The sequence below is a fragment of the Uloborus diversus genome, chromosome 1, assembly GCF_026930045.1.
Source record: "Uloborus diversus isolate 005 chromosome 1, Udiv.v.3.1, whole genome shotgun sequence".
Lineage (NCBI taxonomy): Eukaryota > Metazoa > Arthropoda > Arachnida > Araneae > Uloboridae > Uloborus > Uloborus diversus.
In genome coordinates, this window is record NC_072731.1 from 140615464 (window position 1) to 140903821 (window position 288358).

A 288358-nucleotide genomic window follows, 5' to 3' on the forward strand; every position below is an offset into this window, starting at 1 on the left:
TCCTAAAGCTGTCATCAGCACCAACAGATCTATATCCTCTCGCCCACTATAACAACCTTTTCAATTTCCTTCGCCTTTGAAAGAGCAGTAAGTCGGCATCTTCTAGAGGCTGCCTGACTTTAATGCCACACTCTTCGAAATATGTCTCAAGAAGTTGAATAAGACGATTCTTGTTGTTAGAATTTGCCAGAAATCTTTCAAGAGAATAGATTGATTGCTCATTAATTTAGCATTTATGACAGGCAGTGTGAATTGTCACTTCTTTTAGGTCCTTCAAAAAACGCTGATGTTCTTCATTTTGACGTTTTGCGCTGCATCTTTGAAGATTTTCTAACCCCTTCTCCTTCACTCTTTATTTCGCATTCATTCAAACTGATTTCGCAAAGAAAATAGATAAATAAATAAATAAAAATAAAATAAAATTAAATTAAATTTTAAAAAAAACTTGGTCAGGCATAATCATTTCTAGGGGAAAAAATTGTAATACAGATCACACAGATTGATAAAAGATACTCTCGCTCGAACTCTGAAATGACCAACATGACTAGCTATTAAGTCGATACATCGCATTTGGAGCGAAAAAGAAAGGGGGGGGGGATAGGGTTAGGGTGTTTTTTTTAATTAAAGGGAACAGAGGCATTCACCCTCTGCTGCGAAAGACAAATGATTTCCAAGGCTGCCGGCGTTTCTACTTTTTTCCTTCATTATCTGATGCGCTTTCACGCACTTCGCTGATGGGTTCAGAAAAAGTGTGACTTTCAAGTAGCTGTAACTCGCTTGCTTTTCATGCTACAAAAATATTGTAATGACAAAATTGAAGGAAATTTAATCCTCTTTAACATTTGTATTGGAAGTTTTTTTGTAATTTTAACCATTTTTGAGATATTTTGAAAATACTACAAAAAGTCACATTTTGGGGGGTTTTCGGCCCCCAAAACTTCTCCCGAGGTCTTTCGTGTTGGATAACTTGGTTTTTTCATATTGGCACTAGTATATATAAATTTTAAAAAAAATCTTTGACCCCATTTTTTATAAGCCAAGCCCGTTTTTTTCTACCTATTGACTGGACTAAAGGTCTTTATGCTTAAACGCTTCATATATACTCAAGAACAAACATTTGCTCAAATTGAATTTTTTAGATGGCAGTTCATTTTTACTTTCCCACATTACCAGCAAAAGTATATAAATATTAATTTATTGTTTACTAGCCGCCTTCGGCGACCAGCTGGTCTGCCTTTTTACGCCAGGGTTGCCGCCTTCGGCGGCTGCTTAGACAATTTAGCGACGGTATTAATCAATGTTTTTCTCTATATATCAATATTATCATCTGCCTTTTTTCGCCAATGTTGCCGCCCTCGGCGACTGCTGAAATAAGTTTCGTGGTGGTATCAATCAATCTATATCTATATCATTCTTAATTTAAATAAAATATTTTATAGATCTATCTAGGAGAGAATCTATCTAGATTTCTAGGGGGAGGGGAGACACAAACGGCTTGCTCTTTATGCAAATTTTGTCGTAAAATAACAAAAAACACTTCCACTTTTACTTGAAAGCATTGTTTTTTCAAAGTCATGGTGTGTGTGGGGAGTGGGGGGGGGGGAGTTGCATTGTCACCCCGTTGAAGTTAATTAAATGACGGACATGTCTCTTTCTTGCTGTCCATCTACTATCTATCTATACGATGTATGCGTATCTACCTCTAACAGTAATTAACAATCTTTTTTTATTTTCAGCCGCCTACGGCGGCCGTTTGGCTTACTTGTCATTCACCATTTTACGGCAAGAAGTCGTAAAATAACAAAAATCGCGTCCATTTTTATGTGAAAGCATTATGTTTTCAAATCGTAGCGGCGCCCCCCCCCCAACCCCCCGTTGTTGTTCTTTAAATAACGGGTCTGTTTTTCTCTCACTGTACATCGACCTGTAGATTTATCGACCAGCTGGTCCGCCTTTTTACGCCACGGCTGCTTAAACAATTTAGCGACGACATTAATCAATTTTTTTCTCTATAAATCAGTATTATCATTCGTTTTTTTATGCCAATGTTGCCGCCTTCGACGGCTGCTTAAATAAATTTCGTGGCGGTGTTAATCAATCTATATCTATCTATATCATTAAAAATTTGAATAAAATATTTTCTAGATCTGTCTCCAGTTTTGTCGTTTGGGATATTTTTAAAGGAGGGAGAGGGGAGGCACAAACAACGTACTCTTCATGCAAATTTTGTCGAAAAATAACAAAAAGCACTTCCACTTTTATGTGAAAGTATTGTTTTTTCAAAGTCATGGTGTATGTGGGGGAGGGAGGGGGGCATTGACATCCAATGTGCAAGCAGCCACCTACGGCGGCTGTTTGGATAACTTGTCATTTACCTTTTTACTTCAAGTTTGCCGCCTTCGGCGGTTGTTTAAATAAATTTGACAGCAGTATTAATCAATCCATCTCTATCTTTTTTTTGTGCCATTCACATTTTTACGCCAAGATTGCCGCCTTCGGCGGCTATCTACCTTTATAATCTATCTCTACATTTTCTTATCCATCTCTATTTATTTTGACCTCCTCACCCATTTCCTAATAAAAACAAAGAACACTCAAAAAAACCGCTTTTTTATTTAAGTAGAGCAAAAAAAAAAAGCTCAAATTCCCCTTAGTGTGCAAAAAGTAGCGTTTGACAAAGATAAAAAAAATCTCGCTGTTTTTATTGAATTAATGCGCACAACTATGAAATGTAACGTAATATAGATACAGCGAAAGGTCCAGCTTGGGGGGGGGGGATGGAAAAAGAAATAAATGCGATCCCTAAATAAAACAAAAAAAAAGGAAAGAAAAAAAGCAAGCGCTGCCGAAAAAACACGTGGTCATCACGTCAGAAAATGTAGAAGTAAGCTATATAGTAAAAAAAAAAGATTAACATTGCTTGCGATTAAGATTCCATCGTAAATATGGAATCGAAACCCAAGTAGTGACGTCACAGGCATAAAAGATTGAAGAACGCTTTTTTCGACTGATGCGTGAAAGGACATGATGTGTTCAGCATTAAAAAAATTGTAAAAAAAAAAACTATTGCGTATTTTTAAGAACTTTTTTCTTCTGAAGAGGGCGAAATGTTTTTACTATTACCAACTTAAATTTCAGAAATGAGGCTTTGATACTTCTCGCAGGATGATATTAGAAAAAAATAAAACCCAGAAAAACATGCAAATTAAAGGTTTTTTCAAAAATTCATAAAAAATACAAAAATTGCTCTATCTTCAAAATTTTTTTGTTCATCATATTTAAAATTAAATTTTCGACACTATAGCACCAAAAATATTTGTCTGGCGCGATTGGTTCGGGGTCTGTGAGGTTAAAAATACTAAAAAGTGCTAAAAATCACATAAAACGTTAAATAACTTTTTCTAATTAAAATACTAAAAATCGAAGCCCGAGGTGCACAACTTCAGCAAAAACTACACCTGTATACCAAATTTCATCTTTCTAGGCCTTTCCGTTTTCCCGGGATGCGCGCCACACACACACACACACAAACATCTTATTTTATTATATGTATAGATATGCACTTGAAGTTTCAAAATAACTCTTGCATTTTTATTCATTTTACACACTCTTTAAATTTTCAACAGGAAATAATGATTGAAGCAAGATTAATTTTTACATTTTCCTTCTCTCCACTTTTACAAATATGCATACAATGTAGCGACAAGCCTACTTTGCCAATACATTTTTTTTTCAGACCCACCTTTAAGCGTAACACTTTAAATTGCCTGATTTTTTTCAGTTAAAAAAATTAGGTTCTGAAAAATGTGGCTTCTAGTGATAGAAAAAGTGTCTGCTGGCCACTGGCTACTAACCATTTGAATTTTCAGATTGAGTAATACAATAAAGATTTACTTCCCTGTTTTTTGTAAGTCAGTGTGGTTTTTGCTGTTTTTGGGATAATTTACACTAAGCACATACCCTTATGCTTCCCCCCACCCCGCCCTATAAAATTACAAAATTACGGGTCTGAAGACAAACCCTATACTAACAGAATCAAAACAAGGACAAAAGGTTGTACTGACTTTAAAAAGGTTAAATTAGTGAAATTTAGAAGTGTCTTAGCTACTTAGCATGATTAAAATTAATTCATTATTCAAACTCAATTAATTCATTTCTGAAGTTCAAAAAGAGAGAAATTATTGGTCAATCATTTTTTTGAAAAGAAAAAAAAACATCAATAATGTTTTGGAAAAAAAAAATTAGGAAAAACACATTACAAAACTGCGATTTTTTTGTCTTTGATAATTAGAATTCTGCTTACAAAACTCTGGGAACAGCTACCAACAATACTGTCCCAACAAAGATTTGATGTTCTGGCTTCTAACAAAATAGCGGGAAGTCAGCATGTGCGGGACGGGGAAGTGAATGCGGGATACTTTTGAAGTAAGGGCAGACAACACCAACCCCGCCAACCCCTAGGCAGAGGCAAAGAGCCTTAATGACGGCTATCAATCACTTGTGCGGTTTAGTACTTTCTCCTAAATTCTGTCTCTGATTAGATGCTCGTCTATCAATCAAGTCTACTTAGCACATGCCGTGTTGCTATTCCGGAAATTGATTTCCATTGAAATGATGGTCGAGTTTCAAAATAGATCTCAGTACCGCGGCACCTTAAAGGATCCATTTTTGGAATAAAATGAATGAAATAAAATGAAAATTAAAAACATAACATCTAGCAATTTAGCTTTTTAAAAATATACAACTTAGCTAGAATTGATCCATTTTTTAAAGACATATGCTGAAAATGTACGATTGCTACGAAATTTTTTTTGGAAAATTAGCATACATTCAGGCTGCCAAGCAAGTTCATGCGAAGTTGATAAGGGTTCCTTAAACACCAGACATTACAGACAAAACTAATCTAGCTCATGTACATTAGTTTCATAAAGAACCTGATTTTTTAATGAACCGCATTTTTCCAAATGCGGAACAATACGTAAAATGCATTTAATATGTAAAAAATAAATCTCGACTTTCAGAACGATTCACAGCGCATCTAATGACAAAATAACAGATACTTTACCATACATTTCTATGCAAAAATTGAGTTTTCTATAAAATGTTTAATTATACCTGCATTTCTCTCCGGCATTTTGATCAATTTGTATGGCAAGCAAGTCTCACGGGAACATAAAAATTTATTCTGTAAATTTATGCGCAAAACTTCAGACTTCCCTTCTACAGCGAACGTCGTAACAAAACAGAAGACACAGAGACAGCTGTAGTAGAAGTGTACAGTAGACACAACTCAAATTTGTAAACAAATAAAAAAAAGAGAAATTCATTAAAGACATATTGAAATTGAAGTTATAAATGCTGTTTTAGAGCTAAAAAAAGCACAATAGTCATATTGAGCTTTTTTTGTATTTACTTTTATTTTTTCTAGGAAGTGAGCCACTGTTGTCATTTAATAAGTTTTTATTTTCTCCACGATCGTGTATTTTGGCAACAAAATAAAATTTTACTACTTTACCGCAGATTTTAGTTTAAACTTTCTTATTCTTGATTGTGAGTATTAATTATATAATTTTTTTTTTACTCGCAATTTTCTACACTTATTTTAGGAGTGGAACCTCCTACATTTACCTGAATCGTTCCAAAATAAGTTCTCAATTTGCAGAATTTTTGACACTCTGTGATATTTGAATCCTATCCAACAATGTCATGTTAACTTGAAGGCGTATAAACGTCAAATTTTTTGGGATAGAGAAATGATTCAGAAATTTCAAAACTTTTGTCATGAAGAGTCAACGTTCCGTTTTTATTTTTGTGCCCCAGATACCTCTCAAGAGTTATTTTAGTATGATCCCAATAAACATTTTGAAAATTCGTCAATGAATTGTTAAATTGCACAACTCTTCATTGAATATTATACAAGTGTCCTAAATAAGAACAATGTAATACTAATATTTTTTTTAATTAAGTTTCAAAAAACTTTGTTTTTCCCCCTTTCTAAATGGTTTTTGATTCTATAACAGATAAGTTGTCTTAGATCTGGATTTTTCCTTTTCCTACTACTTTTTTCTGTTACTGAGCGCTTGATTGTGGAAATTATTTTTATTGACACTATCCTCAAGCATAAATTTAATTACAAGCTGCAGCTATAGCTGGTTAAAATTTCCCAGACCTTGTGGTAAATGCTTGGAAATGCATAGCTTCATAATCCTTTTACAATCCTTGGTTTTCTTCTCAAAAACCTTTTGTGTTTCCCCCTAGGTATTTTCAGGATGGCATTACAATATTCCATTTTTTTAAAACATCCCCTGCCGTTTATTGTATTACTTAATGCACTCCAGTCTCTCTTTTGAAGTTTAAACAATACTTAATCACAGAAGCAAAGTCTTTCCTGAAATAATGTTGTAAGATTCCGGGCTGTTGTGCCTTGGTCTGAGTGTTGTTCCTCCAAAAGTTTCGGCTGCATCTGCAGCGGCCATCTTCAGTGTTAGCGTGGTCGAAGCTTCTGGGGAAGCTACTTCCTAGCAATTGATGCACATATCGAAATGTTGTCACTATTAATGTGCGAAGAGCTAGCTCTCCCTTCGTTCTTGGCCAGGATTGTCTGATGAACGTTCGTCCTTGTTTCTGGTTGGCTGAAACTTGAGTTCTCTTCATTCTGGTTGGGGATTGGCTGCTAGGCGTCCGTCACTGTTTCTGGTGGGCTAGAAATATCTCTCAGGATAATCCATCTAAGTGTAGCGTGCCAGAGCTTGTCGATCTTAATTCCTTCTTGCTTTTTGTTTAAATTGTTGTGATGTTTGAAAATTTTGATCACTTCTCTGTTGAATCTGGCATAATAGTGGGAAGTCCTTGAAAGTACTTTGGTTTCTTTGAATTTAATGTCATGGGTGCCATCACTAAAAGTGTGTTCTGCGACTGCTGATTTCTCAGTGTGGCCCAGATGGCAATTTCGTTGGTGTTATTTTATTCTTGTTTTTACGCTTCTTTTCATTGTTCCAATTTAGGCCAATCCGCAGGAACAAGAGATCTTGTAAACTCCTTCGGTGGACAAAGGGTATCTTTTACTGATCGTAGAGGTCGCTGATTCGATGGGTAGGCTTGAAAACAGTCTTGATGTTGTGTTTGAGCAGCAGTCTTTCAATTCTGTTGGTGACGTTCTCAACATAGGGGAGATAGGCTGTAGATTTGACTGGTTCTTCTTCAGGTGGTTATCTTTCCACTTTGGAGTGGAAAGCTCTTTTAATTTCTTGCTTCAAAAAGCCGTTGACTTTTCACGAACAATAGCATTCGAAACAGTAGCAAAATATAAAATTTCAATTCAGTTAAGTAAGCAAATCAAAATGCTTACCTTCTTTATTAGCCCGGTCAAAATAGACATTCGAGTTCGTAAAAATTCCCATAAAGCTGAAAATTGGTACAGACCTTAAGAACATCATTATAAGTGAAATGTCAAAAGTTCTCATGGATCCCAGTCGGGCTTAAAATTTTATTCAAGGTTAAAGGTCAAAATTGAAATTAAAAAAAAAAAAAAAAATGAAAACATTCGTACAGTGCTGACAATTGGTACAGACTTTAAATCCATTATTGTGAATGATATATAAAAAATTCCGATCGATTCCACTTGAAGTAAAAATTTTATGGAAGGTCAAAATAAACAAAAAAAAAATTAAACAATCGGAAAAATTCACATAGAGCTGAAAATTGGCAGAGACACAAAATACACAATTATAAATGAATATAAAAAATCCCCATTGATCTCACTTAGTGTAAACATTTTATGTACGGTCAAAGGTCAAAAAATCTTTTTTTTTTATTTCGCAAATATTTCAAAAACGTAACTGTTATTATAAAAAGCGCATATTAATTTGTAAATTATGCAATATGTTCAAAAGAAGTATTTATATGAAGTTCAACTCTTTCTGGTTCAAATTATGTGAAAATGGTGAAACAAATACAAAATTTTCCCTTATTTAACGGATATAAGACGCCTCTCAGTATCTATTATCCCTAATCAGATCCTTCAGGTGCAGCAGCAACAATTTCTCTAGCCTTTGCATACAAAGGTTGATCAAAAGTAACAAGTAATGCTTTGTATTCTCCAAAGTACAAAGTAAAGTAGTGTATATAGTATTGTAGTCATTTGCAGGTTAGTGAATAAATGGTAAGAACAAAATTCTAGACATTGAAAAATTCATATTCTTTGTTAAACCTTCAATATAACCATTCCAACCTGGTAGTGATAAATTATACCATTTCCCATACAACCATAACAAATCTATTTTCCGGAGTAAGAAAGAAGTATCACTTTCATAAGCAAAATTCTGAGCAGTTATTTTACTATATCCTATTACACCATTATTGTGGTACTCTTGTGTTGGCACATGAGCTTTTTCTGCAAAATCTTTTGCTGAAATAATTTGTTTCATTCGCGATAAAGGATTTTCTGCTGAAACTGAACTTCTAGGAGTAATAATTTGGATTATGTACATTATGTGTAGAGTGTTATGGCCATCTAAAGTGTGTACGTTAATATCAGCATTGTCTGCTGCGTATTGAATAAATGTCTCAGTTTCTGGTGGTAAAATATGTGGCTGACGGTTAAAAACTAGCCACCTTATACGCCATAGTATCATTATACGAAGCACTTTAACCAAAAGACGAGAAAATTTGTATCAAACGTTTAGATCCAAATCGTCAATGAAAAAAACTGAGAGACCCAATTGCAATCTCGAGATGAAAGATCTAGGATGAACAGCAACCATAATACAGTAGCTGACACTAGTACATATTAATTTCAAATGTTCCAATTTAGATCGTTTTCTTTTTAAGATAATGTGCTCCAAAAAATAAGTCAATGACTCCTGAATGTCACTATTAATATTTTCAAACATTTGACTTGGCGGGGGATGTCGCACACGACAGATTGAATATCTTCTTGAATAATTTCTGCTGCAGTCTTTAGTATCCTAAATCTTTCCTCTTTTGCTGTTTTTTTTTCGTACCAAGCTTTGTTCAGTATATCGTGCTGAGTGTCTATTTAACAAATCACTGCTAAACTTCCACGTTTCTCGGTTATAATCGTTCTATTGCCATACTTTAACTTTAATCTGTTTTTGATTGTTTTATCATCTGGAATTTCAGTTTTACAAATATTTTTTAGTTCTTGCAGTAAAAACTTGACAATCATCATAATTTTCAATGTAATCAAATATTTCTGTCATCGCCATAGTAACAGCGGGATTTTCAGGACGACCTGCTTTAAGATCTACAGAAGATCTATTAGGCACACCTCGAATTCTTTAGTTAGCCACGCCCCCTCAATAGCTCATGGAAAAATGTATATTCATTTTCTCAAATAAACTTGTTACATTCGAAAATCATGAAAAACTGTTTAATTTCTCTTCTTTGGTGTTTTAGTTGACAATTTTTTTGTAAGAAAATGTGAACATGCGTAGAAAAGATCAGTAGATCAAAGTGTGCTTCCCAGGCTCAATGCGCCCGATCGTGTTCTACAACATATTGCGCCCGACGGAGTGTTAAAAATGAAGTGTAGCAACTACAGGGTCGTTGAGGTAAATCCGGAATTTGTTTATTTACTGCCCTCTAGCGGTTGTTGAGTGCATATTTGCGAGTAGATTATCTAATGTGTAGTTCATATCGTCACGAGACGCGCACATATAGACACGTTACAACAAGCAACAACATGAGCCGGGAACAAGACAGAAGAGCAGCGATCCTTGAGTCCCTTCGTGCCGGTAAATCACCAAAGGAGGTTATTGAGTGGTTATCTTCAGGTGTTATCTTCAGGTCAGTTGAGTGGATGCTTCAGAAGTGCCCCTGTCATGCACACCAAATTTCCAGCAGCGGTCATAGTCCTTGGGGTTATCAGCAGCGAAGGGGATGTTATGCCACCTCATTTCTTTGAAGAAGGTCTCAGAATCAATGCCGATGGATACATTCACGTATTGGAAACGGTAGTCAAGCCCTGGATGGACATGATGGCCGCCGGAAGAAATTATGTCATCCAGCAGGACTCGGCGCCAGCCCACAAGTCGAGAAAAGCCCAAAGGTGGCTTCACAGTAATGTGCCCTACCACTGGACACCCGACTTGTGGCCAACTTGTGTTACTACTTTTGGGGGTGTAGTTGAGGAAAAGGTTAATGCAAAATTTCATAATACCAAGGATGCGTTGAGAGCCACCATTACTGAGGTGGTGCCCAACGTGGACAGGAAGGAGGTGAAACATGCATGCGGTCGGTTCCGGTCACGTCTTGAGCGAGTGGTGGCAGCTAATGGCGGCTATATAGAATAATTTCTTTTTATAACATATTTTCTATAATATTGCAAAGTTGTGTACAAAATAAATCCTTTTTTGTTTGCGTTATAAGAGTTTTAATACTTGTGTCCCATTTTCCGGATTTACCTCTACGACCCTGTAGAATGGTACTTTGCTTCAGCAGCAACTAAATCGTACTAATATTGTATGCGTGCAATAACAGTTTTTGTTGTCATCTGAACGATTATGTGCAATCTTTAGAATATTATCTTTAAAGGAAAGAGTATCAACTTGACAAATTCTACGTCGTATATTCTGCTGTTTTTTCTTTGCAGTCTCTTCATTTGCTTCATCACCACAAAATAAGCAACAGTTTTTAAAACAAAATGTTGTCTCACCTGATCCGACTCTAGTACATGGTGGACTACTCAGAGATGTACTGGCCTCTGTCTCTCGTTGTCTTTTAGCTTCCGCAATGCTGCACTTTCGGGTGTACATTTTGCGACACTGTACATGAACTGCCACCGACTGTTTGTCTTTCAAGTATTCAACAAACCCATTGTTCCTTGCACTACTGAATCAATTAAAGATTTTAGTCCGCTTTCAACAGTAACAATTTCGCCTTCAGTCGAAGATTTACTGCAAATGAAGCAATCTTGCGACATCTTTAAAGAATTATTTGTTAAGGGTACGTATTCATATCAAAAATAGTATCAATAAACCTGACTTTTCACAACAAAGAATTACTCCCTCTTAATAGGAACACTTGTGCGACTGACTTTGCTCATACAAAGGAATCTAAGCGCGTCCACTCTCCCCTGAATGTAATTTGATCTTTTCAGTTTGAAGGGGGTGTGTGAATCGTAAGAGGGGATATGCATAGCGGTCGAGTGTAGTTTCTCGATGTCACTCGAAAGAAAGAAGTTTCAGTACTTTTCCCAAGTTTCAAAAACTATGATACCTTATGAATGTTATAATTTATTGGGGGGGGGGGGGACACAAATATTGGGCTTTTTTAACACCTAGGGCAGATCAGCTTCTGGTTTTGGAAGTACTCGTTAACTCGTTATCAGAAAGGGATCAAAGTAATTTTCGGGCACAAATAGGGGGTTCAAGGTCAACAAAATATGTCATCAAAAATGCAGCTTTGATTTTCTCGCTTACGGGGGGGGGGGAGGAGGGTAAGACCACCAAGGCACAGCCTCTAAATCTCCGCTTGTATGTACATAAATGCATAGTTTTCAAACTTTGTATCCTCTATTTTTAAGACACTAACCGTTTAAGAGATATTTGTGAAAAATTGATTTTTCTGAGCTTTGATCTTGAAATAAAACGTTTAGTTTCCACTGGGATTCGTTGAGAACCGTTTGAAATTTCGTTTATAATGATATCTCTAATTATTTCTATGGTAATTTCATAGTCAAAGTGCAATATTTGGACAAAAATTGGGATTTTATGGTGAATTTTTAGAAATTTGAGTCCCTGAACTGCAGTTTTAGACTTTATTTTACAGGGGTCTGGCCAGAGGATATTTGGGTCCGTTAACGGGCCCTTCACAAAAATCCGATCAACCAAAACAGACCTTTCACAAAATCCTGATCAAACAAAACGGACCCTTCACAAAATTCTGATAAACAAGATGGGATCTGTCACAAATTGGTTATTGAAAGAGCAAATCTTAAAGCAAAATAACGCATATTTCTAATATTTCTGTGTATAAACCGATAATTTTTGGAACCTTTTAAGTCAAATTAGAGGGATCAGCTTATACAAAATCAGCTAATTTTGAAAAGAAAAAAAAATTTGGCACTTTTGCGATGCTCCTGCAAGTGATAAATAATTGCTTCTACCAAATAAATATAATGGTTGTTTGTTTTATCACAGCTAATTAGCAGCGGTGTTGTTGTAAACTTTTCTGAAAAGGCATTGGTAAGCACTTTTCTCCTCTCATGATTTAATAAACAATAATAATATATATCTGCGAAATGAACTTAGAACTGCAAAGGGATAGTGAGGGTGAGGAAAAAATATGATCGCTTCAGATAGGGTTACTAGGGTTACGGACTTCAAAATTATCACCACTTAGCGTTTGGCGTTGAACCTTTATAATTACTTGATTAGAAAATATTCTCATCATTTTGCCAGCTTGTCAATATTTGCGTTTTTACGGTGAGGTGCGATGTTTAATTGTTATTTTGGAAGAAAATTATATGAGTTTTGATTTTTCTTTGCTAACGAAGGATGATTAACTCTCTTTTAATTACCTTTTTTTTTCTTTAGATGTCTACATTTTGAAAAATGCAATCTTTTAACATCCGATAAGAGAATAATATTTCGTTCTTTTTTCAAGCTAACTTTGCTTTATTAGGATGCAAATAAATGAAAAGTCTCTTTATTTCTGTTAGAACTCTCATTTCAAGTTTTTAAAGCAAAATTCCATTTTCTGTTATGAGTCAAAAATTAAAATGCTGAATAGATGGTTTTCTTTTTTTTTTTTTTGCATCAACTGTGTCCACAGATATTAATGAAATGTTTATCATAGGACTCTTAAATGCAATTTTAAGATAATTTTATCAAAAATATTTCTTTTACAAGCTGTTTTTATATTTTGATGCCTTCACTTAGAGAATTGAGATCTCTTTGCATCTGCTATGGGAATCCAATTTTTCGAATTTCTGATTATTATTACGCTTTGTTAAGAAGTAAACAATTAAAATATCTTTTTATTTTTGTTAAAATCACGGAATTTATAAGTTTTAAACGAAATTCTGTGCTTTTTAAGAGTGTCTTGGGTTCAAAAAGTTGAATGCTGAACCCTATTCTGAATTTTATATATTTATATTTTTGTTACAATTATTTTAAATACTGTACAGACATATTTCTAGTACAATTTAACATAATGTAGAATGGTAGATAAATATTGATACTTGAAAGAGCGATGCCCCTCCCCCCCCCCACCCCCCCCTCCCCAAGCCAAATATCAGAAAAACACTCCAGAATGATTTTCTCGACAAAGAAGAGGAAAACACTCAACTTTAAGTTTAATTGATGCAGTTTGTGCCATCTCTAAATTCTTTAATTTCGTTTTAATGAAATGTTTTTTTTTTGCGAAATTTTTTTGATTTTTCACAAAATTAATTCATTTTTCATAAAATTATTTAATTTTTCACAAAAAACGGACCTTGTGAAAAATCCTGGACAGACCCCTGTTTTATTGCTTTAGGGAGAGGGGGTATGACCCTTTGACCCATCCACTGAATCCCTTCCTGTTTGTGCATAATTATCTAATTTTCTATCTTTGTATCCCCTATTTTTACAATAACACTTACTGTTTAAGAGGTATTTGCGAAAAATCGGTTTTTGATCTTTGACCTTGAATAATTTTTTTAGCTCCACTAGGATCGATGAGGACTTCTACACTTCACTTTAGTGTTGTCCTTAACTATATTTGGGTTAATTTCATAGTCAAAGTACCAAATTTTGGTGCAAAAAGGGGTCTAAGGGGATTTTTTTTTTTTTAATATGTCTCCAATGCCATTTTAAGCTATATTTAGTAGCTTTAGGGTGGAGGGTATGACCCCCATGACCCATCCTCGGAATCCCTACTTGTTTGTACACAATTGCATACCTTTCAAACTTTGTAACCTCCATTTTTTTCGGTAACAATTATCGTTTAAGAGATAGATATGAAAAATTGATTTTTTGACCTTGAATAAAATTTTTAGCTCCACCTGGATTGATGAGGACTTTTGACATTTCATGTATAATGGTGTTCTTAAGGTCTGTACCAATTTTCAGCTTTCAGGGGTCTGTCCAGGATTTTTCACAGGGTCCGTTTTTGTGAAAAACCCAATAATTTTGTGAAAAATCAAAAAAATTCGCAAAAAAAAAATTTTTGTTTTGTTAAAACGAAATTTTAGAATTTAGAGATGGCACAAACTGCATCAATTAAACTTAAAGTTGAGTGTTTTCCTCTTCTATGACGAGAAAATCATTCTGGATTTTTTTTTTTGATATTTGGCAAGGGGGGGGGGGGGGCGTCGCTCTTTCAATTTCAAGTATCAATATTTATCTAAAATTCTGCATTATGTTAAATTATACTAGATATATTTCTGTACAGTATTTAAAATAATTGTAACAAAAATATAAATAAATAAAACAAAATTCAGAATACGGTTAAGCATTCAACTTTTTGACCCAAGACACTCTTAAAAAGCTCAGAATTTCGTTTAAAACTTATAAATTCCGTGATTTTAACAAAAATAAAAAGATATTTCAATTGTTTACCTCTTAACAAAGTGTAATAATCATCAAAAATTCGAAAAATCGGATTCCCATAGCGGATGCAAAGAGATCGCAATTCTTAGAGTGAAGGCATCAAAAGTATAAAAACGGCTAGTAACAGAAATATTTTTGATAAAATTATTTTAAAATTGCATTTTAGAGTCCTATGATAACATATCATTAATATCTGTGAACACAGTTGACCCCCCCCCCCCAAAAAAAAATAATAATAAAATAAAATAAACCATCTATTCAGCATTTTAATTTTTAACTCATAACAGAAAATGGAATTTTGCTTTAAAAACTTGAAATGAGAGTTCTAACAGAAATTAAGAGACTTTTCATTTATTTGAATCTTAATAAAGCGAAGTTAGCTTGAAAAAAGAACAAAATATGATTCTCATATCGGATGTTAAAAGATTGCATTTTTCAAAATGTAGACATCTAAAGAAACAAAAAACCGCAATTAAAAGAGTTTATTTAAAGTTAATCATCCTTGTTAGCATCGAAAAATCAAAACCCATATAATTTTCTCCCAAAATAACAATTAAACATCGCATGCACCGTACCGTAAAAACGCAAATATTGACAAGCCGACAAAAATGATGAGAATATTTTCTAATCAAGTCATTATAAAGGTTCAACGCCAGATGCTAAGTGGTGATAGTTTTGAAGTTGGTAACCCTATCTGAAGCGGTCATATTTTTTCCTCATCCTTACTATCCCTTTGCAGTTCTAAGTTCATTTTGCAGATATATATTATTATTGTTTATTAAATCATGAGCGGTCATATTTTTTCCTCATCCTTACTATCCCTTTGCAGTTCTAAGTTCATTTTGCAGATATATATTATTATTGTTTATTAAATCATGAGCAGAGAAAAGTGCTTACCAATGCCTTTTCAGAAAAGTTTACAACAACACCGCTGCTAATTAGCTGTGATAAAACAAACAACCGTTATATTTATTTGGCAGTAGCAATTATTTATCGCTTGCAGGAGCATCATCGCAAGAGTGCCGGATTTTTTTTTTCTTCAAAATTAGCCAATTTTGTATAAGCTGATCCCTCTAATTTGACTTAAAAAAAGGTTCCAAAAATTATCGGTTTATATACAGAAATATGCGTTATTTTGCTTTAAGATTTGCTCTTTCAATAAATGATTTGTGACAGATCCGATCTTGTTTTTCAGAATTTTGTGAAGGGTCCGTTTTGTTTGATCGAGATTTTGTGAAAGGTCCGTTTTGGTTGATCGGATTTTTGTGAAGGGTCCGTTAACGGACCCAAATATCCTCTGGCCAGACCCCTGGCTTTATGGGAATTTTTCCAAACTTTCGCTTTTTTTTTGGTCTATTTTGACCGGGCTATATCTTTCTTATGCTATACGTCGTGTCGGTTCTTTCCTACGTCAATAGGTGAGTTAATTCTAGACTGAAAACTTAGATTCATAATAAATCAGAGGCCTGGTAAAAGGACTAGACAAAACTTCTATTAACTAAACTATATTGCTGTTTTCAGGCCGAGGAGTCAGTCACCTTTCTGACCTTTAGTCACCTTTTGAAAACTTGGTTACTTTTAGTCACCTTTTGCAACTTTTGTCACCTTTCTCACCTTTCTTGAAATGTGAATTGTAAATTTTTTTTAAAAATAAGTAAATCCTTGAAAAGCATCTGAATGATATCTTTAATAGTGAAATTAATTTAAAAAGTAGCATTAAATATGCCCCCCTCCCCCCCTACACCTTGTTGTTTAAGAAAAATAGCTCTGCTACCGGGAATTTTTCTATCGCTTGCAATTGCACCCAATGAGCAGAACCAGACTTTCTATCCCCCTTCGACCGTCAGACGTGTTTTCCGCAAGTCTTATCTATAGCCATATTGTTTCCTATCGTGTTTCTCTGGAGTCTCTGAATCTCAATCTCATCTCTAGCCGGGCGCGTTACTTGCTTGTTTTACTTTTACTGACCTCAAAAGCCGAGACTAAGCAGCCACGAGCGTGGTTCGATTTGAAAAAGGGGTGATAGGTTAAGGAGGCATCGTGCCTCGATGTCTCCTTTGAGCGCGGAATAGTGAATTATTTTTTTAAACATGTGCCTTTAAAAAAGACTTCAGCTATGCAATGCTGGTCACATAAAGCTGTTGCAAACGTTTTAAAAAGACCTTCTATAAAAGCTGAGCTGCATTTTATCATTTCATCTGCTGATTTGTTTAAGCTGTTCACGAAACGCTTTCATATGCCAAGCTTTCATATTTCACGCTTTCATATTTCAATGCCAAGCTCCTATGATACATAAATTGTACCAAGAAATAGAGACCATTGTTCAGACTTTTATGGCTTATTAGGTTAAAAAAGCCTCTGTTATAAAGAAAGTTGATTTTTAACGTAGTTGATGAAATGTAGACACGGATGAACTGTTTGCAGTTGGTAACAGACTACCTCTTGAAGATCTCGTTGTTACTGGGGAGGTGACAGATGAACTGTCAAAACTGAAAGAAAATGAAAAGATTATATTTTTAAGAGCTGCTCAAAAGCATTATGTGACTGCATGCAAGTATGTAATAGAAAAAAGTTGCATATCAAACGGGTTACTGAAAAGTTATAAATTTTTGGATCCAAAAGAGAGAAGTAAATCTAGAAGCTGTAGGATTTGATAAAGGTTGCCAAAATCATGCCTTTTAATGTTCCACTGGATAGGTTGCAAGATGAATGGAAACTTTTGCAGCTGGAAAAAGATGATGAAACATCCGAAAACAAAACCATTGATAACTACTGACAGCAGCACATTTCAAAAAAGGACTCAAACTTCCAACGATCTAAAGTTTTCTAATGTGATCAAAGCTTCACGTGCATTATCACAGGGTAATGCTGACATTGAAAGACGATTTTCCATTTAAAGCACCATTTTGGTGAAAATAAGACAGCAACGACCGACAGATTTTTAAACAGCATACTTACAGTTAAAGACGCTGTAAAAAGAATATCCTCATTTGCTTTCTGTACCAATTGGTCCAGAAATGATTAAATGTGCACAACAAGCACACACAAATTACACAACATGCATGGAGGAATGTAAAAGGAAAACGGATTTGGAATTGAAACAGAAGCAAAAAGAAGAGCAAAAAAGAAAGGATTATGAAAAAGAAATGATGAAAATGGAAAAAATTAAACATCTATTGAAAGTGAAACTAAAGCTCTGAATGAAAAAAAGAAAGAATCATCTTCAAACCAAAACTGCAAGAGAAGAGCTGTTTGTTGAAACTAAAAAAAAGCTCTGGAAAGAAAGACCTTAAAGCAGCAAAAGTAGCTCAAGCTATGCTCGAGGGAGTTTAAAGTATCCAAGCTGAAGAAAAGGTTAAAGAAAAAGAAATACAAATAATTCAGAAGACAGTAGGAAAAAGAAAATCAAATGTTATCACATCATTTTGCAGTAAAAAGCCAAAAATATAAGGAAGGGATACCAATGCAACATTTTTCAGCCTCATACAAGCTTCAAGCCCCTACATTCCCCCCCCCCCCCCCAAGGAAAAATTTCTGCATCCTGTAAACATTTCAAATATTTTTTTTTAATTGAAAGTTATTCTTACTTGTACTACTTTTGATAAACTATTTTCTTTATTATGTTGCTATAATTTTTAATAACTTGATTTAACACAAAATTTTTACCTCTCATGGACATGTCATAGAATATTTTCAGCACTTGCTAAAAAGAAAAACAAGAAAGGATGCTGATAACTTTTTAACAAGCTAAAAAGAGAGAGAAAAAGAAAAACACTAAAAATGTGATTGAATAACACAAATTATATGGTCAAATGGTCAATAAATGCATCATCTTTCTCTTCACAATTTCAAGCTTTATTATGTTTATTATATATATATATATATATATATATATATATATATATATATATATATATATATATATATATATATATATTTTTAAATTGCATAGAGTTTACACTGAAAGTTTCTTGAAAATGTCTTAAAATTTTTATTTTATTACTTCTAGCCCTGTAATATTCATTTCCAAAATTGTAAAGAAATCTTTACAAAAAGTATATAGGGCTATTATGGTAAAAGTCAGTAAAAAGGGATAATCCTTTTCTGTTTTTTGAATTCTTAACAAATTGCTTTTGATCACCTTTTAGTTACTTTTTTGTCACCTTTTAGTCACCTTTATTTTCAAATTTGTCACCTTTCTCACTTTTTTCAACGGCCATCAGCAGTCCTCGGCCTGTGTTTTACGTTTAAGTACAATATTTAAAATACTAGAAAATTCGACAAAAACATAATCTGGGAGATTCCACCGCACAGCTTGCAGTTCGAAGCATAACTTGAATCTGATAAAAGTTGAATGGAAAAGTTCTCTAAAAGGTCGAACTCAAGTGGATCTATGAGGGAAAAGGGGGAGAGAATATCGAGTGTTCACCACATACTTCCCCTGTTGAGTTTCGCAGGTTAAAACTCAACCCCAGTCGAATGAACAGTTCAAAAGATCCAAACGTCAAGGAGCTCGAACCACTCATAAAGACCTGGTTACCCTGGGAGGATCATGATCATGTTCATTAGGTCCAGGTTGTGTTTCAGGCTCATCAAGATTTGTCTCGGCTGGCTGTTTATTCTCTACACAGTCTCGAAAATGACAGCCAGTTTCCTTGTTCACTTCCAATGGATATAGTCTCTGTATTGGACAAAGTGTTTTCCCATATCTTGTCCATAATTTTGCTAGGCGTAATATACCGTCTTTTCCAGGAAACAACTCTATAATTTTCCCTAATGGCCAGTTTATTCTTTTTTCATTTGTTTCTATCAAAACAATATCCCCGATTGAGAGTTCTGTGTATTTCCTTCTTTTGGTGGCATGATTTCTCAATAGTCCTAAATACTCTGTTCTGAACCATTTTCTTAAATCTTCTCGGACTTTCGTTCGATAAACGTACCTTCTTTGCAAGTATGCAGAATCTAAGTGATCGAGATCTGGGACACTACTTTCTTTCAAGTCTCGAAAAAAAAAACAGGTGTTATTGGTTGTAGTTCAAGATCTTCAGACACATAAGTTAAGGGTCGACAGTTCAAAATGTTTTCACAATTACAAAGAATGGTATAAAGTTCTTCATATTTTAATGATGCACTTCCTACAACTTTTCGGAGAACATTCCTCATCAAGCCTATCACCTTTCCCAAAATCCTCCCCACCAAGGAGAAGCAGGAGGAATAAATTTCTATTTAACTCTATTAACATTATTATCTTTGACAACTTTATCTCAATCAAATTTCTTTAACAGAGAACTTGTACTAATAAAATTACTACCATTGTCAGTACACTCAATTTTCGGTCTTCCTTGGCGCACTATGAATGTATGAAGAACCAATAAAAGTTATCTGTGGATAATTCAGAAACAAGTCCTAGATGAACAGCACGATACACAGAACAGGTGAATAAAGAAATCCACACCTTTGATCCATTTTTCAAAATTAAAAGACCAGCTGAATCAATTCCAGTTACTTCAAAAACTTCAGCCTCCTTGACGCGATCTTCTGGCAAAGGAGCATGTTCATGTTCAGCAGCAAGAGGCTTTGAATCATGCTGTTTACATATTACACAACTTGTAAAATTTTGCGAATAGTTCTACGACTCTTCAAAATCTCAAAATCTTTCACGCAATATTGCCATCAAAGTTTGAATCCCACAACGTAAGGTCTGTTATTGTTTTCCCATAATTAATTTAGAGACAATTTGGGTGTTCAGATGGTACGATCTAGGTGTTCAAAAATCTTCCAAATCTTGTCTAATCAATAGAATACCCGCGATTTAACCCTTAGAATTCCTGAGGAATCTACAAATGGTTTTAAATTTCAAATACGTTCATCTTTTTCTGATTTGAAGTAGGTTTTCTTTACAATTTTCCAAAACAATGATTTCGGCTGTTTTTATTTCTTCGATTTTTCAATCTTTTGATTTTCTTCTTTCATCTTTCATTCTACAATTGTCAACAAATCTTTTCATCCAAGCTGTGACTGATTATTTTCTCAAGATGAGTCTTGCGAAGTGCGAAAGTTCTTCATTTACATTTATTAGAGAGGATACAACTGTCTTACTTCTCTCTGTGTCAATTACATCTTTATTAGGACATATAATATCCTTAGTAGGCCAGTGGTCTTCTCTGAGTTTCAACCATGCTGGACCTTCATGCCATCTGGTTTGTTTAAGAGCTTCTACAAAACAACCTCTTGAAGGAATATCAGCCATATTGAGGCTTCCCGGAACAAAATTCCACTGCTTAGGATCACTAAAACTTCTCATTTCTTTGACTCTGTTCATTACAAATACACTCCAGTTTTCTTCATTTTTAATCCAATAAAGTGTATTCATAGAATCAGTCCAATAAAATGTTGGTATATCTACTAGTTTAAAATTGCTTTCGACTTCATTAATCTTATACCAATGAGGCAAGCTAAAAGTTCTAATCTAACAAATGGAAATGGGTTTTAGAGGAGCAACTCTTGATCGTGCTTGAACCAAATGACAAGTTACTTCAATTTCATTTTCACATCTTAAGTATATATAGGTAGCATAAGCCACTCAAGATGCATCACAAAATATATGGAATGATAATTTCAAACCAGGACTACCATTAAGCATCATGCACCTAGGAATTTTCACTTTAGCCATACGACTAGCATCATTTTTTCCATTTTATAAATTTCTTCGTTATTTCTTCTGGAAGCACTTCATCCCAATTTACTTTTAATTCCTAGCAGTTTTATGAAAGAATCTTTGGAACTAAGGTAACAGGATAAGTAAAATCTATAAGATCATATATTTTATGAGTTTTAGATAGAATTGTTCTTTTAGAAATACACTAATTTTTAGGTTCGCTTAAGATCACATTTTAAGGTGTCATCTTGAAGGTTCCAAACAAGACCAAGAATGTTAACAGTTTTCGCGTCACAAGAATTTTCTTTACCTTCTATATTAGATTTATTAGGAACTGAATATTCAAAGATTGACTCATTAATAACATCATTTTCCCCTTTTGGAACATTATGTGCCCATTCCTGTAACTCAAATTTAGCCCTAGCCAAAATTTCAGTTGAATCAATTTTGAGCTTCTTTAATTCTAGTTCGTCATTTACATTAATTTTTTCATTTTCACTTTAAAATATTTTTCAATCAGTTGTTTATATGCATATTTATGTATGCTATTTTTATATTAAAATATTACTTGAATAGGAAGAATCTATATAATAATTTATTATTTTCAATACTACAGTAAAACCTCGTTAAGTCGTCACTCAAAGGAGCAAAAATTTTTGACCACTTATGCGGAGTGACTACTTATGTGGAATGGGAAATTAAGGAAGAAAAAAAAGAGCCTTACAAATATTAATGAATAGCAGTAAAATTCTGTGAGAAAAACAATAGCTTATGTAATCAATGTCTATAAATTAATGGAAATTTTAAAAAGGGGAAAAAATACTAATGATAGTTACCTTGTTTTATTTTCTCTTACTTATACATTACTTAATAACAACAACTTATTTTAATGTAGTTACGGTACATTAATACAATCTTTCAATGTTGACTGATGAAGTTGTTGCTTTCGGAAAAGAACTATCTCTTGTAACATACATCAAGCTTTAAATTCTGTGTTGTAGTTCCTTGAACGGATGTTAAATACTGACTAACTTTCTTTAGGTATTAGATTTTGTCTGTTTTGCTGGAAAGAGTTTGATTCTTATTCTCGGCACTCGGCAGAGTCACAGCAAGAAGTATGCTTTGAATGACCAGAACCGAGGATCAAGATTTCAAGGAAAAATGACTATCATTGCCTCTCAACTAAGTCCGACACTATTTTCTAAGATCCGATAAGGAAAAGGAATTTTAGAAAACACTTTTTTGAGTGACTAGTTAACCGAATAAAATTTGGTGACCACTAAAGGAGGATCATTTTACATTACTGTTAATGAGACCTTGTCGGGACCAAAGAAAAACGACCACTTAAACGGAGTGACCACTTAACCGGTCGACTACTTATTGAGGTTTCACTGTATATTTATATACTCTATGTTTATCATTTTCAAACTTCAATCTTTTAACTAAAAACTTTCAGTTTACCGAAAAAGTGGACGAAATGGACAAAATGACATTTTGTCCGGGACGTTTTTTTCCTGAGTAGACAAAATTGGACAACCCTGATATTAAGGGATGCTGAGATCCTTTACACTAGAGATGTGTTGAAGACCCATGTCTGGGGAATTCCAAGGGAAACAAAGTATTCATTACTTTTTTACCAAGCTTCTTTAACCGATCTTTTACATAATCAAATTTTGTTTTTCTTTTGAAGTTCGAAATATGCAGCAGTATTGCAATATTATTAATCTCCATTTGAGTTAGGTTTTTTTTCTTATAGATATTACTACGTATCATTTTAGCAATTAAATAGTCAATTGATATTGATTTGAGGGTTTATCCTTCCACATTTTGACCTTTTCTATGCATTTTTCAAAAAAGAAAAAAAGCTTATCTATCTGTTAATTGTTTGTAAAAATGTTTCCAGCTGTTTGAATTTGTGAGATTGTCGGTACTTTTCCCGAAGGAGTCTTCTTTTAAGAATGAATCCTTTCTAGGTTTTTCTGGGGTGGAAAAAATTGGACAACCCTGGTTTTAAAGGATTACGTGTAAAATGTTTGCGTTATGGCTGATTTTTACCCTTTGGTCCCGATTTATGGGATTAAAATCCGCTTGCATGAAATTCCCTCTGCTATTTGTTAACAATGAAGTTCTATCGCTTGGACATTACTAATTTTGTATTTACCATTATTTTCAACATTTATTATATTCTATATTATATACAGAGTTCGTATGCTCCGGGAAAACCTGGAATTGTCAGGGAAAATGAGACGGGTCAAAATGTCGGAAAAGTCGAGGAATTTTCCAAATTTGCCCCCCCCCCCCCCAAAAAAAAGAAAAAAAAAATTCCCAGGGAATTTTGTTCTATGAGATGTAATCTTCATTTTTATCGATGTTTCCTTAAAAAAATGTAAAAATTTTGAGGCAAAATGACGCTAGCAATAAAAAAAAAGTGGCAACCATAGAAAACTTCTGCAGCCGCCGTTTTTGACTCTCAGTAGTTCCCAAGAAAAAAATTCCTCGGGTGAACAAGAATTATACACACACTCGTCAGGGAAGATTGCAATTTACTGCTTTAGAAGCACAAGCCTGAAGATGGGAGGGTTGATCGGAGAAAAATCATTTTTTTGATTAGAGAGTCTTTTTAGCTATGTGTGTAACGTAGTCGCCATCTTTGGTCATTCTCAAGATAGAAGTAGACACGATCCTTAAATGCCTAAGTTTCCAAAATCAAAACAGAATTGGAGGTTTTACTTAATTGCAAACTAATGAAAATAACGCAAAATTTGCTATAAATTGTTTTTATTTTATTATTATTATTATTTTAAATATTTTTCTTCAGAAATGAAAAAAATTTGTTCTTAAAACTTAATCTTACTCTTATTGCCTTGGACACAAATGTGCTAAAAACTTTTCAACTGAATTGTAGTTTCATGAAGATTTATTGTTTTTTAAAAATTGTCTTCATGTTAGAAATTAAAAAAAATATTTTGTATTTTTTTAGCGTAGCCGCCATATTTGGTCATTTCCAAGATGGAAGTACACAAGACTTTTTAAGTGCCTAAGTTCTCGAAATTGGCATTGGATATTTATTGCATTGAAAACAACACAAAATGTGCCTTTATTCATAATTATTTTCTGGAAAAATGCACAATTTTATCTTCAGAACATTTTTTTTATTCTGTTTGATTTAGAGGCTTATGTTTTAAAAACTGACTATTTTGGCTTCATTTTAGTTTTTTAAGGATTATTAATTTTTTATAACTACTTTTATGCTACAAATTCAAAAATCTACTTATTATCTTAAATTTTTCACTTAGTCGCCACAGGTAACATCAAAGAACCGTTAAAATTAGCTGAAAGTACTTTGTTTTCAACAAGTAATAAACCTACTAAAACAATTTTGAACAAAATGTTTGAAAAACACTTAAAATTTTGAGAGAGAAATGAAAGAAAAAAAAATCTTAAGATTTTTTTTTTTCAATTTAAGGGGAAAAGTTTCAGTTCTTTTGCATTGGCTACTCTAGACAATTTTAATTATTTTTTAAATATTGCTCTTTAAACTTAATTTTGAATGAAGCAAGTAGCCTAGTATTTCCTAAAAAACAACCTGGAAATGTCAGGGATTTTTTTAACCGCAAGTGTATGATCCCTGTATATTGTAGCAAACTTGTGCCATTATTTTTTGCCACTCCCAATTAAAAGTTTCATTTAGTTGTATCCAATATCAAGCCACACGTAAAAATCAATTTTAGTTTTTATCAATGCTCATCTTAATTTTTAAAAAGTTTTACATGTAAAATTGGTTAAGGATAAGGATGCTAGTGATCAAATAGGTGAATCAGAAAATTCTAATCTTCTGACAAATTTACACAAATATACAATTTTCTGAGTACAAGATGCATTTTCAAGAGTTAGTCCAATTCAAAAGTTTGTTTTGTTGATTTAAGGTTGTTTGAAAATTTTGACAATCATGTTAATTATTTAATATTGTAACCTTTAATAATATAATTCTAAAATATTTTTATTAATAGCATTTTTTACAAAACATTTCGTGTTTTTATAACATTTGTCTTTTGAATACACTTTCTTTTTTGCGTTATTTATATTTTTGTTAACTATTTTTGGTTAAACATTTGCATTTACAAATATTAGATACGACTTAAACTAAAATAGCTTAATTTGTTTTGTTTTTTTAATACTTAAGCTTAGACAAGCTACACGTTCTGTCAATACATTTTCGGAAATACAATTTTTATATCTCAATATTCTCTATACCGAGAGATACAGGATTTTTTTTTCTTCTAAAGCCTCAAACACAGTTTTGACCAACCTATGGCCCTTGGGCGATGTGCAGCCCACTAAGCTGACTTGTATGGCCCATTGTTTTGTTCAATGTTCCAATCAAAAACCACTATTCTGCCGTGCTAAGCGCAAAAATGGTATCTGAAGTGGAGCTCAAAATGAGAAATTCATGATTAAAGTTTTACAACTTGTTTATTTGATTTGAGACTTAATTAAATGTTCAACTTGAGACAATTGTTCATAAATAACTTATCCAACCTACGTTAGAGAGTATTTTTGTAAAAATCTTAGTTTAAAATTAATGAATGCAGTTAAGACAAATTTTCACTTCAAAACCTTTTCATATACAGTGAAACCTGTATATAACATACTGTCTGTAATGATAACCTGTCTATAACAATATTATGTTTTTGGCCCCAGCAAAATGTCAGCATGAATAATAAAACTGTCTATAACGATAACCTGTCTATTAGGATACTTTTTTAGGTCCCAACAGTATCGTTGTAGACAGGTTTTACTGCACTAGGTTAATTTTACCGTAAGTGACTATTACTACGCATTTTTAGGAGTATCTGCAGAAATACAACAAAAATAGCTTATCAAAACACGCTTAATGTCTCATTAAATAAGACTTAAAACATCTGCTTTATTTGGACTTAGCTGTCGCTTTATTTTGTTAAGGGTTTGTTCTAGTCTAGAAATTCAAAAAAAAAAAAAAATATATATAAATTTTTTTTTCTTTCATATTCTTAAAGTTTAGACCTTTAAGAGTAAGTTTCTTAGAGGATTTATGGAAAATCAAATTATTTTTGGAGTTACAGTTAATTTTGTTAAAATACTCTTTTGCTGAAATGAGACTGCAAACTTTAAAAACGTTTTTCTCAAAACTAGTTTTTTTGATATGGTTGACAAGATTATTCAAGTTCTAATGCACCAATTTACTTGAAATTGGGTACAGACTTTCTTAGTACAGTAAAACCTCTCTATTACGGACACCTACGGGGACATAAATATTGTCCGGTTTAAAGGGGTGTCCGCTTTCCCGAGGGACACGTAAAAAAATAAAAAACGAGTTTTTAAATAACCTACTTCTTACAAAATAATTAATAACACTTCTTAAAAGAAAACTTATTCTGAGATCAAAAGTTATATGCTTGTAATTACAGAAAAGTAACAAAATGTAATAAGTGTTACATATGCTTCAATTCAAGGTTTTCAAGAAATAAACTATAAAACACGCCCAGAGAAAATACAAAAACATACCTATGTCAGTTTCGTGAAAAAAGATGTAATTGAAATTTGTTTTGAGTAGTTTTTGCTCATCATATCTTCATGATAAATTTTAAGTTCTTGCGTTAATTTTACCCCTACTTCATCATTTCTTTCGGTGTAAAAATGTCTTAGTTGATCAATGTATATTTGAGCATCACGTAAGCTTCTAATTTTCGTTTCTTCAGAAGATACTTCCACTACTATCTGAGGATCGTCGTCTTCTCCTTCACTTTCGGTTTCGTTATGTGTTATGCTTTCAACTATCTCCTCCATTTCTAAGGAATTGATTTCACATTCAACATCATCATCAATTTCAGCAAATTCATTGCCAATTAAAACATTTTCACCACTGAGGCGTATTAATTTTGTTAAATCATTAATGGGTTCTTCGTCATTTACTGTTCCTTCTTCAGCAACAGGTAGACCTTTTTTGAACCCAGCTTTTAGAAAACAGCTGGTAATTGTAGTCGCCTTGACTTTTTGCCACGCTGCATTTATCCATGAAGATGCCTGTAAGACATCGATTTTTACCGAGCTTGCACTACATTTTCCTCCATCTAAACCTGAAACGATGTGCTTTAAAATTAGTTGTCGATAAAACGCTTTGAAGTTTTTTATGACACCTTGATCCAAAGGTTGGCAGACAGATTTGGAGGGAAAAAAACAATATTTACATTGCTCAGTTTCACATTTGGATGAGAGGTCGCATTGTCCAGAAAAAGAAGAACTTTGCGCTTCTGACGTTTCATTTTTTTTATTTAGTTCCATTAGCCATTCAGTCATTAAATTCATGTTCATCCAGGCTTTTCTGTTCGCTTTCCATTGAAAGCCAAGTTTTTACGGATTCATACCTTTAAAGCACCTTGGCTTTGCCGCTTTTCCTATAATTAAGGGTTGCTCTTTAACACCATCCATACTAGAGCATAATAAGACCGTTAAACGCTCTTTTGACATTTTGCCACCATGACATTTTTCACCTTTAAAGCACATGTTTTTTTCAGGTAATGCACGGTAAAAAAGCCCTGTTTCATCGGCATTTAAAATATTTTTGGGATCATAGTCTTTAATTATGGATGACAGTTTCTCGACCCATTCATTTACCGTTTCTGGATTTATAGTAGCGGACTCTCCACTTATTGCATTAAAAGAAACAGAATGTCTCTTCCGAAATCTTTCAAGCCATCCATTCGAGGCTTTAAAATCCTTTACTCCAAGGCTCTGCGCAGCTTCTAGTGCTTTTGTTTGCAGCATTGGTCCTGACACGGGAACTTGATTGCTTCGCACTTGGCAAAAACCATTCGAACACGCATTTATCAATTTGATATGAAGGTCCCTTTTCAGATGACATTCTGTACTGCTTGCTGTTTCCATTCTCGCACCAAGCTTTCATTAACTTTTCTCTATTTTTTACAATTTCTGCCGCTTGTGTTTTCCCTACTTTAAAATGCTCTGCTAATTTTCTTACACCACATTTTTCACTTTTGTGATATTCGAGCACCTCAATTTTTTCTTTTAAAGTCAAAGCTTTGCGAGACATTTTTTCCAACGTCGATTCGAATAAGGACACACTCGACTACAGGGTCAAACGCAAAATTTATTCCAAAAACTCTTAAAATGAAATAATCCTTCCAAGGAAGCTGCTCCACCTCCCCTTTCTTTGGCAACGATCCCCCATTATTCCGATCCATAAACTTTCAGCTTTCTTTTTCCCTTTAAAATAAACTCAATAACTGGAATTAAGAACGCATCGCTTCTCAACCATCGGCCCCGTCCATTAAAAGGCGCCGATGAAGAACAGCAAAGGCCGCAGTAATAAAACTTAAAAATATATAAACGAATCACCAATTCTCTTTTGTAAACTCTGAAGACCACATGGCGGACATTTTAATTACTCTTGGGAAAGATAAGGTGTTCGGCCAGTGTACCATGTGTTTTGTTCACTTAAGCCGCACTCAATAACCAACAATTGCCTTTCTGGGAATCCGAGCTGTCCCCAGGTGCCTAAAATGTACGCCCTAACCCCCAAACAATGGGTTCTACATTCGTTTCCCACTTCAGCAGATTTTTTCCTGGCAGATTCTGAACCGGTTGTGCATTTTCGCAATGGGGGAAATAACTTTTATGGTTTATTGTGGAAGGAGGAAAGGTGTTGCTCATTGTTATCTCTGGTTCTCTTTATGTCAATTATTGAAAAAGTCCTGTATTGGAAGTGAACCCCAATCTAGGATGTTCAATAAATCTCTCTCTTTTTTCTTTCAAGGAGAAAGAGTCAGATTTGCTGAAATAGTCCGTCGGTGTCCGCTTTAATGAGAGAAGAAAGAGCTTTTTTCCAAGAAATGTTGTGTGCGTGTCCGGTTAAGTGAGTGTCCGCTTTAATGAGGGGCATTTTAATGGCTTAACCGTAGAAAAGGGACGGGAAAAAAAGAAACTGTCCGTAAAGAGAGGTGTCCGCTTTAAAGGGGTGTCCGTTAAGCGAGGTTTCACTGTACTATCAAAATTGTCCTCAATGTGGGTTTTTTTTTTAAATCTTTATTATTTTTTAAAAAATACCAAAGTTCAAAAAAGGAGCCAAAAATTGCACTTTTGTTTTCAGAATGATGCCATTTTGTGAAAAAAAAAATTTTCAAATTGGTTACGTCCAGACAATTCTACATTCTTTTCTTTCAATAAGAAGTAACCTTAACTATACGTTTCAGACCACCTGGTGGATTGAAATCATGTCAACCAGGAGACCCCTCCTTTTTTTTAGAGTCCCCACTTTGCCAGCCTCCACTAACTTCAATTTTGATTTTTTTTTTTCAACTATTAGGCATTTTTGTACTTTTAAAGTATCAATAAAAAAACTGATAAAAATGGATAATGAAAATAGCTACTGGTTTTTTTTTTCTATTACGCCCGTAAAATCACCTTAAAATCAAGCCTCTAGACTAGAATATCCTCTTAATACAAATCCATCTTCTGAAAAATACCATTTTCAAAATTTTGGACACTGAAAACTGTATAAACTATAATAATTTTCTGTTCTTTGTATTCAAAGAATGTGTTGATGCTATCATGTTTTATTTTCTAGATTCATTTTTACCGAACATGAAGTTAATTTTGACAGCAGACGATACTTAAAAAAAAAAAAAAATTAGCGGTAGAATGAAATGTGTTTTTTCTTTTTGTGTGAAAGAATTAGATATGAATATTTTACATGCGTTTCATTTTTAAGAATTTTTATTTTAAATAAAAATTTGAATAGAAAAAGCTGAATATTTACTTGAACATTTATGCAAAGTTGTATAAGTTTTTATTATCGACCTATATCAACTATTCGACGATAAACTAATTTTAGTACTCTATTACAATAAACTGCTACTTTATTAAAGATGCTGCTTTACTAAGGTATAAAAGTGTTATCTACAAATTACTAAGGGAAAAAGTGGTAACTGCGCAGATACCACTTTAAAGGCTTAGTGTTTGTCACTTACGTTCAAATTGCCTTAGCAAACTACGCAGAATGTGCAGTTACAATTTTTTTCTTAAAGCTTATTTTTATATTTCACGTTTAAAAATTGCCAAAAAACATGAGAATTAGGTAAATTAAATTACTAACGACCACCTGGTGACAATAACTCAATTTTGATAAAATGTGCAGATACCACATCTGTGCTTAGCACGGCAGTACTAGTCTCAATTTTGCTTATTTGGAGCTAAATTTTCAGAAATTATTTTTCTGGAAAACAGATGTAGTTAATAAAGTAGGCATGAAATAAAGATAATAGTTTTTTTTTTTTGTTTATTTCTTTCTTTTTTTTTTTTTTTTTTTTTTTTTTGTTTGTTTCCTCCTGTTATTTAGAAGAAGAACATTAAATGTTTTCAAGTTTTATATTGGTTCTTGCCTGCTAGAGTTGTTTTAATATGAGGTGCAGTCGTTGTGTAAAAAAAGATTGGACATCATTGCATCTTTCATATTCTAACTTAAAAGGGAAAAAAAAGATCTGGAGGGAAATAGTGCCCCTTTTGGACACCTTTTGTATGAAAATTCGAATACTTTTCAGCCATTCTGCGTATTTCATACTCAATTGAGAACAGTGAACTATGATACTAACATGTTAGTCTGTTTTTAGTAGCAATATCTTTAAGCATTTTATTTCATTTTTATAGGAGACCTGTGTACATATGTGTACGTATATGTGTATTACATTAACTTGTAAATATTTTTTCTTACAGATTTTTCCCCCCAAGCATGTCCAAAAAGGAGAAGTCTTTGCATGAAAAAGTAAAACACTTTTTCGGCAAAAGAGAATCGGTGCCAATTAATTTTGACAAGCTGAGAAAGGAGAAATTTATTCTTAATAATGATGCTTTTAAAGTAATTTTTTTTTCATATTGTTATAAACTTCATTACACGAAACTAGTAATTTTAATACTTTCCATGCAATACACCGTTATTAGTTGCACCACTCCCTTATATGTAACTAAGAATAGATAGCTTCAGATTCAAACCAATTATATTGTTACCTACAGGGCTGCAGAGTTGGAATCAGGCAGATTTTGGGGTAAAAGAGTTGGAGTTGGGAGTTGAAGGTTAAAATTTAAAGAGTTGAAGATGGTCATTTTCCTCCAAATTTTGAAACTTTTTCAGTACTTGTGCAGTCAAAGTCGAACTGGTTTTAGCAGGGACGTGCTTAGAGTTTTAGCAGCCCTGTGCGAAATTTGTTTTAATAATCGATAAATAATCATTTTTGTTATTTATTCTCTCCTTAAACATAACACATTTCATTATCACACACTACAACCCGCACCAACCCAGCTCATAAAAACCCAGCTCATATTTTAGCGGCCCCTAAACTGCAAAATATTTTAGCAGCCCTGTGCGGTCACACAGTTTGCCACCCCCTAAGCACGGCCCTGGGTTTTAGGGTGAAGGAGTTTGAGTCAAAAATTTTTTAATTCCTGGAGTGGGTCATTTTCCCTCTGAATCCGCAACCCTGGATAGCTACTGTATCATTCTTTAATATTAACTTTATATGTTACGTCACATCTCTCCTGTCATCAGCACCGAACGACTTCCTATTTAAAAAGAAGCTTGTTTGATGAAAAATATTTAGGTGAACCAAATGAAGGGCAATCGATTACCTGCATAGTGATGATTTAATTGCAGACTATGGTTGGGATTTTTTTCAAAAGGAATCAGTTTCTTTCAGGACAGTTAGAAGAAACCAACATTAAACAAAACTGTTTTTTAAAATGTAGATAAATTTAATCACTTTAATATTATATTTGTAGAATGACTACATGTAATATAGTGGGAGGATAGATGACATCATTAACATTTGATTTTTTTTTTGTGTCGGAAAGGTACTATTTTTATTTAAGCTTCAAGTTTCACAGGTTTTTACAAAAAAGGCGTTTTGCTTTCGCTTTAGGAAATTGCCAAATAATTGTTATAAAAAATACAATTTAATGATATACAATATCCAAAATTTTATCCTAAAAAAAGAAAATAAATATTCTAGCCTTTGCACCAAAACATAATTTTTTAAGTCAGACCCGAATCTACAATATCTGGGAACCACTGCAAAAAATGCACCCTTACCGCCCACCGAATTGGGCCATAAGCCTCTCAGTGCTGCAGGTTTTATTGGTAGGTAGATCCGGGCCTGTTTAAAATCCTATTGTTTTAAACCTTTTGAATAATTTTCTAACTTATGTTAGTATTATCATAATGAAGAATAATATAATTAGTAAATTTCAGCCCCAGAAATATTTTTTCAATTACTTTTACTACCAAGTCTTTTGAGTGAACTGGTAATTTAGCTGTGAAAATTTAAATTTCATTTAGTTGAGTAGAGATTTTTATTGGAATCACTTAATCTAGAACTAAGTTTTAGGAAATCAATAAATATTATATAATGCATGCTGTTTAATTTGAAGTTAACAGTAGTATTACATATAATTCAATCATTAATTGTCATCATGTAATTCAATCATTAACCTGTGAAACTTGAAGCTTAAATAAAAATAGTACCTTTCCAACCCAAAAAAAAATCTAATGTTAATGATGTCATCTATTCTCCCACTATATTACATGTAGTCATTCTACAAATATATGTATAATTAATGTTTATAGGGCTAGTTAATGTGCTTTTAAAATGTTCTTCAAAAATACATTTACTTTATCAAATTGTAACTTATATGGTAAGTGACACATGCATCTAACTCAAGGAATAAGTGCAGAGTGACCAAACAAAAGTCTCTGTGCAGTGATGGATGGCAGGAGCTTTGTTATCTTTGACAAGTTAAAGAAGATATAAAGTTTATTGTAAAAATTTTTAACATTTCTAAATGGGAAATTTTAAATCAAGTGTACAATGAAACATACTGACGGATTGAAATAATAAGTTAGCATTATATTTTATGGTTTTTATACATAAAAAGTTTGAGCTATTCTGCCGTGCTAAGCACAGAAGTTGTATCTGCAACCAAGTTCAAAATGACAAATTGCCGTTTTAAAGTTTTGCTCCTCAATGCTTTTCCTTAAAAGGAACCTGTTTTAGATTTTTTTTTTTTTTGGAATTTTATTTTACATTGACAAATGACCACAAAATATTGTATTTAGGTGAAATATGTGACCAAGAACCACCTGATGGACATAACTCAACTTTGATGAAAAGTTCAGATTTGACTTTTGTGCTTAGCACACCAGTATTGCAGTCAGGAAGAGGCCAAAATTAAAAAATGTTCAAAATTAGTGTAAAAAGGAATTTTCCCCAAATTTCAGCAAACTTTAGAGCACATGCACTTTCTAATCGAAATATTTAAACTTATTTTTTTTAAACCTCTTTTAAGTCTCCCAGTTCAAAACTTTCAGGCAGTATTTAGACTTGAAAAATATTTTTACATTTTTTCGGCCTACCATAGGCGAGAGCAGAGCCGTGTCCAAGGGGAGGGTTTTAGGGGTTAAACCCCTCCCATTAGCGAAAAATAATAAGGGAAGTGAAGAAAATATGTTTTTTTTTTCTTTTTTGGCTTAAATTAATTTTAATGTAAAGTTGTGTTCAGCGTTTTTTTTTTTTTTTTTCTTAACTTTCTCTCTTTTTTTAAGTTTTTCTGCAATTTACAACTGTTAAAGCTTGATCAACTGAAATAATATTTTGGAAAAATTAAGGTGGAAGAACTGCTGAATGATCTATCAATGCATCATTAGTACTGCTTATTGTAAGGAGGTTATGATGAATTTAGTATATGTGCTAGCAATGAAAATGCATTAGTGATGGTGTTTGTAATGTAATTTGCATCTGCAATAACCTCTTTCTTGTTTAGTTTATTAAGCATTATTTCAGTTATTTAGAACATAAAACCTGGTATACATTCTACATTATAAAAGAATTTGTGGAGAAATTTTAATATTTATTGCAATGTACCGCGTAGTAAGCAGGGTTAATTAAAAAGAAACAAACAATATTTGATTAAAGTGAACCTGTAAAATGAAGGATTACTTTGGTCATCTGCGCAGCCCAAAACTATCCCTCAAAAAAAAGGGGGGGGGGTTCAGCAGCCCTTCCAGGTGTAAAAACGCCATACTGGGATCGGCAATTTGTCGTAAACTAGAGGTTGCGGGGGGTTCAATTCCCCCTCCCGCAGGTAAGATTAAAACCCCTCCCCTTTATGAAAATCTGGACACGGGCCTGGGCGAGAGTGTTGTACCTTGGGACACTGCTAATTTCTAAGAATCTATTTTTAGCAGCCACGATTTTGTAATTTGTAATAGTAACTTTCACCACTAAATGGTGTCATAGTAAAAATCAGCATCAAAGGAGTAAAATTGACGATTTTGTGAGAAAGAAAATTTCATGACTCCAAATTAATATTTCCTTCATTTTTATTTCATTTTATGTCTTTGTATATGTAATACAAATCAATTGAATTTTATTTTGTTATAAAAAAGTACTTTAAATATTTTAGTATAGGAAAATAATGATAGTGCATCTAGATATTGACAAATGACGACCATTTTGGTTTTTATTAAATAACATAGGGATTGTACCTTGGGAAGCCAAACATATTGTACCTGGGGACACGTTCCAATGTACAACATATGCATGGTTCTTAATAATTAAGATGTGTTTAGGAACATGGAACAATGTTTTAATCTAATGTAGTCTTTTAAATGCCTTTTAATGTTAGATAATAATTAATAATTCATTATTCATAATTTATTGTTCATTATTTATAATGTAATTCAATACCATGAAAAAAAAAATTTTTTGTGTTTTTTTTGGTGCAAAATTGGTTAAGTATATGGCTGTTTCCTGAATCATGAAGACTTTGCCATAGTACGACAGGATGTGTCCTAAGGTACAATAGGATGTCGTATCTTGGGACAGCTTGGAACTCTTACTTTAAATGGATGGCAATATTTTATTTTCAAACTGTCGGAATTTTAAAAAATATATTCATAGAAGTATGTTGATATTTTAATGTGACTTTTAGATTTTAAATTTGATTCAAGTAATTGACGTTAAAAATTAAAATATGAAAAGTGTCCCAAGCTACAACACTCTCCCCTTTTGTGTACCTTATGCATGGTATTATGTACCTATATAGTGATACTACAGGGGTCTGGCCAGAGAAAACTTGGGTCCATTAACAGACCCTTTACAAAAGTCTAATCAAACCAAAACAGACCCTTCACAAAATTCTGATCAACCAAAATTGACCTTTCACAAATTATTTAGTTCATCATTTTATGCTTTCTACGAATCAGTTGATATTTGAATGAAATAGCTATAATTTGACTGTTTGAAAAACATGCAATTTGTATTTAGTCATTTATTTTATGAGTGCATCAAAATTGTCATTATAAATGCATACAATCATGATACTGATCCAGAAATCTTTTGTAATACTGATAAAAAATAAATGAATAAAAACTTAATGTCTTTGAATTCTAAAAAGTAGTTCAATTTTACTGCTCAGATGAAATTTTAAAAAATATTTACTCATTATTTCAAATTCTTCAGGATATTAGTTCAAAGAACAGCCTTAATCAAAGGCTAAAGTCATTGAAGGATCTCTACGATATTGTGCTGACAAAAACACTGGAAAATGTGAGTATATGCTCTTGTATTATCTAAAATAAATTATTATTATTTAATGTTCATAACTTTTACAATTACCACTTGTGAACAAAAAATAAATAAATAAATAAATAAAACCTCCAAGAAACAGTAAACAATCATGAAATCTAGTCCCATCAACTAATGAAATACCTTTATTTGTAGTAGAAAATTAAAAACAGATGAAAATTGTTAGCTTCCTCTTTCTGTCTGAAGCCCAAATTTACTTTCCCCTTTCTTTAGATTTTTACAACTACAAGAAGGAAATGTTAAAAGAATTGACACTTTTGTCCTGTTGTTTGAAAAATTGTTTTGTCATGATGGTACTAAAAGGAGTGCACAAACCACCACTACTATCTGGAGTTTCTACAGATTTACCCTCTTTTGGAAGCAGAAGTGTGTGTATGCCTTTGCATCCTCATTGGAACTGCTCTTATCACTTATGGCTCTAGACTGAATTCAGGCAGAGGACCTGGTTCAATTGTGCCCACCACCTACTTAGTTTACCACCCCTAAGCTGCTGACTAGATGCTTCAGATCTAGGCATATATCTGTAGAAGGTGGGACACATGCACACAGGTGGTGCCACTTTTCTTTAAAAATCATTTTAAACTCTTCGGCAAACTATGATTGTCGAAAAATATCCTCTCCTGTTTACTGGTCACAGTTTAAAAATAAGTTACGAAAAAGGAAGAAGACTTGTTATTCTTCATCGACATTCCCTGAAATAATCTTCTTTTCATGTAATGTCTGTTACTGTTGAATGTAAGCATGAGAAGAGAAGAAGGGGGAGAAGGAAAGTGTTCTGTTTAGCTACTTTTCAAAATCCTTATCACTTTGTCATCTAGAAAAGTGAATTCTGCAGCGTTGAATGGTAGCTGTATGGCATTGTGTTATTGAATGTTACTTCAAAAGATTATTTGCTGATTTGTAACTTTTAGTAACAAAAAAGTGATCACTTCAACTACAGGAGACATAGAAAGAGAAAAAAGTTTTTGACTAAAAGAAATCAGGTGATTGAGGGAAATGGAGAAAGATTTATGGCTCACAGAGTAACAAAAGTCCTTATTTGTGGCACAAAAAATTAATTCATTGGAAAAAAGAGGTTATTTATCTGATGGTTTTTCTCAAAATATAATTCGTTAGAAAAAAAAGCAATTTTGGAAAAAAAAAAAAATTACTCTGCTAAGCGTACTAATAAATTGTTTGAAATTATGTGTTTTTATATTTACTTATACATTTAAAAACACTTAGCAATCTTACCTTTTTTAGTGTTATTTTTATTGCTAATTGTATCAATTTAAATCTTTATTCTTTATTTTGCATCAAATTTCAAACCGTCTGAATGACAGGCAGTAAACATTTGACCTTTTTGGTGGCTGTTTATAGACCTTATAGGTGGCGGTTTTCTGTTAAATTTTATGTTGTACAAATGTTCTTCTGTAATTAAAAGAATCTTTCTATGAGACATATATTGATAAAATTTTTCTTTGCTGCCAATGTTTTTGATATTTCTGTGTATTTTTATCATAAAAGAAAAAATAATTTATTTTCTTAAATATACTTTATAGATAGAGATGTATATTATTGTTTCCTGTTTATGGTCATATTTATCTTTTATTTTTTTAATTCAAAATAAAAAAATCTTATTGATATATACATTGTATTACTTTTTTAAAACCACGAATATTGCAAGTTTTTTCCTGTGTATTTAATTGTCAAGATGTCAAAATGATTTTCCATTAAGAGTTTAAACTTTATTTCATTATTTATCATGCTGTATAGGAACATACTTCTTGAAATTTTTTAAACTATATCTCTTTTGCTTTTCAGTATGCTGTTGAAGCCCTTTGTAAGCATGTGGAAGATTTACTTGATGTACAAAACACGACAGAAACAAGGCACATTGCATTTCAATTTTATACTGCCCTAATTCAGGGACAGGTATATAATTAAATATAACTTTCAGTCAAAATATGTATTTAGAGCAAACTCCTGATTATCTGTGGAAAAGGGTGGCAGGGTAACCGTGGATAAGCAAATTTCTCTGACAGTAAAAAAAAAAAAAAAAATAGGTAAAAAGCCATATTGGTACAAATAGCTTAAAAAAGAGAAACATCAATAATTCTTGTACACATTTAAACTATAGCTAAAATGTAAAAACAGTTCATGTAAAAAAATATATATGTTAACAAAAATTGCTCCTGATTGCAACTGCTTTACAGACATACGATTGTGCAAACATGTCAAGGTAGGCTGCACCAAAATGGAGGTGGAGGGAGGGAGGTCGTTTAAAGAAAACTGGTGTGGTCACTTGTTTTGCATTTAAGTAGTGTTGATCTAAAGCTTTAAATAGTGTTGATATAAACAAGATTTTAACTAGTAGTGTAGATATAAAAATTAATTTGTTGTTTTGACATACATAAATAGCGTAGATGTAAAAACTTTGGATGCTGTGATTTCATTTGAAGAAAGAAATAGGAATGTTTAGAAATAGTTTTCTGTTGTAAAGCTAAAATGGATGCATTTATCTATATTGAGTTCATCATTACTGAAAAATTAAAATTTTGTTTGGGAAATGAAAATTTGCAGATAATCAAGAGTTAGCTATATATTAAATATTAATTACTAAAAATGTTTTTTTTTCTTCAGAATATTTAAATTTATTAGGAGTTGCAAATTTTCGTATTAGTGGTGCTAACATTTTAAATTAACTTAAAAATAACTTAGCTAAAAAATGTGGTTGAAATGTATCTCCATTGGTAGCAAAATACAGCTTCTTATTAAGCATAGTAAACTGAGTATTTTAATAGAAATCTTTTTATTTTTTTTATTTATTTATTTTTTTTTTTTTCAGATCAATCAAATTTAGCTCAATATAGCAACTATATGTGTAATAGGGCCTGAATAGACCCTTTTGCTTCCTAATTTTGGTGATGATTATCATGTGGAAAATAGCTTATTTTAAAATCTATGATTGCATTCTTGTAACTTGAGAAATATTGGAATATTTTCTTCCGAAATTTTTGTTGCAGTAAAATCAAAGTTAGATTCTTTCTTTCCAGTTATAATTTTAATAATGTTGATGCAAATGTTTATCAACAGCAAATATTTAATAGAGGTTGAATATTTCATTTATACAGATTGAACAGATGACTATTATGAGGACATATTTATTTAGATTGTTGGTTCAACATACAATAGAAGAAGACACACTACCAAGGTGATATTTTTCTGCACATTTCAATATAAGTTAGAGTATTATTTGTGTTTTATTTGTTTAATGTTTTGTAATTTTAAAATAACTATACATTTATCTTAAATATAGGCTTGAAATGCTGAAAGAATTGTCAGAAAGTGGGAAAAATATTACATACTTTGAAGAAGAAATAGGTAACTTAAATAGACTCCCTACTTGTAATTTGCATTATATTTTCAATTTGCCTGTTTAAATACTTTATAAGTTACTAAAGCATGAATGTACTGGATAGTGATTACCCAGATTTGGGATATCTGGTGTCTCTCTATCTACCGGATTCAGATATCTGACTCAACAGTTGCTTTCAGTTACCTTACATGCTCAGTATTTTTATGTAACACTGCTTCAAAACTAAATCTAACGCATTTTGCCATCCTTTCTTCAAAACATATTAAATACAGTCAATTCACGATAACTTGAATCTAAAGGGACCGACGAAAATCTTCGACTTATCAGAAGATCCACTAACCGCTAGTTTCAGTTTTGGACATTTTAATATTAAAAACCATTGAATATTTCAATTAATATGTACATATAACAGAAAAAAATTATAGAACTTAAAAGTTTTCAAGCACAATATGCACAGTTTAATTAAAAATATTTAGAAAAAAAAAATCAAAAACATGATTTTGATTTCGATACTGCTGGAACCACTTGCATAGAACTGTTTCTACTTCAGAAGAGGTGCACATCTTCATTCGCTTCAAATTTGGACTCATGGATTCTACTGCTTTAGAAGTTTCTCTTTTTCTTTTAACATCATTGACAGAGTACTTGCTTCGACATCTTTAATAGAAAAGATAACTGTCTCTCAGGAACTTATCAGCAAATGATCGAAATAAAGAATGAAAGGGAATGCATCTTAACTCAGGTCAGCATTTGAATGAAGGTACAATAAGTAGGGCCGTCCAAAGAGCTGACATCACCCGGGGCGAAAGTTTTCCTGGTGCTCCCCCCCCCCCTCCATACACGCGAAAAAAATCAAGGAAGTGATAACACCAGTACATCATACTTGCATCTTTTAAATATTAATGAGCAAAACAACCAAAGGGCCAGGGCCATATACAAAGAGGGGGGTTCTTAAGGTTCACCCCCCCCCCCCCCCGAAAAGTTTGGTTTGATATTTAAATGTGCATTTATATTTTAAAATTTCCGAAAAATATTGTTCCAAAACTGAAATATTTTTCATATATATATTAATTGCATAAAACACTTTCATAAAAGATAACCCGACAACTTAAATATTAGCACAAATAGCGCAAAGCTCCACATGAAATTTTTTAAACCCTCCCCGAAATTATTTTCTGGTTACAGCCCTGCAGAGGGCTATGGATAATACAAATTAAAATGCAAGCAATGAATCTGTTTCTAATATTTATTACACATTAATACCATAAAACCTTTTCGAAAAATGGAAATGTTAAGAATCCAAATATATATCTTGTAAAATGTTACCCCACAAGATAGAAACAAACAATTAAAACTGAATTATTTACTCATATTGGACAAACTAAGAACACGAATAAATATCTTGATTATAAATAGAAAATGAATTTATCGAAATAAGTTGCATCAAAATTAAATTCTGATCTTTACTTATTCAATGATTCTTTTCAAAAGTTTTTTGGTTTTACTCGTACAGTGAAACCTGTGTAAGTTGACCACTTGCGGTGCAGTACTTTGGTGGTCAACTTAGACAGGTGATCAACTTATGGAGGGTAGTTATGAAAACTTCTTTTTTTTTGTTGTTGTTGTTTCTTGTCCTATGCATTCATTTTTTAACTAATTGGAATACTTTAAACTCACTGTCATTGTTTAACATTACTTTAAAACAATAAGAAAAAAATGTTGCTTAAATATTTTTAGAGATTATTTACCAGAATGTCGCGTAAAGTATCATACAAATTTAAAATTTCTGTGAATCGATCAAAAAAAAAACGCCTCATTGCTTATGAAAAACTACTTACTTGATACTAACAATTCCTAAAGATTCATAACAAGTCAAAAATGACTCAAATTCTTCATTTGATTTTTTTCTTGTACATTTTTAACCATGGTAATCTAAATAAAGAATAAATACCTTTGTGCTGAGAATTAAAAAGTCAGTAATCCAACGTTATTAAGCACAAACTGAAGGAGCTTTTAGTACAATCTAATGCTTTTGCCTAGTGGTCAACTTACAAAGGGTTTTTTACAATACTCCAAACCAAAGAGGTGTATATTAGTGGTCAAGATAGACAGGTGGTCAAGTTAGAGAGGTGGTCAAGTTACAGAGGTTTTCCTTCATTATATAAGATAGGACTAATTCCGTTCCTGACAAAAGCGGTCAACTTAAACAGGTGGTCAACTTTACAGGTTTTACTATTACCAACTTAATGCCAGCTTTCATATATGTTAAAATCAAAGATGTGATTTTTTTGCCTCACATTTTTGTGAGTTCCATGTGAAAGCTCCCAAATACTCAACATCAAAAATCGCTTAGAATTGTGTTTTTGGAGCTTTAAATTCGAAAAATTACTGGCCCTAATGTTACAAAATATGGCCTTACAATTGCATATTTAAGACGAGTTTCAGAAAATATTCGGGCATGGATCCCCATGCCGCGTTTCTTAAATATCACATGCAATGGATATTTTAAAAATGACACAAAAAATTAAGTAGAATAGCCTCTGAATGTAAAACATTGCGTAAGTTTTTTGGAGTATAATTTTGAAAAACATATAAGGGAAAAGCTCCAGATCCTCTTTTTCATAAAATCTTTAAAGTTTATCAAAATTGTGTTTCTGAAAGTTCATTTCGAAAACTTGTGGGGGGGGGGGGGCAGAAAGGATAGATTTCAATCTAGTTTTTAAGAAAAATCGATGAGAAACTCCCTAAGCTCCAGCCCTTTCCCTAACGTCAATAAATATGGCCTATAATCTCATTTCTAAGGCTTCAATTTCTAGACATTTCCACTGACGCCCCTTTTTAAACTTTGCCCGTAGCATCTGCAAAGAAAGTATACAATTGCGTTTTTACAATTGAAAGTTTCAAAATTTTGACCGATCGCCCCTCTTTCCTATCAGATAAAAAGGATCCTATCAGATAAAATAGGATTTTTTGTTTGTTTGTTTTTCCAATGTGCTCCCCCTAAAAACGCTTCCTGGTTACGTCACTGCGCGCAGGGCCAGAATTCCAAGAATTTTGGTGGGAACTAGACAAAAAAGAAATGCGTCTTGTTTGGTTCTAAACAGTTATATTCTCAGAATTTGTATATGCTTCAATGATAGAAAGGAACCGAAAGTTATGGAAACTGGGATGGAACTGGGGGGGGGGGGGAACCTCAGATATTAAGTATAGAAAAACAACTACCCATCTAAAAAAATGGAAAATCCCGCTGCAACATCCCGCATATGAAAAGGAATAAAACAATTGAAAGGATATTGTTTAAAAAAAATGATAAATGTTAAAACAGTTCTCTGAATAAGCGAAAATCACTCCCCCCCCCCTTCCGATGTAAATTAAACATTCTTCAATTAAAGTGACTAAACACTCTTTAAAAACCAAGAACAATTCTTTGCAATTTGAAATATTTCACCAAATTAACAAAAAATACAATAAATTACATTAACAGTAGTAAACAAATAATCACACAACGAAATTGTTATGGCCGAGGTCACCAAGCCACCACGTTCCTGTAATCCAGCCGATCAGTGAGCGAAGTGAACTCCATCTTTCGAACGAAAACTTCATATTTGCTTAATTTGTTCTTTCCATCAAAGATAAAAAAATCTTCCACTGCACTGATCTTGTGTGTACAGAACCACATTGTTGTAATTAATCAGGACGAAATAAAAATTTGTTTAGTCTTCAAATTCCACCATCTTTTCCTTTAATAATGTACTGATTACAGTCGACTCCCGCTACAACGTGATCCGACTTACGCGAAATGGCTATAACACGAGTTTTTCAGGAGCAACAAATTTTAGAGTTAAAGCGAATTTCTCGCTCTCAACACGAAAATATTTGGAAAGGAATCGTGATGCAAAGTTTCGGCTTTGTTATTGACTACTATGTTCTAATTCTAAGCAATATATGTTACAAATTTACAAAAAAAAACTTTGTTGTGTTTCCACTAAAAAAAACAGTTTCAGCAAGGCGAGGGAATTCATCAATCATTTATTTTCCAGCATACATTGATTTCAATAAAAAAGGGGACAAAGAGGTCTCAACCCTACACAAATTTACAAGGGGGTACATAATTTATGATTCATATCTATGGCAGTTCAGTCATTTTGGCAGTTCATGTTGTTCTTATGGTTATGATTTGTAAATGACATACCTTATGAGGAGGGTTCTGCTTGGGTAAGGAGGCAACATGGCAGGTTACACCAGAATACTTTCCTGTGAGACTTTCCACACAATGGCCACCCTAGCTCCACGTTCCACTCTGTAATCTGACTGCATCAGGATAATACTAATTCAAGGGGGCCTTTCTGGTTCTTATTCAACCTTCTAATGCCTTGTATATGCTAGGCTCTTCCATATTTTTCTTGGTAGGACACTTCCTTTGCAAACCTTGGGATTTTCATCTCCCTCTCCACATGGCTGCCTCGTTTCTTCTCTACTTTTTCCAGCCTCCCCTTCGCCCTCTCTTTTTCCCCCCTTACTTCTGTTGCCAAACCACCAAAGAAAACCCCTTTCCAAAAATATCACCTCCAGACCAACAAGTGCAGAGTTGAGTGGAAGAGAGTGGATGGGGAAAGATATGCTAGAATTTGATATCGGTAAATCCCACAAGTTGTATAGCGAAATATAATTTTAAGAACAATTTTCTACAGCACAAAATAATTACAGACTTAAAAGAGGTCAAATAATGCTCTAATTTCTAAATTTTCAAATGATTCACTGTTGTAGCTAACTGTAACTGTCAATTCACTGTTTACCTATAGTAGCTACTTGAGACATACCAACATATCTTCCCCCACCGAAAGAAAAAAAAATAACATTTTTTTTTTAAACAGATGTGCCAGTCTTTCATTTTGCAAAAATTTTAAAAGCCAGTACAGAAAATTAGTACTAAATTCGACATAGAATCATTTCCCCATTGAATACAATCCCAAAAAAAAAACAGATAACCAAATTTAACCGCGGAAGTATCAAACACAATGTAAGCACATACCCAGGATTCCAAGCAAGCTAAACACCAGCCCAACATGGAACACCAAGCATGTATTCACACTGCCGTTAACACCACAAAGTGAAAATCAGGGCCCCATGATAAACACCGTCGCGGAACATAATTAAACACGTTACGTCAAAATGGAATACATTAGCAAGAGAAATTAACCTGCTACGAAAAATGAAAAACACAAGAAAGATGGCACAAATGTGGCATTGATTGAAATAGTATGATCAGTGGCAAAAGTGACCAACAAACATTTTAATTATTAAGTAATAACCTCACATGACAACCGTGTACAGCATGGTCACATATATCTATTTTGTGAACACAACAATTTATAAGATGCACTTCTATTACTCTGAGCTTTGTTGAAATACACAAAAATATCATCAGCCAGAACCAATTTCCAAAATTACCAAACAAGCAAATATACATACAAATACACAATATCATAAGGATAAACACTAAGGGTTTACATAGTAAGATGAATAATACATATGGATTACCAAATAGAATACAACATAATTCTTGAATAAACAGAGAAACTATACAATTAGGACAGTTCAAGAGTGTGCAACGAATCCTTGATTGTTTCGCTGCCTCAAATTGTATCGCATGTTACGTACTTGTGACATGTCATTGTCAGAAGAGGTAGATACCTCTACATTTGCTCCTACATTTAAGTCATCGTCTATTTGACTTTCACCAGTTTGAGAGTTTGTAACAGTCTGCGATGAAGGTAGAGCACAGTTATCATCTGACCAAATTGGGTGAAAAAGATCTACAGAAGGTCCAGCTTGTACAGTATGCTTGGACACTATACTTGACTTGTCAGACTCGACAGGACTTTTCCTTTCAAACAAATTTTGATTAGCATCTACAACTAAAGGTGCTGTCGTGTCATAACTATTACGACTTGCATATGGAATGAGTCGATTCATGTGAACTGTTTGGACTTCCTTTAAATTGTCAAGTAGCGCAATTTCAAATAAAACGGGAGACTTTTGAGAAATTATCCGATAAGGACCTACATTTTGTTTTACCAATTTCTTCGAAAGACCCACCGGAGTTACCTCAAAGTGAAGATACACTAAATTGCCTACTGCTATATTCTTAAAGGAACCCTTTGCATTTGATACCTCCTCCTGCTTTTTGGCAGCATTTTCCAAATTTTCTTTAATATTACCATACACAGAATACAATCTATTACTTAGAACCTGCGAGTACGTCTGAACATCAGAATAAGACCTAATCGGTGAATTTAACAACAGATCCGATGGAGTTCTCAGATCCCGACCATAGGTTACAAATGCCGGACTATCTGAAAGTGCACTGTGTCTACTTGTTCTGTGAGCAAAAAGTGCAAGTGGAAGACACTGACACCAGTCCGCCTGATTTTTCTCCACTAAATGAGAAAGGTTATTAATTAACGTTGCATTTAGCTTTTCAACCACCTCATTTCCCTGCGGGTTGTTAACTAACAGTCTGTCTCTTTTGAATTCCCAACACTTTACACACTTCTAACATTGCTTCAGAAATAAAATTCTGTCCCCTATCCGTATAAATCACGTCCATTATCCCATGACGTGATATGAAATCAATAAGAACCTTAGCCACAGTGCTACTCTTTATGTCAGGTACATGGTAAGCCTCTGGCCAACGCGTAAAATAGTCAGTTAACACTAAAATCCACTTATTACCCTGGCTAGAAGTCACTAGGGATCCAACCGCATCCATTGAGACCTTCTGAAACGGACGATTTGGCACAGGAATATGCTGCAGGGGAGCCTTTTGGTTCCACTTAAATCCCCGCCGACAAATGCAAGAATGGCATGATGCCACATAGCTCTTGACTTCATTGAAGTATCCTGGCCAATAAAAAGACTGTCTAATCCGGCCTAAGGTTCTAGATAACCCCGGATGAGCTACACATTTGCTGTCATGACATAAAAATAAAATTTCATATCTTAAGGATGCAGGTACAACCAACTTGGGTTTTCTATTGTAGTACGTATCATACCTAGCACCTTTGGGAAGACACATTAAAATATTGTCGTGGTTCTTGAAAAACTGAAATTTAGGGTGCAAATCACTCGTGTCTTCCTTATTTTCTAGTTTCTCCAAAATGTTCTTGCAATACTCATCGCATTCTTGACGCTTACGAATATCGTCATTATCGATAGAACCAAAATCTGTTTCCCAGATAGCATTTACGACCGGAATAATTTCATCAGGATTACTATTGACAACCTCTCTTGATAAATGGTCTACAAATTGATTCAACCTCCCCGGTTTATGAACTATGATATATGAATGTTCCTGCAGAAAAAGTACCCAACGTGCTATTCTGGAAGAGGAATCCTTTAAACTAAATACATACGACAAGGATTTTTGATCACAATAAATAGTAAATGGCCTTCCCACTAAGTAGTGTTTAAAGTGATGGACACCAAAGATTACCCCCAAGGCTTCTTTTTCATAAACAGAATAGTTAATTTCTGCCTGGGCAACTTACGTGAGGCACATGCAATGGGATGCTGAAATCCCGAATCATCTTCCTGCAAAAGTACACAACCAAGAGCATAAGCACTAGCATCAGTTGCAATTGAAAAGGGTTTCTCAAAATTGGGCAGTTTTAAACAAGGTTCAGATATCAAGGCTTGTTTCAAAGTATGGTAAGACTCCTCAGCTTCACTAGACCAGTGGAATTTAACATCACTTTTAGTCAGCTTAATCAATGGTAGGGCTATTTCAGCAAAATTCTTAATAAATTTTCTGTAAAAACCCATTAAACCCAAAAATGCCCTCACTTGCTTCTTGGTGGTGGGTGTTCGAAAATTAAGTACCGCTTGCACATTTTTCCTGTCAGGTAAAACTTTTCCCTCTTTAATTTTGTGCCCCAAAAAGGATATTTCCAACTTTGCAATAGAACACTTCTGTGGCTTTAATTTAAGGTTATGGGTTTGCAGTCTGCGGAAAACCATCTCAAGCCTTTCTATGTGTTCAGTAAAGGTTTTTGAAGCTATTACTATGTCATCAATGTACACAGCAATAGAAAAAGGGGAAAGGCCTGCCAAAATAAGGGACATCAGGTGCTGAAAGCTTGAACTCGCATTCCTTAAACCAAAGGGAAGTCGGCAGAAATGAAAGCTGCCCATGTTTTGTACCACAATCCCTGCCTTATGAGCATCATCCTCATGAAGTTTCATTTGAAAAAACCCAGAAGTGAGATCAAGTGTTGAAAAAAAATTTGCCCCTCCTAACATATCTAACATTTCACTCACATTTGGTAAGGGAAAATTTTCAGGCAAGGTTTTCTCATTTAGTTTTCTTAAGTCTACCACAAGTCGTTATGATGAATCTGGCTTTTTCACCAGTAATACAGGCGCGGCATAAGGGGTCGTCGAGGGCTCAATAACACCAGCCTCTAATAGTTCATTGACCTGACGAGCCATTTCAGTTTGTAAATGGTGCGGAACACGATATGGCTTTTGCCTGATGGGAATGTCGTCAGTGAGTCTAATTCTATGTTTGATTAAATCACAACAACCAAGCTCTGAAACATTTTTTGCAAATATATCGGTGTACTTCCACAAAAAGTTATTTATCTCTTGTTGTTGGGATAAGGAAAGATGAGATAGATCAATACTGCCTCCCCAAGCCATAAAATCAGGCTCTAAACTATCATCATTTTCAAGTATACGATTAATAACCGACTCATTTATATCAGGTATTACCTTCACCAATTTTAAATTTTTATTTAAGACCACCATTTCATCTGAGACATTTATAACTTGCACTAAACATGTGTTGTCAGGGGTTATGACTGACAGGGAATTAGCGACCAAGATATTTTTATTAACAAAATTATCATTTGGCTCTATAAAGATTTCTTTTTTGTTGTTGTAAATATTCGGACTTGAGATTCTAACCGAAAACACCTTTTCTGAGTTAGGTGGTATTTCAACCTTATTAAACAATATGCCAAAAACATCAGTATTATATTGATGAGAATTAGAATTTACTAGGTCATGTAACCGAGGGCTTCTATTTTCATCTGACCAGGAAATTTCAGTATCCCCGTTCGTCATCACCCTTCTTTCAAAATCCAGTACGAAATGAAATTTTGTTAGAAAATCAATGCCTAGCAGCACATTGAACGAACGGGACAATTTATTTTCTAAGACATACACTTCTATTTCAAAAGATTTCTTTTGTAAGTACGTCTTTAAACTGGCCTTTCCACAAACCTTAATATTTATACCCCCAATTGCAGTCAAATTATTTGTACCACTTCTCTGAATTTCTAATTTTAAAGCAGAACATGTTTCCATATCAATTAGACTTCTGCTTGCCCCACTATCCAATAAAATTCTGGTACTATACTTATTTATTTCTAACTCAATTATTGGCAATGAAAAACTTATTTCGTCGAAAAGACCGAAGACATATGGGGTTTCTTTCAAAACTGGCTGTCTTCCACCACTTTGTCCCTTTACATGTTTAAATTTGGTTTATTTCTTTCTAGTTCCCTATCCATTTCCTGATCCCTCCTGAAGTTATGCTGTTGATTACAATAACGAGCAATGTGCCCCTCCTGGTTACATCGGTAACAACCTATGGGCCTTCGTTGACCTTCATGTTTACGATAGAATCTACGGTTATCCCCTCCATGTGTTGGGTGAAAACTCTGCTGTTGTCCAGCACCTTGGTTACCCACAGAAAATTCTTGAAACTGCTTCTGCAGTGCTTCAACTTGCTTACCAAGATTTTCAACAATTTGAGCATACTTAGATGTGTGCTCGACAAGAGCACGTGTAAGCCCAACCTCTGCTCCCTGAACCACATTAATGTGAGAGTTTTGCAACTTTAGGGATTTCTCGATTAGCAAGGCCTGTTCTTTGGCCTGTGTGAAATCTTTTGGGTTATGCACTATTAATTCTGCCTTTATGTCATGCCTCACCCTGTTAATCATCTGATTTAGAAGCAGTTTGCTTTTAAAGCTCGGTGTGACGACATCCTCCCCATCCTCTCTTGAAGCATTTTAAAGCCAAACTCTCCACCCGAGTTACAAAGTCCTGTACCGATTCAGCCAGCGCCTGGCATGCAGATGTAAACTCATTTAGGATATCCACACCAGACCTATCTGTACTGAAATAAGCAATTAGCTTGCTCTTTAACTCCTCATAATTGACTAAACTTAGCCACAATTCATTTGAATTTAGTACCAGCCTCACATTTATGTCAGCTTTAAATCTTACTATATTTACTAGATGTACTTCATTCCATTTGGCTAAATTTTTGAAAATATCAAGCTTAGAGAAAAAATCTAATACATTCTGTTTGGTAAGATCAGGCAACAAGGCTATCAGCCCAGAATTTTGCAGTACCTGGTCATTGCCAGACGTCTCAATTACAGAATTATTATCTTCAGTGTTATTTACAGACATGATTCAAGAAAATTATTACAATTTGTATGCATAAAAATAATTATCAAAATTTGGTCACCTTCTACCACCAATTATACAAAACATTTGATGAACTCACTCACCATATCCTGGTCACGGCACCATTTTGTTCTAATTCTAAGCAATATATGTTACAAATTTACAAAAAAAACTTTGTTGTGTTTCCACTAAAAAAAAACAGTTTCAGCAAGGCGAGGGAATTCATCAATCATTTATTTTCCAGCATACATTGATTTCAATAAAAAAGGGGACAAAGAGGTCTCAACCCTACACAAATTTACAAGGGGGTACATAATTTATGATTCACATCTATGGCAGTTCAGTCATTTTGGCAGTTCATGTTGTTCTTATGGTTATGATTTGTAAATAACATACCTTATGAGGAGGGTTCTGCTTGGGTAAGGAGGCAACATGGCAGGTTACACCAGAATACTTTCCTGTGAGACTTTCCACACAATGGCCACCCTAGCTCCACGTTCCACTCTGTAATCTGACTGCATCAGGATAATACTAATTCAAGGGGGCCTTTCTGGTTCTTATTCAACCTTCTAATGCCTTGTATATGCTAGGCTCTTCCATATTTTTCTTGGTAGGACACTTCCTTTGCAAACCTTGGGATTTTCATCTCCCTCTCCACATGGCTGCCTCGTTTCTTCTCTACTTTTTCCAGCCTCCCCTTCACCCTCTCTTTTTCCCCCTTACTTCTGTTGCCAAACCACCAAAGAAAACCCCTTTCCAAAAATATCACCCCCAGACCAACAAGTGCAGAGTTGAGTTGAAGAGAGTGGATAGGGAAAGATATGCTAGAATTTGATATCAGTAAATCCCTCAAGTTGTATAGCAAAATATAATTTTAAAAACAATTTCCTACAGCACAAAATAATTACAGACTTAAAAGAGGTCAAATAATACTCTAATTTCTAAATTTTCAAATGATTCACTGTTGTAACTAACTGTAACTGTCAATTCACTGTTTACCTATAGTAGCTACCTGAGACATACCAAAAGCTAAACAAAAATTTGAGGATGTACTTTCATCTTTTCAGCACCACTGACTGCGCAAGTTCCCACATACAGCACTATAAACATAGCATTGTTAGTTTGCATGTATCACCACTCCTCATTTATCATTTATTTATTCAAAATATGAAAGGTGATGAAATATTGTGGCATCAAGGCACGCTGTTTCATCTAAAGTTTGAAGATGGAAACAAAAAGCATAAGTTTGCAACAATTTAAGAAAAGGGAAAGATTCTTGATAGCTTGAACCACTAGAAAGTGGGTCGAGAGTAGCACGGCAATTAGGTATGGGTGAATCTTTTATACGTATAATTAAAAGTCAAGAAGGAGAAGGCAATCCGTATAAGTCCAGTGGGTCCCAGAGTGGTGTCACCATAGATGTAAATGTTATAAAAGTAAACGCAAAGCTACTATATTTAAAAATAAATTAGAATGATGATCATTTTAAAATTATAAATGTAACTTATTGTATCTACTGTATAGTACTCTTACAGTGAAGTGCTTTAGTATTACTACATACTGTACGTACCGTAGTTTTATTTCTATGTTGCTCTCTCCCATTGATCATTGATTTTGTGCATTGTAACAGTATTTTATGTTGAATAATGCAACTTTTTTTAAAAATCGGTAAAACTTCAGGTTTTTAATGTAAGAAACGTTCATGTATAGTCAAAAACAGTTTAAAATGTGTTTAAATGTCTAAAATGTTTGGGTATTTCAATAAAAAAATCATATACACAACACTTTTCCACAACGCGAAATTCCGACTTACGCGAGGAGTCTCGCGTGAGTCGGGATCCGACTGTAGTTTGATAATTCTTAAAGTATTGTTGCCGTTGGTGCTAACACTCAGACGGATTTGAAGCGAGAAACAAATGTTGTTATATACGGTACTCTCCGATCATTTGGTTAGGAAAACCTAAAGCACCGACCCGGTCACATGGTTTAACTACGACAAAAAATACGCGTTTTGAGTGAATCTAGTGAAAGAAATCCAATTTCACCAGTACTTTACTTTAAAATATATCACTGGACCTAAAATCGGTGCTTTCAAGAAATGAAGGCTTCACTCTTTCTCTCTCTACATTTTATCTATTCTCAATTGACATGTCAGAGCAGTCACAGTAGGAAATTTCATTACAAAAAGCAGAGCTGGCTTTCTTATTGTCCTTTGGCAACGAGTTAACTATTTATTTCAATTTTCGCTCAACAATGGGTTAAAATAAATATTAATCATTTGGGAGATATAACCATCCAATGTTTAAATTAATTAATAGACAAAAACGTTTCTGATTCGATCCATCGCGCTTTGAAACCATGCTTGCCACAACTTAATTACGCGCAAAAAATCTGATCAAAATCAGTCCAGCTGTTTAAAAGCCTTCTGGTGACAAATGTCCGCATGGAAAATTTTTATATATTAAGATAATTGAGTAAAGAATATTCACATAAATTTTTAGAACGCTTGGTCAAAAACTCTTTGAGCTAGAATGCTCCTCAGTTGAAAAAGAGTTGCTTCGAAAAAAACGCTTTTTAAAAAAAATCAGGGTTCGTACGCTCCGGGAAAACCTGGAATTTTCAGGGAAAATGAGACAGGTCAAAATGTCCGGGAAAAGTCGGGGAATTTTCCAAATTTACCCCCAAATTTTTTTTTTCCAACTTTTTCCCAGGGAATTTTGTTCTATGAGATCTAATAGTCATTTTTATCGATGTTTCCAAAATTAAATTGTAAAAATTTTGAGGCATAATGACATTAGCAATAAAAAAAGTGGCAACCCAAAAAAACTTTCGCAGCCGCCATTTTTGACCCTCAATAGTTCCCCCCCTCCCCCCCCAAAAAAAGAAAAAAATCCTCAGGTGAACAGGAGTTATGCACACACTCAACAGGGAAGATGACAATTTACTGCTTCGGAAGCACAATAAGCCTGAAGATGGGAACTTCGATCGGGGAAGTTTTTTTGATTGGAAAATCTTTTCAGCTATGTGTGAAACGTAGTCACCGTTTTTGGTCATTCACAAGATGAAAGTAGACACGATCCTTAATTTTCTAAGTTTTCAAAATCAAAGCAGAATTAAACGTTTTCTTTAATCGCAAACTATTGAAAATACCGCAAAATGTGCTGCAAAATGTTTTTTCTTTTTAATTTCATTTTTATTATTATTTTAAATAATTTTCTTGAGAAATAAAAAATTTTGTTCTTAAAACTTAATCTTACCCTTATTGCCTTGGAGGCAAATGTGCTAAAAACTGAATTGTAGTTTCATGAAGATTTATTTATTTTTTCAAATTGTTTTCCTGCTACAAATTCAAAAAAAAATCTTAGTTTTTTTGAGCTTAGCCGCCATATTTGGTCATTCCCAAGATCGAAGTACATAAGACTTTTTAAGTATCTAAGTTCCCGAAAACGGCATTGGATTTTTATTTCAATGCAAACTATTGAAAACAACACAAAATGTGCCTTTTTTTTCCGGATAATTCATAATTATTTTCTGGAAAAATGCAAAATTTTAACTTCAGAACTTTTTTTAAATTATAATTGATTTAGATGCTTATGTATTAAAAACTGATTATTTTGTCTCAATTGTAGTTATTTAAGAATTATTAATTTTTTATAACTACTTTTATGCTATAAATTCAAAAATCAACTTTTCTTAAATTTTTCACTTAGTCGCCATATTTGGTCGTTTTGCACGATGGAAGGAGACATAAACTTCTAAAAACAGAATTGGATGTTTATCTCAATGTGAACTGTTGAAAGTAACATAAAATATGCAACAAATTATGAATTTTTAAAAATTAATTTTCTAAAGAAGAAAATTTTTAATTTTAATGTAAGCATCCTTTAATATGTGAAAGAAAAAAAAAGGCGATTATTGACATTAGCGTACGATCGGTGGATGTTGATTTTTGTTATTTTGCATTGCATGGTATGCCAATGAATGCAACAAGTTAATCATATTGATACTGAAAAATAGCTTTGTATTTTGCTCAATATTTTTTGCGTTATATACTAATAAGAAAATAAAAAAAGGAATTATAAACCAAAAGCGGATGCTAAAAGATTGCTGCATGACTACAGCAAAATGCTAATATTACACATGACATTCGAGAACCGCTAAAATAACTTGAAAGTACTTTGTTTTCAACAAGTAGAAAACCAATTAAAACAATTTTGAGCAAAGTGTTTGAAAAAAACTTAAAATTTTGAGAAAAGAAAGAAAAAAAAAGATTTTTTTTCCAATGTTTTTTCATGTTTTTTTTTTTAATTTAAGGGGGAAGTTTCAGTTCTTTTGCATTGCTACTTGAAATAATTTTAATTATTTTTAAAATATTGCTTTTTAAACTTAATTTTGAATGAATCAAGTAACCTGGAAAACTTGGGGAAAAGTCAGGGAATTTTTTTTAACCACAAGTGTATGAACCCTGAAAAAGGCTGTGAATGTTTTCAAATCTCCACAGTCACTTTAAGTGCTCATAGTGTCGGAACTAATCAGAATTTTTCACTCAAATTTTTTTAACATATTCTTGAATAGTTTTACTAACATTTTATGACATTAAAAAAAAGGGTTTTTTTGACCAGTCTTAACTGATTTCCCCCCTCAATATGTAATAAAAAAATGCTTTACTAAATATTAATAGGTCTCAATCAATATTTTTAATGCTAATAACAAGAGCTAAATAACAACTTTTATAGTAACAAAAATAATTTACTTACCACAAAATATTACAATATGAGTATAATTTTTGAAAATTGCTTGTACTATCATATGCTTTGATCTTCAGAGGTAACTTTTTCTTGACTGGAATAGACTACATGTGATACTACAGGTTAAAATATTACCAGATAGGCGAAACTAAAAACAAAGTAAGTATTTCACCATTTCACTTTGTGCTGCTATTTAACTTCACCCCACTTTTCCCTACTTCCTTCCAGCTTATCATACTAGACCCTAGAATAGACCTAGATATTCCGTTGCTTAATATCTTGGGTCCAAGCATGAGAACTACGATGGACACATTGCCTAAAATATAAGAATGAAAGGTTGCAAATAATAGACGTTCTTTTAATTAATTTAAACATAAATATACATTATTGAAACATGCAAATGTTTTATTTAAAATACTTCTTAACACGTTCACCAACTCAATATGATGTTAAATATGAAGAAATTATTTTACTTGAGTATTAATCTTATGTTTTAGGCCCATTTCTTCTTCACTGGTTTCCGCAAATATTTTCTGCTGGCAATACTGCTGAATTTCTGCCATTAGTTACAAATGTCATTAAATTTAATGCTGCTTATCTTTATGATGATACTGTTGCTGGTTTTATCGAGTAAGTAATTCAGTTATGTTTTTGCTGGTGATAATTTTTGTCCCTTGTTCTCAGTTATTTGTTAGTAAGTGCTTGTGAAAGTTTGAACATCATTGTTTAATTTTTTTGCAACTGTACTTGCAACACATTCATACTCGGTTTTATTTTATTTATTACCCAATGCCATTAGGATTTTTAAAAATTTTTTTTATCATAGAATTGAAGGGCTCGGGGCAGAAATGTGACAAGCCATGAGGAGTGACTTTTCAATCAAAATATTTGTTTCGCATAACTAAAATTGAAATAAACATGACAATGGATTATGTCATTTAGAGAAAAACTTATCTGATTTTAGTATTGCAGAATGTAGAATGAATAATACCTTTGAAACATTCTACAAATATTTTTTATCCATTGGAAATGGGCCTACTGAAAAAATTTGCATGGTGTGGCATATCTCATTCTTGCCTCGAGCCCTTCAAATGCAAACAGACCTGGACAATCAATATCACAAACTATCAGTAGAGGGAAAAAAACTACAAAACACCTTATTTGTTGATTATAGAATCCATAGTAGATAAAAAAAAGCATAAAAAAGACATGCCAACTGACTTTGTTTATAGTGTTCTATCTCTAGCCTCCTGCCACTGGAGAAATTTCTCCTGTTTTTAAAGGAATAAAAATGTTGCAAACTTGTGACTGTCAAGTCTTTTTAGTTTTGCTTTCATCTTGGAAGTAAAAATTTAGAAAACCTTCTAACTATACAGGCAAAGAAATTGGATGTTGTTGCACCAAAGATTTGGAAAAGATGCTTTTAAAAAATGATAAGGTAGCTACTCTAATCACTTTGAACAATCTATCAGCACTTTTGTTAATTTCTGTTTTCAAAAAAAATTCTGATGGTTGCTAGATTATAATAAAACTAATTTTTCATGTTTATTTATACGCGTTTCTCATGACCATGTATGAATACTTGTTATACATTCATTTATTTTTGTCTTGAATCAACTACAAGACTGAAATTTTCAGTCAAGTTCAATTTCAAGTGATGACTACGGTTTCAAATAATGTACTGAATAATACTAAAAAATAGCAATAGCAAAAGTTATTTTTTTTATAAATTTTATATGTCTTTGAAAAATTATTAACTTGGATTAAATTGAGAATTGAATTTTCTATGATGTCTCTCAAAGAACATGAAAATTATCAATTGTTTACTTGTTTTCATCTGGTTCCGAGGTGTAAAACTTTCTCCTGTTTTTCCATTTTGTAAAGTTGTCAAGTGTGATAAAAGTTATGCTATAATGGCGCCTTAGAAATATATTACCAGATTCCAATGTTAGTTGATTCGAATTTCAAAATTGCTGTATTAGATTGGACAATATGAACTACAGAACATGTCGAGACGTTATGATATATTATTTAAAATTTCAGGGATATATTTTTTTTTCTCAAGTTGTGTTATCGAAATTTTTATGTGAAAGGTACGATTTAACATATACTTTATCTTGTGGGTGCAGTTCAGCACAATCGTAAATCACATTATTTTAACTCTTTTGGTGTGCATGGCACTCCTAATGATTTGAAGCTGAGGCACTCTTAATGTTTTTCTTCTTGTTTTAAAGCAAAATATCTTTGAAACCTTCGTAATTTACTTAAATACAAATAATTTATATTTGGTTTATGCAAAATTAAATGGAAAATAGATTTAAGGAAAAAATAAGGAACAATTAGTGGTAATTATTAAAATGAGGGGAAAAAAATTAAAAGGTTTGGCATAATTTACTATTTTGCAAGAGGATTTCAAGTGTGTGGTAATTGTTCTGAAAAGTAAATGTTTCTCCCTTCACCTAAGTTTTGCAATATCCTTGAATCTCATTAGTTTATGAGCATAAGTATATTTTCAGATTTTGGAATCATGATTTTTTTTTTCTTTTTTGTAGATGTATCAGTATTTACTGCACTAAAACAAATTCTGATGGAGATATTCAAGTTAGTATATCACTTTTTTCAACTTCTTAATTTTTGTGTCCTGCAGAAGATATGTAGAACAAAACACATTTTCCATAATTTCTGTGTATATATTCTTTTTTTTTCTTTTTTGAATTCATTGGTTGAAAGCACCTATCTTTGTTAGATTTGATTTTGTATACATATTTGTCCACATGATCAAATGCTCCCAAACAAAATTGAATGTATAAGCAGTTATTGAAAACATGCTGCATATCGAAATCATATTGAATACATAACTCAAAATAATGCAATTCCTCTTACTTCTTATAAGTTCGCTTTTTGATAAATCTTCTGGTGTAGATAGCTTTGGCAGTCAAAATCTTGCTCTCAAGTTGCTGTCTCTTCCATCTGAAAATTTTCTTTCAAACTTGAGCAGCATTTAAAACAAGAAAGTGAAAGGTAATCTAAATCATTCTTGAGCATTTATAAAGTCATTTTTGTTTCTTACACAACTTTTTGAGAAAGATGCTAAATTTAATTGTAACTGTATGCATTTATTAGCTAATGCTTGTATGTGTATATATATATATATATATATATATATATATATATAAATCAAATTTTATTATAACTAACGTGTAATCATGAATTTTTAAAGTATACTATTCAAGACTGCGCTCCGGGCGGCTATGACAATACTGTTAGCAGTCCCAAAATACTTGGGGACTGAGAAAAATATTGAGCACAAACAAAGTTTAAGATACTAAAATGTAAAATTTATTTCCCTTTTAATACACTCCTAATAGATTAATAAAAACAAACATAGAAATGCACAAAAAAGTGTGAAAACTGCTGCTTAAGCTTATTTCTCCTATTATTTAAATATTCTTAGTAAGTTTCTCACTTAAAATTATCTTAATGTTTTGCTATTCGGTTAAAGTTTTTGGCGAATAATCTTATCATTTCAGCATTATTTGTTGTGATATTTTACTTGGTGATTTGAGAGTTCTCCCTCAACTATCACTGCGATGGCAAGTTCAGGGATTTGAAGTTAATGAGGATTAATTTTTAAGCTTCCATAATTCTTAACTTTTTGTTCCCCATTGCTTTTAGCATTCCAAAAGAAAAATGAACTATGTAAAAAAATGACCTACTGTAATACATTTGGAAATTAAGTTTGTGTTATCTAGAAATTTCTACATTTTTTGCCTGCAAAATTTGTAGCTATTTTTAAAATTTAAAATTTCCTCAAATTATAAAGATATCCCCTATTTGCATTTAATTTTTTTAATTTTTACTTCGTATGGAGTAAAACCTTATGTTTTGGAAACATGCCTATGCTGATTAAATGTCGAAATTCTATTTCCGAAAGTTTTGAAACACCCTGTATGCATATATGCTTGTGTATGTTTATGCATTGTATTTGTTGCAATGTTTTCTGTGCAGAAATCTTAATATTGTAACATAAGACAAATTTGAAAACATATTTTATGAAACTGTTTTTTTGATCATAAAGACAACATAAAAATATTTTTTGAATAGGAATGTCTGAATATCTTAGATGCCATATTGTGTTACAGTCATGTACCTGATAATGTCCTGCGGAAGTTTATTCATACATTGTGTGTTACTGTGAACATGGAACAGTTTTCACAATGCAGTTGGAAGGTATGTTCAATTTTGCAAATTATTTTATGTTATGAAAGAAATGAGCTAAGTATCACATGACAACATTTCATTTAAAGGTATACATGTTAGTTAAAACTCAAATATTTATAATATTGTTAAACTCATGTTTGTTAGAGACTGAAAATGTTTTTTTTTTTCAGTGTAATTAAGACATGGTCAATTGGCGATAAGCAAGGGCACCCATATGCAAAATTGTAAGGCGGGGAGGCTCAAATATTTTCCCCATGGGTTAGGAGGGTATTTTCTCCATGAAAACCGATTTCAGGACAGATTAGAGTCATTAAAATATTTTATTTTTCATAACTCAGCATTAATGGCTGGAGAATAAATGTTTTTACATTTTTGCAAAGGAAAAAGTACCAAAAGCAAGAAAGTTCTAATTTCAAAAAGGGGGGCAGCCCCCTTGCCCCCCTATATGGGCGCCCTTGACGATGAGTAGAAGACTTTACAACCTCCTCGGTATACATGAGAAATAACCCTGGGCCCTGAATGGGAGGGAGAGAGAGAGAAAAACCAGAAAGAAGAGAGATGAGGAAATGAATGGTGTTGCTTTGTGTATAAGTTGAAGGCTATGCCAGCAGCACCTGGGTCAAAAAGTGTTGCAGAAAGGTTGCAAGGTTTTCTAGTTACCGTCTTTTAGCTATGTCTTTGCTGCACTCCTGCTAGCCTCTAGCACAACAGCACAGGATTGTCAAGTCAGAATATAAGAAGGAGGGAATAAAGCTAAAAACTACCTAATTTAGTAAACAATAAATTTAACATCAAGTTTAAATTGGATATCTAATCTTCAATCAGCCCTCAAGGTGCTAATTGAAGATCTGAGGTGTGTTACCTCCATTTTGACTACTGGTTCGCCAATGTACCCCCATGTGAATTGGTGCCCAATTATTTTTAGATGCTCATTCCTCCAAGGGGACAGGGCAATCAAACATTTTCTCTGTTGCCTACTATATTTCAGGAAGTAATGGGCAGAAAGAAATGAAATTCTCTCTCGGTCCATATGTTGACCCTAAAGGGTACAGATACTAATTCAATTTTCATGCCAATAGCACTAATGGGGGTTGAGCAATCAAATATTTTTCTCAATACTTGTGACTGCTATATCTCAAGAGGTGATGAACGGAATCAAATGAAAATTGATCCCTAGGTAGATCTTAGGGGATACAAGAGCCGATTCGATTTTGGCATTAATAGCTCAAAAGGGAGTGGTGTAATCCACCTTCTTTTTCTGTTCATTGCGAGAGCTATATCGCAAGAAACAGAGCCATATCATAAGAAGTAATGCTGCATTTTAGATCTAATTTAAAATAAATTTGAACCTACAGGAAAGCAGGCGCTGTTTCAATTTTGGCGCCAGTCGCTCCAAGGGGGGCTGATTTTGCCTTTTTGGGCAAATAAAAATAGCTTAATTAATGCAACAATGTGAAAAATAAATCATGTTAAAAATTGTATGCTCTAGGAAGGCTATCATGTGATTTAATTGTTGTCAAATGATTGGGAAAATCTCAATGATTTAAAATTTTATCTATTGCCATATAATCACATTAGAATCCCGAAAACTCGACAAGCCTGACTCATATTTTTTGGCTTTGAAAAAGGGAAAAAATAAATACAAACAGGCACAGTATTTTCGAAAAAAGGTAATTTAATTTACGCATGTTTTTTTTAAGACCAGTTGTCTTTTCATTAGTTATACCGGCTAACAAAGTTCAAGTGTAAACGCAGTCTCTCAATGTCTAGGTTATTTTTGAAAGTGTGATTTTTCAAAATTTGTTTCATCTCTGTTTAATAAACGCAAGCACTCTTGTTCAACTGCAATGATCAGTGTGAGTCCAGTTGATGTAAACCGCCCAATAATGTAAGATTGCACCATTTCACAAATCTCAATGTAAAGTACCTTCCAATACTCCTTTGGGATTTTGAAAGCGTGCTGTGAGCTGGCTTCGTTGTTTTCATACTTCTTTGGTATACGTCGATTCTGAGGAAGCGAAGGATCATAATTTTTTTGTGAAAGTTTTCTTTTAAACATGATTCCTAAAAGTATTAAACTACCACGCCTCCAATTTAATATACAAATCAAACCCCCATACATTTTTTCTGGATCAGCAACACTTAGATGAGCTCGCGGCAGCGCTGCCTACCAGCAACAGATTTGACCCGTAAGTTCGCGCACTGGGACAAATTCTAAGTGTGCTTGCAGCACTATAACACCATCATTATTCACACTACTTGTTTTCAGTTAACCTGCTTACTACCGTAATAATTATTTGTTTTAGCTCAGTACTGAATGTATTTTACAAGGTAAACTATCTTCAAACAAGGAAAATAAAAGAAATTTATTTGTTTAGAAAACATAATATAGCTTAATACTTTTCTTGATTTATTGGGGGGCTCTGCCCCCTCAAAAATATTTTTGGGGTGCCCCCTCAGACCCCATGGAGTCGGCGCCACTGCTTGTCTGAAATCTTGTGCTAGTCACTGTTACTTTAAGAATTTCCAACCTTTCTCCAGTGTGGTAGTGCCACTACTCTGATCTACCATGCATCCTTTTTAACCTACTTTCCTGTAGGAATAAAAGTAAGAAAGAAAACTTGAAAGAAGGCCAAATGCTTCCTAAAATATTGCTTTAAAAAAAGTTAAAGAATAATTAAAATAATTAAATGAAAAATCAAAAATTGGAAAGTAAGATTTAGAGATGGGAAAATGTGTTTGTTTCTGGCGGTCTGTTGATTGGCTGGTCTGGTTATGCAAATGATTACATTAACTGTGATTTCATTAAGTAGCACTTACTGTATATCCATATATAATCATTTCGTTTGATGAATTCAATCTTAAAAAGTGAAAGGGTGTCAGTCAAATTTGATAAGTAAAATTTTTAATATTTCAAACAATCAAGAAAGCTCATATGTTTATTTCAGCTTATGAGAAATTTGCTTGGGACTAATGCAGGCCATACAAGTATATTTATACTGTGCCTTATTTTACAAGACAAGTAAGTTCATTTAAATTTAATAATTTCAGATTGTTTTCTTTTCAAATTTTGCGTTCAAATGCATTACATTCAATATGTTTCAAATCTTATAAAGGCTCAATCTAATTAAACTATCTGAACTGAAATATTGTTGTAATGTTTAACCAGGGCCAAATTTAGACTTCTTGGGGCTGTAAGCTATTTCCCATACAGAGCTCCTTTTGTAGTCTGAATAATTATTTTATCGGTGGGGAAGAAGCCATGTTTAAGTTGCCCCCCCCTCTCTCCCCTCCTGCACTATATGTTGTCTTTTTCATGTAATAAATGGAGCCATGCTTTTTCTCTTTTGTTGTTTTAATGTGTTTTGCCCTGCTGTCCTCTTATGCTTGACCTTTTAAGAGGAGTAATGGTATCAAGAGGGTGTTACAGGGCTTCCCTTTAAGTGAGGTATAGAAATCCCCAATTTTAGAGGAGCCAGGGGTTTCTATCTCCGTGAAATTTTTAAAAAATAGATGTAAAATTCTGCATTTTGAAGCCTTTATAAAGGGTAATTGGAACTACAAAAATATCAGGAAAAAAAGACAAACAAAACTTTTTAAAAGTTATATATGTTCTTATTTTGAAAATTAAGATAATACACACTAAAAATTATTTAGTTATCTTTAAATAGTTATTTTGAATTAGTTCTAATTTAAAAAGATAGAATTTTAATTCTTCAGTTAATTTCCAGCGTTAAAATATTCATGTAACATTTATCGTAATACATAATTAAAAAATTTTCCTAGTATGTTTATTTTTTATTTACAATGGGTACATATCATTTATTTGTACTTTACTGCCTAAACTTAGAATGAGATCAGTTATTTTGCCAAATGAGCCATTTTATTATTTTTTTATTTTAATTAATGTAACATTTCATATAAATGTTTTTCCCTTATTTCTAGCTGTTCAGTGCTTGAGTAAATGGAAAAACATACGTAATTGCTAGTTGCGGCACTTAAGAACGTAAGACTCCCATCTTCTTAGTGTGTGCGCAAAAGTGAAGTTGTCTGATGCATGACGCTGCCCCTAGAGACGGGCATTTGGTCTCAGATACATGTCGCCTCTGTGTGCGCCACTGCCTTACTCGCTCACATCGGGTTTCAGTACAATTAGTTCTCGACCACCCCTCAAACTCACTGCCAAATATAACGATGGAGTAAATATCGAATGATCAACAGTAAAAAATGCTTTGAAAGAAAGGGCAGTTAAAAGAAAATAGGTAACAAAAGAGTAACATGCCCATTTAGACAATTCATAATTTATAAACTTGACAAGAAATAAAATTGAAGTACAATTTGCTTGAGATTTTCAAAGACTTATCTATTTATTTTTAAAGACTCAAGAACAATTAAAATTATTTAAGGCACTTCATCTGCACTTTCCAGTTTCTCACCTTTTAGTTCTTGATTGTACAGTTTTATAGTAATGTTCTAACTTGGTAAGAAGCAGCTATTTTAAGTTTAAAAGTAGAAATAAACTATAGATTTCTCATTACAACAACTTTTTTTTAATTACATGTAGTGCAGAAAACAAAAAAGAATAGAAGTAGTGTAATTTTTTTTTTGTAATAAACAGATTTACAATATGCAGTAGAAGTATGAAAAAAGCAAGCAATGCAAAAATTTTTCCAAAATACTGCATTTGGGATTAAATTAAATAGCAAATTGTGAAACACGCGAGTCACAAAAATTTGTCTCAAGCAGTATGTTACAGAAATGTGAGAACCATGATTTTTACATTTTTAGTGCAGGAGGTTTAGTAAGGAGCTTAATTTGACGTATTTTGGCATTCTTCTCTCTTATCCCCTACCATTTGTAAAGAAAATTTAAAATTCAAGGTTTGTATCCAAACTTTTCAAAATTTTCAAGGTTTCCAAGCATTTAAAAATGAAATTAATTTTTTCAAGTGTTTTTCATTTTTTTTTGTAATGAATCGTACTATTTTGAGGGAGTTGGGGGGTCTCAACAAAGCGAGGGCCTTAAGCTATAGCTTGTCTAACTGATACATAAATCCTGTCCTGCGTTTGGCCGCCTCAACTCCAAAAATTTACAATTTGGCACTCCAGCAAAAAAGGTTGGAGGCTCCTGGTTTTTACAATCCAGTCACTTGTGTAGAAAAGTGTCCGAAACTGCCCAATACTATATTTTGAGTAAATATGTATTTAACCCCTTGAGGACCAGCGCGCGGAAAACAAAACGCACTCACGGGACCGAACGCTCCGCAATGGAACGTCGCCACGGGCCCACGCACTTTGAGCTGTTAAGCCTAATTTTCCTAAAAAAATCATATAAAATCAGAATTTCAATATAAATACTCCAAATTTATAGGATATGTAAATAATGTATAACTACTTAATATTTATTAACACCGAAGGTATAACACTAAAATAAAAGAAAAAAATATGCAAAACACTAACCTTCTGTATGCACACAAAAATAAAGGATACGATACGCAAATAAACATATGAACAAATACCATTGAAATCAGAATGAAAAAAACCTGTGCTTTACTAGTCTTTATGAACTTAATTTTAAAAATTCTGCTGCGTGTGGTATAGTTCAAAACAAGGATCGACACACAGTCCTACGTTGCATATTTTGCACTCATAGCACGAAGTTTGCCTTGACTTTTTGTTTTTTGCGCAAACGACGCATCGTCTTCTAGCTTTGTTACCTTTTCCATCAATGTAAATTTTCGGAAAATGTCTACCGGATAATCGGAAAGGTTGAGTGTCCGGTGATTTTGGAGCTATCTTATGAGTCTTCGGTTTGCTAAACTTATCAGTTATTTGATGAACAATTCTAGTTCTGAATTCCAAAGCTGATAGTTTTTCTCCTTTTACTTTCGAATATATAATGTTTGCGTTTAGAAGTGCCATATCTAAAAATCCAAAAAACAGTTTTTTATACCATTTAACTGTTTTTCTGAAAGCAGGATAATGGTGAATGACTGAATCACCGCAGTCAACGCCTCCCATGTTTTGATTGTATTCAACAACACACAATGGCTTTGAAATGTCCTCTTCAGTCTTTCTGTCTTTCTTGCCGACTGACACAATAACATTGTCATGAGCAGTTGACAGCATTAAAACAGTTTTCTTTTTGTCCTTAAATGCAAATAAGTTCACACAATTTTTCTGCATCACAACAGTTTCATTTTTTTTTACATCAGGAATGATTTTCGGCATTCCTTTTCTGTTTCGCATGACAGTCCCACACATGTTTGTGTTGTTTTCATGCAGATATGAAGCAAGGTTTGGGGACACAAAAAATCTGTCTAAATATAAGTTGTATCCTTTTCCCAACAGATCTGATAAAAGTGTTTTCACAACTCTCTCACCGTAGAGACCTGCAGTTTGAATGATCTCAGTATCCTTTCCAGTGTAAACACAACAGTTCCATATGTATCCTGTCTGCGATTCACACAATTTATATATTTTTATTCCATATCTCGCTCTTTTAGATGGTATATACTGACGAAAACTTAAACGTCCTTTCCAACCAAACAGAGTTTCATCAATGCATATGTTTCTTTCAGGCGTAAGTATGGACTTGAAATTTTCTATTAGTGCAGTTAGTACTGGCTTGATTTTCTCCAGTTTTTTCGCTTCGGCATCGGAATTAAAATGCAGGAATCTCAAAATGTCTAGGAATCTGTTTCTTGCCATAGCCATGCTAAAAAATGGTGTTAAAAGCATTGTATTTGTAGAAAAATACATTTTTAAGTTAGGTTTTCGGATGATACTCATTAGAATTACTAATGAGAGAAATATCATAAGTTCATCCACTGTTATGTTCTGAAAAGGCTTGATAAGACAGCTAGTTGAGGGTTCAGATTCACTTTGCTTTTTCTCGATTATTTTCTGAGCAAAAGCATTTGTTTCATTGACGATGATATCTAAAAGTCTCTCATCAAAGAAAAGGTTAAAACAATCCAGTTCAGTCACTGGCTGCGCAGTGGTAAAATTTGGTCCAGTTCTCACCGAAAAGTCAATTTGCGGAATTTGTTTTATCTCTGAAGACCAATTAGTGGCAGGCTCAGAGCAAGCATCGCCTGCAACCTCTTCATCATAATCATATCCTTCAGTTTCTGAGGAAGATGAACCTTCTGAACCACTATAATTTCCTATATCACAGTCACTATCTTCGCTAGTTTCGGAATCACTTTCATTCATAATTTTACTAATTTCACTCTCCGTTAAATATCTCGGTCTTTTAGCCATGGCTAACAAAATTGAACTAACTACATCTCTTGCACATGCCTCAAAAATCCCACAAAATACACCCTGAAGAACCCCTTCTCCCATCTTAGCCATCTGGATTCAATAATCGAAGTTCAGCAAATGAAAGAAATGAATAAGAAAGAAGCGAAAGCAGAAAAGAAACCGAAATTAACATGTACTTCCAAATCAAAAGTGCGCTTCTAACGAGCCATAAATCCTCAGACCTCTGCTAAGCACTTTGAGAAATATTCAATTCCCTCCCCCTCTCATGTATTAGTCAGCTAGATATAGTTATTTCATTACTGCATTCGAAAAAAGCAAAGCAATAAACAAACGCGCTGGCGTCCTTTTAACTGTCAGTTTAAAGAGCCAGAACTCCCGGTTTGTTTACATTAATAAATCTATCCTCCTAACCTATCAGACAGCGCGAAACTAAAACTAACGCCTGTACATGAAGGTCAAATACCATGTGACTCGAGTATGATGAAAGTTACAACCATTTAGCGCCATCTATTATCATTTAAAAATTCAAATAAATCGTTCCGTTTTGAAAACGCGCCCACGTGCCGCTGGGATGTAAGCGTCGACAAGAGAGCATCGCGGTAACGTGCCGCTGGGAAAATAAGACAGGAATCGTTCTGTCACGGCGGCGTGCCGCTGGGTTCGAACGGGTTAATGAGAAAATATCAAATAAATAAATAAGTAACAATAATTTTTAAAAGTAATATTTTGCATTAAAAATAATAGTAACCTAATTTTGCTACATACATGTGTGCAAATAAAGGTGTTCAAAATTTAGTTCAATAATTAGGAAAAACATGGGGCACATGCACTAATTAACTATAAGTGTAAAGGATAACTTTCAATGAGAAAACTTACACCTCAGTTGATACGATTTGCAGAGCAATAAAATTGTTAGTTAAATTATAAATACATCAATTGTCTGTTGTGTGCACCCTATATTTTTCTTTTTAAAGCTCACAAGTATTTTAATAGCTATTGAAACTCGCAATCACAAATTTTCCGAACAATCTGTAAGAAATTCTTAAATTGTAATGGTCTTTAAATCGACATGAAGCTTAGAGAAATAATTTTATACTTTTTACCAAATATTTAACAACATAGTATATTAAAACTTCTTTAATCAGACTTTCTTTCAATGCATATCATCCCAAAATGGAGACTTGGTTAGCGTGTTGTGCTAATATTATGATTTCGAATTCCGCTTGCCCAAAAAATGTCGTTTTGATGACTTATTTTCTGCAGCAGAATTCTGATTGAAATTTCCATAAATATATAATCCAAACTCATTGCAGCTGAGTTAGTTCTGTTGTTGTTAAAATTTGGAAACAAGACAATAATGAAAATATGGTAAATTTCAGTAGATCTTTTAAAAATATTTTAATAAAAATAAAGGAATCAATTTCTTTTTTTTTTTTTTTTTTTGCGTTATTAAGCATTGTGCTTTAGTGTATTGCAGCCCGAGATGGAGGCTCACTTTCAGTGCGTTATTTGCAATTCCCGCCCTTCTTGCATAGTTGGTCATTTACTGTAATTATTTTGTCTTTTTTTCAGTCAGACCATGTAAAACTATAGCAGAATATGTAAGTATTTTTAGCATCTGTTTTAAAGGGTGGGACTAAAATCAGGAAAAAAATGTTCACACGTTCAAGTGTTTTTTCCGAAGAATTGTTGAGGGTAAGTAGGCTCGCTTGTAAGTTGACCTCCTAATTTTTAACTTCGTTTATTGTACTAAATTTCTCTACTTATAAATACAAATACAAAAGTGACGACCAGCAACAGGCTCTGGGCCCAGCTAGACTGGTCCTAGTCAATTTAGAATCCCCAGTGAAGATCAATGGCCGTCTTAAAGCTATCTACTCCCTTATTCATTACCACCTCTTCCGGTAAACTGTTCCAAAGTTCCACTACCCTGCTATAATAATAATTTTTCCTAATATCCATGTTAGCCTGAGATTTAAATAACTTAAAACAATGACCCCTTGTCCTGTTTTCAGTGCTAAACTTCAGCCCCGTAACATTTTTCATTTTAATAAATTTAAACAACTGAATCATGTGCCCTTGGTCTTTTCTTTGCTCAAGTGAAGCAAATATATGTGAATATATACGGTATGTCTGAACTAATGCCACTGAATTTCATGAAAATAGCCTTTGACGAAAAATTGTTATGAATTAGTGCAACTAACTTTCTGACTGACTTAGGTATATGGCAATAAGTACATTATGATATTTTTTTCCATGTTAGAATAGTTTGAACTTATGTTTTTATTTCTTTTTCTTAATTGTAACTGACGCATTTTACCTTTTCCCTCAGATATAACTACAAACAAGCTTCTCTAGTTCGTGGAGCAGTTTTCTTTATTGGAATGGCATTATGGGGCTCAAATCGAGTACAGACATTGACACATCCACCAGCTGCTGTATTACCATCATTTTTTAGAGTTAGTACCTAACCATTTAGTTATAAGCTGCCGTTTTATAAGAATGTAGTCTTCAAAAACATTCAGATTGCCCTTTTTAAACTATTGCTGTTTTTTTCTCCCCAGTGTGAAAGTAAATTTGGCGTATGTATTCTTTTTCATTTTATTGAATTGTTGAATAAGTTCTCGCTATTTTCCAACAGACTGCATACCGGAACTGATTGTGTTATTTTATGATAATGACGCATCTATTTACAAGTGCTAGAAATTTAGTGTATGTTATTTTGACTAAGTGCAACCAACTTTATTCTTCAAATCTTAAATATGTCAAATTTCATGCTGACAAAAAAATAATGAGTATTTGTGGAGAATTTAAATGCATTATTTTTGTTCCAAAAAAAAAAAAAAAAGATTTAAATCTGACAATATGAGTGGAGACTTAAGGCAATCATGCTTCGTCTGAAACAACTTGTAGAGATTGGTTTGGAAGCTTTAAACGTAATCCTCAATTTTTACGATTTGAAACCTATACATATATTTTACAAATAATGATTTTGATCTTAAAAATAAAGAGTTCTCTGGTGCACCAATTTTTTTTTAAAAAGCGTTGAGCTTCTCGAACCAAATGAAATCTACACGGGAGATCGTACTAGACTACAATTGAAGCAAATAAGCTGAGCATTAAAGGAAGAAATGATTTTTATAGGAGCAGAGATAGCACAAGATCATTTTAGAACATAACAATGCTCGGCCACATGTTGCAGTACCGGTAAAAACCTATTTGGAAGTATAAAATTGGGAAGTACTAATCCACTCTTCATATTCACCAGACATTGCCTCTTCTGACTAACACATGTTCCAGTCGATGACATATGGCTTGGCTAAGCAGTCCTTTCATGTCAAAATACCAGAAATTGCATCAACTCTTGGACAGCCTCAAAAGATGCATCGTTTATCCAACACCAATGCGAGATTCAAATGCTGCCAGAAAGATAGGAAAAACCAGACGCTAGTGATACACAATAATTTCAGTAACATGTTTTTAATGGTTTTTTACAGTAAAAAAATTAGTTTTCGCAAAAAAAAAAGCAAGAGTTTTGTCCAGCAACAGCTGTATAAGAATTCTATCTCAGTTGAAGGATTGATAAACTTCCTGAAATAATTCCAGGAAATTTTAATTATGCAGCAAAAGTTAAGGCATTGTAGTATACAAAAATTCAACTTTCTAACATTGTGCCCAATATCAAGTTTTCTTTAAGCAATATTTTATGTGCTTTCTCAATTATTCATATAAAAGCTTAATGAAACTAAGCATCAAACATAGACATTAGTTAATGTTTCTTTACAAGATAAATATTTTCATTGAAAGTAATATAGTCACACCTGTTTATAATGAAGTGGGTGAGATTTAATTTAAATTTCTTTATAGCCGTAATTTTGATATAAGAAATTAATCAATACTGCACAGCAAAATATGAAAAAGAGTAACCATCAAATATTTCTTTGAAATAATTTGTTAATTTTAGACACGTTTTATTACCAAGAATCTAAAAGACTTTGCTGTTTTTGCATACAATTCTGTGGATACCTTTAAACTTTTTTAACAAATCAGTTCTGAAATCAAAATTTACAGATCCCAATGATAAATCCTTCAAGTAAACAAAAGTCTAAAGCTTTTCGTTGTGATATAGGGCTAGATATGATTACATTTTCAACTCTGAAGTGCTGAAAACTAGTCAAATATTGGACTTTCTACTTTTGGAATAACTTTATAAATGTCGCTCAGTGTTCCAGATATAAAATATAGAGTTACTTCATAACAATAAGTCTAAAAAGTATCCTGCAAAACAATGCAAAAAGAAAATTTCAATTTTTTTTACCCTTATATTTCGAGCATGTTCCCATTTAGGAACAATGCAGTGTTGCATGTAGTTTTTTTTAACTCTGACTTTTAATGGATTAGGTTTAACGCTCTTGTATTACAATTTTGTATTTATGTAAAAATACTTGATGTAATTTGACATTGATGGTCAGATATTGTCTTTTGTGTGTGTGTGTGTGTGTTTAATATCAAAAAGCACTTTGTTACATTTAGTTCAGAGTTGACATGAAAGCAGGGGTGTCCCAATGGGAGGTCATTCTAGGTCTAGATCTTAGTAATTACCAAAAAATTTCTTTTTTGGCAAATTTGGAGACTAATACAATATTGTGTTTTTTTTTATGATAATCACTGTTATATCTCATTAGATATATACTTATGTGTGTATTTTATTGGTAAATTTCAAGTTTTCATTTGGTAAATTGAGAATTTCTCTGTCCAAAAAATTTAAATTCCATGATGTTTAAGTTAAATCCCCCACCCAGTTCCTATAATGATTATTTATTTATTTATTTCAGGCTTTAGAGAACAATGATAGCATTATAGCGTATGAAATTGTTTTATCTTTACAAAGACTTGTGAAAAAGAGTGGAGAAGTGCTTAGAAATTTATGTTGGGAAATGATATTTGACATTGTAGAAAAAGTTCTCGAATATCCTGAGGTATTCTGTTTTTTACTGCTACAATATTTAATTTTTTCAATTTTAAATAGTGTATTTTTATTCTAAATTTGTGAGCTTTTATATGTATAACTGATTCATTAATTTTGTTTTTTTTTAGCTTCAAGAGTCTAGTAATCCTATATCAGTTCTTGCCAAATCTCTTCATGACCTTATAACCATTGCTGAAGAAAACTCTCCAGAGTTTTCTCATGAGCGATTATTCAAAATTATTGAGAGATGTGCTGATGCAAGAAATGTAAGTATTTGAATCTGTCTTCTTTATTTTATTAAAACTATTTAACCAAGCAGAAGTGTCAGCTGTATCTCCAAATAACTAACACTTCAGTATAGGATGATGTAATGGAAAACCCTGTTCTAAAATGCACTCCTGTTTGTGATAATTGCAACACCACGAAGGACTTACACAAGTGAGCTGAAAATTGCAAGAAATGTAAAGTAGGGCATGATATGCAAATGATTAGAATTGCGGACAGTAGCGCATGCGTATGCTGAGCAGCACTCTCTGAACCGCGGGTCGAACCGAATATAAATAGATAGCTGTAGCGAGGCGTGTATGATTATCGGTGATAATTTTAAGCAGTAAACGTTAATTGAATCTTTACTATGCCTCTTCGATGAGAAAAAGCGAAGTTTGAGCAAATTTCGTAGTTTGAACGGGGCTGAATTGTTGCCCTTTGTGAAGCTGGATTGTCTTATCGTGCTGTAGTCGCTCTTGTGCAGCGTAACAGCAGCACAATCATGCGTGTTTGGAAGCAGTGGACAGACGAGAGTCGGACAGCTCGGAAATCCGGGAGTGGCCCGCGAATTGTGACGTCAGTTCGCAATGACAGACACCTGGTGTGTATGGCGCTTATGGACCCCACAGCTTCTTCTGGACAATTGGCAGCACATTGGTCAACTGCTACAAGTGTTTAATTGTGTACTTCATCTTTTCGGAGACATCTGCTGCAGCGTATGCTGCGCGCAAGGATTCCTTTATTCATGTCAGGAGGAAAAACTAATTAAAGTTTTTAGTGGACCTCACAAATGTGTCTTGGTTGAGTCAAATTAGAAAGCATATTTAAGTAAATCATTAACATTTATTAGTACTAAAATACAACATGTTAACAAGAAAAAAAGGTTTCTTAAAAATATCTTATTCCTGTAGAATCCTATCCAGCAATAATAAAAATATTGCAGCAAACATGAACAATAAATATAATAGTCATACCACAGGTGCTCCTAAAAAGTTCATCTTGATACCGGAAGAAAAGTCCTGCGATCTCGAATCGTCTTCCGCTAGGTGATTCCAAACGAAGTCTTGAAACATCCACGTAAGGCCGGCCGGCCCAATTCATTTGGCAGGTGGATCAAGTGGAATGCGATTCCATCATCGACAGGACGATAAATCCTGGGGCTGGTAGCCCACTACAACAGCTTATGCAGGAGGAGACATCCTGGTAGTTGAAACGGGGGAAAGCGAGATCGATGGACGGATGTCCACCGCTTAAATACTGCCTCAATGACGTTCCACACAATTTACATATGCTTGGTTGCAAGTTCGATGAAATCCACTAAGAAAACTCAAAAATATTTTTGGCAACACTTAATTTCATTGAAACGGTTACATTGACGGACAAGATTTTTTTTTTCACTGTGATTTTTAACTGAACCGTCAATCAAGCATCGTGCGGTTTGTTTACATTTTTCTTACTACGCATGCAGGAAAGAACGAAAGTTTTGGGACTGTATTTAATTAGTGCAGCGTCAAGATATAGAGAGTCCCCTCACATAAAAATAGGTAAGTATTATTAATATCATTTCCCCAGTACCGGAAAGTCAAGAAAACAAAATAAAAAAATGTCAAATATTTTAACAATTCAGAATTCCTCTCACGCAAAACCATCCCCGCCTGCGACTGCAATGGGCCAATGTGCATAGGAGCTGGTGTGCTGATTGGGAGCAGGTTGTCTTTTCTGACGAGTTCCGCTTCAGTTTGTGGAAACATGATGGCCGAATTCGTGTCAAGCGCTATGCCGGTGAATGGCACTTTCCAGAGTGCATTATCAAACGATACAGTGGACGAACACCCGGTTATGGTCTGGGGTGCTATAGCATATCATGGACTATCGCAATTGCGATGAATTGTGGGCAATTTGAACAGTACCCGATACATTAACGAAGTTTTACAGCCCCAAATTTTTTCTTTCCTGCAAGGATTGCCAGGGGCTGTATTCCAGCAGGATAATGCCCGTCCACATGTTGCCAGGATTGTCAAATCCTACCTTGATTCGCAGCAGGTACAGCTTCTTCTTTGTCTTGCATATTCCCCACATATGTCACCCATTGAACATGTGTGGGATTTCGGTGGGCGGCATCTCGCTCGTGATCCTCATCCTGTTGCTTCGACACATGAACTTCGGTTGCACATACAAACAATATGGAATACTCTTCCGCAGGCAGATATTCAAACTTTGTTTCACTCTATGCCGAGTTGTGTAGCAGCTCTTATTGCAGTGCGTGGTGGCCACACAAAATACTAATTTCTATCTCTTTTTATTGTTTGTCTGGTTTGAAAATGTAAGCATTTATTTGTTTCATTACCACTCAACTGTGTATTAAATTTCATTCCACTATGATGCTTCCTTCGTGGTGTTGCAATTTTCACAAACAGGAGTGTATATAGACTTTCTTACAGTGAGTGACCCTCATTCCAAAACATTAACAAATTTCATACAAGAATTTTAAAAATTTTAATTTTGTTCCAAAGTGGCCTAATCAAGGCTAACTGCAACATATAATTTTTGATTTTGTTTATTTGAGGACTGTTTCTACTTGGATGAGAATTAAAAGAGGAAAAACAGTTTATCTCTGTCAGAAGCTTGAAATTTAGTTTAATGATAGCTATCTACGTTATATAGGTGCCTATTTCTAGTCACTCAGGAAAGGTATACTTTCTGACTCTTAAACACTTATCTGTAGCTTAATTATGTTGATATAAAACAGAGGTTCCCAACCGGTGGTTCGCGAACCCCCAGGGGTTCGCGAGGTGCAGGAAGGGGGTTCGCGAAAATTTCGGTGCAATGGCGGATTTTTGTTGGATATAATTTGAGATTAATGGCCTACAGCTAAGCTGAAAATTAGGCAACTCATTTCCAACTAAAAATTTGAGGTAGTGGTCTGCCCGAAGAAAATAAAACATGAATCATTCTTTACACTGAAAAACATTTATTTGACACATATTGAAAATTGATTACAACACAATGATTTGTTCCCCGAAGAAAAATTAAAAAAAGAGATCTTACAATAAGTCCATGCATGGATCAAAAGTCCTATTGATGTTCTATGGTGACGCCTCACCGGTCGTTGGACGGCATGGCAATTCCCACGAATTGCAGGCAGGTCAGTTCGGGCCGCGTGAGCAACAGTTCACCACATCAAGGAAAAGGCATACCCAGGATGGACACGATCTTCTTTCACCGGAGAACAAAAGACCCACATCAGGGAAACTTATAACTCTTTACTTTGGTAGACGTCATCACAACACGCGCTTTCCAAACTTAAGACATCAGCAGTACTCCTTCAAGAAAGACCAGACCTCACCAAGAGGCCAATAGCAAAAATTTATGATGACATTTGACGAACACGTCCACAGGACACAGACAACACAAGACGAGGAGACGAGTAGAAGAAAAGTAGCAAAGCCCGGCGATCGAGCTACCGCCGGTCTGCGTATTTATAGCCAGATTCGGCCTTTCCAGAAACAATGACGTTACATGATTTGCATATTGCCAGAACAACACTACTCCATAATCACACAGCTTGCAGGTTGCACAATTCCTATTTAATTTGGCATTCAGCACTTAACACCTCAACATGATTTCATCACGTCATTGACACGTGCTCTTTCGGAAGTTTACCGACATCTGCCGAATGACTGCAACCAATCATAGCGTGCCACACGTTTTTCCGAACATTTCCGATTCAAACTCGGACATTTGAGTGTCGGTGGCAGGTGGATGGGATTCCCCGCGCAAGGTTTTCTCTCGGAATGGCAAAAGGTAAGTCACAAAATGTTTTTTTTTTAAACAATATTGGTGAAATTCTTCAAGAACCAAAAATAAAGGCATTTAGCCCAACAATTTTTCCTAGTTTGGTAAAAAATTATAAAATATTCAATTTGCACACATAGTTACTAATTTTTTTTTTTTTTAATTTGAAAACGCGCCAAACTCTTGTATTAAGCTCAAAAAAAAAAAAAACATCTTTCAGCGGTTTTATAATCTTGGTTAAAAAGAAATTTTCTCATTTTTTTTTCTCGATAGACAACAAAAAGAGATATCCTTCCTTCTTTATTGCGAGGCGCCATGCAGAAATGTTGTATTAAGCTGTTGCGGGGATCACGAAGACCTTAAAAAGGCGCCATCGCGTGGAGTCAATCAAACAATATACATAATATACATATGTCGAAAAAAATAAAGAATTCTCAAACAGTGCATCATAGGGGTATTATTTCTAATCTGGTTGAAATATAACTCGGGAATTTCCGTCGAATTCAGTCATCGAATAGCAGACATGACAGCAAAAGGCTCCAAACTTAAAATTTATTACTGGATTTTACCCATCTGTTCGTTTTGAAAAATATATAACATCAGCATGCTCATAGTTCTGGGGAAATAGTTGTTAACAGACGTATTTAGAGATACTTTAGAGATGCTTGAAAACAAGTGATTTTGTTTGCAATTGGTTTTGCTACGTGAACTTGCTACTCTGTTTGTGAAGTTATAATCGTGTTGGTAATTTTTATGATTTAATAACTTTCTGCTGTTATGGATCGATGGTTGAAAACTGGTACTTTGGTTGAGCGACAAATGGACAAGCAGTCAATCGATCAACCCTCAACATCAGCAGTAACTTTCGAATCAACACAGGATATTGAAATAGATAGCTGTAATGAACTGCCGCCTCCCCCGACTAAACAGAAAAGTGAACTAGGGAAGAAAAAAGGAAAAAAGCGAAAATATGACAGTGACTATTTACAAATGGGCTTTTATTTTACTGGAGAAGAGTCTGAACCTAGACCGCTTTGTCTTCTCTGCAACGAAGTTCTAGCGAACAGCAGTTTGAAACCGTCACTTCTGAGAAGACACCTCGAAACAAAGCAGCCGACTCACAAGGACAAACCTATCGAATATTTTAAAAGAAAATTGGAATATAATAAAAAGTGTAGCGTCTCTACGTTCCTGTTAGAATCCAACGAAGATAGTAAAATGGCCCTTGAAGCTTCATATCGAGTCAGTTATAGAATTGCAAGATCTGGACAGCCACATACAATTGCAGAAAATTTAATTGGACCGTGTGCTAAAGATATTGCTAAGTGTATGCTGGGAGAAAAGTCAGCAAAAAAAATTGACCTGGTTCCGCTATCAAACAACACAGTATCACGCAGAATTACTGATTTGGCAAGTAATGTGGAGAAAGAACTTGTGAATAGAATAAAAGAGAATAATTTTGCGATCCAGCTTGATGAGTTGACTGATGTCGCAAACGCTGCAATATTACTTGTCTATGTTAGGTATATTTTTAACGATACAATTAAAGAAGATGTACTATTTGCAAAACCTTTGAAAACCAACACAACTGGAGAAGCAATTTTCGAACTGGTCAACTGGTACTTTGAAGAAAATGGAATAGATTGGTCTTTGTGTGTGGGTGTGTGCATGGAAGGTGCAAAATCAATGACAGGAAAATTTGTTGGCTTTGTGGTGCGAGTAAAGAAGATCAACAAGAAAATTGAATGGACTCATTGCTGCATTCATAGACAAGCATTAGCATGTAAGCGTATTCCCGCAGAATTATCCGCTACTTTGAATGATGCGGTAAAAATTGTAAATTTCATAAAATCACATGCCACAAACTGCCGTCTATTTCACGCGCTTTGTGAGGAATTGGGAAGCCTTCATGTTACTTTACTTCTTCACACAGAAGTTAGATGGCTTTCCCGAGGCAAAATTTTGACACGCTTATTTGAATTGAAGTCAGAAGTCCAAGCATTTTTTGTTGATCATCCATTTCACTTGTCCACTTGCATATTCGATCCTCTTTAGATGCAAAGGCTTTCATATTTAGCTGACATCTTTTCAAAATTAAATGAATTAAATCTATCCTTGCAAGGTGCAGTTGTTAATATTTTCGTTGTATATGATAAAATTGAAGCTATGGTAAAAAAATTGAATTTCTGGATCCAATGCATGGAAATGGGTGAGTTTTCTTGTTTCACTTCTCTTAGTAGTTTTTTATCAGAAAACTCAATGAAACTTGATGAAAGCGTTAAAAGAAATGTATGTGAACATCTGCAACATCTTGAACTAACTTTTGACGAGTATTTTCCTAATAGGCGTAACGTCTCTCTCTCATTAGCCTATGAAGGCTAATGAGAGAGCTTGGGATTGCGTATCCTAAAGGATTGCGTATCCAGTAGTGGATACGCATTCCTTTTGAAGGAAATCCATGCTTAGAGAACACCCTGACATTACCTGAAAAGGAAATGCTCATCGAGTTATCCTGTGATAACTCATTGAAAACTACCTTTAAAGAGCTCTCGTTAATTGACTTCTGGTTCAGTGTAAGAAATGACTATACCGTTTTGTTCAAAAAAGCAATTCGAATTTTATTACCATTTTGTACAACATATCTGTGCGAGAAAGGATTTTCCTCCTATACTTATCTCAAAGATAAATACCGAAGCAGATTGAATGCAGAGCCTGATTTAAGACTCAAACTGTCAGACATTGAACCAAACTTTCAGTTTCTTTGTTCCGTCAAACAGCCACAAATATCGCATTAAGGATTTTTCCCCCAATTTAAAGTATGCTTAAAAAAATTGTTGGTTTATAAAACTTCTTGTTTATAATTTTTCTTGTAGATGTAGTTTTAACTTTTTATTAATGTTTGCACTTAATGATATTTTACAATTATATTTTTGTTTATTGCAATCAAATGCTGCAAAAAATGGAAAGCAAACATGCTGTTTTTTTATTGTTTCTTACATGCTACTAATTTCAACATCAGGGGGTTCGCGAACTTTTTTGCGTGTTCCAAGGGGTTCGCAAAGAGAAAAAGGTTGGGAACCGCTGATATAAAAGCTACAAGACCTGATAGTACGCAACCAAAATATTAGTAGAATGTGCACAGAAAATAGTGGTTGTTATCTTGAAGATTTTCAACTCTTCTTGTAACCGATGGATAATGCCCCTGGACTGGAAGTGAGCTAACATAATGGACATCATGTCCATTAACACCCCCTAAAAAATGCACTATTGAAGACAGGGGACAATTTTAAAAATGTAACTTGCATTCTCTCAATGTTAAGAACAATTTATTTAATTTTTATTGCAGGAGAAAAAGCTACTTCATTTCTTTAAAGATGTCATGACTGAACTTTGAATTTAGTTTTAAACTTGTTTGCATTCAAAAGCATGTACAAATCTTTAAAATTTGAAAGACACTGTACTGGAGGATCAAAGAGCTCAGTTTACCCCTAAAACAATGTTGATGGGCCAAACTTTTGTTCAATTAGCAGAATTAAAGGTTCTCCCGATTTAAATCCCCAGATAATTTTAAAGTAGAAAAATCTACCATTTCAATAAAGTCATACACATTAGGAAAACCTTGCCGGATGAAGTTGCTACTTAAAATGTGGTGAATAGTTTTTAAGAGAACCTCTGAATGTTATTGGGGGTTGATAAATGGACAAGACCAATCTATCCAGGTCCCAAAGCCTTTTACTGGTCATCATTTTGTAATTATATTGTATTTGTATTTTTAGATTTGAGTTATTTTGGAATGATTGAAGTTGCATAAAACACATTATTTTATGAAATTATTTTAAAAAATTTTAATGTTAATTTGTTTTTACATTTGATTATTGATTTTAATTTTTACTTTTAGGAGCAGTCTGTGATAAAACTTATTTCACATAATTACAAATCAATGAGTCCATTCAAAGCAGATTTTGTGTTAAATATGAATAAATTGTTGGAAAAATATTTTAAGTAAGTATTAGTATAATTTTTATGTTAAGGCATGCATAGAAATAACTCATTGAAAAGACAACAAAGAGATTTTTTTCAACTTTCTTCCACATATGATGACTTTTAACATGTTTCAAGAAATTCTTTGAATTTGTAAGAAATTAGTGAAATCTTTCATGATTGAGGTCATTTTTTGGTACAGTGAACTCTCACTTATGCTCTAACCAAAGGGACCAGCAGAAAAAGGTGCATAATAAAGTGGCGCATAAGTGTAAAAGTCTATTCAAAAGTCTGATACACAATAGAAGTTCTAGTGAGAGCATGAACAAGAATGTTACTAAAGATAATAGGTTGATATTAATAACAAGAAAGTTCCTCGTCGTGGTATGACAGGTGCAAATTGTTTCTTTATCGGAAACTAGTGGTACCCGCACGGCTTTGTCCGTAGTTGAAAATTACAAGGTCATTCGGTTCGCCTGTATATTTACAAATGGATGATGAATATCTCGCCAATTGGCTATGTTCATTCGCTCTCCCATTCCACGTCATGATAATTTCGTAATTTACTCGTCCGTCTTATGATAATTTTGCTCTGGAAAATGTTCTAAAAATTGAAATACAAAAAGAATAAAATTGAATTTTCAAAAAATTGCTTCGAGGTGCACGCTCCCATGTTACAAACTAACCTCGTGCCAAATTTCATGAAATTCGGCCGAACGGTCTAGGCGCTATGCGCGTCACAATCATCCTATAGACATCCAGACATTGAGACTTTCCGCTTTATTATTAGTAAAGATTTCCCACCAAATTTGATGCATTCAAATGGATACATATGAAAAGAGAAATATTTAGCATTGATTAAAGAAATTAAATATGTTTCCGAGTAGTATATATTACTTTTAATTTATATATTGTTAAAATTGTTCTTTATTTGATTGTAGTATGATAAGTGAGACTCCGGGCATTGAAAACAAAAGTACCATAATGATGTAGGCTGCAAATACAGTCGGACACCGGATTTAACAAATTCATCGGGACCAAAACTTTTATACGTTAAATCGGGGTTATTTGTAATATCGAGGGTGTGAAAAAAATGTAAAAAATTGCACTTAGCTTATCTGAAAGCCCTTAACAAGCAACTGCGCAAAAATATCCATAATTAGAAAAAACAGATTTTTTACTCAGCATTCCGTTACTTATTATACTAGTTAATTTGAAATTTTAAGCACTGTGCAATAGATATTTGATAATTTCTTTGATATTTGACTCAAAGTAGTTCTCTTTTGACTTTATGGAGAGAAGAAAATTCTGTCATTTACAGCCTGCAACATGAGATATGTTTTTAGTTTCCAGGCCATGTAAAGCATTTGAAAAAGTAAGTTTTAATGGGAGTTTCATTATTGCTTTCTGCATCAGAATCACTATTCATTGGCTTCCTTCTCACCTGCCCAAAATTGCCGATTCCAAAAAAAGTCTTTTTTGCTTCGAACAATATGGGTTAAGTTATTTGGAAAACAATTCAACATTTCCTAACTCAAATTAACAAAATAAAATCTTTTTTTTTCGGCTGTTAAAATAATTTGTTAATTTGGGGTTTAATATTCGGTAAATAGGGTTTTTGCCTTCCTTTTAGTTGAGGAAAAAGAAAATTCGCATGATTCGTTAATTTGGGGTCTGATTGTATAATCTTTATATTTAAGTGTACAGGTGCTAATTGGCCATTTTATCACCTAATCTATTAAGCCCCCAGTCATAATATGACAGGTACAAATTTCACCTTCATTCTCATAAATATTGGATTAAAAAAATCAACATTGCTTCAAAATGCATGACTGCACTTATTTCTTAAATACTAGTTAGATTGACTTATTAGTTAAAACAAAAGTCAAAACAAAACTCCTCTCTGCTTGTCAAATGTTGCCGAAATTTTAGGATCAAACTATAAATAAAATTACTGAATTTAAGTGCTCAAAACAGTAAAATAATGCCATTTCACATGCTATGCCGCGAATTTCATTGTTGGTGACATTTGAGCATTACCCAATCACAGATTTTGGCTAATGATGATTTGGTAATTACTGTAAGCATTTTCGGAAATTACTATGATTAAAAAAACTAAAATTGTAAGGCACTTAATTACAATTTATTTCCATCATCCGTTAACAGATGCTTTTGTTTTTGCTGATGAGTTTAAAGAAAAGTGTTCAAAATCACACAAAAAGGAGGGGGGGGGATTTCAGTAGTTGAATTAAGACGTAAATATTCTCAAATAGTATCTAAGGTTTCTTAAGCTCTTGAAGTGTCTCGGAATCATTTTCTTAGTTGTTGAAAGGTTTTCTTCTAATTTCTTAAAAGAATTTTGCCCATTTTGCTGTTTGGTTCAGTGATAGATCTTAAATGACACACAAGTGTTTGCTCACTGAAGAGCCAAATTGTTGCAATTGCAAAGAAAGCTTAAGGGGTGGAAAATATTCTAGGGATACCTGCACACACCTGTCCTCCAGGCCTCATTAAGGTTTTCATTAAACAAACTGCCTCTTTTTTTTATTTATTGAAGTAAGAGAAGACACATGGACTCTTTTTCTCTTCCCCTGAGAACAAGTAATGGTGTGCATTTAATGTTGAAAATCTGTGGGTTTTCAAAGGGCTTCATGCTGTAAGAATATCTTCCTAGAAGCAACAAAGGAGAGAGGGTGCAAGGTTTTCCTTACACTCTGAAAAAACATGCTCCATTCCATGTGTGGCAAAATTTGTTTATTTGAATTTTTATTTAAAAAAGATTAAAGGCAAAAAGTTTTTTCTTTTATGGTGACAAATATTTTGATGCATGAGTATTTATTTTCAGAGCAATGCATAAAGGAATGAAATATTCATGATTTTTCCATAGAGCTGGAACGCAGAAAGTTGTTAAAAGGTGCATAAAAGAGGCGGTGTATAAATGAAGAGTTCACTGTATATAGTAAACTATTGTTGCAATGTGTGCTTAATTTTGCTGCAAATATTTGGAAGTGCCACTTTGAAAAATATTTACTTTGCAATTTTAAGACTGTTTGTATTAAAATGTTTTCTACAAAAAAGTTTAAAACATGCAAAATTTGAAAGACAATGCATACATATGTTTTTGGGTTGCAAAAGGCCCCTTTTTTCTATGCAAAAAGATGATTGCATGTAGAAATTTATTTTGGGACGTGCCCCAAGTCAAATAGTAAGAGAAATTTCCAAACTTATTAAAATCCTCATTTGGAACAAGTAGTTTTAAACCTATTTTGGGAGAAACCAGGACTCCTTTGGCTCCCCTTTGAAATAAGTCATTGGAGCTTGCAGATTCCAAGCTATCTGACCATATAAACACATCCAAAGCCCAGAACTCAGAGCTCAAGTCTTGGCTTTTGATGAACCTTATGTTTATGAACTCACATCTTTTTGTGTTGAAAGAAAGACTTCCTTATAACCTCAAAACATGTGTAATGCATTTTCTTTTTTTTTTTTTTTGCAAATTTTGTACCTCCAAAATAATGTGAACATTTTTACTTTTTAGCACAAAGGTATTTATTTCTTTTTATTCATGATTGATTTATGTAGTATTACTATTACAATAATGCAATGTTGCATTCACTTCAAAATTGATCTTGTGATTGATTAAAGTACTTCACTTGTTACATGTGTATGTGTATACTGAAAGTTGTGGAAGGCTGTTACCATGACATTTTTTGTTGTACGCTACAAATAAATTTTAATTTTTGTTAAAATTTCAACAATTTTTACATGTTTTTTCATTCTTATATAACTTACTTTAGGGAAACTCAAAACTTTTTTAGTATTACTGATGCAGGGAAAGATTTTTTATGTATTTTGCAGGATGTTTTATCAATACTTTTTTTTTTCTCATGTGCGTTTTTTATTATGCAGATATGAAAGTCGAGAAGGAATTCAATTTGAAGTTCTGAAAATAGTTAAGGAGCTTAGAAATGAAAATATGTATTTCTTTGAGGTACATTTTTTAATGTGGTTTTTGACTTAATATTGCTCTAAAATTATGGAATCAGAATTGTTTCAGACTCAGAGCAGTAAAACTGATTACTAACTGTTATAATTTTTTCTGGAAACATTTTAAGATTTATGTATTACTCATTTAAAAAAATTACTTACAGGCTGATTTACTTGATCAAAACATTCTACAATTTATGTCCCATGTTGAAAATATATCAAGTGTGAGCATTCGTAAAGCTGTTGCTGCTTTCCTGACTGAGATGGCTGAAACTTCTACCAGCAGCCTCTTTTTTGAGCTTATTGAAAACATTGAAAAGGTAAGTGTTTTTCCTTTGCATTCAATGCAGATTTCAAAATCAAGTTTAATTAATTTATTTTTACTCATTTATTTTTTATTTATGTGATTTATTTGTTGACTGTTATACTTAATAATTTATCAATGCTATCATTTCTATTTTTACTAATTTTATAAATGGAAGTGAATTTGTGTGTTTGTTACGTTTTCACCTCTAATTACTCAATTGATCATCGTGAAGTTTTTTAAGGGAAAAGGGATATGGGCACATTTAGACAAAAACACTGACAGACAGCTCAATTTTCGCAAACCTAAAAAAAATATGAAAATTATTGAAAGAAAATACAGGCAAAAAATGGCAACCTTTTTGTATGAGTTTTTACACGAGCTTGTTTAAGTGCAGCCACATGATTCTTTTACTATTAAATTCTCTTTTTCTGTGCCAGTCATTTGTCATGTTTCTATCTATTAATGATCATGCTTTTCTTTGTTGAATGTCAAACAAACATGTTGCAATTTTGGAACTGTTTTGGCAAGGAAAACATCAATGCGAGATTAATCGTTTGCTCAGTGTTGGAAAGGACATCGTGTCTGAAGCAATCAAACGATACAAGGAGCTTGGCCGCAATGGCCGCCTTTCAGAAAGTGGCAGAAAGCGGACCTTCAACATGTCGACCAACTGCAAGATCATCAAGAAGCAAGTGCAGAGAAATCCGTGGCTCTCCATTAGAAAAATTGCTCATGAAACCGGCATCAGCAATCCGAATGGTGAAAAAGAAGCTCAATCTCAAGGCGTACAAACTCCAGAAAGTTCAGCGTCTCACTGACGACAACAAACACGTACGGTTGCAAAGATGTCCCCAACTCAACTATGGGGGCCTATCCTCTTCACGGACGAGAAACTGTTCATCTTCGAGGAAGTTTACCGCCGGGACATTCTCCATGCTGTTGTGCTTCTCTGGGCTCAGCGGCACTTCGTCGATGCAAATTGGACGTTTCAACAGGACTCTGTGCTGGTTCACAAGGCAAAATGGCGCAGGACTTGTGCAAGACCCATTTTCCGGATTTCATATTGTCGGTGGAATGGCCGCCGTATTCGACGGACCTCAATCCAATGGATTGTATGAGGTCCATTTTGGAGACCAGGACCTGTGCTGAGCCCCATCAAAGTTTGGAGACGCTGAAGCAATCGCTGTGTCTGGAATGGGGTCGATTGTCGCCAGAGGACGTGCCGCTCATCACTGAAAATTTCAAGTCACGTCTGAACCTGCGTATAGCCGCCGAAGGAGCCCACTTTGAAACAGGCTGAACATATTATAACGAAAGGTCCATGTTATTGTTATTAACTATTCAATTTGTTAAAATTTCTTTGTTTGATAAAATTATACTATAAAAAACAAGTTTCCATTTTTTTGCCGCACCCTGTACTTTAATGATCCACTTTCTGAGAAGTCGTTAGCAGTAATATTTTCCGAGTTAAGTCAATCATGCGGATTTATTACTTGACTGTAATTTATGCTGAATTTGTTTGAATACTTAATATACCTTTATATTGAATTATGAAGATTAATTATTCATCCCACTGCAAGTAGCAGCAGCTTCTAGTAAATATTTTCAAATGCTTATAACCTTTTGACGTTTTTTCTTGTGTTCTGAACGTGAGATTTAAATCTGTGTAAAGAATGACCCCAGATTTTCCTTCTGTGCTTAATAGCGTATCAACAATTTTCTTATAATACCTTTAAACAACTGAACCATGTAAACAAATGAATTTTTAATTCAAATTGTATTATAGGTCATGAAAATGATGTTTGAGACCTCTATTGAAAACAGTGAAGCCAATGCTTCTGAAGTTTTTTCTGATGTATTAGCTGCTGTGGAAGGACTGACAAAAGTTTTCAAGGTACTAAAAAATATTCTATTTTAAATTGATGCATTATATATTAGTTATTTTGCTGTTCTTTTTCATTTGAATGTTGGGATAGATAAATTTGAAAGTTGAAGGCATTTAATTATTTATGATTTCTTCTCTTTAAAAATAAACCTCTTGAATTAAGAGAGAGAGAGAGAGAGTTATAAAGGAGGTAGGGGGGTTGGAGATTGAAGTTGAAAGAACAGAGTAATGTAAAATTATTTGTATATAATTTTGAAATTGCAGCATTATGTATTTTGAGGTCATTATTTGTAATATTTGCAGTTTACTCATAGAATTTTCAAATTCCAGCTATATTAAAACTGACAAACTTACCATTAAAGAATTGTATTTAATATTAGTGCTCAAGCCACTGCAAACGGCATATGAGGATTGCCAAACAATGTGAGCAGAGACTGGAGTTCCCAGTATGAAAAGTGAAAGCTAAAGTTTAATTCCTGGAATGAAGTGTAAATGTGTTCCTAAATATGTCACACCCGCACAAATTAATAGATTGAGCAATATATATTGTTGAGTACATGTAAAGTAGAATTTCAATCCATCATTCCTGCATCTTTTATTCTCCTGGTATAGATCTTGTTTTAAAAGTCTCATCATGGATGCTACCTAAATAAAGTTAATTTTACTCTTTGAGATAGCAGATGGTAAATTCACTTTCCATCATGTTAGACTTCTATGCATCATTTAATTAAAAATTGAAACTTTTTTTTATTATGCTAAAGGGTTTACTACAGACAGTAATATAATTTCATTAATAGTTTTTAAAAAAAGAGAGAAAGTTGACGTTGGATATCAATACTGCAAACATTTCCTAATAAATCTGCAGAAGTTAAAAGAATATTATAATTTTCAGAAATTATATTGAATGATAAAACACAATGTCTATTTAGAGAACCTTGAAGAACATATTGTGATTTCTTGAAATAAAAGTAATTAATTTTTAATAGTTAATAATGCACCTGGAAAATCATAACATTTTCTGTGTATATTAATTTTAATATACGGAGTGCCAAAATCAATTGTACGACCTGAGCTCCCTTAGTAACCTTTTCTTGACACTTCTTGTTTCGAGAAAAGTTTTGTGACATTTTTTATTGCTCTTGAAGTGGATTTCTTTTATAAACTGTCCAAAACTGTTCCAAGCATTATTTGCAGTTATTACATATTTTGTTGTTTTGCACCCCAGAGAGCAATTTGTGCCTTCTCTTGCAACAACGGCATTTTTCCCTTTGTCCACTTATAAAGAGTGCAAATTTGTCAGATGGAAGAGAAAAAAAATTCCATCAAACTCCAAGAATTCAGCTGCAAAATTAAGAATTGGTAGCTGAAACATTGCCCTCGTAGCAATAAACTTTTTTAAACAACGACTGTTCAAATTCAGTGCATTTGGTTTGGACTCTCTTTATATTCAAATAACTAAATGCAAACACAGAATGGTCAATCATTTTTTATTCAAATGTAACAATTTTTTTCTTTATGTAAAGAAAATTATTAGCATATTTTAAGTGCATGCACATTTTAATGATCTTGCAGTGTATATGTTACTGTGAATGACTGAAAGTAGAGAATGATAACATTCAGGGTGTGGGGTGGAGGCAAAGTCAAAAAATATTCACCCAGAGCTCTGCTATCGCTTAGAATGGCCCTGAATACAATTCAAAACTTATATTTAATTATTTTGTTTGTGTTTATCTGAATTATCTTAACTAATGTCTCAAAATCATTTATTATTATTCCACAGAAAAAATGTTTCATGGGGCCATCCAGTCACTGTGTCAAAATATATTCAATTCTTACTAATCATCTACAGCAGCAGTACAATAAACTGCTATATTTTGAAAATGCTGTACGAGTGCGAATATTGGTATGGTATATTATTATTTTTCTCTGAACTGAATTGAGTAAATATTGTTGTTTTTCCAGTTTTTCTATAATATATAATAGAAAAGTACTGTTCCTTAATAATTTCATTATTATTTAGTATTAAATATTCTGTACAGTTTGTATAATATGATGGAAGGGAAAAAAGCATGAAAAAATGTCTTGGGAAATTTCTGTGTATACATCATTTGGACATACTAGTACATTTACATTTATATATATTTTTGTTGATTTTTGTAATTTTTATTTATTTTTTATTTATATTACTAGGCATTGTACTTTAAAAAGTAGCTGTTCACATGGTCTACAATTTTGGAATTCTAAGATCTTAAAAACTTTTCATTTCATTTGTGGACCTTAACTGTTTTGACTGATTAAGTTTTAAGAATATGTGTAAAGTGACCAATTAACTTATATATAAGGAAGAGATTTTTTTTTGACAAAGATTAATACAATTATCTGTGGGGAACAACACAAATCAAGAACATACTTGATATGCGCTCATTACTTTTGTAGGTATCAGCGTTCTATAACGTGCCATTCTCTCATTTCACAGTGTAAAAATGTCGAAAACTATCTTAAGCGTGCATGAAAAAATTATAATTTGTGAGTTTAAGGAAAAAAATCAAGCCCCTAGCCAGCAATCTATTGCCAATCATTTCTCCAATATTCTGGAAAAAAAAGTTAGCCGAAGAATTGTTGGAGATATTCTGCAGGAGAAACAAAAGTGGTTAGGATTAGAGAAATCATTACATACAGTCAAGAAGATAAAAACTGGGAAGCATGAAAATTTGGAAAATGTTCTACTCATGTGGATAACCCAAGTGAATGAAAATCACGGTTCTGTGACTGATGAAGTTATAAAAGAACAAGCAAAAAGTTTTGGCAAAGAACTGAACGTTGAAAACTTTTGGACAGCAATGGTTGGCTCGACCGATGCCAACGTGAGTGCAACTGTGTAATGTGAGAATAGAATTTTTGCCACCGAACATCACAGGAATTCTGCAACCAATGGATGCTGGCATCATCAAATTATTTAAGGCCCATTACAGACGGTTTTTGGTAAAGAAAACCGTGGAGGATATAAATGAGATGTTACGTTGAAAGATGCAATTTACTTTGCAAAAAAAGCCTGGGACTGTGTAAGTGAGGACACAATCAAAAACTGTTGGAAACATACCGGATTGATAAGAGCCAATGCAAATGTTGACCAACAGATTTTTCAAGACCCTGCAATTACAACTTTTAATGAAACATTTCAAGAAGCGAATGAGGTGAATAGCCTTGAAATGAACGCGGATGAATTTTTAGACATTGACCATGACGAGCCAATATTTAAAGTGTTGACAGATGAAGAAATAGTTAATTTTTTTAAAGCTCCCAAAGTATTAGACCACAGCGAATCAGATTATGACGAAGAGGAATCAGAACCAAAAATCACCGGGAAAGAAGCACAGGATTACGTCAAAAAACTTAGACTCTACTTTGAACAAAACAAAAAAACTGACAGAGAAACGATTAACAATGTACTCCGTCTTGAAAAAAATGTGGATGAGTTATGTACCCGACAAAAAAAAACAAAGCACTTTAGATAGTTATTTTTTTAAACATTAAACTGGTTCATGCCGGTAAGTTTATCTTTTAAATATTTGTGCTTGTTTTATTTATTGTCTTAGTACCCATTTTCTATTATGATTCAATGATCAATTGGGAAAGAAAATACATATTTTTAACTATATTTTCTTAAAACCACGCATTTATGAAGGATAGGGGAAACCTCGTTGAACCGCCACCCTTGAGTTTCGCCAACTTTTGGCCCGTCACTAAGGTTGGCGGTTTAACGAGGTTCGACTGTAGATATACAGAAGCTAGGAAAGGAAAATGAAAATCTAGAGAAAGCTCTGTCATCAATCGAATTCTAAACACATTTTTCATTACAAACTGGTAGAATCGAAGCCATACAGCAATTTATTGTATCTTTATTTCTAAAAATTGTGTTATGCAGAGAAATGAACATTAAAAAAGGCATTGAAATGTTAGAACATTTTAGAAAAAAACTACCTTTTCAGTGTTTTACCTTTATGTTCAGTATTAAAATGATATTGTACCTCTTGATAGCAGAGCCACCGATAGTAAATCAAGAATATCAGTGGTATCAGAATATCTCTAGATTTAACAATATATTTGCATTAGAAAATTTAACTATAATTGGGTAAAACCTAACCTGGTAGCATCGTAATGCTATGAGTAAGATCTGCATAGCCTTCACATTGCTACCAGGTTAGGTTTGCCCCAACTATTAGTAGTATAAAGGTTCATTTGTAAGTTTTTATTTATTTCTAGGATTTATTTGCTGAGTTTTGTGTTATGAAATATAACAGTTTTTTTTTTTTTCACTTTTTTCAGGTATTACAGTTTTTGTTGCAATTTCGAGCAAACAATAAGAAACAAATTGGATTCATTATTAATGATAAACTAGAGTACAGTGTCTATATTTCTTATGATTCAAGGTATAATTCTTTTTTTATATATGATTCAAAAGTTGAATGCGTATTTGCTGTTCTTTTGCTGTAATCTTTTAAATAAATGTATTTGAAATAAATAACTAGCTGTAATTTAAAAAGCAGTCTTTTTGTTTAAAAAAAAGTTGCGGATATTGAACCAAACTCCCCTTTTTTTATAATTTGAATTGTAACTGCAAAATTTTATTCAGTCTAAATTACACATAATGCACACATATTCCATTAACAAAATAGAAATAGTGTCATTTATGGAAAATATGGCTCAAACATTGGACAACATGTAGTAAAGCATAACTGTTAAAAATTCTAACGTAACATACATGACTCTGTATATCTCTTAACTTACTATGTGAATTAGTAACAATGTACAAACTATTAAACGTAATACGATAAAAGACCCTATACAGACCACAAAATAGCTTGTAAATTTTGGCTGAATAAAGACTAGTCATCTCTCCTCAAAGATAATTTGATTATGGCCTTCAAAATTCATAAGAGGAAGCTCGGCCAAAGTTGTGGGTTAAGTTATGGGTACACTTAGCAGCACTTACGTAATATCAAGAGTACCTGGAAAATTCTAGGATTTTGTTTTCAAAATTTGAATACTGATTTTTTTCCTCAAAATTTTAGCATAAATGCTATACAACAAAAAAGCAGTAAGTTAATGTTCTCTCACAGCTTTTTCTTAAAGGGCCTAAGGACCCTTAACCTTCAAAATTTTAAATTTTCTGGAAAAATTATAAGGTATGCATAATTTAATTCTAAACATTTTGATGCCTTATTTATTACCATACGCAAAAAGCTTTTGAAGTTGTCGTGAAAAATTCGTAAACTTTCCCCATAGAGATTTATGTTTACAGCAGCTGTTTAAGCCTCTTTTTCTCAAGTGCCGGTTTTTTGTTTTGCGTGCATGATATTTTAGAAAGTTTCTTATATATTTCCGTAAAACTTTTCATGCATGTTTGTCTAATTTATTTTTATGATCTGAACCTAAATTTTAACTAAAAATAAATGTTAATATTGAAAAAAAAAATATTTTCACCCAAAATGTCGGAAAATTTTGATATTAACTTATAAAATTTCAAAAGAACAATTAAATAATTTTAAAAAAATAAATAAATTTAGGTTTAGATCATAAATATAAACCAGACAAACATGCACAAAAAGTTTTACGGAAATATATAAAAAACTTTCTGAAATATTATACACGCAAAACGAGAAACCTAAGAAAACGCAACCTGAGAAAAAGAGGCTTAAACAGCTGCTGTTAACATAAATCTCTATGGGGAAAGTATACTTTTTTTTTTGATAACTTGAAAAGTTTTTTGCATATGGTAATAAATAAGGTATCAAATTGTTTAGAATTAAATAAGGCACAACATATATTTTTCCTGAAAATCGTACATTTTGGAGGTTAACCCCTTCCCGCTCGCTCCCGTGAAAATGCCGTGCTGGGGTTTCGACCTCCATTTCTCACTCCCGTGATATTGCCTTGCTGGGGTGTGCAATTATTAACATAATGAAACTATTAAAACCAATTCATTTATTTTGCCCGGAATACATTTTATTTCTTTCTTTATACACTAGATGGCAGCACCAGTCTATTTTAAATGTAATTGCAGAGATGAAGAAAAGAAATTTGGTACTAACTTACCAGATTGTGACGTTGACCTCTCTATCTCAAGCTTTAAAATTTACCACACAAGAAAAATTTACTTATCTTTACTTATATTGCACAAAAAATTAATAAAATTCTTTAATGTTTAAAAGACGTATTTCTTAAATTTTCACTGCTTGCTTGGGCTTGCTTGTTGACTTCTCATAAATATTTTAAATTTTTTTAAAATTTCAATCTGAAAAATATTGAAAATGAAGAATTGAATGCACATGTTGTTCGTACACTTATTTTTATATCATTTTCTTAAATAAAAAATAGACACTTTTATGACCGTTTTCTTGAAAATTATCCGATCGTTAATGGGTTAAGGGTCCTTAGACCCCTTGACTTTTATGACTATTTGTTATGATGCATAAAATGCACCGCCAGCTCAATCATTCCTGAATTGGAGTGACTGAGCTGGCGATGTATTTTACGTATTTCTGCCTTAGCCCTGGCTTAGGGCGGTAACTTACTACAATATATTTATTATAATGTTTCTTTGCTGATTTATTATTACATAGATTAATTTGATACATTTTCTGCTATTTTTATTCTTAACAGACCAATAACCCAAAGCATGTAAGAGTTTTAGAATTTATGGAATGAAATTTTTTTTTCTTTCAAAATTTTTGTTAATTTCATTGTGGTAGAAGATGATTTTAAGCAAATATTTCTGTTTATTTTTTTTTCTAACTGATTTTTAAGTATACTTTACTGAATTTATCTTGTTTTAACTTTTAAGTTATAAAGAAATAAATGAGTCAGCGCCTACTAGTCCAGTTCTTAGTTCTCCACCACCTCTTGTTTCTCAGAATGTATCCTACTTAGGCTTCCAAGATGCTTTTCAAGTAATAATTACTTCCTTGAAAGAGGTATGCTTGTTTCATTATTTATATATATTTTTTTTTCTATATTTATTTAGAGGTAACCTGATATGTAGCAAATTTGTTTTTGCATCAAAATCATTCCTATACCAGAACTTCTGGAAACCTCTCCCAGAATAGAAGTATTCTGATTCTATAAAGCTGCAATTCTCAACCTGTGGTCTGCTTTAAGCAATTTTCAATAGTACGCATAGCTAATAAAAATTAATCTATCTATACCTGAATATTTATAGTCGTAATTAAATCCTCATGTATGTAATAGCAAATTCACTGATCCTGTAACGCTCTGACATCACCAGCAATGAAACTCGCACCATAGCTTGATAGTTTGATAATATTTTTTGGTAATGTTTGACATGCAGGGAAATGCTTTATTTTGACAAGGCTGAACTGGATCCAGTAACTGTTTTACTGGGAGGACTGTAATTTTAGGAGAATGAAGAAACAAACTAGTATGTTATGGCTGTCACGAAACTTTCTTCTATATCTCTCTTATGAATTGTGATCCTTCCCCATGCTTGACAAGGAAGCAATAACATAAACAAAATTACACATGCAAAAGCTTGATGACCATCCTAATTTCTGACTTATCAAAAAAGCAAAGCAAAGAGAGAACATTGAAAGTTTCCTTAAAAGCTTTGCTTAAATTAATTACAAATATTTTATTTGTTAACAAACACAAGATGGCAGCAGTTAAACATTTTAAATCTTTGATTTTCCAGTCATTTTCCAACAATTAAAATCATGTGAAATACACAGACGACAGTCTATTACAATTCAGCCCCCCTGGAGCAATTGGCGCCAAAATTGAACCAATGCCTGCTTAAGTATAGGTTTACATTTATTCCAAATTTCATCCAGAACGTAACATTACTTCTTGAGACATGGCACTCGCAATGAAAAAGAAAGAACGTTCGATTGCGTCGTTGATGCGAGTGCACCCATGATCTGGCCCCCTCACTTTTTCAAGGCAAGAGCCGCCACTGCATTGAACCGACGGTAATTTTTAATTTTTCGATATTTGTAATATGAATCACAGTAATGCAATCTTTTCTGGATTGCTTCGGCAAAGTTTGGGGCCCCTCGAAATACGTTTCGGAGCCCTCTTTCTTTATCACAGAACTTGTCAAACATAATTCAGGGTTGCCACGCACCGGGAAAACCTGGAATTGTCAGGAAAAATTAAAATGGCCGAAAATCAGAGAAATGTCAGGGAAAATGAAAAATTGCATATTTCCAATCGTTCTTAGCACGGCCAGCGGTCTATGACGTGAAAAAAAAAAACTTTCAGCTTTGTTTTTTTCGCCGCCATTCCCTTCCCATTCGTCGTTTTGTCATTCCCCTCTTTCTTCTTCCCCCTGCAGCTCTTTTTATCAACTCTCTGCCATTGGCGCGAACGCCATAGCAATCTAGCAGTCGGCGGCGGACATGCGCGCAGAAGGTACTTCTTTTTTTCCTCGTTTCAGCGGGCTCTGTTTAAACGCTGCTTGTTTACGTCAGCAGTTCTGAAGTTGTTATGATGCACAGCACATTGTTTTGTCTGGGAGAGTTTTTAATGAGCTGCAATAATCTTTTCATATTTGTTGGGGAGAATTTCTTGATCCAAGTCCTTTATAATTTTTTCAATCATTTTTCCGGTTTTATTTATAACAGTGACGACAGTAGATTAATCTAAAATGTAAAATAAAAACCCACAGTAACTGTTCGAATCAGCATATAAAATATCATAGTCTTGAAAATAGTATTGTATAAGCATATATTGAGAAATATTTATGACGAAATGTAAATAAGCTCTTTTCTAACTATCCATTTCTCACTAAATCATTCCATTTACAAAACGATCACTAAAAATCTTTACCAAAAAAATGCTCCCCTTCTATACTTAAAGACTGTCTGATAATTTTAAACTGATTAAAATCTCATTTTTACTATTTCATTTTTTTTTTAATAACATTTTGCACCATTATTTATTCAATGAAGGAAAATTACAAATTCTAACGGGAACTAGTGGTGTTTCCAATATTCAAAAATAGGGTCTCACAAAATGAAAAACAAATACACCCGCAATAGACCTTCATGCGACAATAAACTCCCTCTATCCTAACTCCCGGGAAGACTTTGGCAATTACATTTTCACTTTTAACGAGACGTAACAAAAAGCTGTTCACAACCCGGTTGATAGGGAGAAAAAGCCACCGAAACATTCAGGTGGACAATTAAATTGTTAGAACTTGCAAAAAACATTTCACAAAACATGATGCAAAGAAAAATTTAAAGTACACCATTCAATTTCAAAAATTTCTAAAAATGTTTCTAAATTATATTATATTTGTACAAAAAAATCTTCTATAAATCTTTGAATTTCTAATCGGGTGAGAGGTTTCATGAATATGTCCGACATGTTATCTTTGCTTTTGACATATCTCACGTTAAAAATACTTTCATGAACTAAATCCCGAATGAAAAACAATTTGATATCAATGTGTTTACTACGATGATTTTCGATAGGCGATTTGAAAAAATCTAGCGTAGACTGACTATCCACAAACAAAATAGATTTAATTTTACAACTTTCAACAATTTTCATTTTGATGCATTCGTCAATTATACGATCAAACCACATGAGCTCTTTTGCACATTCGGTCATGGCAATCAATTCTGCTTCCATTGTTGAAAGGCTAACGCTTCATTCTTTGAACGTGCGCCATTCAATTGGAGCTTTATCAAGTAAAACAAGTTGTCCGCCTAATGAGGTTCTATCATCTTTATTTGGCAAAATCAGCATCCAAAAAAGGTATAAGTTGAACATTTTCACATTTTAAGTTTAATTTTAAATCTTTAGTATGGTAAACATATCCTAGTAATTTCAACAATCCATCTCAGTGTACAATTACTGGGTTACTTTGAAATTGGCTGAAAATGTTAACAGCATATGATATATCAGGACGTGTTCTACTAGAAATAAATGATAAACACCCTAATAAACTCTTGTATGGATATTTTGACATTTCGTCAATCTCAGCTTGAATAGCAGGACAATTTAACTTTGAATAAACACATCCTTTGCTAATAGGTAAAGAAGAAATAGGAATTTTAAATTTACTAAATCTTTCATAAACTACACGAATGTATTCAGTTTGATGTAAATTTGAGCCATTTCCTTCATTTTCAAATTCTACACCTAGTAGCTTTTTAGTTTTACTTAAAATTTTAATTTCAACATGTTTTTGAAGTAAATTCAAAGCATCTTTAATATCCCTGTCCTTCTTACTGAATAACACAATGTCATCCACATATGAGAGTAAAATCACATTATCAGTATAATAAACACAATTACATGATAAAAATTTATGAAAACTAATTTTAAGCAATATATTTTCAATTTCATAAAACCACAGACGACCGCTTTGGTGCAGGCCGTATATAGCTTTATTCAATTTGCACACATAATTTTCTTTTCCCTTTTCAATAAAACCTGGGGGTTGCTTCATATATATTATTTCATCAATAGGAGCATATAGGTACGCACTTTTAATGTCACATTGGATATGTAACCAATTTTCTCTTGATACCAGCAAAGAAAAGAAAAAGCGAATGTACTAAAGCAGACTACTGGGCAGAAGGTTAGATCAAAATCTAGTCCCCTCACTTGATTAGTCCCCTGAGCGACTAGCCTACTTTTATAAACTTCACCATTTTCCCCTTTCTTTAAATTATAAACCCATCTACATCCGATAGGATTAACATTTTCCGGTAATTTGACTAAATTTCAAACATTTCTTTTACGCATAGTGCCTATTTCGATTTCCATTGATTTTTGCCATTCCCCCCTTTCATTAGATTTTAATGACTGTTTATATGTTCTAGGGACTTGAATTTCTATGTCTAGTCAAGAAACATGAGTTAAAATTTTAGATTGATTTGAAACTTCACACTGAAAATCATCATTGCCTTTAAAATTAAATAATTCCGGATCATACGCTATGTTTTCACGAAGACAATATTTTTGAACATCATTCAACGATCTTAATCTTTTATTATTCCCCTTTTCAAAATAATATACGTCGTTTCTTGAACCATCAGGTCTAGGGACAAATTTCCGAATCCACCTAGCTTCCCGCATTGGTTTGCAACTAGAATCATCCCCCTCACTGTCTGAACTTTCCGCCCCCCCTCCAGAGCTACTTTCAACATTTAATTCTGTGAAGCGATTCGAATCTTCGCTTTCTTCCGAAGAATTCTTATCTTCTGCCTGAGGCGAAAGAGGCCAGAAAAGGGTATTTTCTTTTCCGCGCGATTCCTGCTCGGAAGTAAATTCGTCCTTGAAAAAGGAATTCTCTTTGAAAGATACGTTGATTGTTGTAGACTTTATCTTTGTCTGGAAGATAAACGTGAAATCCTTTACGATTGAACACGTATCCAATTAAAACGCCTTTTTCGGCTTTTAGGTCTAGTTTCTTTCTTAATTGTCGTGGAATTCCAGCAAAACAAGTCGTTCCGAATGCTTTTAAATGTCTTACAGACGGTTTTCTTCCCTCGTAAAGTTCAAAAGGAGTCTTTTCTTGACTTGAATGACAAATCCTATTCCATGTGTATACAAAATACAACATCGCGTCAGGCCAAAAATTATTCGGCAAACCACTTTCTTTTAACAAAATGCGTGCACTATTTGTTACTGTACGGTTAAAATTTTCAATTAATCCATTTTGCTCTGGTGTGTACACATTTGTGAGTTCATGATGTATACCCATATTCTGACAAAACCCGTCTAGTTCCTGATTTACAAATTCCGTCCCGTTATCAGATCTGATACTGACAACCTTTTTGCCGATAAATCTTTCGGCTCTCAGAATATGTTGTTTTACAATTCCCGGAACCTGACTTTTTGACTTAATAAGATACAATGAACACCTTTTAGAATAGTCATCAATAATAGAAAGAAAATAATTTTCTCCGTTTCTACCCTCTACTTCACATTTTCCCCAAACATCCATATGCAATAATTGCAATGGCTGGGTACTTCTTGTTCTATCAATTGACTTAAAACTAACACGCTTAAATTTTCCTAATTTACAAACATCACAGTTTAATTTAACGTGTTTAAACTTAGGTAGGCCACGAACAGCTGAAAGATTACTAGTTTTACGAATACTTTCAGTGTTTACGTGTCGACAGCGTTTATGCCAAGTTTCAATGTCACTTTGACAGCATTCTATAGAAGATATTTAAACTTTTTACAATTAACATTATAAACTCCATTATTGAGTTCAGCTTTAAAAATTAATCCCATTTTGTTTGATACCTCCACGAAACCTCTCCCACCTTTAAATTTTGCACCACCCTGGTCAAACTTGGTGCCAGACAAAATATTTCGTCTCAAACGGGGAGAATACATTACATCTTTGAGAATTACAGTTCTTTTACCAAACTTAACTCTGATTTCCCCTTTTCCCTTTATCGGGAAAGTTTGTTTTTTCACGGCAACAGCCATGTTTACATCATTTAGGGGTTCAAATGTCCTAAACCAGTTCTTATTTGAGCAACAGTGATTTGATGCGGCAGTGTGAAAAATAAATGTATTCCCTTTATCTTGGGTCTGACTAAGATTTGCCTCTGACAAGAAATACAAAGGATACTCACATCTGTTATTTGAAGGTGATCGGCGACGCTCCTGGAACTTCCTTCTAGAACTCCATCGGCGATTTCTATTCCTTGGGCTCGTACCTTCTTCCCTCCATTCTTTCTGGGATTGGTTCTGGTTTCCTCTTTTATTTCTTTTGAAGTCAATCTTTGATGGTCTTCATTTTTGACATAAGGGCATCTGTTTCTTATATGTCCATCTTCATGACACTTGTAATATCGAATTTTAGATTTAACTTGGAAAACCTGCATCTCATTTGTCTTCTCTTCTTTCATTTCTTGACGGTTTTCTTCAATAATTAGATCAACCAGGATTTTCTCAAATGTGAAATCTTCATTTTTCCTCATCAAAATCTGTTGAATCAGATGATCATAAGTTTCTGGTAAACTTTGCAGTAATTTAAAAGAAATACAATCCTCTGGGAAATTTGGATAAGCAACTTTGATTTTGTCGCAAATTCTCTGCAGACGCGCCGCGAATAAATTCAGCTTTTCTCCATTCTCTTTCTTGCACTGATTCAGCTCAATGAAGAGTTGCATACATATACATCTATTCTCCGGAAAAAAATGTAATTTTAGCTTCTTCCAAGATTCGCATGGATCTTCTATAGTTTCAACTATTTTTCTTAGATTTTGTTCAATATTCAAGAAGATTAGAGAGACTGCAGTTCGTTTCCTCACAAATTCTTTCACATCCTTTTCTGTTACATTCCTCTTCTCATTAATGACTGGTTCTTTCTCTTCTCCATTTGTGATATCCCATACATTCCGTTCCATGAGAAGGAACTTCATATTTATAGTTCATTCGAGGTAATTCTTGTTATTGAGCTTTTCAATTTAAATCGCGAAATTTGCCATTTTTTTTTCAAACTTTAGTATTCTCGAATTTTGGTAAAATCTTTTAAGTCGCTTCTATCTTGGTCGCCCCCCCATCTCAAACATTCCAATAACTTCATCTTCAGATGGGTCATCGAATTTGCAGCTTCCAAAAAAAATTTTCAAAATTTCTGAAAAATATCGAAATGTACACCATCCAACGGTACATGTTCTTTTGGCAGCAGTACAACCCCGCCTTTTTACAGATGCATGTACACTCTTTATCATTTCCTAGTCTTATCCAAAAATATTTTCACTAGGTCTGCACAGGAAAGGGACTGGGCCCGTAACCCGTGTTGGGGAGAATTTCTAATCTAATAATATCTCCCCAATGTTTCTTTGATACTAGCAGAGTGAGTTCGGAAATAAGACTGAACAAACTATTTCTAACTTGCTTATAGTTTATTTAAACAATAATGTAAATAGTTAAAACACGCTGTAAATGATAAGAATAAATACTAAGAACATAATCTCTCCACATGCTACTTTTGCATGAGATAACTAATACTGCAATGCAAACTGCATGACTATTGACTAAAAACTTCGATGAAGTAAACCCATTGGGAAATCAGCTAATTCCAGCTCATCATTTCTAATAAAGGGCGAGCGGCATGAACAAGCAAGTTCGAATGCCGATCGAGCGACCGCCTACAACGACGGGGATGATCGAAGAGAGTGAACATAAGCCGCAAGCAGTTTAAATATCCCCCCGGGTCATTAGCATATCCGAGTCACGTGAACGGACACATCACTGCTATCCTTAAGCACACGTGCCATCAGATTCCTTCTAGAAGCATCTATGACATCATCTACAACGGAGTTCCCGCCAAAGGTGAACGAAAGTGAAACAAACATTCGGTCGATTCGACCAATGTGAATGAGTGCTTATAAGAATCTTTTACCCCAGACATGCAGAATGATTGGTAATACATTATAAGTAAGGAAAAACATTATTTTACTATTGGTGTTGTGAGGTGATGAGATAAGATTATTTACTGTTGTTATTAACAGGCATTTATGCCTAACAATATTTTATATTATTTCTTTAAATTAATTAATGAAATCGTATTATTCTAAACAATTTTGTTCTGTAAATTTAGTTCATTAGACAATTTTAAACTTAGAAAGTTTCTTTTTTACAGAAGTATCGCTAATCTTTTAGTATTTTGGTAGTGATCTTTAAAGACTTCCAATGCGCTTCCTTCTTTCAAAATAAAAGTAACCCGATTTTAAAAAAATCTGCACGTCAGAAAAGTTTGTGATCAATGCTCAAAATTTAACTTTATGACAGGGTGCCCACGGGAGTGTTTATGGTGCAAGTTGCGCCATCAAAATTTTGGGGGGGGGGATTTTTTAATTATTTATTTTACTTTATTTTTATTCAAATTATTTACTCATATTATTTTACTTTATTATTTTCATCTGTGTGTGTGTATTTTATTGGGGAGCGAGCATACTTTTCTTTCAAAACAATAATAATTAAAAATAAATAAATAGGTAAAAAAAATAAATAAAAAAAGAGGGTTAAAAATAAAAAAAGCGCTAAGGCGTTCAGAAATATAGGGGGGAGGGTTGTGCCATTGAACTTGGGAGGGAGCACCCCTGTTTTATGAGCAACAAACAGGGGAAATATGTGAAGCTAAAAGATGCATGATTTTTTTTTACAGACCAAAGTCTAAAAGCGCTTTGAGTTCAATGGATTGGAGGGGTAGAAGGCAATAATTGAGAAAGTTTAGATTTCATAAGTTTTTAGTTCAGATTATTTTAGCAATTAATTTTATTTTTATGATACAGATGTTACAATTGTTAATTTTGCAGTTCTTTCACTTGATGTAAGGCAGTGGCTCCTCGCTATTGAAAATTAGATATGCTACATTTACATTAATTGTTTATTACAGTGATTTGCTTCACTTGTGTTAGTACATTAGGGTAGTTCAAAAATACACTTTAAAAAAAAGGATTTTCCTAGAAAACAGGACACCACTCAATGTTTTTAGACTTGTGGATAGTAAAATACTGGAAGAATTTTAACTTCCTATTCCAACTGAAAGAGGGTGCTCGACCCCCTCCCTCAAACTTCATAAGTATGAGGAGGGGGTTAAAAAATACATTGAACTGAAAAAACAACGTTACATACTATAATCTACACGAGTTATATGCATATTCATTGCAATAAAATAATTACTTACATTAAAAAAAAACAGCTGGGGAAATTAAATGTTTCTAAATTTGTGACTTTTTCTATGCTAGAGCTAATGTTAAATTAAGGGGTCATTGAGCACCCTCTTAAAATTTGAGTAAGAAGCTAAAACTTTTACAGCACAATACTATTAGTAAGTCTAAAAAAAATAAGGGGTGTCTTGGACTCGAGCTGAGAGTAAAAAAAAAAAAAAAATTGAACCACCCTTAGTACATATTTTTGATTATTTCTGCTTGAGTAAATTAAATTTGGTAACCATTGTTTGTAATGTTTGAAAATGAGGTAAGTTTTATCAAAATTTGAGATTTATATATTAATGTTGCAAAATGAAGGTGGAGATCGATAACCTGGAATTTTTCTCAAAACCACCTGGAAACCCTGGAAATGTCAGGGAATTTCATTCTTGAACTTCCGTGGCAACCCTGTTATTATCATAAGCATTTTTGTAACTCCTACAGGGCTCCTATGGTCATGGGACCTCTCGCGCAATTGCAACATTTGCGATATTTTAAATCCGCCACTGCACGTCAAAGCAAACTGGAGTGCAAGTCTTAAAAGGGTTTTTCTGCTCACTCTAAGGCAGGGGTTCTCAAACTGAGGGGGGGGGGGAGTAAACCTAACTATAATTTGCTCAATTTTGTGGTCACATGTGAATATTTTCATTATTATAGCCTTTTTCAGGTTGCTGGTGTAGTTTTCATACACATATGAGGGGATTTGATTTTCAGCATTAGCATCTCACATACAAAGTCAAAGCAACGAAGAAGGTATTGAAAGTAATCTGATGCACTGCATTAGTTACAAGCTAACATTCAGAAATTCATCAATCACAAACAATGGCAACCCTCCCACCAACGTAGCTATATATGCCAACCTCGCTTAGATCATAGATTTCCTCAAATTAATGTGTATTTGTTCTTTGATTTCATGAGTTCTAATAATAACATGCCCAAAATGAAGTTGTATGTGTAGTAGTACATTTTGCGTACGAACTTACTATACTTTCTCTTTATAGTCTGCTTCAGTTTCAAATCCTGATCTTTTGATTGCATTATACTTATATTGACCAAAATAGCTGAGGAGATAGAGATGGGGGGGGATACGTAAGACCAGTGGCATAGCTTGGGTGGGGCGGAGGGGGCGGTTCGCCTAGGGCCCCAAATTTACCTCAATATTTTGGAAAAACAAACGTAATTTCCCAAAAAGGATACTAGTACATTTTTAATCTGTATTTGCAAGCAAAAAGAAAATCTCTTAGAAATGTAAGTCTCTCGTATAACTACCAGAATAAAATTACTTAAATACCAAACAAGTTTTTCTTGATAGCATATCAGTTCAATTCCTTGTTTTTTTTCTCTGAGGGGATGGCAGAGGAAAATCATGGAATTAATTTTTCTACTATAGAGATTAACTCGAGGAGAAAGAAAACAATTAAGTTTTCCTAAATTTTGTTACAAGAAAAAGTTAACACTTGAATATAAGAGAGTTTCTTAAAAACCTCCGAATAAAACAAAAACTTCCCTTTTTCAATATCAGGAAAATGGTGTCAAGGAATAAGAAAGGGAGGGAGAAGGATACTTCAAATCCCTGACAATCTTAGCAATTTTTTTCCATTTGATTTTTTTTTTCTTTTTTTGCCATCCGCCATCTTTGAACAATCGGCATCGGCCCATCGGCCAAAAAGTGCCATCAGTCGAGCCCTAATACTAGAACAGTGCTGTCTTTGATTATGCGCTTCTTGGTAAGATAAAAATAAAGTTTTACATTACATCTCTTTCTGATGGTAGAGGTGCACCTGTATTTTTTTATTTGGATGTTCAAATACAAATGTGATGACCAGCCCAGCGGTTCTTTGCCCCGCTAGGCTGGTCCTAGTCTGCTAATTAGTCCCCAATGAAGATCAATGGCCCTCTTTAACCTGTTTGGGACGGCAGCTCGCCGAAGTCATCGCTCCCTCAGGATGGCAGTTGTTACATGCGGACTGTGCGTACAGGCCGGGACAATTTCTCCCGCTAAGCCTAATTTGCAGTTTCAGAAAGTACGCGTTACATAGCAATGAATAAAATGTACACTTCGTGTAGAAACGAAACCATTTTTTAATATATGATAAAATACATATGTCATAATTTCTATCATAACAAAAAAATTTAATGAACAATAAAAAAATACAATATATATTGTTTTTTACTGTAACTAAGATTGTTAAAATTAGACAATAGATTTTGCACAAAACAGGAAAAATATTTGCACTTAAATTTTGTGAAATACTTGAAGAATATTGTAACAATTCATATTTTAAAGCCTCATGAAAAATTTCAAAGCACTGAGCAATGTGCATTGCGCATTTTATGCTCATAGGTAGTGTTAAGTCTTTTATTCTGCTTCGAGCAAACAACAACTATCCCTTCTTTTTCTGAGTATAATTTTAGAAAGTATCTACAGTATGAAGAACTAAAATAAAAATAATTTATAGTTGTTTCAATGTCGTCCAAAAGATCCATGGATGGATCAGTCATAAATTTAGATATTTCCTCCTCATAAAGATGACGTGTTCACCATGGCTACACAAATCAATCTAAAAGTAAAACCCCTTTCTAGAATATCTCTCATGAAATCCCATTATAAATGGAATCGAAACTAGAAACATTCATTTCAAAATGAGTATGCATTTCCCTTTTCATTTGCTAGTGTCAAAATATTTGATATTTTTATTGGTTTTCTTGACTTTCCGGTGCGGGGGAAATGATATTAATAATACCTATTTTTGATGTGAGGGGACTCTCCATATCTTGACGCTGCACTAATTAAATGCAGTCCCAAAACTTTAGTTCATTCCTACATGCGTAGTAAAAAATGAAAACAAACCGCACGGTGCAACTACATCTGAGAGTAACTAGGGGGTAAGCATGCTGCGTCCTGCATATGCTTACGCAAGAACTTTTTTATTCCTTGTAAATGTTCTTTCTTTTTGAATTAAAATATCATTACTCATCCTTCAATCTCGATTATATTTAAAGTTTTAGCTGGATAACATCGCAGTCCCGCTTGGCATGGACTCACGGAACCCCGGGAGTCCCCCAGTTTGGGAAACTCCGTTTTAAGCTATTCAAATCTCAGGCTAACCAGGAAATCAGGAAAAATTACTCTAGTAAGATTCGGGGCACTTAGAACAGTTTACTGGAAGAGGCTATAATGAGCAAGGGGGTAGATAGTAGCTTTAAGAGGGTCATTGATCTTCAGTGGGGACGAATAAATTAATGAGGATTACCCTAGCTGGGCCCAGAGCCTGTTGACAATCGTCACATTTGTAGTAACGATGGTTAATCAGGATAATAAACAACTTATTGTGCTTTGCTTTGTTTTTCAAGGATTTTAAATATTTCAGGAGAAAGATTGGGGTGTTCTTGAAGTGGTTTTGAGTGAATTTCCCAAAATTTTGCAAAATAAAGCCCTAGTTGTTGGAGGAAATTGTAATGTATCGACTCTTTGTGTTGCATTATGTATGATGGTAAGTACCATTTTTAGAAAAAAATAACATTTACTTTAAACATATATATATATATTTTTTTTAATTTAACTCTGGAAAAACTTGTATTGTAGCCTGATGCTCATTTGATTACTTTTAGGTGAATGATCGCAATTTAGGGTTCCCAGAGAGTTTAAAAAATGCTCCTGCCCGACTCAATCGTACTGAAGTGCATAGTCGTGTGTTCCCTTGCGTGGCTGCATTAACATCTTATCATTCTCAAATGGAGTCACACATACAGGTAAATATATTTTATTGCAGTATTAGAAGAAACTTCCAACTAAAATTCAAACTATTCAGAACTGTTTCTTCCCCCTTCCCCTTCCCCATCTTTTTCTATTGTTTATTATTCTTTTTTTTTTTTTGTAACTTATATTTATTTGTTACTTTTTTTAAGTTTTTTTTTTTCTGTGTTCATTGCTCAGTAGAAAAATGAACCAAAAAAGTTAAAATCACTACTAAAACATACTTTTTATACTTTATTAAAGAAAAAAAAAGACAGATTCTATTCATGTTTGCTCACATTGAATCTGTGTCAAAAATGTTTTACTTCAGCTCTTTTAGTTTAACCTTGGAACAATCAGCCACCATTCTTTAATTAAGTGTTAATTTGAGTTGCAGTGACTCATTATTACATCATACCCTAAAAACATTTCCTACAATACTATAAGCCTAATCCCTTTGACATTTAACCCTTTCCTGCACGAGTCATTAAATTTTTTAAAATATAGTAAAGAAAAAACACTATGAATAGGTTTAATGAATCATCTGGGCAGATTTTGCTGTTAAATATTTTTGTGCAAGATAGATTTTTTTTCACTGTGTGGGACATCTCCACAAAGTTCACACCACCCACCTTGGGCAGGAAAAAAGTGTTTATGCATTCAAAAAAGAATTTAAATCTTTTGAAAAAATATAATTTAACTCCTCGGGGGAAAATAAAGGGGGGAAATGATAAACTGTTTTGGCACAAATTAAAATTTTAAAATCCTACAAAAGTTCCAAATTTTTTATTTCTAAAATTGGGGTCATTTGAACAAGAAATTGAGGCAGCAGAAATAGCCCAGGGTTCGTACGCTCCTTTAAAACTCCTCCAATACTCCTTCATTTATAAAAAATTTTTGAAGGGCCCTTCAAACTCCTTCATTGTGGTTTTAACTCCTTCAAAACTCCTTCTTTTTTAGTTCAAGACTACATAATCTTCCTCTATAACAGAAACTTAAAATACTTCGATTGACAACTAACTTCGTCACTAAAGCGATTTTAAAGTAGTAATTTCGTGCATTAATTTTTTTCAATTTACAAATTGATCATAGTTAATTCATAAAAGTTGAAAGTGAAATTTTTATTAGAAGACTAAGACATTTCATAAGTGAAGTAAAACATGCTTAAATGGTGCTTGGCTATTTTTTCAAGTTTTATGATTATTGTTTTTTCCTCCACCACTCTCTCAGCACCAAAAGTCAAGTTGTCTAATTATTATTTAAGTATTTAAAACTACATAAGTAAATGTACTACATTAAGTGATTGCGTTAAAAAAAATTGTTTAGTTAATTGCAGTTATGATATTGTAAAAAGGGTCATCCACAAGTGGTGTCATGCTTTGAGGAGGAGACGGACTCATGAAATTGTGACAAGCTGAAGAGAGGGTGACAAAAAGCGACATCACACAGTTATTGTAACAATATGTTTGTAAAAAATATGACGTGACACGAGGAGAAGTTTGGGTTGAAGTGTGACACTTTGTGATAAAGTGTGCTGATGGTCAAATATATTGAAAAAAAGTGACATCATTTAATGACACTCCATTAGTACTCCTTCAAAACTCCTCCAAAACTCTTTTACTCTCATTTTATTTCTGAAACTGAGTACGAACTCTGTAGCCATTTTTGTACTGCTGCCATTCTCAGTAACAATCTTTTTCAGCAGTCTGCAATGCAGAACTTGAAAACTGAGAAGCCAGGTAAAGGTCTTTGAGAGAAGCCAGCATTGAATGAATTAGAATACTTAATGTAAATCATCACCAAAGAGAGCCTGAAAATTAAATGCTAAAGTTAAAAATTCTTAGTGAAACATAGGCTGCAAATATTAAAATTAAAATGGAATACTGGGGCGCAGGGGTAGCGGTTGGGAGTAAATGCTACTGACCTCTCAACCACTGAGAACTCCTTTATAAATTTCAACATGTTTTTTGTTTTTGCTTTTTTAACCAAGTCTCCCATAAAAGTTAAAGAATAAAAAAGCATGAAAGAAGACTTAATGCATTTTGAGAATTTATTTAAAAACAAAAAATCAATTACAAGAACAATTGCATGTACAATCCTGATTATAATGTTACTGTGATAATCTAAAAAGTCTTGATTTGTGTAGATAAAAGTTCCATCTCTTGTGTAGTGCATTAAACCTTACTGCCTCAATCAACTTTTTACCCACTGTCAAACCTTCTTACTGCTACTGAATTTCAGTAGTTGCTATAAAAAAGAGTCAAATCCAAAATAAATAAATGTTTGAAATGATCGAGAAATCTGCCTACTTTAAAAATATTAGAAATTTTATCATGTCTATATTTCTGTACTTCAGAGCCAGCCGAACGTAAGTCACATTATGATAATTTTGCAGTAGAGAGGAAAAAAATTTTTCTAGCTCGTGCAAAGGATGGGAATCGCACTCTTTTAACCCTGGTAAAAAAATTAAGGATTTTTTTTAAAAAAGAATTTCAATCACATGGTTCAATGTGGGAGAGGCTTCTACAGTCAACCCTTGTTTATTGCTGTTAATTCGTTCCAGAACTTTACTGCTATAATTGAATTTCCGCGAAGTAGGATTCTGTATTTATAAACCGAATATTTTCCTAATTAGATCGCATAAAACTTACTTACAACAATTTAAATAGGTTTTAACATAGTTAGAACCCTCTAGACATGAAACAGCACCTTTAGCCACCATTACATTTATATTGCTTAATATATTGCACAAAATATGAGAAATGTTGGATGTAATTAATGGCTATCACATTACTAATTATTGGGAAATAAACTACACACACTCATTCACTGGTGGATACAAGGGGGAGGGGTCATAGTGGTCGTGCCCCCCCCCCCCCCCCAACCACAGGGGAAATTTTGAATGTTTGCTTGAAAAAATATTTTTAAAAAATGTCAAAACCATGAAACAATGAAACAAAGTAAATATTTTTCTGAATTTAATTTTTTTGGGTATTACATGAAGTGGTGGATACAAAGAAGGGGGGGGGGGGGCATGGAAGTCGTGAACTCCCCTTCTCCAAAATCTGTGATAACAATTTTTAATCTGTTATAAGGTTTATTACATTTGAGTAGTGAAAATGATTGCTTGAAAAAGAAAGAAAAGAAAACCTGACCGAAACCACAAGTGAGAGTAAATAATTTTTGAATTCCCCTTTTTTGGTGTATTACATGTCAATTTTCTATTTATATTTAGACAGTAAATTAGTTCTGCAGCGCCAGTATGATGAAAAGAAGTGTCTGCTGCCCTATTGCTTTTTACGGAACAAATTTAATTGCAGATAGTTATTGTAATGTGTTAATATTTCTCTTATTGTAAAGTCTCTATAATTTATTCTTCTCTGTAGTAATATTTAGATAGTTTCGTTTTTGTTTGTGCTGAGTTTATTTTTAAGTGAGGTGTAATTAGTTAGTTGAAATCAGTGTTTTAAACTTAGTGTTAGGCAAGAAATGTAAAATTTTAGTATTGTGTTTGCCTAAAACCTCGTTACGCGAGGCTTTCGGTAATTAGTCCATCGTATTAGACAGAAACTGTGCTGAAAAAAGCCACGTTTGTTAGAAAAAGAACTACCTGTAACCAAAATAATGAAACGTTTGGGTGACAAAACATTGTTTTCTTTTTTGAAAAGTTAAAAAAACTGATGAGCTCAAAAACGATGGAAACATATCCGGAGTTCTTGTATCAGACTCCGAGACTGCGACGTCTCCATTGGCCTCTGATTTTTCGACAATTGAAAAGACTCTGTGAGTATTTCATCAATGATTGAATTATATTCATAAAATATTAATTTTAAAGAAAATTTTTGTCGCATTTTTTACTATTTAGCAGTGCTCCCAAATGGTCCGCTTTTCCCGCCAATATCCGTTTTTTAGTGTTAAGTCCGCTTTATACCGCTTTTTAACATTTTGGTCCGATTAGTCCGTTTTTATATTGTTTTTACTTAAAAATCAGATTTTGAAAGTTGTCCATTGTGTTAAAAGATACTATACACCCAAACACGCAGCTGCGGCGCCTTAACCTGACTTTCCCGTATTACTTTGCTTCAGATTGACATCATTACTCCTCCTTCAACCGCTGCAGCATGGAAATCCATAAAAAAGAGGTTTGAGGGAGGAGTTATGACGTCGAATCGCGGAGCAGGGTGCTACCGATATTTCTCGGAATTTCACCCTTACGTTTGCAATAACGAACGAACTTTCCGATCTCGGATCTCGATAACTCGAAACTCAAATATTCCTTTATCTCAAAGTTTTCATTGGATCCCAAGCTCTTGAGACTGTTGTGGAAACTTCCCATAACTCAGAAAGTTTTAGCTGGTCCCTTGGGACATAGAGTTGTCGCGCGTTGACTGTAATAGTAACGCTGCTATGAACCACCCATTTTGCAAATAAATTCGGAAGTAATCTCGTGGCGCATGCGCCATTTTTTCAGGCGCATATGTTCGTAAATTTTACACCCTTGAAAAACCTTGAAAAGTTCCTGGAAAAAAAAGTCTATTTTCCAAGTGCTTGAAAGCCTTGAAAAAGTATGAGAAGTTTCTTTATTGCTTGAATTCTTTCAAAAATCATTGCAAGCAATCTAAAGCATACTTTAAATTGCTTGCAATTCTTTAAAAAAAATTCATGTGTGCAATTTTCTGAACGTAGGTTCGATATGCAGTATCACGAAAAGTTGCTTTCGTGTTTAAAATTTCAATCTTTTTGCACCATGAAAATATTTTGATGTTTATGACAATAGGAAGTTATTTTGACATGTGCTACTTTAGATTAGCTTATTTATCGTTTAATTTCAATAATTAACGAAGGGATTAGTTTGGAAACCATCACAACATTGAACTTACTCGGACTTTGCGGAAAACTGTTTCTTGTGTTTGAAATTTCAATCCTTTTGCATCATGTAAATATTTTGATGTTTATGACTATAGGAAGTTATTTTGACATATACTACTTTAGATTAGCTTATTTTTCGTTTAATTTCAATAATTAACGAGGTAATTATTTTGGAAGTCATGGCAACTTTGAACTTACTCGGACTTTGTGGGAAATGAGTTTTAGTGTTTGAAATTTCAATCTTTTTGCATCATGAAAATATTTTGATGTTTATGACAATAGGAAGTTATTTTAACATATACTACTTTAGATTAGCTTATTTTTCGTTTAATTTCAATAATTAGCGAAGGAATTAGTTTGGAAACCATCACAACATTGAACTTACTTGCACTTTGCGGAAAACTGCTTCTCGCGTTTGAAATTTCAATCCTTTTGCATCATGTAAATATTTTAATGTTTATGACAATAGGAAGTTATTTTGACATATACTACTTTAGATTAGCTTATTTTTCGTTTAATTTCAATAATTAACGAGGTAATTATTTTGGAAATCATGGCAACTTTGAACTTACTCGAACTTTGCGGGAAATGAGTTTTAGTGTTTGAAATTTCAATCTTTTTGCATCATGAAAATATTAAAATAGTTTGCCCAATCGAACGTCATTTTCACAAATGCTACCTTAGATTAGCATGCTTTATGTTTAATTTAGTAGAAAATAAATAAATTTATTTTATGGGAAATATGCCAAAATTGAACTTGGTTCGTGAAAATTTGCTTATTTGAGCTTTCACACGTTTTGCATCTAATAAATATTTTTATATTTTTGGCAATTTGAAGTTGTTTTGACATGCTGCATTAGATTAACTCGTTTTAATTTTTATTTAAATAACTAAAAAATTAATATTTTTTAAAATTCAAATTTCTAGTTTTGCAACCTTAACTTGCAAACTAAATTTTAATTATTATTAGCTTATTTTCGGTTATTACTGTTTTTTTTTATAGGGAGGGGGGTATTAAATGTAAACAATTGAGTGCATAACATTTTAACTTAGTGTTTGTATTTAAAACAAAGCTGAATTATAAAATTTTATAAAGGTGAATTTTTGTACATTTTTTTCATTGTCATGTTGCCTGCTAAAGAGGGAATTAGTCCCCCCCCCCCCATAAAAGTTAAAAGCACTCGTGGTCTTGCAATCATGGAGTTTTTTTTTGTTTTTTTTTTTTAATCTAAGTTTTATGATTCTTGAAAATATACTTTGAATATGAAAATTGCAAAACTAAGCCTCATGTGATCTGCTTCTCTTTGTGATTAAGCATTTCAGACATTTTTAGGAAAACTTTCAATACAGTAAATCTTTATCAAAGTGTCCCTTGTAGAAAAAGCAGTTTGTTTTCCTATACTTTTCATATTACTTTCTTTTATTTATATGTAAGCATTAAATGAAATCTGCATGTAATATTTATAGTGCGAATTTAGGGTAGTACCTTGAAAAATATTTTTTTACTCTTGAAAAGTGCTTAAATTTTTTTCTCCCTGAAGGGTATGAACCCTATGATACGAGATTAAATTTAAAATTCAAATATAAAATAATTTTATTATAAACTCAGTTGTAGCTTTGTTGAAAACCAAAACAAAATTTTTTGGTTTCATTGTGAGTCATGAGGAAGTGCAAATTTCTCAGCAAATAGTTAGATGAAACTGATGAAGATGGGAACAAAATTAGAGACTGAGAAAAACAACAAGAGAATAAAGTTTTTTTGTTTGGTGTATGATAACGCTATACTAAGAAGCATTAAAACACAGAAAAATATAAAAATAATTTTAAACTAAATAAAGATGAAGTTCAGCTTCACCTATCCTTCAGTGAGACTACCAGCATCCCTGGTTCAAGTCAAAATGTATCATTATGCCTATTTAGTTCTAAAGAGGCTGTCTTAAGCAGGGGCAGAAATAGGGGGGTCAAGAGGGGGCGGTCGCACCTCCAAATTTTTTATGAGGAATGATAAAAAATGAGCAAATTCAATTTACGTCAATTGCAAATCAATGTTCAAGAAAAACAATCTTGCTGGTTCTCCGTAATGGTTGATGAAATTCGACACATTTCCAGATATGATCAAGGGTTTTCCGCTTTTTAAATAATTAGAAATTCATCAAGCCTTTACCGGGCTTTTCAGAACAGAAAAAACTGATGAAGAATCATGGTTAATTTTAACTAAAGACGTAATTTCCTTATATAAGTTAAATATCTCGCTCTTATGTGCTCTATGTAACAATGGTTATGAGAGGACCGTGCAGTGTTGTGGCTGCATGATTTTCTCAAGAAAATGCCTTGATATTTTACAATCATTGTTACGCTCATAAGTGTTCCTATTTAATGAGTGTTCATCACTTTCTTCACAGGAACACATTTCAGCTGCTCAATGCATAGCATGCTTCATAGATACTCTTTAAAAATACATGTATTTTTGAAAAAAAAAAAAAAATCTTACATCAACAAATATCTTTTCTGAGGGCTCTTTAACTATGCAATCTCCCTCTTGTCGTGATTACTTACTGTTAGCCAATATGTGTTTTATTCCATACTGAGAATATTCATGTTTAAGAAACTTGACCCCCCAAATGAAATGCTGAAATGCCGCCCCTGGTCTTAAGTGCTGAACTAAGTGCCCCTCCCCCCCAATGTTATGCACTCTGTCAATGGATAAAAAGATCAGTTTCACAGGTGATAAAAGAATTGTATCTCTCATTATTATAGTTAATTAACGAATTATCTTCATGAATTAAACAACTGACAACTAATTTGCCTTTTGGTGCTTCCATGGGTTTAACTATGAGTGGTCCTCCCAAGGTCCTCTTTTTGATCGTAACTGGTCCTCTTTAGTCCCCTTTTTGATTGAAAATGGTCCTCTTTTACCCTTTTCTGAAGCTAAAATGTATTGGGAGCCCTGTATTTAGTGAAGTTTATTGTATTTTTCGGCATACAAGATGGATGTGTGTCCTGTGTCGAGTATTATGCTAATGTTTAATCAATATCTAAATGTATCCTGTTCATAAAACATTTAATGTTTATTAAATTTTCATAGTATTTATTTATTGTATTGTGTTGGCTAGTATGAATACTGGTCTAAACAGGTTATAATACAGCTTAACTAGGTAATTTCAATGTATTGAATTATTATTACTTAAGTTTAATTAATATTAATGTAAGTACATTCAATTTATAATAGTTAAAACTAATTAAGTTTTCAACCAACTAATGGGCAATTTTGTGATTTTGTTGACACTTGAAGAAACCCAAGTTCAAAAAAATTGCTGTACGTAAGATTATGTTCTTGAGCATCACGCCCCCCCCCTAAAATGAAATTCTGTATCCGCTCCTGTACCCATGCAGTTCTTACACACTACTACTAATCTATAAAAATAGCTCAACTGGTTCGATGATGAATTAATTGACAGTCAGTGACCGTATGTACCCTTGTTCTTCCTCTAAATTTATCCTCATTAAAGGTATTAGGAATACAACGTAAAAAGCTAGTTCATTGTTGAACAACATTTGCAAATGTATTTATCCCCTAGTAATTATGCAGTGATTTATGTTTTCCAGTTTTATTAGTGTTTAAAATTAAAATGAGGTAACGATTCCCTGCACTTTCTTCAGCGATTTTATACCTCCACTCAATCAACCAGTACAACTACAACCCCTCAGAAGAGCTTACCTTACTCAAAAGACATACTTTGTTATTCATTTGTAGGGAAAAGTTTACACGAACTTATAAAAAAGGCTATTTACTATATTTGCAAAAAAAAAAAAAAAACAAAGATGTAGTAAAGGGGCTGAAGTTGTAGTACGAAGTAGAAGGGACGACTGTACATAAAATGCACTAATAAACAGAAAACCGTCATTTTTGGACTTACATCCTTCTAGCTCTGAGGTACAGATTTATAAAAGGCTTTTTAAAAAGGTGTTTTAATTTAAAACCAGTTCTTTTATATATGCTATTGTTAAAGGTTTTGATAGCTGATCGCTCTACAGCAATACATTTATTATTTAAAAAAATGTGAATTTATAAGTTCTTAAGAACTATTTTCACTGATTTGTGTATTTCATGTTTTTGTAGCGGTTGCTTATAAGATGCCTTCAATCTGGTTTGGTATCAAGAAGTGCAAAAGTCTGTATGGAAGCTTTGACTCTATGCACTTTAGAAATGCAAAATTCTATGGTCAAACTGCTGCCTGATGTACTTTTAAAACTTTCAAAAATTTCTGCAACAAAAGGAGTTGCAGTTTCTGTTTTAGAATTTTTATCCAGTAAGTATGTTGACTATTTTATTTAAAAATTTTGCCTATTTAAATCACGATAAAAGTTATACGGTGCTTGCTCTCTTTCCAATTTGAGCCTGGGTAGATAATTTGTTTTTCATGATGATTTATTTCCCTACTATTTTATTTTTGTATAAAAGGGGGAATCGGGTTCTGGGATCAAATAATTGCAATCAAAATTGATCTCCACTTTTTGAAGCGTGCAGCTTTAAAATATGTTTAAACATATGTGCCATGAGCAACAATACTTTTTCTTGATGTATTTATCTTTTTTTTTTTTCTAAAGCTTTTTATCAAATACCCCACCAATAAACTCAACCGAGAGTTATATTTATAGCATATAATAATTAAAAACATTTCGTGTCTGCTTAATAATTTTTCTATGTAATTGTACTCAAATTATTTCATTATTACTTATTTTTCAAGGAACATATTGTTTTTTTGCTCGTTTTGTTAAAAAGTTGACTTTACTAGAAATAAAGAGATAAAGTTCTACCATGCTAAGTAGTTTTTGCGGATTTTTTTTCATGTCTTAATATCAATAACCTATGTTTCAAGATGAGTAAGATTGTTGTTACACATATACTTAGAGAGTAACCGTCTCCCAGCATTCTTGGTTCTTAACCATGTTTCTTGTCTTAGATTGTTAATATTTATATTTGGGTCATTCCATACAGATCCAACGGATGAGTTCGCTCGACTATTTTTAATTTTTTTGAAACTCATATCCCAAAAAGATGCATATGAATGATGTTTAAAACCACTTCTATTTTTTCTCTAACCTTAACCCTTGATTTTTTTAGAGGTCGTCGAAAGTGATTTTCGCAGTCAAAAATGGGACTTTTAGACCTTTGCATTTTGGCCAAAATCTATTTGAATTACATTTATGGCAGTTAATTTTACGCTTTGATGTTAAACTGCATAAGATGATAGTCTCACATGCTGAGTTACGTGGCTGTAGCTTAATAATTAAAATAATGGCAGCAGGCCAAAGTTCAAGGTCAAATGTAAAATTTTTACTCATTTCAAAGGGTCATAACTCGCTTAGGGGATAAAAACAGAAAGTGAAATATGGCAAAAACTAATCACAGGAGTCACACTAATGAGAAAATATAGCTGTAATTGTGTTTTTTTAATCTTTATAAATTACAGCCCCTCAAAGATCAGAAAATTGAGAAAAATGACATTTTTAGACCCCTGTAAACCAAAAGGGGATGGAATTAAAAATAAAATTTCTTGGCCAATTGAATATTCCATTAAAGTACTATACATGTTATATATATTGTTTTGTGTATTTGGTTTTTAAAAAAGATACAGGTCCTTGAAGTTGAGCAATTGCTGATTTGTGAAGACTAAAGATGGGAATGGTCAGAAACCCCCCAAAATTTTTGGAGGAAAAAAAACATTTTTTTCCCCTTGAAGGAGTTTATTTCCATCTGTAAAAATTGAAAAATTAAATTTTCTAGCATAAAAGTTGCATGTAAAGATTTATACTCTGCATTTTAATGATTTTTTTTTCTTATACTCAGCATATCACAATGAAGACTCTTAGATGAATGCAATAAAACTGTAAAGTTTTTATGTTTCTGTATATAAAGTATTATTTGCTACTTATTTCACTAAAATTATAGTTAGCTATACAGAACAGAATTATAGCAATTATATCAATTAGTGGAAATGATTAAGTTTGCTATTGTCTTTTTAATTTTAATGAGCATACGTGTGCATACATGTACAAATGCATGGAACAAACTGAAAGAAAAAAAAAACAACTTTCTGTTCAAAATATTGTATTTTTCTTAATAAAACACCCCATCAAATTGCTGTCAAAAAGAGGAATTTAACAAAATACAGAGTTCGTACGGGTCATGGAAATCCTGGAAAGTCATGGAAAAAAGATAAGAGTTTCAGACCTGGAAAAGTCATGGAAAATTGAAATTTTCATTGAAAGTCATGGAAATTTATTTCAAGTCATGAAAAAAATGTCCTGGATAAAGAGGTAATAACGGTAATTGAAGGAGCATTAGAAATCTTGAGTGAGTTAACAGTATAGCACATAAAAGCTATTAAAAGTGGAAAATTGAACGATCCAAAAATCAAATCTGAATTTTGAAATCTCATTGCATCCACTTCAGTCGCAGATGCTTGCCTTTTTACTTACTTTTACAAAAAAGGAAGTATTGTATTCGCAAAAAAAAAAATCACTCAAAAATCGGCCTTAATTTCCATTTTTCTCAACCCCGAATGAAGGCTGAGTTTTTTTCTTTTTTTTTCGACCCGACCAAACGTGGGTATATGCCTAGGAACCTACAGACACCCAAAATATCCATTTGACGACCCCCGAGTTAATCACAACGAATTTTCTCGTGACGTCCGCATGTACGTATGTATGTGCATATGTGTGTATGTATCTCGCATAACTCAAAAACGGTACGTCCTAGAAAGTTGAATTTTAGTATGTAGACTCCTAGTGGGGCCTAGTTGTGCACCTTAACTTTTGGTTGCATTCGGATGTTCCTAAGGGGGTCTTTTGCCCCTTTTTGGAGGGAAATCATTGTTAATTTCGATGTGAACTCAAGTGGTGTTATAATTTGTTGGACAATTGGCACTGCTCATAGTCCTCCTATATCTCCTATATCTCCTATATTTTCATAATTTGTCAGATATTCTCCTATTTTTCCTATATTTTCTCACTAACTCCTATATTTTTTTCATTGGATGTTAAATGCTACCCAAAAACTCAAAAATCTTTGATCTATTTTTTTCTTCTTTCTCCCTTACACTGTGCACTCTTCCATCTTTAATGTTTACTTATGTACTAAACTTCTGTTTAATTATTTTTATGAAATGTACAAAATATAGATGGTTTTACTTGCAACTTTTAACTTGTTTTCAATTAATGAGTTTACTTTGTAATTTTAATAGTATAACATGTTAACTTTAAGTGTACTGCTGTAAAAATTTTGAAAGCTTTTAATTTTGTCACATATAATCTTACATGTAGCATAAATGACCGATTGTAGCTCAAAGGATTATTTTTGAAAATGCATTTTCAGATTTTGGTAACAATTTAATTTTGAGTACTTCAGATGTTCCAAAAATCGGTCTTCATCTCAGTTTTTTGTTTTTTTTTTTTGGCTCTTTTTTATCTACTCGGTTACGGGTACAAATTGGAGGGGATAATGGATGGTTCTATGCTCCACTTGGGCTCTTCTTACACCCCCTTTCCTTTGACAGATTAGGTCAAATTCACCCTTTACACAATATGTATGTACATATATATATATATATATACACACACACATTAACTGTTAATTATGGAGTGCGCACCTGGTAATTAAATCAGCCACTTATGAATTAATTCCTCAAAAATGAAATGAAATCCAGTTTTAACATTAAAAAATTGCAGAATATTTGAATCAAGCATGTCCCATAATTATGTCCCTTGATGTCCCTTGATGTCCCTTAAATGGAATAAAGTAGATGAGATTGAGACACCATTTTTCTCTCTCTCTCTCTCCAAAAAGCCTGATGCATTTTTTTTTCCCTTTGCCTTTGTTTAGTAAAATTAGTTTTTTTTTTCTCTAAATTGTGAAATCTAGTTTAAGCAATCAATGAGAGATGCATTTTTCAAAGCACGTAAGTGAAAATCTGAATTTCGTAATTGCTTTTTCATACTGTTTTGTGATATTTTTTTAAAAATAATCAAAGAATGGATATTTTGAGTGTGCAGTATATTTCTAATAATATATCATTTGACCAGAATTTAATAAAATTCTCTGAAACTGTATGTGGATTCCTTGTTAAAGAAAAACACACACACAGAATTTTGCTTAATTGAATCAAAATTGTCTTAAACAAACATGATTCATATAAGCAACTGTGAGTATAAAAATTCATTTGCTCGCACATCTGTGACTCTTCACATTACTATGACTTCATGCACTATGGAATTGTATTGATACTGGCACTCTTTTTTTTTTTCTTTTCTTTTTTTTTTTTTTTTTTTTTTTGTACAGTCTCCAAACATATTAGATGCTATACTTTTTCGAAATTCCTCTTTGTTTTTATACCAAACTCCTTTATTTTCCCTTTAACACTCCTATACATTTTGCTATCAAACTCCTATATATTTTGCTGTCAGCCTCCTATATTTTTCTTTTTAAACTCCTATATATTTTTTTGCACCACTATGAGCCCTGAATTGGCGACATATCGCTTTTTATTGGTCGCCAAGATTTGTCAACAAATTTGGCGATTTTTTTTTTTTTAATTTGGTTTTAATTTGGCCACTGTTGGCTACATTTAGAGAATAAACAATTGAATCACATTAAAATGGAGTAAAAGGAAGTCTTGTGATGCACACATCAGCTCGTTTTGCAATGAGATTTTACTGCTTGGACATCACTTATTTTGAATTTTCTGTTATTTCCAACACTTGTTATGTTTCATATTCTGAGTAGCAAAATTTCACATTCTTAGTTTTGCCAAGCCCACTCAAAAAAGGCAGTTCAATTGCATCCGAGTTCGATTCCATCACTCATAAGGACTTTATCATTAAATTTATCAGAGTTTATCTGAAGTTGTTGAAGGTTTAGAAAATAAATATCTTTAGTCAGGCGATAGAATACAGAAAAAGGGGAATTTTAATGTTCTAAAACAGTAGTGCCCAACATACAGCCCACAAAACTTATTAATGCGACCCACTGCTACGTTCAATGTCAGGAATCAAACGTGTTCTGGAATTTCTGAATCTATTAATTTATATGCATTTGAAAAAGTGCAAATTTGTAAACAAAACAAATATCCTTTTTAGTCAGTAGATTGATTCATTACTGAATGTTTTTTTTTTTTTTTTTCAAAAAAGATCTGGTTTAGGAACATAAAAACTAAACTATGTGGCTTTACTTTAAAGAACCAAAATACTGTCAAGTTACGTGGATGATCAAAGGCACTGTTGACACTAAAAGGCAACTTTTGAAGCAGATTTATTAAAACTTAGTGATGACTCATTCAACCTTTGTCTCATTCAATATCATTCTGCCTGTTTTTAAAAAAATATTAGACATTTAAGCATTATCATATTCGTTTCATTGCATTTTTATTTTACTTAAATTTATATGATGAAGACAAATAAGAATAGTTTAGTGTACACTTACATTTTTTCCATTACAAGTAAGTGCTTCAATGAGGCTGTGGCATTCATGTAGACGTTTTGCTAATGCTCATTACCAAAAAATTAGAAAGTTGGAGAATAAATAGTGCTATTCTCTTTGTGTAACGAGGTCATGAAAATTTTCATTGAAGTCATGAAAAAGTCTTGGAAAAGTCATGGAATTTTTACATCCAAATAGAGTATGAACCCTGAAAATAACAAAATCCAAATTGCGTATTTTTTTGAATAGTTAACATTCATGCTTTTGAAGAAAATATAAGTATTAAATAACTATGTATATATATATATATATACATATGCATGTAAAAATATACAGTCAATGGCCTTAATGGACACTCTCAGATAGCGGGTAGTTTCGAATCCCCAGACCCTCAAGATAGGATTATAATGTATTTCACTCCTCGTTAGCGGACATTTCCGTAAGCCGACAGTAAATCAGCCAAGTTTCATTTTATTTTTCTGTGTCTGGTAAGATTTTGCTCAGCACTTTCCACTCCTTTACAATGTTCTAGGACTAACCAGTACCCATAAGAAGATTAACACCCCTTTTTCTCTGAAAACAGGAGCCTTTTAAGTTGAAGCTTAAGAAAGTTTTTGTTTTCACTTCATGCACAAAATTCCAGCAAAAAACAGAAGGAAAAAAATTTTCCTTTTACACAGTACCTTGATTAATCAGTTTACATGGGAGAGGAATTCATTATAAAAAATACTCTCGTCCAACTTAACGGATTCCCCCCCCCCCCCCTTCCTACTAGATTTTGTGAGACGAGCGTCGGCGCTGCTTCCTTTTCCTCCAGACGCTGATGAGAAATTGGCACAGTATTGCCAGATGAAGTAAAAAGTAGCCGATGGGGTTACCATCTAAAACGAGCTGATGTGTGCATTATATGACTTCCTTTTACTCCAATTTAGTGTCATTTTCCAATTATAGGCAATTTTAATGTGATTCAATAGTTTATTCTCTAAATATCACCAACAGTGACCAAATCGAAACCAGATAAAAAAAAATCCGCCAAATTTTTCGCCAAGTTGGCGACTAAAAGGCTGGCGATATATCTCCAAGTGTCTACCATATTATAACACCACTTGAGTTTACATCGAAATAAACAATGATTTGCCCCCAAAAAGGGGCAAAAGACCCCCTTAGAAACTTCCGAATGCAACCAAAAGGGAAGGTGCACAACAAGACCCCACTAGGAGTCTACATACCAAATTTAAACTTTCTAGGACATACCGTTTTTGAGTTATGCGAGATACATACGCACATACATAGGTACATACAGACATCACAAGAAAACTCGTAATTAACTCGGGGATCAACAAAATGGATATTTCGGGAAAAAAAGAAACATTCATTCGGGGATGAGCAAAATAGAAATTAAGGCCGATTTTTGAGTGAAAATTTTTTCTCGAATACAATACTTCCTTTTTTATAAAAGTAAAAAAGTGCTGAAAATCAACGACATTGATTCCATTTTGCTTCGCTGGTTTTGTTCAACTAGGGGAAACAATTTACAAATGCCTTCCTATTTTATTTTCCCGAAAGATTCTGCGTATTATTTACTTATATGGTAAGTTCACTAACATTCTCACTACTCATTAATTTAACTTAGAATTATACACTATGTGTAGGTTTAAAATACAAAATTGAAATGTCATTGTAAATTCGGTCTTCCCAATAGCGGACACTCCCGGTTAACAGACAAAAAATTTGGTCCTGACGGTTTCCGCTATCGGGAGGTTTGACTGTATATTGTTATTATTTTAATTTTATTTTACTTTATTATTATTTTTATTTATTTATTTATTTTTGTAAAAAATTAATTTTTCCATTTTTTTCTCATTTTTCCAGAAAAAACGTTTTTCAGCGCTTCAAAATTTTTGGAAAAGTCTCAAAATTCTTTTGTCAAAATTAAATTCAAATTTCTAAAATTTTCCTGCCAAGACAATTGTAACTAAATGACCAACCATTTCTTTTTATTTATTTATTTTTTTCTTGGGGGGGGGGGGGGGTCCTTGATTTAGTGAAAGCTTTTCTGGTCTTTTATCTGCCTAAGAGGTAAACTGTAAAGACAAAATGAGTGAATTTTGCATGACTGCCGTTTACATGTGCATTCAATTTCTGCTTTGTGGATAACACTCTAATAATATTATCCACAAACCAACAATTTGTAACTCTTAATTATTGGATTGAATAATAATTTCCATCGTTTACAACACTATTCAAAATAAGCAGCAAAAATGTTTATTTTGCATGTCACACAGTTTACCGATGAGGCACTGAAATATTATACATTGTTTTTCAGATCTCATCCGATTACCTAACCTCTATATCAGTTTTGTTGAAGATCAGTTTATGAGTATATTTGCTATTGCACTTCCTTATACCAACCCATTTAGGTGACTAACATTTATTCTTTCATATGTTTAATTCCAACTCTTTTAATTAAAATTTCAAAATGTAAATAGCTCTTTTTTTTTTTTTTTTTTTGTATAGGTTTAACCAGTATACAGTTGCTCTAGCTCATCATGTTATAGCAATGTGGTTTTTAAAGTGTCGCATTCCATTTCGTAAGGATTTTGCAAAGTTCATCACAAAGGTATGAAATTAATGAGATAATTTTATTGAAGCTTTTAGTATGGTCTCTTTAAGTCTTATTTCTGCCTTCTCGCTAAAAAAAAATCTACTGATCTAATGAAATGACATATTTTCATCCTATTGGTCCCGTGCCCGTCACAAATGACCTTTATGAGCCCCCCTCCATATTGTTTACCTCTACTTCACAATATATATTTCACTCATTTTTTAAAAATCTCGTGCCCCCTTCAGGCTTGAGCCTGAGCCAACAGGTGTCCCTTCTCTCCCCCCGCCCATGCCCTTACCTTTTTTTGGTTTGATTTTATACATTTAACATGTTGCTTCAGAGCAACAGTAAAACATCTAATCCCAGGAGTAGAAGTAAAATATCCCATAATAAACTTAAAATAGTGACCATAAATGCAGTTTACAATTATTGAAAAAGACAAAATAATAATAATTACATGCTACCATTATTTTAGGTAATTACAAAGCTTTTGGAAGCATATTTGTTATATAGGCATTTAGACCTAAATATTTATTTGGACCGTTCCTGGTTTAACTTGAGCTAGTTAAGAACTAGTCTGCTTTAATATATGCTTTTTTTTCTTATTTTTCAAACCAACTATTACAATATAAATGTTACTTCAAGAAATCTAAGTAGAAAGTTAAAAATTGCTTTTATAACTGCAACATTCATCAAAAACTCAGATTTTACATAACTGTATTATTATTTCCGGCTCAAATTATTAATGTGTTTAAAAATCTAGTTTCTGTATAAGCAATTGTTTTATTCATTCCTTTTAAGTATGTTTTTTATTTTTTTTTAGTGTAAATATGTTTTTTATAATTCCTTTATTTTTGTAATTGTTTAGGGGCTTCGTAGTAATATAAATATTCCTCGTGAGGAAAATAATCGTAACAAAGATTTTTCTCAGAGCACTGAAGAAGGATGGTGAGTAAATAATGAATTTCTATTATGCTCGTATCTTTCTAGTTTAATTTTTTTTTACGTGTAAATGTTGTGTAGCTAATTTATGAATAACTGTAGAATGAATTCCTTAAAAATATTGGTGGATATGGACGACAAAGACTAACAGGTAGATCATCTTCTCTTTCTAATCGTGTGAAAACACGATCAGAAACAGACCGAAATTCAACGGGAGTTAAAATTATGATGCAGTGCTCGAACTATCCGACATGTTTTACAAAAAGAAAAAAAGGTTTGTTGTGGAAAACTAAAGTCACGACCACCTCTTGCACAAATGTTGATCAGAGACTTAGAGTGGAGTTTGCTAAAAAATACCTTGCAATGGGGAAAAAGTGGAATTATGTTATATTTTCCAACAAGAAAAAGTTGAATTTGGATGAGCCAGAGGGTTTTCACTACTTCTGGCATGATCTTTGTAAAGAAAAAGAATTTTTTTTTTAAATTGTGCATTTGGAAGTGGTTCAGTGAGGGCTTGGAGAGGTTTTGCAAAAGACGGAACTACTCCAATAGTTTTGTGAAAGGCAGAATGAATTTTGAGACTAAAATTGAAATGCTGGGTGATAATCATTTACTCAAAGCACTGTTAGTTATGAGTGGAGACTATTTATTCCAGCTAGATAATGCTTCAGTGCATGTTTCTCGAACTTTAAAATCATGGTTTGATGTTAATTTTGTGAACGACTTGAAACTCAATGGAAAATCTGTGGGGTATTCTGGTACATGAAGTTTACAAAAATAGCATTCAATATTAAAACACGCAAGAGCTAATGTCTCCCATCAAAAGGGCATAAAAAAAATCCCCAAAAATATTCTGAAGGAACTCGAATTCTCCGTCACATGAAGACATAAAAGTGGTTGAAAAGTAGAGGAGACTTATATATATAAATTATTAGCAGTTTTGAGACCAAAACATTCTCATTCATTGTCCATATAATTTTGTCCAGTTTTTCAGTGTCATTTTTTTAAAATTAATTATGAAAATAAATCATATTTTTCTTTTTTAAATGTTATGTATGCCACAATGATTTCTAGCATTAAAAAATTTTTTTATATATTATTTCAGAAATAAATTTTTTTCTGTGCAATTTTCTGCTGTCCTTATAATTCTAACCACCACTCTAGCTCCTTTTTATTCGCCGTTGCTCATTGTTATTTTCTACTTCATGGGAAGTTTGCATATTTCCAATTTCTGACATTTAGATTTCAATGCTATTTTACTTTCTATTTTAAGCAGAAAATTTACAATATCCTTTAATATTAAAGCAACATATTACATTGTAGGCACATTAAATATACATTTTTTACTTTTAATTTCTAGTGAAAAAAGTGAGATGTCTAATGCTGCCATAATTACACTACATACAGAGTTGATGGAAACAGGACTAGATCTAATGTCTAGATTCACATTTGGCATGTGTTCCAATGTACCTAAAAGGTAAGGTTTTTTTAAAGGGATAAATAAAAATTTGCAAATTGATCAAAGTGATTGAATTGTTTGTTCTTAATAAAAGGAATTGTGTCACTGGAACATTTGAAATCATTTGCTCTCTTTTGAAGTAATTTGCAAACATCTGCATCATTTTGCATCGTGTAATACCATAGTATAATCCAGGGGTCTCCAGTTTACAGTCTGAGAACCACATTTGGTCCTTGAACAGGTTTTGTCTAACTAGCGGAAAACTTACAAACTGAAAAAAAAAAAGTTCTTTTAGTTGGGTAATGCAACAAAATCTTATTATAGTGAAGACCAATACAACAAAATATCAGTTTCAGTGTGATAAATAATCAGCCCCATTTTAATTTCCATTTTGTTTGAATTCCATCAGAGTGAAATTCCCATTACAATGAATAAAATTGTGATCCCTTAAACTTCATTGTAATAGAATTTAAAAGTATATTTCATTTTCAGTATTTTTTAGGAAAACTAAGCTCAGAAAATCTCAAAAACCATTACTGAGCTCTTAATTAAAAACAAAAGAAAAAAATCATGGGTGTATGGGGGGAGGGGCTAGTGCTAACCAGGGTTTGTTGATCTAAATCAGATTGGTTTTAATCAATGGATTTTAATCAAGTACATTTCTTTAACAAAATAATTGATTAAAATCAGTTGGTTTTACTTTTACATACAGTGAAGCACTGTTTATACGTTTTTGAAGGGACCGTATGAAAAAAGCGTATAAATGAAAAACGTATAATTGGTGTACGTTAATGTGTATTAGACTCTGCAGGGGCCAATTTAAAAAACGTGTAATTGATAAAAACGTATAAAAGAGAAACGTATAAACGGTGCTTCACTGTATTAACTTTGCATTTTTGAAATGTGTTGCTCTATGTTTGACTACACTGCATTATAGTATCTTAACTTCAACTGGAAAAATTACATAGATTCTTATTTCTCTGTGTAACAGATTTTCAGACTCTTGCAATATTACTTTTACTCAAATTAGTTCAGAACCAAATAAAAATTTGAAGTTTTTCTTAAACACCATGGCTAATATAGTTAAGAAAAGTATTTGTTCAACATATTATTTTACACTAAAAACGTACATGATGATGCGAACCTAATCTTTAACCCCTTGAGGACCAGCGCATGGAAAACGAAGCGCAGCTACGGGACCGAACGTTCCGAAATGGAACGCCGCCATCGGCCCGAGCATTTACAGCAGTTAAGCCTAACTAAACAAAAATATTCATATAAAATCAGCATATCAAAATAATGACTTGAAATTTTAAATTTGCTGTAACAATGTACTACTGATTACTAATTATTAATATAAAGACTATTACATTATTAGAAGGGAGTGAAATAAGTAGAATACTAAAACTTTAACTATGTGCACAAAGTTAAATAATATGTGCACAGAAACAAAGTTAGAGTTTGACGTCTTGAGTGTGCAATCAAAGAAAAAGAAACGTAGCAAAAAAATATGTAAATTTAATTAAAACAACTTAGGTCAACGAATTTAAAATAGTTCAATTCCCACGCAACAAATCTCAAAATTGCTTCATAATTCTCTCGAAAACATTCCCTTTCACTCACTTCGCTAACCATTTTTATTGCAATGTTCCAGTCTCCAAATGAAAAAAGAATAAATAAGGAAGAACAATATCAGAAAGGATTCAAAAATAATCATAAACTTCAGTGCCGCTTGAAATCATTCCTGTACTCTCATCGAACGGGGAATCCCAAAAGTCTGGAACACATACGCAAAAATATTTTAACCATCCTCCCCTCCCCCATAATTTATTCAGCTAGATGTATATCTCTTTCAATTACTCGTAGCAAAAAAAGAGAAGCAAAGATATAAACAAGAGCAATTGAGACCTCATAAATCATTTGCGCAGAGCAGTGATTCACTGATGTTTACATAAAAAAAAAATCTATCCCATTGAGAGGCCCAAATAAAAAACTAAAGCCTATACATGAAGGTCAAATACCATGTGACTCGAATAAGATCAAAGTTATAGCCATTTAGCGCCATCTATTATCGTTTAAATATTCTTTTAATTCGTTCCATTTCGAGAAAGCGTATATGTGACGCTGGGACGTCAGCGTCGATCAGAGCGCGTAGCGGTTACGTGTCGCTGGGCTGATAAGAGAGGAATTGTTGCGTAGCGTCCGCGTGACGCTGGGTGCGAACGGGTTAAGCAAAACATAAAGCGAAATCACATCTTATCTAAACAAAGCGTGTTTATAATTCTTAAAAATGTATTAATTATTTAGAGACTGAACCAAACCCTGTGGTACAACAGCCCATGAGGCAGCGGTGGATACAGGATTTTATTTTTGTTATGGGTGGGGGGGTCATGCTCAAGAATGTAGTCTTACGTACGACAATTTTCTTGAACTTAGTTTTCTTTAGGTGTCAACAAAAGCACAAAATCGGCCATTAGTTGGTTGAAAACTTAATTAATTTTAACTATTATAAATTAAATCTTAAATTATTATTAATTAAACTTAATTAACAATTCAATACACCCAAACCTGTTTTTGTGCGCTCTTTTTTTTTGTCACTGTGGCCTCCCAAAAATTTCCTTATTCAGGAAATTTTTTGGAACTTGACAAAAGTATCATCACTTGGTTTTATCATCACTTGATTTCGTTTAGATATAACATTTTGAGTTATTTTCTACGTGAAACTCTTTTATGCAGTTCCTATCCACCGCAGAAAAAATTTTTTTTTAACTGTGTTGCGAAAACAACTTTTTATAGCTACTCATGAAGTTTCGAACAATTTTTTTTAATGCAATTTTTTTTTATGCGGTTCATTCCACCACATAGAACATGTTTGGGTGTTCATTAAAATGACCTAGTTAAGATGTATTATAACCTGTTCAGACCAGTATTCACACCAGTCAACACAATACAATAAATAAATACTACAAAAATCTAATAAAAATTAAGTGTTTTATGGACATGATACATTTAGATATTGATTAAACATTAGCATAATCAGTAAATTACCGCCCAATAGCCAGGGCTAAAGCAGAAATACATAAAATACACCGCCAGCTCAGTTATTTCCAGCCGAGGACTACAGTTTTGTGCTTATTAGCACTCATCAGCCCGGCATAGGAAAGTGTCTGAGCTGGAGATGGAAAACCTCATAAGGAAGTCAAGAGTGCCAAACAAACTGGTAGCTAATATAGAATTAGCAGTTTTCCATCTCCAGCTCAGTCACTTTCTTATGCCGAGCTGATGAGTGCTAATAAGCACGAAACTGCAGTCCTCGGCTGGAAATGACTGAGCTGGCGGTGTATTTCATGTATTAGCATAATACTCGACAGAGGACATACATCCATATTGTATGCCGAAAAATACAATAAACTTCACAATATAATAGTAAAAAATGCGGCGAAAATCTTCTTTATAATTAAATATTTTATGAATATAATTCGGACATTGATGAAATACTCGCCGATTCTTTTCAATTGTTAAAAAAATCAGAGGCGAATGAAGATGTTGCAGTCTCAGTCTCAGAGTCTGATACAAGAACTCTGAATATGTTTCCATTGGTTTTGGGTTCGTCACATTTTTTTAACTTTTCAAAAATAAACAACAGTGTTTTTTCATCCAAACGCTTCATTATTTTGGTTGGGGGTAGTCCTTTTTCTAACAAATGCGGCTTTTTTCAGCAGTTTCCATCTAATACGATGGGCTAATTACGGGAACCGTGGTCTAACGAAGTTTCGGGCAAACACAATACTAAAATTTTAAATTTCTTGCCCGACACTAACTCCAAAACACTGATTTCAATTAACTATTTACAGCTCATTTAAAAAAAAAAAAAAAAAACTCAGCTGGAACAAAAACGAAACAATCTAAAAATTGCAACTTGAAAAGAAGAATCTACAGAAACTTAACATAAAAAATACCAACAGATTAAAAAGTTGTCACAGATTGGAGGGGAGGTCACAGTTACTATGACCCACCCCCCTTCTTTGTATCCACCACTTTAATGCCCAAAAAAATTGAATTCAAAAAGATATTTACTTTTGCTCATGGTTTTGACATTTTTTTATATTTTTTCAAGAAAACCTTTAAAATATTTCCCTGCGGCTTGGGGGGGGGTCATGAATTCCATGCCCCCCTCCCCCCCCCCCACTTGCATCTACCACTGCCATGAGGGCCATGGCCTACTGTGCCCAACTTAGTTTTCCTGACCAGGGGCCCAGCGGTGTAAGGCAGATGTTCGGGTTAGGTGGACTGCCTCCTAATTCAGAACCCCCCAGTGTTAGGTTCCAAAGTACACTTGTTACTCATTTTATCGGTAGGCGGTGGTGCTGCAGAAGCTTCTGGTTCAAGTTGAAAAAGGCACGGACACCAAAGACAGTAAAATTAAAGCAATAAGCAATCGTGATTGCTTTAAAAAAAAAACCCTTTTAGCGATTGATGTCAAAATTGAATCAAAGCCTGTTTACATATGGATTCACATATATTCCAAATTTCAACCAGAACGTAGCATTACTTCTTGAGATAGGGCACTCACAATGGAAAAAAAGAACGGGTGATTGCGCTACCCCCTTTTTAGCTGTTGACACTAAAATAAAATCAGCTTTTATACCCACTAATGGCTACTTGCCGATAAATTTTTCTTTCATTCCATTCATTATTTCTTGAGATACAGCAGTCACAATTGACGACAAAAAGCGTTCTATAGCTCAACCCCCGTTTGAGTTATTGACACCAAAATTGAATCAGCACCTGTTCCTGTTACTGGCAACATATGGACCAAATTTTGTTTGATTCCGCCAGTTACTTCCTGAGGAATAGCAATCACGCGTAACTCAAAAAACGTCCCATTGCTCCACCCCCCTTGGAGAAATTCGCGCCAAAAACCAATGGGCACAAGTTCACATAGGGGCACATATGTGTACCAAACTTCGTTCGATTTCATGCTGTAGTATTTGCTGTAGAGCGGCCACAAAAAACTGGTCACACACACATACACACACACACAGACAGACAGACATTTTCCAAAAATAGTCGAAATGGACTCAGCACACCTCAAAACGTTCGAATCCGTCAAAATTCGAAATTCGAAAATTTGCACGAATCCAATACTTTCTTCTATATATTAGATATAGAAGAAAGTAAAAATAGCTACAACCATGAAATGAAAAGAGCTAAAGAGTTGTATTTTCAACTGTTATTTGAAATTAGGTCTGGTGGAGTAAAGTGGTCATAAAATTGTAGGTTTTCAACTTGGGTGGGTAATAAATACAATATATTCTTTAAACACCTCAACTTTTTTTTTTTTTTGTTATTATTTTACATTGCATTATTAAAGAGCACCGTACATTGAATTTTAGGGAAAAAAATATTGATTTAAGCAGTTTTATAACACTTCCTTTTTTCCTATGTATTTGTGACCCCTTGACTCCATTGGGTTGGGGAAAGTGGTCATAGCATGGGGTAAAGTGGTCATAGTTAAAAATAGATGCAAAACCATTATAAATAACTCTACTATTTATATATTTCAGTGTTTTTTATAGTTACAAGAATATGCACAAGTACATGTGTGTATACACCCGCTTTGGGCCACTCACTCCTACATGTCTATATGAGTATATATGTGTCATGTGAATATACAGTATATATGCATATGCACTTGTATCTCAAGTATATATGTGCATACCTGAGTATATACGTGTATAGTAGGTGAATTTTTATTCATATACAGGGTGTTGGTTTTAACCTGCAAGACCTTTATTTTCGCAACCGTTCGTCCTAGATGTATACTTTCAATTGCAAAAATGTTCAAAATCAGATGCAGATTTAAGATATTGAAAGTTTGAAGTGAAAATAAAAAAGTCGGTAAATAAAAAATTTAAGTTTTTCAACGGGCGTCAGGTCCCCTAACTTATGTTTAGGGAAATAATCTCCATTGAAAAGTAATTCCAACCCAGAAAGTTTGAAATTAGTACAACCAATACTCACCGAGATATGAAATGCAGCATTTTGTGACTTACATCACTTTTCTCTCGCCGTCAATAACATCTTTTGGGGGAAAATATACCGGTTAACATGTGTTTAAAATATTTTAAGTTTGCATAGAGTGTGATTTTTCCAATTGTTCAAAGTTTTGTAGCGTGGTTTTTCATATCACAGCGCAACATTTGCATTTATTTTTGAATTGCAATGAAAAATATAAACACCTTGTTTTTCTTACTTTGATGACAGGGCGATAAGTTCCAATCTCATCTTCTGTCCTTCAAACTTTGAAATGGAATATCTCCTTGAGTTTTGGTCGCACAAATGTCAAATTTTTATGCAACAATAGTTTTTGATGGATATTATTTTTATAAATATTAGTTAGGGGACCTAGGGCCCATATAAAAAGTTAAATTTTGTATTTTTTGACTCATTTTTATGTTTGCTTCAAACTTTCAATATCTTAACTCTACATCTGATTTTGAACATTTTTGCTGCTGGAAATGTACATCTAGGACTAACGGTTGCAAAAATAAAGGTCTTGCAGGTCAAAAGGGAACATCCTGTATAAGTGTACATACTTCAAATACCGGTATACCCGAGTTTATTCGTGGATACATCTAATGCGTCTTTGTACGTGTCTACTCACTTATATATATATATATATATATATATATATATATGTGAGCACGAGTATATATGTATGTATACGTGTAAACATGATTATATACTTGTATAGACTTATATACGTACATTTACACCAACATGTATGTATACACAAGTATATATGCTTATATACACATTATATATGCTTATATACATGTATGCCTACAGAGACATATATGCCTACAATCCAAGTTCTTGGGCAAAAATCTAAGGGGTGTGATAGGTTAGGATAAGAAGCAAAGAATCATAAGGAACTTATGGTCACTGACGCGCTACATGCACACAAAACCAGATACTAATGGATGCAAAACAGGTCACAAATTTGTTGCACAAAGATGATTTTACTCAACATTTTAGTTTTTAAGAAATATTTAGAGCAGTTGTTAAAAGTTACAGCCTGTAATAGCTCTAATACACGCATCGCAACAAAGGGACAGCAACTGATGAAAGTTTTTCGAAAGTCTAGTTATTGCAACAGAGAGTGATTTGTGATTCTGATGCATGTATTGCAGCTGCAGGTTGCAAATTTCTTCAATCGCTTTAAAACTTTAAGACCTAAAATGTTTTGTAAAATTGTCTTTGTGTAATAAATTTGTGACCTGTTTTGCATCCATTAGTTTCTGGCTTCATGTGCATATAGCACGTCAACATTGAGTTTGTGTCCATATGTTTCTTATGATTCTTGCTTCTTATCCTCCGGTCTAACACCTTTTAATAAATTGGCCAAGAGTTTCGACTCGCCCTGTATACATGTATATCATATGCTTGTATGTAAATGTCTACTCGAGTATGTACAAGTATATATGTGTCCGTCTGAGTATATAAGTGTACGTATATATATATATATATATATATATATATATATATATATATATATATATATATATATATATATATATATATATATATATATATATATATATATATATATATAAGAGTATGTATAAGCGAGCATATACGTGTATAGTCAAATGTATATCTGTATGGATAAAATAATTGCAGATACCCATATACGCGTATTTATTAGTGCATTTATGTGAATACGTCTATATGTGCCTACACGAATATGTATGCGTATGCATACGCATACACTCATATATTTAACCCCGTAAACTGTAAAAAGAATACATATTAAGTGAAATTAATATTTAATTTATATCTGCCTTATACTTAAGGATTAAGTGACATTAGAAGAACAATATTCTTTAAGCCTAATATTATGACCACTTTACCCCATCTTACTTAAATTGTTCTAAAAAATTATATGGAATAGATTCAGCTAACTGCTAATGCGAAAAAGTTCTTAAGGCATGTAGGAAGCTTCCTGTGCAGTCAATCTGTTCATAATTCTAACAAACAAAAATTCCCAAGGAAGTTAAAAGAGGTGTTTAGATTTTTTAATTTTTCATATTCACACAAAATATTTTTTTTACCAAATAAAATTTTGGAAGTTGTAAAATTTTTTTATTCAAAATGTAGTTTCTAACTGTCGTACGCTAAAATAAAATTGTCACATTCATTCAAACATTTATTTCCAAGCTGTAGCCATTTATTTGCTGTATGACCACTTTACTTCATTGACCACTTTCCCCCATCAAGCCCTATATCCTGTTTATAAATGTAAAGTAATAAAAAATCAACAAGTTTTTGAAGATTTTAAAAAAAATCACAATCTTTGGTGCTAACTAAACCATCTGAACTGAAACATTGTTGGATTGTTGACATGTCTTGCCTCCAAAAGTTTACAATGTGGTCCTTGACTAAAAATGGTTGGAGACCCTGGTATAAACAAAGGTACTTGTGAATCAAAAGCTCTCAGATATTTTCACTAAAAGGACAAACACTAGCATGACAAGTGGCAGTTACCTGTTTAGGAAACAGGTAATGTTTTAATATAACTGGTTAATGTTCAACTTTTTATTTCCTCTACATTTTCTGTTAGTTATATTATTGAGAAAAAATATTTAAGCTACTAGAAGTATCATTCAATAAACCCTTAGTAAACAGTGCCAAAATAAATTGCTAGCATATTTTTTTATTTTTAAACTTATCTTCTTTTGGCTTCTTACTTTTACCTTCCTTTCTCGTACCTTTATAATCCATCCAGAAAATAGAAATTTGGAAGATCCACAAAATGTGCAGTTTTTTAATTTCAGCTTTAAACTCCTCTTGTGATGTGAATTGTTTTCCCTTAAGTCGTAAAGTTATAACTGGTAAAATTATTTAAATTATGAAACATTTCAGTTAAAGTGTCTTATGTGCCTAAAGGTGCAATTTTCGTTTAGCGAAAAGTAAAGTATCATTTTTTTTCTTTCTAGATCACCAACTGCTGAATTCTTATTAGAGAAAGGTCAGAAAAATAGCTGGCTTGTTGGAAATAAAATTGTTTCTATTACAACTAGTGGCTGTGGTACTAAATCTTTCAAGCATGGTTTATGTGAAAGGTGCTATTCATCTTGTCGTGATGTCAATAAAAGTTTGGAATCTGGTAAGAAAATGATGTACAGGTGTTCCTCGTGTAACCCTGTTAATTTGTACTGCGCTATGCAAGACTTTTTTATTTCTTTATTTAAATCATTATTTTATTCATTTTTAAAATTTGACTTATGTCCCTTTAACAGAAGCCATGATGTTTACCAGTTTATTGTGTAGCTATAGATTCAGCTAGAAATGCCCTTTTAACACAAACCAATGCAGCTATCTTAAACAATATGAAACCATATCAAACTCATTTTGATAAATTTACCTGAAGTCTTTTTAACAAAAAGCGATTCAACTGCAAAATCCACAATTCTCATTACTTATGAACACAAAAACACCTTTCAAAGCTTTTGACATTCATTTGCATGGCAGTAATTCCCTTAATTCTAAAATTTTTAGTTTTTTTATGCTTAATTTTTAATAAATTAATATTTTTTCTTCTTTTCAGATCTTATGTTAATTCATCTGCATCATAGACAAAACAGTTTATTTAACAAAATTAATAAATTTTTGGAAAAGTAATTTAAAATTCCTAATAAAAGGAAACCTTGCAATATTTATTGGCACATCCCTGTTCATAACGAATGAATTTGTTCTAAATGATTTGCATGCTTTAAAAGTAGTTTTTTATCATTTGTGGCAGTTTTTTAGAGAAAACGTTATTGTTTTCATTATTTTTCTGTTCTTTTTATACTATAATTTGATTTTTTTCCCATTGTTGATGGTATTATTTATACTTCCAGATGAAAGCGATTCAATATTTATTGAACCAGAAGCTTCTAGATCTGAAACTTCAGAAACTTTTAACACCAAAAGAAAGCGTCATCGTTCTGCTATTCAGAGAAGGAATACAACACTGTCTAGAGAAATGTTTACAAATGCCAATCAAACTAAAGATGACATTCTTCTGCATTTCCCTCGACATCATTCATCGGGTTCTTTATCCCAGTAAGTCTAAAATAGCAGAAAATGTTGTCCATTTTTTTTATTAGTTCTTTTCTCACTTTTTTTATGTTTAGATATTTTAGTCTTTCATTTAGTCTTCACTTTTATATTTAATCTTATGTTTTGCACTTAATCTGTAACTTATTTTCTTTCAGTCGTCGCCATACTACTTACTTTCCTAATGATAGCCAGGCAGCTGCAAGTTCTTATGGAGAATGGTCTTTAGGAAGTATGTTTGTGTTAAACTCAACTCTTGAAAAAAATTGCACAGCTTTGGTTTTTTAGTGTTGCACTTTATGCATTGTTGATTTAAATTTATTTTATTTTTTTAGAGAAAGAAAGAGAAGAAAGAGGTGGGCATCTGTGTAGTTGTTGGTGCACTAGTTGGGCTGAAGTGCATATTAGACGGCCAACTGGAAATACATCTTGGATGATGAAGATACAGAATCAACTTTTTTTACCTTCTTCTCCTCCAGTAAATAATTACTCTTTTGCAACCTTAAACCAAACATAGCATTTAACTTAAGCTAAATGTAATTAGTTAACTTATAATCTGTAAACTAAATAATTATTTGGCTTTGTCTTGTTTTTACAAAGTTGCTACAATAAATTAAACCAGGCTTTTATTTTTTTTAAGTTAAGAAGGAATTTGAAATGTTGCGTTCTCAAAAATCCCCCCCCCCCAAATTTGTAGAATTTTTTTTTTTTTTTTTTATGTTTACGAAACCTATATGGATCATGAATGCAAATGAAAAAGCTACTGAACTCAAATGTAGTCATCTAGCATAATCAACCAAAACGTTAAAATTCTTTACCAAGTTACATTTTGGCCCTGCCTTTTGCTATATAAAAGAGCCTTATCTTCACTAACTTTAACTTTTAACATGATGTCTTTGGTTTGCTTAACAACATGGGACAGGTCTTGAGTTCATAAGAGCCTGCACAAAGTTGAGCATACTTTCAACAAAATGTTGCCAATGTGTGTTTTTAATATCATAATATGATTACAGTAGATGTTATCCTAGCTTTTGTATGAAGTCTGTGGCTTTGATATTGATGCTTGAAGGACAAATGAGCTACAGTAAGTGAACCTATTGTTGTTCAATAAGATTCACATAGAGACAATTTTGGAGTCAATTGCATTGAAGAAAACTCGCTTCCGTGTTCCTCAAAACCATTCTAGTATCAATTGAGCCCTATTGTGTTATACAGAGCAGTCAGTGACATATCGCCTATTTCAGATTAGCTCATTTGGAGTATCTTAACTCAGGAAATCGCTTAGTTATTATTTAAAAACTCAATTTTGTTTTTAAAAAAATTTACCTTGAAAGACTTTTGTTTGAAAAAAGCTGAAACTATTCATTGAAATAAAATATGATCAACTTTATCCTGTCTTACAAAAGAAGGGAAAAAAAACTATAAAACTGGCATTATGAAAAAGAAATTTTTTTGGTCAAATATGGCAGACAATTTTCCATTTTGGCAACTTTTTTTGCTCATCACTAATATTTGAATTTCTATTTTGATATCTTAAATAAAGTCTTTGAAAGCTGAGTTGCAACTTCAATCAATGAATGTTTTACAAAATTATTATTATTATTTATTTATTTTTTGAAATGTATAAAACACTTAGTTCTACAAATGTCATTGATATTTCAACTGGCTTTTTTATTTATTTATTTATTTTATTTTTATTTATTTATTTATTTATTTATTTATTTTTTGAAACAGTAACATTCTTGTATTCTTTATTTGAATGTTTTTAATTTGATTGCAATGATTCCACACTTCATACTGAGCAAGATTTTTCTTTTGTAAACAGGAATTTCCTCTTTCTGTCATTAATTCTTTAGTGTTACCACAAAATAGGGACCTTGATGTAGATAGCAGTCTTCCTTCAACTGAAGAGGAGTACAGTGATTTGAATGAGTCTCAACTAGGTATGAATATTAACCTTTAACTTGTGGGTATGATTTGTTTTGAAGGTGGTTGTTCACACATTTGCTAGTACAATAGAACTCCAATCATCCAAGTCGATTTGGACTGGTCCCCATTCCGCTAATCAAAAATTTGTATAACTGGATTTTTTACGAAAAAAGTGTTGATTTTTAAATAATTGCTGTATCGTGGAGTAATTGTCGATTACGTAACCATAATCAGCTTAATCGATTACAGTTTTGTGTAATCATAATCTGGCAATGGGACGTTCGCAAGCCTGTAATCGCAGTTTTAATCAAGTGTTTCTTGCATAATTGTAACTGTAATCTAATTTAATTAATCGTAATTTAGCCTTGTAATCGTATAATCCTGACTTGTTGAAAGTGAAAACTTTTAAGTTGTGATTCTACAATGGTATGGAAAAAATGTAAGAGTTCAATAGAAACATAACTTCAAGCTTTTTAGTTAGAGCCTAAGGCTTTGCTGTTTAGAGGTCGTTAACAGCTATTTAAACCAGGATCATAAACAAGCTCTATTTGCTTTGTAGCCCGTAGGTGCCTTTGAGAGGAACATCTCTGTCTTCCCAGATTTTAGAATTGGTCATCAATTTTCCTTTTCATCTGTCAATGACAGCAATGGCAGGCAGGCAAGTAAGCGAAGCTGATGCCTGGGAAAGAAAACAATATCAAATGCACAAACGCATGTTTTCAGACTCTTTCTCCAGATTTTTGAAAGGGCATCTTATTAGAACCAACAGCACCACATGCCACAAAACCCTTATAAAGCGTGCTAGTGTTCTTGTGCATTTGCTTGTCCTTGCATTTTTTTTCTTTTGACACTTTTGGAAAATTTCAATTGAAGACATACAAATCCCGAATTAAAAGTCAGTTTATTTTCTTCCTGTAAAATGCTTATTTATGTTGGCATAAATTTAAAAAAAGATGATATTATGGAACAATTTTCGGCCCTTTAGAAATATCCTGCCCTGGACACCAGCCCCTGGTGCCTGTGCGATAAATAGGACCTGGTCATCTCTACAATATTAGTAAATAAAAAACAACAATGCTGTGACGTTGTTCACACAAATGTGCAATGAGAAAAATATTTATATATACAGATATATAAAAGTACAGTTGGCTCTCTGTTTAACGACTTTCAAGGGATTACGAAAAATCGTTCTCAAGTAGAAAACGTCTTCAAATAGAATGCTTTTAACACTATAAGTGGACTATCTGTGACTGTGAAAAGCCGTCGTTAAACAGCCAACTGTATCTGTGTGTGTGTGATATCCCCCCCCCACCCACGAGTCTAATCATAATCAAAATCATAATTAGCATAACATAATTGTAATCGATTACACTTTTTACATAATCTAATCATTGCTGTGATCGTAATTATGTTTTGACTGAGGATTATAATCGTAATTGCAATCCTCTTGTTTCAGGCTTGTAATCATATTCGTAATTGATTAAATTTTCTCGTAATTGAATCCATCTTGCATGTATGTATTGCAAGATTGACTGATTAATCAAAGCGAACACTAATGGGTAGCTTAGGCTGACCACATGTCGACGGACCACAGTCAATTATAAAACTCACTGCATTATGAGACAGTAATTCATCAACCAAATTATGTTCATGCTGTCCCTACTCTAGCTTTGCGGAGGGAAGAGCGCATAAGCAGTATCATTATTTTGTGATTTGCAGTGCTTTTCCGTCTTAACTTTTTTTTTTTTTGGTCTGAAATTCTGAAAGCGATTTGGATAGTCCGAGTTTTGCTTAATTGGAGCTTAACTGTGTTCCATTTCATCATTTGCACTTAAAATGTTTTATCTTATTGGAAAGAGATCTACTTTATTAGTCCCTGCTAGGTATCCATAGGAGTTCTTGAATCTATATTTTCATTTTTCTCCACACGATTATTCCACTGCGTATCATTTCATTAATATCGCATTGAACATGGTTTGTAGCTAAACATAATACATTTGATAGCCCCTGCTCTATTGCAAATTATAAAATTTCAATGTATTTCAACATCTTTTATCTGGATTAACAAAGCAATCCAGAAAATTGAAAATGTGGGTAATAAGCAAGAAACATCCTTAAATAAGCAGACTTACCATTTATTATGATGTAAAAAAAATTGTAATAATTAAATGAAAATGTAAAACTTTAAGAAAAAAAACCCTTTTTTTTTGTAACAGTTACAAAGAATTGTTTATGACGCATTAAGAAATGTAAATGTATTTTTTGGCATCATTTTTTACCAAATAATTAATCCTCTGTCTTATGTTTCAAGCAAGTGTGGCATTAGAATGGAGCATGGTCACCCCAAAGCTTTTTTATTAATGGATCAAAATAAAAAATAAAAACGGATGTTTGGAGTTTTTTTAGTTGTCTTCTTGCTACCATATCCTAAAATTCATTTTCTAACTTAAAGGTAAAGGTTTTCTTTTTTTTCCCCGGCTTCAAGCTTAACAACCAAGGACTAGTTCTTTTGCGTAAGTTTTATTTGTATTTTAAACTTAATTCACAAAGACTAGAATATATTTGTTATATTAATGTAGTATATTTTATGACCTGCTATTTGTTTTTAAGCAGTTTAATAAGGATGCATGAACATACAACGTACCAGTGAAAGTTATGTTACATTCTAATGAAGTTTTGCTTTTTTTTTTGTGCAGATCATTTTTAATTTAATCTATTTTCAAACTGTATTCTTCTAAAATTTGTTGGGGATAATTTTAATTCATTTTTATGTGTAATGCTTTCTCATGTTTTCTATAGGGGAAGCATCCGATGGTGCTATAGAGATACTGCCTTGCTCTAAACCTAACCCTCCTGTACGGCGTACAAATTCTAGTCCTGATATGAACACAGGTTTATTGCAGTATGAAAAACTTGCAAATGAACAAAATGAGAGATTAGAACTCGCTAATGATATTGAAAAACAAAGGTCTCAATGCATGGAAAATGAGAATTTTATAAAAGAAGATTTCCCCCTAAACAGTAAGTTCTCAATTCAAAGGAAGAAAAAAGAGTGAAGTAATAATATTATTTGTAAAGTTTTAATAACATAAAAAGTAATGTTGTCCTGAATTATTTCTTTGTTTCTTGCTTTGTTCAGGCAGTTAGTGTTTGAACAAAATTATTAATCATTAGACTTTATCTCTCTCTCTCTCTCTCTCTCTGTTTTTTTCCCCCTTCAATTGTGCTTTTTTTATGTTCAGTGCTCACTTTATATGTTTCATTAGTTAGAACTTTGTGTAAGTGATTTTTGTTTCTAGTGTCCGCATATTAAGTGTTATTTAAAAGAGTTATACAAAAAAATATATGTCATGAAGAAAAACAACCTAAAGTATAAAATGTGTCAAAAAATTGTATTTTTATTACACTTTTGAAGCATTATGATGCTTCTCTTCCTGTTTCATCAGGCACAAAAACAATCATTTTAAGTTTAATTTAAAACAAATTTTAAGCAATGTGATTTAGATTTGGCATAAAAATTTCAATCATGTATTTTGAGTTCGTGTAGTGTAGTAAATTTTCTGGGGTAACATAAAGATCGATTGTTCTAGTTAATTGACAGGATGTAGTCCTTAGTTTCATTTTCTGTGATGTTTTGGTGCAGATTGATGTAATATTTATTTAATTTATTTTTCCAACAGAGAGCTCAGAAATTCTAAATTCAAAGGGTGCTCTTAAATTAGATTTGCCTTCTAAAAGTGAAGTCGCAGAGCTAAATTTTTCTAGAGAAAATATGTGTGAGCCAAGTTCAGCTAAAGTTCTAAGCAGTATAGAATGTGAGTATTATTACTGTTGTCCTCTTTTTTTTCATTGTAAAAAAAGGCCAGATAACATGTACATATATTTAAATGACATAGAACTAATTTTTTTCCCTAAAAGATTATTTACTTAAAAATGTGCAATTTTTGCATTATATTTCTTAAATAGTTAAATCAAATAATGAAAAGTAAACTTTACCCTTTACATTTGTTGTCAATTGAAGTATATTTATCAAAATTCTTTTCTGTACCGTCCTCTTTACTTTTTAACTGAATTCAAAGACTTATACAACTGAGAAAATATACAGGGTGTCCACCCTAAAAGTGGAAAAATAGCTGATTCCTAAACCGTTAGAGATAAGCGTATAGTTCCGTTTTGAAAAAAATCTTGAAATTGCACAAAAACTCGAAATTCATGAAATTTTTGTCAAAAAATCAAATTTTTAAAAAGGTACAAAATTTAACTTTTTATACAGTCCCCTAGTACTAGCAATGATATTTAGTAAAACATTCCGGACACACTAACATTTACAACTAAAAAAAATCACTCTTCTAAAATTACTCTTCTGTGACCAAAATTGACTGAGTTATAAAGTTTTGAAAAATGAAGATTTTCGAAGATTTTATGACGTCAGCGAGTTAGCTTTTAAGGGGATGTATGCGAATTGACAAAGTGTGTTAATGGTTTAAATTCATTTTGGTTCTTGTCATCAGGGGGCAATATTAACGGTTGAAAAGATTAAGCAAGTGCTATTTATATGCTCAGTCTTTTTTTTTAAGGGAAGGGGGTGGGGGGGACTTCGAAGTGGTTTATCGTTTTGTTTTAAGAACCTCTAATTTCCATTCCCCGAATATCATTAAGTAAATGGACATTATTTTTAAAATTCAAATCAAATAATATTTTTCAAACAATTATATTCTCTTTTTTTTTTTTCAAAAAAATGTTTTGTTTAATGTCGGGGGCTTTTTTAGGCAATCACGAGTTGCTTATTATACTCATTTGACCAAATTTGATGTTGCTCTGATTTTTCAGACTGCCATGACGACGGTTGTTTTTTAATATTTACTAGCAAAAATACCCGGCGTTGCCTGGGTCAGTAATAATTATGAGTAACAACCATTACTTGCCCTTGTTTTTCTGTTTTAAGCGAAAGAATTTAAAAACAAATCTTTTTGGCGTGATTAAAAATCGAGCTTCTTCCTTACTCATTAAACTAAAATAGCAATAAGTATAAAGAACAAAATAGTATTCAATTAGAAACGAAAGCATGACATTTAAGCTACAAATTTGAAGAATTTCCGAAATATGAAATTAAACTTTACATGTTTAAAAAGATTTATCTGTTAGTACTTTTTTTTTAAATCTAAAATCTTCTCTGTATGGCTATTGATGTATGAACTGTTTTAAAAAATGTAGCCGCCCGTGTTCCCCTTACACTTGCTTTAGCTATTTTGGGAATTTCAATTTTTGTGGGAACTTGGTGCGGGTTAAAATCTTACCAAATTTGCGAGAATCATTTCGGGACACTTTCGATAATACTCCCCCTCCTTACTAATTTTTATTATAAAAATATTGTTGCCAGATGCTGAGATACTTTTGGTCAAAAAAAATGGCGCTAAACGGTTTCATGCGAAATGTTTCCAAAATAAGTAGTAAAATTTGGCAATTGTTTGAAATCGTGCAAAAAGAAAAATTAATGGAAGTTTTTGTGCGGTTTATGGATTTGCCTAATTTTTTTAAGTATCTTTGATTGGCGATATTTTGTTTATATGGTGAAAGCTGAGAAACATTATTACGTAGTCTTTGGGCTCAAAAACAGCGACAGTGGAAAAAACTGCAAAATGCATCAGCTACTGAAATCTTTCTGAAAAAATTCTGGCGATATTTCTGCTGGTTGGTTGGATATAGTGAGCAAGTGTCCAATCAGCATAAATAATAATAAACTATTAATTACATAAGTTCCGTTTAAAAGTAAAATGATCAGCCAAATCCATTTATTTTTAGCCAATCTTGTGGAAAAACATTACTTTAAGATTTGACTTGAGAAAAGCCTCAAAAAGTCAGACGAAACGCAAAAATATTCAGCAATACAACAATTCTTGGGAGTTGAGATGACACACTAAATAATGACTTGGGTTGATGAAAGCCTTCGAACAGGGAACAAAAAAGCTCATAACTCGTTTTTTATACAACTTAGAAACTTCGAACAGATGCTATCTTCAGCAGAAAAATTGGCGCTTTCGATGGACATATAATGTTAATATGTGCACGTTTTTTTCCACCCCCATATTGGGGCATTTATGCGAAAATTGGGACTAAAGTTAGAATAAAAAGGGAACTATCTATCGGATTTTTTTTCAAACTGGTCTATAAACCTTCCCAGTACCAAACTGAACAAACGAAGAAAGTTTCAGCCAAATCTGCCGGGTAGTTTCTGAGATCTTAGGGAACAAATTTACCAAACTCCATTTTTATATATATATATAGATTTAGAAAGAAAAATTACCGTCGTCATAGTTACAAATCATCTGTGGTTTTATTTTGTTCATATTTTTTTTCAGAGCTGAATACAGGCAGATTTTACATTTAAAAAAAAAGGTTTCTGTGTGTAAAATTACGTTTTTCAGAAAAGAAAAATCACCTATGTGATGATACCTTTATGATAAGTGTACGTGTGGATATCGGCCATAAAATCTTTATTACCGCATCCTAATCACTACTTCTTTTTTACAAATACACATCATATTACTTATTCTAGAAAATTAAGTTACAATTTTATGATGGGTGCAAATTTTCCATTTCATTTGTGGAAACAAGAAACCCAACGAATAGGCTTTTGCAATTGGTGATTGCGAAAAACATAATTTAAATTCAAGATAGTTTAATTTTTTTTTTGATGTCTTGAATTCAGATTATGTTTCTCGCAACTACGAATTGTGATCGGACCCTACTTGTTGAATTTCCTGTTTCTACAAATGGAATGGAATGGAAATGAGAAAAAAATTCGCACCCGTCAATTAATTTATGAAACACGGCAAGCAATCAAATCAGTTTTTCAGAAAGAATAATGAAAATAAGACTAATAAGAATATTTAAATTTAAGAACACCTAAAGTCTAGCATTGTTTCAGAAAAAGAATTTCAAGTTGTAACGAAAGATTCAAGCCATCGCTTATATCGTATGCACAACTTTTGTTTTTCTTTCTTGGCCAGAAACTTCCGTTACAACCATTAAATGATAATGCATAAAAAGAAAAAAACATTTTTTAAGTATTACGAAATTATCATCTGCCCTCTGAAATACCATAACAGAAGTTCTAAATAATTCAAACTCTTACGGTTGTCCCTTTCTTTTAAACATACTTTTCTTTTTCTTTATCAGAACACAGTAACTTTAAATGCAGTGATAACCTTTTGCATAAATTTGAGATTCAACTCCTTATTTAAAATCAAATTCTCATATGGAAATTAGATATTATTGAAACAAAATGACAAACAAATAAAGATTTTTAAAAAATCCTTTTAATCATAAATAGATCTTTCAGCTTATAAATAGTCCTTGAAAAGTCTTTTCAATCATTGATAATGCTTACTAATAAAAAAAATCAGAATTCCCAATGACAAGAATCAAAATAAATTTTAAACGTATTAATACACTTTATCAATTCGCATACATGCCCCTAAGAGCACACTCGCTGATGTCATAATATCTTCAAAAAATGTGATTTTTTGAAACTTCAAAACTCTGTCAATTTTGTTGTAGAAGAGTGATGTTTTTTTAGTTGTAAATGTTAGTGTTTTCCGGAATGTTTTACTAATTATCATTGCTAAGACTAGGGGACAGTATAAAAAGGTAAATTTTGTAACTTTTTAAAAATTTGATTTTTTTATAAAAATTTCATGAATTTCGAATCCTTGTGCAATTTAAAGATTTTTTCAAAACGAAACTATACGCTTATCGTTAATGGTTTAGGAATTAGCTATTGGTCCACTTTTAGGGTGGACACCCTGTATATACAGTTTAACCGCAGATAATTGGCAAACATCCAGTTAAGACAGTCCATCTGAATGAGGGGAAAAGTAACAATTTGATGCGCATGTTTCGCTTATTTGAATATGACTCTGCTTAATTTAGAGGCTAACTACATCTGCAAAAGCTGGCATCCCTGAAAACTAATAGATGCATCCATTTCTGCCTCTAAACTCGAAGTTTGGCTTTCCATCTAATTGACGGTCAAACAGAACATATGATACAAGTAATACATTTTAAAATAAAATTCCAAACAGTGAACTAGTGAACAAGTTACCTAGCTTGAAATTTCCTTTTACGCTTTCAATGTTGCGTAAAATAAACAACCAATTGCAAAGAGGAAGCCTTCATTAATGCCTTAGCTCCTTTGCCTTTATTCCATTGCCTCGAAGTAATTAGCGTACTGTAATCACGATTTCAAGAAGAAATCTTTGGTTTTTGAATTAATACTATAAAAGCTTAAAAGTTATCACTTCTTCGCGTTTTTAATTTAATTGCTAAAATTGAACTTTCAATAAAAAAACTTTTTTTTGCCGTTATACTATTTGTTGTCACCGCAGATTATAAAGGTTTTCTTTTCTTCAGACTTAAGTTATTCTTTAATTTTATAACCAAGTTGTATTCTCCTTTTATATATTTTGAAATTAACTAATTGCTTTTTTTTTCTTTTTTTTTTTTTTTTTTGTCCTTGCATTTCAAAGTTGTTCGTTAAAAAAGCAATCTAAGATTTTTTTTTCGTTACATGCTGTAATCATTTTTAAAATAGAGTTAACTTGTGTGCTTAAGTAAATATCTTTATTTTTTATTGTTAAAATGCTGTATTCGTTCATTAAAACCTATGTTCTTGATTAGAGAAAAGCTCCCTATGAATGGATGTCAAATGGTTTCATCTGTTTTGCATAAATATGTCAATTAGTTATATAAGAATAACTACATTACTTCTATTCTTTCACTATTACTTGTTATTCCTGCAACAATTAATTACACTGTTTGAAAACTTAGTTCAAAAATAATTTCAATTACTTTTTAGTTCTACCATAAATACACATATGTTTTTAAGAGTAATTTTAATAGTTTCTTAAAATTCTTATACTAAGTGGTTTTTGGAAGTAAAGTTTTTTTAAAAAATGTTCTATAATCTTTCCATTGTAGAAAAATGTAATATACTGTTTTGTCCTTTTTTTTTCCAAAAAAATTGGCTTGATATGTTTTTTAACCATTTTATTAAAAAAGTAGCATTTTTAAAAAATATATCTTTAGTTCAACAACTTTACACAACGTTTAAAGTACTGCATTTTATACAAACCTTCGATGGATTTCAAGTAGAGCCAAAAAAGAAAACCATTATCATTGGTAACGTAAATCAGGGAAATTTGGTGAACTTAATCAGGGAAAAGTCAGGGAACTTTTTTTCTCAGTTCCTGTCGCCACCCTGTGATACTAGATGTCATGACTCGCCACTATCAATGATATAACCTTGCTCTTGACATTTTTTTCCAGGTCAGCAACAGGCATCTATGTCTTCTTTCAGAGATAGGGGACATACTATATCAGTAATGAGTCCTAGTCGTCCAAATGGCTCTGATAATTCAGTCAAAAGGCCTGAATTGAATCGCAGGAGTGGTATGAGCCCAAGGCAAGTTTTAAAAATTTAAATAAAGTAGATATGTTTAAAGTTCTTTTTATTGTTACTATTTCAATGACATGCAAGATCAAGGTGCTCAATGAAAGGAAGTTGAGATGATATTGGGAGAAAAGTGTAATTTACTCCAAATTAAGAATTTTAGTTGGTCAACTTGTAGAAACAAAATTTAAATCTTTCTTTCTTTGACTTTTTTACGATCCATTATACATGAATGTTAAGAAAGTAATCAGCTATGAAGTGAATATACATTTGGACCCCGATTTAACGAATTCATTGGGACAGAAACTTTTATTTGTTAAATCAGGGTTATTCGTAATATTGGGGTGCAATTTTTTTTATTATTTTTTTTAATTACTTACTTTATGAAAAGCCCTAATAAGCAACTGCACAAAAATATCTATAATTAGAAAGTGTATACTTTTTATTCATTATTCTGCAACTTATTACACACTAATAAATTTGAAATTTTATTGTGCTGAGTAATAGATTTTGACAATTTTCTTGATACTTGACTTGAAATAGTTCTTTCGACTTTATGGAGAGAAGAAAATGTTGTGCTATATTTCCAAAAAAAAACCATCAAAAGTGTCCTATATTTTAAAAAATGATTTACAGCCTGCTGCATGAGATATGTTTTTAATTTCCATTCAATGTAAAGCTAGTAACAGTTTTCATCAGTTTCATTATCACTTTCTGCAACAGAATCACTATTCTTTGGTTGCCCCCTCGCCCGTCAAACATTGCTGATTCCAAGAAAAGTGTTTTTCTGCTTTGGACATGATGGACATATCATTTGGAAAACAATTCAGTATTTTCTAACTCAAATAACACCAAAAAAGAATTCGGCTATTAAAATAATTCATTAATTTGGGGTTCATTGTTCGATAAATAGAATTTTTTGCCTTCATTTTAGTCAGGGGAAAGAGAAAAAATTTGCTAAACCACGAAATTCGTTAAATAGAGGTTTGTTCAATCAGGGGCAGACTGTACTATGAAATCTCAGTCTTCCTACTGCCCAATATCTAGCGAGGTGTGCCCACAAGATCTGAGTAACAGCTGTGGTAGGCAGCTGTTTAACAATTAACACCGATAGACTTGATAATACCTTACCAAATTTGCCAACCTATACATTGTGGTCACATTCTAGATAGATAGATGCATACAAATTTCCTCTGCCCAACATGGGTAAGACTGTGGAAAATAGCTTTTTTGAAATATTTAATCCAATAGACCTGCTTTGCTGGTGTTGAACAGCACTCTTTCGGTGGCACTGGAGATATGTATAGTTCATTCTAAAGTTCATTCTGTTTCCAAAAGCAATCTTTCTTTTTCTCTCTTATTATTCAATCAAGTATTTAATCTTAAATACAGTAATTATAGCTTACACTGTTAGTATTTTGACTGCCTGAAAATACAAATTGCCTCATTTCTACTGTATTTTAAGTAGTGTGCATGCTTTTTGACTGCTTGAAGTAAAAATATTTTGTGCTCACATTGTATCATCTGTATTCATAGAATAATTAATTTGCAATTGAGTATAAATTCATCATTTTAAATATCTTAAACCTTAGCACTTATTAAGTAGAAAGGTATGAATGGTTATTTTGCTCTTGCTTTATGTACTGTTTTACATGATTATTTTATTTGAACCCGCCTGTAACAAGCCCTGATTTAACGATAACACATGTTTAACGAGAAAATCGGAAATACTCTATTGGTACAATGTCAAATCTATTGCAGTACAACTCTCTATTAATGAAAAAAACCTGCTATAAGCAAGCAATATCTTTGTGATTCATAAAACATCTGTTGACTTCCAGCTCAGCTTATCCTTTCTTAAAAAAATTCCTATAACTTTCCAAAGCTAACCGAAAGTGAATGATGAAGCCTAAATCCTAAGAACAATGATCATGGTTTTTTTAGTTTGTGAAGTAGGAAATATTGGAAAATTATATATTTGTTGCCAATGTTGTCACTTGTGAGAAATTTACTTCTGAGGATATTGTAGTTCAAATTCAAGTTAAAGCAGGTTTTAAAAAAATAATGAAAGCAATAATAATAATAGCAAATATGAAGGGTTTTAAGCTGAGCCACAATCAACATTCTCTATGATTTTTGTTGTGTGGAAAAACTCATATTTTTTCTCTAAGCCAGAGGTGCAAATGATGTTTTTTGGCTGATGAGTATTACTCAAAAAACAATAATATAAGAATGAGACAATAAGAGCACAATTCAAAACAAATTAAATAACTTATTTGACGCTGTGCAGAGATAAAACAAGCACAGCAAGTATGTATGATGTTTTTCATGAACCCTTTTGAAATGAGTGCTTGGTTGTAATGACCATATATCATGGTCCTTTTGCACTCTTTTTGTTGGTCTTTTTTTTCCATATTTACTTTGCTTTCTTTTTCAGTTTTGTTTTCCTACAACTCTTTCACAATAGTTGCTTTGGTCCTGTAACTCATAAACCACTCTTATTGCTACAAACTGAGGTAATTTTTTTCTCTTGTCTTCAATGTTTGATGTGTTACTAGAATATTAATGTTTGTCACTTTTACCTCTATGCGAAAAGTTTTGCATTAATAGGAATGTTTATCAAAATATTAACATTCCTGTAGCAGCTTATATTTAAAGAATCTGAACCTAAGCTTTTTCTTTTAGGCCAATAATCGAGCTCTTAGTGTATTAGATCACATACCTCCTTATGATACCCACAAAATTGGTGTTGTATACATTGGACCTGGACAGGTAATTCTACATTTATTATACTGGGAATTGTTTTCTTGTACTAATCACAAGGATTGAAATAGGTATCTAGGAATAAAAGTTATTTAAAAGTAACTTTTATTTTTAGTTGAACTTCATTGTTTTATTATTTGAAAATGTGGATACTTCTTAAATTTTACTCATCTTTTTTTTAAATCTTTCTACACATTTTTTTTTTTTTTTTTTTTTTTGCATTATTGAAATAAATAATAAATGTAACTTGTGCATACTTCTGTTTGTACACTCTGTCACTGTCTCAACTTTACAGATTCAAACATCTAATTTGAAATTAGTGCATTAGTGAATGCAACAATGAAACCAGTTTCAAAGCAGATTCAAGTTCACCATCTTTTCCAGCACGGTTTCACTTGTTGTTTATGTTTTCACTTAACTTCACTTTGTTTCCAATCTTGTCGCAATTTTTTTTTTCTGTTTTTTGTAATGTACTAAGTAATGACTGAAAAAAAATTAGTTATATTACTTTGTTGATTCACAATTTGTCGAAGTGTTTTAAATTTTTCTCCATGGCTAAATTGTTTAACATTACGAGTGAAACTTTTAGTGTAACTGGACAGGGAGAAAAATTCTTCTGCTTTACTGATAAGAAGGGAACTTATTTTCCTGGAAGCTACTTGTCAGTGTTTGCCTTTGCATTTCTATTGATTGAGGAACAAAATAAGGGAAAAAATACAAAGTTTACGAAAAAGTGATAACAATAAACGAAACACTGATCACAATATCCGATTTTTAAACACATGTTAATACACATGTGTTCCGGGACTTCATGATTCCTATATCATTAAGCAAATGATAACATTAACCTTAATCACATTAACCGGCACCTACTGTATAATAAACTTAATCACTTGTAGTTGTTTTTCATTTCAAAATCCAACATGTTAGCACCATAATATCGCCATAAAATCAAAAATTAAAAACATATGGCAGTATTTAAACTGGATGTTTGAATTAACATTGTCATACACAAATAACAGTTTGAAAAAGCAAATTCTTCATAAGTCAATAATTGGAAAAGTTTAACTTAAATAATGGAACATGATACAATCACAACTTATTCAAAATATTGCCCATAACCATATCCATACCCACACAATTGTAATCGTCATATCAGTAATAAATTTAAAGTTTGTTTTGAATTAAAGGTGTTGATGTCATAAATCTATTTCTCTTAAAATATCATATTTTCAGTTATTTAGTATTATTTTTAACTATACCTACTTTTAAAACAAGGAAGCGCTGCCATGCTTCTTTGTTTTCCTCCTCCTGTGCTGTGGCAATTTTTTGTCTTATTATTGACTGATTGTTTGAATTCCCATCTTTTTAAAATTGGTCTTAAAGATTCTACTGTTTGAACTTTTGTGTTACTCTGGATAAGCTATGAACAGTAAACCCTTTGACCCCACGGCTATATTTTTTTTATTCTGTGACTCTAAAGTATATTGGGAAGCAAGACAGAAGCTAATGGCTTACTGGCCAAAAGCCTAGAATGTAAATAAATTTAGAAAAGGTTTTTTTTTTTGGGTAAATCTTATGCAGGCAATGCTGTGTGTTAAAATGATGCCCAAAATGAAATTATATTTTAATCCATTGTATTTCAAGTGTTTAAGTTTGTTTTAATTCCCATCGTTGTAATAAATTGACAAATTTTTCGAGAAGAAATAGTATAGTAGGAAATATTATCTCATCGATTCACTGGCCATTACATTTTTTTGCCAAGTAATTGATAAATACTTGTATATGCATTATTCTCATACACAAAAATGTATGTATGCTTAGGTTAACAATGAAGTTGCCATATTAAGCAATATCTATGGGTCAACTCGATACGTAAATTTTTTGAGGGGACTTGGAAACCTTGTTCGTCTTACTGATGTAGATCCTCATCAGATATATCTTGGAGGCCTTGATACACGAGGTGAAGATGGAAAGTTTGCTTTGATTTGGCAGGATGATGTTATGCAAGGTAAGAAGGAACCTCCTTCAGAATGTCTAAAGTCTTTTTTTTTTCCCTCCATGCTTGTTATTTGGTTATTTAAATAAAAATTCTTGTTTATCAATGAGGTTTTTTGTCAAAAGCTAAAATAACCAATCATATTGTTTATTTTATTTAATACTAGCTGCATTGCCCGGCTTTGCATGGTCTACCTCAAAAATAAAACATATGTAACGTGACGCATGTTCAACAACCAGGCTTCAGTTAGAGGCGGGGGAAAAATGTAAAATTTCCCGTCCAAACAATCTTTCTTAAAGAAAGAAAATGTCAAATCAAAAATTCCCGAACAAATTAAATGCAACTTTTTTGATTATCTTCTGCTGGCGGTCATGGGTGCAAGACCTTCCGTCTCAGGACGGATTTCCATCTTGGACAAAATTTCCGAGACAGAGGTTGGGACGGAACGAAATTCGATCAATTTCTTTCAGTTTTTACTTAAAAAAGATAAAAAAGAAAAACTTTAGTTACTGGAGCATTCTATAATCACGATTTTACATCGACAATCTCGATTTTCCGCCACGGTCGTGTTTTGTCTGCAAGGTCCTTTTAGAGGAGTAGCTTTTAGGCTCGTGCCATTTGACTTTTTTTTTTTAGGTTGCTCTGTTATTTCCAACTCGCTGCATTGCAGACCGCGGAGTTGCTCACTATTCTCCCTGATTTATCGAATTAATCATCTCTGTTTGAAAATTTAGCCTTTTCTCTTTCTATTTTTGATCATTCTTTTGCTTTTTTTTCCATTTGCATTTTTTTTTTTTTTTTTTTTGGCAACCCTTACACGCATAAATGAAAATCAATGTGCGCTCTTAAAATGTCTTAAGAGTTGAATTGAATCACTGATTGAAAGTGATTTGCTGACGAGATGAAATGTTTACGCTACAGCAAAAGGCGTCCACATACCAGGCAAAACGGGAACAATCTGGTGCTTTAAAGATTTTAATGAAAATGGGAACTTTGGAGATAATTGGGGAAAATTTCAAGCTGGTTTGAAACACCGATGGGCAAGTTTCAGCATTTTTGTCATGTTTCTGGTAAAATATTCAAGACTTGACCAATCTCCAAATTCAAATGTCTTTTAATCTAACACTCGCTAGGATGGAAATATGCGTGGGAGGGGGGGGGGGAGAGAGAGAGAGAGAGAGAGAGAGAAAGAAGGAAACAAGAAAAATAACGGCAGAAGGAATTTGAGAAGAAACGCTGCTCTTGCAAAGTGGGTAAGTACACAAATTAACCCACAATACTGAGGTCTTAAAACGTTTGTATCTTGGACAATCTAAGAGAGGGGGGGGGGGGGTACTCAAGGGCTCCAGAATAAAATATCGAAAAACTGAATTGAAAGTAATTTTTAAAGCTAGGGGTGTTTCGGGATTTTTCCTCTGCAAACTCTTAAAAATTTAAAAGTCAAAAATGTTTAGGCTGTCTTTAATGATGTAAAAGTGGGGAGGGGGAGGTTTTAAAAAAAATCAGAAACTGGAGTCTTAAAAACACTAATTTAGGCAATCTCTGGTGAATTGATGAGAGATGGTTTTGTTGTTCTAACCTGAAAATGTTTTGTAGCTGATGTATTAAAAACTATTTGAGGCTATACTTTAATTTCTAAGGAGAAAGGGAATTTTGGGACTCTCTCTTCCGAAAAGCGTTTGTAATTGAAGTCTTAAAACTTTTAGGCTGTCTTTGGCAATATCAAGCAGGGTTGGCAAAAACCCGGGTTTTTTTAAAAAAGCCCATGGACCCAGGGTTTTTTGGGTTTTTTTAAATAAAACCCAAAAAAACCCAACTAAAGCTGGGTTTTTTAAAAGAAATGTGGGTTTTTTTGTCTTTTTTTTTTAGGGAAAATGGGGGTGCTTGTAGCATATTGTAGTGTAAGTATATGGACAAAGCACAAAAATTGTCTTGGGGTAAAAATACTGGAAAATTCAGCATTTTCTGAAGAAAAGTAAAAAAGACAACGAAACCCAAGAATGGTGAAGTTTAAGATTTTTTAGTTTCCATGATTACCAACAGTTAGGGCAAAGTTACTTCTCGAGTGATAAAATCTATTGTTCGTTTTTAATTACTGCATTTTTTTTTTTTTTTTTTTTGCATTTTACTTTATTGTATTTCATTTTGTTATGCAGAACTACTGTAGAACGTCAAAGTAGTTTAAATCTCTTTTTACTGAATTCAGCTTAATCAAGACATTTCTTTGAACTTTATGTTGACTGTTTCTATTTCTGTGTACAGAGTAAGAAATATTAAACTTTTTGTAAGATAATGAAAGTATTGTACATCCTATTCTGTTTTCTGTTCGACCGTTTGAAAAACCTGTTAATTTCTAAAACATATACGTTGTTTATTTGAGATTTGTGACATGTTGGTTTGCAGAAAATAATTCACATGAAAGACTTATAGCTAGCGTAGTTTCTTCTGTACAATCTACAAATATCGAGAAAATCAGACGTGACAGGACTTAGTCCAGAAAATTTGAGTTATTTATTGACCAGTTAAAGAAAAAGTTAAATATATTTATTTAAAATCTTTGAAGTATTTTTTTAATGCCGTTAAGAGTTAAGAAATACTATTGAAGTTCAAATTTCCTTTTTTATGTCCATTGTCTGTGGTGAAGAACAAATAAAAAAGAAATTTAAATTGTGAAAGTATTTAAATTAATTATTGTTTTTAAAAACTTCTCAGAAAATTTTTAAAAACCCAAAAGTGGGTTAAATAATGGGTTTTTTTAAATGGGTTTTTTCAAAAAAACCCATTGGGTTCAACCCAATTGGGTCCAATCTGGCCAACCCTGATATCAAGAGGAGGAGAGGGGGCTCTCTTTAGGCGAAAAATAAAAAGTCTTAAAAGCGCAAGTTTAGACCGTTTTGGGGTTCGGGGCCCCTTCCCCTAAAAATATTCAAATCTGAATTATTCAGAACTCAGCTTTAGGTAATCTTTGAGGGACTTAAGAAGAGGGAATTCGAAGGCTTTCTCTCAATAAATTTTAGAACTTAAATTCTTAAAACTTCGGTGATGAAAAGGGAGAACTGCAAATTTAAGTCAAATTTAGTGAACTTAGGAAAAGGAGTTTGGGGGGGGGGAGGGGTTATCTTCTCCAAAAAATTTTACATGCTGAAGGATTGAAATGCTATTTTGGATATTTTTAAGTGAGTTAAGAGTTGGGGGATTCGAGGGTTTTTCTCGGAATATTTTTGAATTGGAAGTCTTAAAACTTTGGTTTGTCTTTGGCGACGTGAGAAAGTGAGTTGCTCTTTCAACAGAAAAATAAATCTTAAACACAAACTTACACTGCCTTTAATGAACACAAAGAGGGGGGGGGGGTCAGGTATTTCACCGGCCAGCTCAAAAAATTTCCGTTTCTGAAATTTGAAGAGCTCTGTTTTGGGCTATCTTTCGATGACTTAAGGAGAAGGGAGTAGGACGCTTTTTTCAAAAAGTTTACGAAATTAAAGTTTTAAAACTTTTATGCGGTCATAAGTCATGTATACAGGTATGGGGGGAGGCTGTTCTTAGAAAAAAAATAGAAACTAAAGCCTTAAAGCTCAAATTTAGGATATTTGTGGTGAACTCAGAGGAAAGGGTTCGGGAGTTCTCTTCTGAAAATTTTTCGATGCTGAAATATTTAAAACACCACTTTAAGCTATATTTGAGTGCCTTAAGAGGAATGTGTTTCGAGGGGTGAGGATTCAGTTCCGCTATTGCGTTTTTTTAAATTAATGAATATTGGAAAGTGTACCTTGTTTAAAAAATGTATCTACTTCACTGAAGTGGATTTTTTATGGCTAATTTCTTCACCTCTTATAAAAGAATTCTTTTTCAAATGAAGACTGTGTGGGGGAATGGTGCCAGTTCAAAATCATTAATCGCCCATGCCATTACCCCACTTTTCCTTTTTTTCTGGTTTGTTGGTGCTACCTTGGGTATTTCCGATCAGAACTGATTTATGTTGCCAAAGTGAAAATCTTATGTCCCAAGCAATTTTATTGCTGTAATAAAAATGTTTACGATTGGCGAAAAACTAATGGCCGTGAACCCCGAACGCTTTTACCCCTAACATTACCCAACATTATCTAAAATTGCGATTTGGAACTTCTATATCGAAATATTGCCAAAGGAGAGTTCCTGAACTCCATCCCTTCGATAATGCATTCGAAAGGCGTACAAACGTTATGAAAGAGGGAGTACAATTTTGTTTTAAAAGCTTCAATTTCGGGGAGAGCCCAGAGCACCCCCTCCCGTCTTTCTGTAATATTTTTGAAGGTCGTCCAATATTGTGATTTTGGGACTATCAGTTTGAAAAATTTTGGACTTCAATTTAAAAAACATTTCTGGAGGAGAACCCCAAAACCCCCCATTGTTGGTTTATTTTAGTTTTTTGGAATTACGATGTCAAAACGCTTAAATATTATAATTTAAACCAAGTTCATGTTGTTAGGAAAGTCAAAAACTTAAAATTCAAATCAAACACAGATTCCAAAACTGGCATAGTTAAAATCTAAAAATTTATGCACCTAAATTTTTGCTTAAGAGCGCATAGTTGGGGGGGGGGTGCTAAAAATAATTTCCGTCTTGAACACATCACCAATTTTGCACCCATGCTGGCAGTACAAAAAAAAAAAGAGATAAATCACCAAATAATAATCAATAGGGTAAATTTTTACCTCAAAACGAAAACAAATTTTTATTTAGTTACAGCCAAGGAAAAAAAAGGTGGCAACCTTCTGGAAGCTAACTTAAAATGAGATCCCGCAAACAATAGTTTTCCGATATGAAAATAGGATTCCATTAGGCTTAAAAGTGCTTTTTAGTTTTTCCCGGTGAATTTACAGCCCTTTTTTTTTTTTTTAAACTCGCAGGAAATGGAAGAACCCTTTGGGTCTTTTTTGCGGGCTTTCGCATGGCACTAAATTTGAACTCATCGGATAACTATTTCAGGTAGAAAGAGTCATTTAATGCCATTTTCGGGCCCTAAAATTAAAATTCGAATGGTTTGGTTCTTTTTTGCCGTTTGAAAGCCCCCCCCCCCCCCTACGTTCCTTCTAGGGTGCCTGAGTACTTTCCTGCCAAATTTGGTCGAGATCTGATGTAAACTGTGAATTTGTATGGGGAACATACGCACATACATATATATTCTCTGTTTTATTTATATAGATTTAAAATTTTCAGAACCAATAACGGACAGTACTTGATTATCTGAAAAAAATTAACTTGTTTTTTTTGAAGATTTTTTTAATAAAATGTTCCATCAATTTTCCTATAATCTTCTGTATAGACTTTTCAGTGGATTTTTTTTATTCATGTGTGTAACATTGTCTTCAAAAAAGACCGTAATTTACTTATGTTTCACATGAGTTTTGGCATTTTTCAAATAATAGGCATTAATATATGCATTTTTTTGTTGTGCTGAAATGCATACTACTATTTAAAAATGTATCTTTTGTGCCAAGTCTACTTAAAAAATCAAGAAAAATTCTGCTATTTAGGTACTGTATATTCTCGCTTATAAATCGAGAAATTTAATACAAAAAATTAGTTAAAAGTTAGGGGGTCAACTTATGCGTGGGGCAAAACTTCCAAAAAATTTTCCTGTTCAATTCTTGGAAAAAACACCCTTGAAAACATAAGCATTTTCCGGATTTTAGTGCAACCCTTTTTAGCAGTTGCTATAGAAGTAAATACTTATACATTCTGCTATTATTTTACATGGTCTGATTGAGAAATCAAGACTAAGTCATGATAGTAAACGGCCAACTGCTCTTAAAGTGTGGGAATCGCTGTATAATTTTTCGGATAATCGTGAAGTAATGCTCATTTTTTTTAAAAATAATGTATAATGATGCTACAGTGCAAAATATTTAAACAAAATTAAAAGCAATAAGTAACAAAAATCATAACAGCAAAATCGAACCCTTTACAAAAATTGCGATCGCAAAAGTGAACCCTTTCTAGTGCAGAACAATAATTGGAAGTTATTTAGCATAGAAATGTTCATTGCATTTCATTTTAATCTTTTTTAAGAGATTTACATTTAAAATTATCGGCAAAACGTTCCCGATTTTTCTGAAAGTAGGGGCTTGATTTATACACGGATTTTCGTTTTTTTCCCGATTTTCCTCCTAATAGTGGGGGGGGGGGTCGACTTATACGCAAGATTGACTAATACGTGAGTATATACGGTATCTAACATCATTATTAAAAATCATTGTCAAATGCGGTACACATTTTTAAAACCGCGATTATCAAATCTAAATTTCTCGTGATGAGTTCTGTTAATGTAACAATTCAATGGTTGGAAAAGAACAAAAGTTTTCTGCAAAATATTTCAATCAAATTTGGAACAGCTGCTAAAAAGTTAAATTTTGAATGTTTCCCCAACATCACAATTCCAATACAATGTTTCTTCAACAAGGAAAAAATAAATTTAAGAATCATTAATCTTTGTTTAGTGAAAAAATACAGTCTGGCTCTGATAAGTTGAGGTATGATCTTCACAGTGTTTGCAAGTTTTTTCGGTAGGGAAGGATAATTGAAGCTGTGTTGAATTTGGACTTTTGTAGTAGTTTTGCAAAAGTATTCCTGCTTGAATCTGAGCCAATAACACATCTATTTTGTACTGAACTTCCTAAAAAGAGGTAAACATTGGCTACGTTCGGAAACACCTACCCAGTCGCATGTGTGGTTTGTCACGTTGCAGTTATAACATCACTGGAATTTTTCTGGTGAGCCCGGTAGAACAGCTGTGTTTCCCAACAATCATGGTTACAATGCAGTAGTTCAAGTTCAGCAGCAGGCGATGCTCCAATCACAGAGTAAAACTTGAAACACGATCAGATTGGCCAAAAAATACCAGGTGATCTCGCTAACCACGTCGAGACTGGAGTGAGAGTGGCTGCAACTGGCTCAACTGCCAGAGAGTAATCGAGAGCATTTTCAAATGCTAGTCAGTGGCACCAAGAATCATTTGATTACATTTCCAAACCCTTGTAGTGGTATCAGTGCGCGTTTCCGAATGTAGCCGTTGCCAAAGTCATATATTAATTTAGAAAAGCTGTACTATACATTCAATATACGAAACAATCCCAACATTATGCAGCTTAGAGTTGCTGTAAAGCAGAATGTCTGAATGAAAAGAAGTTCTCTTTTCTTCTCATCTACTCTACTTACTTTTTCTGCTTGCTAACTTTCAAGCAATATTTTTGTCTCCAATTGCAAAAACAAATTGTGGCTGCCAAGCCAGTGACTGAATGATACTTGTTTATTTTTTTTATTTATTTTATTCCAGTTGTGTTCCATGTATCAACCTTAATGTTCAACAAAGAGAATGATCCTATGAGAAATGAGAAAAAGAAACATATAGCAAATGATAGTGTCATGATAGTGTATAATGAAAGTGGGGAAGATTTTCAGCTTTCCACCATCAAAGTAAGTTGATTGATTGGGGGATATATTTCATTTTCTTCAATTTCATAGTTTTTAGCTTATTACAAAGTGGTCCATTTATTTTTTAAATAACCAAACATATAAACATTAACTTGATAGGATGCTCATTGTAAATATTTATTTGCAAATTTATAGTAAAGTTGACTAGCATTATAATGATGCAAATTTCTCTATTGACCACAATAGTAACTGAATCGATAATATTCAAATAATTCCCTCCTCTTCAAATTAGATCAAAGTATTACTCATGGTTGTTTTTTTTTTTTTTAATTATGAACTTTTTATGTGTAGAAATTGATATTCAAAACAGAACTAAATGTTTGAGAGACCCTGGTGTGATAAAATTTTTTCTCCATATTTCAAATCAGTAAAAACCGTATAGTTGATATTAGTTTAATATGTATCAATGTTATAGACTGAAAATAACTTAATTAGTCAATTGAATTTTAATCAAACATTTAATTTAGTTTTAACTAATTAGCCAGCTTTATTATTTGCATTTCACAGGGCCGGATTTAGGGGAGGGCAGGCGGGGCTACTGCCCCGAGGTCTCCACAACAAAGGAGCCCCCACAATAAAATTTTTACGAAATATCAACTTTCACGGGTTGAAAATATCAGATAATACATATATATCAAAATTTTCAGATATGTATCAGAGTATCATATATTTTCGAAAATATGATGATCTTTTCAAACTCCGGTTAGGGACCTCCACCCCTTCGTTGCCCCGGGGCTTCCACACTTCCAAATCTGGCCCTGTCATTTCAAGATCATTAGTTAATACTTCTGAATTAGTATTAAGCCTCTTTTCATGTGACATTGAACCTTGATCTCTTGGAGAACCCCCCTCCCCTATCTATCTATGTTGTAAAACTGAAGAACTTTGTTTATAATTATTTGCATAAAATATATCCAACTCCCAATTATCTGCGGCCTTTCACAAGTTTAAAATAAAAAAAATTGGTGATGATTAACTGAATGTAGATAAATGCACACATTTTAACTTAAGTGCAAAATCTACATTTAGATATTCCTATTTCTTTCTTTCTCCCCCGTTTCAATGACATCAAATCTTCAAAGCCACAAAAATTTAACTTGCTGAAACCTGATTTTTAATTTTGCACTACTTGCTGCTTCAGTGCATCAGATCTTCGCTACTTGCTGATTTTTAGATCTACCCTACGTACTAAAATCTACTCGAATTATGCGCGTAAACGAGTGTCCGGACTAGTCTTGAAAAAATTCTGCTCTCCTCCCCTCTCTTTTTGGTTCAACCTAGCTTGATCCGTTGCAATAAATCTGTTTGCTTGCATATGTGTGTAATTGGTTTGCAATAATAAACGATCCGTCTTTAGCTTTTGTTAGCTTTAAAAGCTATGCGCAGTATTTTTCCGTGGATCTTACGTCTAATAAGTAATAGACATGAACCAATTTTCTGAGTCAAGAGACGACCTCTATTTTATTTCAACATATATATAAAAAGGTAACTTACATAAAATTTAAATAAAGAGTAAAATAGTGTTGCCACTCTTTGGCTATATAACAAATGTAAATTAAATTAGGATGGAGCTGTGAAAATAGTTAGTGGTCTAACATATCCCCCTCATTTTCACAGATCCATACAAGAAAATGATAATTTTTAAACACCAAAACAAAACACTCTTTTACAGAAGTCCATTAACTGTTGCACAGTTAAACATTTTGTCAAGCAATCAGCTAAATTGTTCTTTCCATTAACATGAATTAACTCAAATTTCCCATCTTTTAAATTTTCTTTAACGAAAAAATATTTAATGTCTATATGTTTAGTTCTTTTATTTTCCACAAAATTCTTAGAAAAATAAATAGCACTTTTGCTATCGCAATAAACTGTCGGCTTTTGAAAAATAACTCCTAAATTTCTACAATCTTTTAAGATTCGTGAAAGCCAGATTATTTCTTTTACTACATCTGAAATAGCAATAAATTCAGATTCCATGCTGGAAAGAGCAACTGTGGCTTGTTTTGACGATAACCAAGATATTGGAACTCCGTCTAACGTAACTAAAAACCCACTTACTGATTTTCGATCATCTCGATCTGAAGACCAACTTGCATCTACGTATGCTTCAACATTAGAATTACTAGCTTTAGATAAGTCCAAGCAACACTCTTTAGTATTTATAACATAATTTAAAACTTGACACAACATTTTCCAGTGAATTTTGGAAGGAGAATTACAATAATTAGATAGTAAAGATACATGAAACATAATATCAGGCCTAGTTCTCGTGGCTAAAAACAAAAGACTACCAACTAAAGATCTATAAGGCACATTTTGAATTTCTTCCCCCTCTGCACATTTTTGTACAATTACACCAGGGTTTAACGGAACTTTTACATTTTCCTTTCGAAACTGATTGAAAACAGAATCTAACTTTTCAATGTAAGATTTCTGATGAATCGGTAAATGACCATCATCCATACATTCGAATTCAACCCCTAAGAATTTTGAAATTGCCCCTAAATTTTTTTATATCAAACTTTTATTTTATTAAATCAATTTCACGATTCAATAAATCGTCATTTAAAGCAAATACCGCTAAATCATCGACATACAACAAAATTATAACTTTCCAATTTAAATGAAAAACACAATTACAACTCGACAGCTTTTCGAAATGTAATTCCGAAAATACTCTATTTAATTCATGAAACCACTCGCGCCCTGATTGATGTAGGCCATACAACGCCTTTTTAAGTTTCATAACATGATTTTCTTTACCCCTCGTTACAAAACCTTTTGGTTGTTCCAAATATATGGTTTCTGTTCAATTTCCGTACAGATACGCACATTTAATGTCCAGATGAGCATGTCTCCAACTTTTTAAGGCGACCAGAATTGTAAAGAAAAATCTAACTAATGTAAAGCTAATTACTGGCGAAAAAGTATCAAAAAAATTTATTCCTTCTGTTTGCCTAAAACCGAGTGCAACCAACCTTGAACGATATATCCTAATTGATTTATTAGTATCTGTTTTTAAATTGTACACCCATTTACAACCCAAAACTTTTGTGGCTTCCTTTCTCGGAACCAACTCGTAAACACTGCGAGATTTTAACATATTTATCTCTTTAATCATAGCTTTGAGCCATTCATTTCTTTCTGAACAGTTTTGAGATTCTTCAAATGTTAAAGGAATTTTAACTTCTGCACAATGAATTTCAACCTCGCTATCACTCGAATGTTCAGCATTATCACTACTAAGAATTTCTTCATTTAAATCTTTCTTTGAAAAATCAAAATCTTTGGAATTAAAGGGAATGTCATTATTTTTGCAATAATTTTCGACTTCTTTTAGACTTCTAAGTCTAATTTTAGGCTCAGGATAGTAATAAATGTCTTTTCGACCTTCAGATTTACCCCTATTTCTAGTTTTTACTTTCCTTTCCCAGTTTATTCTTTTTATCCCACTAGTTTCACCTTTATCTGGAATATCCAAGGAAATTTGAGTTTCCTCATCCGAGAAATCACTTTCTGAATTTAAAATTGACGCTGTAATAACAGTTTCTTTTCGCTTAGATTCAGTTTCATATCTATGTTTACTTTCGTCAAATTTTACATGCTTAGTTTCAAATACATTTCACGTACCTGGTTCACATATCCTATATCCATATGTTTTTACTGCATAACCTACCAATATACCGATTCCAGCATTTGGTTCGAATTTACTTCGTCGTTCTTTTGGAACATAGTAATACGCGGTACTTCCTATAGTTTTCAAGTGTCTTACCGAGAACTTTTTATTGCCCCAAATGTTTAGTGGTGCTACATTTCCTAAACTTTTATGCGGAAACCTATTTTTCAAATAGTTTTGCGTATGAGCTAATTCAGCCCACAATGATTTTGGTAAATTAGTTTCACTTAACACTGCTCTAACACCTTCAATAATTGGTCTGTTCAGACGTTCCGCTGTCCCGTTCATTTCTGCGGAATAAATATTAGTACGTTCAATTTTAATACCTTCCGACTTTAAATGATCTTCAAAATATTTAGCACAAAACTCAAGCCCATTATCAGTTCTAATGCACTTAATCCTTTTGTCAAACTGTCTTTCCGCTTCTGCTTGAAATATTTTAAAATATTTAAACGCTTCATTTTTATGCTTAAGGAAATAAATATTGGCATATCGAGAATAATCATCTACAATACTTAAAAAATAACGCGAACCTGCTAAAGATTTTACCGCAGTTGGGCCAAATAAATCTAAATGAAGTAGTTCCAAAACACTATTAGTAGTAATTTTATTTATGCTTTTAAAACTAGCTCTAGTGGACTTTGACAAGTGTCACAAATTTCAATCTTACCACTTAAGTTTTCTAAACCGTAAACATTTTCAGATTTACTGAAGCTCTTTAAAGCTTGAGCATTTTGATGCCCATATCTCTTATGCATTAACATAATTGAGTTTTTCTCAGTAATACAAATTTCAGAAGTTTTTACACTTGAATTTGCTTTTAAAATGTAAAAATTGTTTACCAAAGGTGCTTCTACGAAAAATTGACCGTTCGGTTTTCTTATTACAGCTTTACTGTTTTTAATTTTTAATGAAAAACCAGCTTTGTCAATTAATCTACCAGAAATCAAGTTTCGCGACATATTTGGAGTGTACATTACATTTTTCAGTAAAAGAGTTTTATTACCTGACTTTTGTATAATCTCCAAAGAAATGTCACCCGAACCACAAATTTTCGTTGTTCCTTCCGCAATTACAGCTTTTTAAAGTCTTGAAATAGTTCTAAATCAGCACAGAAATGTTCTGTTGCGGCAGAATCTACCGCGAATTCAACAGTTTTTGTATTTGCTGTCATTGCTCCGGCGAGAAAAGAACTTGCATCTCCGTCCTTCTTTCGGAAATTGGAATTTTGGACTTTCTTTAGTTTTCCGCGATTTTCCGTAACCATATCTTGTTGACCTTTACGTTGTTCACGCTTCCAGTTGTTGTAGTTAGAATTATTTTTCTTTTTCGGACAGTTCCTAGAGTAGTGCCCTTCTTCTCCGCAAGCGAAACACACATTTTTTTTGTGTCTATCGAAAACAAATGCAGTTTGCAGGAATGTTGAAGTTTCTTTTGGATTCTCCCTATGCTGAAGTCTATCAAATTCAGATATTAAGGCTTTTTGCACATTTTCAGAGGTAAAACTTTCATCACTCAGTTGATACAGTTGAATTACAACATTGTCATACTTCGGAGGTAAATTACACAGCATCTGATATGCTATTTCGTCATCTTCCACTTTTCTTCCGGCAGATTCCAAGTCTTTTGCAGCTCGAAAAATGCGGCCGATAAAAACAGAAATATTTTCGTCTTCTTTTAAATTTAGTTTCGTGAATTCCGAACGCAAAGCGGCAATTCTAGCTCGAGTTGTAGGTTCAAACACTTTGCATAACGAGTCCCATGCTTCTTTTGCACTAGTCGAGTCTATGACCAAATTTTTCAGTTCTTCGTCCACAAGCAGGCAAATTGTTGACATTGCTTTAGAATCGCGTCTTTTCCAAGATTTCGTTTCTTTTTCATCAGCACCTTCTGCCAGAGTCTCCATACCGTCTACTACGCTAAACACATCATAGTTCGTTAATAACATCTTAACATTGAACTTCCAACTTTTATAGTTGTCTCTGTTTAGCTTCTGAAACTTAAATACGCCACTTTCCTCAGCGTGCGCCATTGTTACCCAGTAATGGATAGAAGTTATTTCTCACTGCGCTATTTCCAAACTCAAACATTTTAGGTTTAAACAACACTCTGCTGCCATTTTGTTAGCTTTAAAAGCTATGCGCAGTATTTTTCCGTGGATCTTACGTCTAATAAGTAATAGACATGAACCAATTTTCTGAGTCAAGAGACGACCTCTATTTTATTTCAACATATATATAAAAAGGTAATTTACATAAAATTTAAATAAAGAGTAAAATAGTGTTGCCCTTCTTTGGCTATATAACAAATGTAAATTAAATTAGGATGGAGCTGTGAAAATAGTTAGTGGTCTAACAGCTTTTGCATGTATTCTTTACATACAGTTATCGTGTTAGCTACAGTTTAAATATATATGAGTGTTATGGGACATTTTAGGCTATTGCATACACTAGCATCATTTTTACCTAATTTAGATTATCCCCATATTCGCTTATCAGCCGATTACCGTGCCACCCTATTCCACTTATATTCAGGAGTAAACTGTATATGGACAAACTGATTGCACTCAGCTATCGGTAAAATGGGTCCCAGGGACTCATTAACCTGTTCGGGATGGCAATCCGAACCCCCCCCCCCAAGTAGCGCTTCCTCAGGACGACAGCTGTTACACGCGGACTGTGCGCACAGGTCGGGGCAATTTCTCCCTCTAAGCCTAATACGCAATTTCGGAAAGTACGCATACATAATAATGGATAAAATGTATACTTTAAGCAGAAATTAAACCATTTTTTAATATATGATAAAATATATCAAAATTTCAATCATAACAAAACATTGGATGAAAATAATTGATATTTAACAATAAAAATGCAAAATATATTGTTTTTTACAATAACTAAAAGTACCAAAATTAAACAATACATTTTCTACAAAACAGGCAAAATATTTGTGCTTAATATTTTAAATACTTGAAGAATATTGTAACAATATTTTAAAGCCGCATTAAAATTTTCAAAGCACAGATAAATGCGCATTGAGCTTTTTACACTCATACATAGTGTTACGTCTTTTATTCTGCTTTTGAGCAAATTAGGCATCTCCGTCTAAGTTCTTTGCCTTCTTTTTCAGCGTATGATTTTCGAAAGTAACTACTGTATGAAAAACTTCAACAAAAATAATTTATAGTCGTTTCAATGTGACCCAAAAGTTCCATAGATGGATCAGTCATAAATTAAGATATTTCCTCCTCAGAAAGATAACGTGTTCACCATGGCTACCAAATGAACATAAAAGTAATCTCCTAGAATATCTCCCCTCCAATCCCATTATAAATGCAACCGAAACTAGAAAGAGCCACTTCAAAATGATTATACAATTCCGTCTTCACTTGCGAGCACATGTTTATATTTTCTTTCACGAAATCCAATAAATCACAGACACTTGACAGACCCCATTCTGACGTCAGACAGAGGAATACTAATGCAGGAGAGCAATCATTTGAGCGGAACATGGAGATAAGTAGCGCCATCTAATAATAAACAATTCGGTCCAAATCCAAAACGCAGAATAGCGTCGTTAGGCCGGCTGCGTACTACTTACCGTAACGCACGGATGTGTTATTCGTCTCTGAAGAACCACCTAGCGCTGACGCAAAGATGCGTAGTTCGTCCCGAACGAGTTAATGAAACAGATTTGAGTTTTCTGGTCGAAAAAATGAGTCCCTTAAATTTTAAACAGAAAATCTTACCGTATAAATGAATAATATAAAAATATTCATACTTGGGAGAAAAACTATCCACATAGTGATTTTAAAAAGTTATGATATAAACTAAATTGTTTAATTTTGTCCTTACTTTTTGTGATTATCATTGTGAAATTATTTTCAAATAATACACTTGCAAGACTTAGTTATGTGAGAAACTATTTGGTCAGTAACAATGAGAAAGCACTCCCTCTTAACCTTAGTTTTCCTGCATTTTTTTCTAGTTGAAAATACAGGACTGTTTTCAGGAATTTCCCCAAGATAAAAGTTGAGGGAGAGCTTGCTATTTATGTACATGCAATATCTTGCTCCCTAAGCTCTGCCCAGGAGGTCATTGTAAACTCCAGTCGTATCCATGGGCGCCCATATGCAGAATTTAAAGGGGGAGGGGGCTCACATATTTTCCCCATAGTTTAGCAGGATTTTTTCCCGATAGAAACCGATTTCAGTACAGATTAGAGTATTAACTAATAAGAGTAATTAAAGTTTGACATTTTTAATAAATTGTTCATTAATGGCTGGAGAAGAAATGTTTTTACATTTTTGCAAGGAAAAAAGTACTAAAAGCAAGAAAAAATTTTAATTTCTAAAGGGGGGGGGGGACAGGCTTGAGACTCCACTTGCCCCCCTATCCTATATGGGACCCTTGGTCTTACACTAAAACTCCATTGACTGGTCAACAATAGGTGTGTGTTTGAATAGCTGATAAAGAGATAGGGTCATTTTAATTCCTTTCTGTTGTTTCTCCTGTTCATTGACGCTTAAAAGCAATTACTAAATAAATCTTCAGCATTTTTCCCAATTTTTTTTTTCTGGTTCTTATTTTAGGGGTTTTCTGGGTGCCCTGGACCAGAATTTTCGTGGAAGTTGGGTTCCTTAAACCTGAATTTGCGTAAAAAAACCCACTATAGCGCATAAATGTAAAACCTGGACATGGGTTGAAAATTCTTTGAAAAGTTTTAACATGCATAATTTTATAAAGATACTTCAAAATCTAACTAAAAACACATACTCAGTCTAATTAGACCAGTTTTTTCTTTCATATGCTTAATTTCATTTTACTATATTTACAGGGCCAAGTTACAAATGCTTGTGTTACCATTTGCCCTGAAGATTATAATTGCAATATTATATCTGTTCAACTCAAAACAAATGGTAAGTAGCTGTTGATAGCATTGTAATAATCTAGATTATCTCTGTTTTGCAAATAATAGTTTACCTCACAATTTCGTTGTACTGTAAAATCTTGAGTAACCAACCAAGCTAATTGGAACCACAAGTACTTCACATAGTGAAAGTCTTAGTAAATAGAAACTGTAAGAACTGCCCATGCTTGTGAAGTCACCATCTTATAGAATGGAAAACAATGGAACATTTTTGAAATGATTACAATAATAACTTATAAAGTTATGTTGGAAGGCAGTTTCCCAATAGCATATTGCACCTGGTGTTCAGTAGGGCCATACAACTACTAGAAACAAAACATTGTTTGCTGTTGAATTCTCCAGATACAATGTTTCTTGGGAATTAAGTACTTTTAGGGAAAAGATTGGTCTTTTTTCAAGACTCATTCGCAAAAAAAAAAAAAAAAAAAAAAAAAACAAATGGAGGCAGGAACATTTTTCAACCAAGATCTCTAATAAATAAATATTTACCTAATTTTATACATATTGTTGGCTCAGAGCAACAGTAAGATATGTAATCCTCGAAATAACACTAAGATATCTTACTACTGCTCTGTGGCGACGATCTATACTTTAATTACTTTTGAACAAACAGAACACATTTCTTATGTTCAAATAGTTTCCTTAGTCAAAATACTCAAACTTTTTCTACTCGCAGCACTCTTTGAAGAATTATAATTTTCTCACTTCACCCCTAGCCTATCTCTATTCTTAAAAATTAGTGCATCAAATAAGGCCACCCTAATGTTCGTAACCTAATATTTCGCTCATTTGTGATTGGCTCCAGCTTTTGCATATTTACCAGGTGACTCATTAAAAAAAGGAAAAATAAATGGACGCAAAAAATTTATGCTTCAATTATGTTTTTCATCAGTTTTAACAAAAAAAAGGTGATCTGGTTTTATTAGGAAGATGGGTCTGAAACAAAGGCGCCCATATGCAAAATTTTAAGAGGGGACTCAGATATTTTCCCCATGGTTTAGCAGTATATTTTCCCCATAGAGACCAATTTCAGTACAGATTATAGGGTCTGGTGGGGTAAAGTGGTCATAAAATTGTAGGTTTTCAACTTTGGTGGATAATAAATACAACAAATTATTTAAACACTTCAACTTTTATAGTTGTTATTTTACATTGCATTATTAAAGAACACAGTACATTGAAGTTTAGAAAAAAAATATTGAATTTAGTTAATTTTTTAACACTTTCTTTTCTCTTTGTATTTATGACCACTTTACCCCATGAGGTGGGGGAAAGTAGTCATAGCATGGGGTAAAGTGGTCATAGTTAAAAATAAATGCAGAACTATATTAAATAACCCTAAAATTTGTATATTTGTTATTTTTATGGTTAAAAGTATATGAACTAATATATGTGTGTATACACGAGTATATACGTGTCGTGAAAACATGAGTAAACACGTTCATATATGAGTACATACATGTATACATCAGATACATGGATGCACATGCCTACTCAAGTATATATGTGTATACATGAGTATATAAGCATGTATACGTGATTACCTAAAGGAGTGTTGACGTATCTACACGAGTATATATGTGTCATGTTTATATACATGTCACGTGTATATACGCGCATAAAAGAACGTCATATGCATGTATGCACTTGTATCTCGAGTATACACGTGCATACCTGAGTACATACAAGTATAGTAGACGTATATACACATATAATGTACAAGTGTACATGTGGGTACATACATAAATGTATATACGGGTATACACGAGTTAATTCGTGGATGCATCCAGTGCGTGTTTGTACGTGTCCACTCACGTTTACGAGTATACGTATGTGTACGTGTAAACACAATTATATACCTGAAAAGACGTATATACGTAATTTACGTGTATACACCGGTACATATATGTATACACGAGTATATACGCTTATATACATGTATGCCCACAGAGTGAATCCAAGCTCTTGAGCAGAAATGTAAGGGGTGTGAGAGGGGAGGATAAAAAGCAAAGAATAATAAGGAGCCTATGGTCGCTGACGCGCTACATGCACACAAAGCCAGAAACTGATGGATGCAAAACAGGTCACAAATTTTTTACACAAAGATGATTTTACTCAAAATTTTAGTTTTTAAGAAATATTTAGAGCATTTGTTAAAAGTTACGGCCCGTAGTAGTTCTAATACACGCATCGCAACAAAAGCGCAGCGATGGATGAAAGTTTTTCAAAAGTCTCGTTATTAAAACATAGAGTGCTTTGTGATTGCGACGCATGTATTACAGCTGCAGGCCGCAAATCTCTTCAATCGCTTTAAATCTTTCTTACGACCTAAAATGTTGTGTAAAATTGTTTTAGTGTAACAAATTTGTGACCTGTTTGGCTTTGCGTGCATGTAGTACGTCAGCATTGTGTTTGTGACCATATGTTCCTTATGATTCTTGCTTCTTATCCTCCCCTCTAACACCTTTTAAACATTTTCCCAAGAGTTTAAACTCACCCTGTATACTTGTATATCATATGCTTGTATGTAAGTGTCTACTCAAGTACGTACGTGTATATACGTGTCTACCTGACTATATAAGTGTTCGTATACATACGAGTAAAAGCAAGTATATACGTGTATAGTCTAATGTATATCTGCATAGATAAAAAATGCCCATATCGCAGATACCCATATACGTATTTATTGGTGCATTATGTGAATTTACGAGTATATGCGTATGCATATACTCGTACATTTAACCTCATTTACTGTAAAAACAATACATATTAAGTGAAATTAATATTTAATTTATATCTGCCTTATACTTAACTATTAAGTGACATTAGAAGAACATTATTCGTTAAGCCTAATATTATAACCACTTTACCCCATTTTACTGAAATTGTTGTAAAATATTATCTAAAATATATTCAGCTAACTGCTAATGAGTAAGCGATCTTAAGACATGTTGGAAGCTTCCTGTGCCGTCAATCTGTTCGTAATTCTTACAAACAAAATTTCCAAAAGAAGTTAAAAGAGGTGTTTAGATTTTTAAAATTTTCATATTTACAAAAAATATTTTTTTTACCAAATAAAATTTTACCAGTTTTGAAATTTTGTATTCAATATGTAGTTTTTAACTCCCCGAACCTAAAATAAAATTCTTACATTCATTCGAACATTTATTTCCAAGCTATAGTCATTTATTTGCTGTATGACCACTTTACCCCATTGACCACTTTCCCCCACCAGACCCTAGTTATTAAAATTTGACATTTTAATGACTTATTCATTAATTGCTGGAGAAGAAATGTTTTTATATTTTTGCAAAGAAACAAGTACTAAAAGCAAGGAAGTTCTAATTTCAAAGGGGGAAGGGCTTGAGTCCTCCTCCCCATATGGGCGCTCTGAAAGAAGGCCAACTCTGGGCAAGTATTACTTCACGCAGTGTTAAAAGCAAAAAAAAAAAAAAACCTATGAAACAAGGACAAAAAAGAATTGAAAAATTCTTTAGAATCATTGTAAAACTTATTAAATCACATTCAATAACCTCAAAAACATTACCGAAAATTCCATGTTTAAACTTTCATGGTTACTTCTATGGAAAAGAGAAAGGACAATCGTCACATTCGGGGCAATTGATAATTCGTTATTCTTCGTGTTTCTTTTTTTAAAACTCCTGCGCACAGCTTGTGCACTTTGTGCAGCATATGCAGCAGATGATAATATCCTCCACCCAATGTTCTAGTGCCATACTATAAGGACACTGGAGTACTAATAAGGCGAAACATAGTCTTATTGGGCAACAACCTACTTTTCAAGGTTATCAAATCACAGGAAAGAATGAGGGTACGCCAAGAGATTTTCCTTTTTGAATTTGTCGACTACATAAAGTTGGCTTCAAGAAGAATAAACAACTTTTTTTATACTATTAAACTACAGTGAACTGTATAGAAACAAAACTTAATGTGAAATAAGATCAGGTAGTTTTGATATCACTCTTTTCTGACAACTTTAGAGTTTCCTGATAAAAACTGCTTGTTGATAATGCTTTATCATCTGTTAGGCTTTCCGATGACAATGAAGTCACGATCTCGCGAGTTTTTGGTCTGTATGACTTTATTGGTCCATATGGCATTTGGCACATCCACCTGCAAATATATTGATACCATGAATACTTTACGGCACCTCTTGCCTCTTCCTACGGCCCTTGGGTGCCACCCAGGGTCCGTGGCACCCAGTTTGAGAACCCCTGGTATATATATTTAATCAAAACTGTTTATGAGTTTTAAAATTACTCTTGGGATGGCATTGTACAAATTTATATTTAAAAATAAATAAATAAACAAAGATAAAAGCAAAAAGTCCTAAAAGTCAAACAGAAGAGTTTTTGTTTGCCCTTACAAATATTTTTAAAGGAATGAAAATTGCACTTGTGACTGAAAAATGTTAAAAAGAATTTAACTAGATGCAACACATAAATTTCCTAATCAATACAATATGAACTGATTCAAAGAATTTCCGTTTTATTAATACAGAAGTGAAATGCTAACTAGAGGCGTTAAGCATGTATTATTAAAATAACTAAAACAAAAATGAAATTCAGCCAGCTATTCAGGTTTTAACTTCTTGAATTTTGACACTGTTAACCCTTCAAGCGGCCGTGACGTAAAATTCTTTCACCCAGCGATGTATTGAAGAGCGGCCGTGTTGAAAAATTTTCTCCATGAATATTCTTCCATAGAATTTTACGCCACAGCCGTTCTCGAAGCAGAATATTCAAGGCCAAATTTTTCGACACGGCCGCTCTTCAATACATTGCTGGGTGAAGGAATTTTACGTCACGGTCGCTTGAAGGGTTAAAGAGCATGGATTTTTGTTTGAAACTTCTCAATATAGTGATTTAATAAAAGTAAAAAAGAGCTTTATCTGTTAGCCTCTTAACCAGGCATAGTAAACATTAAACATGCAAAAAATTTGATTTCTGTATAGCAGATGCAAAGAGATCGAGTTTTTCAAAGTGAAGGCTTTAAAAGTATAAGATCGGCATATGAAAGAATTTAAGTAAAAGGACTTTATAATTGAATTTTAAAGTTCTTTGATTCATTAATAACTATCAATATAATTGAAGTAAAAATAAAATCAAAACAACAGTTCAAATTTTAACTCTGTAGCATTTTGCCTCCCATAAAGATTACAGAATTTCAGTAGAAAATTTTTAATTTATAATCTTACTTGCCTCACACAGTAAGAAACAATTTTCATGTCGACTTTCAAAACTATAAAAATCGGAACTTAAAGGATTTATTAAAGTGAAATAATTTTAGAATGGCATTTATCAAGTCTATAGAATGACTATTATTAATAATTATTGAAATAATGGCCAAAAGTTTAGAGCAAAGGAAAAAGTTTTACTTGTATAGAGGCAAAAGTAAAACGAACAAAACATAGTTTCGATATCTTCTAAGATAAAAATACAGGAAATCTGGTAAATTACCCGAACACATTCACCCCTGTGCTGTGTTTTGATCCAATATTTTATGTTGTCATAATATTTTAATTATTATTACATATCTTAATTGATTACATAGCTTTTATAGAAGTGTGAATATAGTATTTTTAAAAGTTTTAAGCTATTCAAATCTTAGGGTAACCTGCAAATTAGGAAAAATTACTTCTTTAGTAGTGTCGTGGGCACTTGGAACAGCTTACCGGAAAAGGTAGTAATGAGTATGGCGGTGGATAGCTTTAAGAGATAGCTATTGATCTTCACTGGGGACTTATAAACTGACAAGGACCAGCCTAGCTAGGAACAAAGCCAGTTGCCGGTCGTCTCATTTATATTGTGTTGTATTGTAAAATAAATGTGGTAAGTAACCCATAAACCATGGCCCCCACAAAGGTGGGGCTGTGTGGAACCCAGGTTCTTATTTTATGGCTTAATATTTATTTTAAAGCAAAATATTTTGCTATTAAATATTTGTTTTAAATTTAAACAATGTGAATAATTGCTAATGCAGAAATTGAAGAATTTGGCTATTTTGTTTAATTTTTTACCCCCTATTATGTATCGAAATTTTTTCAAATAATTTTTTTGATTGAAAAACAAAATGGGGCCAGAAATTTACTGTGGGATTAAACAAACTGTTTATCGTCTCCTATTATGAAAATGGACAATTTTAATGTTTCAACGAAAGGGCTTGGTTTTTCCAAACTTGAACCCCAATATGATTTACTGTGATATCATTTAAAAGTTAGCGTGGTGGACTAGTTTTTGGTAGATTTGACCAATTTTATCTCAAACGATTGTTTTTGAAAATGCTAATTGCAGATTTTGGCGCCATTTCAAATATGAATACTTTCAATGTTTCATAGCCTTTAACTCGCTGAAAATTTCAACTATGTTGTTGAAAAAAGTCTGATCTATGTTTTTTTTTTTTCCCCCCCATAATAGTTACACTGGTTTTAAATTGGTAACAGTTACGGATCTTTGTTTTAATAAGACTTAAGATTCTTGAACTTTTTTTTCCAGTTAAAATTTCGTAATTTTTAAAAATCATAATAATCATATTTTAATTATTTTTTTAAATCAAGAATTAATGGAAACATTTGGACATTCTGAATCATACATTGTATCAGATGAAAGCTTACCAGTATTTGTGAGACAGATGGCTCTGCATGCAAATGTAAGTAACATTAACTTTTTTAAAAAATTGCTTTAATGAATAATTTTGTCACATATGAATAACATCATTATAATTAGGTAATATGTTAATACATGGATTCATTTAACTTTATCAGTGGTAGCATTAATCAAGGCAGTCTGTTAAAATATTTTTCTAGATTGGCTAAGTAGTTAGTGTAAAAAAAAATATGACTCAATTTTTTTTAATAGGTAGTCAGTATTTATACATGAACTATGGATGCATGTTTTGCATTTTTGTCAAATATGTGCCATAATATATAAGAGGTATTTATAATATTACTAGATGCCTATAGCAACCAGCTGATTATAAAACTAAGTCCAGAAATTTCTTTATGAAAAACGGACCCAATTTTTATGTACGGTTAACTATTAACGGAATTGCCTGTATTTTTTATCTTTTACTCCTCCCTCCTTCTTATCAGTCATTATAAATAAAATATTATTCATAAAATATATTTTAAAAATAATAATGAAATTTCACTTGTACAGATCTACAACAGTCAGTTAATAAACATCAACACTAGTAACTTTTGCATCTTGTGCGTAGCTAAGAAAATGTCCTCCAGGATTAACATCTAAGGAATATTAACTGTCAGCTGCAAGAGATTGTTCACCTGAAGTTACACAGCACTGAATTTTAATTCTAGATGAAATTGATGCATATTTTTGATACACATCCTTTCAATGCTTCACCAATTCCCAATTATCTAAGGAACATTTTTGATTCACAAATGTTCTCTGACAAGCATTGCTGCAGTCGAAAGATTATTTTCCACTGCTCAACAAAATCTTGTTCCAAGAAAATCAAAAGGAGGTGACAAGAAGGTTGAAATTTTAATTATTTTTAAAGAACATGATCAATTCACTTAGTGATGATAAATTGGCGAGACATTTTGCATTGGTCCCTTAAAGTAAATGACCCCCCCCCCTTATTTTTACTGTTCAGGCCTTTAAATCCACTTCAAAAAAATTGTTTACCACTTGACCAGCAGCATAAAGTGCTTTTTCTTGATAAAATGCAAAAAAAAAAATATTCTAGTCTTGTAAATTGCTCCAGTAAAAATCCAATTAGTTTCAAGTGCATCTTCTTCTTTTTTTTTTTTTTTTTTTTTTTTTTTTTTGACTGAATATTCCAAATTTTCTTCATTTTGTTATTTGCATCTAGAGGGAACTCGACAGCGAGCTCTAGGCAAGCTCTACAGGAGTCAAAATGGTTAGTGGTTTGGTTTTACAGGATTCAGAATCAAAAAACTAAGTTGGAATGAGGGGCATGGTTTAAGGAGCAGAATTCGAAAGGGTACTAACTATTGGGATTTTAGTAGAAACGGAAATAGGGTGGCTAATAAGAGAAAAGATTTTAACAGTTGGGATTCAAATAATCGTGCAGCATTAAACGAAAGTAAGATGGACTTACTTAAGGTTTTTTATACAAATGCTCGTAGTATTAGGAACAAGATGGAAGAATTGAAAAGCATAATAATAGACAAGAGGTTGGATAGTATTGGAGTTACCGAGACATGGGCTTCCGAAAATGATGATGATTTATTATCAATTGCTGGGTATATGTTTAGGCAAGATAGAGTAGGTAAAAGAAGTGGTGGGGTTATATTTTACGTCAGAGACACTTTAACTTGCAATGAATTGGTAAATAATGATAAACCTAATGATATTGATATGATTTGGCTGGAGTTGATGAGCAATAAGGGCAAAAAACTACGTTTAGGGAACATTTATAGGCCACCCAACTTAAGTCAGGGACAAGATGAACAGATGATTAGTATTATTAGTGACATTTCAAGCAAGGGGCTAGTCATAATGGGAGATTTTAATTTTCCAGGAATTGATTGGAATAATTTTTGCCATAGTAATAGCAGAGAAGAGGAATTTTTGAAAGTAATTGGTGATTATTTCTTAGATCAAATTGTAACTCGGGGTACTCGACAGGACGTGATTTTGGATCTAGTTTTCTGCAACATGGAAGGTTCTGTTCAGGGGTTATGTGTAGGGGATTGGAGATAGTGACTACAACAGTATTAGGTTTGGGATTCAATTTGATATGCACATGGTAGTGAATTTCAGGTTTGTGGCCAATTTCAGAAATGCTGATTTTGTGACACTTAGGCAGAATTTGAAAGCAGTTTTTTCTTCCAGATTGGACAATAGCGATGTGAATCTTCAGTGGGCAGAGTTTAAGGAAAATCTAGCAAATGGTTGGGGACCATGTTCCCTTTAGGAGAAAGGGTGTCAACACAAAAATTTGGCCGATGTGGTTCTCCAGGGAAACTAAAGACACTCTAAATTACAAGCAAGCTGCTTTTCATAGGTTTAAAGAAACTGGTCACAGTGCAGATAGGCTCCAATATTGTAAGGCGAGGCATTAATTTAAGTATTTGGTACGGACTCAGAAAAGAGAGTTTGAGCTGATTCGGGGAAAGTTCGAAATAGTCATATTGGGCCACTGGTTGATGAGCACGGAATTTTAATTCAGGAAGATATTGCTAATGTTCTTAAGAACTTTTTTCGAGTGTTTTTAACGATAACTGTATCTCAACAGTTGACATCAGCAAGACACAAGCTATAGTACAGCTTGAGGACTTTGTTTTTTCCAGGGAAGGCATTTTACTTCATTTGAAAAAAATTAAAGAGACTGAGGCTCCGGGACCAGATAATATTTATCCAAAAATTTTAGTTGAATGTGCAGAGGAATTAGCAGATGTAATTGTAAATATTTTCAATGCGTCTTATAACTCGGGACAGTGCCAGAGGATTGGAAGCTGGCTAACATTACACCGCTCTTCAAGAAAGGGTCTAAAGGGAGTGCGGGAAACTATAGACCTGAGAGTCTAACTTCGGTGGCTTGCAAAATTTTTTAAACATTGATAAAAATTAAGATAGTAAATTTTTTAGAGACTAATAATCTATTGACTTGTTTTCAGTACGGTTTCAGGAAAGGTAAATCTTGTGCAACTAATTTATTACATTTCTATGGCAAAGTTACCATGGCTTTGGACAATAAGAAGCCTGTAGATGTTGTTTACATTGATTTTCAAAAAGCTTTCAATAAGGTACTACATGTTGCTCTACTTAGCAAATTAGCTGATATAGGAATAGGAGGGAAAACTTTCATTTGAGTAAAAAACTAGCTGACCGGAGGAAAACAAAGGGTAGTTGTAAGGGGAAATTATTCTAATTGGAGTGAGGTTTTAAGCGTTGTTCCTCAAGGATCATTTGGGACTGTTTTGTTCATTGTTTTTATGAACGATATTTATAAAAATATTTCTGGGAACATGAATTGTTTTGCTGATGATGTCAAAGTTATGGGGAGTGTAGAAAATGAGGAACAAGCAAATCAGCTGCAAGAGGTTCTAGATCATACTACGGAGTGGGCTGATAAGTGGGGTATGGCTGTTAATGTTGGGAAATGTCAAGTTCTACATTTAGGGCATGGAAATAAGTGTACAAGTTATTATTTGCAAGGTTCAGTCATTAGTCAGGCAGAAAAAGTTACTGATCTGGGCATCTTAATAAGTCAGGATTTAAAGTTCAGCCAACAGTGCAGCATAGCTAGTAACAAAGCCAATAAGATACTTGGGTTTATCAATAGATCTATTTCAAACAAATCTAACGAAGTTCTTCTGCCCTTATATAGAAGTTTGGTAAGACCTCATTTGGAGTATGCTGTTCAGTTTTGGTCTCCTTATCTTAAGAGAGATATTAATGTATTGGAAAGGGTTCGAAGGCGGGCTACAAGGCTAATAAATGGACTTTCTCATTTAGACTTTGATTCCAGGCTTAGAAAGCTAAAAATGTACAGTCTTGTGCAAAGAAGAGACCGAGGGGACATGATTCAGTTGTTTAAATTTATTAAAATGAAAGATGTTACAAGGCTGAAGTTTAGCACTGAAAACAGGACAAGGGGTCATTGTTTTAAGCTATTTAAATCTCAGGCTAACATGGATATTAGGAAAAATTATTATTATAGCAGGGTAGTGGAACCTTGGAACAGCTTACCGGAAGAGGTGGTAATGAGCAAGGGAGTAGATAGTTTTAAGAAGGCCATTAATCTTCACTGGGGATTGTAAATTGACTAGGACCAGTCTAGCTGGGCCCAGAGCCTGTTGCTGGTCTTCACTTTTGTATTTGAAACATGATCAATTTCAAGAGATCATGCATTTTTGTGCCAAATTTAGACTTCGGTAACGCACCAATGGGAGGTATAGTTGGAGCAAGCATGTACCTAGCAGCTCATCCAGAGATGGCAGTTTCTTGCTTATTAACAATCATCAAACTGGTATAGCCTTAACAGAGCTTAATTAAATTAAGAGTTACCAGTGTTAAAGTAATCTGAGCTTATATTAGAGGTTTATTACCTACACATATCACTATTCCAGACTAATGATGACTAATAAACATGAAAGAGCAGTCTCTAGATGCCATAATGAGCAGTTTGATATTTGCTTGTAAAAAAGGGAACAATTGGATATTTCTAGCTTTTAAGTATTTTCAGTGACATATTTTATTATTGAATGGAAATTATGTAAGGGAAGCATGAAATCAAAATCTTTCCCAAAACTTTTGCTTTTAAGTTTGTATGTACCAGGGCTCGAAAATTATATTGCCTGACGCATGTAAAAATTCCATTCGGGCATGAATCTTGTACCTTTGCATGCCCGGCTGAGTATGTATTTCAGGGGTCTGTCCCGGATTTTTCACGGGGTCCGTTTTTTGTGAAAAATGAAATAATTTTTTGAAAAATGAAATAATGCTGCAAAAAAAATTATTTTTTTTTCGTAAAAACAAAGTTTTAGAATTTTGAGATGGCGCAAACTGCATCATTGACGCTTAAAGTTGAGTGTTTTCCCCCTTTTCTGTTGAGAATATCATTTTTGAGTGTTTTTCGAGTATTCGGGGGGGGGGGGGGCAGCATCACTCTCTGGGAGATGGGCACTCCTCAAGTATCAATATTTATTTACCATTCTACATTATATTAAGGTTTCTAGAAATGTTTTATGTATAGTATTTAAAATAATGTAACAAAGAAATTCAGGCAGTGGTTCAGCATTTAACTTTTGGACCCAAGACATTGTTAAATAGCATAGAATTTCGTTTAAAACTTAATAAACTCCCTGATTTGTACAAAAATTTAAAAATATTTTATACCTCTTAATAAAGCTAAACATCAAAAATTCAAAAAATCAGATTCCCATAGCGGATGCAAAGAGATCGTAATCCTCACAGTATAAAAACGGCTTGTAAAATAAATATTTTTGATAAAATTACTGCAGAATAGCATTTTAGAGTTCTATGTTAAACATATCATTAATATCTGGACACAGATATATCGATTCAACATTTTAATTTCTGACTTATAAAAGAAAACGGAATTTCGCTTTAAAAACTAGAAATATGCGTTGTTACAAAAATAAAGAGACTTTTCATTTATTTGCATTCTAATAAAGCGAAATTAGCTTGAAAAAAGAATAAAATATGATTCTCATATCAGATGTACAAAGATTGCATTTTTCAAAATGTAGGCATCTAAAGAAAAAATTAGGTAAATAAAAGAGTTTATTAAAAGTTAATTATCCTTTTTTAGCATGGAAAAATCAAACCCATATAACGTTCTCCCAAAATAACAGGTAAACATTGCACCACCTGACACTAAATGCTGATAAGTTTGAAGTTGGTAACCCTATCTTAAGCGATCACATTCCCCCCCACCCACCCCTACTATCCTTTGCAGTTCTAAGTTCACTTAGCTTTATATTATTGTTTATTAAATCATGAGTGGAGAGAAATGTGCTTACAACAACAACGCCTATTCAGAGAAGGTTGACGCTTTTTCAGAGAAGTTAACAACAACACTGCTGCATAAAACATACAAGCAAAATTATAAACCAAACTGACTTTCAACTGTTAATTTCTTTCGAAGAAATCAACAACAAGCATTATATTTATTTGGCTGTATTAGTAGTAGTACCGATTTTTTTTTCTTTTGCAAAATTAGCAGATTTACAAAAGTCTTGATCCCTCTAATTTAACTTTCAAAAAGGTTCCACACATTATCATTTTTTATACACGGAAATATACTGCGTTATTTTGATTTGCATACCTGCCAACTCTACTGGTTTTTCCGGGAGATTCCTGGCTTTTGATCATTTCTCTTGATTGTGTATAAGATGTAAGGAGCATTTTGTTGTACTAAGAAGGAAAATAAAAAATCCTTTTATTTCCTAACTAAGAACGAAAAATCCGTCATAAACATCTACTGTATTTTTTAATGATCTACTGGATTTTTTTCTCATTAGATGTTGGCAGGTATGGATTTGAGATTTGCTCTTTCAATGAACAATTTGTGAAAGATTCGTTTTTGTTTATCAGAGTTTTGTGAAGGGTCCGTTTTGTTCGATTGGGATTTTGTGAAAGGTTCATTTTGGTTGATCAGATTTTTTTGAAGGACCGTTAATAGACCCAAATTTCATCTGGCCAGGCCCCTGTATTTTTTTAATCAAATATTTTTTTTCTTCCTAAGACTTTATTATTCCATATTTCATTGAAAAATTATCGCATCCTTACCAAAGCTCAAACTTAATTTCAATCGGTACCGCTAAAATCATATTTGGGCAAACATAAAATCATTAGGAATCATCAGCAAAGTCAGCGAGCGATTTGTCCGAAGTCGAGTGCAAAGAGAATGTTTTCGTTTACTGCAACAGGGATTGCCTTATTTACTATTAGCAATTTGATGAGAATTGCATTTCATGGTGTGGAATCGGAGAAATTTGAGCCATCGGCGGCAAAGAAACACCAGTTGTTTAATACCAAATTAACGAGACATGTTGACGAACATGCATGTTAACAATAATATTTGTGATATAATTTAAATTTTGTAAGTTTCAATGACGACATATTTTGTACTATTTATTTAAACAATTTTTTTTTATGATTTGTATTGAAATAAAGCTGTTAAATTAGTTTTTTGTCTGATCAAGGCAAATTCAAATGCTTTGATTAATGTACAATTAATAAAACTGGGCATATAAAAATTTTATTTGGGCATGTAATTTTCAAACAATCATCCTTGGCAGGGCATATAAAATTTTAAAGATTTTTCTAGCTCTGGTATGTACAAGCTATAACTCGAAGTGCATAGAAGCAAAAGGATGTAAGTGGTTTTAAGACATATTTCTCGCATGGTTCAAAGATACTCTAAATGGCAGGATAACTTTTAATCAGGTTAATAATTCCTTTTAAATGGTTTTTATAATTATTACTTCATTATTTCGGATAAATACAATTACAGGTCAAAAGCGGTCCACAAAGCTGATCTGCCGGCCCGTAGAATGTTACAAATCAAAAATTACATTCTAGGAACTTCCATTAGAACCACGAAATAGTCTTATTACGAGCGTGGTAGCAATCCTTGCCTAGTCACAATTAATCAAATTACTTCTCCAGTTCATTGCTGCTGGACTTGTTTTTTCTTACTTCTGTTTGAGTTTCCTAGATGAAGGCAATAGTCACACTACTACAAATTAAAAGCCAAATACAGTAGAAGACCATTATAACGCACACCTTGGGACCAGAGCTTTTGCGTTATACAGGTTTTTGCGTTATATAGATCATTTCACAAATTTTGAAACTAATGTTCAGAATGTCTATATATTAGCACTTCAGAATGAGTTTTATCTGCAATGAGTATTGAAGCACCAATATTACAATTAGTTATTCACAAATAAATATGTTTCACGATCAAAAGAAAGTGCAATATACTGCACTTCTGCTAGCTTCATGGTTTGCATAACAGTTGCATTTGCAAGAGCCATCTGGTATTTTCTGTTTACTGTGAGTAGGGGAGACCAGGGCAAGATGACTATGTTAAAGCTTGACCAAGAAGAGAAGGCGCGTGGACTGGAAGCGGAAATGGGACACTTCATTTTAAAATAGGTAGTGTGAGTGAGAGCGCACAAGCGGAGTAGGGGTTACTTGGCGAAGATGCGTTGATATTTCGCAGTTGCGAATTCACACATTTGGAGAATTGGGGAGGGGGGGATTTTTAAAATGTTTAATTTATTTATTAAAATTTATTTGTTGATTTATTTTTAATGTAAACTATTTCATTTACTATTTTATTTTAATTTATTTAATTTTAATGTAATTTTATTTATTTAATTATTTAATTATTTTGTGTGTATGTGTGTGTGTTATTGGTGTAGCACGGAACGTTTCTAACAAAACAATAATAAAAATAATAATTTAAAATAAATAAATAAGTAGGGCAAAGGGGATAAGAAAAATTAGGGGGGGGTCATATGGTATAGCAAAAGTTTTTAATACTCATACAGAATTCCTGGTAAAAATAGGATTGAAAATGCGCATAGTAGCTCTGAAATAAGTTTTAGAAGGCTGTAAACCTGTGAGTTCTCTTTCGCGCGTGTGCACTTGCTCTCAATTCGATATAAATAAATTTCAAACACTTGAAAGCCCCCTTTGGTATGACCAAACAACAGGTTGCAGTGTGTGCAAGTGGGAGAAAAGGTTGGAGGTGCCATATTTCAATGCAAGTTTTAGTATGGTTTCCAATATTTTCTGTGTCTAGAGCCCCGTGAAGTATTATTAGTAATTTATATTATCTTCCTCGACCATATGTTTTCTTAAGTCCTTTCAACGAAGTATGATTAGATTGTGCTTTACCCAAAATGCTTAAAAAGTGCTCAATTTCCTTAAGCAAAAGAATCTCTAAATGCCATCATAGTAAGTTTAAAAAATATTTTCGGAGTAGTTTATGATTAGCAGAAGGTGGAATCTTCAAAAGACAAAGAGCCCGAAGAAGTTTCTATTCCATTCTCGAATTCTGCAACAAACCTTTTCCAGATTATGTAATGTTAGGCTTCATTTTTAGTGCAAACAGTGAAACATGGTCCCATTTTATTCTAGTTAAATTGTTGTGAATGCCCCCAAATACCGCTTTAAATCAGGTGCTTTTTAGAAGCTTAGTCCCCGTTCCCCTCATGTTATTTTTTTTAAATTAATTTCATTTATAATTAACCCCTCCACCCCCCCCCCCCTCCAATCTAGCGCTCAGTAAAGTGTATTGAGGAAAAATAAATAGCATTTTCAACGATTTTACAACCACCATAAATAATCCATACTGCTGGTTTTGAAGTTATTAAAAAAAATACAGAAATTTGTTTTCATAACGTTGTTTCCAAAAGTTTTAAAATATAATTTAGCTTTTGCGGAAACAAGAAAAGAAAGAAATGTATTTATTTTCATTTTTTTCTTTTTTTTTTTTACGTTTTGATACTGTTTTCAGGTTCGTCATTTGGAAGATCAGGGGGTCATTTCAACCCCTTCCCTGGATTTTAAAACACAATGTAACCATGCATTATGTTGCTTTTTTACCTATAAAAATTGAGTATATACCCTTTGCCTCCCCCCCCCCAACACTTCGAAATGACGAGGCTGACTGCGTTGTCACTACCTAAGCCCCAAACTTAAACCAAGCTTTTTAAACTGAAGCGAAACTTTCTTAAAATAAGAACTGTAAAGTAATGTAGTCAGGGGCATGAACCGCCACCGGAGAGGGGGGGGGACACCTGTCGGCCCGGGATCGAGCCTGAAGGAGCCCGAGATTTCTAAAATAAGGGGTGAAATTTTGTGGGGACGTACGGGTAAATAATTTAGAGGGGTCCCGTAAAAGACATTTGTGACGGGCCCCGAAATTTCCGTGCACGCCACTGAATGTAGTCCAACAAAATAATGTGCAATGAAACACATAATTAGCAATGATATTTAAAAATTCTTAAGTGGTAGCAAAATTTAAATTACTTATATTATTTCACAGATGCATTCATTCCATATGCAACTGCTCACTATTTATGCTAATATCTCTCCAATATATGATGGCGAAAACATTGATTCTAAAAATTAGGGAGTGCAGAACAATCGTACAGTAATTACGCTCTGAGCTTAACAAATTTTTATGAAAAGCTCGCTGAACTGTGAAAGTTAAGATTCAGAGTAATATTACAGCTACAAATAATCTGAATAAAGTAGAACAGTCTGCTTCACTTGCATCAATTACATGATTTGCGCTGTTGTAAATTCGCCACTGTTTTTTTTTCTATTTATGCTACTGCCCTCCCACCCCCACCCCCACCCCCCTTTAATGGGTTCTTCTTGTCACTCTGCCTCGAGGAGCTTGTCTGATAAAACTAAACTGTTCTTTTCGGAACAAAATGTCTTTAAAAGGAAAAACGTTGCATTCTAGAGAAAGGAACGTTGTTAATAATGTGAAAAGATTTTTTGAAAAAGAAACTAAGTCTGGCGAACTTTTAATTTCAATTCATAAAGTGCAACATAGAATATCTGCCGCAACTGGAGTTTCAGTTCGGACTATCCAACGTATAAAAAAAGAATCTCTTTCGAATGACCTGTTATCTCCTGGAAAACATCGCCCTCAACCTGTTGATCGGAAAGCGTCTTTGGATAGTTTTGACTTATGTGTTGTGAGGAGCACGATAAATGAATTTTATAAATCAAGAAAGATGCCTACAATACGATTAGTATTGCCAATTTTAAGAGATAAAAAATTAATTTCCCTTTGAAGAGGGAAACGCTAAGAAAAACCTTACACAAAATTGGATTTCGATGGAAAAAATGTCAGAACAGGAGAAAAGTGCTGATTGAACGACTTGACATTATTTCATGACCATGCAGATACTTACGAGAAATAAAAAAGCATCATCAAAATCAAAGGAATATTGTGTTTATTGATGAAACTTGGATTGACAATACTCTTTCGTTTTCCAAATGCTGGCAAGACGGAAAAATTGGAGCTACTGTCAAAGATGGAGCAGGAAGTAGATTGATAGTAGTGCATGCAGGATCTAAAGAAGAGTTTATACCCAATGCAGGTTTGGTCTTCAAAGCAGGATGTGCCAAGGGTGATTACCATGGGCAAATGAATTCCAAAAATTTCGAAAAATATATTAGAGAATATTTTTTACCAAACATCGCCCCTAACTCTGTAATAGTAATGGACAATGCTTCGTACCATACGAAGGTTGTAGACTCTGTACCATCGAAATATGCAACAAAATATGTGATGTGTCAGTATCTAGACGAACACTCAATCCCATATGACAGCAATTTGAGAAAACCGGAAATCTTTGAAATAATTCAAGCAAATGCTTCACCGACAAAAAAATATCGCATGGATGAACTTATAAAACAGCATGGACACTCGATTGCCCCCTTATCATTATGATTTGAACCCGATCGAGTTAGCCTGGGCAGCTGTCAAGCCCTTTATAAGGAATAGAAACGTTGAAGCCGAGTTAAGTCTCAAAACTCTGGAAGAACTTACAACGCACGCAATTCAAAGTGTTTCTGGTGACGACTGGGAAAAATACTGCAGCCACATTGAAAAATTGGAGACGAAATATTGGGACACTGACGGAATCGTAGAAAATGTAGTTGAAACTCTAAATTTCACCGTTGAATCAGAGTCAGGAACAGATACAGCTTCCGAAACAGGCTCAATGGATTGGGAATGAGACATTTTCAGCAATTTATCCTGTTAAATATTTCATGTTTTCGCAATTCCATCCACATCTTTTAAATTTTTTCGCAATAGCTTTATTGTTTTCACATCTTAGTTTGATGACCCATTCTGTTTCGGAAATTTACTTTTTTTTTTTCATTTCGAAAAAAGGTTTCAAAGATCCCCCCCCCCTTTTTCGCATTCTTGTCATCAATTCTCAATAACAGATTTCGAGATTTAAAAAAAAACACTTATACAAGTTCACGATTGAAGACCTGTGCTTACTTTCTGCTTTATTTTAAGGAGGGATTGGAAGAATTGCAATCCTCCAGAGCCCTTGTTTTTTTTTTGTTTTTTTTCCTTGACATATTATCCATTCCAGTATAAACGAGGAATTTTCTATCAATGTATCGGAAATCAACCGTTTATAAGTTGCACATGTGCTTTCTTACTAATATATCAATATTTTGTAATCTAAGTAGAAAATTTTTAAGATCGGAACAATTTTCATGAATGTTTAAAAAAAATGACTACATAAGTTTAATTGCACATTCATAAGATTGGAAGGAGTGGAACAATTGTTTTTGTAAATCACTGGAAGGGATTTAGAGAAGCACAATCTGTAGAACGAAACAGTTTATCATTGTAATTCAATGTCACAAGCTTCATACAGCAATATCCTCTAAAATTTTTAGGAATTTACCAACAGGTGTTCTTAAAATGCATTCTTCCTATAATTTATTTTTTTTTCTTTGATATTCATAATGTTTGAATGTTGCTGATCTTGTTTAATTAATTAATGCTACCCCCATGATTCTCGCTACCATATATTTCGTACTTCCAGTAATACTCTTTCTCTCGCCCTTTTTATTTATTCATTTGTTTTGTTCTTAAGAATTATTATTTAGTTGATTAAACATCATTATTTTAACCCTTGTTTTGATTTCTTATTCAACAAAATGCAAAATAATATACGTATTAACGTTCTATTTTTTATTTATAAGTATTTAATTCACATTATTTTTAAATGTGGGTGTGGAAAGGAGGGTGGGGCTCACCTTGAGACACTTTTCCTCCTTTTTTTTCTAATTTCGTTATACATTAGTCCGTCATTGTCAAACCCACTATGCAACTTATAAAAATTTCAGGAGAAGGTTATAAGACATGTTTGTACAAAAAAAAAAAAAAAAAAAACTCTTACCTGCTTAATCAGTGGAATCAAAGTACTAGTGTATTTGAAAATTAGAACGTTTTAAAATCAATGTGGGAAAATAGAGCTGTCCCAAGGTGTACCTTTTCCCAAAGGAAGCCTCTTTTTCCTACCATCCTTTTTTTATATTTTAAATATGCTGACCTTCTTATGAGGCCACTGTGTAAACTACGAATACGAACGTCTTAATCATCTTGGCATACGATTCAATTAGACTAAAATGATAGTATTTATGTAAAATGTATTGCGACCCTTTTTTCTTCTTTAAAAAAAAAAATAGAATTAGTTTTGTTAAATGTATGGTTATTTTACTGTTTGGTGAAATAAAATTAAATTACGGACGTATTTTTGAATACGAAAAGCAGTATAAAGATTAAATAAAGTACAGGTCACACGCTGAGGCAACCCGAACCAAAATCTTCGGAAGGAAGAAATGAAAATTCAAATTTTACTGCATGTTAAAATACAACATGCACACATCCTACATCTGAGAAGATATAAGTATGAGAGGAAAAAACGCAATTCTCTGTACTGGTATCTTCCACTTTGCCAAATCTTTTGACAAAATGTGTCAAATGAGGACTTTTTGTTAGGCCTCAGTGAACTCCCATCGGTACCTCTCTGTTCACAGGCTTATAATTTCCCGTTTAATTCATGCAAACATAAACTGTTTTCTGTTAAATTATATATTTACTCAGAATCATTAAAATATAATGCCACAAAATTCCTCTAGTTTTTAAGGTATTATGACGCCAAACAAAATTTACTATAAAAAGTACTGAAATACACCAGATACAATTTACCTCATGGTAATTTAAAAATAACGAGAATATTTAAAGTTTGATTATTTGTTATCAGAAAAAAAAGTTCGAAATGCTGTGTTAAGATTGCTTTTTCAAAAGTTTAATCTGCATGCTAAGGGTCAAAAAGGGAAAATCATTATTACAATGCTCAAATATAAATTTTCCTACATTTAGTACTTGGTAACACTAAATTTAATTACTAAGCACACAGTAAAAACACATAATCAATTGATCGATTACAAGTTAATTTACAAACTGCATAAAAATTCACAATCGACAAACTCCGTTTTTTTTTCGGAAAAAATGAGCGAGAGAAGAAAGGCGATAAGAAGCCAAAGTAAGTAATTCTGATTTTCAATCATTTGCTATCTACGCCAAATCGCCGTAATCGACTCGTCCAGCCACTACGTCACGCGCGCCTTCTCTTCGTGGTCTAGCTATAACAATTTTTGTTGTTTATTAATTTATTTTTAGGGATAGTCAAATTAATTTCACATGAGCTGTTAGAGTAGTCTTTTGTGGTATTAAATGTATTACTATTTGATTTTTCAAATAAAAACAATGAAGGATATTTTTATTTTTTCATAACCTTAACAAATCGTCATCTTGCCCCAGTACTGGGGCAAGATGACTTTGACCTTGGGGCAAGATGACTCACTCTGAAAAAGTTGAACATATTTTATGTTTTGAACATGTTACTTAGTTTTAAAAATGATAACTGTGTTTTACATCTTAATAAAGTATCAAATTAAGCGTAACGCATCGGAGCGCAATGTTGTTAGTGTTGAGTTGTGCAACTAAGAATAGACACAAATAAAAATGCCATTTTCATAATTGGAACATGCCTCAAGCCACCAGTCTTGACTTTCACAGCACTGGGTTCGTTCTTCTGTTGGAGGGTCACAATATTCCTATTTATAAGCGGGGATCTTATAAGACCATTCTTTGAAGTTGATGCAACTGAATTGCTTGGCATGAATTGAATGGACTTGGACCTATAGGAACTTAAGTTTGAGTTTTTTCTTACTCCCTTTTTAGCTTTTCAAGCTTATTTTCCCTGTTTTTTTTTTAATAACCCTTTTTTTTCCATCCGCTTTGCCCCTTGTTCTGACATTTCTTTCATAGGTGCGCTTGTAAGAAGTTAGAGCTCAGTTTTCTGCATTTTCTTTTTGTTTTCTCAAATTGTGGTGCCTTAGGCAATGCATTGAAATCAGAAACACTAACAGGCTTTTTGCATTGGAATCTGCATTTGCCATAACTTCTGCTTTGTCTGGAGGGTTTATGTTTTGGTTTTCTACTCCCAATGTCTGAGAATTAGCACTATTATTCTCAGTTTAATCGCCAACAGCATCATAGTTCGCTAAAAACAAGAGTCTCAATCTCAATGAGTCTCGATCCTTCATTCTTTAAACTCTTTATCGGCATTTCCAACTGTAGCTTCTTTAAAGTAAGCGGTGCTGAAAAGGTCACCAATATTTTTGTCTACATGGTCATTTATCTAGGACAAACTATCACAAAGTTGTCACATGCTTGGCTATAATAGGTTTTTAATGGGCAGAAAAATGACCCATGAGGAGCTACTGAGGATGCGATGTGTGGGGTGGCAACCCAACCATGATAATGTTTTTTCACTGCAATATAATATATCCTGAAATTTATGTGAGATTTATAATTGTCAATAATCAACAGAACAGGAGATTCTTTGCTTGATTTAATTCAGTCAACTAGACATTTGGTTAACTAGTTTATAAATAGCCTCTGCCCCGCATTTCGGCCCGTCATCTTGCCCCGCACTGCCTGTTTGAATGGATTCTTCTCCATTGCCATAAGAGAAGGCGATTAATTGACATTTATTCATGGTAATATGTAGTATTTAAACTAAGTTACTCATAAATACTAAAGAGACACGATATAACTTATCTGTATCTGTAGCAGAGCTTATTTACAAATGCATAAAAGTTAGATCATGGCAACGGTAAACAATCAGACCTTCAGAACTAACACAAATATGGCGACTTCATCTTCTCTATAGTACTGCTGAACATACAGCACATAGGAGAGCCAGTAGTATGCAGTAGATGCTGTTAACTAGGAGAAAACGGGGAAAATTAGACATTCGTCATCTTGCCCCGGTCTCCGCTACTAATTTTCATTTAAAAGCTTTGGATTAAGATGGAAAGATGAAAAACTGTTTCAAAATTTATTCTGCCTAACAATTTTTATGTTTGCAAAGCAAAACAGAGGTATTTTTTTAACTTCAAAACCTATTGTTTACATCTGAAAAGTTGCGTTATATAGGTCAGCGTTATAATGGTCTTCTACTGTATTCAGAAATTGGTTTCTGAAGAACAGTTGGTAACTTTACAATAATAAAACAAGCAAATGACAATAATTCTTAGTAATTTCCTTTCCTTTTTCATGTTATCAAGGAAGGAGGTGGGGGGGGGGATTCCTGCCTGCGAGATTTGTCTGACTGTGAAGTACCGTCTTTGGGTAAAAAAATCTTTAGCCACCACTTCTTTATAAGTTTTCATTAAATTTTATGCCAATAGATGATATAACATCATTCAAATTTGAGTGGAATAGTTAACCTCTTTACTGTGAGAACTTCTTCGCCAAAAAAGGTCCTTTTATGCGTAAACATTTTGAAGAGAAATGTTCACTTCCCAGCAATGCATTTGGTTCCGGGACCTCCTGGGTTGCTACTCCTTTCGTTTTACAAAGGAGCTTCTGCTTGATCAATCTAGCCATTATGGGGATCCAGCGCGCGATGGTTTCTAAAGAGTGGGAGGGAACGTTGTCCCTGAGGTGCAAGGGGTAGGTTGACGATGACAGCTGGAATGTATTCATTTTGGCTTTCTCTTTTCTTAGGTTTGTTCTGGAAACCATTTTGAAATTCTCCTAGCTTCAAAAGGACCTCTAAGCATTTTACTACGAAATTCCGAAATATTTACTTATATTCAGACAGACGCTATATATTCTGTAAATGCTAATCAAACTAGTTTAGTTATTGAAATTTGCTGTTTAACTTTTAAAACTGCGCAGTTAAATCAATTTAATTTAAAAATTGAAAAAATAAGATTAAAAAAAAAAAATTGATGGAAGTTGAAATAACTTTCCCTTACCACAAACTTTAACATGAAGTTCTTTATATTCTATGGATAATTAGATTGCTTATTAAAACTGCGAAGCTTAGTATTTGCTACATGATTATACTATGATAAGCAATGTTATTTTTTTTTACAAACTAACGGTTTGCAGTTTTGCTGCATAAATTTTATAGTAGCCAAAAGCTGGGGCATTAACTTTCATCATGTATGACTTGAGTCACACCCATTTACTTGGGTGTGCTACTGTTTCCTTGGTTCCAACCAACTTAAAACCAATGTTTTCTAGCAATGAAAGTCAGACTGAAATATTTATTATTTATCCTGTTCTATATTAATAATTTCAAGCCGGTAAAAAATTCAATAGCGATTGTATTTTTTTTTAAGCGATAAACTTGAATGCTTCGTATATGTTATATTGTCATTCGGAACCGACGTCTACAAACTTACAATTGAAGAAGAGTTTGCTTACAAAATGTAACTGTAGATGGGGCAAACCTAACCTCGCAGCATTTTGAAGGCTGAGCAGATCCTAATGATAACATCACGACGCTGTCAAGTTAGGTTTACCTCAACCTGTAGCTGAAATCAAAATCAAATGCAAGATCCGACTAAAATATGGGGAGAGGGGCGTAGATAGACTTTGATGCTCTCCCCCCCCCCCCCCCGTAAAATTTAAATTTCAACATAGTGCTTATTTTTCTGAACGTACGCCCTCATACTTTTTGCGCCCCCCCCCCCGCACCTCAGGGTTGTCATGTGCGCCACTGGATTTAGCCATTGGCTAAATCAAAATCTTAGTCACTTGGGAGCATTTCAAAAGCAGGAGCCGTAGGCTACGGCCCAGTTCCCAGATGGTAATTCTGATTACGCCAGTGACTGCTATAATACCTAAGCACTAAATTGATTTTTCTTTCAGCCTTTCTTGACCCGCGGGCCGGCAACATTTTTTTAAAAGATCCCGGACCGGTCAGTTTTTTTTCTTGCCTTATTTATTATTATTTTTTTATATGAAAAAAAAAAAAGAAAATGACTCGCAGAACTTGAAAAATCTGCTAAAATCTAATCTGACCGGAGAATCCCCCCCCCCCCTTTTTTTCTCCTTTTCTTTTTATTTTTTGTTTTTTTTTTTTCTTTTTTTTTCTCAAAAAAAAAAGGGAAATTTTTGACTTGCGGATTGTTGTGGAAAAAGTTAGTGGGCAGTCGAGTTTTTTTTTTTTTTACTACATATTAGAGATTTGTTGCAAAACATTTTATAGCAAAGGTTGTAGATAGCTAATTGTTGTAACAACTATCCATAAGTAAGTGAGCATTTGAGAAAAATCAGACAATTTTGAAAATTAATCACCAAATTCATGCAAAAACCGTTACATAGGATATTATTAGATTTTCACATTTATTTCTTTATTTGTTTTTGAATAAAGAATTTTTAATTTGTTTATTTCATAGCTGCGTCACCTGGGTTTCAATCGGTCTACCTCGAAAATAAAAGTTATGTCAAACGATCAGGCTAAGTAATATTAAAAATCTTTAAAATTTCCTGACGAAGTGAGAAAAAGTTACCAAAATAGAAAATTTTTAAATCCCCCAATTATTAAAAAAGCCTCAAAACAAAAGGTAGAATTTTTTTGTTCATATTCGAGAAAAAAAAACGGCAACAGATCTCTCTTCTCAATGATTTTCGTCACGCTACTAATTTTTATAAAATCATTGTTCAACAATGACCGTAAGCAGCAACGAATTTCAAATTGGAGGCTTACCTACATTTTAAGATTGAAATTAGTTAAAAACAGTTGTAACTCGCGTTCTAATCACCTTGGGACATTGGAACAAATGATGCAGAAAAATCAGTGGTTTCCATGGATATTTTATTCTAATTTTTGTGAGTATTTTTTTGCCCTCACATTACAGAAAAACGCCATTTTTGGATCTAATTAGAATTCAAACGGTTTTTTTTTTTCGCGTTTGAAAACTCCCTTACGTTCTTTCTTGGGTGCTCGAGTACCTCCCTGCCAAGTTGTTCGAGATCCGACGTAAACTGTGGATTTATATAGGGCGCCATACACACACATATACGTATATATATATTGAATGCTTTATTTATATAGATTTTAAATCGAGGACGAGCAAAAAACCCTGAGGACCGGCAAATTTTTCCTCCTTACTGGTACCCCAGGTCCACCCAACCACCAAGCAGGGGAGGGGAGGGCCCACAAATAAAGATGGTGACTAGGGACTCAAGTATTGTTGTCGGGTCGTGGGAGTAATTATTCTTTCGGCGGAGATGGGGGGGGGGGTATTTGGCTAAATTGTCATCTGCGCAGTTTTCTTCATCAGAAGATTCTTGGTCATTAGAATAAATACCATAATCAGAGCTGTCGTTGCTCGAATAATCTGCGTCTGACATTATGAAGCATATAAGTATTCGCTAAGAGGAAAATGTTCTAAATGCATCGAATGTTCAACAAAGAATGAAGGCCTTCTCGTTGTAGATACAACAATGTAGCTACTGTGAAGTGCGCATGCGCAGCCAGTATACACCTTATCAGTCAGACATTGCACCCATGAAAAGCAAGAGCAAAGAGTTAATCCCCTTTCAAAAGAAAACCTGAGCTATTGTAGAAGAATCAACGTGGGAATTCGTGCTTGAATGAGCATTAGAATCTAGTTTCTGTGATTAAAATTAGTACTCGAAAAAGATCTGGGTTGTGTTAGTATATGTTTAAACTAATGCACATATATTATACGTGTATATATAAGTAAGAGGGGAAAGCATACATTTTTGTATTTTTATCCTTTCTTCTTTCAAACTATTAAAATTTGTTCTTGTTTCTTAATTTTTAATCTTCATGGCTAAACGTCCCAAGTGACGGTGAAAATTTGATCATGATAAAAACTAAATTGCTTGGATTCGGTTGCAACATTTGTTAAAAGGGAGGAGAATAAAAGGGGGAGGGGAATAACGAAAAGAGCGTATAAGAAGTATTCTTCTCCTAATATCGATCCAATTTAGCGATCGGTTGCAACATTTGATAATAAGCATCATTTAATTTTCTTGTTCATATTTATTGAAAAATATATCGTGAATTGTAGGAATATTGCTTCGTTTTGAAAACATCCAAGATTAGTAAAATAAATACCTTTGTGTCAAAAAGTAAAATAAGAAGTGACACAACGTCAAAAAAGCACAAATTACAGATTACTCCAGACACGTGCTTCGGCGTTACAAGGAAACGCCTTTTTCAATGCAAAAAAAAATGAGCTTTCGGATGTCTTTTCCCTCCATAAGCTCATTTCTTTTGCGTTGAAAAAGGCGTTCCTTGTAACGCCGAAACACGTGTCTGCAGTAGTCTGCAATCGTGCTTTTTGACGTTGTTATTTTTTATTTTACATTCTAGATTGTTTACTATATGCAGTAGAACCTTGCATGTCCGAATCTTCGGATACTCCGAACAGATTTTTTTATTTTTTTATTTTATGGAAAGTATTACCGGAAGAGAACTAAATGTGTTAAAGGAAAAAAAAAGAAAAAGAATTTTTCAGCACATATTGATTTGAAACACATTGAAAAAAAAAAAAAAAAACGCAATACAGGATTACCTCATTTACCTTTAACTGAAAATATTAAAATAAACTTTACTTGAAATTTACTTTACATTAAAGATGTTTTGTGGTGAAGAGACAGGTCAAGTTTTTACTGGTGAAGTGATGATACTTTTGACGAGGAAGAAATACTATTCCTTAGGTCTCATAAACATAATGTCTGTTCGTGAAACCTAGAGTCTTTTACTATGTTTCACTGATTTTAAATATTTTTTTCCTATAGCAGAACTATATTTTACTTTTTCAGCTTCAGAATAAAAGTAAGAATATTCTCTGATCAATTTCTTCTAAAACCAGTCATCTTGTGTTGAATGTATACTAGAAATAAAAATGGGATTGAATATTTATTTCGTTGAAATGGAAATTTCTTTGCATAGGTATTCGCTGCAATGAGATTTTACTGTATTATTTAATGATTTTTTTTAATCATTGATTAAATTTATTATTATTTTATTTTTTTTTTATTTATTTATTTATTTATTTATTTATTTATTTTTTTTTTGACATTTTTTTGACTTAAGATTTTCTATTCAAATTCACCAGCTGTTAGTGAATCTTGCTATTATAAAACTTCACATTCCACAATTGTGTTTGTGGCAAAGAAAGTAGGGGTAATGGAATGCAGTGATACGACAGAGAACCTGTTTCCGTATTCATCTATCTCTCTTGGGAGTGTCTGAAGTCTTTTATTCGCATCGGATTCTAAGCCTTTCTGAATAGATATCTTTTTGGGGTGAAAACAGCTCACACACACGTGTTGTATTTTCTACCTTGTCACTCTATAATAGTAAAAGTGACCCGATGTGATAACTGCTCCTTTTTAAATCTTATTTAAAAAAAAAAAAAAAAAGAAAAACAGGAAGAACATATTGATTAGAAGGAAAACTACTAGCCTCAACTTGGGGTTTGGGACCACAAAAAGCAACAGCATAAGTAAAGGTGGTTTTGAACGACTTTACGTAACAATTTGCATTATTTTTACCATAGAAATTCAAATATTTCGGGGGGCAGCATCCCTTCCCCTTCGTTCTCTTAAACTACATCATTGCAGATTGATATATTTAATTGATTCACGTTATGCCACGATTTTTTTGCACTACGTTTAGTTTACACAAACTAAAACGCCGCACAAGTTTAGATTCAGCTGACTCTGTAATAAAATAAAAACGTCCAACTAGATTCTCTCTCTGTTTACATATATTTATAATCGACTAGTATGGGGGACAACTGCCCTCTTTTCTTTCAAAAGAAAAGGTTCCTATTATTTTATAAAAATTAAAAAATGTAGCATCGAATTGAAAGAAGTACCATATGACCATTAGTCCCAATATTTGAGGTCGTGTCCCGGACATTTTGAGAAAAGGTCTGTTAATCAATAATTACGTTAAAATTAAATTTTAGAAAAAGTCACCTGTACACTGTACAGGCACCGTCTACCTACCCCCCTCCCCTCAGGTATCTCCAACTTTTTGTGCACCAGCTGCTTATGTTCTCTCTAATTATATCTTTATCTCTTGCACTCTTGCAAGGAAAGTAACACAACTCAAAATTTGAGAAAAACGTACTATATATTTATTTTAAATCTAAATTTAATGCTCTTTTTTTGCCAACAAAACTCGCACAATACTTCTGGCATATATCGAATTTCTCGGGTAGAGAAAGAATTTCCGACCCCGCAATGTGATATAATTTCAAGTCGTCAGGATGCATCCCACCCCTCCTAGGAGCTCTGAAACATTTAACTGAGACACCCTGCATATATAATAATGCATCATGTTTCTCTGCAGTTTTTTCAGTTCGAGCTTTACCAGGTGTACGAGAAGCGTTTCGCAATTTCATCTTAAAATAATTAATATTTTCCGTTTGAAAACATTTGCATAAAAGGTGCAATATGTAATATTTTTCTATTTTTAAATAAAAACTTGAAGCACTAATTGATTAATAAGTTTAACATCGTTTAAAACAGCACTAATTTGCAAAAAAAAAAAAAAAGAAGGTGCAGATAGAAGGGTATTGCAGTGAAGAGGAGGATTGCAATGAGAAACTTGTAATATAAGAAGATGTGAGCTTTGAATGTTATAAGGTAATCAGAATATCCAATAAAGTCCATATCTAAGTTAAAAAAAATTTCTATGAAAAAGGTCTTCCTTGCCCCCCCCCCCCCCTCCTTTCCCGAAACATGTAACTGGAGTTTTTTGGTAAACTTGTGCTGTTTCCAAAGTTGTTGATTTTTTCCCCATTTACTTTTTAGTTCAGATATTTATTTATTTCATACTAGGAAATTTATTCAGATCTTGACGGAAAGGCATTCTGTAGAGAAAAGAAAAGCGCTTGTATCTTTTTGCTTTGAAAAACGGGCTTGTAACTCCAAAACAGATGACAGCATTTTTTTTTGTGGGGGGGGGGGGGACTTAGCATTTTTTTAAAACCAAAATGGTGCTTTTATTTCATTATTTTAAACCACTTGTAAGCATTATCTTTTTTGCAAATATTAAAAATTTAATTTTACGGAACTGTGTTGTGTGACAAGAAAATATTCCTCTCAATTCCGGATTTAACGCAAAAAATCGAAAAGAATTAATAATAATAAAAAAAAGAGATACATGAAATAACCCACATTATTAGATTAAGTTCATATTCCATCGGACAATAGTGTCACTTAGAGTTCCTAGGGACGCTAGTACCATGAACTTTCATTTTATAAGAGAGATTAAATTTATGATATTTTTGAAAAGTATAATTGACAGGTTATTTATATTTGAACAGATTAATAAAGATTTTATGCTGGGACGCTAGTTATACTTCTATATTTATTTCAGACTAAGATTTCTAATTCAGATCTTTTTGTATTTGATAATTAATTATAATGAAAACTTCATTTTCAGCATTTTGCGAGAATATTTATTTTTAGTACCTAATTTCAATCTAAAAATACACAATTTCTGAGTACACATCCATTTCAAGCAGCGTTAGGATGAACTTACTCATAGCTCTCGAACACGTGCGCCTGTCCAGTGAGCGGAAACAAATTAGATCGACAACTGACTCTCCACCTACTCGCGGTTGCTCCTTTTTTCGGAATTTATCTTAAGACACCCGCGGTTAGTTGCTTCGAGTACTGCAGGAAAGTCCACTGCCCCTACTCAAGGGGCTCGGGCTACACAGTTAAAGGTACATAAACCTCACCCCGAGCTCAGCTCGGGCTACGCAGTTAAGAGGTTAAAAATAGAGAAATTGTTAATCAAAGTTAAGTGAATGACTGTGGTTTTAATTTGTGCTAGATATTTCCTTTTTTAATGTTAATAAATGCTTTCTTTTTTAAGCTTGCTTCTTTGATAAATAGTAGACGACAGCAATCTTCAAAATATACCCATGTGTCCAACTGGCTTGAAAGATTACGGACTATGAAAAGACTTAGATCAAAAGTCTTGGAAGAACTTAAGAAGAGAAATGATGGTTTGAGTTGTGAGAGCATCTTCGAGTCCAACAATTATGATGATTTTACTGATTATGTATAGCAATTTAATAACTCACAATCATCCAAATTGTAAATTATCGCACAAATCCACATCTTATATTGTACAAATGTAATTTTAACATTTTTTGATTGTACAGTTTTAAAATTATAATAAATTATCTTTTCTTGAAAATGTTAATTTTCTCTTTATGCAAACTTTACGGAAAAGAATAAAAAAATTAAGTATTACTTTGCTAATATTGTTAGAATGCCTTATATACTCGCATATAAGTCGAGACATTTATTACAAAAAATGAGGTTAAAAGTTAGGGGGTCGACATATACGCGGGACAGTACTTACAAAAAATTTCCCGGACAATTCTTGGGGGAAAAAAAACGCTTGGAAACGTGAACATTTTCCTGATTTTAGTCCAACCCTTTTAAGTAGATGTTATGAAAATAAATACTTACACATTCTGCTGTAATTTTACATGGTCTGACTGTTAAATAAAGACTAAATAATTACAGTAAAAAGTCAACTATGCGAAAAGTACAGGAATCGCTGTAACATCGAATTTTCCGGATAATCGCAAATCAATGCTCATCTTTTTAAAAATAATGTATAATATGGCCACAGCAGTGGCCATAGTCAGTGAAAGAAGTAGCATCACTTGGATTGGAGGGGAGGGATATGCCCTGGGTGCTTCAGGGGTTGACATCTGAAGTGTTTAAGAATTTGAAAAAAGTCCTTTCTTGAAATCCCCTCCAGCATTTTAAATTTTATAGGATCTATCAAACTTAGCTAGCATTGTTACCCAGGGAGGGGAGATTGTACCGAGTGACACCCTTCCAGAGGTTGAAACCCAAAATGTATCTAAGAAGTTATAAATAATAAACATATTTCCTGTTGTAAAAAGTATCCTCAAATTACACTGATGAGCCAAAACATTATGACCACCCAGTCAATAACACATTGGCCAGCAATACAGTTGCGATTCGCCTTGGCATGAATGCCACAAGCTCTTGGTAGACATCTGGAGATAGATTGCATCAAATATTAATGCAGCGGTCACATAAAGTTAAGATTTCTTGACATTTTGGTGTTTCAACTCTGAACTGCCTTTGCATGAAATCCCGAATGTGCTCTATAAAATTTAAATCCAGTTAATTTGGTGCCCTTGTGAAATTGGGCATTGTCCTGCTGGGAAGATGCCATTTCCAGTAGGGAAGACCGACGCCATGTACAGGCGCACCTGATCTGCCACGATGTTCAGACAGTTCACAGACTTTATGGTATGTTCTACCACAACTGAGGGTCCCAGAGCCTGCCAGGAAAAGTCCCCCGAACCATAATGACGCCACCACCAGCCTGTTAACGACTAACGGTACAAGACGGGAGCAACTGTTCGCCTGTAAGATGGCGAACCCTGACATGACCATTCATGTGATGAACAAGAAATCGCGATTCGTCGGACCAGAAAACTCTCTTCCAGTCATCCAAGGACCAGTCTCTGTATTCTCGGGCCCAATGTAGGTGTAGTTGGCGATGATGATTGGTCAATAGAGGCAAATGAGTGGGACGTCTGTTGCGCAGGCCCATATCCAACAGCAGGGGCGGCAAATAGGGGGGTCGAGAGGGTGCGATCGCACCCCAAATTTTTTGAGAGGAATAATAAAAAAGGAGCAAATTCAATTTACGTAAATCTGAAATCAATGTTCAAGAAAAACAATCTTGCTGGTTCTCCGTAATGGTTGATGAAACTCGACACATTTCCAGACATGAGCAAGTGTTTTCCATTTTTTAAATATTTAGAAATTCATCAAGCCTTTACCGGCCTTTTCAGAACAGAAAAAACTGATGAAGAATCATGGTTAATTTTAACTAAAGACGTAATTTCCTCATATAGGCTAAATATCTCGTTCTTGTGTGCTGTGTGGTCATGAGGCCTGTGCAGTGGTGTCTATTTAATAAGTGTTCATCACTTGCTTCTGCTAGAAACACATTTCAGCTGCTCAATGCATTATGCTTTCATAGATACTCTTTAAAAATACATACGATTTTTGAAAAAAAATCTCTCATTAACAAATATCTTTTCTGGGGGCTCTTCAACTATGCAATTTCCCCACCATATCATGATTACTTGCTGTTAGCCAATATTTGTTTTGTTCCATACTGAGGTAATTCATGTTTAAGAAACTCGACCCCCTCCCCCCCCCCCCAAACGAAATGCTGAAATGCCGCCCCTGTCCAACAGTGTCCGCTGAACTGTGTGTTTGGAAACACTCACTCACAACTGCATTGCATTGAGCTGCAGTTGATCAACTGTCTGCCTCCGATTTTGCTTTATCAAGCGGCCTCATCTCCGATGTCCCTTACCCAAGCCCGGATTACCCAATAGGCCAACCTAGGCCCTGGCCTAGGGGAGCAAGCCAAAAAGGGCGCATATCCAAGAGGAGAAAAAAATGAACAGCTCATTAGAAAAATAAAAGGAAAGTGGCATGCTAGTATTTGGACAGTAAAAATACAGCTAGAACTGATTGGGACCTTACCATTGAGCAGAAAAAAGCAATTAGAGGAGAGGGGGCGTAATACTTGAGTCTAGGTACTGTTTCTGGTCAAAACAGATAATTTTCTAGGGGCGCCAACTCCGAGGGCGCTGCGATGCTCCAGCAACCCCCCTCCCCCAATATTTGCGGGGGTGCCGGGCACCCTCACTATCAGCAGAAAACTGATGAAAACCTTTTTGTATGGCCTCTTTTTCTACAAGCAGAAAAAAGAGGCCATACAAAAAGGGACGATTTTTTAAATATTTAGCTAAGCTAAGCTCAAGGTGCCATCCTTTTTTTTGGTGGGGGGGGAGTAAATTAACGTATTTACATGAAAGTGAACATGGGTTTTGCTACTCTTTGCTCCTCCCCCCAGCAAACACAGACATACAGCAAATAAATTCAAAATTACAGGTCTGCTAGTGTGTCCATGCAGTGTGGGATTCAAGGGGGGCTAAAGCCTCCCCCCTCCCTATGAGGTCTGAACTTACACCAGCAGAGCATAAAACTGCTCAGTACAAGTCAGTATTCTTCATCTTGGTCAGTATTTGTCAGTTTTTTCAAAATTCAGTCAGTTCAGGTTTTTTTTTTTTTTTTTTTGCAAAATTATTGCAGAATTTATTTTTAAAAAATATTTGCGGTGGTATTTTTCCTGCTTTCCTTGTAAACTTTTTAAAATGCCGAAAAAAAAAAAGTGAAACATTGCCAGTACTGCAACCTAATTTTGCCAACTTGGTAAAGTTTGCAATATTTTATAAGAATAATTTGCTGTAAGTTTCTTTTTAGTCTACTTTCCACAAACATTTTTGAGAAAGAACAAATGTATGCTTAGTCTGTTGTAAAAGAATTCTTAAAAAGGAATTATTGTCAAATAAGTTAATGAATACTACAAAATAAAAATTTTGAAAGTAAGGTTTTTAGATAGGGAAATGTTTGTCTGTTGATCTGTCTAATTGTCTCTCACCCCTCCCACCGCTGAAAAAACATTTGTTTAAAAAATGTTGGATAGGGGGTGCATCATTCACTTTTTCCCAATAGTTCAAAAATAAGCACCTGTGCGAAAATTGAAAGAAAGATATAAATCTCGAACAAAAGGGGAGATCTGTTTTGAATAAACTTATTTAAGAGAGCTTCACATACGAAAAATATTTCTCAAATTTGGCTATTTTAAGGATATTTTGTGAAATTTAAAATGTTTTAACATTAATGTGTATTTAAATCTTTTATTTAAGAAACTAACTATGCTAAAAGTAGTTTTTTGGTACAAATATTTAAGGAGTAGCTTAAAGGTTCTTTTTTTTAAATTTTCTTCTATTTATTTTTATTATTATTTTTAAGTTTTGAGATATAGAAAAAAAGCTTTTAATTCTTTAATTGAAATGGTTTTTTTGTTGATTTAACAGCATTGACAAAAGTTGATGACTGGTTGATTGAATAAAAATGAAGGGAATTCAAAGCATATGAAACTGCAAATAATTTCTTTTCCTTTTAACAAATGATGATTGATATGTATCTTTATTTCTGATTTTAATGTTAAATTGCTATGAAATTCATTTTTATTTTGGCAATGATTAAAAAGGCAAATCAAGAATTATGTTCAAAAAAAAAAAGTTTTCATGAAAAAAATAGTTTTATTTTAAATTTATCTGATTAAAATTGCTTCTAATACCTTCAAAAGAAAACATAAATATCATTGTAACAGACAAGTTGCTTTATTTTATTTTTATTTATTTATTTATTTTTGTTAATATTGAAGAACCTCCCTTTTTCCCACTATACTTATTATAGTTTATAGCAGAATAAATATTATGTTCCACATCATGCATTACTTGCCTCTATTTATATAATCAATTATCATTGCACAAGATCATTGTGTGTATATTTTATTTTAAAATGTGTACAATGCATAATATCGCTGATTATTACGCTAAAGTTAGTCGGTATTTAGCCAGCGTTTAATAAATTTTGGTCATAAAGTCAGTATTTTTGACCTTCCAAACAGTTTTTTGCCCTGATATTTTCTCTTTAAGTATATAAATGCAAGAGTAATCTTTGAAAATAGTAAAATGAATTGCTTTACATATTTAACAAAAGTAAAGCTCAAGTATCATTGACATAGACTATTTTTTACTAGTGGTACCCGCACGGCTTTGCCCGTAATAGAAAAATTAAAAGGTCTTTTGGTTCCCCTGTATATTTACAAATAATGTATGGTGAATTTTCTCACCAATTGGCTTGTGGCCATGTTATGGTTCCATGTTATGATAATTTCGTAATTTACTCATCCATCTTATGATAATTTTGTTCTTAAAATTGGAATAGAAAAAGAACCACATCAAAGTTTTGAAAAATCGCTTCGAGGTACACACTCCCATGCTACAAACTAATTCTGTACCACATTTCATGAAAATCGGCCGAACGGTCTAGGCGCTATGCGCGTCACAGAGATCCTGACAGACAGACAGAGAGACTTTCAGCTTTATTATTAGTAAAGATACACTACAGTCCCATTGCTCACGCCCAGAGTACTTTAAAATGTATTGTGCATGCGATGAATACACACAAGAACACATTATATACTGACATCTGTGTATATAAGCTAGTATTTTCCAATTTATTTGCAGATTTAAGACTATATATGAGGCAGTGAGAAGCAAAGGGATGCAAGTGGGCTATTTTAAATTTCGAAAAAAACACGTTTCAAGATCAGATCCTAGGTAGGCTTTCATTGTTTTGTTTTTTAAATCATGCTATACAGCAGCAGCTACCAGGGCTACTAGTACTATCTCTTGCCCCAAAACAGAGGAGAGGTTCACCTACCATTTGCACTGGTGTTCTCCAAATTTTTAATTTTGCCACTTGCATCCCTTTGCTTCTCATACTTCATATGATGTTTACACTGCATAGAAGCCAGGAAGTTTTGTCTTTAAATTTACAAAACCATTGATTATGCTTTACATTGTTCTAATACTCTGCATTTTATCATCATTGAAAAAAAATCTTTCAGAAAAATTTTCCTATTTTTATCCTAAGTGTAAGTATAAGATGAAGATAATATCAGAGCAATAAGGTTACGTGACTACTACATTTGTGCAAGATTTCGAGATTAGAAAAAAAAATTGTTATGTTTAAATTGTTATCTTTATTTGCTACTTTTAATTTTTGTCATAAATTCTTGCAGTATAAGTAAACTTAGTTTCTGTACATGCAAAAATATTTGCTTATTTTAGTAATTAAAATAATCTTCTAATGGTGTCCTGGATTTTTCTAAAATATGTTTTAACTAAAAATTAACAAGGTTAAATGTACAATTTATAGATTTTTTTTCACTTTGTATTTCCTGATATAAGAATTTTTCCTGAAGTTGTATTTTCCAGTGAGTTTTCAAAATATAAATCTATTCTATTATAAAGAGAGAGGGCGGATTTTTGTGTGTTTATATGTTCGAGGTAATCTCCGGAACCACTGCACTATTTGAAAAATTCCTTCACTATATGAAAGGTGCTTTCTTACTGAGTAACATAGGCTATAATTCGAAAAAATCCAATAAATAGTTCTTTTTTTACTCCAATTTTGGCCCAAATTTCACAAATTCCCGAATATGGGAGTGAAAAATTACTTTCACATATTAATATTATATATCGTTGAAAAGAGAACTTTTGAACATTTTCCATGTTCAAAAATAATTTGTTTTAATGCTCTAACTTAATTATGGCGGGAGTAATTTGCGTTTTCAGCTCAAACTTTTTTAGGCTTAGCTGAAATTTAGGCACTACTTTCTTCTTTAAATCTATGAATTAAAAGTGAAGGAATTGTCCCACAGTTTTCTTTTTGACACCATTGGATAAAGCAACATTTTTTACTTCAGATTTTTCTCGACCTATGGACGAAAAACTTAGCTTCTATCTTTAAAGGAAAAAAAAGTTATAACTGTTTTTAAATCAAGTTCGGAAAATGTCATTTTGATTCAGGTTGTCAACCATTTTACACTGTTATGCTTTCTGAATCCATTGTTTCTTTCCTTATTTTGCATTTAATTTCTTAAACTTATTTTATTTCCTGTCTCCATGGTTACGCTTTTAAAATCCATCTTTCGCATTTTAATTTCATAAAGTATTTTAATGTCTGTCATCATTGTTTGGAAAGGTAATTTTGCATGGAGTTTTTTTTCTTTCTTTTATTTAAGCCTGGTTGTTGAATATATGTCACTTCACACAATTTTTAATTCTCGAGGTAGACCGGCAACGCAACTCTTAAGTTCATCGCAAAAGGGCTGGGTTCTGGTAGCTTGGCACGTTAGGCGCTGAGCAGTTCAGTCTAGGATTATTGTTTTAAAGCAACTGTAAATGTAATTAATTGTTTTGGCGATTTTTTTTTTTTTTTTTGAAAGAAAAGAAACTTTTGATTTGTTTTTATCGGAGTGAAATGTACGACATTTTCTCCTTTTTTTCCCCGACTATTTTTGAATGCTCCACTGGATGGTCTTTTTTTTTTATTAGACAGATGGATTATGATAGCGTAGTTGCTGGGCGAGTTTGGCGATATAGAATTGCGGAATTATTTTTGCATTTGAAAGAAATTACTTTATGTCTTTTTGTTTATTTGGCGAAATATTTTAAATTGCAAAAAAAAAAACCGCTTCACTCGCTAATTAGAGTTTTAAAGCAACTGTAAATCCAAGTTAATGATTTGACGAAAAGTTTTAAATTCCAAAGATACTTTAAGAGTTTTTTTTTTTTTGAAAAGGTGTGTACGCATTTTATACAAAAATCAAAGAACATTTTACATCAGAGGGAGAGGGGGTGTCAATTTCTTTTATTCAATGACTTCCATTAAATTTTTAGCACAGGAATCGCTGTACGGGTTACTGCTAGTAAATAAATAAAGAATAAAAAATAATTGTGAATGAAACACTGTTCATAATCATTGTGTGATATTTTGACCAGCTGCAAGATCTTTTAATTTCAGAGAAGTTTTATTCATTATTCAGTAAATATATGAATTAAACTCACAATTTTCAGTTAATATTTGTACCAAATAAGATTTTCATTACGTTGCTGCACATTACAAATCAAGCTAGCATCTATTTCACTAAGTATGATGCTCTTTTTTGTTACCCAAGGTTTATAAAATTTTTAAATTTTAGTCAGTACTTGGTCAGTATTTTATAAGTTTTGGTCAGTAAAGTCCTTATTTTTGTCCCTCCAAACAGTTTTGCCCCGTACACCAGATAAAATCTAAATTCCAGCGATATTTTAAATTCTGCAAAGGTTTTTCAAATTTAAATATGCATTATGTTTAAATAAACATATACGCTACATATGGAAGGTGGGGGGGGGGGGGCGACTGTACCCCCTTCTCCCATTTGTTCAAAACTTAAAAGATTAATTTGTGACATGCAATAATATGGAAAAGCTTTGAGGAAATAGTTTCATTTCAATAGTTTCATTAGCTATAGCTCCCCCCCCCATTCCTTGAGGTCAAAATTTACTGTAGATAAAACCGATTTTTCAGATTTTTAACACTGCAATACTTTTATGAATTTAAACATGCATTACATTTAAATAAATATATACAATATATGTGGCAGCATATTAATGGTGGGTTAGGGGACAAGGTTAAAGAGACTACATCCCTTTCTCACATTTGTTCAAAGCGTAACAGATAAAAATGTAGTTTACAATGGCATAGAAAGGCTTGGAAGAAAAAGTTGATTTGCTATCGATGTTTTTTAATATAAAGTTATTTCTTTCAAATCAACTCTCGTATATTTTATTTTGTTTTCAGTCTAAAAGGGTCTTAAGCCTCCCCCCCCCCCTCTGCCCATAAAGTCAGAAATTTCACTAGATAAAACCTAATTTTCAGAAATTTTAAATTTTGTAACCTTTTTACTAAGAGAGAATAAAACTTTTTAGGCCCCAAATTTCAAAAAAGTTTCAGAGGAGAGCCCCGCCTCCCCTTAATGTTATCAAAGATTACTTAAAATTGAATTTTTAGTGCTCTAATTTTGATTATTTCTGGAGAAAATTTTCAAGTTTTTTCTTCCAATTCACTCAAACTTTTACCCCTAACTTTGACAATTATACAATACAATATTTTGCCCCCTTCCAGTTGAAAAAACTTCTGGTGTGGTACTTCTCCTTTTTTTTTTTATCGTTGCCTGGGTAAGATTTAAAATATGTTTTCAGGAAGGACACGGGATCCCGAATCTCCAACTCCTTTCCCTAGCATTACCCTAAAAAATGCTTAATATTGCTTTTCTAGCCTTTATGTCAAAAGATAGTATAAATTGTGTCTTTAAGATTTCAATTTCCAAATTTTGCTGGAGAAGGTACCTAACTTCTTCTCTATATGCTTACCGTCTTTACATGTTAATTGAAAATTGTCCTTGTAGGACTTTGATAAATTTCTGGGGGAGTCTCCGGACAGACTTAGTTGTTGAAATATTTTCAGAGAGCCTCCACGCCTTCCCATTTCCTAAACGTCAGCAAACAGAATCAATTGTGTCTTTGGGACTTTCCAGAGAGGGCCTTCAAACCTTCATTTCCTAAACGTCACCAGTTATAGCCAAAATTTGCATGTTCAATGTATAATTGTCTCCCCCCCCCCCCCCCACCACCCGAGTTCCACAACGGAAAACTTTTTGAGTGAGCCCCTGGACCTCCCTATAATGTCATCATCACAGATAGCATAAAATTGCATTTTTTAAACTTTGTTTTGTGCAAATTTCTGGAAGGAGCATTTGATCCCTTAATATCACTAAAGATAGCTTGAAATTGACTATAGTTAGGAAAAAGACTCGAGTAAGAACCTCAACCCCATTTCATCTAACATTACCAATAAGACGTTCCAAACATTGCGTTTTCAACATCAATTTTGCAAATTTCTACTGGAGGGTCCTGCCCCCCTTCACGCATAGTCTTTTTTTACAACTCTAGCCAGTGGCGCAGTGAAAGGGGGGGCGGAGAGGGTGAAAACACCCCCCCCCCCCAGAGCCATTGGTTTTAGCATAAATGCAAATTCTAATACAGTAGTTTTTGAATATAAAAGGACTGTTTTGATTTAAAACCTCCCTCAGAAGGTATTTTTGATCAAAAAACCCGCTCCAGAAAGTATTTTTCATCAAAAAAACCCTCTGGAAAATATTTCTGACTGTGCTAGTGTCTCTAGCAATAGTTGGGGTATAATGTTTATACCTTAGCTTTTATCTTCACTTTTTCGATGAGGAGCCGTACCATGTTACATACCTCTTGCTGTTATTTCTGAAGTAGTTTTACCTACCAATGTGTGGATCTATTCAGCCTTAAATGAGGTTATTTGCCTCAGCATGGTTTTGGCTACTACAGGCTAGTGAACACAAAGCTGGGGCGCAAATGCAATCCCTGGATGCTGGAATTATTTTTTTCACAAAACACTTTTTCTCTTCATTAGTAAAAAAAAAAAGGATAAAAGTATTTTTATTGCATGTTTGAAAAACATATTAAATTATCTTGTGCTGCAGATAATCTAGGCTGTAGTCATCAATTCCTGTGAGATTACTGGGAACAAAGATTTTGCTGTCAAAAATTGTAATTCAAAAGAATTAAAATCCATTTTCTATGTATAAATATTTTATTTGTATATTTTGAAAGTCAACAATCCATATACATTTGAGATTCAACACTTAAGATAGAACATTTTTCAGCAATAATTAGTATTTTTCTCATCTAATATTATGTAGAAGTTACAAAGAAATTACAAACTTTTTAAAAATCATTTTTATGCTTTTACTACTAGAAATATTGTCAAATATAAGAGAAGATAGACTAAAAAGAGAATATTGTCAGAAATAATGTCATTAAAGTAAACTATAATCCCACATCAGAACTGCACCACTTATTTTTAAAATATATTTTTGAAAAAAATATGAGGAAAAAAAGTATTTACAAATTTTGACTGAATTTTCATTGTTTAGGTCGTGTTTGAATAAGATGACTGGTTAATGATGTCAGGGCTTAGTTACCATTGTTCCGATTACGGGTGATCTGTCAAAGTTTTTTTTTTCTTTTAATGCATTGCAAAGTTACTTCGACAAATGTGATGAACAGGCGTTCAGAACTGTGCCTGAAGCTACTGACTTTTGGTTGGACAAAAATGCCAAGTCTTCGAAACAACCACTCTTGAGATATGGTTAATCCGAACACCACTGGTAAGGCAAGCTTTTAGAATTATTTCTGTGTCCAGAAGGATTATAGATGTGCCCGGTTAACTGTTAATTCTATCAAAACGCTGCTGGTTGGTGTCTGTTAAGTGTAGGCAAAGTTATTTGAGCGTGGCCTAATAGTTAACCTCTAATATCAATATAACCAAGAAATATTGAAAACACATCCAACTGATAGCACATCATTCGAATAATCAACTTTTTCTTTCCAAATCAATGTATAATCAAAACATTAATATGGCCAGGTCATTCTAATAAATTCTTCGTTAAACTTGCAGTTTTATGGATTACTTTTTAGTTTGGATGGGATTTGGGTTTAGACATTTTTTAAGGCTTTAGGAGAGGCAGAAAAAAAACATTTATGCTAAATTTGTTTTTAAAAAGACTGACTAACTTTAATACGTTTGAATGTTAATATTAGACTCTTACTAACAAAAATATCCCCCTCTTCCTGTCTGTTCAAATACTTAACAGTAAACTATGTTTTTAAGTTGATTTTTAAAACATTGTAAATTTGAAGTTTAACAAAAACCTAAAGATAAAGGTTTTCATTTAAAATAAACAATGAAACTAACGCTTGAACTTTAAGTACATTTTTTCGTTCAAATGTTAAAATCTGTAAAGAACATGTGTTTAAAAGGTTGTTGATTTCTAGTTTTAAGATACTTAATAATGTAACAAAAATATAATTTTTCTAAGTTACTAAGTTATCACAACATTCAACTATGGATTCAAAGTCAAAAATTACTTTTGCTATAAAATAAAATACATTTTAGGTCTAACACAAATATTTTAAGTACTTACATAGTTAACAAAAATAAAAAAGTAAATAAACATTTATTTTGTAAATTTTGTGGCTATAAATTAAAAACAAATCACTTTGAAATGATCAAATAGGTCAATTAGTTATTAATATTTAAATAGTTACTCAAAAAGATTATATACAAATCATTCAAGTACAAGACAGAGTACAATGTAATTCAGGAAATTTTGAAAAGAACTATTATAAAATATCAGTAAAATAAAAATATTGGATGAAAGAATAATATTAAATAAAAAAGAACTCTTTATTTTTCATTACCTGAGCTGAATTTAAGAACCAACATACATTTCAAGTTTTGTAGAGGAGATATTTCATTTATTTTCTATTTATTTAGATATACCATTTCAATAATAATAATAATAAATTTTTTTAAAAATCAAAATGTGGGTAAAAAAACTGCTTTTTGTCTTGTAAACTTGATTTTTTTTTTAAATTTCAAAATATTTTGAGACTAGTGCCTTTTATACTAATCACAGTTTTGACAAACAAACAAAAATGTTTTGTACATGATAATTGAATAAAAATAAATACAAAAATGGGCTTTAAACGATTAATAGATAACAGTTTAGTTTCATTTTACAAAAATCCTGATGGCTTAATCGAGGTTAAAAAGCTTTATCAATAAGAGATGACAATTTAGTTTCATTTTACAAAATTCCTGATGGCTTACTCCTGGTTTAGAAGCTTTATAAATAAGAAAAATCAGATTATTATTATTGTCGCTTATGTAATACAAAGTAAGAGTGTAGCTTCAACAAAATGCGTGACATGTTTTTCATTTGAAAATTCACCTCTTGGGGGGCATGTTTTTTTGCCATGCAAATATTAGTATTTCAAACACAGAATTAGTTGAAGTAGTAGTATGTTTTAGAATAGCTGATTGGTGTATGCAAAATTCAAATGAAATTTGAAAAATCTTATCAGGTATGCCAGAACAAAAAATTTGAGGCTCATAAAATATCTGAATTCGTATCTCGTATAGAAATGAAAAACTCATTGTGGCACTGAAGTACAATCAAAACCAGTTATAATATTTAGGTAGAAAAGATATTTTACACCTATTTGATTATTTCAAACTTTCCACCTAGAAATTAAATCTAATTTATCTATTCATTTACATCCTCTGACAAAAGTAGGAAAAAAACTGTTTGAATAAAAAATGTGTATATCTAACTAATAGTCTCACATTAGATGAAAAAAATGTCTTGCTTAAAAAATAACACATTGTATATCTAACTTGAGTATAAAATATAATTCATTAAAATATCCGATTAAAAAAACTAGTCATATAACTAAACATAAAATTTCTAACAACTTTGAGTCATATTTTCTAGTGTAGGCATTTATCACAGACAAGTGTTTGATCTCCCGTTTTGAAAGAAACATTTTGATTGAGGAATTCTTCTTTCTCCTTTTCTAATCGTGATTGCACCTATATGAAAGGAAAAAAATTGTTAAAAATCATTTTTGGACAGCCAATCAACCAAGATTCTATACAGAAGTGTCATCAAGTTCAAGCAAAAAATCCACAAAGCATATTTGATGAAATAATTCCAGTCAATTTGAATTTCCAAATAGTTATCCACATATAAATAATAGCCGATGATCGAGTAACCCGTGTGCTTCAACAATGAAACTCGTGCCACGGCATGATAATTTGATAATATGTTTTGGTAATGTTTAACATGCAGTTAAGATCTTTATTATGACAAGGCTGAACTTGATCCAGTAACTTAACATTTTTACTGGTAAGAATGTGTCATTTCAGGGGAATGAAGAAACGAAAAAACAGTCAACAATGAAAGCTACCTACTGGAATTTAAGGTCAATCCATTGGAAACGCGGGGTTACAATTTCAACTTTCAAAATATCACCAAACAGGCAATGGCTTCGTTCAAATGTAGAAGAAATTTTCACCTGTCATACCTTGACAGAAAACTTTCTAGTCTCATAATATCAACAAACTATATAGTAATAAAGTTACATTAGTGAAACTACTTAGGAATTAAAGATCTATAAAGCAATTTTCATAAATAAGAATTTGATGAAAAAAAATAATAGGTTAAAATAAATGAAAAAAAAAAACTTTATAAAGAAAGAAAAAAAACACCATATAAAGATATAAATAACTTCTAAAAAGGACCTTTTGGTCAATGAAATAATGTAAGTTGTAGGAATACTTCTCATACTTTGAAAATTTATCTCCTCATTATTTTGGCTCACAATTTAGTGCTTTTTTTTTGAAAAGAACACAGGACAAAGCTTGATTCACATCTTTAAACAGTATTTTTTTATAAGCAATTTCAGAAAAAAAAGGTAATCCATAATCAAGGATCCTAGATTGTAGGTGTTGACTAAATATTTGCTTATCAGGGTTTTGCTAACTTGAAAAATACAATATTTTCAGCAAACTATTATACACAATGCAAGTAAAAATGTGCAAAATTTTAAAATTCATAAATTTGTATACAATATCTGCCCTTAAATATAGAAAAATATGTACAATTTTTTTTCATAAAAAATCTTACTTCATCCGTTATTACAATAATTCGACCTTCAACTTTTGGTGCTAATTGGCACTGGCATTGTTCTACTTGATCTACAATTGCAGGCATGGTATTGCAATTGGCATCAACTGTCAGGCGCCTTGAATTTGGCTTCTGCACTTGGAATTTACCAACTTCTTCCAGCATTTTAACAGCACTGTGCCTAATAAGTATGTTTTGATAGATTTATATGTATATATCTTAAATAACAAAAACAAAACATTCTCATAAATTACCTACATGATTAGTCCTTTATACCCAGGCCAACTAAAAAACTGCCACATATATTTGAAATATGAGTGGTTTACCTATCCCAACAATACTCACACACATGAAGTTTGTAGCTCTGACAGTAGGTAGAAGGTCACAGCATGAATGAGAAATATTTTTGTATTGTAAGGATTATATGTCTGATAAGCAGCATTCTACAACCATTTGCCAGTAGAGTTGGCAGGTGCCATGTTAATTTTGGTTATGTCTTCTTGTGCTAAACCATGGAATGGTTTTGACACTGGCTCCAATTGTGTTCATGGTGCTCCTTGCGCAGCTGAAACTGCCATTTTTAGACTTTTGACTGGACATGATTTCCTCCATGCTCATCTCTTCTGCTTGAATATTTTTGACTTACCTGTGTGTATTTTATGTGCAATCAGACACAGGGTTTAAGCTGAGTTCAAAAGTTCTTTAGCAAAAAAGCTAAAATGGGGGAAAAAGCTTTAGCAAAATGCTAAAATCTTTTGGGGAATGAATATGTTTGCATATCTTCTTAGATGCCTTAATGTGTTTCATTCGCAGTACATAATTGAATTTCAAATTTAACCTAACATTTATCAACAAATGTAGCACTTAATATAAATTTTTAAAGTTTGAAATAATAACAGTAAATAATGATACATGCCATTGAAAGAACACAATGTTGATTCTTTAAATGGCCCCGAGTCCCATTCCCACAATAAAACATTTCAGTGGGACATAATCCCCATTAAGACTAAGTATTGTTAAACTTCATAGCAATTGAAAAATCTTAGCTATGATTAATATTCTTTTTCACACACACACACACTTAATTCTTTAACCAATATATAATTTATTTTATAACTTAACAAGGGGTTTGTAGGTGTGCTAATAATAGTTTTCTGCATTATGTGATGCAGAATCGTCAACTTTTCCTTTATTTAGTAAACATTTATCCATTGGAACGCTCACTCACCTCCCCCCCCCCCTCGCATTTGAGAAACGATATAGCCAAAAAAAGTTCCCTTTTACCTGCTTCCCCCTTTTCATCACTCCCTTCTTACAAGATTGTTAAATATTTTGTCTGTCGGAACCACATACTCCTCCCTGCCCGCCATTTTTTTACATGTGTCTAGCACTCAGTAAAACGTTTGAGCAAAAAACCAAAAATGCCTCGCTGCATTTTTACAATTGGGGAAAGCCTTTTCACATTTTGAGAAAAATGCGACCGTAGCGGAAACCCTGAATCAGACAAGATATGACTGCTAAGCACAGACAAATGCCCAACACTATCTTATTGTAATTCTATTGTATAAAAATATTGGGGTGCTCGTAGCCTTATGTCATAATAGTCAACCAGGGTAGAAATTGATAAATAAATCATTTCGGTTATTTTAGTGGTTATTTAGTACTATTATTTTCTATTGTATTCAATATTATAAATTCAGTAAGAATTCCCTGTATTTTATTCCAAATTTAACTGGTTGAAAAAATTTCAGACAGTCGATCCTTCACTGTATGTGTTTTTCCAAAAAAAAAAACCTCATATATTACTCATAATCCTTTTGGAAACTTCTAAGTACCAGCTGCATAGTTAACCACTAAAACATTGTACTAACTATTTTATATGTTACTAGGATTATACTCCACAGATACTTATCTAATAATGCAACACTCTTAAGTCAAAAGTTGCAGGTCAATTAATTTAGGATATGAAGGGTTAAAATACTGCATTACTGAAAGATTCGAATGCATAACATTTAGAAGAAGGAGTTTTTTTGGAAGGTAGTTGAATAAGTTATAGATGAACGATACAAAAAGATTCAAAAGTTCTTAAATATAATTGATTATTGCTTTTGTTAAAGTCAGATCAATTTATTTCTAAATACATAAAAGAAAAGAAAAAAACATAGCTATTATCAAAATTAATTACATTGTATTCTACTTATCGGGTGAGTGCAAAAGTTTGTGCAGAATTAGTGAAAGAAAATCATACAGTGATTAGGCAAGCAAAACTCTTTATTCAATCAATAATATATTCTCCATCGTCGTCTATAATCTTCTTCCAACGTTCTGGCAGCATACGGATGCCCCGATCATAAAAACTGCGTGGTTTAGATTCGAAGAATGAAGAAACGACGTTTTGTAAGGCATTCAAAGAGTCAAGTTTTTTTCCATTTAAATGATTTTGCAATGACCGGAATAAGTGATAATCCGATGGTGCGATATCAGGAGAATACGGTGGATGAGTTAGGACATCCCATTTCAGGTTGTTCAGTTTGCGTAGCGTCTGTCTAGAAACGTGCGGTCTAGCGTTATCTTGATGAAAGACTACGCTTTTGCGATTTGACAAACTCAGACGTTTCTGTTTGATTTCTTGGTTCAGATTAGTTAATTTAGGACAGTACTTGTCCGAATCATTCGTTTGGCCAGCGGGGAGAAACTCAAAATAAATTATACCCTTGCAATCCCACCAAACACAGAGCATCACCTTCATCGGGTGCAAACTGGCCTTTGCCATTGCGTCACCATGTTCACCTGCCTGTTTCCATGTGCGTTTGCGCTGAACGTTGTTGCAAAGGACCCATTTTTCATCGCCCGTCACTAATCAATCCAAAAATGGCTTGTTTTTGAACCGCCCGAGTAAAGATACGGCAGCAGAAATTCGCTGGATTTTGTTGCTCTCGGTCAACAAATGGGGCACCCATATTTCAAGCTTTAAATCAAATCTGATTTTTTTTAAACGCCGAAAAGAGGTTGATTGGTCAACGTTAAGTGCTGCAGCAACTTCCTCTGTTGAAATTCGCGGAGTATTCTACACTAAAGAACGCAAAACCTCGTCATCAATGTCGGAAGGTTGACCTGAGCGTGGCTCATCTTCCAGCTTAAAATCTTCGCAACGAAATTTTGCAAACCATTTTTCCACAGTTCGTTTAGCTGGTGCTTGATCTTGAATGTTTTTTATGGCTGCAGCAACGTTTATTCCCTTCCAAAACTCGTAAAGCATAACATGCCGCAAATGCACTTTATCAACACTCATTTTAAAAGTAATCTTTCTCGAAGCAGTTTGTATCTGCACAAATTATTTTGATTGGAATGAAAGCTGCACACATCACCTTTCCAATGATCTGACTTACATAGATAGTGGTATTAATGACAACACGTTACGCCCGTTCTAACGCCATCTATTGCAACTCCGCACGAACTTTTGCACTCACCCAATAGTATGGCCTATGAAAAATAGTCCATATTCATCACCTAGTATAGAAACTCATTACCGTTCAATATTTGATAAACAAATTCATGTAATATTTAAATTGCACCAAAATTAACTCAAAGTTGAACATCTGTCTAGCAGCTTCAGCCAGGAGTGTACATTGGGATTTATTTTCGGAAGGTCAAAAGTCAAATATTATGATCACTTTCCAATTTTAAGCTTGAAACGGGGTGTCCACACACCCAGAAGGTCATGGATTTTGACTATGATCGAAAATGGTCATGGAAAGTAATGATTTTCAGCAAACAATGCTCAAAAATCATGGAAACTGACAACTGGTCATGGATTTTGAGTTCAAGTACATGAATATTTATCAAATTGTACGGATTAGTTGCAAAATTGATGCATCTTAGCTGTTTCTTATGCTTTTACTCGTTAGTCCCAATTTTTCACACATTTTGAAATCCCATTGCATGCCCATCTGCTTCTATATTACTTGTTTTTCTTTACTATGTGATTCTACCGTTTGGGCATTTATAATAATGTGTTTAGCATTATCTTTAACCCTCTTTATATGTCTAATTGTTTAATTGAATACTTTTAGACTTCTAACTTTGCCACTCTCATTTGACTTGAAAATTTTAAGTCATTTTACAACAGTGGTGATTCAAGAGACTCAAAAAAATTACCATTAATTTTCAACAGTGTCTTTAAGTTAATGAAGATTTTAGAAATTAAAATTGGTCCAAATAAATAATTTAAGACATTGATAAAATACAAAAATCGGAGAATTTTCAAGGGTAAGTTTTTTAAAAAGTCCAGTAATGTTGCAAAAATTACTAATTCCGGAATTTTTAAATATTTCTAGCCTATCCTCAAACTTGGTAGCAATATATTTGGTATTAGTGATACCCGCAGGGCTTTGCCCGTAATAGAAAAATCAAAAGGTCTTTTGGTTTGCCTGTATATTTACAAATAATGTATGGTGAATTTTCTCGCCAGTTGGCTTGTACCCATCTTACGGTTCTACGTTATGATAATTTCGTATCTCGCCAATTGGCTTGTGCCCATGTTACGGTTCCACGTTATGATAATTTCATAATTTACTCATCCATCTTATGATATTTTTTTTCTTAAAATTGGAATAGAAAAAGAACCACATCGAATTTTCGAAAAATCGCTTCGAGGTGCACACCCCCATGCTACATACTATCTTTGTGCCAAATTTCATGAAAATCGGCCAAACGGTTTAGGCGTTATGCGTGTCACAGACATCCAGACATCCTCCGGATAGAGAGACTTTCAGCTTTATTATTAGTAAAGAATGTTTGGTAAGTTGATTATTAAGTGTGTTAATTTAATATTTTATTTTTTGGTTTTTTTTAAAATTTATTTATTGTAAACTTAATTTTAGTACAGTCAAACCCCTTTTACACAAACTCGCTTAACACAAATTTTCGCTTAGCTTGAAATAAATGCCATTTCCCCTCAGATAAAGTTACAAATTAGTGTTTAATCAATCCCTTAACATGAAGAGGATTTCGACGAAATCCGGCATAAGAGGAAGAAAATTTTAAGGTCTTGAAAAAAAAAAGGGAAAAGAAAATCCCTATACAGTCGAGTTTCAACTTACGCGAGGGATACGTTCCAAGACCCCCTCGCGTAAGCTGAAATTTCGCGTTGTGGACATAGGTGGATTTAGGACTGAGTTCCTGGGGGGGGGGGCAGGATTTTTTTTTTTTTTTTTTTTTTGAGCAACATTTTTAATTGCCCTCCCCACCCCTCTCCCATGTTTTTCTCTGTTTTCTGTGATGTATCAGGCCATTCTTTACTTTTTTATGTGTCGTTTTCATTACAGTGTGTAATCATGGTGTCCTTTTTGAATTGACCTTAAAAGAGAGGGGGCTGGTATTGAGAGAGTGACGCAGGGCTAACTTTTAAGTGGGATATAGAATATCTCCAATTTTGGGGGTCCGGGGGTTACTCCCCCGGAGGAAATTATATAAAATGGATATAAAATTCTGCATCTTGAAGTCTTATAAAGGTTAATGGGAAATAATAGGCTTTTTTTTTTTAAGTTTTACACTTTAAATGTGCTTTGTGATGCAAGTTAATGCTTGTAAAGAAATGGTGCACAGATTTAGAGAATAGGTATCAAGAGAGTAACATACTACCCATTTGAACAATTCTTAATTTATACACTTGATAAGAAATAAAATTGAAGCACACTTTGCTTTAGGAGTTTTAAAGATTTGTCTAATTATTTTCAAGGTTTGGTTGGTTAGACTGGGTTTTTGGTTCAAGAGCCCTGGTAGGCTATACTGCACCAATTCTTTTCAGGGATCTTAGAACCTATCAATAATTTGCACTTTCCAGTCTCTGAAATTGAGTAGTAGATTATATACAGTTGTACAGTATTGTTCAAACTTTGTAAGAAATTATATGCTCCACGCTGTTACATTGCGTAACACTTGACAGGGATCCCAAGATTAATAACTTGGGATCTCCATAATTGCGTAATGGGGCTTTCCGCGATTGCCTACAGCGCAGTTGCATGAGAACGCCTGGGTTATATGGCTATAGACAGTCATGAAGGCATGACTGCAAAAAACCTCCTGACCGATTAGCGGGATAACTTTATGGCATATATTTTGACCGCTATTCAGGAAAAAGAGCAACTTTGCTGCCCATCATGTATATTGTGAGTAGAAAAATAAATTACAGTCGAACTTCCATATATCAAACTTCCACATATCAAAATTTTCTATATATCGAAATCCCAGCAAATTTCCATGTTCATTGCATAGAAAAATTGTTTCTATATATCGAAAAAATCTCAATATATCGAAATATTTTCGAGATATTCGTAGATTTTTTTTTTCCACTTTAAACTGTTTGTCTCATAAAAAATGAAGGTTAGATGAGAAAATTACGTTTACTTAAGGTTGCTACGGAACTCATAAAAAACCTGGGTTTGAGGGCTGTGTAGTTAGTTGTTGTTCCGTTCTGAAGTTCTTAAATTCCCTTAAGTTTATTTCAAATCTTAACTGTAACCAGTAACACTGTAAAATCAGTTTCAAATTATCCCTTTTGTTTGTTGATTATCATTTCTAGTCTTCTTATCTTCAGTAAAAAACATTCAAGTTAAGTAGATTGATTTTTTACTTTTCTCTCGATCACATTGTTAAAACGAAAATCCCCTAATGTTGCGATCAAGTTGAATTGCCGAAGAATATGAAGATGAATGGTTGGCGTAAAAATGTAATTTCTGTTAATTTTTTAATCATTAACTTTAATTTAATCCGATACTCGTATAAATTATAAAATGGGTTTCATTGACGAAAATTAGCTTTAATTTTAATGTTTTAGGATACTTTTATGATAAAATAAGATCGTTTCCATACATCGAAATTTCTGTATATCGAATTTTTTTCGGCAATTTGCTACTTCGATATATGGAGGTCCGACTGTAGTTTGTGTGTGTTGTGAACATGGTCTCTTCAATTCGCTCCCTCTCCAAAATTTGATTTATGGAAAATGTGACAAAGAAGAAGGGGCGAAAATCCTCTTCAAACTTTGTAAGAAACGGCTTTTTTATGTTTAAGAGAAAAAAAACTTTAATTTCTCATTACAACTTTTTTTTAATTATAAGTAGTGCAGAAAACGAAAAGAAATAGGGGTGGTGTACAGTGGCGCCGACTCCATGGGGCCTGAGGGGGCCCGAGCCCCCTCAAAAAAAATTTTGAGGGGGCAGAGCCCCCCCCCCCCAATAATTTAAGAAAATTATTAGTTATTTAATGCTTTCTAAACTCACAAATTTGTCTCAGTATTTTTTATTTCCCTTGTTTGAAGATAGTAATCTTTCCTTGTTTGAAGTACCTTGTAAAATACATTCAGCAATGAGTTACAACAAATAATTTTTATGGTTAAAAGCAGGTTAACTGAAAACGAGTGGTGTGAATAATGATAGTGTTACGGTGCTGCGAGCGCTTAAATTTGTCCCAGTGTGCGAACCTGCGGATAGTCTGTCCGATCAACAATGGGATGCGATTGAACAACTTTCATAACCACCGAGATATTTTTGATGAATTGGATATTCGACCAGACGTCAACGACTTCAAATTCAGTAATCTAGTCAGGCGGTCGACATTCGCACCTTTCTAAAGACAGCCCTAATATTGGTATTTAAAGCAAGTTTAAAAATCTCTGTAATAGAGAATTAACTACATACAGAATGTTAGATTCAAAATTTCGAAATATTAGTATTATTTTATTACTGTATTACTATAGTACTGCATTAGTTATTTTCAAATACTTAAATATTTTTAGGGTATAAGCCTCTATAAAAACCCGCTATTTACATACTATGTTAACTTTATTAAACAAATTAACTGTGGGATATTATTTTTATTTAATGAACTCTGAGCCTTATTCAAAGTTAATCAAAGTGCGACAGCAATATCTTATGCTTTATTTTTTTTAATGATAGTTTATTTAAATATAATTTCAATCTTTTCATATATATATATAAATTCACTATTCTGTAATAGTCTAAAAACAAAATTATTATACTATAAATTAAACTCTTTTTTTACGAAAACACCGTACATGTGAGGTTTTCTTTTTCCTTTTTTTCTTTTTTTTTTTGTTTTTTTTTTTGTTTTTCGTTTTTCAAAACCAAAATATGTGTCGAGTTAGCGAGAGTAGAGTTTTCGGGGTTCTAATGTTGATAATATATTACTCTAAAATGCTTAAAAAACTGTAAAACTTACTTTCTCCATCTCCAATTTAGAAAATTTCCCGGGGTTAAACCCGCGGCATGCCCCCCACCCTCCCAATATTTTTTTGTATTTAGGCGCACTGGGTATTTAGGTGCTGGGTATTTAGGCTGTATTTAGGTGCCCTTCCATGCAAGTCAAGTGCCCTACACCTTATAGCAATGCCTAGCCACGGAACTGCACGACTTCCCCCCAAAATAGAACTGCAAAAATGTCCCACACTGAAGATAAGTGACATGATCTTATTGAACCAGAAAATTTGTATACAAATTCTTAGATTGACTTTGAAAACAACATGCCACATATTGTTTGTTAGTATAAATCACATACATCAGAAAATATATAAATTGGCATTTTCAAGGTTCAAAATATCTGAACTTTTTTTTTTGGGGAAAAGTTGGGGGGGGGGGGGGGAGCGCCGTGGGAGTTCATAACCCCAGGACCACCGGTGACGTCTAGCCCCCTCAATAATTTTTGCAAGTCGGCGCCCCTGGTGGTGTATCATTTTTTCCCCGGGCTAAACAGATTAACAATATGCAGTAAAAGTAAGATAAAAGCAATCAATACAAAAGAATTTCCAAAATTCTGCATTAGGGATTAAATAAATAGCAAGATATGAAGCATGTGAGTCACAAAAATTTATTTCAAGTAATAAGTTACAAACGCGAGAACCATGATTTTTACGTTTTTGATGCAGGATGTAACAAGTAGCTGAATTTGACACATTTTGGAATTCCTCTCCCTACAATTTGTTAGAAATTTTAAAATTTAAGGTTTGTAGCCACACGTTTCCAAATATTCAAAGTTTTCAAGTACTTGAAAATGAAATTAGTTTTTCAAGCACTTTCCATTTTTTTAAGGAACGAATCACAATTTTTTGGGAGTTAGGGGCCCACTTCAAAGCAGGGGCCCTAAGCTATAGCTTGTTTATCTTATAGGCAAATCCGGCCCTGCACGTAATTCACTCTTACCTGTAGATTTTTTATAATTTGAACGAATATTCGTCAGTTTTTACAGTTAAAGGATTTTTATGGTTTTACAAATCTGTGTAAAGTTTTTATCGGTTTTTATCAAATTTCAGCAAACTTTTCCAAAACTTTTGATGACTGAGTTACTCAGATTTCAATGATGACAATAACTGTCTCATTTAGACTTAGATGATTATGACTTACCATAATTTTTAAACAGTATTTAGAAAGTAAGGAAAATGGTACTTTCCCTCTAAGTAAAAAGATTCAATTAATCAGAACGTTCAGATAACTGAAATTTATTCAGTCTGCAATAGTATTTACTTTTCTTTCTCAAAAAAAAAAAGACAAGCCGAAAATTTTTTAAGCGCATGAAGTACATTTCTAACTATTAATTTCATATATACAAATTTTTTCCTTTAAAAAATAAAGAAAACACAGTTATAAAAACATTTCATCAGGGAATAATGCGATCTTACATGAATTGTGCAAAACTTTCGTGCCGGAAATATATCTCCCTCACTTTTCCTTTTATTCAGATGTTTTCCTTACAATGTATGATTCTGGAAAATCAGAAATTTAGTTTTGATTTAGTTATTTTACGTTCTGTTTGTTTAATGGTTGGACAATTTTTCCAGTTTTTTGTTTCATTGTTACATACATTCATTGAGTATGGTGTTAACTGTTACATTTGATAGTATTTTGCTGTACAAAAACCTTTTAGCTATGTACTACTTTTATAATAGCATTTCAAATCAGCCAATTTCATTTGAACGTGTGAATCCAGAAGGTTCTTCAAAATCTTTCGTCTGTAACAACCCAAAACATCTAGTTTTTGAAATCACGCAAATTGAAAATAAACATTCTGAAAAGAGAGAAAACAAATCGTAACGAGTAGATCGTTCTGTTAGAGCAAATTGGGGAGGGTGAAGGGAGGGTCCCAAAAGTCAATTATTATAAGTGTTGCAGCTGAATGCATAGCTCGTTTAGCCTATATTTTCATTCATATACTTGACCAAATGGTTTTCAGTCCAAAATAGTGAATTTAGACCAATTTTCAGTACCCCAGTGACAGCTGTACTATTTGTATTTAATGTTCGTTTTTTTTTTTCTTATTCTTTTCTCCCTTCAGAAAAGGACATTCGCTATTCTCTTCATTTTCATTGAACTATTCAAAAAAGAAAAAATCATGATCTTTTTTTGTTATAAGATTTTGGAAGATAAGTTGTTACTATATAAACTCTTCCCAAAACTGGGGGCATTGCCCCCTTTGCCCCCCCCCATAAACCCACCCATGCTCTTCTAAACTGTTCAAAAACAAAAAAAATAATGATTTTTTTAAAAATTTTGGAAGATGTGTTGTAACTACATAAAGTCCTCCCAAAACTGGGGGGGCATTGCCCCCCTCCGCCCCCCCATAAATCCGCCCATGGTTGTGGAAAAAAATATGCGTAAAAACTTTTATAAACATACCCAATTATTTAACACACTTGTAAACATCGCCTCAAACTATTTTAAACGATTCCTCAACTATATGTTACCATTTTTTACATCAAGAACAGAATTTTTATTTGTATTTTTTAAAAAAAGCTGTTTTATCCGACATAAAGTACTGTTACGATGAAAAAAAAAATGAGAAAGAGGGACATAAAATAAACTAGTATGGCGCATACAGTGTAGTAATAAAATAATGCACTATATTGTACTGTACAGTAAATCCATTAATGATATTTGCAACTTAAAAAAATGAAGATGATGAATTAGGCTTTGTGCTCAAACCAATATTCGAATTTTTAAATTCAGTTGCATCGCTAATTCTTTTATAATGCTTCCATCTATGGCAACACCTTTCTTCCAGGTTTCTTTAATTTACAATACAGGAGCAGCTTCAATTTTCATCATTTTTGCATTTTGCTTAGACACTACTCGGCAAACTTTTGAAGATTTCCTTTTCTAGACTTTTAATTGTGCGTATGGAAAAGTCACTTATGCCCAATTGTCGTGTTACCATACTTTAGGTAAAACAGCAGTCTTAGGTGCCATTACATTTCATCATCATTCTACTTTACATCAACTTTTGCATTAAGGATGAAAAAAAATAAATGGAAAATGAGGAGTAGTTATTATGCACTAACAAAGCAATGCTTAGACCAGTCAGTGATGCTATAGAAATGAAGGTTCATTTGCGGAAAAAATATTTTTAGTAGCCAATAACAAAGTTGATACTTACGCACCACGATTCCCTTCCAAAAATTTTCTCGCTGCTGGCGATTAATTTTCGTTAGGTCAAAAATTCTTTACTGGTGAAAAAATCGCGTTATAGCCATTTCGTGTAGGTCGAATCGCGTTGTAGCAGGAGACGACTGTACTTTTACATGAAATTACTTTCAAAAGTTGAAAGATCTGCACTTGAATGCAAGCGAAATGATGGCAGAGAGAAAATTTCTCTCCTTGTGTAGGAAAATCTGGAAAACCACGTTGTTCAAAAAAGTACGAACTTTAGCAGTAGACAATGCTTACAGTAAAAAAGCTTGGATAAACAGTGAAATCTTCAACAAGTGGCTGACAAACCTAAACGCAAAATTTCATCGTGAAAAAAAATCTAATTCTGGACACCTGTTCTGCCCAGGTAGAGGTTTAAGGTCTAAAAGCTATAAAGTGTTTTTTTACCCGTCAACACCACAGCGAAACTCCAGTTTTGAGATCAAGGAAAAATCAGATGTTTGAAAATGCACTGTGGTAGAGAAATGATCCAAATAGCAATTACCTCTGTTTCGAATTACTTGTGTTTCTTACTTAAATTATAAATATAAATGCTTGGGTATACATTTTTGCACAAAGGTACTTTGGTTCCTGTATTTTCTGAGACACAAAAACAAAAAAAAAAATATCTGCTTACACAAAATCCGGTAAATATGGCTACACGAAATATTTTTGCATCCTGTTGAGTTAGTGTTAACGAGGTTTGACTGTAATTAGTAACAGGGCCGGATTAACATTTATTTATGCCCTAGGCCAAACTTAGAGACTATGCCCCACCTCACATATCTAAACTTTAACAAAATTGTATCCCCCCCTCCCTTAGCCATTACCAGAGGCCTAGTAGCATCCAGTGACAGTTGAAGATTTCATGCTTTCCCCCCTGTTTGACAAAACGAGGGGTGGGTTTCCTTCTTTGTTTTCCTTTGATGATGTTTAAAAACGGGTTTGGGGTGCTCCCCCAGGAGTTTTTTGAAATTAAAGCGTTGGAAATACATTTTTAGGCCATCTAGGGCTATTTAAGGGGAAGTAATGGCATTCAGAAATCGCCCAGGAAAGTTTTCAATACTTACGTACCTACATACGTAATTGTATGTTATCTTTGATGATGTTTAAGAAAGGGATGAGTTCCGTAACTCTCCCCCCTCCTTCCCCATAGAAATTAGTTTTTAAAACGAAATTTTTGACGATCTTTTACTAATGATGCTGGGGTACGGTGGGAGTCAGGAGAGCCCTCCTGAAATTTTTTTGAAATAAAAGTCCTACAGAGCAACTTTTAACAATCTTTTTTTTTTTGATGCAGGGCAGTTGGTGACTCTAGCAAGGAAACTTTTCCAAACTGAAACCCGAAAAATTGTAGGACACCTTTTATGACGTCCGGACGTAGTAGGGGTTTAACTGTTCTTTCCCAGAAAGGTTTCGAAATTGAAAACTTTAATACGCAATTGGAAACCATCTCTGATGGCATTATGAGAAGGAATAAGGTTCGATAACTCTCTTCCGTAGTTGTTTCGAAATTGAAGTCGTAAAAACAAACTTTTGGACGATTTTAAGGATATTGAGAAGGGCTGCAATTAGGGACGCTCTTAGGAAAGAATTTTAAAATTGAGGTCCTAAAAAACAAAATTTTAGACTATCTGATACGATGTGAAGGTGGGGCGTTTTAGAGATCTTTCCCCTAATAAAAATCGAAATGAAAACTCTAAATATGCATAAAAAAAGCAAGTTTAGATAATCTTTCAAGATGATAGTGGAAACGGGTTCATGGAATCTCCTCTGAAGTTTTTCTATTAAAGTTATAAAATGTAATTTTCAACTACCTTTGGTGATGTAAAACGAACGGGATAGACTTAGAAAACTCATCCCTCCACCTATTTTGCTTTGTCCATAATCTTGTTTTTATTTTTAATAATACATTGTAAAACATCCAGACCCACTTTTTCCTTTTCCAAAAACATTTAACTGTTTTAGTTTTTCCATAGTGGAATTTTCAAAATTTTGTCTGTTTGAAAAACCAACGCCTTTAGCCCCCCGAAAAAGAAAAAAAAAACTTTTGACGCTTTGGCCTGAGGTGATATTTAGCAGCGGTATCTTATGTATTTTTTTCCTTTTTATTTAAATTTTAATATCCAGGGTCTTGAATTTCTTGATGCATTTTTGTTTTTCATTCATTTTTTTACCTTAGAAAAATTTAGAACTGCTGGTGTTCTGACAACCTTACAGTGCTCTAAATCACTTTTTCTCTCTATATTTTACTTTTCCTTCTGTTTGAAACATATTTCGGGGCATCCCATGTTTTTTTATCCACTTCGTTGCAATCTTCATGGTGAAATTTTGAATAAAAATATTCATAAAAATAATATGCTGGAAGCCGGTAAAGGAACTCGACTCAATCATTATGCTCCTTCCCTATCCTCCAATTGCTTTTTTTTTCTGCCTAACAGGCTAGTTGCAATCTATTCTAGTTGAACTTAGCTTCTCCGTATGTACTATATAGCGCATCACTTTTTTTTTTTCAACAAGCTGTTTATTAATTTTTTTCCACTGTGATGTACGCCCTTTTCGGCTTGCGCCCCAGGCCACGGCCTAGGGTGGCCTATTGGGTAATCCAGCCCTGATTACTAAATTATTGCTAGTCACAGATTATTTGTAAAACTACTAGCTTTAAAAAATAATAAGCTTTAGATTCAATATTTGTTTATAAAATAAAATATTTAATTAAAAAGAAAAGAAAAAGTTTTACATCATCATTGCTGCATGTTTGAAGCTTCTTATATTTTGAAAAATCATTTTGCAATTAAAACTTCTTTTCAGTTCTTTTAGTAATTAAAAAATGAAATTCTTACCTATGTAAAAATTTTGTATGATTTATTGGAATCCAAAAAATATTTTTAAAATTTTTGATTCATAAATGTGTCTTTGGTAGCAGAATAATTAAGTTAAAACTCTGTAATTTTTTTCATATTTATCACGTCATCGATGCATAAATTAATTTTTAGTTATAATAGTAGCTGAGCATTTCACTTTAATTTAAATTTTTAGAAAGATATGTTCAAAACATAGATCAGATAGGCATAAGTTAATTTTCACAAAAAACTAAATTAATTATTAATGAATTTTTTTTTGAAAAATTATTATTATTATATTTTTTTTCTGGAAAAATTGCATGATTTCAAAACTTGAAGTGTAGCAGATACTCTGTTGAAAGTATTAAAATTTTTATTCACAATAAGTCGTTTTTATTTTATTTTGAGAGGGCCTGGTCCCCTTCAGCACCGCCCTTAAATACGCGCTTGGCTTCAACAAAATTTTTGGAAAATAAATAATACCAAAGTAATTACATCATAAACAGGATTTTTTCAGACTTTCTTTTCTCCAAAAGGTTTAAGCTGATCGACAAGATGTCTTCAAAAATGGATCGTAGCCATGTTGTTTTGCCTATCCTCTTGAATATTTTTATAAACATTTAATTACAAATATAATAATTGGTTATCTAGCTCTAAGTTTATACCGTTTCTTGCTCACAGTATTAGTTATTCACGCATCCTTCATCCGTACCTGGACCTTAAAAACTTTAAATGATTTTGTCCCCAATAAGGAGACAATATTATTAGCCAAGATTGATTCCTGACCTGATTAAGTAAACACACAGTTTAGGAATAGTTCCTAACTGCATCATTACCGTAAGTTAACTGTGTGGAGATTGTTTGAATGAAAATGGTGAACAATGTATGAAGACAAAATGTAATTTGAAGAAGTAATTTTCTTCATCCCATTTTTACTCAAGTTAAAATAACTATAGTTGGGGCAAACCTGGCCTGGCAGCGTAATAATGCTGCATTTAGGATATGCATAGCCTTAACAATGCTGGTAGGTTAGGTTTGCCTCAACTTTAGTTGGAATATAGCTGTTTTAATGATATCAGAATTTTGACAGGGCTGAAAAATTTTCCCCCATAACTTATGTTGCATAACTCTTCAAACCATATCATCACCATTTCCAAATTCTTTTGATCATTTCTAATTCTTTTTTAAAAAATCACAGTTCACATTCTTTAAACTTAACACACATGTTTTTTCAAAGAGGGAATAGTCCCAAAATTGTTTATGGAGCAAAAAATTTCATGAATCACAGAAGGTAATTCTCCCCCTAAAAATGATATTTTTTCACAATTTTGCATTCAATTAACTTCAATGTGGTGAGATTTATATTTTTTGCCCAGGTCACTGAACTTAATCCCTACTAGTTAATAGGTGCTTTGAACGATTATTTCCATCCACACCATTTCAAACATCAAATTTGTCTTATCTACAGCTAGTAACACTATAATTTACCAATTAAAAGCAATAACTTAATGTGGAAAATTAAAAATATAGTAAATCTATAATAACATTCAATATTCTCAACAGTGCTGGAAAATAACTTTTCTCCAATGTGTACATCTTCATAAAACTAATTATGGAAAACTTTGTCCAAAGTGAAGGATGCTGTGATCATTGATTCATGGTGTAATGTTTTATCATAACATGTACTTGCATAAACATAAGCATTCCCCCCCCCCCTTTTTTTTTTTGGATATTTTTCGTTCAATTATAAAACATTGACATCGAAAAAGCATCAAACACAAAACATTGATGTTAGGAAAAACATCAACATTAATGTTGCACTAGTATGCACACATGCAGTATAATGTGTTAGGGGTGCTGGTCCAGGGATTTCTCGGCTTCTGGTCTGGATCAAAAAATCAGAGTTGTCATCAGGGTCCCATCCAACTGGCAAAACCACAAATAGTGGTAGGTGGGGGGGGGGGGGGGGGGACCCTGGAATGAAAAGTGAAAAGAATGTGTTATAAAATATAAATAAAAATTACCTCCTTGATAAACAAAGTAAACTTTGTCGATGCTTTGTACGATGATCAATAGCTCCAGTTAACACTTTTATAGCATGGAAATGATTCTGAACTATTGTACATAATTCTGGACTTTCTTCATCACTAAGCTAGACAAAATCAAATCTAGGCATTATATTTTTTAAAAAAAGATATAATTGAAATGAAAACAAAATAATAGAAATACTCACAAGAACAATGCTGTTTTTTAATGAATCATAACCATCCCGTCCTTGACATAAGTAAGCTTTAGTAACTAATCTATAATACTGAAATAAATTATTAAACAAAGTATTAAAATTTTTACTTCATTATTTTTTTTCCATAACCTTAAGAGAAAAGCACATATTTTCAGTGCATTAAAGCTATTAACGCACTGAATTGTGTTAATAGCTTTAATGCGTTAAAGCTAATAATGCCTATTCATACAGTGTAAACACTATTATGCTTTGATAGTGTTTACACTGTATGATTAGGCTTTCCATATTTTTTGAGTTCAACCCAACATATTTATAATGAATTCATAAAGGCTGAATTTCAATTTTTTTAAAGCTTTTGTTGATTTTAACAGCATTGAAAAGAAGAAAGAAGCCTTAAAGTTCTATTGAAATATTACATGCTCTTAAAAAGTCATATTCAATGACTCATGCACATATTTAACTGCAATAAAAATAAGTATGTTGCTATTTGCTGTCCAACTGTTTCCCATGATAAAAAAAAAAAAAACTCGCAATTGAAACAAATATTCCTTGCATAGACATAGAAAACTCAATTATTATAGCAGTATTGATAAACATAATATTATAGCAGTATTGATAAACAAAGTTCAGTTTTTTCAGAACACTTTTAAAATTGCTTACTAACATGGGTGCCCATATGCAAAATTGTAAGGGGGGGGGAGGGGGCTCATGACTCAGCTATTTTAATCACGGTTTAGCAGGATATTTTCCATATGGAAACCAATTTCAGGACATATTAGAGTAACTAAAACTTGACATCTTTAATAACTTATTCATTAATAGCAGGAAAAGAAATGTGTTTACATTTTTGCAAAGAAAAAAGTACTAAAAGCAAGGAAGTTCTAATTTTTAAGGGGGAGGGCTCGAGCCCCCTCTTGCCCCCCTATATGGGCGCCCTTGCTTACTAATTAACATATCTTCAATTGTATTTGGCACTGTTTCAGAAAGTAAACCACAACCGATCTTTCTTCAAATTTGTGGTTCAACAATGTTTCATCAAATTAGATCTTCAATATTTATGGGATATTTTGTACTTTCATTAGCAACTAGTACATTCTCTTTTAAATTAGACCATACAATTTCAGTTCAACATGCATGTAAGTCCAAAATTTTAAAAACAAAAAAAATTGCTTGTTATAAAATTCTCAAAACCCTGGATATTTTTGCAACCCCCACACTACCTAGGACAGCACTAAAACTCAGGACTGTCCTAGCTAATTCTGGAGGCATATTGAGCCTAATATAATGCTCTTGCATAAACTGCCGTAGAAAAGGTAGAAGTAAAAATGTAATCCAGTTAAATTCAAAGACTGAAATTGAACTAAAAATAGCAACAAAGCAAATCGGAATAATGCTTTTTGTTAAGTTTACATTTTCATATTATTTCTAAGCAAAAATTACTTTACAAACAGGAAAAAAAAGACACTAATAGTGAACTAAAATCGTTTATTACAGATAAGTGTATAAGCTTTACTTTTAAAACTGTTTATGAGACAAGACAATAGTTATACCTGACTGAAATCTAAATATTCATCACCAATTTTAATGTAGTTGGGATCTATTCTTTGTCCGGATGGTTTAGAAGGGTCGAAAGCAAAACAGATACCAGACACTTGAGGGAATCTGCCTTCAAGCCTTGGATATTGGGAAACACCATTTTCTAGTGCTCTGTACAACTGCTCTCCTGATATTAAAAAATAGTTCTTTTATTTTTTGCATTTGTGAAACGACCATATGTATACATTAATTTATAGATTTTTTTTATTCAAGTTTATTTACACCAATTTCTACTCAAGTATATAATTTAAAGAGTAATGTATAATTTTACGTAATAAATTAAATTAAATTATTGAAAACGAATGAAAAACTTTTTATTTACATAAAAATTGCACATTTATGTTTTACATAACTACAACAAATAAATTTCTGTACACTATTAAAAGTTTTAAAGTACTAAATGTTTAATGTTAGTTTCTGATGTAGAAAGTGATGTGGGTGTTATTTGGATATTTGACTGCATTAACAAGAAGAAAAATAATGGGACTTTATGGCCATTGCAATAAAAACAACAAATTTGTTCCAATGGAGAGAAGGAACTTTTCTTTTGAGAGGCAGTCCATAGGTTCTTTTCTCTAGTGGCTGTTGATCTTACTGAAATGAAGTAATCGCATTTCAAAATTTCTGAAGGGAATGGGACCCCTGTAAATACCTAAGATGGAAAACATTTGCTATCTAACAATGATATTACTTTTAAATAATGATAATTGTAAAACAAAATGAATACCTTTGTGCTTGAAAAGTAAAACTAAGCAAAAGTTAATGAATACACTTTACTGAAACACATTTTGATTTTTGAGATATGAAATCAAATTCAACTCTATTTCTCAAATACACAAGCCTACTGAAAAGGTAACATACAAGGCAGTTAAAATAGTGAACATAAATCTGCATCTTAAAGCCAGACTGACGTAACTGCTACTTTGCAGGATAGCACAAAAACTTTCTCCTGCTGCATAAAGGGTGGGGATCACACTCCTCTGTATTGGTAAATAACTTTAAAGATTTTTTTTTTCATAGAATTACATTGTAATGACTCAATGCAGAATAAGATTCTATATATATATATATATATATATATATATATATATATATATATGTATATATATATATATATAAAGCTGTAATAACCTGAAAATTGCCATTTTTGAACTTACGTTAGTCTGGCTCTGAGATACAGAAATATGGCCATGAAATAATTACAAATTAGCCAAATCAACTATTTGAAAATTATTTTCAATCTATTAAATAATTCATAGCACAACAAAAATGATAATGCTAAAATACATTTAAAATTACCTGTGATATTAATTACCATCAATGCATCCATCATAGGTAATATTGTCACTAAATCTCTCATTTTAAAAGGGCCCTTTGGATGTACACGGTCAGATCTCAATGTGCCCGAGTTTAAGATTGCAACATCTGAATGTGTTGCAGATAACATCACATCACATACGAAATTGCCTGAAATATATGATTGAAAAAATAATAATTTAGTCATCAAAATTTTCATACTAGGTATGTTACTTACAAAATTGAATGCATAAAATATTCAGTACATTTTAATTCAAAACTTTATATGTTAATGAAATAAAAAGAGAAATATCTAATGCAATTTAATTAATAATCAAGTTTGCAATGGTACATCAGATTTTGACCATTTCAAAATTACATTACATTCGGACCTCCATTCAATATATTAAAGTAGCAATATAAACGGTGTCCCAAAATTTTAACTCAAGATTTGAATTTGCTGCCATTTTCGCAGCAAATGGTTGGCAACCGTGAAAAAAGAGTAATTTGACAGCTGAGAGTTTAGGGTTATTAAAAATGGAGCATTATATGATACAATAACATGTTCTCATTATTGAACAATTATTTCAAAAAAAAAAAAAAAAAAATAGTCAAGGCTGGTCAAACAGTCACTGTTATTGGCGCTCGATATCGCAATACATTAATGCATGGGTGGTTGTGCACTTTGTTGACATAGACCTTTGACTTTAAATAACCCCATCAGACCCCAAAGTGTTTTTTGGGGGGGAAAAATAGGAAATATGAAATCAAAAATTTAAAAAGTAGGGAAAGAATCACTTAAAAAAGTAGGAAAAAATAGGAAGAGTACACACACGTCAAGAGATAAAAAATTTAGTGTAAATTTTATTTCTAATGTAAAATAAACTAACAGTATTTTTGATTTAAAACTGTCTCAAAAATAGACAAACAGTACCTTTGAAGTATTAAAGGGATTTAATGAAAGATTGAGTCGCAAAAACAAAACGAAAGAAACAAGCTGACAATCATCAGTATTAAAAATAAACTGGTGGAAACAAAGATATTAATAACAAAAAGATGAAAATAAAATCCAAACAAAGAAACACTTTTCAACAGTACAGTAATAAAAATTTTAAGTGTGAAAGAATAAAATGCAATGTAGCGATTGCAAAATAATAATAATAAAACTCATATTTTGGTGCAATAAAACCATTTTTGTGAAAGATATGTTTTGTTAAAAACGAAAACATTCCTTCGAGAGCATCCATTTATCATTTGAAAATACTTGCACTTTCAGCTTCTGTTGTCATAAACTATGATACAAAAAGCAAAACAAATATTAAATTAGTTTTAGTTAAAAATAATCAGCAGCTGACATGCATTCTTGCATAAACAGGGGCAGATGTTTGAACTTGAAAAAAAAATGGAAAAAGACTGAAAATGCAGAACTAAAATAAATTTGTTCTTAAATATGGGACATAAAATCTTTACCAATAATAAATCTGAAAGTCTCTGTCTGCATATCTGGATCTCTGTCTGAATCTCTGCAACGCACATAGTGGCCAAACCGTTCGGCCGATTTTCATGAATTTTGACACTAAGTTAGTTTGTAGCATGGGGGTGTGCACCCCAAAGCAGTTTTTCGAAACTTCGATTTTGTTCTTTTTCTATTCCAATTTTAAGAACATTTTCCCGAGCAAAATTATCATAAGATGGATGAGTAAATGATCAAGTTATCATAATGTGGAACATAACATGGGCAAGCCTATTGGCAAGAAATTCACCATACATTACTTGTAAATATACATAACCAAAAAACCTTTTAATTTTCTACTATGGGCAAAGCCGTGTGGGTACCACTGGTTTATAATAAAATAATTAAACTAAATGAATAACGAAATAAACTAAAGGGTCTGTATTATGTTATGTACTTTTAGCATTTAACATAAATTTTGGTTTCAGGCACATCATTTATGGGGGTCAGTGGGAGTCAATTTCTCCCCTCCCTGGCTTTGGAAAATTAATGCTTAACTATAGAAGCTTGTGGGGTTTTCAGGTTTGTTCAGTTTTGTTTTGTTGTTTTCAGATAACATTTGTATTCAGTATACATCCTTCGCTAGGCATCCCCGGGGGGAAAATTAAAATGACAGGCCAGTTTTAATTTTAATCAAGCAATAAAAATGAATATTGTTTCATTAGTTTGATGATTTTTTTACCTTCTTGCTCCAAAATTTTTGTCACGGAAAAAAAAGGAAAAATTCATGCATGGTAATCATAACATTTTTATCGAAGACAAATCACAGTTATTAATGTTTCTCTGTGCATGAAAGGGAAGGCATGAAGTTTCTCTCAATCCTCACCATACAACAAAAATATTCATTCAGAAATTGTTCACGAAACTGAGAGTGAGGGGGAAGCACCTGGCATCAAATGCCTGCATATACAGGGTGGCGACAGGAGCTGGGAAAAAAAGTTCCCTGACTCATCCCTGATTAAGTTCACCAAATTTCCCTGATTTACGTTGCCAATTACAATGGTTCCCTTTCTTTACCCTACCTGGAAAGCATTGCAATTTAAATAAAATGCAGTGTTTAAAACGGTTTAAGCTGTTAATTCAAAATATATTTTGAAAAGATTCTCCTTTTTTTGGTAAAAATAGCATATTAAATTATCGACAGAGAAATATTGTAGTAAATCAAAAACAAATACTTAACTTCCAGGAACCAGTTAACATAAGAATTCTAAGAAATTATTAAAACCACTCTTTAAGACATATCTAATCATGATAAAACTAAAACATTTAAATGGAAATAATCTTGAACTGAATTTTCAAGCAGTATAATTGTTGCTGCAAGAATAACAAGTGATAGTTATAGTATAGAAGTAATGTAGCTTTACTTACGTAAATAATACTGCCGTGTGCAGGTGAACGGCAGTATCGGCAGAAATTAGTTTTCGAGATATTTGAAGAAATGTGTGGTGGATTCAGTAGTAACAAAAGGAAATTGTTGGAATTAGATGTCTTTTTTTTTTTGTGCCTTCTTTCAGCGGAAACCAAATAAGTGAGTATGTACAATATAGGTAATGTACAATAGATGAAAAAAATGCAAAAAAGAAAAAAGAAAAATGTGCAGTTACTGCCCAATACCTGCACACAGCAGAATAGACATATTTATGTAAAACAAATTGAAATCTTTCAACAACTGGTCATTTGAGCTTAGGTTTTAATGAATGAATACAGCATTTTAACTATTAAAAAATAATAAAAATATTTACTTACGTCCAAAACTCAATTTCAAATGGTTTCATGAGTTGCCGAAAAAAAATCTTAGATTACTTTTTTAAAAAACATTGAAATGCAAAAACAAATATTAATTTCAAAATTTATGTGTACATGGTTTTAAAATAAAAGAGTTTTAAAGTCCGAAAAAAAAATCCCTTTGTGTAGTCTGAAGTGACAGCGAATAATACCATGGTAAAGAAACAAATTTGATTTTCAGTCAAAATACAATTTTAGCAATTAAATTAAAAATGGCAAGTGATAACTTTTATGATTTTTTCAGCATTAATTCAAAAAACAAAGATTTTTTCTTGAAATCGTGATAACAGTATGCTAATTACTTCAAGACGATGAGTAAAGGCAAGGGAGTCAAGTCATTAATGACGACTTCCTCTTTGCCTGTAGGGTTGTTTACTTTGTGTAGCATGGAATGCAGAGGCGTATTTGGATGTAAAGCCGCCCTGGGCGTTTGAAACTGTCCATCCTATAGGGGTGTTGAATTACACAGAGTTGGAAAAAAAATCATGTTTTTTTTAATACTTGAAGCAGATTTTTTTAAAAATTTAAATCCGCTTTTTTTATTATTTAAATCAATTTTTTAATGAAATTAGATTAAAATCAAATTTTAAATGTATTAATAATCAATTTTAAGTTCATAAAATGATAATTGCTAATTCTAAGTGATAATAATTATCGTCTTGAAGCTGTTCATTATACTTCATTCACTTTTTTATTTAATGATATTTCAATTAATTTATTGACTCATTTTTATTTTCTAACATTATTCATAAGAATGTCAAACTTTGACAATAACAGAAGTTTCTGAAATTTTAGATACTGCAAAATCTAATGTACTTTTATACAGTTAGCAATTTCTATTTAAAATTGATTTGAAATATAAAAAGGAAATATATACGCAGTTGGCATGTAAATATAAAATTGGTTGTTTGTTCAACCAATCCATTGATAAAAATTGGTAGTTAGTAAATCTCATCTTTCACACTGTTAAAAACGTATTCTTACATTATAATAAATCAATATTTTCCCAACAGATTAAGAACTATGTTTTGAAAAGAATGAAAAAGAAAAGTTTTGAAGCCTTATCAACACATGGGCGGATTTATGGGAGGGCAGAGGGGGGCAATGCCCCCCCAGTTTTGGGAGGACTTTATGTAGTAACAACACATCTTCCAAAAATTAAAAAAAATATTTTTTTTTATTTTTTGAATATTTCCGAAGGGTATGGGTGGATTTATAAGGGGGGCATAGGGGGCAATGCGCCCCGGTTTTGGGAGGACTTTATACAGTAACAACATATCTTCCAAAATCTTAAAACAAAAAATCATGACTTTTTTTTAATAGTTTAATGAAAATAAAGAGAAAAGCGAATGTCCTTTTCTGACGGGAGAAAAGAAAAGAAAAAAAAACAAAAACGAACATTAAATACAAATAAAACAGCTGTCCCTGGGGTGCTAAAAACGTGTCTAAATTCACTATTTTGGACTGAAAACCATTTGGGCAAGTATGTGAATGAAAATATAGGCTAAACGAGCTTTACATTAAGCTGCAACACTTATAATAATTGACTATTATTTTGACAAATTAGAACCTAAAGCAAAGGGGGAAGAAAACTCCACCCGCCTCCATTCTCGCTAACAGAACGATCTACTTGATTTGTGTCCACAGTTCAAGTATATTTGTGCATAATATTTATGTTCTTAGTAGATTAATTGGCCCTTTAAGAAATTCTAAAAAGCATAGTTTTTTTTTTCCTTCTTTCTCTTTTTTAAGAGAGAGAGAGAATAAATACTATCGCAAACTGAATAAATTTCAGTTATCTGAGTATTCTGATTAAATGAATCTTTTTACTTGGAAGGAGAGTACAATTTTACTTACTTTATAAATACTGTTTAAAAAATAAGGTTAGTCATAATCATCTAAGTCTAAGTGAGTCAGTTCTTGCCATTATTGAAATCTAAATAATTGAGTCATCAAAAGTTTTGAAAAATTTTACTGAAATTTTATAAAAGTCTATAAAAACCTAACAAAGATTTTGGTAAGCTCTTAAAAATCCTTTAACCGTAAAAATTGACGAATTTTCGTAAAAATTACAAAAAATCAAGCAAAAATTTGCAGGTAAGAGTGAATTACAAACAGGGCCAAATTTGCCTATGAGATAAACAAGCTATTGCTTAGGGCCCCTGCTTTGAAGTGGGTCCCTAACTCCCAAAAAAAAAAAAAAAATCATGATTCGTTCCTTAAAAAATAGATATTGCTTGAAAAAACTAATTTCATTTTTAAGTGCTTGAAAACCTTGAATATTTCAAATCGTGTGACTACAAATCTTAAATTTTAAAATGTCTAACAAATGGTAGAGGGGGAGAAATGCCAAAATATATCAAATTCAGCTCCTTGCCACATCCTGTATTAAAAATGTAAAAATCATGGTTCTCACGTTTGTAACATTATTTGAAATAAAGTTTTGGACTCATGTGTTTCATATCTTGCTAGTTATTCAATCCCGAATGCAGTAATTTGGAAATTCTTTTGTATTGATTGCTTTTATCTTACTTCTTCTGCATATTGTCTATCTGTTTAGCACGGGAAAAAATACACAGTACACTACTTCTATTTCTTTTCGTTTTCTGCCCCACTTGCAACTGAAGAAAAGTTGCTGTTATGAGAAATCTATGGTTACTTTTCTTTTTTAAATTTAAAATAGCTATTTCTCAAAGTTAGAACAGGACTGTAAAAATTTACAATCAAGTATTAAAATATCAGAGACTGGAAAGTACAAATGAAGTGCGTTAAGTAATTTCATTTATTTTATTTATTCTAGAGTCCTTGAAAATAATTAGATAAAACTTTGAAAATCCTAAGCAAAATGGGCTCCAATTACTTCTAATGCATATTGTTGATCTTTTTAAGCCAGGAAAAAAAATGATACACTACCTCTATTCCTTTTCGTTTTCTGCACTCTACTTATAATTAAAAAAAGATTGTTATAATGAGAAATCTATAGTTTATTTTTTCTTTCAAAATGGCTGCTTCTTACAAAGTTTGAACTAAACTGTACAACTGTATAATCTAGTTATCAATATCTATGTCTATCCAATTAATCTCTATAAGGCTTCAAAATGCAGAATTTTATATTCATTTTACAAAATTTCCTGCGGAGGAGAAACCCCCGGCCCCCTAAAATTGGAGATATTCTATTTCCCACTTAAAAGGGAGCCCTGCATCACTCTCTTGTTACCGGCTCCCTCTCTTAAGGTCAATTAAAAAAGGACAGCATGAAAACACACATTAATCAAAACGACACACAAAAGAGTGGAGCATGGACTTATGCATCACAGGAAAAAGACAAAAACATAGGAGTGGGGGGGAGGGGGAGCAATGAAAATGTTGCTAAAAAAAAAATCCTGCCCCCCCAGGAACTCAGTCCTAAATCCGCCCATGTATCAACAATTTGCAATTTAAAATAAACTAAAAAAAAATAATAATAATAAACAATCTGTTCTACATGAAATATACCAGTCCAACTGATGCAGCGATTGCACTTTCTGGGATGAGATCTATGTCTATGTTTTCGAAACATCGATGTGTCTGTTAAAACGTCGATGTTAGAGGGTAGATGTTTTTCTACATTGATGTGTTTTGCTTTCAATCATTCACGTCTATGACGTTGGAAGGAGTTTCCTCTTTCTTTTCTATAGAAGTAGACTTATATTTGCGTGTTATTAACTTAACAAGATACAACAATAAACTATCAAATAAAAGAATCTGGTGCGGTCAGGTCTTGGTATTTTTTGAGTCATTTCCAGTTTTTTAAACTTTCTCCACGTTCATCTCTTCATCCTATCACTAAATAAGTAAATAAATAAATAAGGATTTTATTTTATTATAAGAAGAAAAAACGTGGCCGCTCCTATGGCCTTATGAAGAAAAAAAAAGAAAGAAAGATTTTCTTACAATTTTGATATGAGAAAAAGTGCCGCCCCTCCAATCATGCCGCCTTGGACAGTAGCCCAGTGAGCCCATACTTAAATACGGCACTGATGGAATGCATGAAAGGAAAATTCAAGCTAGGTAAAATAAACAACTTAATAGACACAGCCGCAATCTTTGGAAGCTCATCCTTAGATAGAATACTTTGACCTTGAGGAAAAAAGATGCATGTGGCACTGTATAATCGCAACTCATTAATTTTACTTTTTTAAAACAAATAATTGGCAGAAAATTCGTAGGGAATCAAAAGTAATTCATTTTGCAAGGGGGGAAAAATCATTTGATCAATTTTCCCTGATTTTTTGTTATTTTTTTCAAAATTCCCTGATATTTCCCAGATTTTTCCCTGAGTGATAAAGTTCTCTGACTTTTCCCTGATCTCCCTGATCTGTCGCCACCCTGATATATCTCTTTCTCCTTCCCCCCCCCTTCCTTTGATCAGGCGCCCTAAGTTCAATAACTTTCAGTAGATACGCCACATCAGTATAATTGCTGCACCCCTAAAAAATTAAGAGTCTGTCAAAAAAATTTAAAATGTTCAAAAATGCCGCATTGCCATAAACACAGCACAAAAAAAAAAAAAAAAAAGATGAGCAACTTCTTGACATTGATGATATATCACAATAAAAAATACCCATTAAAAATTTTAAAAAATACAGTATATAATTGCTTGTGGCTCCATTCCCCAACTTTTAAAAATGTGAAGAAATAAAAACGGAATCTGGCATTTAAATTGATTTCCGATTTTTCTCCAAAAATCGAGAACGTTTTGCCCATCTAGGTTTTGCCGGGTTTTTTTTTTGCAAATACACTCTTTGCAAGGAAAGAAAATGAAATCTATAAATTCATAATCATGTTTCTGATTTAGAATGAACAATAATCATATTTATGAATAAAAAAGTTAGTTTCTGCAATTATTTTTGAAGTGGTCTGTTTTTGCGAATTTCTGTTATCTGCTGCTTTTACTTCGTACTAACATTAATAAAATATGTACAGTGTACAAGTTTTTTATTTTTTGCTTCCTTATGTTCCTTTTAAGGTTTTATATTGCCTTTCTGTTTAAACAGAGCTTTATTTCACTTGTAATCATCTATACAAAAAATTGGCGAATAGGAAATTCGGCTTTTCCCGCACTTTTTGAACCATTTACTTTAATTAAAGCTTCTAGTTGACGGGTAAATAATATATAATTGCATCAGAATGTGCCAGCATTTCTTTATTGTTTCGTTATAACAGTAGGACTAAAGTCGGTGCGATAAAAAGGAAAGTCGATTATAAACGCCACAATGGCAAAAAAGTCACTTACGAAAATTTAACTTTTAAACACGCAGACGCCGCGGAACGGTGTTCCTTCCAGAAATTACGGTAGTCATTAAATGAAAAGCTCAGGATCCGCTTGTTTCTTTTGCATTTCAAAATTGAAACATGCAGAAAATTATTGGTGCAGCATTGTAAAAATAAGAATCAATGCACAATTAGAAGTGCTATACTAAAGAAAGAAAAAGTAGGAAAAAAAGGAAAAAGTAGCAAAATAAGGAGAGTAGTAAAAAAGTAGGAAAAATAGGAACTCTTCGGGGTCTGCCCCATAAGAAGAAATCTAATGATGTTAAATCCCATGATCTAGGGTGCCAATTCTAATCACAGAAACGAGAGAGTACATGACCAGGAAATGCTTCATGCAGTAAGTGAATTGTTTTACTGGCTGCATGGTAGCATTACACTTCATCTTTACTAACCCTAAACTCTTAAATGTCAAATTATTCTTTTTTCATGGCTGCCAACAATTCATGGCAAAAATGGAGGCAAATTCAAATCTTGCATTAATTTTGAGACACCCTTTATGTCAGGATTTATTCCATCTACATCAGAAGAAAATTAGCTACATGGAAGCGATCCTATTTTATTATAATCGTTCTTAAAACCTAAAAAGTAAAGCTAATTTGCTACAAATCTTCCAAAATTCCACTGTATCATAATTGAATGCTTTTGATTTGTTTCTTGTTAAGTTCAATACTTTCATTAGGGCATTCTTTGGGCTACTCTTAGGGCCACTTTTTTTTATAATACTCAACACAATGCTTTTGGGGATACCGAATTTATCAGAAATTTCATTCTTGCTTCTCCCACTATCTACATTCTTTGACAATTCAACTTTATCCGCAAGGGATATTTGTTTTGTCAATATAATTGAGAGAAAAGTAAAAAGTTCAAAATAAATGGATAAAACAATTTTTCATTTGAGCAATTTTCTCTGAAATTAAACAGCTTTAAGAATGAGGAAGAAAGAACATTTGAAAATTTACCTAAGTTTGTTTCTTGAGTTCGAATGCTTGCAAATCTGCCATCTAAATCTACTAAAAACTCTCCAAGAACTTCATCCATTTTACCTTCAACAACATCTAATCCAACGAGAACAGTAAGTTAAAATCAAACTTTCACATCATTAGAGCTAAAAAATATATGCATATACACTATATTCAGAAAAAAAATTAATGCAATTTTTAGGAGAATGTGGAAAAAAAGTGGTAAATAAAAAAATTCTACGGTTAATTAAAATTACAAATAACCTAAACCATATTAAGTATGTTCAGAAGTGTATATATACACTCATGATGAACAGTACAATATGCATTAAATCCTCCACGAGCTGCGGGGAGAGCTTTGCAATGGTCCCCCATAGATTATGCAAACTTCTGACTGCCCTCCTGACTAATTTCATGCCTAACAATGCTTTCTCTCAGCTTTATCTAGGTAGCAAGTTTCTTAGAAGCAATTTTATACCAATTTTATGCTGACAAATTTAAATACAGGACTATTCCCAGTTCAACCTAAAATTTTAGTGGCAGGTTTTTTCACGTAGGACTGCACCTGAAATATAGTAGAGAAGATACCTTTTCAACACCTTTTATGTTTCAGAGATCAAAACTTGTATATTTGGCAACAAAATCATTAATAAATAAATTAGATTGTACATACCCAGAGTTGACAATCTTGGATTGGCATTTTGAAATTTGAGCACATTGAAATTGAGGAGCATTTTGAAATTTTGCGGAGCAACTCGTTATTTTGTATAAAAATCAGTATTTAAAAATTAAACCTCTTATCTAAAATTGTTTTTGAGCTTTGGTAATCATATTAAGCACAAGTCTAAAAATAATTTTTAAAATAATAAAACAGCTTTGAACACTATGCAATGCTTTGAACAAAGGTATCTTTAATTTCCTATATTTACATGCCTGTCATAATAAACTAGCAAAATATAACAAAAAATTAAGTTAATCATTGGGGAGCCTGGTCAGAATTAAGACCAAACGGGTAATGCACAGCAAAATAACTTCTTTGAGGAGTTGCGGAGTTTCGCTATTTTTGCAGAGCAACTCCGCAAAATGAGGAGCAGTTGCAACTCCGCATACTGATTTAGTTGTATAAAGAGTGAAAATTCATGTTGAAAATGCTATTTCCAGCAGTTTTCAAAACGATCCAACAAGGGGGTGAAATTTGAAATTAACAACTGAAACAATTACACCAAACAGGAAGATCTCAGGAGAGAGTTTAAAGCCAACTAATCAGGGTCATTTGAAAGGTGTTGGAAGTTACATGTCACTTTCATGCCATAGATTGAGAAAACTGGAAATATTATCCTCCCTTGTGGTGATGATCCTATTTTGCCTTTACCTGAGCGAGTTTTACTAGTAAAATAACTAGAATAATAACAAATTTTAATACATATATAAAAATCTTCTGTGTGGACGTTCGTCACCATAAGGCTTTTAAACGGCTGGACTGATTTTGGTAAAATTTTCTGGATGTAATTAAGTTGTGGCAAGCATGATTTCGAAGCGCGATGGATCGAATTGGAAACGCTTTTGTTAATTAATTAATTAATCTAAATATTGGACGGTTAGATCTCCCAAATGATGAATATTTATTTTAACCTATTCTCGAGCGAGAATTGAAATAAATATTTAACCAGTTGACTAAGGACAATAAGAAAGCCAGCTCTGATTTTTGTAATGAAATTTTCTACCGTGATATGTCGATTAAGAATATATAAAACCTAAAATGAGAGAGTGAAGCCTTAATTTCTTGAAAGCAACGATTTTAAGTCCTGTGATATACTATTTTAAAGTTAAGTACTGGACGAAATCGGGTTTCTTTCACTAACAAAAAGTACCGTAACTAGCAACATTTGCTTCTCGGCTCACAAGTCCATCCGAGTTTTGGCACCAATGGCAAGAATACTTTAAGGATTATCAAACTAATCAGTACATTATTAAAGGAAAAGACCATGGAATTTAAACATGAAACAAATTTTATTTTCATCCAGATAAATTACAACAAGGCAGTTCTGTACACAAAAGATCAGTGCAGTGGTAGATTTTTATCTTTGGAGGAAAGAACAAATTAGGCAATATATGAAGATCATTCAAGTACGCAGAGAAAGATAGCAAGTGAGGATGCTCAGCGAAAGAGTGGGATTTAAAAGTTTTTGTTCAAAAGATCAGACTGCTAATCGGCCGGAGTTCCCTTCTCTCACTGATCGGTTGGATTACAGTAATGTGGTGGCTTGGCAACTTTGGCTATAAACAACAGAGTTACGGGATTATTTGTTTGCATTTTAAAGCTACTGTTAATGTAATTTAATGTATTTTTTGTTTATTTTGCAAGATATTTTAAATTGCAAAGAATTGTTTTTGGTTTTTAAAGAGTTTAGTCATGTAAGTTAAAGAATGTTTATTTTATATCAGGAGGGGGGGGGGGGGGTGAGTGGTTTTCGCTATTTCAGGGAACTGTTTTTACCTTTATCATTTTTTCAAATGATATCCTTTCGATTGTTTTATATTTTTCCATATGGGGGACATTGCAGCAGGATTTGCTGTTTGTTTTAGATGAATAGTTAAGTTTTTTACACTTAATATCTGAGGACGATTTTTTATCCTTTGAGTATGGCTAAAGGAACAAATCATAAATTTTATAAAGATCTTTCAAGTACACGAAAAAAAAATAGTTAATAAAATAGCTACTCAGTGGGCATTAGATAAATCAAGTTCACATTCTAACACCAAGTAGCTTAAAACATTTTCTTTTCACTTATTTTTGTCAACAAAAAGGTTCAAACACTTGATGGTTTATTGAAATTTTTCAACTTTTCAATTTACAAAGTTTGAACAGAACAACGTCTGTCAGGTCCTCTAATATTTTATAAATTAAAAGAAGAATTTTAAAATACAGTCGAACCTCCATATATCAAACTTCCACATATCGAAATTTTCTATATTTCGAAATCCCAGCAAATTTCCATGTTCATTACATAGAAAAATTGTTTTTATATGTTGAAAAAATTTCTATATATCGAATTTTTTTTCAAGACATTCATAGATTTTCTTTCCTCTTTAGACTGTTTGTCTCCTGAAAAATAAAGGTTTGGGGAGAAAATTATGTTCACTAAAGGTTGCTACGAAACTCATAAGGAATCTGGGGTTGAAGGGAAGGGTGTGTAGATAGGTCATTGTTTTGCTTTAGAATTCTTAAATTCCCTCAAGTTTATTTCAAATATCTTAGTTGTAACCAGTAACATTGTAAAATCAGTTTCAAGTCATCCCTTTTGTCTGTTGATTATCGTTCCTAGTCGTTTTAGCACAAGTAAAAATCATTCAAGTTACGTAGATTAATTTTTTACTTTTCTCTCGATTTGTCAAAATGAAAATCCCTTAATGTAGCGGATCAAGTTGAATTGACAAAGAATGAAGATGCATGAAGGCGCAAAAATATAATTTCTGTTATTTTTTTAATTAACTTTCAATTGATCCGATGCTCGTATAAATTAGAATTTAGGTTTCATTCACGAAAATTAGCTTTAATTTTAATGCTTTAGGAAATTTTTAAGATAAAATAAGATATATATTGTTTCTATATATCGAAATTTCTATATATCGAATTTTTTTCCGGCAATTTGCTACTTTGATATATGGAGGTCCGACTGTATTATAATTTTGTCTATTATACAGTTATATTAGCTTTTGATATTAAAAGTGCATTTCCCCACTAACTTTTTTTGATATTTAAATTACATTTTCTTGTATTTAATAATTATGACACACATGAACCATATAAGTACATTAAAATAGTAAGACTGAGGACAAGCATCTTTTAAAATGGTCATTCAATTTCATTAAAGAGACAACACTCACCTTGATATTTCAAAAGTTCAAATTCAAGTAAAGGATCTGGAAAGAAGTCTTTAGTCACAGCATGTTTTTCAATATTTACATCAACAACACTTGAGCTAAATGTCAAAGTTATTTGGGAGAAGTGTTGAAAATCTGTACCACTTTTGACAATGTATTTTTCATTTATCTATTTGAGAAAATGGACAGGTTAAAAAATAATAACTTAGCAATATTTTCAAATAATTACAAAAGCTATTTTACAGGGTCCATTATGAAAGTAATGAGCATTTACTGGCAAAATATATTTATTGATCGTAATTTGTACAAATGTTCAATATTCTTCAAGATACATTCCTCCTGCATCAATACACTTGCGGAGACGTGTTTGCTACGCCTGAAAGGCACCCTGAAACTCTTCCAAGGGAATGCCTCTCAGGAACGTTGTAACATGGTGTTGGATATTTCCCAAGGTTCCCCAATGTTTTCCTTTCTTCTCTCTCTCTCTCTCTCTCTCGAGTCGCGGAAACAAAAAGAAGTCACATGAAGCTAAGTAGGGACTGTAAGGTGGTGAGGGATCACCGGGGGGGGGGGCATCCATAACGGGGTTCGTCGGCGACCTCCTCCTGGCTCTCTTTGAATGCCTTGTGCCACTTCCCAGACTGTGATCTTGAAATGCAATCGTCCTTGAAGGCTTCTTGCAGCATCTGGAATGTTTCGGTTGCATTTTTTCCAAACCTCACGCAAAACTTTATGGTGTATCATTGTTCAAGCGAACGCTCCATTGCGTTATGTTACAAAAGTTGAAAACATACTTCAAGCGGAGGCACTTATCTCCGCTCACACTGTTCGAAAGCAACTGACGACTGGATGCATTGAAAGGGCATATCCCGCACCACATTTCCCAGCCGGTTTTACTGTGCTGCCATCTATTGTCGCGTCACAATAACATTATGCTCATTACTTTCATAATGGACCCTGTATGTTAGAAAGAAAAAAATAACATGCCATGGTTCTGTTTTTTTTGAGCAATCACGATTGCTTATTGTTCTCACTTGACCATCCTTGATGTTACGGTTCCTTTTCCAGCTTGGACCAGGGGCCTCTGCAGCACCACCGCCCGCCATCCTCTCGGCGCGGTTGTCCCCTGGTCCTGAGCTATCTGCTTCTCCTTGTCGGAGGCGTTCATGTCCTACACACACGCACGCTCACACACATACAAACACACGACTTCACACACTCCTACACACACACATACACACACTCATGCCTGCACACAGACACAAACACACATGCCTACATACACACACACAAGAACGCCTACACCCGCACACGAGCGTACACAACACTCACTCGCATGCATGCATACATACACTTACGCTCACACATATACAAACACACAACTTCACACACTCCTACACACACACATACACACACTCATGCCTGCATACAGACACAAACACACATGCCTACATACACACGAACGCCTACACTCTCACTCACACACATGCATACATACACTTACACCCACACACATGCGCCCACACAAACACACACATGCGCCTACACAAACACATACTCCCATACACACGCTCGTGATTGCGAAAAACATAATTTGAATTCAAGATGCCAAAAATTCAAAGTAATATATATATATATATATATTTTTTTTTGAGCAATCACGATTGCTTATTGCTTTCATTTCACCGTTCTTGATGTTGTGGTTCCTTTTTCAGCTTGGACCAGGCACACCAGCACCACCGGCATCAGCAGGCGCGGCACCAAGCAATGTCTCCTGGAATCCATTTCTCCTGGTTGATGCCGTCCATGTCCTACACAAATGCGTGCTCATACACACAAACATACACACAATTCTTTACACACATACACACACGCCTATGTGCATACACACAGGTCTATGCACACACACAAGCCTGCACATGCACGCACGTGCGCCTACACACACACAACTATACATACGTAACCGCTCAGGAGGAGAAGTAGGCTTGAAGGGAGAGAAGCTGTTTCTAGAAACAATATCCCCCCATGAGTAGGGCCCTGTCGCAACTCGTGATTGCGAAAAACATAATTTGAATTCCAGATGTCAAAGTTCAATTTTTTTTTTTTTTAACTTGAGTCAAAATATTTAATTTTGAATGAAAAATAAGCAAACAGTTATCAACAGTGCTGTTTAATGTATTTAGAGGGGGGGGGGGTGGAACCTAAGCTCAATCGAATGGCTATCACGAATTAGAATTTGCAGTTTTTAGTACAATGATTCAATATGCTTGTAATATCATAAACTTCTAGAAGAGAAAAACATCATTTAAATGTAAATGAAGTTTGTCTTGAATGGAGTTATCAAATAAAAATGCTCTTGTAAACACTCATCTTATAGCAATTGGACAAGGTGACAAAATCTATTTTCTTTTGTTAAAATAATTATGTTTCTGAGTTACATTAGAGTGGAATTTTTTAATTTTTATTTTTAAAAAAATTCTTATTTGATCAAGAAAAAAATAATCAAACAATATTAAAACTTCCCAAAAAGAGTAGTTATTAAATATATGCCGAAGTGAAGTAATATTTGGATTAACTTTTCTTCAGAAATGTTTAACTTTTATCAGTACAATTAACTTTAATAACTAATTTGACAAAGGAAAACCCACACAGAAGATTGACTGCCTGAACTGTCTTTAGCCTTGGAGTTGCCTCATCATTAGAAGTATTCTGATAAAATTGCTAAATATGCACTATACTACGAAAACTAAGAACTATTTTCTTGGAACTGGCTGGCTGGTGAGCTTTCTAGTTTTGCCTTTTGATACTATAATTCTCAAAGGTCCATCCTGAAGTCCATTTTGCAAGTAATAAGCTTCTTTTGTAAAAAAATTTTCAAGCCAAACTTTTACTGATGAGAGATTCATGTCCTCCAAAAAAGATGACAAATAATCATACAGTGGTAAATATGCAGTTTTGGATAGTATACATTTGTGAGGATGAAATGTTAGCTCATCTTAATACTTAACACAGATTTCTGCTAAAGTTTAGCAATGAAAAAAACACAGTATTTCTCTTTTTTTTACTACATCGATTAATGAGCTATATATATATATATATATATATATATATATATATATATATATATATATATATATATATATATATATATATATATATATATATTTATTTATTTATTTTACAATGTTAAGTGAAAAGACAAAATGTTAAGACTACTTTTGCAAGATTGTGAAAAGTTTAATTACTAAAGCTAAAATTGTATTTAATTAAGAACTAACTTTTAAAATTAGATTTTGTTAGATTATAATCATTATGATGCCTGAGGAGTGGCATAGTGGTAAGACGCATCTTGAAAAGATGCATTGTCAGACATGTAACAAACAGTAAGAACATGTAACAAACATTGTTTGTCACACCTGCTTTTTAATTTGCCAATGCACTGTATGCAGTGGCCTTGTAACTGCAGCCTTATAACAACCTCACACTCATGGTTTTCAAACATCATTATTTGGTGATAGAATGAGAAAAAATTTGCTTCATGCAGGCTTGTTTCAAAAATTTTGAGCTTTCTCTATGACTTTATGTTTTGGGAGGCTCGTGAATTCTGATTATGTTTTCCTCTCAAGGTTATGAAGTGAAATATTCTACAAATTAAAAAGTACCTTTTTTATTTCATACACATGATCATGCCCTCCCAAAATTAGGTCAATTTCATCAACATTTTCTGCAAGTCGAATGTCGTTTGGAGTACGCATGTGAGTCAAAGCAATCACATAGTCAACGTTTTGCTGAAAAAAAAACTGCAAATTAACTAAACCTAATTTATGCAACAAATTTATTGATGGAAAGATTATAAGTAAAGAAATGGTCCCAGATTTCCAAAAACACTCAAAACTAATGTAAATATCAAGTAAAATATGATATCCAATCTGGAACCCAAAGTAAATTTTGCACCAAAAAAAGGAAGAAAAAAGTAGTTAAAGAACAACCAATAAACATTAGATAGAAGGGGAGCTAAAATTAATAAAGAAATTTAAATCAAACAAATTGCCAGATATAAAGTAAAAATTAAAATATTGAAATATATTTGCACAATTATTGCACCAATTGCCATACTGCATATGCAACATAGCAGGGGAGCCCATAATGCTAAATGGGGACTTACTCGAGTGTCGTCGGGAAGTATCAGATTTTGCAGTTTAGGTTATAAGGAGAAGAGATTGTTATATAATGTTCCCCTTTAGTGGTGGGGAAAGCTCCTGCAGATTTGCAAAAATGTAAAAAAGAACAGTTACATGGACATACTTGAGCGTGTAAAATATTTATAGTTTTGATGCGATGCTCCAACTTGTCTGTGAACCAAAGGTATGTTAATCTGCTGATTTGCGTAGTGGGGGATGGCTACCTGGAGGCACTCCCTACTAGCAAATTAGCACCATTTAAAACATCATGATTCAAAATTTCTCAAACAAAATATGTTTGCAGCTTTGAGAACAGAAGCAAAAGATCAGATGTGAAGAAAGCAAAAAAAAAAAAAAGAAAGAAAGAAGAAAGAAAAGAAAAAGTTATTATAATTCATTAAATGAAATCAAGAGAACAAACCAGAAACTAATATCTAACATCATTAGAAACAAATTTCTGTCATCATAAAAGACTAAAAATCTTGGCACTGAACATATTTTTTATAATTGATTGGTTTGGTGAATTTTATGCATTAAGATCAGTTAACTGCATTCATGGTACACAAACTTTTAATTGATAAAAATCAAAATTAAAACATGTTAACTAAAGTTTTTTAAATAATTAGTTGCCTCATCTTTCAGCTGAATGGCTAATTTCCGCCCTTCTGTAACAAAATCTGAATAAGTAACTTCATCGGCTTCAATTGTAGCTAAAGTTGCCAACCACTCCTCTTCAACCAGTCCGATAATGCCAAACTAAGAAATAAAAGAATGATAAGATACAAATTTTTCAAAAGGAATACAATTAATAATTTTAAGATATTTAAAGTAAATACATTAGAACTCCAATTATCAAAATCAATTGGGACTGAGCCGCATATAAGCTACCTTTATTCCTGATTTGACCAAGGGACATTTCTAGCCCTGACTGACTGTTTAGAATGTCACTCAATGTTGTGAGTGTGATATTGTTTACTGGGTTTTTCACAGCATAGTTTGGCTTCTGTTAAATACAAATAAGCATATGCAAATAAGATCTTTTATTGAATGTAGTTGACAAGAACAGCTTTTTTTTTTCTTATTTTCAATCAATTTCAACTTTTGCCAAAGAAATGAAAGCTTTCTTTGGAAAACTATATTTCAAAATAAAAATAGGTGGTGCTATCTTTAACCTAGCATCCTTTTATACTCAAAAAAAAAAAAAAAAAAAGATTAAATAATAAAATAAAAGCATACAAGTGTAAAATTATTTCTTTGAAAGCATACAACTTGACCAATGAAATTTCGGTAATTTTCATAGTAAAAACATGCTATGCTTCACACTAGTGAGTGAGATGAAACTTTTGGAGACAATTATTTCAGGTATGTGCAATCCGTGTCTCCACCTTTTCGCCCTCTCCCCCGTTTCGCCATCCAAATGATTGACAGGTGAAATCAGCTGAGGTATCATCACACTTCAGTGATTTCCCTACTAAGTAGGTAGGGAAAAGTGGTGGGGATTATTTATCCCTATCACTGAGCTTAAAGAGAGAAAATATTCCTTATCGCTTTAAGATCCCTTGACCTCTCCCTATCCCCTTATCACCATGTGGTGGTTCATTTGCACTTGGTTAGTAGAGGGTTATGCCTAGTAAAAATGGCTGTCCTTTTCCGTGCAATCGCAAGAAGGCGGAAAACTTATTTTGTCTGAAGGATATTTGTATGGTATCGCCTACCAAAAACACAATAAATCTTACTACAAATGTGATTATGATGAAAGATTTCAACTTTTCTTTTAGAAATTCAGTTTAGCTCAATTTCAATGGTTTAAAAAAGATGACAAAAATAATTAGTGCACCCGTTGGCATGTAATTAATCATTTTCTCAGTTTCAGTGATTGAAAATAAAGACACATCTGTGCTTCCATTAACATGTAATTAATCATTTTCTATTCTGGCTCAATCCATACAAGTTTGATGGATGTGTGCACTCCACCATTTTTATTTTTTTTTGAAACTCATATCCCTAAAAGTTGCATATGAAAGATGTTTAAAACCTCTTTTATTTTTTCTCTAAACAGGACCTTTGATTTTTTTAGATGTCATCAAAAGTGATTTTCTTAGTCAAAAATGAGACTGTTAGACCTTTGCATTTTGGCCAAACCTATTTGAATTACATTTATGACAGTTAATTTAACGTTTTGATGTTAAAAGTGCATAAGTTGACAGTCTTACATGCTGTGTTACGTAGCTGTAACTTAATAATTAAAATAATGGCAACAGGTTAAAGTTCAAGGTCAAATGTAAAAATGTTATCATTTCAAAGGAAAATAAACTCGTGTAGAGGACGGAAACATAAAATGAAATATGGCAAAAACTAATCACTGGAACCATACTAATAAGAATATGTAACTGCTGTTGTTTGTTTGTTTACCTTTTACAGATTGCAGCCCCTCAAAAATTCGAAAAATGACGTTTTTAGACCCCTGTAAACCAAAAGGGGATGAAATTTAAAAAAAAATTTCTTCGCCAGTTGAATGTTCTGTTCAAGTACTATACAAGTTATATATATTATTTTGTATATTTGGTTTGTAAAAAAGATACAGGTCTTTGAAATTGAGCAATTTTGCTAGTTGATTCACACTAAAACAGAAATAATGTGAAAACTTCACTACACCTTTTCAAATTACGTATATTGTGCTCTATACCACATATTATACTAAAGAAACATATTGTAAGTATAAAAATAGTTATTTTAATTTGATAACTTAGAAATATTTGGACATGAAGGAGTAGTTCATAGTTGATTGACAGCAGCAGAAGTATTTAATTTATAGACTAGACTGATAATCTACACACAAATTTTCAATACATACTACCAGGGTTGAGTTTTTTGCCGGCAAAAAGGTATTTTTGCCAAGCCAGTGGAAAAACCATGACAAAAATGGAAAAAACCAGCAAAAATGGGAAAAACGGCAAAAACCTAATTGCAAATAAAGTAGCATTATAGTGTTAATCAAGAAATAGTGACAATATAATATAAATAATGCACTTTAATACTTTAGTTATGTCTCTCCATGTTACTTCTAATTTATAAGGTGAAAAATAAATAAAAAACAAATGTTGGGATTGCAAAACTTAAGATTTTCAATGTTTGCTAAAACAATTTTTCCAGAATGAGCCAATTCCTTCAATGCTAAAATAAAGAATGTTTACTTAAGCTTAGTAAGTTAATAAAAAAATTGAATTATAATTATATATATATATATATATATATATATATATTTAATTAATCATTTTTTTTTTTTTTTTTTTGATCCCACTAAGATTTTTAGGTTATTTAATTAATAACAGAATATTTACTTGAATATAGAAAAATATTAACTTTTCCTTGCTAAAGAAATAATTTTTCTCACTTACTGGGCATTTTTTCTCACTTACGGGGAAAATGGATAGCCAAAAGAAGAATTTAAAAAGAAGAAAGAAAAGCTGATCAATATGCGCATTCTATATTCACTCTACTTTTTAGTGATACTAGCTCACTCTACAGAAAATGGCAAAGCCTTTTATCAAAATCTTTTCATGCTTTTACTTTTATATAAAAGGAAAAAAAAAACTGTCCGTAAGTTGTTAACACAAAATCTATTTTTGCCATTTTGGCAAAAACTGGCAAAAACCTATTTTTGCCGGGCGGTAAAAACCGCGGTTTTTTCCACGGTTTTTTCCGCCTCAGGCAAAAACTTGCCAACCCTGCATACTACATACAAATATATGCTCTGTACATTAACATATCTAAATTGCCTTAAACATATGCAAAAACATTATACAGGGTGTTCCGAAAATGACCGACACATTTGAAAAATCATTACAATCTAAATGGGCAGCGATAGATATGTACCGTTTATAGCATTATGCTTGGTGCAACAGTTAATTTTCAAACAAACTAACTTTCAAAATTAGTTACAACGTTCCTCAGCAGATGGCGCTTTAGGTATTTAGTGGAGGCTTTAGGTGTGTCTGTCTGAAAGTTTACTGTTTTTGTAAGCATATTGCAACTAAACAGTGTATTCCTGTCGCTGCCCGTTTAGTCTTTGTTGATTTTTCAAATATACCAGTCCTTTTTGCGATCTTACAGACTGCATTTTCCTCTATACCTTTCAAACTACCTGTAGCGCTGTCTGTTGAGGAGCATTGTAACTAATTTTGATAGTTTGTCCGTATCCAAACTTACTGTTGCCCCAAGCATAACGCAACAAACAGTATACTTCTATCGCTGCTCGTTTACAATTTACTTCGTATAATATACCAAAAAGAATTTGCAACACCATTCTAATTTTAAAAACATTTTACTTTTCAAGGACAAAGCTATTTATACAACTTTATAAAACTACTGTTTTGACATTTTTAGAAAGAATAAAAATGAAATATTTACGCAGTATAACTAAAAAAATAGCATTTGATTTTTCATTAAAAATTACTGCATTGCCATTTTCATGAATTAAAAATTCAGGTGAATAAATATAAATTTATGAAACTACAAAAAAATATAAAAAATTGTAAATTATAGCCACTTGGTAGAGTGGCTGAAGCCAAATGGCTGAAATTTCAGAGCAGAGATATGAACGCAGAGCACCACATTTTTTCTATTGTGCACCCAAGAAATCAAGTACGTCACATAAAATGTAGATAGAAGGCATGGCCTATTTGAATGACCACTTGAGAAGCGCCAACATGCGTTCCTACCATTTCCACTTAATGCTTTTCCCTAAAATTTTCCCTGCCGTTAAGAAAAATCCCTACCATTCAGATGCGGTTCGCTGATTTGCAGGGGCGTAGCTAAGGGGGGGGGGGTTTGGGGACAACCCCCCCCCCCCCGAAACGTGTGTCTCAAAAAAAAGAGAAAAAGAAAAGAGAAGAGAAAGAAAAAAAAGAAAAAGAAAAAAATCAAAACGATTTTTTTCTGAGTAACAAAGGTCAAAAATTCACTTCGCTCCCCCCCTTCCCCAATGCCATTGAAAATCTGCTCCTCAAGCATAAAGACGCCTCCCTCTGCTATGACAATTTTTTGATAATTGACTGAAATTTGACACTTTGCTTTAGAAATGAGATTGAATTGTATCTACGTATATGTAGCCTTTCTTCGTCATCGATTCTGCAAATTGCTAAATATGCTTAATTTTATGAGTGGCGTAGTGGGAATATTGCATACAGTCTGTATATTTCGAATTTCACAGGAAAGAAAAAAATCGAGATAAAGAGGTTTTGAGATACAGGTGCTTTAAGAAACTTTATAGAAATTTGGAATATGATGGTGAAAATTTGAAATCGATACTAGAGACAATGTGGGCTCTTGATTAAAATTCCTCTGTATTAGTTTTGTTAGGTATTTATTCTATTATTACATTATTAAGTGCTTTAGTGCAAGTTTAAGGAATCATTTTGACAGTAAAAGAAACTTTAAGACTATCTTTTTCAAGAAAAAGTCTTATTGCTTTTTGGTTCCTGATTTTTTTTTTTTTGATTCATTATTTATCCTCTTGAGGTTAGCAATTGCTGCAAATCTAACTTGGCCAATATTCTACGATTTTCCTTTTTTCATCACTTGAAAAAATCTTCTTTTTACTCCTATCATTTCGGTTTTCTAAGGAATCACAATTTTTAAGAAAGAGATCAACCAAAGAACAGTACTAATCCAGATAACATAGTGAAATGGCTTTTAAATTGAATGATCTTTAACCATGAACTTGAAATGTTCATCTTAAAAGTCAAACCTGTGAATTTAACCCCTTTACTCTTCTTCCAAGAAAGTGCGCGAATAAAATGTTAAAAAACGAAATGAATCTAGACTATTTCTGTTAGTTGGTTCGCATTAAAAAGTAGAAAATAAAAAAGACTTTTCTTTATAACATTCGAAAATTGCTGTTGCTCTCTCAAATAGATATTTATGTAAATTCTAAAGCAGATAATAAAATTAAAAATAGAAACTTGAGAGAAGAACAGATGGCATGCAGCTTTCAGCGAACAACTTTCTACCGCCTATATCTCTTCCCTATTTTTTTTTTATTCAAATTTTATTAACTGCTTTAAAATTAGCATAAATATAAATACATAAAAAGCAACATATAAATATAAGGATATGAAAAGCAATTTCATTTTTTGAGGGTAAGAAGTCTTTTATTTTTTCAAACTTTTAGTGCAAACCAAGTTAGTAAAAATAGTCTTTATAGTCTGACCACCGATGAGATTGAAAGTCAAACAAGCAGAAATGGAAGTATCTATTAGCTTTCAGGGATGCCAGCTTTTGTAGTTGTGTGTTAGCCTCTAAATTAAGCAGTCTGCAATCACTTTGAAATGAATGGAACACGCTCATTGGTTTGGATTGACTGGTTTTGACAAGACAGTTGCTAGAAAATTTTTCTTTAAATTAAATGGAGGGAAAAGAAAAAGAAGTTGAACTTTCCATAACATTAGAAAATATAAAAAAAAATTGTTTGCTTTTGTTTTGTTTGACACAAGTATCGGACTTGGGGCATTCCATTCCAAAGTATGTAAGATCCACCTCCCTCTTATTTTTTCAATACAAAAAAAAGTTTACAAACACACACACGCACATATATATATATATATATATATATATATATATATGTGTGTGTGTGTTTGTGTGTATGTGTGTGTATAAAAGAAGTAACCCCCCCCCTCCCCCCGAAAGTCGGGTCTAGCTACGCCCCTGCTGATTTGGAATGCTCCCCCTCTCCTGCAGCACAGACACGCCTTCTTCTTTGTGAACAGGTTAGGTGGCGAATTGGCGGAGATGACGAATTGGGGGTGAAATCATGCAATCAAATTATAGTAAGATAAATTTGAACTTTTGAATAAATGTTACATATAATAAAAATTAAAAATCTACATAACATAAAATTTTCAAAAAGTGGTAGTTTTTACTACGTAGGAAAGAATATTACATAAAAGTTACTTTTTTTCCTTTAGATTCAAGCACTTTGGTCAGAAAACCATTGGCTAAAGGTTTTTCAGTTTCATTATCTATAACATTGCTAATTAACCATGGGAAGTGAGTACGTGATGAAAAGTCAGTCAAAATATCAACACCAAAATCTGAAAATGAACCAAGTATTACCAACAATTTTTAAAACTATTAATGTTAATGTCAAATAATGGATAGAAGACATTTACATATTGCATACTGTCAGTGAACTTTGTCAACTCTACTGTAATATTCTGCTTCAAGCAAACTATTCTACTTATTGCAGAAAGTGAAATAAAAATTAAATAATCTGATTCAGTTTTCAATAATTAAATAAAATTTATAATATAATTTGAACTTTATTACTTAAGTTATGCAACTGCATTCAAATTTTATCTGGCACCATTATTGAAAAAAAGTCTATGACATAATATATATTTAAAACACAAGTAACTAAAATTGAAAATTTAAAAAATTCCCGAATGAGCAGCAAATGTAGAATCAAGAGGGAAAATTGAAAATCTTTTTAAAAGCCTTATGCTATTAAAAATCAATTACAAATATTTTATTCGTTGACAAATCGAAATTCGAAATAGAATTTTTTTCAAAACACTGTGTTTTCTTTCCTTGTCGGTCAACAATGAATTCAGTTACGAATTGCGTGAATAAAGGCTTAGCCGCACTTAAAATCTGCTTTAAAAAACGTTTTAATTTGAATTTTATATAATATGGAAGTTCCAAAAATATTCTATCGGACGTAGAAAAAAATTACTCTTTATTTTTGTACTAATTTTTTTAATTTTTAAGTAACTTTTCATGCAAAAAACAGTGAAAAACCTTTTTGAGGTTTTTAACTAATATCTTTGTTAGTTAATGTCATCCGAAGATGCAACCTAGCTAAGAACACTCTATCAACTCTCCTTTCAAACTTTTTTTTTTTTTTCAGAATCAATCCATTTGTTTAGGTGCTACAGTGCCACAGACAGATACATAGATACACAGACAGGTCAAACTTATAATCCCCTTTCCTTTGTGTGTCAGGGGTTAAAAATCATCTAATTTAAGATTGATAAAGATAACATTGATACAGCACATAATTGCAAATCACTATGCACTCAAATTTCAGGGCATGGGCGGATTTATGGGGGGGCAGAGGGGGGAAATGCCCCCCCTAGTTTTGGGAGGACTTTATGTAGTAACAACACATCTTCCAAATGTTTTAAAAAAATTATTTTTTCTTTTTTGAATCGTTCAGAGGGGCATGGGTGGATTTAGAGGGGGGCATAGGGGCATTGCCCCCCAGTTTTGGGAGAACTTTATATAGTAACAACACATCTTCCAAAATCTTAAAACAAAAAAATCATGACTTTTTCTTTTTTGAATAGTTCAATGAAAATGAAGAGAAAAGCGAATGTCTTTTTCTGATGAGAGAAAAGGGGGGGGGGTGGGGGGGGGGTGGAACGAACATTAAATAAAAATAGTACGGCTGTCGCTGGGGTACTGAAAATGTGTCAAATTCAATATTTTGAACTGAAAAACCTTTTGGGCAAGTATATGAATGAAAATATAGGCTAAAAGAGCTATACATTAAGCTGCAACACTTATAATAATTGACGATTATTTTAACAAATTAAAACCTAAAGCAAAGGGGGAAAAACTCCCCCCCATTAGCCCTAACAGAACGATCTACTCGTTATGATTTGTGTCCACATTTCAAGCATATTTATGCATTATATTTATGTTCTTAGTAGATTAATTGGCCGTTTGAGAAATTCTAAAAAACAAAAAAGTTTTTTCCTCTTAAAAAGAGAGAGAGGAAATAAATATTACCGCAAACTGAATAAATTTTAGTTATCTGAGTGTTCTGATTAAATGAATCTTTTTACTTAGAGGGAGAGTACAATTTTACTGAGTACAATTTTACTTACTTTATAAATACTGTTTAAAAAGTAAGGTAAGTCATACTCATCTAAGTCTAATTGATTCAGACCTTGTCATTATTGAAATCTAAATAATTGAGTCATCAAAAGTTTTGGAAAAAATTTACTGAAATTTTATAAAAGTCTATAAAAACCTAACAAAGATTGGTAAAATCGTAAAAATCTTTCAACCGTAAAAACTGACGAATTTTCGTAAAAATTACAAACAGGGCCGAATTTGCCTATAAGGTAAACAACCTATTGCTTAGGGCCCCTGCTTTGAAGTGGGTCCCTAACTCCCCCCCCCCCCAAAAAAAAAAAAAATCATGATTTGTTCCTTAAAAAATGGAAATTGCTTGAAAAAATTTAATTTCATTTTTAAGTGCTTGAAAACCTTGAACATTTGGAAAAGTGTGGCTACAAACCTTAAATTTTAAAATTTCGAACAAATGGTAGAGGGGAAGGAATGCCGAAATGTGTCAAACTCAGCTCCTTGCCACATCCTGTATCAAAAATGTAAAAATCATGGTTCTCACGTTTGTAACATTATTTGAAATAAATTTTTGTGACTCGCATGTTTCATATCTTGCTATTTATTCAATCCCAAATGCAAAATTTTGGAAATTCTTTTGGTGTTACTTGCTTTTATCTTACTTCTGCATATTGTCAATCTGTTTAGCACAAAAATAAAATTACACTCTACTTCTATTCCTCTTTGTTTTCTGTCCCACTTGCAACTGAATAGAAGTTGTTGTAATGAGAAATCTATAGTTTTTTTTCTTTTAAATTTAAAATAGCTATTTCTCACAAAGTTAGAAGAGGACTGTAAAAATTTACACTCAAATATTAAAATATCAGAGACTGGAGAGTACAAATGAAGTGCGTTAAATAATTTTATTTATTCTACAGTCCTTGAAAATAATTAGATAAGTCTTTGAAAATCCTAAGCAAAGTAAGCTCCAATTACTTCTACTGCATATTGTTAATCTGTTTAGCCAAGAAAAAAAATAGACACTACCTCTATTCCTTTTCGTTTTCTGCACTACTTAAAATTAAAAAAAGGTGCTGTAATGAGAAATCTATAGTTTATTTTTTCTCTCAAGCTTAAAATGGCTGTTTCTTACAAAATTTGAACAATACTGTATAATCTGGTTATCAATTTCTATGTCTGTACAATTAACCTTTATAAGGCTTCAAAATGCAAAATTTTATATCCATTTTACAAAATTTCCTCCGGGGGAGAAACCCCCGGTTCCCTAAAATTGGAGCCCCGCGTCACTCTCTTGATACCAGCTCCCTCTTTTAAGGTTAATTCAAAAAGGACAGCATGAAAACATGCATAAATGAAAACGACACACAAAAAAGTAAAGCATGGACTTATGCATCACAGGAAACAGACAAAAACATGAGCATGGGGGGCAATAAAAATGTTGCTAAAAAAAAAACCCTGCCCCCCCAGGAACTCAGTCTTAAATCCGCCTATGTTTCAGGGTGAGTTACAAGTTAAGAAAATACACAGGTACATTTTAAAACTTGGCGCTTATTACCATATTGGTTCTTTTTTTTTTCCAGCATAAAGATTTTACTTCTAACTTTATCTGTTTATTTATGTAAAAATAAAGTCCTATTGTTAGAACTAATATGAAATCAGAATTTAAAAGGATGTTTCATTTTACTTAACTGATCTAAAATGTGCAGAACACATGAAGAGATTTCTGAGTTATGTCAATGTTGACTAAATATTTTTGGGGGATATTCAATAATGTATGTTACCGAATTCAGAAAAAATTTGCTGTCAAAAGTTCAAATGTGATACCCAGGATACTGTGGTCTGTAAGTCTCCAGTCCCAGACCACATAGTCTTTTACTAAATTGAGCAAGAGAAAGAATATTTTTAAGATAAAGTACTAGTGCAACCAGAATTTACCTTTTGAAGGGATTTATTTTGGTCAAAAAAGTTCTTATTTGCATATAAACTACTGCACTAGAATTGGCAATAAAGTTGAAATCAAGGCATCTTTGCCTTTTGCTGCACCACTGAGATCAAGTTCACTATTATTTCTAAACATTTTCTTCTTTTAACTTTTTACAGCTGAGATATTTGCATTGTTTCTCCAATGCAAAATGCTCGTGAAAGCCATTGTTGTCCATGGCTTTCACCAGCCTAGGACAACCAAAGCAACTGACACACTGCTCCATGAGCGGCCAGAGCAGCGTTATTCAAAAACTGTCCTCCTGGATCAAAAACTTACCAATTCTGATTAGCTTGTACCTGTCCATCTCAATGTTTAATGACAAACTGTATTTCATAGAAAGAGATCATTTACCTATTTTTTGATAAAATGCACTATTAGGAAGTGTCTAAAAATCTTATGATTGCTTTTAGATTCAAGTCCTTTGTAGTGTTCAATGATTTCACAATTTCTCTGAATCCTGAGACACAAACAACTCATTAGCAATGTGTGAAATGTATTTCTAAAAATGATTAGTCATTAGATAAACAAAATTTGGGGAGAAAACATTTAAACTTACCAAAATCATGGTTTCCAAAGACAGCACAATGTACTCCGAGAGAATTTAAAACTGGAATCATTTGTTCCCCCTTAGTAAAAGTGCTCACTAAAACAGACAGAGAAAATAAAAACATAAACCAGGATTGAAGTAAAAAACAAATGTTATGCTTAAAGCTTGAAGGAAAACTTACTGTGATATCAAGTTAACATTATTTAAATTATGGCTGACTATGATTCATGTCAGGGATGCCCACCTGGGGGTCATAGCGCAGACTGTGCCATTGAAAATTTTAAGGGTGGTTGTTTTAAAGGATATTTCCCCTTTTTGAGGGGGGGCTCTTGCTTTGGGGGGTGCTTCACAGGGCCGATTCTAGCAAGTGTCAGGGTGTGCACCGCACAAGGGCCGCTTAAGCAAGGGGAGGCAGGGCCGTATCAAGAGGGGGGGGGCTTGACGCCCCCCCCCCCCGAAACCCGAAATGTTTTGTACCATAAAACAGAAGAAGTTTTTTTTTTAAATTCCTAATGTCAGAAAAGGAGAATAACGAAGTTTTTTTTATTCTTAATTTTGCTACTATTCAAGATTTATAATACATATTTTGAAGAAATACAGAAAAAGCAATTCTATTTCTCATTAGCCGCAAGGCACACTTGAAATTTAGACCTTTAATTAGGATTTCCTGCTCTCTTTCCCAATTCAATTCAGGGCAGTCCAGGGTCAAGGCAGGCCCTTTGCCAGTTTTGGTAAAGTTTGGTTCGGCAGATTTTTCAAGTCTGCCGAACTGACTTCTGTGCACTTCCTCCTCCAGGGGCAGGCACAGAAATATTGGGGCTGTTACAAATACCTTTTTTGGGCTCCCTCCATGTTGTTTACCTATATTTTGAACCCTAGGTTTAAAAATATTGGGCCCCATTTAAGCTCGGGCCCGGATTAACAGGTGTCCCTTCTCCCCTCTATACACGACCCTGCTCTCCTCCCCCTAACACTCTTATAAAACTTACACTGTACTGATTTCGAGGCTGGGCCCCTAGTTTCCAATTAGGCGAGTATCTTGTTACCAAGATGTGCCAAATTCAGCTCCTTGATACATCCTGCGTAAAAAATGCAAAAATCACTATTCTCGCGTTTTTGTAGCATAATTTTCAAGATCATTTTTGTGACTGATATGTTTCATGTCTTGCATTTATTTAATGCCGAATTCAGTAACATGGAAGTTCTTTTGTTATTGCTTTTTTTTTTTTTAATTTTTTTTTCTTACTTCTACGGCATACTGTTAATACCTTAAGTATGAGAAAAAAAAGAACACTTACTCTGCTCTTTTTCATTTTCTGCACTACTTGTGATTGAAAAAAAAAGTTTGTTTCGAGAAATATTTCGTTGCATTTATTAACTTAAAACAGGTGTGTCTTACAAAGTTATAAGAGCTTCAAATAATTTCAACTCTTCGAGAGTCTTTGAAAATTATTTAAGTTTTTGAAATTCCTTGAAAAGTTCTTCAATTTTGTATCTCATCAAGAAAATAAAGTATGAATTGTCCAAATGACCAGAATATTACCCTTCCGTTCTTCTTTTCTGCATGTTTACACTATTTCTTTTAAACTATTTTGTACAATTTTCATACTGTAGGGCAGTTAATGAAAAAAGTGGGGGTAGGGGGAGTGATCAAAAACAAACTTCACTAAAAGTCGATATGAGCAGATGACGGGGTGCTTCTCTTTTCTCCTCTCTCGTTTTTCCTCTCTGTCCATTAATTTCCATGATTTGTCGAGCAAGCAATTTTTATTTTGTTTGATCTTGATTGGAAAAAGAATGTATAACTTTTAAAAAACTTTGTTTGCCTATTTTTTTTTCATATTTTCGTTGTTTCAATTACCTAATATAAGGCCTCAAAATACAGATTTTTTTTTCAAAAATTTCTCGGGGGGAGAAACCGCCGGACCACCTGAAATTATGGATGTTCTACATCCGACTTAAAGGGACACCCTCGTGTTATCCTTACCACTACAAGGTGAATAAGAAAAATAATAAGAAAAATAATAAGAAATTAAAATAAAATAACAACAGTCCAAACAGTGGAATCGTTAAAAATCGAGACAAAAAGTCTTCTATGTTAACATTTTTATGCGTTTGGTGTGTCTATATATACTATATGGTGTGTGTGTGTGTTGGGCAATGTGCTAATCCGGGCCCATCCCGAAAAAAATTTCTGGATACGGCCTTGAGGGGAGGCAAGTGTTCCGCATCACGTAGTTCTTAAGTAATCAAGCAAAATTCCTCAAGAATTTCTCACAAGATAACTTATAATGAATCAAATAAATATGCTGAATTTTAAATGTTCAATTGTCAAAATAAGTGTCGATTTCCCGACATTATAGCATAGTTTAAGAAAAATAAAATGTTATGGAACATTTTGTTGGTTCATTGTCCATTAATATCTACTCTTTACACACATGCTTCATTTTTGTGACAGAACCGGTAATCAGGCATGGATACAGGGGAGGAGAAATGAGGGAAATGGCCCACCTCCTGAAGCATGAAAGGGTGCCTTCTAAAAGGAGCACCGAGAGCAGCCCCTAGACATATTTTATTTAAAAAAAAAGCTATACTGATTAGATACTCTTGCAATCATTTCAAACAACAAATTATGTGTTCAACAATCGTGGATGTGTGAACAGAAAGTGGAAAATTGCTACTCCTATGAGAGTCAAACATATTTGAATGACGAACTAAAATTTTGTAATTTTCCCCCTTTACGGCATGAACTGCCTGGTTTCTGATCAGGTAGGAGGACAGGGCTCTTGCACCGGGAAGCTAATTTAAATGTAGCTCCAAAACGAAGATCCAAAAGGATGCCATAGAAAGGATGACTAAAGAAGGCTTAAAATTGCGTTTCTAGAACCTAAATTTCGGAAAATTTTGCTAGTTGAACCACCAATCTAAAGGACCTAATTAAGTCTCTGATTCACCCCTTCCAGCTTAACTAAATCAAAATAGCCTAAAGATGTTCGCTCTAAAATCTAAAATGAGTTTTCAAAGGACAGCTTTTCCTAATGTCATCAAAAATTGCTTAATGACATTTTTCGGATTTCTTTTTCAAAATGTTTGCGATTGAGGGCCTCGAAATTGATTCCCAAACATTACTACCAAAGACAGTATCAATTAGCGTCTTTAGAGAGGCCTCTAATCCCACCCCCTCTCACTTAACGTATTGAAAAACAAACTAAAATATCGTTTTTTAAATATCAGTTTCAAGAATTTTCGGAGAAGGACTCCGGATCCCCCTTTTCTCCAACCCAATCACTATACACCTATAAATTTCGTTTTCAGATGGTTCCGTGGAGCCACAGAACCCTTCCTGCTTAATCTAGCCTGAAATTAACTTCAGTTTCAAAAAACAGTTCATGAGAGCAACCTGAACCCCCGCCCGCTCTTAGCCTACAATGCCTAAAATACGATTTTGGGACTTCAATTTCTAAGAAATTTCGGATTAGAAGTGCCTGGCTTGTGTAACTTTTCACGGCGCTAGGGCATACCCATCAATGGTCGAGGTGAGGCGGACAAAAGTCAATAGTTGTATTTTTTAGATATTAATATATAAAAACATCCGAAAGATCCGCCGAAACTTCCCAGTTTCATTAACGTCACCAAAGATACTATATAATTGCGATTTTAGAAATATCCACTTGGGAGCTCCAAAACCCTTCCTTCCCAAAAATAACCCATAATGGGTTTTAGTTCCGAAAAATATTTTGGTTCAGAACATTTTCATGTTACTCCTATCGTTTTCAAATGTAGCCAAAAATGGGTTTTTGAAACAATAGTACCCAGAAACTCCCGGAGGAAGGCGGCCAGATCCCCTACGTAAACAGAGACAGCCTAAATTTGCGTTTTAAACATTAATTTCGAAGGGAGATGATTGAATCTCCCTCCCTCTAGAAACGTCAACAAAGGTAACCCAAAATTGCGTATTTAAAACTTCAGTTTCAGAAAATTTTCGGGAAGAGCGTCCATCCTTCCTAAGCTACTCTCACCAAAAATTGCTTCAAATTTATTTCAATTTTGAAAGAATTTTAAGAAAGAACTCCAACATTACTTTCCCCTGAAATCTCGGAAAACTTCCTAAATTTGCGATATTTGATGTCAATTTTGAAAATTTCTCCATGCACCTTAAATATACCCGATTCTTTTGTGCTTACAACCGAACACAACCAAAGATGAACTAAAACTATTTTTCATACCCCAATTTCGATAATCTTCTCGGAGCAATCCCCCCTCCTCTGTTCTTCCTCTGATGTCACACAAGACAGACTATAAAATGCGTTTTTACGACTAGTAAAATTTGGCATCTATTACTTTCTTCAAAGATAAAAATTGTACCTCAGGAGTTTCTTACTATAAAACTTTTCTCCCTTCTTATAAGTTCATCATTCTTCTGTTGTTTTTTATTTTTTTAATTAGAACTTCGTACAGAAATTTGAAGAAAGATTTATATGGACGTTAAAGATTAGTCAAAATATGCAAATTACTCTTGAGGGACGGCACATTAGGTCTTTGCACGCGGGCGGCCGACACCCTAGGATCAGCCCTGGTGCTTCACAATATTTTGGTGGGCTGCGGTTTTGCTCTTGGGGGGGGGAAGCATTCCCATTCATGTCAACATAACCCCAACAAGGATAATGACAAACTCTCTAAAATTCAAGATGCCAGAATGGCAGGTGAAACAAGTTAGGAGACAACTCATATTATGGAAACGTAAAAAACTACATAACTGCACATTTACATGTACCAGAACTGAAAATTCAAGTGCCATGAACAGCAATATTTGAGGTGCCAAGGCATTAAAAACATTCAGATAACTGTTCAACATCAATTTAAAAATTGGTTTTCCAGTTCTTACAAAGTAGTAAACTCATTTTTAAAAATCACTAGGGGCTCCGCCCTCTGCTTGCTAACACTCACCAACCCCCGAAGATTGCTTTGCAATTTTATTTGATTCGCAAAGATTTAAATCGTCAATCAAAAAGAAACATTAAAAATGCGTTATGAGCTCCCTTTGGAACAAAAAGCACACCTTCCCTGGGTTTCAAAATAACTTGTACAGTGAAACCTGTGTAAGTTGACCACTTGCGGTACAGTACTTTGGTGGTCAACTTATAAAGGGGGTAATGATTTTTTTTTTTTTTTTTGTCATTTCCTGCACCATGTATTCATTTTTTGACTAATTGACACTTACTCTTTCCGTTCAACTCATTTTCATTGTTTAACAATACTTTGAAACAATAATTTAAAATGTTATTCAAATTATTTTTAGAGGTTATTTTCTCAGAATGATGTATAATGTGTCACGTAAATTTAAAATTTCACTAAATATCCAAAAAAAAAAATTGTTTATAAAAAGTTATTTGATATTAATGGTTTCTAAAAATTCATAGCTAATCAAAAATAAGAAACTTTACCCTTATTTTTTTTTCTCATATACATTTAATACATTTATAACCCTGATGATCTACTTTTCAACAAAATAACTCCTTATTAAAGTTTGGCGCACTTATTAGACACTAGTTTTGGAAATTTCATATGAGTTAGCTAATTTTCTCTGGATTTCTCTTTTTTCAATTAATTTTAATATTTCATACTTTTTATCAATCTCAAGTTCAACTAACTTTCTTTTTGAAGCCATTTTATGTAAAACTATAACACAAAGAGCAACAAGCTGAACTCTCATAGTTCTAAAAGGCAGTTGAAAATGAAAATGTCCTATTTCTTAATCCCTTGCACCAGAAATACTGCAATGCAAGTAACTTTTACTCTAGCACAGTGATTCCCAACCTGGGGGCGATCGCCCCCAAAGGGGCGATAAAACTCTTCTAGGGGGCGATAAATTTCTGGGGGGCGATAGGGGGGCGACCGGTATTCGGATACCTGGTAATGGGAAATTCTTGACTTTTTAAAAACTATTTTTATTAAAACAAATCGGTACACAATTCAGAAATATCTTTCAGAATACCTATGTTGTGTAATACCAAACCAAGCATATGGCATGTTAAATCAAAGAAAGTCGTTCCCAGAAAATAAGGCATGTATGATTTACAGCTCTATCAAATATGTGCGGATAAAAAAAAATCCCAAAAGAGAAAAATAATATCTTTTATTTTATTGCCGTTTTCACGAGGAAGAAGAAAAATCTTGTAAGCACTGTCTGACCATTGGCGGGAGCATATATTTAACGCCTGAAAAGTGGATGGATATGTGTAGGAATGGATTTTTGCATTTACTTATCAGTTGTCATTCAGAATCTTGCAATCGGCGCATAAACATCCTTACGTAGTTTCTATTGTTTGATTTAATTTAGTGAATGTCTGTTTAATTGTGCATGTTTCGTAGTGTGGAAGTTCGATATGAATTCGAGAAAGAAATGCCGCACAGTGGAGTATTTGACTGAAAATCCTGGCCAAAAGTCCAAAATTAAAAATTTACCCAATTTTTATAAAAATTTATTCTATGATAGTTGACTAACTGGTGCATCGATCGGCACCTGTTTTGGAAACCTGAGTCACGTACAATTACTCATAGCCTCGGTAAAAGATGAGATTTCTATAAGAATTTTCGCTTTTTTGTCACGTTTCAGCTTAATTATTACTTTTTAATGTAGATTTTTTTGTGGCTTTATAAATGAATGGAATTGACCCAAATTAATTTTACGGGATAAAGAAATGTCAGGGCTTTGTGCTAATTATAAATTAAAGTAAATATTTTTATTTTCTTTTTGTAAAAAAATAAAGAAAACTTGGTACGGAAGATTTTTAAAGGCTTTTCGCCTTAATTTATAACTAGAGAAAGCTTTTTAAATGGGTGTCGGGCTCGGTCGGGCTGTTTTGAAAGTTACATCGTATTTGGCAAAGTCTCTAGTGCTAATTTCTGCAAAAAAATCTTCCGCCTACAACTGCCCTTTTTTTAATGATTTTTTTTAAAAACGTGCATAATCCAATCGTTTTGTGACAAGTCATGATTTTAAACTGAAATTACCAACAAAGATTTAATAAATTTGTAAAAAGTTATCAAAAGTACTACTGAATGAAAAAAGCAACATATTTAAGCGCACAAACATCAATAAAATTTCAGACACGAGTTTCAGGGTTACTAGAAACCGCTTCATGAATGTATAAAAGTTTAAGCTATGGAATGAGAATCATTGAATTAATTTCGAAAATGCTTAGTTTTATGCTTCGTTAAAGGAATTCATTGCACCCCTAAAACATGTGTTTGCGTTTAATTATGTTAATTTTCTCATGTACATTAATGAGGCAATAAATTAAATAATTTTGTGATCTCGCTAAGAAAATTTTCTCTTCCTTAAAATTGAGAAAGATTTTAAATAAAATAAATAAATATTTATATTTTTTCAGATTATCGTTGCAAATAATGTGCCGGGGGAGGGGGGGTCTTTCCCCCCTTATACGTAGTATATTTGTAATTTTCTCCTAACGCTAGCGAACTATCCACATTTAAGATATCTTACCAACTCATTGTGAAATTGAAGTTGTATTAAATTTTAGTTCCAAGTTTTTGTTCACACAATTTTTAGCGGGACACATCACGCTATGTAAAACTAAGGATCGACCCAAGGTACGGCTATATGTACAACATATAAAATTCAAAAACAAAGAGCTTTTGAATATCCATTTTCGAGTGTTTTTACAGTTTTAACTTCCGAGTTCATTTTTCTTTTTTTTTTTTTTACAATAGAAAAAAGGTTCTTTGTAACCCCGAAACCCTTGACTTCAATTTCTTTTGTGCGTGATTAACTCAGGGTTTTAATGATTGAAACTGAACGAAAAGAATAACATTGATTTTTTTTTGTTTCAAATTAGTGTTTTGTAAAGAACACAAGGATTTTTTTAACCGTTTTTATTTATTTTTTTTTCTTCTTAATTACACATCTTCGACGAAAATGATGGGGAAAAATAGCCATATCTTCGCATTAAACATGTTTACTTATCACTTGTTAAAGCGTTTTTGGCAAGCAGCCAAGTGCTGCAACCATTTCGGATCGAGTGAAAATTATTGAAAACTTTTATTTCAACTCATTGAAAAAAAACTCATTATAAATCAGTGAAACAACATAACTTCACAGTTTTTGCTTTAAATAAAGATCAGGTGTTTATATTATTTCCTTAAAAAGTTTCAGAGCCATACCATTATTAGAATACCGGATGCAGGAATTTTAGTTCACATTGATTGAATAATTGAAAAAAAATCGAAAAAGTGACCTCTCTTTGTAAATTTCTAGAAATTCGGTTAATTACGTTAGAACTTCAAACAAATCATATTTTCGAAGAAAATTATTTTTCCTATCTTGTGATACATTGGTTTTTTTTCTACGTTCACTAGGATCGTTTTTACGGTCGTAAACATGCAAAAGTCTAGACCGTGGATAAAACATTAAATATTTCATTTTCTAATTCAAATTTTAAAAAATCAAGCTTCAAACTGTAACATCAGGCTTTCAGACAACTTGTATACAAAGTTTCGTGTCTTTAAGTGGAATAGCTTCGCCGTGCAGCGCAGAAACACACAGAAGGGAGTTGCCTTCAGATGAGTGAAAATTTCCAACTAGTTTTGGCCAGGATTTTCAGACAAATACTCCACTGTGCGCCGCACAGTGGAGTATTTGACTGAAAATCCTGGCCAAAAGTCCAAAATTAAAAATTTACCCGATTTTTATGAAAATTTATTCCATGATAGTTGACTAACTGGTGCATCGATCGGCACCTGTTTTGGAAACTTGAGTCACATACAATTGCTCATAGCCTCAGTGAAAAATGAGATTTCTATAAGAATTTTCGCTTTTTTGTTACGTTTCAGCTTAATTATTACGTTTCAATGTAGATTTTTTTGTGGTTTTCTAAATGAATGGAATTGAACCAAACCAATTTTACGGTATAAAGAAATGTCAGGGCTTAGTGCTAATTATAAATCAAAGTAAATATTTTTATTTTCTTTTAGTGAAAAAAACTAAAAAAACTTGGTACGTGAGATTTTTAAAGGCTTTTCGCCTTAATTTATAACTAGAGAAAGCTTTTTAAATGAGTGTCGGGCTTGGTCGGGCTGTTTTGAAAGTTGCATCGTATTTGGCAAAGGCTCTAGTGCTAATTTCAGCAAAAAAATCTTCCGCCTACAACTGCCCTTTTTTTAAATCATTTTTTAAAAAAAAAAAGTGCATAATCCGATCTTTTTGTGACAAGTCATGATTTTAAACTGAATTTACCTACAAAGATTTAATAAATTTGCAAAAAAGTTATCATAAGTACTACTGAATGAAAAGATCGACATATTTGAGCGCACAAACAACAATAAAATTTCAGACACGAGTTTCATGGTTACGAGAAAACGCTTCATCAATGTGTAAAGATGTAAGTTATGGAATGAGAATCGTCCAATTAATTTCGAAAACGCTTACCTTTATGCATCGCTAAAGAGATTCACTGCACCCCTAAAACATGTGTTTGCGTTCAGTTATGTTAATTTTCTCATGTGCGTTAATGAGTTAATAAATAAATTATTTTGTGATCTCGCTAAGAAAATTTGCTCTTCCTTAAAATTGAGATAGATTTTAGATAAAATAAATAAATATTTATATTTTTTCAGCTCATTGCTGCAAATAATGTGCCGGGGGGGGGGGGTCTTTCCCCCTTATACGTAGAAAAAGGGGGAAACCCCCCCACACTTGCTAGCGTTAGGAGACAATTGTAATTATCTCCTAACGTTCCTACGCTAGCGAGCTATCCATATTTAAGACATTTTGCCTACTCATTGTGAAATTAAAGTTATATAAAATTTTAGTTCCAAATTTGTTCGTACAATTTTTAGCGGGACACATCACACGATGTAAAACTAAGAATCGACCCAAGGTACGAGTACAATATATACAATTCAAAAACAAAGAGCTTTTGAATATCCATTTTCGAGTGTTTTTACAGTTATAATATCCTAGTTCATTTATTTATTTATTTATTTTTCAATAGAAAAAAGGTTCTTTGTAACCCCGAAGCCCTTGTCTTAAATTCTTTTTGTGCATGATTAACTCATGGTTTTAATAATTAAAACCAAACGAAAAGAATAAAATTGATTATTTTTTTGGTTTCAAATTAGTGTTTTGTACAGAATACTAGGATTTTTTTAACCGCTTTTTGCTCTTTTCCCCCCTCGAACAGTGCACTTAATTACATATCTTCAAAGGAAAACAGCAATTCGCATCGAACATGTTTACTTATCACTTGTCTAAGCATTATTGGCAAAGAGCCAACCGTGGCATTCATTTCAGATCGAGTGAAAATTATTGAAAATTTTTATTTCAACTCATTGGAAAAAATTCATTATAAATCAGTGAAAGAACATAACTTCACCGTTTTCGCTGTAAATGAAGGTAAAGTGTTTATATTATTTCCTTAAAAAGTTTCAGAGCCATAACATTATTAGAATATTGGATGCAAGAATTTTAGTTTACCTGGATTGAATAATTGAAAAAAGTCGAAAAAGTGACCTCCCTTTGTAAATTCTTAGAAATTCGGTTAATTACGTTAGAACTTCAAACAAACCATAATCTTGAAGAAAATTATTTTTCCTATCTCGTGATGCATTGGGTTTTTTTCTACGTTTACTTGGATCGTTTTTACGGTCGTAAACATGCAAACGTCTAAACCGTGGATAAAATATTAAATATTTCATTTTCTAATTCAAATTTTAAAAATCGAGTTTTAAATTGTAACATTAGACATTTCAGACAACTTGTATACCAAATTTCATGCCTATAAATGGGATAGCTTCGCCGTACAGCGCACACATGGATGTCGCCTTCAGAAGGGTGAAAAGTTCAAACTAGTTTTGACCAGGATTTTCAGTCAAATACTCCACTGTGTGCCGGTAGTATTAAGCAGAGTATTTAAAATTTGGTTTTTTCACGTCACCGCAAAATGTGCAGTTTCCGCATTGTCTTTTGTGCAATAAAACGTTTTCTAGCAATGAAGCGATGAAGCCCTCGCGAATGAAAGAGCATTTGTCAAGAGTACATGGTGACAAAGTAAATAAACCTATTAGTTATTTTCAAGACCTCAAAACAAAAGTGGATAAACGGCGAAAGATGGGTGAATTATTCAGAAGACAAGCAACAGATCTTGAGAAAGGGCTTCTTGCTTCTTACGAAGTGTCTCTTTCGATAGCAAAATGCGGTAAGCCTCATACGATTGGCGAATCTCTTATTCTACCGGCTGCCAAAAAGAAAGTTGAAATTTTGCTTGGTGAGGGCTCCAATAAAAAGATAAGTCAATCTCTCCCCCTGAGTAACAACAGTTTCCAGGAGAATAGATGAAATGGCTGCTGACGTTGAGTGCAAACTCATAGATGTTTTGAAACAAAGTAAATTTGCACTACAGATTGATGAATCAACTGTGACAGATAACAGAGCTATTTTATTAGCTTACGTGAGGTTTATTAATGAGCTGAAAGAGATAACTGAGGAAATGTTGTTCGCCAGAACTTTGATTACTGATACAAAGGGATCGTCGATTATTAAACTGGTGAAGGATTATTTTGAAGAAAAAGGAATTCCATTGACAAATGTAAGTGCTTGTAAGTAAGATTACTATCCATTGTGTCATTCATCGTCAACACTTGGCTGCAAAAAAATTGAGTGGTGTTTTACATGAAACCTTACAATTAGTCGTTACTGGTATTAACAAGATCAAAGCTAATTCTCTCAATGATCGCCTGCTTCGAGAGCTTTGCCATGAAAATAATGAAAAATTCAAACACTTGCTTTTAGGTACCTGTGAGATGGCTTTCCAAAGGAAAAGGCGCCGATTCTTTGAATTATTCGATTGGTAGCTGAGTTTCTCGACTAGCATGATCCTGCTTTAAGTGAGAATTTGAAACAGCGCAAATTGGAACTAATATATCTCACAGATATTTTTGAAAAAATGAAAGAAGTCAACATTAAGCTTCAAGGAAACAAGATGAACCTCAACAAGGCCAAAAGCATAATTTCAGCATTCTTTGCCAAATTGGAAATCCACAAGGCAAATATTGGCCGTAAAGAATTTATCCTGTTTCCGACTCAAAAAAAAAAGTTTAATCGTGGATGATGAACTTCCTGAAGAAAAATTTTTTATTTTTATTGATCACCTTGATCAGTTAAAAAAGAACATGGAATCAAGGTTTGCAGATTTGATCAACTTACAAATTCCTGACTGGATTTTAGACCCATTTAGTTTTGAAGATGTGGATGAACTGGAAAACTCTTTGCAGACAGAGTTTATGGATTTAAAATTTGATTGTGAATCAAAAATTACTTTCAAGCAATACGGTTACGAACTTCCCTGGGTGAAGCTTATGGGTACTTACCCACAACTTTGGAAAAAAGTTGAACAGCTCCTCATCTCATTCCCCTCAATATATTTAGTTGAAAGAGGTCTGGAGAGGTTCTCACGAAGCAAAGAAATAGATCGGACATCTGTCTCAAAGGGGACCTCAGATTAAATCTCACTAATATAAAGAAAGACATCAAAGCTTTAACGGAGTTCCATCAAGCACAAGGCAGCCATTAAAAAGGTAAAAAAGAACAAATCTTAACAGTTAAAATTTTCAATTTTTTCCGGATTTCAATTTAAAAAAAAAGCACGTTACTGAAAAATGTAGTATTCTTATTTTTGCTAAGTATGTAAATACGTTGCTTATATAAAGTACTTCAAATTACCTTTTTTTCTTTTTTTTCTTTTGGGGTGGGGGAGGGGAAGGGGTTAAGAATAAAAAAAATTCAGTTTTCAAGCTAATTATTGCTTTATCATGCACTTTTTGAAGCTTTAAACTAAAATTAGGCGTTCAGTAACATTAATCTTCACTAAAATCAGCGCCATCTAATTTGTGTTTTTTAGGGAAGAACGTGGGGGGCGATGGGTGAAATTTAACTTCCGAAAGGGGTGATGAGCCAAAAAAGGTTGGGAACCACTGCTCTAGCACAATTCCAGTGCTGCCACAAAATATTGCAACTGGAAAAAAATACTTTGTACTTTTCTACTGACACATGTTTTCATTGAACAGAGAGTACAAAAGGTAATCTCAAATAGAACAACAAAAGAAAAGCAAGTTTGGAGAATCTGGTTCTTAGTAGTTTTTCAAAATGGTTAAACTTACAAAGAGGTTCAGTTATGCAGCTGTTTTATTTAGTTGGTAAAATACTGGTTTGGCATCAAAAATATTCTTGGAAAGCTATAAAAAAATAATAATAAAATAAAATAATTTGCTTAATTAAGTTTTAAAAAATAAACCAAGTGGTCAACTTACAAAGGGTTTTTTACAATACTCCAAACCACATTTTGGGTACATTAGTGGTCAAGATAGACAGGTGGTCAAGATAGAAAGGTGGTCAAGTTACAGAGGTTTTCTTTCATTATACAAGATAGGACTAATTCCGTTCCTGACAAAAGCGGTCAACATAGACAGGTGGTCAACTTTACAGGTTTAACCTGTACCAACTTGTAGAGCTGTAAGGGCTAAGGGGCTCCTGAGCATTGCAAATCTGCAGTTTTGTACATTTGAAAAGTCGCTTTCACATTCGTGGTCTCTAGTAACATATTTTGCTCTTTAACTCGCGGCTTGAATTGAGTTGAGCCTAAGATATTACGTTAAAATTGAAACCCTTAAAGTTTGTGAATAAGAAAAAAAACAAGCGAATCGAAAAGACATAACTATGGCAACGCCGAATAAAACATCAATAATTTTAATGGAGATGAGATTATTCAAACTTGATTTTTAACAGCTTGTAACTTTTTTCCATTGGAGATAAAAGCTTAGTTTTTCGACCATAGGTCCAGTTGGATCTGGAGTAAAAAAAGTCGTTCTTTCTGGATACATTCTGGGACAATTCCTTCGCTTTTTACTGATACATTCAATGAGGAAAGTACTGCCTAAATTTTAGTTAAGTCTAAAAAAGTTTGAGCTAAAAGCGTAAACAACTCCCGTGCATTTAAGTTACAGCATTGAAACAAATTGCGTAGAATGTGGAAATTTCTACTTTTTCCAACGATACATAATATTAATACGTGCAAATAATTTTCACCCTATTAATAGGCAATAATAGGCAATTTACGAGAAATTTGAGCTTAAAGAATTAAAAAAAAAAAATTGAATTTTAAAAAACAAAACTCTAGGTGCAAACACCAGGTAAAACATTTCATAGACGAAAAATGATTTTGAATACTTTGTAGAAAAACCTATCAAGTGGATTTTCTGAAAAAGGATAATGTAAAATCTGGAATATTGTAACATTTTCAGTATAGCAGTTTTCACAGACCAGCAGAAAATGATGACCAAAGTGCGATTACTTAAATACAGCCAGGGCCGCAGAGAGTCAAGGCGGGCCTCTTGTCAGTATGTCGCTCGGCCACTCCCGCCTCCAGAAAAGAAGAAAAGGGGGAAAGAAGAAAAATAAAAGAAAAGGGAAAAAGAAGGGAAAAGAGGGGGGGGAGGGGAGAGAAAAAAAATCAAAACTGCTTACTAGAAAACAATTAACTCTATTTTAAGAGTCACAACAGTTAAATACCAAAAGAATAAATTTTACTTTATCTTTGTGTTTTCTCTTATTCAGAGTTTCTCTCCCCCTTTTTCATTCTTCCTTTCTTTTCTTCTTTCTACTTTTCTTTCTTTCTTTTTTACTTCCTTTTACAAAAAAGGAAGTATTTATTCCTTTTTATTGCAAATACAATACTTCCTTTTACAAAAAAGGAAGTATTGTATTCGCAAAAAAAATTTCACTCAAAAATCGGGCTTAATCTCCATTTTTCTCACCCCCGAATAAATGCTGAGTTTTTTTTTTTCGCCCCGACCACACGTGGATATATGCCTTGGAACCTACAGACACCCGAAATATCCATTTTGACGACCCCCGAGTTAATTACAACGAATTTTCTCGTGACGTCTGTATGTACGTATGTATGTGCGCATGTATCTCGCATAACTCAAAAATGGTACGCCCTAGAAAGTTGAAATTTGGTACGTAGACTCCTAGTGGGGCCTAGTTGTGCACCTTCAACTTTGGTTGCATTCAGATGTACCTAAAGGGGTCTTTTGCCCCTTTTTGGGGGGAAATCATTATTCATTTCGATGTAAAATCAAGTGGTGGTATAATTTGTCGGACACTTGGCGATACATCACCAGTCTTCAACTTGGCAACAAATTTTGCTATGTTTTTTTTTTTTTAATTTGGTTTCAATATGGCCACTGTTGGTGATATTTAGAGAGTAAACAATTGAATCACATTAAAATTGCCAATAATGAGGAAATGACATTAAATTGGAGTAAAAGGAAGTCATGTGATGCACATCAGCTCGTTTTTTTTTTTTTTTTTTTTTTTTTTTTTTTGTACCAGTGTCACCAGGCCCTCATCAGGTCTGAATACAGCATTACAATAAGTAACAGATTTTTAGATTTAGGTTTTGGATCAGGAGGTTTTTTTTTTCTTTTCTTTTTACCAGGCAGATGAGCCCAAAGAGGAAGTTAAAAGTTTTTTCAGAAACCATGTTTTGAATGAAATATTCATTCACCCTAGTTAAGTGAACTGTTTCAACTTTGGTGAGGTCAAAGCTGCTAACATTCATGAAAGCATCAGTCATACACTAAGTGCAAATTAGTCCGAACAATATTTGCATCAGATCTATTTATAGTTTTTTAGTTTCAAAAGAAAAAAATAATAATAATAATTTTACAGCCAATACTGAGTACTGCAGAGCAGAATCTTTCTTAGCAATATGTGATGCAGATTAAAAAACCACCAAAGTCATCTGCAAGACTAATCAACATTAGATTAATCATTCAATGCATAAAAAAAGATGGTAACAAAATTTACTTAAGAACATGCCACCTGTGAATTATATTCCCGAAGTCAGTACAATCTTTGTTCATACAGCACAAGTTTTGAAAATACAGTACAAATTTTTGTCCACTGAATACAAGTCTTCCCCAGCCCCCCTGAAATGTTCTTTTTTTTTTTTTTTTTTTGCTCCAACTAAGAAACAATCTGCAGACTTTTTGATAATCTGCAACTCATGTTCACTCAAAAACAAGAATGAGACAAAATATAAGACAAAACAATTTAAAATGGGAGATTCATAGGCGATACGTCATTGAAAGATATTGTAGAATGTGCCACTGGCATCTGGATAACCAAAAAGTACCCATTTTGTATTATGAGACATAACTAATTTCTAATACTGCAGCATCCTGAAATCTATGGAACAGAAAGTAAAAATTAAAGGGCTAAGAAGACTTACTGATAGAAGGTGCAAATATATCACCGCTGAATAGTACTAATGGTTCCAAATCATGAAATGATTTTAAAGCTGTGCAGAATCGGGAGGCTCCACCAACTGGCTCAAAATTTTGGCTTTCTACATTGTAACAGTCATTGAAATGAAGGATGGTTACAGCCATTTCTTAATCTTTTGCTAAAATTTAAATTAGAATATTCATACTTTGACATAAATAGCAGCAAATTGAAAAAGATAAACAGCAAGAAATATAAAAGTAAAAGACATTTTCAAAAATACTAATTTGTCTAATAAAAGTAAATACGTATGCCCTGAATTTAGCACAAATATTAAAATTTGAAGTACTGTGAAATAAACAGTAACGAAATCAGAAGCGTCAAATTTATTCAAATTCTCGTTGTTTTTTAAATTTTCAAATTGTATACTGGCATTTCAAATTGTATACCATTGTAACCATTGTTGACACTATTCAAGACATAAAAGAAATAAATTTAAATAAATAAATTAGCTTCAATGTGATAGATTATGTTAAAAACTGTAGTCCCACAACTTGGTAATTTTATAAAGGAAACCAATTCATTTTTAAAGAACAGTTTATAATGAAAGTTGAAGAAGCGAAAAACAGGAAAAATGAAATACATTCATGTACCTTCTAAAACCTGATTCGAAAGTTATTTTTACGGAATAAAAACACTTTCAATGCAATAAAACGACTAAAAAAAGCCACAAGCAGTAATTTAATTAAAATTCAATTTCATACAACTGGAATTTCTCAATACTGGTCCTAACGCTCCAAAGCGTAGCATCATTTTATGAAAAACGCAAATATTTTTTTCTTTCTTTCCCTCATAAAATGAATATATAATCGTTGAACTACCAGAAACAAAATGATAAATGACACACATGAGTGCTCTTGCTCCTACACACACATTCCGTATTTTCCAATCTACTTCCGCTGCGAAAAACAAAACAAATGACGCAATTTCTGGAAATTCGATATTCTTTTATACAGCCAGATCCACAGTTCAACATTTGGAAAGGCTTTAATCAATGAACTCGTTTCACGTGTCGTCATAGGTCACATGATCTCGGAGTCGCTTGATCTCGCTCCGCTCCGCAAGAGTTCACACTCAAGAGTGAACTCTTGCAGAGCTATGATGTAGCAGAACGTGCTTTGTTTACATTACTTTCTGCGAAAAAAACATTCTGTTCGGTGGTTACTTTGTTCTGATGTGTGTAGTTAAGATGTATAACAGTCAAACAAGGTTGTTTTCCATGGATTTCCATAGAAAAAAAGGTTTTGAACAGCTTGTCAACACGAAATGACGCTTCTCCAGGAACGAATGCAATAGTTCTATGAGTTCCAATATTTGAGAAATGGCACTTCTCGCATGGGTATTTTCTAGCTATTATTTTTTAATATTAAATAGACGATACTTCTGACAGTGTTTTCTGTAAAATTCGTAAAACTCATAGCAAAACTTCGAAAATTTTCTGTTGAATTTTTGGAGCATCGAATACAAGATCACATACATGACTTCAATCATTCTATTTAAAGAAAAACAAATATCGAAGCATTAATACTGGATGGTTACAGCAGGGAGGTTTGGTGTCATATTTGTAATCAAATCCTCTGCAGTAGCTTTTCAGTTTTCCTGATCAATACTTTGCAGCTGAGAATCTTAATCGGTTTTTTCATTGTTGCGCTGCTATGATTACCACAGCAAAATTTCGGATTTCACCAAATTTTCCGAAAATAATACGTTATTTAATAAACTTTTCACGTGCCGCTAATAATCGCGCACAGTGAACAACCATCAAACGCGATAACTCGCCAAAAAAGGCAACCACTCAAACACGCGCTCCGATCCAAAATGGCTGATGATCTTAAGCTGATGCGTCGGCTCGTATATATAGCGGCCTTAGCCCTGGCTATAGGGCGGTAACTTACTGAATAAAGTCTCAATGCTTTAAAAACTGTTTGCAAGAAATCTTACTTCTATATACTCAAGCAAGAAATGGCAACAAATATTATTGTTCAGCTTTTCTTCAAGCTAAAATTGCTCTAGCGCAAAAAATGGAGGAAGAAAATTCTTTTTGAAATAAATTAATTATTACTTCAAACGCTTATAACTTTTTTGTAGTCATTTTTCAAAGTCTGCGGCTCTAGTCTTTGCGGATATTTCTGAAATGATTATTTTATATGAGCTTTCCAACGGTACAAAAACCGAAAAAAAAATCGGACCATTTCTTGGCATAGACGTATTTTTAAATAGACGTAAAACTGAGTTTTTAATTAATGTCTCCTTTAATTAGCGTCCTACGTGGTTGAGGCTGGAATAATCGTTACCCTCGTAAAAATTTGAATTTTTTAATACCTGGTTCGACCTTGAATTCCAGTCCGTTCTTAACAATTTCGTATATAAGTGCTCAACGTTGCCCTTCCGGTTTCACCCCCTTAAAATTGAAATTTCAAAAAATCCTTTCTATTCACGAGCTTACGTTATAAAATAAACCTATGTTCCAAATTTCAGATTTCTAGCCTCATAAGTTTTGGCTGTGCGTTAATTGTCAGTCAGGGACAAGCTATTTTATATATACAGATAAAAGTCATACATTACTTCAATGGGATGGTTTCCTTTAGTCAAAAGTACTACTTTTAAAGTCATTGAAATGGATAGAATGAGCAAAAGAAAATTAATTTGAATTCTGAAATTTCGAATTCAAATTATGTTTTTCGCAATCACGAACTGAGACAGGACCCTACTCATTGGAGTTATTGTTTCTAGAAATGGCTCCTGTCCCCCCCCCCCAAGACTGCCTCTCCTCCTGGCCGGTTACGTGTGCATAATTGTGTGTGTGCGTAGACCTGTGTGTATGCACGTAGGCGTGTGTGCGTGTATGTGTTTGAAGTCGTGTCTGTGCATGTCTGTGAACGTGCGTGTGTGTAGGACATGGACGCCTCCGACCAGGAGAAATGGATGGCTCAAAACCGGAGCAGCCGCGCCGCGCCGCCAGCAGAGGACGGTGGGCGGTAGTGCTGCAGAGGCATCTGATCCAAGTTGAAAAAGGCACGGACACCAAAAACGGTCAAATGAGAACAATAAGCAATCGTGATTGCTCAAAAAAAAAAAAAAAAAATTAATTTGAATTTTGACATCTTGACTTCAAATAATGTTTTTCGCAATCACGAGTGTGTGTGTGTATGTATGTGTGTAGGCGTGTGTGTTTGTGTGCAGGCATAAGTGTGTTGGTATGTGTGTGTGTTTGTGTGGGTATGTATGTGTGCATATGTGTGTGTATGTATGTGTGTGTGTGTTTGTGGGGTATGTGTGTGTGTAGGCGTGTGTGTATTTATATGTGTGTAGGCGTGTGTGTATTTATATGTGTGTAGGCGTGTGTGTTTGTGTCTGTGTGCAGGCATGAGTGTGTTGGTATGTGCGTGTGTGAAAGTGCATTACAGGGCCGTCGGCAATGGGGGGGGGGTGTCACACCCCTCCACTTTTTTGGAGAAAGGGGCCGCCGATTTTACGTTATTATTAATTTCTATTGTAAGGAATAAAACCGCAAATGGGAAAAAACTGCGGAGGGTTCTTAAATGAAATTTGGAAGAAAAACGAAATATAATTAAAATTTTATCTAGCAGTATCAGTTAACTTGAAATCTAAAACATCCGGTACTTATCATCTATCGCGGCCCTAGTCACCAAAAAAAAACATTCAATGGGGCCGCGAAAAACAGCTAAGAATCGTTGCGAAAAATGCGGAATATTAATCGCCAAGTGGGGCAGCGGGAACGATTACATACCGGTCGTCCCTTATTAGGAAAAAAAAGCACTGAGTAAACGAACGTACGAGAACTTTAATAGTTACTCCAACATTTTTAGTAAAATCTGTTTAGTGGAGTAGGCATGAATCAATTCTTTTTGCAGAAGTATTACATTAATCTGTTTCAAACTGCGGCAGGGTTCTTTGAAATTTAAAAGAAAAATAAAATAACTTAAACATAACTAGCAACATCAGTATATCTGAAATCTAAAACATCCGGTACTTTTCAGCTATTAAAAAACTATAAATGGGTTCGTAAAAAAAAAAAATTCTTTTTTTTTTTTTCGGGCGGCATTCGATGCGGAAAATATGAATATATTAGTCGACCCGTGCGGAACTCCGCACTGTGCTTCGAATCGTTTCATAAGACATTTCTTTCTTTAAAATTTTCAAAGAAAGAACATCATGAAGAAGAACCGAAAAAAAGTAAGGGCAAAAGAGAACGCATGTAATTTAAAGACATCAGTAACAAAACCTCGTTAAATACAACGTTGTGATAATTTGATCATGGCTCACCTTTTGGTCGTACATATTTTCAATGCAAACATAAATATCATTAAAAGTGTGGCTGAGTAGTGACTCGTGAAAAAGCAATAATTGTGCATGTGAAAAAACAGGTTGTGGCAAATACAGTCCTGCCCATGTGAGCATCTGACGGGAAAAAAAGAAACATTAAAGAGATATTTATTGGCACGGATTTGAATTGGCGCCAGTCTGATTAACAACCCGACACCCCAACAAACCTAGTATGTGCGCCTTCCTTTTTGAAAGCTATTCATTGAAGGAATGCGTAGTAAAAAACAGCAAAAAGCTTTTTGCCTAAAAAATAATAATAATAAGATCATGCTTCCATGTTTTGTCATTAACCAGCATGATACGATTTAAAATTATTCGTAAAGCATGGAATTTCAATAAAGAATGACGAAGATCTCACGTAGCGATTAAAACAAACATTCTAGAGAAGTAGTAAATTAGATTGAAAATAAGTGTTTTTAACTTTGAATATTGAACTATTTCACATAGAAGGTTGCTTTAACCGTTACGGCTTAAATACCCGCACATGTTTCTCTTTTAATCGAACACTTAATATTCAGAACCAAAACCAGTGGAAATGAGTTCGTTTTTTAAGTGTAATTTTTTGAACGTAGACAAAATGTTTTTTTTTTTTTTTCAGCAGAAAGCAGAGAAGTAGAAAATGATTTCTTGCTAATGAAGTTGATAATAATTTTAATGCTTTATATCGTATTCGCGCGAATAAAAATTAAAGGTTTACTGGGTGAAACTCGTAGTTTTAATTTTGCGTAGTATTTTTTCATTTGTACAAAAGGTCGAACATTGCTATTAGAAACATCTACATTTCAGCATACAATGAAAATGTTTTTCTGCGCAAAAAGGATTTCCTTTAGGTAATTCTAATACTTTTTTATGCTTACATTATGCTGAGTGGTCTGGATGTAATCAAAGCTTAAAAAAAGTGAAAAACACCTTTCGATTAACAGTCAACTTATCCGAATGATAACTGCAGCCTGCATAAAGGAGTCAAAACACCAAGTAGCATTCCCACTGCATTTATTTTATTACGTGTGTATGTTATGTGTACATGTAATGCGTAATACTAATATAAATTTGATATTATGTCGGACAGCCCAAGCTTGCCCGAAGTTCAGATAGTTTATAGCCGAACGCTCTACCGAAAAAAACTTATCAGTTTAACCGAACAACTAAGTCCGGTGCTTTTAAGCTTTATTTAAAAATGAACACACACACACACACACAGGCCTTTTTTTTTTTTTTGCCGAAAGCGACGTAAAAAATTAGAAAACTGCATTAGAACTTTACTGAAAAAAAAAAAAAAAAAAAAAAAAATCATAAGAACTGCAGGCATCAAGGTTTTGAAACAGCAAGGGGTGTTTTCGAAAACTTGATTTTTCGACCGTAAGTCTATTTTTCGTCATTAGCCAGCCTGATAAGTTTTTAAATGAGAGGGGAATAATATATAAGATAAGATATTGAAGAAAAATGGTTTTATTTTTGAAAATTTTTACAATTTGTTACCGCAGGCTGCTTGAACCGTTATGACTTAGATGGCAGCACGTGTTTATCATTTAACAGCACGGTTAAAATACAAAATAAATTAAGGGCCGTCCCGTGGTAGCCCGATCGGTAAAGTGTCGGATTCGGGGCCGGAGGGTTCTGAGTTCGAACCTCGATGGTCGAAGACCCACCGTCGTCATTAAAGGGGACTGGGCGACGTTAAATATGCTCGTGGTCTCAATGTCCTCCAAGTGAAACGATACCTCTGGGGGTGCTAGCACCAGGTAGCTACTAGCTCCTGGACTAGTTCTAAATTCTCATTAACTGTTCGATCCGGTGATGGTGCTGCCATCTATCGGTATATAAAATAATGGAGGCAAGGCACTTAGTATGCAGTCCTCGACATAGTTGTAGTCAGTTGTGACTCTGAATAGGAATAGGAAATTAAATGCTCTTTTTTAAGCGTAGCTTTTCGAATGTAGTAAAAATGTGATAAGCTATTTGTTTTTTTTGCAAAAAGAAGAAAAAATATATATTTTACCCTTCAAATTGAGGTAGTAATTTTTTTATTTGTACAAAGAATCAAAAACTCATTAGAAGAATATGTATTTCAATATACGATTTATTATTTTTTTCTGAACAAAAAACAATTCTATTGTAGTCTGAAATCTTAAACCTGTTACTTATATTTTCGCTTACATTATGCTTTAATTTTCTTACCAGAGCCAAAGCTTAAAAAGAAAAACGTACAATTCCGAAGTAATTTAGCACAATGTCACTTCAAGTTTTCATATCAGCAAGGAGCGTTTCCTTCTTACTTATTCTATTCCTTCATAGTTGTTATTCACTTAAGTCTAATTTTTTGTTGCAGATTGTCCGGACGCGGGCCCGAACACGCATTTTCCTGGTTACGAAGAGAACCCTCTGCCGATCAAACTATTCAGCTCTGTCGGTCATAGCGCAAATTAAAGTTATAAGTTTAACCGAAAACCTCATTCTGGTTCTTTAAAACAGGTTTTTCGGCTGAAAAAAACAATTTTTAGACCGTGGGTCTATTTTTCGTCAGTAGCCAGCACCATAAGCTTTAAAATAAGCCGTAAATCAAAGAAATCGATAAAGAATTGAGGAAAATTTGGCGTAGAAACCAAAAACAGGCTACAGAAATAATATATAAGGATCGCTAAGTGTGGCCGCGATTGATCGATTCACACGGGATGATCGATTTTACAAATCGATCATCCCGTGTTTGAAAAAAGAAGTATTGCATAAATACGCACAAAATTTTTAGATTTTCAGTACACTGCCACAGTGGTGCTCCAAGAGACTTTCCTTGGGAGAGAAGGGATGAGGGGAGTCATATAATATGTTTCGAAATTAAAGGTCAGATAGTGCAATTTTAGGCACTTGCAGTGTGTTCATTCAAATCATTTTGTTGCTATATGCGGGGGGTGGGGGGCATGACTTCTCCATTCCATCCCTTGGCTACACCACTGCAGTGTCGCACGGAATAAGTGACTATATGAGAGTTAGCCATAGGCACTTTTTCCTAATAACAGCGCAGTCAAATGACGAAGACTTCCCTTGGTGGAAAACAGAAACAAGCGATACAACTGTCGTTGTTTAGACTGTTTCCCAGAAAAAAGATGCTATTTTGTGTCGAAAATCGAAGAGACTAATTGCTTTATAGCCCGCGGATCTGTAGTTCTCGACGTCTGGTTTTGTCATTTGATAGTACATCGTATGGGGCTCAAACAGTAGTGCTTGCAGCCCTGTGTCCCTGCGAGGTGCCATCACGTGTTCTAATAGAATTCTGCCTGGTGTGTCTTTGTGTCCAGTTTGCATGAGGGGTTTTTGTTACGAGTGTGACTTTGAGAGCCCGAGGATAGCAATGCCGTCCCAGTAAGCAAAATATCTTGCCTCAGTATTGCATAAAGGTTGACATGCAAGAAAAATCATCTTGCATTAATACTGCCTCAATGTTGTTATGTTACTCCCTTTATGCTGTCAGCAGGCTGCCACAATATTGACTGACAAGGTGTACGCAGCATAATATCAGGAAAATATCAAGGTAGGCTGCTTTTGTAACATTGCATACGTATTGATATGACAGGATAATATCAAGATGTTGTCATGACAGCATAAAATCAAGGTCTAGGCAAGATGATCTTGCTTTTGTAATCTTGCATACGTATTGATATGACAGGATAATATCAAGATGTTGTCATGACAGCATGAAATCAAGGTCTAGGCAAGATGATCTTGCTTTTGTAATATTGCATACGTATTGATATGACAGGAAAATGTCAGGATACATTGACATGACAGTATGAAATCAGCATGTTTGCAAGGTGTTCTATCCATTTATTTATTTGTATTATTTTCACTTCAAACTCGAGAATTAAATTTCATTCTTTAATTATTTCTGTTATTCTTCAAGATAGTTTTCTAGCCTGAGAATATTTTCTTAAAGCTGACATCTGATCGGAAATTCATATAAAAATATTAATAGTACTCGCGATTTAATTTAAAAAATGAAAGTTTCTTCGTTTTGCGTAATACTTGACTTATTTTTTAAATTCATGCTTCTAATTGTATTATAAAGACATAAAATGCTTAGTTAGGAATAATTGCGGAAGTTTTTATAGCACTAAAGGTAGCAAAATAATAAATAAATAAATAAATACAATAAATAAGTACATTTTCAAATGGATGTCAGCATTGAAAATATCCCATGAACAAAACATATGAATTTATCTTAAAGAATAACATAAATACCATTGAATAAAATTAATCTTACGTGAGATTGAAGTGATAATACGAAATTCTGGGCTTCATGTCCTTTGTTTCAAAGTCTAGGGACGAAAAAAGTTATTTTCGCCATTTCTAACATTGATCGCACATCGTCTGCGATATGACTTGTTTAGTACTATATTAATAAACAAATATAGTTATCAGTCATTCATAAGTTTTTCCTAAAACAATACTATTCCAGACTAATAACTAAGCAACCAACTTAACGAAGCCTAAAAGAATGCAACGCCACGTGCAGCACCTCTGAACCGATTGAGGTCGAAGCAGGAAGAATGTGCCAGCAATGCGAGGGATACTGGGTAGAAAGAACTGTGCGCATGCGCAAGTATCAACGAAGATCCACCTGTTCTATTGTGTACTAATTACCTTGACGGCGACAGCATGAAATCAATATCATCTTGACGGCGACAACATGTATGCAATGTTGTTATTGTAAGGTAATATCAATATTGATATTTTAAGATGAATGCAATGTTGCATACGTGTTGTTATTGTAATATTGCTTTTTAATCTTTATGCAAGCTTTATGCAGTATGAAACACATCAATATTGACGCCGTCAGTATAATATCAAGATCTGTCAAGGTTGATGCAAGAAATTTTGCTAGTAGGGGTAGCCTCTACTGCAATGCTGAAAGAGAGAGAGGGAAGTTGATACATTTCCGAGAAAACGTTTGATTCTATTTTCTTACTCGTCCGCTGTCGCTGTCAGTTGAGTGTTGACAGAAATTTTTCCTATTATTATTTAGAGTTCATGCTCAAAGCCAAAGACTACTGGAGGAGCGGCATAGAAAAGCTGCTTTATTCAGCAACATTAAAAGTAAGTAGTAATAATAAGTTTTTTGAACGAACTGATTTAGCCCATAATGTAGTTGAAAGCAGCGCTCCGCTTTTTCCATTTCATGTTTTTAACTTTTATTATTTATATTTGCTCCTCATAAAAGCACTCTTACTCTCCCTCGGCCCCTCCCAACCTTCGCGTGTAACTGCACTTTTTACTCACTTTTTCTTTATTTTTTCAGTTAGAAAAAAAGAACAAAAAAACTTCTACAACTATAATCTATAATTGCCTTAACTCTAATTTTGCAACCATTAAATGGTAATCTTGTGTATGAGGTCATTGTAATACCTTAATAGGTAAGATTTGTCTTTGGTGCCCACTTAGGGCTATCGTGGCGCACATTGCGCCACTGAAGTTTTTAGAGGGGTGTTTTAAAGAGTATATTTCTTTTTTTTGGGGGGGGGCACCCGAGTTGGGGGGTTCTTTATAATATTGGGGGAATAGAAGATGTGCTCTTGCTCTTGAGGGAGATGGGCACCCCTGTTTTACAAGGGAAAATTTATTCCATTGAAGAGATATCAATTTAATTTTAAATTACTAGGGGCCTCGCCCCCTGCTCGTTGACGCTCAACAACATCCAAAGATTCTTGCGGAATTTTATTTGGATCGCGAAGATTTATGTTTTTTAGGAAGAATCAGATTAAAATAATTGCTACGATTATAAAAAATGAAAATTCCGTTCCACCCCCTCCCCTAAAAAAATAGAATTTAAGTAACGAGCTCAATTTATTTCGAACAATGTTAAATCCCGCTCCCTCACGAAGAAAAAATAACTTATGAAAATATATTTAGCAAAGCTATTAATAAACTATTTTTAAAAAAAACTTTTAAAACCTTAACTCTTTATGTATCGTATCACATAAATCGTTTGAGGTGCTTGATATGATTTGTGTCTTAGATTTCTCATTGCAAGCTTAGACGTTGTCATTTTTTCAGAATCCTTGCAAAAATGTAAATGGAGAACAACCAATACTTTTTTATATTAAAGTTAATTATTTGGTCAATTTTTTATTCCCATTGTTTTAAACTAATTTATACTTAGCTGTAGCGCTGTGGGTGGCATACTCTCTCTGTTGAGTGTATTTTAGATTCTTTTTTACTTTTTAGTTCATTCTCATACAAGAGCGTGTCAATTAGTTTTTTTTTAATATTATATCTTGGAATAAGAAATCTACAGTTTTTGAAAAAACAAAAACTAAAAGTTTCTTACAAGTTTAGAACAACTTGGTAAAACGATTAGAGACTGGAAAGTGCTTTAAATAAATTTATTTATACGAGAGTCCTTGAAAATAATTAAATTAGTCTTTGAGTGTTGTACTTGAAAAGTGCTTCAATTTTATTTATCTAGTGTATAAACTTTAAATTGTTTGAATGTCAAGGATTTACTCTCTCGCAGGGATAGAAGTGACATTTGCCAACAAAAATATAGGAAAATATAGGAATTTTCTGAAAAAAATATAGGAATTCAATGGAAAATATAGGAATTTTCTGCAAACAATATAGGAATTTTTCGAAATAATATAGGAATATTTTGAAAAAAAAAAGGATATACAGGAATTTCGATAACAAAGCTCGCCAGTATGACATTTTTTTTCAAAATGCAATACTACTATTCGATTAAAAACATGTAATTACACTACCTGACATAAGTGCAATACATACGCATAAATAAGTCTAAAAATACACACAAAATCAATTTTACAAGAGCGTAAAACTGTAATTTGTACTAAACATATTAAGGCATACTTCTTTAAAAATAAAAAAAATAGACGAAACTTTTTGTAGATGAACGCAAATCTTTCTTAAAATAGTTGTGTCACTAATCTAATTTTTAATGAAAGATTTTGCATGATCCGATACTGCGATGGGCAAGCTGTGCAGTAGAATGAAATTCGTGAAGTTCTGTTCTAATTTATGTTATCACTTGACAATGCAGTAAAAGCCAAACTTTGAAACATGTGCTATGCTGAAATCAAAGTCACATGTCACAGTAATATCAGGGGTCAATCCAGGTTTCATTTTTTAAGTCCCCGTTATGCGAAAAAGCAAAATATTTTTTGTGAATTTTCTTTATTTTTGTGAAAAAGAAATTATTGTGAATTTCCTTTTCTTTTCTAGAAAAAAGTGTTCAGGTAAAAATTTAAATGTATGCAAATTAAAAGTTTAAATGTATACTGTGTTTTTTTTTTCAGAAAAATCTCTGATATGATACTTTTTGACCATTTCCCCCCCTGAAAATCCTGACTTTTCAGTACCAAATTCGATCATAGTTGAAATCCACGATTTCCCATGACTTTGAAGGACACCCAGTAAAATATATATTTGATTTAGAAATATTTGGTCATTAAAGCAAAATAATCCAGACCTAAAAAACTTGGTGGCCACCACTGTCCCAAAGTTTTAAAGTACAAAAAGTGAGGGGGGGGGGGTTAGTTTTTACTACTTTCATAAAAAAAATTAATAAATAGAACCTTGCACTTGTTTACAAAAACATGCATTTTGGAAAATTTAAGTTAAAATAGGTTTTTAAATTACTTCAAAATAAATTAATGAGAAGTCGTTAGGAAACTGCATTTTAGTAATCAAAACCGTTTCTTTAAGTTCATACCAAAGCCTCCAAATCAATGAGGATCGAATGCAATTGTGCAGATAAAATTTCACTTTTCTAAAAACTAATGCAGGGCTCCCAACACATTTTAGTTTTAGAAAAGGGTAAAAGAGGACCAATTTCAATCAAAAAGAGGACTAAAGAGGACCAGTTAGGATTAAAAAGAGGATCTTGAGAGGACCATTCATTTAAACACAAGGAAGCATCAAAAGGCAAATTAGCTGCCTGCTAAATCCCTGAAAATAATTTGTTAATTAACCATAATACTCATTTTTAATGATACAATTCCTTTATCACCTTCTGCACAACTGATCTTTTTATCCATTGAATAATATTATTTACACAAATATTTGGATGGGAGGGGGGGGGGAGGCACTTAGAGCAGCACTTAAGGCAGCCTCCATAGAACTAAATGGGCGTAATGATACATTTTGAATTGAACCAGGGATGCTGGTAGTCTCACTGAAGGATAGATGAAGCTGTGCTTCATCTTTCTATAGTTTAAAATTATTTTTGTGTTTTTCTGTATTGTAATGCTTCTTTAATAGCATTTATATCCCTTCTCCACCGATATGAATCCATCACACACCAAACAGATCTACTGTATTGAAAGTTTCCCTA

The 288358-nt window shown here is 33.1% G+C and overlaps 3 protein-coding genes across 4 annotated transcripts in view; 1 reads left to right on the forward strand and 2 right to left on the reverse strand.

Annotated features, from left to right (window-relative positions):
• LOC129221645 (protein Red-like) overlaps nucleotides 1-5248 on the reverse strand; it is a 61698-nt gene extending 56450 nt beyond the window's left edge. Inside the window, exon 1 of the mRNA XM_054856175.1 lies at nucleotides 5116-5248. Within this exon, the coding sequence (XP_054712150.1) occupies nucleotides 5116-5134 (19 nt within the window). The 5' untranslated portion in view covers nucleotides 5135-5248. The remainder of the gene's footprint in view (nucleotides 1-5115) is intronic.
• A 25749-nt stretch (nucleotides 5249-30997) lies between these two features.
• LOC129221656 (tuberin-like) lies at nucleotides 30998-196901 on the forward strand. The gene is made up of 41 exons (XM_054856184.1): nucleotides 30998-31123; nucleotides 35778-35864; nucleotides 37707-37817; nucleotides 39017-39096; nucleotides 39202-39266; nucleotides 54989-55121; nucleotides 57044-57092; nucleotides 58596-58721; nucleotides 61661-61734; nucleotides 68313-68439; nucleotides 70816-70959; nucleotides 71078-71215; nucleotides 78910-79013; nucleotides 82902-82983; nucleotides 83144-83299; nucleotides 85073-85180; nucleotides 86952-87074; nucleotides 89498-89601; nucleotides 92016-92145; nucleotides 104259-104381; nucleotides 104500-104640; nucleotides 113613-113802; nucleotides 121297-121390; nucleotides 121488-121590; nucleotides 122444-122523; nucleotides 123878-123994; nucleotides 132979-133148; nucleotides 133885-134089; nucleotides 134242-134315; nucleotides 134419-134561; nucleotides 135909-136026; nucleotides 138812-139033; nucleotides 139693-139827; nucleotides 145340-145475; nucleotides 147901-147979; nucleotides 148149-148235; nucleotides 150051-150237; nucleotides 157538-157677; nucleotides 166211-166292; nucleotides 172881-172972; nucleotides 196587-196901. The coding sequence occupies exons 1-41, from the start codon at nucleotides 30998-31000 to the stop codon at nucleotides 196779-196781; spliced, it is 4980 nt and encodes a 1659-aa protein (XP_054712159.1). The 3' UTR covers nucleotides 196782-196901.
• A 9975-nt stretch (nucleotides 196902-206876) lies between these two features.
• LOC129232524 (trifunctional nucleotide phosphoesterase protein YfkN-like) lies at nucleotides 206877-276565 on the reverse strand. 2 transcript variants are annotated; one of them, XM_054866671.1, is made up of 14 exons: nucleotides 276521-276565; nucleotides 275621-275794; nucleotides 259320-259406; nucleotides 254860-254999; nucleotides 248539-248664; nucleotides 247390-247515; nucleotides 243731-243896; nucleotides 239843-239938; nucleotides 230276-230443; nucleotides 228931-229103; nucleotides 227372-227449; nucleotides 227163-227290; nucleotides 210819-210999; nucleotides 206877-209722 (listed from the first exon to the last, which is right to left on the reverse strand). In XM_054866671.1, exons 2-14 carry the CDS (start codon nucleotides 275778-275780, stop codon nucleotides 209621-209623), a joined length of 1731 nt encoding a protein of 576 aa, XP_054722646.1. In that variant the 5' UTR covers nucleotides 275781-275794; nucleotides 276521-276565; the 3' UTR covers nucleotides 206877-209620. The 2 variants fall into 2 exon arrangements, with proteins under 2 accessions (XP_054722646.1, XP_054722641.1); XM_054866666.1 differs by having other exon boundaries at nucleotides 276267-276565.
• Nucleotides 276566-288358: the final 11793 nt, after the last annotated feature.

Bases quoted from the DNA above. Each gene is read 5' to 3' on its own strand.
- LOC129221656 (XM_054856184.1), top strand. From the start codon at position 30,998: ATGTCCAAAAAGGAGAAGTCTTTGCATGAAAAAGTAAAACACTTTTTC. The intron at 104,382-104,499 runs GTAAGTACCATT...GATTACTTTTAG, and splicing joins GTGTTGCATTATGTATGATG to GTGAATGATCGCAATTTAGG. The intron at 121,391-121,487 runs GTGACTAACATT...TTTTTTGTATAG, and splicing joins CCTTATACCAACCCATTTAG to GTTTAACCAGTATACAGTTG.
- LOC129232524 (XM_054866671.1), bottom strand. From the start codon at position 275,780: ATGGCTGTAACCATCCTTCATTTCAATGACTGTTACAATGTAGAAAGC. The intron at 259,407-275,620 runs GTAAGTCTTCTT...TGTCTGTTTTAG, and splicing joins TATATTTGCACCTTCTATCA to TGAGCACTTTTACTAAGGGG. The intron at 209,723-210,818 runs GTAAGATTTTTT...CCTTTCATATAG, and splicing joins TTATTGTAATAACGGATGAA to GTGCAATCACGATTAGAAAA.